We start from the raw sequence: 288,358 nt of genomic DNA on the forward strand, positions 1-288,358 counted from the left end.
GTACTGGTTGGCCACAAGACAGGGCTTGGGAGGGAAGGAGCGCCATTTCACTATTGGAGCACAAATTTTCCTAGGATACTTTGCAGGCTCCATTTGCAGAGCTCCTAAGTGCCAGAACAGCAGAAACCTCTTTCATGTGACCCCATTGTGGAAATTACACTTCTCTGGGAATTCATTTACAGGTTTAGTGACAATTCTGACTACATGGATGTTTTCTAGAAATGAGCATGTAATTGGTGTTGCAGAGTGAAAATTGCAAATATGCAATTGTAGTGTCCCATATATTGTGCCCAGCTTGTGCTTCTGGAGACATGCTCCCCATAAATTAAGTGGGTTCTTCCTGCTACAGAATAGTCAAATAGCAGTTTAGGTACAGTGTGGAACTCAGAAGGGGGTAGCATTTGGATTTGTGAGCACAGATATTGCTGCATTTCTTTTCGTGTGGGGGTAGAGATGTTGCTTTTCCAGACCCTTTGTGCTACAAGCTTTATGGAAACTCTCTATATTTCCAGAGAATGTTAATGAATTTTTGCCCTAAAGGAAGGAAAATCTAAGTTCGCCTCTGATGTGGCATGCACATATGTCATCACATTGGTGACTTGTTGATATCTGACTTAAAGCACCACTCCAGCGGGTTTTTTTCAGCGCTGGAGTGGTGCTTATAATCTAAGGTTCCTGACCTTATTCTTATACTAAACTGCCGTCTTCACCCTCAGCCTCGTTCTTGTGACCGCAACTTATGATGGGCTGGATGGTTGCAAGCTCTCAATGCAGGAACGAGGCTTTCATAGACTTGCATTGAAAACTGATCTCTGGCTTGCTCCAGCAAACACTGGAGCGATCCGACAGTTCACAAACTGCTGCAGGCTGGCAGGAGCGGCGGTGATAGAAGATGAAGACTGGAGTGGGTAAGTAGAAGACTAGGAGCATGGAACTTACAGGTGCTTCTCACAAAATTAGAATATCATCAAAAAGTTAATTTATTTCAGTTCTTCAATACAAAAAGTGAAACGCATATATTATATACAGTCATTACAACCAGAGTGATCTATTTCAAGTGTTTATTTCTGTTAATGTTGATGATTATGGCTTACAGCCAATGAAAACACAAAAGTCATTATCTCAGTAAATTAGAATAATTAACAAAAAATACCTGCAAAGACTTCCTAAGCATTTAAAAAGGTCCCTTAGTCCACGCGATCGGCCCTGGGCAATTCACTTTTTGAATTGGCGAAAATCTCTGTAATCTTCTAAATTTTATTTTTGTTTTCCGTAATGCCATTTACTAATTTATTATGACAACTTTGTTGCTTATCATGTAAAAAGGCTGAAAGTGAATAGACATGGGTAATTTGAGTTTGTTTTTATTATGTAGAGCACACTTTTCTAGCTTCCGAAACTTATTTGTTTCGGAACTCGGGCTGCTAGTTGTAAATAATCAGAATCTAAACAACAAGTTCCAGTATTTATACAAATGTATATATATACTGTATATATCTATTTATAATGCAACAATTTATACTAAAGTGCATAATGCATAGCGCACGTTTCGCCCAGCTTTGTCAGGGACAAAATATAGTGATGAGCGAATCTGCGAAACGTTGAATTCAGCAGTTTGTTCAAATTTGTTCAGGAAATTCAATTCACATCGAAATTATTCTGTCCTAATTAAATGTTCTTTATTATACTCTGGGGTCTCTGCAGACCACCCATGAACATAATAAACATAGGGCAAAAATAAAAATACTCATATGGATGCCCCACACGACATCATGTCTGCTTCCGTGACCTTCACTTTGTGCCAGGGCTTTCGGTGCTGACTAGGTCTCAGACGATGCACGTTGTGATGATCGACACCTACACTGCGGAATGAAGATCATAGAAGATGTGAGGAGATCATGGAAGAAGACTTGAGGATGTCTGAGGTCTACTCAGTTCTGCGTGAAGATCACAGGACAAACGAGGACACGGAGCACGGGACGGCAGGACAGGTGAACAGCAATGCGATCTTATCTTTCTCACCATTTTACTCCATCTGGCTGCCATTTTACTAAATGTATGTAAAACAAATTGCAAAAAAAACATTCAGAATAAAGCTGCGTGCCCACTATGCGTTTTTCAAGTGTTTTTGCAGCGGAATTTCCGCAGTGAAAACGTTTAAAAAACGCTTGGTAATAAGTGTCCCATGGTCCCCAATGATAATCCGCATGTGCTGTGCACATGCTGCGAAATTTCTGCTGCGGATTATCATTGCGGAAAAATACGCAACATGTCCATTAATTTTGCGGAAACGCGGCGTAATTGCTGCCATTGACTTGCATTGAATCACATAATATCCGCATGACTACATGTGCACATGCAGATATCAAGTGATTCAATGTGCGGATGGTACCCGGGTCTGGAGAAGAGGAGACTCTCCTCCAGACCCAGGTACCATAGTACCTGTAAAAAAAAAAGAATAAAATAAAGATTATACTTACCTTCTGATGGCCCGCGGTCTTCTCTCCGCTGCGTCCTGGCTCCCCGGTGGCTCACGGTGGTGTAAAAGGCCCTTCCATGACGTAATTTAGTCATGTGGCAGGTCACGTGACCGCTGACGTCATGGAAGGTCTTTTACACCACCGCGAGCCGTACAAGAGACCGGATGAGTGGGGGCCATCAGAGGGTGAGTATAATGTTTTTTTTTGTTTTTTTTTACCATTTTTTATCATTCTTTTTAACTATTACTTGGTCACACTATATAAATCCATGCTGTTTGCATGGATTTATATAGTGTGACCAAGTTGACAAGCACTTTCCAAGTGATGCTAAAATCACTTGGAAAAGCGCTTGATAACCCACATGCAGAGATGCATGTGAAGAACGCTTGACAAACGCTTCTACCTGGCAGGAAAAACGCATGTACAACCCGCATGTGTTTTTTCTGCCAGGGAGATGCAGAAACGCGCAGGAAAAAATCCGGAGCATTTCTGCATCGTGGGCACATAGCCTAAGGCTAAGTGCCCACGTAGCGTTTTTCAAGCGTATATGCTGCGGAATTTCCACAGCATAAACGCTTGTTAAACGCTAGGTAATCCGCCCCCCAAGGGGATTCCGCAAGTTCTATGCCCATGCTGTGGATTTTTCCGCAGCGTTTATGCTGCGCTCAAAAATCCGCAGCATGTCCATTAACCCCTTAAGCCCCGAGGATGGTTTGCACGTTAATGACCAGGCCAATTTTTACAATTCTGACCACTGTCATTTTATGAGGTAATTACTCTGGAACGCTTCAACGGATCCCCCTGATTCTGAGATTGTTTTTTCGTGACATATTGTACTTCATGATTGTGGTAAAATTTCTTCGATATCACTTGCGTTTATTTGTGAAAAAAACAGAAATTTGGCGAAAATTTTGAAAATGTTCAAAATTTTAATTTTTGTGCCCTTAAATCAGAGAGATATGTCACACAAAAGAGTTAATAAATAACATTTCCCACATGTCTACTTTACATCAGCACAATTTTGGAACCAAAATTTTTTTTTGTTAGGGAGCTATAAGGGTTAAAAGTTGACCAGCGATTTCTCATTTTTCCAACAAAATTTACAAAACCATTTTTTTAGGGACCACATCACATTTGAAGTCACTTTGAGAGGTCTTTATGACAGAAAATACCCAAAAGTGACACCATTCTAAAAACTGCACCCCTCAAGGTGCTCAAAACCACATTCAAGAACTTTATTAACCCTTCAGGTGCTTCACAGGAATTTTTTGAATGTGGAAGAAAAAAATGAACATTTAACTTTTTTCACAAAAATGTTACTTTAGACCCAATTTTTTTTATTTTCACAGAGGTAACAAGAAAAAATGGACCCCAAAATTTGTTGTGCAATTTCCCCTGGGCACGCAGATACCCAATATGTGGGGAAAAAACACTGTTTGGCGCACAGCTGGGCTCGGAAGGGAAGGAGCGCCATTTGACTTTTTGATTGTAAAATTTGCTTGAATAATTAGCGGACGCCATGTTGTGTTTGGAGAGCCCCTGTGTGCCCAAACATTGGAGCTCCCCCACAAGTGACCCCATTTTGGAAACTAGACCCCCCAAGGCACCTATCTAGATGCATAGTAAGCACTTGGAACCCCCAGGTGCTTCACAAATTGATTCGTAAAAATGAAAAAGTGAAAAAAAAAAACACTTTTTCATTTTTATGAATCAATTTGTGAAGCACCTGGGGGTTCCAAGTGCTCACTATGCATCTAGATATGTGCCTTGGGGGGTCTAGTTTCCAAAATGGGGTCACTTGTGGGAGAGCTCCAATGTTTGGGCACACAGGGACTCTCCAAATGCAACATGGTATCCGCTAACAAATTGAATGGAAAATCGGCTCAAATTGTTAGCGGACACCAAGTTGCGTTTGGAGAGCCCCTGTGTGCCCAAACTTTGGAGCTCCCCCACAAGTGACCCCATTTTGGAAACTAGACCCCCAAAGGCACCTATCTAGATGCATAGTGAGCACTTGGAACCCCCAGGTGCTTCACAAATTGATTCGTAAAAATGAAAAAGTGAAAAAAAAAAACACTATTCATGAATCAATTTGTGAAACACCTGGGGGTTCCAAGTGCTCACTATGCATCTAGATAGGTGTCTAGTTTCCAAAATGGGGTCACTTGTGGGGGAGCTCCAATGTTTGGGCACACAGGGGCTCTCCAAACGCAACATGATGTCCGCTAACAATTTGAGCCGACAATTTGTTAGCGGATACCATGTTGCATTTGGAGAGTCCCTGTGTGCCCAAACATTGGAGCTCCCCCACAAGTGACCCCATTTTGGAAACTAGACCCCCCAAGGCACCTATCTAGATGCATAGTGAGCACTTGGAACCCCCAGGTGTTTCACAAATTGATTCACAAATATGAAAAAGTGTTTTTTTTTTCACTTTTTCATTTTTACGAATCAATTTGTGAAGCACCTGGGGGTTCCAAGTGCTCACTATGCATCTAGATAGGTGCCTTGTGGGGTCTCGTTTCCAAAATGGGGTCACTTGTGGGGGAGCTCCAATGTTTGTGCACGCAGTAGCTCTCCAAACGCAACATGGCGTCCGCTAACAATTTGAGCCGATTTTCCATTCAGTTTGCTAGCGGACACCATGTCGCGTTTGGAGAGCCCCTGTGTGCCCAAACTTTGGAGCTCCCCCACAAGTGACCCCATTTTGGAAACTAGACACCCCAAGGCACCTATCTAGATGCATAGTGAGCACTTGAAACCCCCAGGTGCTTCACAAATTGATTCGTAAAAATGAAAAAGTGAAAAAAAAACACTTTTTCATATTTATGAATCAATTTGTGAAACACCTGGGGGTTCCAAGTGCTCACTATGCATCTAGATAGGTGTCTTGGGGGGTCTAGTTTCCAAAATGGGGTCACTTGTGGGGGAGCTCCAATGTTTGGGCACACAGGGACTCTCCAAATGCAACATGGTATCCGCTAGCAAATTGTCGGCTCAAATTGTTAGCGGACATCATGTTGCGTTTGGAGAGCCCCTGTGTGCCCAAACATTGGAGCTCCCCCACAAGTGACCCCATTTTGGAAACTAGACACCCCAAGGCACCTATCTAGATGCATAGTGAGCACTTGGAACCCCCAGGTGCTTCACAAATTGATTCGTAAAAATGAAAAAGTGAAAAAAAAACACTTTTTCATATTTACGAATCAATTTGTGAAGCACCTGGGGGTTCCAAGTGCTCACTATGCATCTAGATAGGGGCCTTGGGGGGTCTAGTTTCCAAAATGGGGTCACTTGTGGGGGAGCTCCAATGTTTGTGCACGCAGTAGCTCTCCAAACGCAACATGGCGTCCGCTAACAATTTGAGCCGATTTTCCATTCAATTTGTTAGCGGACACCATGTCGCGTTTGGAGAGCCCGTGATGTGCCTAAACAGTGGAGCTCCCCCACAAGTGACCCCATTTTGGAAACTATACCCCTCAAGGATTTTATTAAGGTGTATAGTGAACATTTTGAACCCAGAGGTACGACACAGAATTTGTTTACATTAGGTCATCATATTGAATAAGTTGTCATTAGTCTTGAGCGCAAGTGCTCGCTACTTGAGTTTGCATCGGGTACTCAGGTATGCACCATGTACAGCATGTGCTCGAGTGACATGCTCGAGTCCCTGCTCCGCATGTTTCACGGTTATTAGACACCCCAAAAAAACCATGCGGGGATCACTCGTGCATGGCAGGCAATCCCCGTAAAGTTTTTTTGGCCGCGAAGCATATGGGGCAGAGACTCGAGCATGTCACTCAAATACCCACGATACTCAATGCATACCAGAGCACCCGATGCAAACTCAAGTAGCGAGCACTTGCGCTCAACACTAGTCACCATATCGTCATCTTTTTTCTTACTTTTGAAAAAAATCCCAACCCCATCACAACCCTAACCCCAACCCTAACCCCAACCCGAGCCCTAACCGTAGCACAACCCTAACCGTATCACAACCCTAACCGTAGCACAACCCTAACCCTAGCACAACCCTAACCCTAGCACAACCCTAACCCTAGCACAACCCTAACCCTAGCACAACCCTAACCCTAGCACAACCCTAACCCCAAACCCAGCCCTAACCCTAGCCCAATCCTAACCCAAGAGTTTATTTTTGACGCTGTTCCTCGTGCGGTATAAGTGATTAGACGACTTTATTCTTCGGGTCGGTGTGATTACAGCAATACCAGAATCATATGGGGTTTTTATGACTGACAGCTGTCACACACAAAAAGATGCATTTTTTGTAAAATCTAGTTTTTGCATCGCCATATTTTGAGAGCTATAATTTTTCCAGATTTTGGCAGACAGTCATGTGACGGCTCGTTTTTTGCGGGATGAGTTGACGTTGTTATTGGTGCCATTTTCAGGCACGTGACATTTTTTGATCGCTTTCTATTCCGATTTTTGGGAGGCAGAATAAACAAAAACCAACAATTCAGGAATAGTTTTTTTTTTTTTTATTCTGTTCCGCGTGTGGTAAAAGTGATAAGGCAGCTTTATTCTTCGGGTCAGTACGTTTACAGCGGTACCACATTTATATCGTATTTCTATGTTTTGCACTTTTACATAATAAAAGCAATTTTATAGAAAAAAATATTTTTTAGCATAGCTTTATTCTGAGAGCTATAACTTTTTTATTTTTCGGCTGATGGAGCTGTATGTCAGCTTGTTTTTTGCGGGACGAGATGACGTTTTCAGCGGTACCATTTTTATTTATATTCGTCTTTTTGATCACGTGTTATTCCATTTTTTATTTGGCGGTATGGTGATTAAGCATTGTTTTTTGCTTCTTTTTTTTTTTTTACCGTGTTCACTGAAGGGGTTAACTAGTGGGACAGTTTTATAGGTCAGGTTGTTCCGGACGCGGCGATACCAAATATGTGTACTTTTATTGTTTTTTTTTTATAATAATATTATTTGATGGGTACATTATATTTTTATTTTTGGTGATTTTTTTTTTTTTATATTTTTGCAATTTTTTTTTTTTTTCACTTACTGACAGTTTTTATACTTTATTACTTTGTCCCACTATGGGACTTTCACTTTTTTTTCTCTGATCGCCTGCATGGCACAGGAATGCAGCACCATCCCTGGGTCATACAGGCTATCAGCGCTGCACAGTGAGAAGATTGTTTGGAGATGCACTGCGCATGTCCAAACAATCTTCCTGCTGTCTGGTGACCCGGATGTTGTCATGACGACATTGGGTCGTCATGGCAACACCCGGGAAGCCTTTGCAGACAGCGCTGGAAGCCGGAAGAGGAGGTGAGTATCTGCGATCACCTCCCCTTGCCCTCGCAATGCTGCGATCGGCTGCGATCGCAGCATCGCAGGGGTTAATGTGCTGGGAGCGGTGCAGGACCGCTCCCTGCACATAGTACCGGGTGTCAGCTGTGACAATCAGCTGACACCCGGCGGCGATCGCGCCCGCACAGCCTGTGTGCGCGCGCGATCGTGATGACGTACTAATACGGGTCTGGCTCTTAAGTCCCAGGGCACAGACGCGTATTAGTACGTCAGATGTTATTAAGGGGTTAATGTTGCGGAAGCGCGGCGTAATCGCCGCCATTGACTTGCATTGAGACGCACATAATCCGTGTCAGTACATTTGTACTCACGGATTATATGCGTTTTAATGTGAGGATGGGTACCATTGTACCTGTGAAAAAAAGAATAAAATAAAAAATAAAGTTTATATTCACCTTCCAACGGCCCCCGGTCTCCTTCCCTTTGCTTGCGGGCAGGACTGTAGGACCTGCGGTGACATCACAGTCATGTGACCGCAGGCCCTTCAGTGCAGTGTCCCGTGATCAGCTGGCAGGCAGGAGCGAGCGCAGCTACACATGCCGGGCCATCGGAAGGTAAGTATAGGTTTATTTTTTAAACATTCTTACGGTCACACTATATAAATCCATGCCGGTTGTGACCTAGTTGTCAAGCACTTTCCAAGTGATGCTAAAATCGCTTGGAAAGCTCTTGTCAACCCGCATGCGGAAATGCATGTGAAGAACGCTTCACATCCGTATGTCCCTGGCAGGAAAAACGCATGTACAATCCGCATGTACAATCCGCATGTACAGTCCGCATGTACAATCCGCATGTACAATCTGCATGCGTTTTTTTCTGCCAGGGAGATGCAGAATTTTCTGCTTCATTTCTGCATCGTGGGCACATAGCCTAAGGGTTATATTGGATGAGACTCGTCTAGTAAAGTTTATGAGTGTGCAAAAAAAAAAAAAATTGTGTCCCATAGGAAACATCGCACGCATCTGATTTTTACGGACGCTCTGCCATTATCAACCTAGGAAAATGGATGGAAAAAAGCGGACACACGGGAGAATATGGATGAGACTAGGACGATTTTTCTTCTGTTGGTGCAGCCTGACCCACCCTGGGAGAATTCACCTTTTTGGTAAGATTTGGGTGGATGTGATTCACCTCAGACAGCTCCGCCCATATCAGGTTCTGTTTCCCACCAAATTGTGGCGGACTGCTCCTCAGCACAGCGCCCCCTCAGTGTGAGCCTCATCTTCACCGCAAGCTCCACAAGCTGCACGAGCGGGAACTCACACGTGACACCTGGGCGCTCAGCACGGAGAAGGCGGGGCGGTCACGTGACGTCTGGGCGCTAAGTATAAAGGAGGCGGAGCGCGGGAGCTGAACACTTACTACAGAGAAGGCGCTGGTAGTGGTCGGTGGCCTATGCTGGAGAAACGGTGAGTGGCAGGACTATTGCTATGTCTTGTATATGGTGTAATGTCTTACAGTCTGCTGGGACTTGCCGAAGGTCCCTGCTGCCGTTCCCTGTAGTGGTTATACGCTGTCCCGCCATTTTCCATGCTCAGCTGTTTTCCCCAGCTTGTGTAGACCCTGGGTTTGGACAAGGCCTCCTCAGAGGTGCTGTGTGCGCGTCGTCACGGAGCCCTCGCAGTGTGGTGTCCGGGCTGACCTCGTCACATGGCCGCCCTGTCCGGCGGTGTGCGGCGGCTGTTATCTCCGGGAGGAGGTGCGGTGCCTCTGGCCACTGTGCAGCCCGGGCCGCGTTCAGGCTGATCCTCCTGATGCCTTTTCCTTGTAGTTATATTTTTGCCGTTGGCACAGTGCCCTCTACAGAAGATCTGCTCCCTGAAATGCGACTACCCCACTCCCTTCTACAGATGTACTTTGCTGCTATTAAAAGGAACCCATCACAATTTGGTATGTTAAAATGAAGGTATGGCCGTAATGGAGCCTTTATACTGATTTAATAGATACCTGTAGGTTAGACCTCTGCATCATTGTTCCTGGATTCACTTTAGAAGTTTCGATGCACTATCCTCTCTGTGCATTGGGGTGGCACTGCCGGTAGGGCTTTCGGCTCTGCCATGGGTCCTCTGCGTCTGTATGAACTTCCTTTTAAAGCCTGTGCTGGACTTGCTGTCGATGGCTCTTGTGCCTATTTGTGTCACAGCAAAAAACTGTGCCTGTGCAGATTGACATCTAGATATCTTCAGCAAAATGACACCAAGGGCGGTGCATGCACAGATTCTGATCTCTCCTTAATGTGCTGAGATCGCAATCTGCGCATGCGCCAGCGCTGTTTTGCTGAAGACCACTGGGAGATGACCGTGTAAGCTTTAAAAAAAACAAACAAACAAAAAAAAAAAAAACTTGCACGAAGAGGTTATTGCACCATAATTTGTAACATGAAATAATCGAGAGGATGTGGATTTCTTCCTTGGTGTCAAATCAGTATAAAAGCACTGTTATGGCCATACCTTTTTTAGATTAACATACTAAATCATGATGGGCTTCCTTTTTAGGGCTCTGGCATCTGGACTAGTGATGCGCAAATGTGCAGTTTGGCCATCCCTGCAGCTGTTGAACAGCCGCCAGACATGCAGCCACAGTGCCTCAAACCTATTTTTCGAGCATGTCGAAGATACTCGGCTAGCACCTCGGTGCACGGATAACCCCCTTATCCAAGCATGTTCGCGCATCACTAATCTGGACCAATGTGCCTGCCCCATTAAGGTGCTTACTGCAGTCCTATAGTAGTCACTACATAGGCTTTAAAGCCCCCAGGGACCCCTTGGCTGTAAGGAGTTATTTAACTTGTGATGGTGTCTTCGTTGTGTGAAGATAATGTGCCCTATGAGCTTTCATTTCCTGTCCAAGCTTTTTCAAGCTGCCAACTGACTAACTTTAAAATATTTATGTGTAGGGATGTAGGCAAAAATTTGTGTACATATCAAATAAGGATGGTGATACACTGAATAGCAGGTGGCTTTGGCTCCGCAAGCATTTCTGTACCATCTACCACTGCATATGTTAACTACTTTTAAGGCTGTGTGCCCACGATGCATTTTTTTTAAGCATTTCCACAGTGGCAGAAACTATTAAATGCATGGTAGAAGGCCTGCCATGTTCCTCAGTGATAATCTGCATGTGCTATGCACATGCTGCAGAGGTTTCTGCTGCGGGTTATTGCGGAAAAAAACGCAGCACTAACAATAATTTTGTGGAAGCGCTGCATTTTTGCCGCAATTTACTTTCATTGGAACGCTTGGATTCCGCATCACTGCATCTGTACATGCAGAATCCAATTGTTTTAATGTGCGGATGGTACCCTGGTCTGGAGGAAAGGACTCTCCTCCAGACCCGGGTACCATTAGAACCTGTAGAAAAAAAATATATATATATCTATATATCTATCTCTTCTGATGGCCCGCGGTGCGCTTATCTTCGCTTGCTGGCAGATCGCAGTGGACTGAAGGACCTGCGCTGACGTCAGTCATGTGACGACAGGTCCTTCAGTGTAGTGTACCGCGAGCTGCCGACAAGGGAGAATGGAGCGAATAAAGACTCCAGGGGCCATCAGAAGGTAAGTATAGATTTATTTATTTTTTTTAACCATTCTTTAAGGTCACACTATATAAATCCATGCCAGTTGCATGGATTTATATAGTGTGACCAAGTTGTCAAGTACTTTCCAAGTGATGCTAAAATCGCTTGGAAAGCGCTTGACGACCCGCATGTGAATCCGGAGCATTTCTGCATCGTGGGCACATAGCCTAATTAACATCAATGTTGTAATGTGTACACAACATAATTTTCCTATAGTAACTTTTTATTTCTCTGTATGCTTTAGATTATCATGCATTCCAACAAGAAAACCAGAACTGATGTGGACAGACCTGCTACTTCCATCAAGGTAACTATTTACACACTTATCTTTTTTTAACAATCTGCAGAATTTTTTTTTTGTGTAATACAAAATTTAACATTCATCTTTTATTGAGGTAAGTGAAACTGATCTTTCACAATAAAAAGTTCAAGCAAATATCAGAGCCCAAGAAAGTCAGCGAGTAGTCTACTCTGCAGTGGTGATCTGATAACTCCTTGACACTTACTGTAACAGACCTATCATTCAGACTTTGTAGGCAGAGCAGAATTTCAATTTTCCAGGTGGGATTCCTTTGACTGTAAAGAAAGTAAAGGCTCACCCCCATGCTGACCATTTCTGTATAGAAGGTAACTTGCACTGCTGACATAAAGGTCTGTTTTCATTGACCAACTTGTTGCACTAAATCGGTAAAATGTTACTGATCTTCAGTTTAATAGCCTGTTTATACAGTCAAACCTAAGTAATAGATGCAATCTGTAATGGATTGCTCCGTGTACATATCTTGCCAAGGTTTTTGGCTGTGGCAGGGATGATGAAATCCAGCAGTAAAAATTTATGCCTTTGATTATCAGTTTTAATGTATTTGCAGTCTATACTGGTGGATGCACTGTCCAAAACTTGACCTGCTTAATAGGCACTTTGCTCATTCACTGGGTGGTCAGCAGCCTATTTACACTTAAGATTAGTATTAAGAAGTGACAATAATTATTTCAGTGTAAATGTGCATGTCTAAAGGGATCAGACAGCATGTTTTGTCAGTGACTGTAAGATTACAGCCATGTCTTTCTGAAATGCTTCAGTTGAACCTACTCTAAAAGCTGCAGAGAACCATGCCACACAGGAGACTATGCAGGGCTGTGGAGTCGGTATAAAATGCACCGACTCCAACTCATAATAAATTTTTATACTGCTCAAAAATAAAGGGAACACTCAAATAACACAACCTAGATCTGAAAGAATGAAATATTCTCATTGAATACTTTGTTCTGTACAAAGTTGAATGTGCTGACAACAAAATCACACAAATCATCAATGGAAATCAAATTTATTAACCAATGGAGGCCTGGATTTGGAGTCACCCCCAAAAGAAAAACATGCTACAGGCTGATCCAACTTTGATGTAATGTCCTTAAAACAAGTCAAAATGAGGCTCAGTAGTGTGTGTGTGTGTGGCCTCCACGTGCCTGTATGACCTCTCTACAACGCCTGGGCATGCTCCTGATGAGGTTGCGGATGGTCTCCTATGGGATCTCCTCCCAGACCTGGACTAAAGCATCTGCCAACTCCTGGACATGTGCAATGTGACATTGGTGGATGGAGCGAGACATGATGTCCCAGATGTGCTCAATCGGATTCAGGTCTGGGGAACGGGCGGGCCAGTCCATAGCTTCAATACCTTCATCTTGCAGGAACTGCTGACACACTCCAGCCACATGAGGTCTGGCATTGTCCTGCATTAGGAGGAACCCAGGGCCAACCGCACCAGCATATGATCTCACAAGGGGTCTGAGGATCTCATCTCGGTACCTAATGACAGTCAGGCCACCTCTGGCAAGCACATGGGAGGGCTGTGCGGCCCTCCAAAGAAATGCCACCCCACACCATTACTGACCCACTGCCAAACTGGTCATGCTGAAGGATGTTGCAGGCAGCAGATCGCTCTCCACAGCATCTCCAGACTGTCACGTGTCGCATGTGCTCAGTGTGAACTTTCTTTCATCTGTGAAGAGCACAGGGCGCCAGTGGCGACTGCCAATCCTGGTGTTCTGTGGCAAATGCCAAGCGTCCTGCACAGTGTTGGGCTGTGGGCACAACCCCCATCTGTGGACGTCAGGCCCTCATACCACCCTCATGGAATCCGTTTCTAACAATTTGTGCAGACACATGCACATTTGTGGCCTGCTGGACATCATTTTGCAGGGCTCTGGCAGTGCTCCTCCTGTTCTTCCTTGCACAAAGGCGGAGGTAGCAGTCCTGATGCTTGGTTGTTGCCCTAATACGGCCCCCTCCATCAGCCAGAAAGCATTGGTACTGAGATGTGGTCTGTGGTCCCCACCTGCAGAACCACTCCTTTATTGAGGGTGTCTTGATAATTGCCAATAATTTCCATCTATTGTATATTCCATTTGCACAACAGCATGTGAAATTGATTGTCAATCAGTGTTGCTTCCTAAGTGGACAGTTTGATTTCACAGAAGTTTGATTTATTTGGAGTTATACTCTGTTTAAGTGTTCCCTTTATTTTTTTGAGCAGTGTATAATTGGGTACAGTAGTTCAATGCAGTTTGTGGGGAATATTTTTTTCATAAGAATTTGGGAAAGTTATGAAGTGTCCTATTCCTGATCTAAGGGTCTAGACTTTTAGCTGAGATGAATCTGTGTTACAGTAAATTTAGCACTTAGCCATGTATGAGGGAGTCATGGAGTCGGTGTCATGGAAATTGAGGAGTTGGAGGTTTGGCTTACTGACTCCACTGCTCTGAGACTATGGTGGGTCTCTGGTGGCTTCTGACTGCTGATGGGTGGCTCGCTGCATGCGTATGTAGTGAGACTCGCTCTAGGCCTACATGTAGGGTGAAGCAGTCAGCAGCTTTTTAAGTCTTTCTGAAATTCCCCATTGTTTCAGAGTCAAACATTGTCATTCAGGCAGTGACTGATGCATGCTGCTCAATCCAGACAGCATGTATCTATGTAGAGTTCCTTTACGTCTAGTATGTCAGTTCTGTTCTTGCTGTGCCTTTCATGCTCTACACTGCATTGCAGATCTGCATGTAATACTTATTTTGCTAGATATTCCAGAGATTCCTCAGCAGACTTCCAGTTGTCTGGACATGCCCTTAAAGGAGTTTTCATATTGTGTACTGCTGTGGCATATCTTTAGGATATACCATAAATGTTCAATATTTCCCACCAATGTGACCTGCATTTATCTTGCACAATCCCCATCAATGCTGCTTGTAGAGGTGGTCAGTTCTGATACAAATAAGTGGGTATTGCAGCCTCCACTCAACTGGTGGATGTGCATGTTAGGGCTGTGTTCTAATGGAGGCATTTATGACATGATCAAAGTTTTGCAAAGTGTACACCTGGCTTTAATTGTCCACTTATTCAATGTGGTTATAGCAGTTTTCTGGTGTAAGTCCCAAATTATTGTGCTTGCTGTAATTTACAAGTTACTGCTGATGACAAATTGGGCAGAGTTTTGTGACAGTGGATGGAACCAATTGACTTGTAACTTGCACCAGAAAAGCTAGTGTAAATGCACACCTGCCCATGTCTGCCATGGATCAGATCTTTCTGCTGTAAACAAGTTATTCCATTTTCATGTGGGAGAGAAAAAAAAATTGACTTCAGTTGATATTGCTGAGATGTTGCCTTAGTCAGTTTGTCCAGTCAAGAGGGTGATTGTTATGCCCTGACTTTGTAGATTTATAGATTCAGTATTTACAATGTTAGTTTGACTAATGGGTCTAGATATTTTGCATGTTTGACTGTTTACTGCAGGGTAAAATCAGATTTTCCCATGAGATAACATGTGCTGTACAGTTACCTGTCACAGGAGCCACTGGTGTCAAATGTTGTAACTTGAGAATGTGATAATCCATAACTTTAAAGGGTTTGACATAATGGTTGAAATGTTTAACAATGCAGGTTCCCACAGTCTTCAACACTTGTTCTTTTGATTGACAGTCAGATAATAATTGGCTGTAGAACCTGACCGTGGGAAAGCTGAGCTCATGTCACATGGAGTATAGTGCGAATCAGTGACTTTCTCACGGTACTGCAGTGATACAGTTCTAACCTGTTATCTAGCAGCTTGTTTGCTGTAGTGTGGTGGCGGTACAGATTATAAATCATTCTCAGTGTAATCTTGTTTACTCTGCTTTAAGTATATTGATTAAAGCTTTTATCCCAATGGTTTGTCTAGGCCTAAGAATAGATCTCTGTTCTTTGTAAGAATTGGGGGCACTACTGTAAGGTGTAAATCTAATTCATGTTGACACAAATTTTTTTTTTCTAGAACTATTTTACTGACAAATCACATGACCATGCACAGAGAAGGACTCTTAAGGTGATTCAGCAGTCTGCCACTGGTCAGCTTGTTGGCCGTATTACTGAGGTATGTAGTTGCCCTCACATCTACTCCATGTCTTATGGAAGGAATACAGTACAAACTTGCATCTGCTGTGCAGTCAGTAGATCTTCACACAACTTGCAGTCCTTTAATGTCTGTCTTCTCTTTAGACCAAAAACTCAACAAAAAGGAAACTATGGAATGATCAAATCATCTCAAAGAAGGCAAAGGTGGAAGTTGCCATTGACCCAGAGCAAAGGGAGAATAAAGACTGTTCAAATGAAGCTTATGAACTTATGGTGAAGGGTAAGGCCTCATTGCCTGCTGTATTTAATCTACAGGTATCAGATCTTAAACAGATTTTTATAATTCTGAACTCTTGTCTATAGAAAATCCCACATACCAGTATTGGAAGGAGCTTGCAGAGGAAAGGAGAAAGGCACTGTATGAAGTACTACAGGAGAATGAAAAGGTAATCACACTTAACTTTTGAAGTTATCTGGGAACTTTAAAATAAGGTTTTCAAGATAAGCTTTTAGTATTTCATCAGCTTGGGGTTCAACTCTGGGTACTCCTACAATAAGCTGTTTGATGTTACTCTTCTCCATTGTTTATCTAGTGCTGTTCTCTAGTCTTGGGGTATGTGCATACATTTGTTTTTATTGCAGCTGTAAAGCCCCCGTCTTGCATAGCGAGATCGCTGCTGAGTCACGGTTTTGGTGACGCAACAGCGACCTCACCAGCGATGTCACTATGTGTGACACTTTGCAGCGATCAGGCCCCTGCTGTGAGATCGCTTCAAAATGTCCTGGACCATTTTTTGGTCTTTGCCCTCCAGCTGGTCAGCACACATTGCTGCGTGGGACCAGCGATCAAGCTGGTAACCATGATAAACAGCAGGTTACTAGGGGCACGCGCGCACTTAGTAACTCGCTGTTTATCATGGTTACCACTCTGCTACGGTGAGCAGTAACAGTTACATATATATAGTTTATAAGGCCAAAAAAAGACAAGCGTCCATCCAGTTCAGCCTATTTCTTGTGCACTGCAGCTATTCCGCAGCGTTGATCCAGGGGAAGGCAAAAAAAAAATAAAAAATACATGCAGTATAGGCCAATTTACATCATTGAGGAAAAATTCACTTCCTGACTCCAATCTGGCAGTCAGATTAAATCCCTGGATTAATTAACTAAGCATAAGATGTAATTTTATTGTTCTCAAGAAAGGCGTCCAGGCCTCTCTTGAACTCATTAAGTGAGTTGGACATCACCACTTCCTCTCCCAGAGTTCCAGAGTAACCTCCCGCTCACCATAGCAGAGTGGTAACCATGATAAACAGCAGGTTTCTAGGGGCACGTGTGCCCCTAGTAACCCGCTGTTTATCATGGTTACCAGCCTGCTCCTGCTTCAGCAGGCTGGTAACCAGGACCTCATGGAAAGATTCTTTCCACGATGTCACTGCTCCCCTGATCGTTGGTGAGCCTGCCTGTTTGACAGCTCACCAGCGACCACATAGCGACGCAGCAACGATTCCTGACAGGTCGGATCGCTAAGTGTGACGGGGCCTTAAGTGTTAGCAAAAAAAAAATTGGCAAGCTGCAACCCCCTCCCACTGTATGAATTGGCTTTGTCTGCTGTTCACTCTGGCTTTGTCCCATTCAGTGGATTGGACTTGCAATACCAGCTGCAGCCACTACCAAACGTATGGCGCTGTGGGGTAAATGAGACAATTCTCACCACAGATGTCTTATACCACTGAACGGTGGAGTTTTCTGCACTTACAACTTGTAGTTTCTGTAAGACCAGAAATGTATGCAAATCTCAAAATGGCTATAGCATTCTTGCATATGGCATACATGTATTAATATGCACTTAAAACTAAATTGGTTTGTTTTATAAAGCTTTAGGCTTGTTTTTTCTAAGTTTCTTTAGTACTCAACTTGCTAAAACTATTAACACAAAATGACTTCACACTGACCATGCAAATCTCCAAAGCTGTACTCCCTATGTGAACTCATTGTTTTCCTTCTATGATTGCTTCAGCTGGGGGTTGAGACATGTCACACTGCTGCTAACGTACTGTGCAACTTGTCCTAGACTTTAGGTTAAATGTCTTTACTCAAATACTAATCTTGCCATCTGTTTGACAGCTGCACAAAGATATTGAGCTCAGAGATGAGGAGATTGCACGACTGAAGCAGGAAAATGATGAACTCATGGAACTAGCAGGACATGTGCAGTACATGGCAAACTTGGTAGAGGTGAGTCCAACATATGGTTATAGTGTCAGCACTTTAAATCCAGTGTCTCGTTAGTACTTGATTCTGAATGTTATACTGTATTTAGCTCAGTATACTTGGTGCACTATTTTTTTTTCTTATGCCATAAAGCTAATCTTCCATTTCTTTTAGAGGCTTACTGGAAGTGCACCTCAAAGTCTTGAAGACTTGAAGAACTTAGACTTGGAAGAAGCCAGATGTGAAGATGCAGCTGACTTGGAGGATCAACAGTCAAGTTTATCTTCCAGTATGGAACATGATGAACCTTAAACTATAAAACTTCATAAGTGGTCATGAACTGGGTTATAGAAGTGTAAACTGGCTGTAACTGCCACTACAAATTCAGCTGGTTTACTGGAACTTGTGGAAGATTTCAAGAGTTAGATGGAAGGTCTATCTTGGTGATGCAAAGTAATTGCCAGTACAGACACAAGTGTCCTTTATAGTTGCCCTCCCAGGGGGCCACTTGTCATAACTGCAAATACTATGTATTTTCACACCTGTAAATAGTTTTTAATCCACTAGCCTTGTTAAAAGGTGGCTGTAAACTAGTATTTTTTAATAAACATTTGCATTGAAATATGTTTCACTTAAATAGGTGTCTTTCTATAAAATGGAAAGGCTGGTGTATCTTCATGAGATGTCTCTACTTATTTATGGCTGCCAGTAAGAACCACAAACCCTTTCATCTTTCTAACTAAAATCATCTCCATCGTCTTGCTGGATAATTAAACTGCAAGAAACTTTCTGTCTGGACTGGCATGTATCCAGTGCATAGACATGGGGGGTCCCTAAGTAATGTACTGAATCTTTGTCCACTTAAAACTTTTTTTCTTTTTCTCGAATAGGTGTTTAAAATCTGAAAACATGGCTATGGATGCCAATGTTGGGACAACTTCAGTTGCTTACCTGCTTTTCAAAAATGAGTGAATTACCTGCAGACCCAATCTTGCTATTAACTAGTGAAAGTTGTAACTGTTTTTTTAGTCCAAATTCTTGACCTTATGCCCAGACCTCTGTTCTACTGAACCTGTAACAGATTATGTGCTGATGACAGGAGGAAATTAAAATGTTCTCTTGAATGGGTGTAGAGTTGGGTGCAATGAAGAAATGGCTCAATGCAATAAATACAACTGTGGTACAGATGTGATTAAACATGTAAGGGTATGTGCCCACTGTCAAAAGCCACTGCAGGTTTGACACCATGTCTATGGAGTGACCAAATGTTACAGCATAGTGTATGTCCACTATGCATCTCTGTACACATGCAGAAACTGCCATGCATCAATTTCTCTTATGGGTCTGCTAGTGGATTTTCCCCATAGATTAACATCTGAGGAAAGTCTGCAGGGGCAGGGGGGGGGACTCGCTGTTCAGTTGCATAAAATAAGGGCAGAAACTACACAGCTATTCTGCAGCGTTGGGGCTGCCGGTGCCTCCTGACAATGGGCACATAACTGAAGCAGTGCTTGGCTAGACTTTAAAGGTGTTGCGCAACTTGTTTACGAGGAGATGTCAAGATCAAACTACTTCAAATTGGATGTAGCCTTGCAGACTTCTCAAATTTGGCAGTAAATATTGATTCTGTTAACTGCAGCACACTACAATAGAAACCCCCATGGGATAAGAAAGTCATCAAAAGACTGATCTTGGGCCTGATAAAGAATCTGGTTCTGTGCAAGGTCCTGGAGAAAGGGAATTTATACCCCCCCCCCCACACACACACACACACACACACACACACACACACACACACACACACACACACACACACACACACACACACACACACACACACACACACACACACACACACACACACACACACATATACATTTTGGTTTAAAAAAAAACAGATGGTTCAATCAGAACCGTCATCAATCTGAAGACCCTCAAACAGTGGATAAATTGCACATTCAAGAAGCACCAGTTGGTTCCATCCCATAGTTTCTCCAGAAGTTGTTTTGAGCTAGGGTTAGCTACTAGCACCCTCAAGGTTCAGGTGTCAGCCTTGGGAGAGTTGTAGAATTATAATCTTACGGCCAATAGGTAGGTATAAAGATTTATGAAATCCTGTGATAGGGCTGGGCCAGTCCCAATTCCAATGGTTCCCCCCCCCCCCCCCCATGGGATCTAAAACTAGTACTAGATGCATTGACCAAAGACCCATTCAAATATTTACAGGAGTTGTCGGATAAGTATCTTAGCTTTAAGGGTATCATATTGGCAATACTGACATCAGCCCACAGGGTGAGCCATATACGTTCCACTAAAAGCCTCCTTATATACATATACTGAGACCCTGATCCAGCCTACATGCCCAAAGTAGCCTTAAAGTTTGATAGGAGTCAAGAGATTATCTGTGTGTTTATTGCTTTTGACTACAGGGTTAGTAATGGGGGTGTCTGATAGAGCTGAGGCTAAGCGCAAGAATTGGCACATCTAATGGAAGTGCCATTTATGGGATGGATGAGGGCAGGTTAGTCTGGGAGGGGGCCAATATCCATGTCACCTTCCAACCTAATATCAGCCTGCAGCTGACTGCTTAGGCTTTGCTGGTTATTAAAAATAGGGGGGACCCATGTAATTTTTTGGGAGGTCCCCCTTTTTAATAAACAGTTAAGGCTATGCAGACATCTGTGAGCTGATATTAATAGCCACCTCTAAAGCTTCATGTTCATTTCCCCCCCCTTCCCAGAATAACACCAGCTGCCTGCTTTCCTTCAGCTGGGTATTAAAAATAAGGGGGACCCCATGCCATTTTTTTTTTTACAGTGGGAAAAAATACTTAATCAGCCAGCAATTGTACAAGTTCTCCCACTTAAAACGATGAGAGGGGCCTGTAATTGACATCATAGGTAGACTTCAACTATGAGAAACAAAATGAGAAAACAAATCCTGAAAATCACTGATTTAGAAAATTATTTTTTTTTTCAAATTTTGGTGGAAAGTAAGTATTTAGTCAATTACAAACAAGCAAGATTTCTGTCTCACAGACCTGTAACTTCTTTAAGAGACTCCTCTGTCCTCCACTCATTACCTGTAGTACTGGCACCTGTTTGAACTGATCAGTATAAAAGACACCTGTCCGCAACCTCCGTTAAACTCCACTTTGGTGACCAAAGAGCTGTCGAAGGACACCAGAAACAAAATTGTAGCCCAGCACCAGGCTGGGGAGACTGAATCTGCAATAGGCAAGCAGCTTGGTGTGAAGAAATCAACTGTGGGAGCAATAATTAGAAAATGGAAGACATACAAGACCACTGATAATCTCCCTCGATCTGGGGCTCCACACAAGATATCACCCCGTGGGGTCATAATGATCTCAAGAACGGTGAGCAAAAATCCCAGAAATACACGGGGGGACCTAGTGAATGACCTGCAGAGAGCTGGGACCAACTTTACACAGGCTACCATCAGTAACACACTACGCCGCCAGGGACTCAGATCCTGCAGTGCCAGACATGTCCGGGCCCATCTGAAGTTTGCTAGAGAGCATTTGGATGATCCAGAAGAGTATTGGGAGAATGTCAGATGAAACCAAAGTAAAATTGTTTGGTAGAAACACAACTCGGCATTCTCTCTCTTCCAAACACGCTGAGTTGCATCCAAAGAACACCATACCTACTGTGAAACATGGGGGTGGCAACATCATGCTTTGGGGCTATTTCTCTGCCAAGGGACCAGGACGACTGATCCGTGTACATGAAAGAATGAATGGGGCAATGTATTGTGAGATTTTGAGTGCAAACCTCCTTCCATCAGCAAGGGCATTGAAGATGAAACGTGGCTGGGTCTTTCAGCATGACAATGATCCCAAGCACACTGCCAGGGAAATGAAGGAGTGGCTTCGTAAGAAGCATTTCAAGGTTCTGGAGTGGCCTAGCCAGTCTCCAGATCTAAACCCTATAGAAAACCTTTGGAGGGAGTTGAAAGTCCGTGTTGCCCAGCTACAGCCTCAAAACATCACTGCTCTAGAGGAGATCTGCATGGCGGAATGGGCCAACATACCAGCAACAGTATGTGCCAACCTTGTGAAGACTTACAGAAAACGTTTGACCTCTGTTATATATCCTTTGCTGACAATGACAAAGTATTGAGATTAACTTTTGTAATTGACCAAATACTTATTTTCCACCAAAATTTGAAAAAAATGTCTTTCCAAATCAGACAATGTGATTTTCAGGATTTGTTTTCTCATTTTGTATCTCATAGTTGAGGTCTACCTATGATGTCAATTACAGGCCTCTCTCATCTTTTTAAGTGGGAGAACTTGCATAATTGGTTGCTGACAAAATACTTTGTTCCCCACTTGTATTTATTAGCTAAATACATACACAGTAAGCTACACACACACACTGCACTAATGCTATATCTCACTGACATCTTTCTTACTATGCACAGGTTCCGGCTGGTGAGTACTCTCATCAATGTCGCCTACTCTCACTGTAGACCAGGCATACGATGATGAGAGTAGCAGCCATCAGCTGACGCCTGACCAGCGGTAACCTTTTCACTGCCAGTCACAGCCACTGGCTCACGCGCTGTCCTCTGTGTGACAGCGTGGGAACCCGCAGTGGTCCACGATACCCAGCAGCTGTGACCAGCGGTGACTTCAGTGAAGTTACCACCCGTCAGAGCCGGTGTTTCCCATGCTGTCACATTGATGACAGCGTGGTAACCGCTGGATGTTTGGGCCCCCTATTTACTTGGGCTCGGGATCAAGTTCAGGTACCGTTTTGGTACACGAACCAAACTTTTTTTTATATAAAGTTCAGCCGAACCCGACGGACCCCAACATCCATGGGTCTGCTCATCCCTACTACTGACCAAAATGAAACAGGCAAATCAGAACCGCCGCTTGACTGCAAAAGACCTTCAGAAAGATTTAGCAGACTCTGGAGTTGTGGTACATTGTTCTACTGTTCAGAGACACCTGCACAAATATGGATTCATGGAAGAGTAATCCAAAGAAAACATCTCCTGCTTCCTCACCATAAAATTCAGCGTAAGAAGTATGCATAAGAATATCTAAACAAGCCTGATGCATTTTAGAAACAAGTCCTGTGGACAGATGAGGTTAAAATAGAACTCTTTGGCAGCAATGATCAAAGGTATGTGTGGAGAAAAAAGGGCACCGAATTTCAGGAAAAGAACATCTCGCCAACCATTAAGCATGGGGGTGGATCAATCATGCTTTGGGGTTGTGTTGCAGCCAATGGCACTGGGAACATTTCATGGGTAGAGGGAAGAAGAATGGATTAAATGAATTTTCAACAAATTATTGATGAAAACATAACATCATCTGTAAAAAAATAAACTGAAGTTGAAAAAAGGATGACTTCTACAAATGGATAATGATCCTAAACACATGTCAACATCCACAATAGACTACTTCAAAAGGCGCAAGCTGAAGGTTTTACAATTGCCCTCACAGTCCCCTGATCTGAACATCATTAAAAATCTGTGGCTAGACCTCAGAATAGGAGTGCATGCAAGACACGACCCAGGAATTTTACAGAACTGCAAGAGTTTAACAATAAAGAATGGATGAAAATCTCTCAAACAAGAATTGAAATACTCATTGCTTGCTACAAAAATAATTTACAAGCTGTGATACTTTCAAAAGGGGGGTACTGCTAGGTACTAACCATGCAGGGTGTACAGACTTTTGCAATAGCCCATTTTCCTTTTTTTGTAATTTTTAAAATGTAAAAGATGAATATATATATATACATTTATATATAAATATATATATAGCCTGAACATTGATGTTGCTGTAGACCAGCCCCTCGAAGATGGTTTGAGAGAATGGACATACACCTTGCAGGCAGACAAGCCCAAGATCAAATTGGTTCCTTATCAGGTTCATGATTAAAGTAGTTTTCCACTTTTTTTTCAAATGGACCCATGGTCATTTTTGAACAAAAAAAAAAAAACGGTCATGTGCCAGACTCACGCTTTTTCATACTGCTGCATGTGTTCTTCACAGGGGTGAATTAAGAGTAGCCAGGGCTCCGGGCAGTTTAGAAGGTGTGGGCCCCCCCAGATACCCGATGTGTTACGTGACATGTCACATGATCCCCTTTGGTAGATCATGTGATAGGTCACGTAACACTCAGGTGCTCTGGTGCACATATGTAGATGGAAAATGACAGAGATAGTGGTGTGCATAGCGCACCGCGCAAATTTTTCCCTTATGTACAGCGCTATACATAACAGGGTACTGTGGTGGATTAATTTTCCCAAACAGCCACATGAGAAACTAATTGTTGTGGAGGCCGAACGTATAGGCTGAAATGAATTTTGCTCAATATTAATTATAATGATTTTTTTATATTAATTGTATGACTTAATATTGAGCACAATTAAGTATGCTGACATCCCCCTATATACAGTATGAGCCCCCACATAGCCCCCTCAATCAACAACCAAAGCGATCAACCTTTGGGGCCCTTATTCTTGTAAACCATAACAAAAAAAGACCTTAAAAAAATATTTCATTAATTAGTTAATTTAAAACCCCCATAAATAAAGAACACAATATATAAATACATAAAGACAGAAATGCACACACATGCATGTGACTTGTGAATCCTCACATTGCACGCACAGCACACTGTCAGGAATCTCCAGTGCAGGGAGCGGGTTGTCATGTGACCTCATGTATGCGATTTGCAAGCACCTGGCCACATTCCGACCAGACTGTTTACGGTCTCTCTCAATACACTTGTATTGAATGAGGCCGAGCGGTAGCCCAGATTGCCCTCATTATAATCCGCCTATGGTTCTTCGTCAACGTTCCCTTTTGGAAGAGTACGCAAGTAGACCACCGAGGCACAACGAGCAGCATTCCTGTTAAATGTCGAGGGTCAATGTAGGTTTGGGAAAGTTTTTTATATTTTATACCACCATGCATCATGGGCCCATTAAAAAAGAAAAAAAGGGTCAACTCATTCTTGGTCTGCTATGCAGTGTGATGTGGATGTAAAAGCCAAACAAATCAACATTTTTTTTATTAAAGCCTATTGAAAAATATTTTCAATCAAAAATTAATGAATTCAAACAACAAAATATGCCCTCCCCAAAGATGTCCATAATATTTAGGCTGGGCTTACACGGAGACCCAAGTTCGCTAGTTGTCACTGCTACATCACACTGCAATACAAGTGAATGGGGTCGTATTTCAACACTGAGGCTACTGCAACAAGCCAGTCGCAAAAATCCGAGGCATTTGGTTTTGCGATTATTTTGTCACAGTCGCAATGAGACCCCATTCACTTGTATTGTGCTGCGATTTAGCAGTGACATGGTGAACTTTGGTCGCGCAACAGCTGTAGCAACCACAGACCACATGTAGCCCCGGCCTTAATCCTTATACGCACATAAACTTTTAAATAACACAAAAAAGCTCTCACTTTCCTTTTTCCATATCCTTTGGATTAGTTAATTTCTTGAATTTGAGAAGGTTGCAGTGGAGCATGTGCCTCCATCAGGACAGTGACTGCACACTGGATTCTTGGGTTACAAGAAGATGAGCTATTAATGAATGCATCTATCTGCTGTTTTCTTGGTGATGGACACTGACCTTTTAGTTTAGGTTTGTAGCTAAACATTTGCCATGTAGGTAAATATTGATTAGTATAAACCTAAGTTCTTTGTTTAGTGCAGGTCTTAGGTTGATAAGTAATGTGTGAGATTTGCCATTGGTTTTGTATTGTGAAGAGGTGTATTCCTAGAAACAATGTAAATCACAAAGTATAGACTGACAGTTACTGAGGCACTAAAGTGCAGTGTAGTCTATCGGGTCTTCATGTCATGAAATGGAGAAACATTTCACATGAGGCATGTAGACATTGCTTCAGAGGAGCAGGCAGCATCACAATTTCCAAGAGCTTTGATATATATTTAACCTAATCTAATAGGCCTGGGAAAATGTAAGTAACTAGAGTTAAACAGGCAATTTCATTCATCTAATAGAGGCATTTGTAGTTGGACTTTGAACATACATATGACTCGCCCCCTGGGCCTGTGTTGTGCGTGCACGTGTGTGCGGGGAATACCCGGAGCCGGATCGCTGGGGGTTGTAGTCTCCGTGGCGATGACCCGGTCCGTGCCCAGGGTGGTCAAATCAGTGGCAGGGTTATTGGTATGATGATGGTCCGACTACGCCACCCGTGAATTGCGGTCAGTGGGGACCGCCGCTGCAAGGCAGACCGCTGAGGCCGGTGTTGTGTGTGCAGCTAAGAATGGGATGACTCCCCACGGGAGAAGTATAGCCTCAGGGCAGTTGGTGTGGATGATGGGAGTGATGGTGCACGAGCGCAGCAGGAACAACTCAGAGTCTGTGCAGTGCAGTTCAGGGTCTTTACTGGTGTTATAAAGCAGACCCTCCCGGGAGTACTGGTTAGCAGTAGAGGCCTGGTCAGTCTGTGAGCAAGCAGGATCTCCCCTGGCCAGGTGGAGTTGTAGGCCTCCCTGTCTATCTGTACTCTTCCTGGCTACCTTGCTGTATGCGGGTAGAAGTAGCCCACGTCCCTGAGTATACCGTGTGGTGCTCACCCATATGGCCGGTGACTCGGGGCCTTCGGTTAGCCTCCGCTCCACGATGGCGGTGCTGGTCCCTTGCTTGTGACCGTGCCTCTGGGCTTCTATGGCCAGAGGACCTGGAATCCCCTGCCGGTTGGATTCTGCTGCTGGACCTGGATGTCCCCACAGCCTCAGACTCCGTGTCCGGTCTTAGTGTCTTCAGCCAGGGCGAGCTATCTGGCTTCCAGCCCCTGGCACTCGCTCCTGCTCCTACAGAGCTCCTAGTTCTTGCTTTCCCTCTCCAGGCTCTGACTGACTTAATCCCGCCCCAGACCCAGTTTATAAGGGCAGATTCCTCCCCTCCCAGGCCTGGGCGGGCAGTGTTGCATGCTTAAGGCTCCTGACCAGAGAAACCTCCCACTTGCTCTCAGACATAATATTTCTATTACTGTGGCAACCAGACCCCTGGGGTGCCACACATATAATGAGAAGTGGTCAGGGATTGCTATATTTCCTCAGGATTCATCCCATATGCATCCTAGAGTCCAGGATGTGTCTCATCCAGGAGAAGATGGGATATGATATCGCTAGCAAAGTATACCTAAGGGCTTTGGTAACTCCTGTTCCAGGTCTGGATTTTATGTGATGGCAATCATGTTTTGGTTACAAGTTTGGCCTGGTTTTCTCTGTAGCCTTCAGTCAGACCAGATGTTAGCCTGATTAATTACTGGAGTTAGAAAGAAATGCAATGTTTAGGGGGGGGGGGGGCATGTGGTGTACTCTGTATACCATCTGTATACTCAGGATAGCTAAACACCTCTCTTACAAGATCTGGTGGGTGGAGGCGCTGATAGTTTTTACCGCCTGACTTCTGCTGAACAAATAAGTACCTAATCTAAGAAAATTAGATGGTTAGTCAGTCTAAGGGTATGTGGGGGTGGTTGTCCACATAGAGGTAGCATCTCTGTTGGTGGGCTTGCCCATGTATGGTACTTAACTCTCATCTGTATTTTTAAGTAACAGCTAGTATGTGGCAGTGGGTACACCCGGGAACACCGCCTCGGCAGGTGGGCCAAACTAGGTGAGGGAAGCTGTCGGTTCTGAGTCCTACAGTGGCTTAAGGGTTTGCCTTCCTGTGCATGTGAAGACTGGATTCAGTGGACTGTGCAGACGAAACCATCTATGATTGGACAGAAAAGTGAATCCCAGCAAAGTATTATGGAGTGCTGAGAGGACGCATCGAGGCACATATAGGACACGACTGGCCATCCATGAATCCCGACCTATCTCCAGTTGTCTCGATTAGCTTTTGCCACTGGGACTTGATAGGTACGGATGAGAGAAAGGCTGATGAACTGCGTGGCGATGGGGGAGCAGCGAAGCTGCAGGTACGGAATCACTGGAAGCTGTAGTCACAATCCTGCACGCAGGCGGCCAGGGGAATGGGGTCACTCTCCATTGGACCGAAGTAGGAGTGGAGTTCGGCAGCCCCCTGGGTGTCTGAGCAGCCTTTTGTAGGATCCCTATGCTCACCTTCATTGAGGAAGAAGCGGCAAGAAAAGGTGCCTCAAACATTGACTGCTTCATCTTGCCCTGGCCAGCCTACTGCAGCTGGCGGGTATCCCTCATAGCGTTTGACACACAAAGAAGAAAATTATGGTACTAATCCTTGGCACATGGAATGTGAGAAATCTGCTAGACAATATCAAGGCAGACAAACCAGAGAGGAGAACGGTACTAAATTACAGTTAAAATAAATGTCATAAGATGTAATTTACACAGCAATGTCATTTTTACTTTGCATTATGTTCATTACTTGAGCGGTTTTGCTGCACTTTTTTAAGTGGGTTCCAGGCAGAATCCGCCTGAAATAAACGTTATGTGCACATACCCCAATAAGTATTGCCACAGGTTTTTGCAACAGTGGGGGAAATAAGTATTTGATACACTGCCAATTTTGCAAGTTTTCCCTCCTACAAAGAATGGAGAAGTCTGTAATTTTTATCGTAGGTATACTTCATCTGTGAGAGACAGAATCTAAAAAAAATCCAGAAAATCACATTGTATGATTTTTACATAATTAATTTGCATTTTATTGCATGAAATAAGTATTTGAAAAATAGAAAAACAGAACTTAATATTTGGTACAGAAACCTTTATTTGCAATTACAGAGGTCAGACATTTCCTGTAGTTCTTGACCAAGTTTTCACACACTGCAGCAGGGATTTTGGCCCACTCCTCCATATAGATCTTCTCCAGATCTTTCAGGTTTCGGGGCTGTCACTGGGCAGGAGGCCTCGTTTTGCCAGCTGCCGGTCCTTTAATTCCTCCTCACACTGCATGAATATGCATGCAGCATTCACTACTGAATGCTGCGGTGCATGCAATGCAGGATTACGCCCTGATGCTGGCACTGTTCTTTGTGGGGCATAGTTAGTGCGCCCTGCACTCCCGTTCCTAACGAAAAGGCAGCAGTTGCAGTGTCTCCTATGTGATGTATTTGCCGCAGTCCCAGTGTTTCCTATGTAATGTATATGCTCAAGCCCCAGTGTCTCCTGTGTTGTTTATGCTGCAGTTCCAGCATTTTCTATGTAATATATATGTACCAGCCCTAGTATCTCCTATGTGATGTATGTACACTGCTCAAAAAAAATAAAGGGAACACTCAAATAACACATCCTAGATCTGAAAGAATTAAATATTCTCATTGAATACTTTGTTCTGTACAAAGTTGAATGTGCTGACAACAAAATCACACAAAAATCATCAATGGAAATCAAATTTATTAACCAATGGAGGCCTGGATTTGGAGTCACCACCAAAATTAAAGTGGAAAAACACACTACAGGCTGATCCAACTTTGATGTAATGTCCTTAAAACAAGTCAAAATGAGGCTCAGTATTGTGTGTGGCCTCCACGTACCTGTATGACCTCACTACAATGCCTGGGCATGCTCCTGATGAGGTTGCGGATGGTCTCCTATGGGATATCATCCCAGACTTGGACTAAAGCATCCGCCAACTCCTGAACAGTGTGTGGTGCAATGTGACGTTGATGGATGGAGGGAGTCATGATGTCCCAGATGTGCTCAATCGGATTCAGGTCTGGGGAATGGGCGGGCCAGTCCATAGCTTCAGTGCCTTCATCTTGCAGGAACTGCTGACACATTCCAGCCACATGAGGTCTGCTATTGTCCTGCATTAGGAGGAACCCAGAGCCAACCGCACCAGCATATGGTCTCACAAGGGGTCTGAGGATCTCATCTCGGTACCTAATGGCAATCAGGCTACCTCTGACGAGCACATGGAGGGCTGTGCGACCCTCCAAAGAAATGCCACCCCACACCATTACTGACCCATTGCCAAACCGGTCATGCTGAAGGATGTTGCAGGCAGCAGATCGCTCTCCATGGCGTCTCCAGACTCTGTCACGTCTGTCACATGTGCTCAGTGTGAACCTGCTTTCATCTGTGAAGAGCACACGGCACCAGTGGCGACTTTGCCAATCCTGGTGTTCTGTGGCAAATGCCAAGCGTCCTGCACGGTGTTGGGCTGTGAGCACAACCCCCATCTGTGGACGTCGGGCCCTCATACCACCCTCATGGAGTCGGTTTCTAACCGTTTGTGCAGACACATGCACATTTGTGGCCTGCTGGAGGTCATTTTGCAGGGCTCTGGTAGTGCTCCTCCTGTTCCTCCTTGCACAAAGATGGAGGTAGTGGTCCTGCTGCTGGGTTGTTGCCCTCCTACGGCCCCCCTTCCACGTCTCCTGGTGTACTGGCCTGTCTCCTGGTAGCATCTCCAGACTCTGGACACTACGCTGACAGACACAGCAAACCTTCTTGCCACAGCTCGCATTGATGTGCCATCCTGGATGAGCTGCACTACCTGAGCAACTTCTGTGGGTTGTAGAGTTCGTCTCACGCTACCACGAATGTGAAAGCACAACCAACATTCAAAAGTGACCAAAACATCAGCCAGAAAGCATTGGTACTGAGATGTGGTCTGTGGTCCCCACCTGCAGAACCGCTCCTTTATTGAGGGTGTCTTGATAATTGCCAATAATTTCCATCTATTGTCTATTCCATTTGCACAACAGCATGTGAAATTGATTGTCCATCAGTGTTGCTTCCTAAGTGGACAGTTTGATTTCACAGAAATTTGATTTACTTGGAGTTATATTCTGTTGTTTAAGTATTCCCTTTATTTTTTTGAGCAGTGTACAACAGTCCCAATGTCTCATTTCTGATGTATATAAAGCAATCTCAATGTCTCCTATGTGATGCATACACAGCAGTCCTTGTGTCTCCTAAGTGATGTATATAGCAGTCTAAGCATATGATATGTGATGTATATAGCAGTCTCAGTGTATCCTATGTGAGGTGTACTGCAGTCTCAGTGTATCCTATATGGTGTACAGTCATGGCCAAAAGTTTTGAGAATGACACCAAAATTATATTTTCACATGATCTGCTGGCCTCTGGTTTTTATTAGTGTTTGTCTGATGTTTATATCACATACAGAAATATAATTGCAATCATATTATGAGTACCAATAGGTTATATTGACAGTTAGAATGGGTTAATGCAGCAAGTCAATATTTGCAGTGTTGCCCCTTCTTCTTCAAGACCTCTGTAATTCTCCCTGGCATGCTCTCAATCAACTTTTGGACCAAATCCTGACTGATAGCAGTCCATTCTTCCATAATCAATGCTTGCATTTTGCCAGAATTTGTTGGTTTTTGTTTGTCCACCCATCTCTTGATGATTGACCACAAGTTCTCAATGGGATTAAGATCTGGGGAGTTTCCAGGCCATGGACCCAAAATCTCTATGTTTTGTTCCATGAGCCATTTAGTTATCACCTTTGCTTTATGGCAAGGTGCTCCATCATGCTGGAAAAGGCATTGTTGGGTGCCAAACTGCTCTTGGACGGTTGGGAGAAGTTGCTCTTTGAGGACATTCTGGTACCATTCTTTATTCATGGCTGTGTTTTTAGGCAAGACTGTGAGCGAGCCGATTCCCTTGGCTGAGAAGCAACCCCACACATGAATGGCTTCAGGATGCTTTACAGTTGGCATGAGACAAGACTGGTGGTAGCGCTCACCTCTTCTTCTCCGAATAAGCTGTTTTCCAGATGTCCCAAACAATCGAAAAGGGGATTCATCAGAGAAAATGACTTTGCCCCAGTCCTCAGCAGTCCACTCCCTGTACCTTTTGCAGAATATCAGTCGGTCCCTGATGTTTTTTCTGGAGAGAAGTGGCTTCTTTGCTGCCCTCCTTGAAACCAGCCCTTGCTCAAAGAGTCTCCGCCTCACAGTGCGTGCAGAAGCACTCACACCAGCCTGCTGCCATTCCTGAGCAAGCTCGGCACTGCTGGTAGTCCGATCCCGCAGCTGAAACAGTTTTAAGATATGGTCCTGGCGCTTGCTGGTCTTTCTTGGGCGCCCTGGAGCCTTTTTGACAACAATGGAAGCTCTCTCCTTCAAGTTCTTGATGATGCGATAGATTGTTGACTGAGGTGCAATCTTTGTAGCTGCGATACTCTTCCCTGTTAGGCCATTTTTGTGCAGTGCAATGATGGCTGCACGTGTTTCTTTAGAGATAACCATGGTTAACTGAAGAGAAACAATGATACCAAGAACCAGCCTCCTTTTAAAGTGTCCAGTGATGTCATTCTTACTTAATCATGACTGATTGATCGCCAGCCCTGTCCTCATCAACACCCACACCTGTGTTAATGGATCAATCACTAAAACGATGTTAGCTGCTCCTTTTAAGGCAGGACTGCAATGATGTTGAAATGTGTTTTAGGGGTTAAAGTTCATTTTCTGGGCAAATATTGACTTTGCAAGTACAGTAATTGCTGTTAAGCTGATCACTCTTTGACATTCAGGAGTATATGCAAATTGCCATTACAAAAAATGAAGCAGTAAACTTTGGAAAAATTACTATTTGTCTCATTCTCAATACTTTTGGCCATGACTGTATATACAGCAGTCTCAGTGTATCCTATGTGATTTATAAACAGCAGTCTCAGTGTATCCTATGTGATGTATATACAGCAGTCTCAGTGTATCCTATGTGATGTATATAACAGCAGTCTCAGTGCATCCTATGTGATTTATATACATCAGTCTCAATGTATCCTATGTGATTTATATACAGCAGTCTCAGTGTATCCTATGTGATGTACAGTACAGACCAAAAGTTTGGACACATCTTCTCATTTAAAGATTTTTCTGTATTTTCTTGACTATGGAAATTGTACATTCACACTGAAGGCATCAAAACTATGAATTAACACATGTGGAATTATATACTTAACAAAAAGTGTGAAACAACTGAAAATATGTCTTATATTCTAGGTTCTTCAAAGTAGCCACCTTTTGCTTTAATGACTGCTTTGCACACTTTTGGCATTCTATTGATGAGCTTCAAGAGGTAGTCACCGGAAATGGTCTTCCAACAATCTTGAAGGAGTTCCCAGAGATGATTAGCACTTGTTGGCCCTTTTGCCTTCACTCTGCGGTCCAGCTCACCCCAAACCATCTAGATTGGGTTCAGGTCTGGTGACTGTGGAGGCCAGGTCATCTGGCGTAGCACCCCATCACTCTCCCTCTTGGTCAAATAGCCCTTACTCAGCCTGGAGGTGTGTTTGGGGTCATTGTCCTGTTGAAAAATAAATGATGGTCCAACTAAATGCAAACTGGATGGAATAGCATGCCGCTGCAAGATGCTGTGGTAGCCATGCTGGTTGAGTATGCCTTCAATTTTGAATAAATCCCCAACAGCGTCACCAGCAAAGCACCCCCACACCATTACACCTCCTCCTCCATGCTTCATGGTGGGAACCAGGCATGTAGAGACACGGTGGTTGGAACCAAAGATCTCAAATTTGGACTCATCAGACCAAAGCACAGATTTCCACTGGTCTAATGTCCATTTCTTGTGTTTTTTAGCCCAAACAAGTCTCTTCTGCTTGTTGCCTGTCCTTAGCAGTGGTTTCCAAGCAATTATTTTACCATGAAGGCCTGCTGCACAAAGTCTCCTTTTAATAGTTTTTGAAGAGATGTGTCTGCTGCTAGAACTCTGTGTGGCATTGACCTGGTCTCTAATCTGAGCTGCTGTTAACCTGCGATTTCTGAGGCTGGTGACTCGGATAAACTTATCCTCAGAAACAGAGGTGACTCTTGGTCTTGCTTTCCTGGGGCGGTCCTCATGTGAGCCAGTTTCTTTGTAGCGATTGATGGTTTTTGCAACTGCACTTGGGGACACTTTCAAAGTTTTCCCAATTTTTCGGACTGACTGACCTTCATTTCTTAAAGTAATGATGGCCACTCCTTTTTCTTTACTTAGCTGCTTTTTTCTTGCCATAATACAAATTTTAACAGCCTATTCAGTAGGACTATCAGCTGTGTATCCACCAGAGCTCTGCACAACACAAGTGATGGTCCCAACCCCATTTATAAGGCATGAAATCCCACTTATTAAACCTGACAGGGCACACCTGTGAAGTGAAAACCATTTCCGGTGACTACCTCTTGAAGCTCATCAAGAGAATGCCAAGAGTGTGCAAATCAGTCATCAAAGCAAAAGGTGGCCACTTTAAAGAACCTAAAATATAAGACATATTTTCAGTTATTTCACACTTTTTTGTTAAGTATATAATTCCACATGTGTTAATTCACAGTTTTTATGCCTTCAGTGTGAATGTACAATTTTCATAGTCATGAAAATACAGAAAAATCTTTAAATGAGGTGTGTCCAAACTTTTGGTCTGTACTGTATATAACAGAAGTCTCAGTGTATCCTATGTAATGTATATACAGCAGTCTCGGTGTATCCTATGTGATGTATATACAGCAGTCTGTGTCTCCTGTGTGATGTATATACAGCAGTCTCGGGGTCTCTTATGTGATGTATGTAGAGCAGTCTCGGTGTCTCCTATGTGATGTATATACAGCAGTATGTGTCTCCTGTGTGATGTATATACAGCAGTCTCGGGGTCTCCTATGTGATGTATGTAGAGCAGTCTCGGTGTCTCCTATGTGATGTATACTGCAGATCTCCCACTGCTTGAGTTCTATAAATGTAACGTGAGCAGCAGTCTATGTTTGGAACAACTTACTGCTACGAGTTCTTTAGAAAACGTCTCATTACAAAGAGTTGACTGCACCTCATACCGACATAAACCTGGAATAGAAATTGCGGATATCAACATCATAAATACCTCGTAACATCACGTCTCACCAAAGAGAAGCAGCTCCAGCCATCACATTAGCGGTGTTATTTGTTTGACCAAATATAGCAGGATCATTTTCAAGTTGATAATTTTGCATGGCCTGCAAATGCAGTTATAAAAATCCAAATGTCCTTGGGCAGAAAAGAGGATCCCTTAACCCTGACCTTGAAGCTATTACTAATAAATAATAAAACTTAGCTTCACACATGTAGTTTCACTTTAAAATTAAAATGTATTACATGCAAAAATTGTAAGTAAATGTTTTGATCTTTTCCAGTACCCTGAAAAACAAAGAAGCCCAATAGCACCTTTCCTCCAAATCACCAATTCTCACATACTAGCGATAAAATAATCAAATCCCATTATTATCTGGTCTTCATTACATTTTTCGAAATTTATAAGAAGAAACAGGTTTTTGCATGATTTTTTTTCCGCATTTTTGGTGAATAAAACTAATTTTATTAAAAATGTTCTGTAGACAAGTCAAACATTCATTTCACAGTCAAAAAAGCGCTAAAAAAAATCCAGCAAAATGCATCAATACCTCCATTTTGAACGCAGTGTTTTTACTGGCAAGAGAGCAGGTTTTGGCTGCAGAACAAAACAACGCAAAAATGCTGCTTGTGAACATAGCCTTACAGTCCCTGCTGAAGGTGCAGGGAAAGTTCTTGAAATTCCATTACTTTAAAAATAAAAAGAAAGAATAAGGTCTGTGTTTTGGTCCATGATTTAACTAAAACACATGTTAATGAGCTGGATGAGTACAGTCTGTTGATCAACATTAACAGGATGTCTTTTAACTATTCTAATTTAACAGTGAGGAAATGAGACATTAACACTAATCCAACTACAGAATGATGAAACAAAGGTTGAAACAGTCACCACAGGAAGAAAGAATACTTGTCTAAATACATGCACAATGCAGTTTTCAAAGTGCATATATTATATGTACAGGGTGGTCCAAAAGTAGGTGGACAGAAAGTGTAATAAGATTATGAAGGGGGAGATTTATTAGACATGGTGTAAAGTGAAACTGGCTCAGTTGCCCTTAGCAACCAATCAGATTCCACTTTTCATTCCTCACAGACTCTTTAGAAAATGAAAGGTGGAATCTGATTGGTTGCTAAGGGCAACTGAGCCAGTTTTACAGATCTAGTTTTCACAGATAGATCTCCCCCAAATCTGTTTTCTTTTCAGATAATTCAGATAACACATAATGGAAAATAATTTAAATACAGATCAAAGAAAATGGATTTTAACAGAGTATTGGAAATCTCAAAATGCTGAAACCGTTAGAGCAAATTGGGTTAAAACATTTGGAACTCAAGCCCCAAAGAGACAAACCATTTACCGCATTCGTGACAAATTCAATGCCACTGGCTCAATCCTTAATGCTCCAAAAACTGGTCGACCCAAAACAGTCTGTACAGAAGATAATAAACAACTTGTTGCTGAAACATTTGTTCAGAGTCCAAACAAGTCCACAGAAGAGCCTCTGTGGAAATGGGAATTTCACGAGCTTCTATCATGCGAATCCTGAAATCTATTGGGTGGAAAGCTTATTGTCCACGTCTAATTCATGGTTTATTGAAGGATGATCCAGACAGGCGACTGCAATTTAGTGAGATTATGCTTAACGAAATTGAAGAAAATCCAGTAATTTTAGATAACATTATGTGGAGTGATGAAGCTTCTTTCAAATTATCCGGCCATATTAACAGACATAATTGTATTTACTGGTATAATGAGAACATGCATTTAACATTAGAGCAACAACTAAATGAGCCTGGTGTCAGGGACATTTTCTTTAATTTCCTCTTCCGGGTAATATTTGCTGGCAGATTTCCCCACAGACTGCATCTTGTGGTCTCAGCAGTGCCTTATTTTTAGGGGTCCCTTCTAACACAAAGGTTGCGGACTAAGCCTTTTTATTAGATTAAAAATGACAATGCACACTATATGCTAGTATTTCAAAAATAGTCTTTATTGTACCTTATACACAAAGGAAAATAGGCTTAGTACAAATACTGCGGATCTATAAAGGCACAATAGCACAGGTTAGTCCGAACGAGGAATCACCTCATGCAATAGAACAAGACACTGCTAGGAGTTTAACATTAATCCTTGTCAAGGACCAGCAAGCTTCACAGACCTCGAAATCAACTATCTAAAGTAACTCGAATATCTCTTAATTTGTTCCTGTTAAATAAAACCATGAAGAATAGAGACATATAATGTAATAATAAGGATATACTCTATCAATAAATATACATGGGTCCTAACTTTAAAAAAAAAAAAAAAAAAGGTTCTGCCAAGTGTCTTGGCAAATGTTAATGCTGGAACGGTAGAGTTTTTACAAAGCATTACAGCATAGCACAACACTGCAGACGGTATAACAATGCCTCATCAATCACTCCCGGCCATATCAAAGCACCACAAGCTTTTGTTCATAAGCCAAGGTGCGTGGAAACCTCTTACCTGGTGGTTACATTATGACAAAGAATTGACTTCAAGGGCAATGTTCTCGTAGAAGTACCAGACTCCCTGACACTTTCATCTGCTCATAAAAGGTGAGCGCATCAACAATTATTTACATTACAAAGATACCGTACAGTTACCTGAATATCCCTGAATAAATAGAAAGGTTCTCATAGTACAAAACAAGATCAGCCTTTTATTTCCATCCTAATAGAGCGTCACTTAGGTGCTGGGAACAGAGTGACATTTGTATCTTTCAGTGAACAAGATGCATCTTTAGGGAATTGATCTCAACCGTGTATAAGAGGGGTGAACTTCGCGGATCATGTGGCATTCTCCTGGGTCAAAACTCAGTACTCCGCAAAATGTTTCAATTAATACTATACCCAATTTATACATTTTGGAGCATATTATTTTCAGTGGTTAAAGGGAATCTGTCACCAGATTTTTGTTACCCAATCTGAGAGCAGTATGATGTAGGGGCAGAGATCCAAATTCCAGTCATGTATCACTTGGCTGCATATTTGATCAAATCACTATTTTATCTGCTGCATATCTACCAGTTTTCTGAATTCTGAGCTCTGTATAACCCCATCCACACCACTAAGTGACAACTTCCTGTGTGCACTGTGCATAGGCAGAAAGCTGCAAACCAGTGGTAGAGGTGGGGTAATAAACAGCTTATGAATATAAAGTCAAAGGAGTCAAAGTGCTTACCATCAGTGGTGTAACTTGAAGCTTATGGTCCCCCATTCAAAAGCTCCAATGGGGCCCCCAAGTATTGCAAGACTATAATAGTATGATCTTTTCATATGGGTTAAAGGGACCTTTGGGCCCCCCGGGCTCCAGGGCCCGGATGCTAGTGCAACCCCTGCACCTATTATCGTTACGCCCCTGCTTACCACAATCCTATTGCCACAAAAATCAGTAGGCACCGGTCAGAGGATACTAGACTACAGTTTTCAGTTGCAGATCATCAGTTAGGAAAATTTGCGTGAAGAGCAGGAAACGAACATCCCAATCCCTTTTGGCTAGAAAAAAAACAATTTTTTATTCCATTTTCATGAATAAAAGTTTTTAAATGGAGACTGTAATGGTAGACTGTAAGCCTGTGAGGGCAGGGCCCCCTCCCCCTCCATTCCAGTTTGTCATTGTTAGTTTGTTCATTGTAATTTATATTGTAATTTGTATGTGAACCCCTTTTTTCATGTACAGCACCATGGAATCAATGGTGCTCTAAAACTAAATAACAATAAGAATAATGAAAATTGATTAAAGAATTGATTTTATTTAATAGAAAAGGACTTGGGCTATACTCTTCCTGCTCGTCACACAAATATGACTATGGAGGACTACATGGCAACAGGTTTACTAGTCTTCTAGTGATCATCTCCTTCTGATAAAACTGTGATTTTATCAAAACTACAGCGTGCAGTTCAGTAACCGACACATTGCTGAAATCAGGGTCTCTATCTTTATATTATGCTATCAGATTATGAACCAAAAACCTAGTGAACGATTCCCTTTAAAAGGAGAGTCAGTGGACAGGCCGATTTGACCAACCACTTTGATAACAGACTTTTCTAATCTGTAGGCTGTTTTAGCTTCAGGGTTCCTTTGACTGTTCATCACATGCGGTACATGACACTGTGATTTAGAAGACTCACACGATCAATAGTAGGATCTCATTCTTTGGACCAGAATAAAATAGACTGTGGGAATAAGTGACTAAATTAAATTCTGAATATTCTGCATGGACTATATTTATTTTACTCACTTATATAGCGCCATTAATTCTACAGCGCTTACAGACATTATCGGCACTGTCCCCATTGGGGCTCACAATGTAGATTCCCTATCAGTACGTCTTTGGAGTGTGGGAGGAAACCGGAGAACCCGGAGGAAACCCACGCAAACACGGGGAGAACATACAAACTCCTTGCAGATGTTGTCCTTGGTGGGATCTGAACCCAGGACCCCAGCGCTGCAAGTAATATAGTAATTATATCATTACCGTTTCGTCCATTGAACTATGTTTCAAAAGATTGTGTTGCCCGTCATTGCTCCAGGTGTTGAGTGGATAGGGAGTTTTACTTTACAGATCATATTGTGGAGGCTTCCACAAATCTGAATTAGAACTATAGAGAGAAATGTGGAGGTGGCTCTTCTTAAAGAGGCAGCATGCATATAACAATAGATCAGACATGAGTGGTACGACGATTCACCCACTCTAAGGGCTTATTCAGACGTTCGATTTTCTCACGTATGAGAAAAACGGACCGATTCTTTTGATCAGAGTTTGATCTGAGTGTCATCAGTTTTTCTCGTACGTAGAGAAAAAAAAAAAGTTTATCCACCTTTTCCTTCTGATGCCATTCGAGTGTGGTCTGATTTTTTCATGGACCCATAGACTTGCATTGCCCATTTTGATCCAACCCTCGGATCAAAATCGGATATATCGCCAAGGAAAAAAATCGGAGATGTGAACAGCCCCCCATAGGCTATCATAAGTACGAGTTCTGCTCGTGAAAAACATGGATAGCACTTGTACAAGAAAAAAAGATGTCTGAATGAGCCCTATGGGTACCTACTTATAGCTGTCAGCTGAATGCTCGTTCAGCCAACAGATATGGCTCCTGACGCCCCATACATATGCACACTTAGTTCGGGTGAGTGTACATGTATTCTTAACTGGGAGAGCGGAGTAAGCCTATCTGCTGGCACCGGTTTATTTCTAGGGAGAATAAAAAGATCAGAATATTAAATTCAACATGCCACTTCTTTTTTGGAGTCAGAAAACCCTCACCCCTTACAAGTATGACAATAGGCTGATCTGCTGAAATTGTCAGGTTCTGCCAGCTTAAAGGTATGAGGCCTTAAAATAATATAAACTGTTTCAGCGCAAGCTGAAAAGGGTTTTCAACTTTTAGAAAACTAGACCCCTAATGTTTCCTGTAATGTAAAATGGCAAAATCAGATGGTGCTTACAATTACCGGGTCCAGCTCCAGATTTCTGGCGCTGCTCAGGTCTCAGTGTTTTGGCTGCAGCAGTGACATCACGTCAACATCTCATATCACCACTGCAGCCAATCAGTGAGCAGCTGTGACCAATAGTGGATGATATTTCATTGAACTCCAGTGTTGCTAATGTCTTCAAGATCAAATACAAATATATAATTTAAAAGGAAATATTCACTATAAAATAAACATATCTTCTCAGAAGAGCAGATAACCGTTATCTGTAGTCTGATGCAAGGGGTCCATCTATCTACTAGGAAAATGTATTTACAAAAGTGCCCATTAGAAAATTGGTGCAAAATTACAAATAAAAAGCATTATTCTTTATCACTAGATCCATTTTACAAATTACAGAATTATTACTTAGTGTCAGCATTGCGGATGAGAAATGCACATGGCAGTCTACCCTGTATTGTATAGAGCAAGGATGGTTTCAAGCATACAAACATTACTTGATCAGGGCAAACATTCTAGTGCAATCATCTTCCCTTAGTAACACCACATTATGACCACACTCAGGAAGCCTACAAACCTGGAAATGTTGTAAATTTCAAGCAGTCTTCTGGAGGACTGTATGAGTTACTTTGCTCATTTTGGATTTGATCTTAAACTACAGCTGATTGTTTAGCTTTGCTTTTCGGCAGCTATGTGTATGCTGAAGGCCACGTTCACACGTTCAATATTTGGTCAGTATTTTACATCAGTATTTGTAATCCAAAACTTTTCCTCCGGTTGTTCCACTCCTGGTTTTGGCTTACAAATACTGATATAATATACTGACCAAATATTGAACATGTGAACGTGGCCTTATAGCATTTCATAATTTAGATTTAATGATAAGATTTCACATCATTGCAATTCTGGTTCCTTGGTAGGTCGGCATGAAAAGCAAACAATATGTCTCAGGACACTGGCGTCATGTGTAAAAAGAAAAAATGTAATTTTACAAATCAGAGTATTTTTGGAGCTATTTTTCGATGATACAATACTACTATATAAAATCCTGGTTGTATGACTACGGCTGTTTGGGTTGTCTACAATGAAATGAATTAAATTGAATTGCACTGCACTTACAAATACTGCCCGTGGACAGAACCGGGGGCTGTTTATTGGAAATAAAATACTAAATTTAACTAATCCTGGATATCCCTTTTAACCATAAAACAGGCGGATTAATCTTGTAAATGTTACCTACATATCAGATTATCAAAAATAAATTAAAACAGAATGGATTGAATGAAAGAATAACAAACTTTGGAAGGTAAGTAGACATGAGTAAACTGATGGTGGTTTATAGTATCTTCTGAATTGTGGGTAATGAAGTAAATTTCAACAAGACATTAAAATGCTAAAATATATAACAAATTCACATTGGCCAATGTACATTAACGCATACATTATCAATATTTCCCTACTGAATACAGCACCAACTTCTAAAGGCAGATATAATCCAATTCCAATATTCAATAGTAACCTACAGAACACTAAAAAGCAGTGGCTGTAGCTGGGACTCGGTGCTCTTCTATGGTCACTACTTCTGGAGGAGTTTCTCCCAGGCATTCATTATCTTGCTTTCCATCTTCTATTTCTAGAGTTACTTTATCAAGGCATCCATGTGCCTGCTCTCCATCTTCTCCTTTTGGAGCAGCTTTCTGTAGACATTCATGTACCCACATTCCATCTTCTCTATTTGAAGACACTTTCTCTAGACATTCATGTGCTTGCCTTCCATCTTCTTCTTCAGCTTTCTCAGCACATTCATGTCCTAGGCGGTCATTTTCCCCTTCTGTAGCAGCTCCCCTAGGACATTCATGTGCCTGCTTTCCATCCTCTGTGTCTAGAGTGACTGTCTCAAGGCATTCAGATGCCGGTCTTCCATTTCCAACAGTAGATGCTCTTTGAAGAATTTCATATGCCTGCCTGCCATCTTCCCCTTGAAGTAAAAGAAAACAGGTTCAATCAACTTAATCTTACTCTGTATAATATTGCATGAAATCAGGGTTACATATAGCTGTGTGTCTGTATATGTATGTATACATATATAATACATAGTTGAGTCACTTGGACTTTGGCTTTTTGGCCACAATTCTTCCATGACCAATGCTGGCGAGACTTCTCTGAATAGTAGATGGGTGTAGCCGAGTACCACTTGTTGCTGCCACTTGTGAGTTGATGGCACTGTCAGACACCTTCCAATTTTAAAGAGAAGTAATCATGATGGTCCTCATCACTAATGTCCTACCTCTCTATGTGCCAAGCCAGGCCTCATCTGAGCTGGGAAATTGAAAGGTAATGGGGCACACAGATTGCATATTTCACGTTCACCTTGACATGGTTGGATAGCTTTTGCACTTGTTGATTTAAAAATGTTAACTAAGTACCTTACATTTTTAAAGAGGTTGTCCACTACTATACATAATGCCCCCATAGATTTAAAGAGTGGTGGTGCCATCGCTGACCTCTCACAGGCATCATGTGATCCGGCTGCAGCCTGGTCCAACATCCGCTAATGTCATGTCAAGTTCTGGCTGCAGCCGGGCGTGACCCAGTGATGTGATCCCGCCTCACTGATGGACTGTGGGCGGGGTTTCACCGCACGTCACAGCCCAGCATCCAGCACGCTCTTTCACAATGAGTGCAGAGGAGAGGGAAAGTAGTGAAAAAAAAATTGTGAATTTGTAAAAAACAAAAAAACAAAACATTTTTGTCATTTTTGTTGCCGTTTTCCGAGACCCATAACGTTTTCATTTTCCAGGATCTGGGGCTGGGTGATGGCTTATTTTTTGCTCCCTGAGCTGATGTTTTTACTGATACTATTTTGTGATAGATACAATGTTATGATCACCCCTTATTGGAATGTTGTGGTGGCCAAAAAAATTATAATTGTGGTGTTTTGATTTATTTTCTCGTTACGCCGTTTATCGATCAGAATAATTTAATTTATATTTTGGTAGATCAGACTTTTACGAATGCAGCGATACCAAATATGTGTATTTTTTCTTAATTGTTTTTTTTTTTTTTTTTAATGGGGCAAAAAGGGGGCGATTTGAACTTTTGTGTTTTTTTTTCTCCACTTTTCACTGTACGTAATAGTCCTCTTAGGGCACTTGAAGCTGCGATCGTCTGATCACTCGTACTATACATAGCAGAGCATCAGCACTGCTATGTATAGCAGAAATCACGATCTCCTATGATCGGCAGCTAAATGCTGGCTTTGAAAAGAGTATCATTATGACAGGCACGGGGGTCTTCAGCAGAACATCGGCTGTCATGACAATCCATTGGCGCCCAGAGATCACGTCACGGGCTCGCCGATGGGCATGACACATCCCTCAGACGGCGCGTGTTAAATGCCGCTGTCAGATATTGACAACAGAATTTAACAGGTTAAAAGCCACGGGTAAGGCTCCGCTCCACCCGTGCCTGTTAAAGGCACATGATGGCTGATTGAATCAGTCATTATCTGCTGGGAAAGATGCAGGCTTGGCGTGAAAGCCCGCATCAAAGGCAGGGACACAACATATGACGCACATGTACGTCATATGTCGTCAAGGTGTTAAGTACTGTGATAGACAGACCATTATTTCTGATATTTAATGACTCCATAATGACCAGGTCTGTTCCAGAAAGGCGTCAAAAACTGATACTGGATACTATAGGCAGGTAGGTTTAACCTCAATTGTGGACAAAATCTTTGAGGTTTTTCTAAGAGATGCTATCCTGTAGTATTTGAATAAAAATAATTGCATAATTTAGCATCAACTTGCGTTTATGATGGATAAGTCCTATCAACTCCTCAAGATTACTAGATTAGTTTAAGGTCTAGACTGGATCGGGTCGTGGATATTATCATTCTGGACATTTCAAAGGAATTTTATATAGAGCCACATACAGTGGGGAAAATAAGTATTTGATACACTGCCGATTTTCCAAGTTTTCGCACCTATAAAGAATGGAGAGGTCTGTAATTTTTATTGTAGGTACACTTAAAAAAAAGTCCAGAAAATCACATTGTATGATTTTTACATAATTATTTTGCATATTTGCATTTTATTGCATGAAATAAGTATTTGATACAGTAGAAAAACTGAACTTACTATTTGGTACAGAAAACTTTGTTTGCAATTACAGAGGTCAGAGGGTTTCCAGTAGTTCTTGATCAAGTTTGCACACACTACAGCAAGGACTTTTGCCCACTCCTCCATACAGATCTTCTCCAGATCTTTCAGGTTTCTGGGCGATCACTTGGCAACATTGAGTTTCAGCTCCCTCCAAAGATTTTCTATTGCGTTCATGTCTGGAGTCTGGCTAGGTCACTCGAGGACTTTAAAATGCTTCTTACGGAGCCACTACTTAGTTGCCCTGGCTGTGTGTTTCGGGTCATTGTCATGCTGGAAGACCCAGCCACGACCCATCTTCAAAGCTCTTACTGAGGGAAGGAGGTTGCTGGCCAAAATCTCACCATACATGACACTATTCACCCTCCCCTCAATATGGTGCAGTCGTCCTGCCCCCTTTGCAGAAAAGCACCTCCAAAGTATGATGTTTTCCTTACCATGCATCATGGTTGGGACGGTGTTCTTGGGGTTGTAGTAATTCTTCTTCTTCCTCAAACACGGCGAGTGAAGTTGATACCAAAAAGTTCTACTTTGGTCTCATCTGACCACATGACCTACTCCCATGCCTCCCCTGGATCATCCAGATGGTCACTGGTGAACTTCAAAAGGGCTTGGACATGTGCTGGCGTGAGCAGGGGAACCATGCGTGCCCTGCAGGATTTTAATCTATGACGGCGTAGTGTGTTACTAACAGTAATGTTTGAGACTGTGGTACCAGCTGTTTTCAAGTTATTGATCATTTCCTCCTGTGTAGTTCTGGGCTGATTCCTGACCTTTCTCAGAATCATCCAACCCCGCGAGGCAAGATCTTGCATGAAGCCCCAGACCGAGGAAGATTGACAGTCATCTTGTGTTTCTTCCATTTTATAATAATTGTGACAACAGTTGTTGCCTTCTCACCAAGCTGCTTGCCTATTGTCCTGTAGCCCATCACAGCCTTTTGCAGGTCTGCAATTTTGTCCCCGGTGTCCTTAGACAGCTTTTTGGTCTTGGCCACAGTGGAGAGGTTGGAGTGTGATTGATTGAGTGTGTGGACAGGTGTCTTTTATACAGGTATAAAACAGGTACAATTAATACAGGTAATGAGTGCAGAGTAGGAGGGCTTCTTAAAGAAAACCTAACAGGTCTGCGAGAGCCAGAATTCTCCAGAATTCTTGCTGCTTGGTAGGTGATCAAATACTTATTTCATGCAATAAAATGTAATTTTCTGTTTTTTTATTTTTAGATTCCGTCTCTCACAGTTGAAGTGTACCTACGATAAAAATTACAGACCTCTCCATTCTTTGCAGGTGGGAAAACTTGCAAAATCGGCAGTGTATCAAAAATGTATTTTCCCCACTGTATAGGGTTATTAGATAAGATGAAAAAAATAAGACCTGGGGAAAGTATGTTTAATTGGGTTAACAACTGTCTCAGTGGTAAGAAAATAGAGGGTGGTTATTAATGGAACACACTCTGATAGGGTCACAGTTAACAGTAAGGTACGATAGGGGTTAGTATTGGGCCTTTTTCCTTTCAATATATTTATTAATAACCTTGTAGAAAGCATACAGAGTTGAATTTCAATATCTGCATACTATGCTCTGTAAGGTAATCAACAGAGGAGAATAATTTAATATTACAGAGTGATTTATGTAAGCTGGAGGCTTGGGCCATGAAATGGCAAATGATATAAGTAAATGTAAAGTCATGTACTTGGGCCAAGGCAACAAAATATATATGTTATGTACTAAACAGTAAAACACTGGGTAAATGTCCTTCTTATACTCCATTCTATCAGAAGGACATAGCTGAACTAGAGCAGGTGGAGAGAAGAGCAACCAAGGTTATTAAGGGAATGGGTGAAATGCAATATCAAGACAGATTATCAAATGTGGGGTTATTCAGTTTGAAAAAATTAAGGCTCAAGAGCGATCTTATTCAATGGACAGTACAAGGGTCTCTCTAATGATCTTTTTATACCTAGGCCTGCAATGATGACAAGGGAGCAACCTGTATGTCTAGAGAGGAAAAAAGGTCTAATCATAAATCACAGACAGCGATTCTTTACTGTACGAGCAGTGAGACTATGGAACTCTCTACCCCACAATCTTGTATTGTTCAATTCACTCAACAAGTTTAAGGAAGGACTGGGTGCCTTTTTTAAAAAATATATATATAACATTACAGGTCATGAGTACTAGATTCTTTGATCGGATGTTGATACAGTGAACTAGTCTGATTTCTGTATGTGGCACCAGGAAGAAAATTTTCCCTAATATGGGGAATTTAGCTTCTATCGCATGGGACTTTTGCCTTCCTCTAGATCAGTGGTTCTCAACTCCAGTCCTCAAGACCCACTAACAGATCATGCTTTCAGGATTTCCTTAGTATTGCACAGGTGATGGAATTATTACCTGTGCAATACTAAGGAAATTCTGAAAACATGATCTGTTGGTGGGTCTTGAGGACTGGAGTTGAGAACTACTGCTCTAGATCAACATGTTAGGTTAAACCCGATCAACTGGTGTCTTCTTTCAAAATCTAAACTATTTGCTGCTGTTTTTATTTTTTTTTCAAAGGTCAGATAAATGCTTTAATTTATTTGCAAGACTGGAAAGAACATGTTACAACACACAACAAACATTTTCATTCATTTTGTGGACACCACAAAGCAGTTATTCTGGCTATACATATAAGGTTGGTTCAAAGGTCGAATGACCTCTTTAAGCTGCAATTGTATCCAATTTATGAATCAACATATGAATCATTCAAAATTAACCATTAGTTTGGACATTCCCTAATAAATATAAAATCTGTTTACCTCTAACCATGTTAAGCTCCTATACAATGACACTTTCTGCCTCCATTTACAGCGATAGTGCACTTAGAAGGTGTGTATAATTGACTTACCTAGAGACATCAATGTCTCCGAAGCAACCTTATTAAGCTCTTCATTATCAGACTGACAGATGGTGACAAGAATATTAATGCTTTCTTTAGCCTGAAATACACAAAGTGCACAAGGTTACATAGTTGACATATGTTGGTGGAGTTCAACATTTATAAATGTACAAAACTTTCATGAGAACCAGAGGAAGATGATTAACACCCGTAATGCACAGTCTAATTGCTCTGTGAAAATGACAATATCCTTCAATCATTATTTAATATCTGTATAATTGAAGACATTCTTGGATATTATGGTTCAGGACATTGAAACATTATAATAATAAAAAAATTATTTCCACCACTGACCAATACCAATTTCTGAAAGTTTTTCTTTCAGAAACTTTCTTCCTTCAGGTGTATAGTTTGACCCCTTGTACATTATAATGTTATATACTCCAAATTACCACATGTTCAGCACGGGTTATTCATATATCATGCAGCAGTCTATTTGTATAACTAGTTAGGCAGTCACAAGTCAGTAATTCAAGTCAATACCCTGCTAAAATGGTCAGATGTCAGGAAGAAAAAGGAGCAGGCATATTGTTCTGCTAAAATTGCGTGGAAGTGGTTTATTCCCCTTTTCCTAATGAGCACACAAGCATGCTCAGTCAAACAGAGTATGTATGTGTATAGGGATGGAAAAGAATAATTATCGGCCCAACAAGCAATTGTTCGATAGCTATGGAAAGTCTGTTTTCAGAAAAAGTTTGCACTTCTGAGAAGACAAAGAGGTTGTCGCCTTCATCAAGTGGAACGACAAAATTATGGCCCCAATTCATCAAAGCAATTTTGGCAGAATTGCTTTGAAAAGTCACTTTGTACAACTCGGAGTTGAGCAAAAATTTGGTGACTTTTAGGCTATGTGCCCACGATGCAGAAACGCTCCGGATTTTTTCCTGAGCGTTTCTGCATCTTCCTGGCAGAAAAAACACATGCGGATTGTACATGCGGATTGTACATGCGTTTTTCCTGCCAGGGACATGCGGATGTGAAGCGTTCACATGCATTTCCGCATGCGGGTTGACAAGAGCTTTCCAAGCGATTTTAGCATCACTTGGAAAGTGCTTGTCAACTTGGTCACACTATATAAATCCATGCAAATGGCATGGATTTATATAGTGTGTCCGAAAGAATGGTAAAAAAATAAATTTCATACTTTTTTTTTTTTTAAACCAATTATTTTTATTTAGGTTTCAAAAATTTTAACAGCAAACAGTTATCAATATACATATAACAATTCACATAACGTGTAATAATACAGTCAAAACCCTCTCCCCCCTCCCGCCAATACTCCTTATGCCGGGCATACCTGGGAACATTAACAATCATATTACCGCCATCCATGCGGACCATATTTTCCCAAAAGTTCTCTCTCCATGCCTCCGCCTATAAATGCTTTCCTCTAAATGCATCACCGTACGTGTCTGAGCAATAAATTCCCTCCTAGTGGGGGGTTCCGAATCTGTCCATTTTCGTGCTATTAGTTTGCGTGCCACATATAGCAATCGCGCTATCGCCACTTTGTAATGTTCTGAGACAGGTATTCCATCCACCTCCCCCAAAACACACAGCACCGGGTTTCTGTCAATTGTACATGTATAAGCCCTCTCAATTTTGCTGACAACGAACAACCAATAAGCCACCAACCGTGGGCATGACCATAGCATGTGTAGCAGTCTGGCCTGGTCCGTGCCACATCTAGGGCAATTGGAATCTCCCCTCAAGCCCGCCTTGTACAGGCGCAGCGGTGTTTTGTATGTCCTATGTATTATGTATAATTGGGAAATCCGTGCCTGCTCGCTTAAAGAGATCTTCGGGACATATTCTAGAATCGCCTCCCATTGTTCTGTTGTGAGGGTACCCACCTCCCTTTCCCATTTACTCTTTGCAATGAGGTGATTCCCCCCCAGATAGGAGTGCAGTAGGTCATGATATAAGCTCGATATGACTCCCCTCGTCCCTCCCTTCATACACACAAAGTCTAGTACAATGTCACCCTGAACCGTCATGTCTCCCAATCCACACTGTGCCCTCCAAGCATGTCGAAGCCTATAGTATTGAAATCCCCATACCAAAGGCAAATCAAATTCTTCTCTCAATTTCTCAAAGGTCTTCAGGTCCGTTCCACTCTGCAGCTGGCACACATATCTCACTCCTTGCGCCTTCCAATTGCCCATTTGACACAGCTTATTAAGTTCCGGCAGATGTTCATTGCCCAACACCGGTGAGTACTTAGTCAGCCCGTCCACCCCCCTGATCTTTTTAATAGTGTCCCATACCTTCTGAGTCAAGCCTAAGGTAGGATATATTGCTCCCAATTTCTTAAAGGTACCATCCTCTAACGCCTGGACCAGTGGGCGTCTCCCCGACACATGTACCAGCACCCGGCAAGCTGCCCCTCCACAATCGGGCTCTCTCCATCCCCTGACATGCTGGCCTTGTACTGCCAAGAAATAAATTTCATACTTACCTTCTGATGGCCCCCGGAGTCTTGATTCGATGTGTCTCGGCTTGCCGGCAGCTCGCGGTACACTGAAGGACCTGCCGTCAGATGACTAACTGACGGCAGCGTAGGTCCTTGAGTCCACCGCGATCTGCCGGCAAGAGAAGACAAGCACACCGGGGGCCATCAGAAGGTAAGTATAGTATTTATTTTTTTATTTTATTCTTTTTTTTACAGGTTCTATGGTACCCGGGTCCGGAGGAGAGTCTCCTGTCCTCCACACCCGGGTACCATCCGTACATTGAAACGCATGGAATGCGCATGTACAGATCCAGTGATGCAGCACTTCCGCAAAATAATTGGTAGTGCTGCGTTTTTTTCCGCAATGATAATCTGCAGTGGAAATTTCTGCAGCATGTGCACAGCACATGCAGATTATCATTGGGGAACATGGCAGACCTTCTACCAAGCGTTTTCTAAGCTTAAAAAATGCATCGTGGGCACACAGCCATAGTGTTTTCACACCAGTTTCTCCGAGCTCCACCAAAATGGTCAGGCTGGGGTGGGATAGAGGTGCAATGGAGGTGTGAAGCCATAGCTTGTCTAATTCATGATGAGCTGTAGCATTCTTTACACCAGAAATCTTACTCCAGTCCCGGACTGGAATAACATGTGGTGAGGCACACTTGGCAGACATTCTTGAGTCATTAAGACATGTGTGCCTCCTAATGATTCAGGAGTGTCTGACTCCAACACAATCCCTCAAGACCGGTGTGAAAAGTGCAGTTTTTGATGAATCTGGGACCGTGTGTAGCTTGTGTCTCAATTATACCAATCTGTTGTGTAAAAGGACCAAATGCAAGTTACAAAAATAGTAAGAATATATTTATATACACAGATTTTTCCTAAGGATAGGTTATCAATATTAATATCCTTTAAAACCCTTTTAAGCTTTTTTCTCTCAGCTGAATACATGATGTTGTGTTTAGTTCTTAGAGGGGTGAGAGATAAGAATGAGTTTATTGGAGCTCTATAAAAGAGCTCCCGTACTCTGTTGTAATGATTCTACTATACATAACTGATGACCGCTATTTACAATGTTCACTTTTGGTTGTTTTTTTTTTATCAAGAAGGGCTCTCCTTGAAGTCAGTTCTTTACAAGATTTTACATACAGTTATGTGGGTGTTTCAGAAATTGGTTTGGATCAGTTCCATTTTTATTCTGCCAAAATCAGCATGTAAAATGTAAATGCTTGGTCTTAGGAATACAAGAATAGGGCGCTAGAAGATAACCGTCAAAGAAATATACTTCAAGAAGACCTGTAGACACATGCCCATGCCACCTGGTGAGCGGCAGACAAAGGATGGATTGGTGCAGCTAATGAACATCTAACAGACTCTACACATGATCTGGCACCAGGGTTTAGCTATTTTTTAAGAAATTCAAACTCTTACACAATGGGTCTTTTTAATGCGGCTTTAGGTAGTGCCAGCCACGTAGACAGCAAACTACCAAACAGCCAAGAAACTTTCACACACAACTTTCACAATGTCATGGTGATGTTACTTAAACATACACAAATGAATTTCATGTCTGGAATGGTAAATCTACAGAATTACATTTACTGTTGTGAGTTTCATATTTCAAGAGTAGTTGCATATTTAAGACTTCAGTTGTTCTTGTGTCTGATTCTATCTGTCCTCCTTACCTGCTAGTGGTCATACTTTAGTAGAGTCCACAGCTCACTGCAACCTGCTTTACATGGGCCGTCCAGTTATGATGTATTAAAATAAGGTGGCATAGGTAGTAGATATCTGAATAACGACTGCCGATCTAAACCTGAACGCCACATATGTCCATGATTTGAAGGATATGAGAACAGGGTCAGTGAATCCAGGATACGCAAGTTATTATCCTAGACGTTCCTAAAATGCACTATGTTTATCACAGTGGTTCATGCTGTTTGATTAATTCATATAACTTTAGAAATTTCTAATCTAAGTTTATATCACCTACTAGTTGGTTAAGTTTGTACTAAAAATGTGCACCACAATTCTCCCACATTGTCTTGTATGAAACAATTTTTGGTGCAAATTACGCCACAATTTTGGTACACTTAGCTTGCTTGGCATGCCACAGTAGGTATAAACTGGTAATGACCCATAAAAATTATCCTGCTGCTCATTCATCTCTTTTTTCTTTCCTTGCTTTTTCCTCATCAGTCTATTAATTGCATGCTGTTTTGTTATGTTCACATTTTTCCAGAAGCCTCAATCACTTTGGACAGAAAAAATGGTATTTTGACAATAGAGCACATCACAGAACTCAATGACCCCATTATACATCAAATGGGTCTGTCAAGTGCTGTTGGTGTCCATTGTGGAAAAGGTCAGGCACAGCTTTGTAGTTTCTGTTCTTAAAACACCACTCCAGTGGATTTTTTTATTACACGGCTGGAGTGGTGTTACTAATGTAAGTTCTCTGCCCCTAGTAATAAACTTACCAGCCAGTGTGTTCTTCTGTTATTGGCACCGCTCTGGTCGATCTCCAGCAGTTTGTGACCTGTCGGATCGCTCCAGTGTTTGCTAGGCAGACAGGAAGAAACCTCTCAATGTAAGTCTAAGGCTATGTGCCCACGTTGTGGAAATGAAGCAGAAAATTTCTGCTTCATTTCCGCATGTCCTCTCCCAGAAAAACGCATGCGGAATTCCGCACGCGTTTATTGCGCGTTTATCGCGCGTTTTCGACATGCGGAATTGCCTTGCGTTTTTTCATGCATTGAATAAGGCAATTCCGCATGCGGAAACGCAAAATTAATGAACATGCTGCGGATTTTTGAACGCAGCATAAACTCTGCGGAAAAATCCGCATCATGGGCATAGAATTTGCGGATTCTCATTGGGGACCAAGGGGTGCGGATTAACAAGTGTTTTACAAGCATTTACGCTGCGGAAATTCCGCATCAAAAACGCTTGTAATCCGCAACGTGGGCACGCAGCCTAAGAGCCAGGACAAGGCTCTCATAGACTTACATTGACAGCTTGTGACCATTAGCTCTGACTTCCAGTCAGTCAGGAGCGGAGGTCACAAGATGGAGGAGCGGCGCCGGGAAGAGCAGAAGACAGCGGCTGGTAAGTATATTACGAGGGGCAGGGAACATGGATTATTGATACCACTCCGATGGTGAAATAAAAAAAAACAAACATCTGGAGTGGTGCTTCAACAACAACCACATTGCATACGTGAATACAGCCTTAGAAATGTAACTAGGTATAAACCTCCACGATAACCTGCAGAATTTTTCTACTGTAACTTGGACATCACCTAAAACATGACTTCCCTCATGAAAGAAAACAGCGAAATGCGCGTCGGGAAATCAGCAGTTGGTTTGAGGTACGTAACACTATACAGTATACATCATGCTCTGTATTAATGTCATTGGACATTATTATTATTATTTGTTTATATAGCGCCATTGATTCCATGGTGCTGTACTTAAGAAAGGGTTACATACCAAATACAGATATCACTCACAGTAAACAAATTAACAATGATAGACAGGTACAAAGGGAAGAGGACCCAACCCTTGCGGGCTTACATTCTACAGGAATGGGGAAGGAGACAGTAGCTCTGATGTTGTTGAGGTGGCAGCAAGCAAGGTCATGGCAGGCTGTAGATTTGTTTGAAGAGATAGGTTTTCAGGATCCAAATGTGGAGGCTAATCAGACATGTTGAGGCACAGAATTCCAGAGGATGGGGGATATTCGGGAGAAATCTTGGGGGCGACTGGGTGAGGAACGAATAAGTGTGGAGAAGAGAAGGAGGTCTTGGGAGGACCGGAGATTACGTAAGGGAATATATCGGGAGATTAGTTCAGAGGTGTACAGAGGAGAAAGGTTATGGATGGCTTTGTAGGTCAGTGTTAGTTTGAACTGGATATGCTGGACAATTGGGAGCCAGTGAAGGGATTTGCAAAGGAGGTATCAGAGAAGTAGAGAGGCGAGAGATGAACTAGTCACGCAGCAGAGTTAAGGATGGACTGGAGGGGTGAAAGAGTGTTAGCAGGTAGGCCACAGATGAGGATGTAGCAGTAGTTGAGGCGGGGGATGATGAGGGCATGCACAAGCAGTTTAGTAGATTGAGGGTAGAGGAAAGGACGGATTCTGGAAATATTTTTGAGCTGGAGGCGACAGGAGGTGGTGAGAGCTTGGATATGTGGTTCGACGGACAGGGCAGAGTCAAGGGTTACTCCGAGGCAGCGGATTGCCGGTACAGGGGAAAGCGTGATGTCATTTATTGTGATAGAAAGATCAGGTGGGGAAGATACGAGAGATGGAGGAAAAATGATGAGTTCAGATTTGTCCACATTGAGCTTGAGGAAGCAAGAGGAGAAGGAGGAGGATATGGCTGATAGACATAATGGGATTCTGGACAGCAGAGAAGTGACATCTGGGCCAGAAAGGTAGATCTGGGTGTCATCAGCGTACAGATGGTACTGGAAGTCATGGGATTTGATGAGCTGTCCCAGGCCAAGGGTATAGATTGAGAAGAGTAGGGGTCCTAGGACAGAGCCTTTAGGGACTCCAACAGAGAGAGGGCGGGATGAGGAGTGGTGTGGGAATATGCGGTTAGAAAGGTATGAGGAGATCCAGGATAGGGCAAGGTTTTTGACACCAAAGGAAGAGAAGATATGTAGTAGGAGGCAGTGGTCAACTTTGTCGAAGGCAGAGGACAGGTCAAGAAGGAGGAGTACAGAGAATTGTCTGTTAGCTTTGGCTGTAAATAATAATAATCTGTTAATTTATATAGCGCCAACATATTCTGCAGAACTTTACAATTCAGACAATTTTACAGACATTATGGGCGCTGTCCCCATTGGAATTCACAATCTACATTCCCTATGAGTATGTCATTGGAGTGTGGGAGGAAACCGGAGAACCCAGAGGAAACCCACACAAACACGGGGAGAACATACAAACTCCATGCAGATATTGTCCTTGGTGGGATTTGAACTCAGGACTCCAGCGCTGCAAGGCTGCAGTGCTAACCACCGAGCCTATGTGCTGAAGTAAGTCATTAGTAATTTTGGGAAGGGCTGATTGATGGAATGGTGGGGGTGGAAGCCAGATTGTTGATTGTCGAAGAGAGAGTTAGATGAGAAGTGAGAGGAAAGTTCTGCGTGAACGTGTTGCTCAAGGAATTTGGAGGCAAATGGGAGCAGCGATATGGGGCGGTATCTGGACAAGGCGGTTGGGTCGAGGGATGGCTTTTTGAGGATGGGCGTGATTGTGGCATGTTTGAAGGCAGAGGGGAAGGTACCAAAAGTTAGTGATAGGTTGAAGAGATGGGTTAGGCATGGTATGAGTGTGGGGGTGAGGTTGGGGAGGAGGTGGGATGGGGTCAAGTGCACAAGTGGTGAGGTGTGATTTGGAGAGGAGGCGAGTAAGCTCTCCCTCAATGATGTTGGAGACGGATGTTATGGGGGAAGGGCAATGTTCTGGAAAACAAAGGGGTTGTGGTCGTCGGACAGTAAAAACTTGCCTTGTTTGGTCAATCCTGTTTTTGAAGTGTGTGGCAAACTCCTCAGCAGAGATGACAGGTTGGAGGGGGCAGTGGAGGGCAGAGGAGAGAGTTAAAAGTGTTGAATAACTGTTTGGGGTTGTGGGATAAGATGTGAGGGTTGTGAAGTAGGCCTGTTTAACGGAGGTGAGGGCTGATTTGAATGCGAGTGTTGCTTGTTTGAATGCAGTGAAGTCATCTTGCAAATGTGTCTTCTTCCAACGCAACCCTGGATGCTTGCCGAAGCTGTTTAGTGAGGTTGTTGTGGCAGGGTTGCCAATTGACTCGTCGCGCTCTGCAATGCACAAGAGGGGCGACTGAGTCAATAGCTGATGTGAAAGTGGCATTGTAGAAAGCAGTGGCGCTGTCTGTGTCGTGGAGTGAAGATATGGATATCAGTGGTAGATTAGAGTCAGAGTGTGTGAGTGTCTAGATGAGCAAGGTTTCTGCGGGGGTGTGCTAGCTGCTGGACATGGGTGACAGGTGAGGAGGACAGGGATGAGAACGTGAGTAGATGGTGGTCAGATAGGAGTAGGGGGAGGTTGTGGGGTTAGATAGGGAGCAGAGTCGGATGAAGATGAGGTCTAGTGTGTGTCCGTCTGTGTGGGTGGCTGAGGAGGACCACTGAGTAAGTCCAAAAGCTGAAGTGAGTGACAGGAGTTTGGATGCTGCTGACTGGCGAGTGTCAGTGGGGATGTTGAAATCACCCATGATGATTGTGGGAATGTGAGCAGAGAGACAGTAAAGAAGCCAGGTGGAGAATTGGTCAATAAAGGCATTGACTGGGCCTGGAGGTCAGTATATGACAGCCCCTTTGAGGTTGGAAAGAGAGTAGATGCGGACAAAGTGGACGTAAAAAGAAGGGAGAATAGGGGAGGGTAGAGGTGGGATAGGGCTAAAGGTGCAGTTGGTAGAAAGGAGAAGACCCACTCCTCCACCATGTTTGTTACTAGGGCGAGGAGTGTGGGTGAAGTGGAGGCCACCGTAACATAGTGCAGCTGGGGACTCAGTGTCGGAGGGTGTCAACCATGTTTTGGTGATGCCCAGGAAGTAGAGATTACGGGAGGTAAAGAGGTTGTGAATAACATGGAGCTTGTTGCAGACAGAGTGGGCATTCCAGATTGAGGGAGCAGGGGGGTGGGAGTCCGGAGCACGGGTTTTACGTAGCAGAGGCTGGGGTAGTTTGCAGTTGGTTGGAAGCGATAGGAGGAGGAATTAGTGGGAGGTGTAAGCTGTGGGGGTCCAGGATTGGGAGATATGTCGCCAGCAGTGAGGAGAAGCAGAGAGAGGGAGAGCAGGTCGGAGAAGGAGAGTGTCCGCCTTGGTTTATGTTTTGGTAGGATAGATCTGAGGTTGAGGAGCAGGTCAGCAGATGAAGTCAGGTGGGGAGGTAAGAGGGAAGGAGAGATGGTGATTTGGTTAGAGGGTGATGAGGCTTGGGGATAGTGAAGGAGAGTAAGAATTAGTGGTGCAAAGACAGTAAGGGCATATGTAGGCGTAATGAAAGTTTAAGTGTGAATGAGAAAGACAAACTAATTACAATTAGTAAGTAGTTACTCGAACCTTCTGGTCACTTCTTGCATATTTCTGTTAATAATAATAATTCTGTTAGACCTTTCAGAGCCAGACCACGGTCAGCCAGACCTGGGTCTCTAGATTTATAAAGCTCTTAACAGCACATGGAGTGGGTCAGGTGTGAGAAGGAGGGGAGGAGCCGCAGGGAGACTTGTCACAAAAGCACGGGGTGGAGGGGGAGGGAATAATTAGGAGACAGAGGCTAAATGCATTCAGGAAATGGACAGATAGGGACGAGTGTGTATTGGGATCAAAGGATTGAGGTGATAAAATTTGAAGATGGGATCAAACATACCAGGAGACAGATACAATATGGAAAAGGCAGTCAGCAAATATGCATGGTGGTTTTGCAGATGGGATCAAACATACCAGGAGACAGATACAATCTCTCCATCTTTGTTGCATATTGATACCTATTCATAGCCTAAATGTCTAATATTTTGTCGTATACTTTATTTATGTTCATGTGATATATCTACCATTTTTGTTATACTCACTTTGAGTTTGTACTTAATTTCTGTGATAGCACTAATGCACTTTACTAATTTATTGGCATATATTTTTAAGATATCATACCCAACATATTTACATCTTTTACTACATTGATATTTTGCATTGTATCTTTCTGTATGCATGGGTGCACCATATGTGAATTTGTTATTTTATATCAGATATCCTACATAGGATTTAATTGTCATATTACTTTTTTGGGCTGGTGCACTTTATTAATACATAGTACTATCTCCTCTGGGACAGATATAGTACATACCGTATATACTCGAGTATAAGCCGAGACACCTAATTTTACCACAAAAAACAGGGAAAACTTATTGACTCGAGTATAAGCCTAGGGTGGGAAATGCAGCAGCTACTGGTAAATTTCCCAATCCTGGTAAGTATTGCCCACTCATCACCAATCCCGGTATGCATGGCCCACTCATCCCCAATCCCGGTATGCGTGGCCCTCTCATCACCAATCCTGGTATGCGTGGCCCCCTCATCCTCTATCCTGGTATGCATGGCCCCATCATCCCCAATCCTGGTATGCATGGCCCCATCATCCCCAATCCTGGTATGCATGGCACCCCTAATCCCCAATCCTGGTATGCATGGCACCCCTCATCCCCAATCCTGGTATGCATGGCACCCCTCATCCCCAATCCTGGTATGCATGGCACCCCTCATCCCCAATCCTGGTATGCATGGGCCCATCATCCCCAATCCTGGAATACATGGCTCCCCTCAACCCAATATCTGGTATGCATGACCTCATCATCCCCAATCCTGGTATGCATGGCCCCATCATGCCCAATCCTGGTATGCATGGCTTCCCTCATCCCCAATCATGATATGCATGGCCCCCTCATCCCCAATCCTGATATGCATGGCCCCTTCAGACCCAATCCTGGTATGCATGGCCCCCTCATCCCAATCCTGGTATGCATAGCCCCCCATCACTGCACACACAAAAAAAAAATAAAAACACTCATACTGACCTTCCTCCCATCTGCTCCAGCGCTGCTCCTGTTCTGCCAGGAGCTCACCTTCCGCATGACGTCACTGCCATGTGCTCTCAGACGCCGAGGTGAGCTGCGGGGATATTCACTCCTCTCCACGCCAGGACTTTGTGCATGGAGAAGAGTGAACATCCCTATTCTTTAAAGGGAATCTGTCACCCCCTGGGAGATATCAGACCTCTACTATGGGCATACAGGTTATAGAAAAGTAAATCTATACATACCTGTATGGCCCATAGTAGAGGTTTGATTGCAGAGAAATCTGTTTTTATAAACTCCGTTTTGCACAGCCTTGGCGTCCCCTGGATGCCAAGAAATCCCCGCCTATCTGTTTATTATTCCCTGAAATCCTCGCCTATATGCTTAGTTATCATATTCCCCTCCTCCCTTGCACGTCACAGGGCCCTGTGCTCCCTTACTTCCCGGGCATGCACAAAGCGCCGCTCACATAGAGCACAGTGCACGTCACAGGGCCCTGTGACGTGCAGGGGAAGGGGGTAATATGATAATTAAGAATATAGGCGGGGACTTCGGGGAATAATAAACAGATAGGCCGGGACTTCTTGGCGTCCGGGGGACGCCAAGCCTGTGCAAAATGGAGTTTATAAAAACACACGTCTCTGCAATCAGACCTCTACTATGGGCCATACAGGTATGTATAGATTTACTTTTCTATAACCTGTATGCCCATAGTAGAGATCTAATATCTTCTAGGGAGTGACAGATTTCCTTTAATGGCGCAAGCACAATGTCAGCAGCGCCGCAGCTCCCGCCCGCTACTAAAGAGAATACATATTCACCCTTCTCAAAGTGTACCGAATAGGGTCATCTTGCCGTGGTGGGATGGCTTTTATGCTATTTTTGATCAAAAACAGTGTTACTAAGAACCCTATGTCATTTAAATTCACTTTTGTTTTTTACTTATTTAGTTACAGCAGGGTTTATGTTCATTTTGTTTCTTGTAAGTTTTGTTTGTTTTATAGCCAATGTGAACATGCGTTTATATGTTGCATGTATACCAACTCAAACTTCAGCTCAATGTGAGTTTTTTCTGCCATTTTGAATAATTTAATGCAAACGACACAAAAGAGAAGTTAAAAAAAAAAATTGCAAATGATGAATCAGGCCCTTTGTTTCTGACCTATGGTGGGTCTAACACGTAGCTCCTGATTTTTATGCTCAGGCTATTTTGTAACCTTCAGCATACTGACGCTTCATATTAACCTGTTTATCACACAGCAGATGAAAAACCATCAATATTAAACAAAAATTCACAAAAGCATGAAATGAATGAGTAGAATATTTCAGTCTTTATTTGCTCAATTCTGACCAGTTGCTATAGAACCAGAAATGTGTAATGAGTTTTTCAGTTTTTGGTCATGTAAAGAATTCATATCCAGCCCATTTAGATATCCCAGAGGCTTAAAGACTTCACTTTCCCACGACCATAAGGCCAACTTTCTGCACAAAATGAGCTCAGTGGCGGTATTACCAGCAAACCAGGTTTTTCCCTCTGTATCGGTGTCATTGCTATGTTTAACAGTACACGTGGGAACTGCCCGAGGTGAAACAAATTACCTGAGCAATGGCCAAAAATATGACAAAAGGAACAAAGCTACGTACATAACAACTGACAAGGGCATACACAGGGCTCCGAATCCTACACATACATTACATCCACACTGCAAAGCATTCTGTTAAAAGATTAATTATTATTTACTGTTGCTGGTAATCTACTAGAGATTGATTTCAATAGACCCATTACTGCCAGGGGCACAATTATATTTCAGGGCACTTTATATGGCATCAATTACTTTAGGGAACACTAGGACTCAGTTACTAAAGCAGCCTCCTAGACAGTGCATGTATACGAGACAGTCCTAAAATTTCCAAATTTATCAAAGTGGCTCATACTTGAGTATAAGGCCATATACACACGTTCAGTATTTGGTCAGTATTTTACCTCAGTATCTGTAAGCCAAAATCAGGAGTGGAACAATCAGAGGAAAAGTCTAATAGAAACATGTGGACCACTTCTGTATTTATCACCCACTCCTGGTTTTGGCTTACAAATACTGAGGTAAAATACTGATCAAATACTGAACGTGTGCACATGGCCTATATGTGGTGCATTTGTAGACTCCCTAGTCTTAGTTTACATTACCTATGAGTTGACTTACTTTGCGTCAGAAATCTGCCCTTAAATGTTGGTGCGTGATATTTCACCTTTGGCCACGTTCACACATTCGGTATTTGGTCAGTATTTTACCTCAGTATCTGTAAGCCAAAACCAGGAGTGGAACAATCAGAGGAAAAATATAATAGAAACACGTCACCACTTCTGCATTTATCACCCACTCCTGGTTTTGGTTTACAAATACTGATGTAAAATACTGATCAAATACTGAACGTGTGAACGTGGTCTTAAAGGGAACCTGTCACCAGGTTTTCCCAATATAAACTAAAGCCACCATCTTTAATGCCACTTTAACAGCAGTCTTGTAAACTGTATATAATCCCCCACCCCTCTGCATTTTTCTGGCGTAAATTAAAGAGGATATCCATCGACTTCTGCTGCAAAAGTGAGCAGCACTGATGATACCACCTGCAGACCTGATGACAGCAGGTATTATGCTCAGTCGAGCAGCTCCAGATGTCGCCAGACAACCCCTTCAAGACAGATTTCTCGCATATTTAGCTTAGCAGATCTTCCCCACTGGGTGCCAATTATCCCTGTAGGGGGCACTATTTTATGGTATTAGTATTTTCATGAAGATCTTTATAGCATAACTTTCTGATGCACAGTATGTGACGGCATTGGGAAGCATAGTATTCAGGGTAGAAGAATTACACTGCTGTTAGGGCACCAGAAAGGGGACTCAAAACTGAGAGGATGATGAAAATGTGAGGAACCTAAAATGTCCAGACAGCAGAGACAAGTCATGGCTGGAAGAAGCATTAATGATGGTCTGTGCTGAATAGAGATGAGGAAAAACCCCATCTACAGTCAGGGAAGAAGTCTCTTGTCAATCACTGGAAAAGTGAATTTTGCCACTGACTGCGTCTGATCATTACTGTACTCCCCTGTATGTTCTGTAGCAGTGAATTTAGTACTATCCATCCAGTGACAGTACTACTGAGCCGTAAGTATCTAGGCCTAACATGTATAGTGTGTCTTTAGTGTGAGGTCTGACTGTGGTACATTTACATTAGAGCTTGTGTCTCTGATCTTAAAGGGTATGTCACATGGAGTTAGTCAACATGGTTTTGGGCACAGATTCCATGCCAAAATTGCAACTACAGTATCTTCCTTTCATTTGAATGAGAAACATCCTTAGTATGTGTCGCATTTTTTTTCTTTGTGTTTTTAACGCTTATTAGAAAAAGCATTTCATCATGGCAATTCTTCAGATCATTTTCTGTGTACAAATCTGGACGAAATGTTCATCTTTGCCGCAGTTTCTGATGATATTTTTGCAGCAAAAATGAGCAAAAAGACACTATTGCTACTCCTCATATTATAACTAAAAAACACATCAATGTTTAGGCTATGGTTGCATTAAGTTTGGGCCACTCATTAATGGCGACCTTTAAACGGCCATCTGAAGCCCTAATAAAATGGCATTCGGGTGACACCTCCGTTTTCTCAGTGTGTGCGTTTTGAAAAGGGCACAAAAGTTTGGTCGACTACCATAATAGAGGTCAGACAGAGCACAAAGTGACTTTGTCTGCCTTATTATTGTGAATGGCACCATCAGGAACTCTGTAAGAATCCTCTTTGTCAGGGCTTCAGAGAGACACCGTGATTAAGCCAATAATATGTGTCCGCGTACATAATATTTATTTTTCCACTTATATAGAGGGCAGCACGGTGGCTCAGTCGTTAGCACTGCAGCCTTACAGCGCTGGGGTCCTGGGTTCAAATCCCACCAAGGACAACATCTGCAAGGAGTTTGTATGTTCTCCCTGTGTTTGCATGGGTTTTCTCCAGGTTCTCTGGTTTCCTCCCACACTTCAAAGACATACTGATAGGGAATTTAGATTGTGAACCTCAATGGGGACAGTGCACATAATGTCTGTAAAGCGCTGTGGAATTAATGGCGCAATATAAGTGAGTAAAATAAATAAATACAGCGTCATTAATTCCACAATGTTTTACAGATATCATAATATGAACCCAGCCTAAGTATGATCATTAAAGGGATATTCCCATCTCCAAGATCTTATCCCACTATGTATTAGGTGTAATAATAATAGTATTAGCAAATACCTCCAATTAGAAACGTAGCATTGTTCTTTTGATTCGCTGTGTCGCTTATCACATGTGCATGGCATTGCAGTAGCTTAGGTATCCATGGTTATGACCACTAACAACTGTCACTATATGGAGTGGTCATAACAATGGATACATAAGCTACTGCAATGCCCTGCACATGGGGTAAGCAACATAGTGAATCAGAAGAACTATACTACATTTCTAATTGGATGTATTTGCTAATATTATTATTACTACACCTACTATATATTAGGATAGGATCTTGGAGATGGGAATACCCCTTTAAATACGGAGCCGAACGATATTAATACCCTGCATATGTTGACAATATATTTAAATGGGCTTCATGTAACTCCCAATATGGTAACAGCCACAGCAATCAGGTTGAAAAATATGAACACTCTTTTAAACTACCCGACTAGTTAAATCCTTTGCTATAGACACTGCTGTGAAAAAGTATTTGCCCCCTTCCTGATTTCTTATTCTTTTGCATGTTTTTCACACTTAAGTGTTTCAGATCACAAAACAAATTTAAATATAAGACAAAGATAACACAATATGCAATTTTTAAATGAAGGCCTTTATTGTTAAGGGAAGTCTCTTTCTTGAACACTGACCTTAACTGAGACAAGTGAGGAATCTTTTTCATGAACACTGACCTTAACTGAGTAAGGAGTCCAATTCTTTGGATGCTGTTGTGGGGTCTTTTGTGACCTCTTGGATGAGTCGTCGTTGCGCTCTTGGGGTAATTTTAGTCAGCCGGCCACTCCAGGAAAGATTCACCACTAAACCATGTTTTCGCCATTTGTGGATAATGGCTCTCACTGTGGTTCGCTGAAGTCTCAAAGCTTTAGAAATGGCTTTATAACCTTTTCCAAACTGATAGATCTCAATTACTATGTTTCTCATTTGTTCCTGAATTTCTTTGGATCGCAGCATGATGTCTAGCTTTTGAGGATCTTTTGGTCTACTTCACTTTGTCAGACAGGTCCTATTTAAGTGATTTTTTTTATTGAGAACAGGTATGGCAGTAATCAGGTCTGTGTGTGGCTAGGAAAATTGAACTCCCAAAGATGTGATAAACCACAGTTCATTTATGTTTTAACGGGTGTGGTATGACGACTCGCTCGGACGCTTCCGGAAGTAGACTCAGGAACCGGGTTTACTCTGCAGGCTCTATTATATTGCATAAAGCCCTACAACTCCAGAGGACTTAAACACGGCCTTACTAGCAAAATGACAAAACAAAAGATAAACAGATAGCACAGTCCACATGTATGGGGAATACGCCCACACAGGGTGTAATCCCAGCCATCAGCTCCGTCCTGAGCTGAAGCTTTCCCAGTCTGGAGAACTTGCCTCTCTAGACCACAACACAGAGGAAAAAAACAGGACTGAGCATTTAAACCACGCTCACCCAAAACCCTGAGGGGAGGTATGGTGAATGACGTCCCTCCCATCTCTATGTCATTCACATAAAACCACACCCTTTAAAAGTGTTAACCCCCAGCATATAACATGCTGGCAGAAATTCAGTAGCTCTCAGTTCACACAGGAGAGCAACCTGAGTGACACATACCTCCCCTTGTATATTACACTAGTGTCTCTGTCACATATTCCCCCCTCTGCCCAAAGCCAGGGGTTTGGGCACCTTCAGACACCAAGCAGGAAATTCTGGAAAGGGCATCAGCATTAATGTGTAACTTCCCGGATCTATGCTCCACGTGAAAATTAAAGTCTTGGAGACCCAGGAACCACATAGTTACCCGGGCATTCTTACCCTTCTTTTCCCTCAACTATCTCAAAGGGGCATGGTCTGACACCAATTTAAACTTTCAGCCAAGTAGGTAATATCTTAGCGTGTCTATAGCCCATTTTATGGCTAAGCATTCTTTGTCTACAATGGCATAATTTTTCCCGCAGGAAGAGAGCTTCTGGCTCATATACAGGATGGGATGCTCTTCCCCATTTATCTCCAGCGACAGCACAGCTCCTAGGCCAATTTCTGAGGCGTCTGTCTGGAGCACAAACGCTTTAGTAAAGACTGGTGTAACCAAGACCGGCTGCTTACAGAGTGCCAGCTTCAGCTGTTGGAACGCCATCTCAAGTTCAACCGACCATTTCAACATCGTTGATTTTGTGCCTTTCAGAAGGTCAGTCAATTGTGCGGCAATCATGGCAAAATTTGAGATAAACTGCCGGTAATATCCCACGATTCCAAGAAACGGTCTCACCTGCTTCTTGGAGAATGGTTGCGGCCAGTTCTGAATTGCCTCGATCTTATTGACCTGTGGCTTAATTTCGCCTCTCCTGACGAAGTAGCCTAAGTACTCTTCCTTTCCAATGGCATATTTTTTAGGATTTATCGTAAATTCCGCCTTCTTTAGAGCATCCAGTAATCTGCCTGTACCTTTGGCAGATGACTAGCCCAGTCTGGACTAAAGACGACAGTGTCATCAAGGTAGGCTGCGGCATACTTCTTATGTGATCCGATCCATAGCCACTGGAAGGTGGCTGGTGCCCCCTGCAGTCCGAAACGCATTCGGGTGTACTGGAAGCACCCATCAGGTGTTGAGAAAGCTGCTTTCTCCTTGGCCCTCTGGGATATGGGGATCTGCCTGTAGCCCTTCGTCAAGTCGAGGGTGGTAATATACACTACCGTTCAAAAGTTTGGGGTAATTTAGAAATTTCATTATTTTTGAAAGAAAAGCACATTTTTTTTCAATGAAGCTAACATTAAATTAATCAGAAATACACTCTATACATTTTTAATGTGGTAAATGACTATTCTAGCTGCAAACGTCTTGTTTTTATTGCAATACCTACATAGGTGTATAGAGGTCCATTTCCAACAACCACCAATCCAGTGTTTTAATGGTACATTGTGTTTGCTAAGTGTGTAAGAAGGCTAACGGATGTTTAGAAAACCCTTGCACAAGTATGTTAGCCCAGCTGAAAACAGTTTGGCTGATTTGAGAAGCAATAAAATTGACCTTCCTTTGAGCTAGTTGAGAATCTGGAGCATTACATTTGTTTGTTCTATGAAACTCTCAAAATGGCCAGAAAAAGAGAACTTTCATGTGAAACTCGACAGTCTATTCTTGTTCTTAGAAATGAAGGTTATTCCATGCGAGAAATTGCCAAGAAACTGAAGATTTCCTACAACGGTGTGTACTACTCCCATCAGAGGAGAGCACAAACAGGCTCTAAACAGAGTAGAAAGAGAAGTGGGAGGCCCCGCTGCACAACTGAGCAACAAGACAAGTACATTAGAGTCTCTAGTTTGAGAAATCAACGCCTCACAGCTCCTCAACTGGCTTCATTAAATTGTACACGCAAAACGCCAGTGTCAACATCTACAGTGAAGAGGCGACTCCGGGATGCTGGCCTTCAGGGCAAAGAGGCAAAGAAAAAGCCATATCCGAGACTGGCTAATAAAAGGAAAAGATTAATATGGGCAAAAGAACACAGACATTGGACAGAGGAAGATTGAAAAAAAGTTTTATGGACAGACGAATCAAAGTTTGAGGTGTTTGGATCACACAGAAGAACATTTGTGAGACGCAGAACAACTGAAAAGACGCTGGAAGAGTGCCTGACGCCATCTGTCAAGCATGGTGGAGGTAATGTGATGGTCTGGGGTTGCTTTGGTGCTGATAAAGTGGGAGATTTGTACAATGTAAATGGGTTTTTGAATAAGGAAGGCTATCACTCCATTTTGCAACGCCATGCCATACCCTGTGGACAGCGCTTGATTGGAGCCAATTTCATCCTACAACAGGACAATGACCCAAAGCACACCTCCAAATTATGCATGAACTATTTAGGGAAGAAGCAGGCAGCTGGTATTCTATCCGTAATGGAGTGGCCAGCGCAGTCACCAGATTTCAACCCCATAGAGCTATTGTGGGAGCAGCTTGACCGTATAGTACGCAAAAAGTGCCCATCAAGCCAATCCAACTTGTCAGAGGGGCTTTAGGAAGCATGGGGTGAAATTTCTCAAAATGACCTCAGCAAATTAACAGCTAGAATGCCAAAGGTCTGCAATACTGTAATTGCTGCAAAGGGAGCATTCTTTGACGAAAGCAACGTTTGAAGGAGAAAATTATTCTTTCAAATAAAAATCATTATTTCTAACCTTGTCAATCTCTGGACTATATTTACTATTCATTTTGCAACTCATTTGATAAATAAAAGTATGAGTTTTCACGGAAAACACAAAATTGTCTGGGTGACCCCAAACTTTTGAATGATAGTGTATCTCACAGGTCCAAGCCTCTCGATGAGTTCATCGACGTGGGGCATTGGGTATGCATCACAGTTAGATACCTCATTCAGCCTGCGGTAGTCATTACAAAATCTCCACTCCCCGTCGGGCTTTGGCACAAGAACGATGGGACTCGACCATCCGCTTTTTGATTCCTCTATCACGCCGAGGTCCAGCATCCTCTTCACCTTGGCTGAGATTACCTCACGGCGGGCTTCAGGAATCCTATAAGGTCTGAGGTTTACCCTAACAAGCGCTTCCGTCAGCACGTCATGCTCGACCACCTGCTTACGCCCCGGCAACTCAGAGAAAAGGTCACGGTTCCATTGCAGCAGCTCTCTACATTGTTGCTTCTGTGCTGGCGATAGAGTCTCTGCTATCGTGATGTCATCGACTTTGGCTTTCGGACGGGCTCCCAAACAAGAAGCCCCCGACGTTTCCCGATCTAGTCATGGCTTGAGCAAGTTCACATGGTACACTTGGTTTGGCTTTCTTCGGCCAGGCTGGTGAACTTTGTAGTTCACTTCATTGAGTTTCTCCACCACCTCATATGGGCCTTGCCACTTGGCCAGGAACTTGCTCTCGATGGTGGGAATAAGAACCAGAATGCGATCCCCAGGCTGGAACTGTCTCAGCCTGGCTGACTGGTTATAGATCCTTGTCTGGGACTCTTGTGCCTGGAGGAGATGCACCTTTATGATAGGCATCACTTTCGCCATTCTCTCCTGCATCTGGGCGACATGTTCTATGATGCTCTGGTGGGGCGTAACCTCGGCTTCCCAGGTTTCCTTGGCGATATCCAGGAGCCCTCGCGGATGTCGTCCATACAGTAGCTCAAACGGGGAGAAACACGTAGAGGCTTGTGGGACCTCTCACTGAGAAAAGCAGAAACGGTAAGCAGGTAGTCCCAGTCACGACCGTCCTTCTCTATGACATTTTTGAGCATTGCTTTTAAGGTTTTATTAAAGCGCTCCACCAGGCCGTCTGTCGGCGGATGGTAAACGGGGGTTCGCAGCTGGGTAATCTGAAGGACTTTACGCAGCTCCTTTATTACCTTGCTCATGAACGGGGTTTCCTTGATCCGTTAGTATCTCCTTCGGCAGTCCGGTCCAGGCAAATATATGGACAAGTTCCCGGGCTATGCTCCCACTCGATGAGTTCCTCAGTGGTACCACTTCTGGGTACCGGGTCGCATAGTCCATGACCAAGAGGATGTATTGGTGGCCCTGGGCCGATTTAACTACAGGCCCCACTAGGTCCATGGCAATGGATTAAAGCACTATGGAAGTGGGAAGAGGGGGTGGTTATCTGGCAGGTGGGGCAGGACCTACAACAGTTCAGGATCTTCCGGTAACACCTTGGCCAATAAAACCTCCTCAATATCCTATCCTGAGTCTTCTTGACCCCCAGAACATGTGAATGGGCCATATCTAATACCCTCTCTCGGTACCGCCCTGGAACTAAAAGCTGCTCCACTATCTCATCACCCCTTGGTTTGGTCACCCGATACAATAAGTCCCCACGAACTGCGAAGTGTGGGTTGCTGGTATCTGCCCCCGGCTCTTGAGCAACCCCATTACAGACAGTAACATTGTCCCATGTCCCCTTCAAGGTCAAGTCCCGAACTTGAGCAGACCCAAAGTTCTTGCCTGTCACCTCATTAACGGACACGGCACATGCCTGCGGCCCCTCACGAGGTTGACCATCCATGCTACAGGCCGGATAGGCATAATAGGAGCAATGCCGTCCTAGGCTGCAGTCCATTGGTTCAGGGGACATATGACACCGGGCGGCTATGTGTCCAGGATTATGACACCGCCAACATACCACATCCCTTCACAGCAGTCTTTGCAGGGCCCTCAGTGGGATTGGGACAACCCCCGTTTGTCACTAGACGCCTTAAGTGGTGATCCCGCCCCTCTTTGGGTACTCCAATATGGGAAATTGACTATGTCCGGATTCCCAAGAGATTTTTCAACCACTTGGTACCGCTCTACCAGGCCCACAATGTGATCCGGGTTCCGAGGGTCGCCCTGGGCAACCCAGGTCTGCATCGGCCTGGGTAGGGAATGGATGAACCTGTCCACCACCACTCGTTCAACCATATGGGCAGGAGAGGAAGACTCTGGCTAAAGCCATTTCCGGACTAGATGTAACAAGTCAAACATCTGTGAGCGAGGGGGGTTTGTCGCCAGCATACGCCCAGTGGTGGACCCTTTGTGCTCTGACAGACAGTCACTCCCGAGCGTGCCAGTATCTCAATCTTTAACTTGGCATACTCCTGTGCATCCTGTAGGGTCAGGTCATAGTAAGTCTTTTGTGGTTCACCCGTTAAATAGGGGGCCAGCACCTCTGCTCACTGCTCCGGCGGTAGTTTTTCCCACTCTGCTACCCTTTCAAACACAGTCAGAAATGCCTCAACATCATCCCCTGGGGTTATCTTATGTAACGCATGCCTTACTGCCTTCAGGACTTATGAGACATCACCTGGATTTGGGGGAGGGGCGGCCTCTCTGCTGCGAACTTCCCCCGCTAGAAGCTCCATCTGCCTTTGTTGCTGCTGAATCTGCTGCATCAGGAGTTTATTGGTCTCTTGCTGTACTTGCTGGCTCTGCAACTGCTGCTCTCCTTGCTGCTGTAAAAGCTCTGCAGCAAGTGCTTGAGGAGCTCCTCCAAGCTGCCAGACACCTCTGTCTGGCTGGCAGCCTTTACCCAGGACATCCACTGATCTCTGTGGCAGGTACACGTGTTCCTGGAATCGTGCTCGCAATCTCACACCAACTGTGTATGACGACTCGTTCGGCCGCTTCCGGAAGTAGACTCAGGAACCGAGTTTTCTCTGCAAGCTTTATTATATGGCATAAAGCCCTACAACTCCAGCAAAAATAAACACTGCCTTACTGGCAAAATGACAAAACAAAAGATAAACGATAGCACAGTCCATAAGTATGGGGAATACGCCCACACAGGGTGTAATCCCAGCTTTCAGCTCAGTCGTGAGCTGAAGCTTTCCCAGTCTGGAGAACTTGCCTCTCCAGACCACAACACAGAGAAAAAAAACAGGACTGAGCATTTAAACCATGCTCACCCAAAAACCTGAGGGGAGGTATGGTGAATGACATCCCTCCCATCTCTGTCATTCACATAAAACCAAACCGTTTAAAAGAGTTAACCCCCAGCATATAACATGCTGGCAGAAATTCAGTAGCTCTAAGTTCAAACAGGAGAGCAACCTGAGTGACACATACCTTCCCTTGTATATTACACCAGTGACTATCACAGGGGGAAGAGCGGGCAATCACTTTTTCACACAGGGCCCTGTAGGTTTGGATTTCTCTTTCCCTTAATAATAAAGACCTTTATTTAAAAACGGCATTTTGTGTTTACTTGTGTTAGCTTTGTCTAATATTTAAATTTGTTTTGTGATCTGAAACATTTAACTGTGACAAACATGCAAAAGAATAAGAAATCAGGAAGGGGGCAAACACTTTTTCACACCACTGTACAAATAAAATGACAAAATACAACAAGCAATAGACTCCAGACTTGTCTTTATTATTGCCTAGAGTAACCTTTACCTAAGCTGTTGCGGCGCTCGGTCACTTGCGGTTTGATGCCACTGAATACAATAGCTTTATACACATATTGAAAATATTCCTCTTATATAGTTATTGGACATTTCCTTGCACTGTGCACCTTGGAGAGGTAGCTGTAGCAGTGATTAATTATTTCTCAATCGGATGCTAATGAGTGTAATAGCCTTATATGTATAGGGAAAACCCCCACTTTATGTAGATATTGGAGATATATATCTTTTTGCACTATGCACTTTAATAATATACTGTGGTGTTTTATTTAATATTTAATCAATATTCTGTTCCTTTGGTACTATATATGCATATATTTATATTAATAATAATCATGGAAGTATATTTGACACTCTAGCACTTTATTACTTTAGAGGTTGATCTCAATAATTTCAAAAGGATCTTGATAATTCAGGTTACAAATTTATTGTGTCTGTTGTGAATTGTATAGACAATATATATGGTTGAGCCTCAGTGCCTTTTTTTAGTACCCTTTCCCTTTTATATGTTTTTTTAAAGAAATTAATAATAAAATATATATCTTTTAATCAACACGTGTGTCACTTCTTAACTCAGCTGGTAATATGTAGTACCTAATGAGTGTTGTTTATTGATGCTATATTTTTGAAGTGCTAGATGGTATTATATTTAGGACGTATTTTGATAGAAAGTTACAAATTTTACTGTTGTTCAAACAGATAGTCCCTCCACATGGATTTCAAAGCCAGAGAAAGCTCCTGGTTGGCTACGGCGTCCAATATCTTTAGGAAAGGAGCTAATATAGGATTGTGTCATGTTTTTAGTTCTAGTCAGGAGACTATAAAAAAAATACAAAAATTTACTCTATAAAAAGACAAAGCTATGGTGGACAAAAATTTCTTTAGAAAATTATACTGAACAAAAGATTATTCCGAGAGGCCTGAGAATACAAACATATCCGACCTTTGATTTAGAGGATGAGGCTTTGGTGCAGAGATCGATTCAAGCGGCCAATACGTGCTCACTAGAATTTATTAAAATAATCATGGAGAAGAATACATACAATAAGAAAGGTTGAAGAGGAGATTGAAAATTTACAAAAAAGCCTACAGCAAGAAATGAAAGCTGATGAGTTCCAAAAGATTTTATCTGATTTGGAAAAAGATTTTGAAAAATGGGAAAAAAATATTAGTATGGACAAACATAAAAAGTATGAACGTGACCTTAATGACTACCAAAATGAAAAAATCTTTCGCTGGCAAATGAGAAAAACTAGCCTAAAAAGGGATCTATCAAGGAATTCATCTATTCAGTCACTCACTTCATTTCAAGAGGAAGCTGAATCAGGGGCAGAATCAGACTCCAGCCCAAAGACAAGGCAACAACAACTAAATAAACCATATGAGAGACATTACAGTAAAAATTATAGAGGTGATTCCCTAAAGATAATTAATCTCTCATCACATATGTTAACGGAAACACAGGCGTTGGTTTTACAAAAGGGCCTAACATTTTCCCCTTCGTCCCATATAGACACATTCACGGCGATAAAAGATCTCCATCTTTTTTCCCGCAAATTGGTTCTAAAGAAAATCCACCATATGACGTATATGATTTATTCACAACTCGAGATGAAAGAGAGGCACTGGAAATATTAGAGTCGTTGGCAGAGGAAAATAATCCAGATGTAAGTACATTTCCCTCACATTTGGTAGGTCAAAATAAGAAATTTCCGGCCCTGACATTGCTACCAGCAGTGGATGTCTTTACAAAAATGGTGTCCAGAGACATAGAAGATTTAGCCACAAGATCTAGAGGCAGATCTAATTTAAATTTGAAAGAGAGGAAGGCACCGGAGGAACTGGGACAGTGGAATGACGTGGTCTTCAAAATGGCCGATAAAGGAGGCAATATTGTTGTTTGGCCAAACACAATGTATGAAAATCAAGCTAAAAAATTATTGGATGAACCTGGGTGTTATAAACAACTAACATATAATCCCACATCCAAATTTCATGCAGACCTCCTCAATATTTTAACAGAAGCCTTTGAAGACCACATCGTTCCTAAGAGATTATTAGAGTTATATAGAAATTTGCATCCGAAATTAGCAACTCTTTACCTGATCCCCAAGATCCACAAAAATGCTATGGACCCTCCTGGGAGACCAATAGTCTCCGGGAACGAGAGCCTATGTGAAGTCATCTGTAGAATAGTGGATTATTATCTGAAACCACTTGTTTCAGAATTGCCATCATATATAAAAGATTCCACCAGTGCCCTCAAAAGTTTGGACAATATTTTTTTGACCGAGAACATGATGTTAGTAACAGCAGACATAGAAGCGTTGTACACATCGATTAAACATGCAGACGGGCTTGGAGCAGTAAAATGATTTTTGCAATCTAGCAATATTGAACAATCTATGGCCAAACTGATTCTGACTCTATTGGAATTCGCACTGACCCATAATGTATTTACATTCAATAAAAATATTTTTTTGCAGTTACAGGGAACTGCGATGGGGGCATCTTGTGCCCCCTCTTACGCAAATCTTTTTTAGGGCAGAGGGAGCGGGAAATTTTTCAAGATGACTCAATTACAGGGATCAATAAGATTCAAAATTGGATACGATATATAGACGATATCCTGTTTATATGGGAAGGATCAGTAGATGAATTGAAGGCTTTGATGACGCAATTGAATAATAAGGATCGGAACATCAGATTAACCTATAAATTTGGCAGGTCGGTGGAATTTCTTGACATCCTCATTTCCAAAAACTCTGAGGGTTATCTTTCAACATCCGTCTTCCGTAAACCCACTGCAACAAATGCCCTTTTGCATACAACTTCATCTCATCCTCGGCCCACAATCAACGGCATCCCTATAGGACAATTCCTACGAGTCAAGCGAATATGCTCTGAAATTGATCAATTTGAATCCCAGTCGAGAGAATTTTCTGAACGTTTCAAAGAAAGAGGATATAGCCATAGGAGTATTAAACGAGGCTATCAACGGGCTAGATTGACATCAAAAGATTCTCTGTTATACCAGAGTGAATCTACCCACAAACAGAGTATTAACAGGAATCAGGTACGTTTTATAACAACTTTCCACGATCAATGGGATGGATTTAAGGAGGTGATAAAAAACACTGGAAAATTTTATTCACAGATCCAGTGCTAAAAGAAATTTTGTTACCTAATCCTTCCATTGTGGCAAAACGCTCACGTAGCTTAGGCGATATCCTGGTGCATAGTCACTATGATCCTCGAACTAATCACAAAGATACCCATGACAATCCTGGCTTTTTCCCTTGCGGACTCGGCAAAGCTTGTGCCAATTTAGTTAAAACCAAAAATTAAAAAAATTATGATGGTACACGTTTGTATGATATTAGACATCATATCACATGTTCTACCAAATGAGTCATTTATCAAGCTGAATGCCCATGTAAAAAAAATTATATTGGGCTTACTAGCAGGGAATTGAAAATTAGGACTCAAGAACATTGTCTTGATATTGAAAAGGCCAGAAAAGTCATGGATGTCTCCTCTCTGAAAACCATACCCAGACATTTCAAAAAATATCATAATTGCAACCTCAATTTGTTACAAATCAAGGGGATTGATATGGTCAGAGGAGGTGACATTGGAAAGAAATTGGCCAAACGAGAAAGTAAGTGGATATACAGGCTGGGAGCACTCACCCCACAAGGCCTCAATGAAAGTTTTGGTTTTGTGGCCTTTCTTTGATCCACCACCTCTCCCGAAGATCATACTATAGGCCTCTTGGGTGTTTCTTTATACGCATATAGTCAGCAATATATAGAGTTAATTGGGTAATCAGAATAAATTATTTAGGGCAGTTGTGTTTATTTTAATGATTGTTTTTATTTTTAATTTGATTTTAATTTTTACTTTTTCTGTTTAAGGAATTTACATCTTTTTACCATTGTATTTATATTGGTATCCAATGTTGGAATATTGTGGGGAAGTTTGGTGAATGAAGTTCTTTTCAAAAGGATGTTCCTGGAACCTCTCGGTTAGGACTGCGGGATGAAGTCGTTTTCCGTATCATCATTGCCGGACCTGTTTTTGATGCCTATATTGTAATGTCCAAGGGGAATTAATCATGGAAACCTTATTTGGACTAGAGTTCAGAAACGTAGATCTCTTCCTCCTATTTTGGAGAGTTAATTAGTAGCCTCCATATAGAGATATATATATGCTTATGTGGGTGTGAAGAATTTTATAATACATACCATATGAATAATATATGTAATAGAATTAGAAATTAATCTTCATTTCAAATGATCCCTTGAGTTAGAGGGTTCTAGTTGCGTATGATATAGGATGGACTTGGGGTCCTCTGTAATCATACTTCAGTTATTCCTATGGTATGTATATATATGGTGGCTTTCATTTATGTGCACAGTGCCTTTTTAGCCCTGAATACACTAATATAGTTGCTTAACTATTCATCCTACATTTTTCTGATAACCCCTAACACTTTCACATTTAGGGAACTAGTCATATTTATTTCACAACACTTACCTTGTATCACAGTTTTATTTTTATCATGTTGGTGACATTTATTATGTCTTTTAATCATGTGTTAATATCGCTACATTTTGTGCTAGTTGGTATATAAGTGTTTCCATTATGTATTATCTATTATGAATTATCTCTTACACTTTTTCACTCCCCCCCCCCCCTTTTTAGCCTCATTATATGTCGATCATGGTAATTTTTAGGATAGCGAACCCCTAATTATAATAATTCTATATAATATAGTATATAACAACAGTTAAAAATAAAGTATTCTTTAATAATAGTCCGGGTTTTGATTAGTGCGCATGCGCAAGCTGAGTGCTCACCGAAGCTCAGCATTGCGGTCAGTAATGCCGGGACACGCCTCCTCTCTGTCTATCTTGACGAGGGTTGGGTGCTTCCAGGCGTGTGACCGACTATGTTGAATCCTCACGGATGGTGTAGCCAGCTCAGTGGCGAATGCGCCGCAATATGTCTAAACTGCTGACATCAGACCAAGCACCTCACCTCATTGGATATTCTGGGTATTTAAACACACACGCCCCCTCAAACAGACACGCCCCCGGTGGAAGCAAGCAGGGAGAAACGTGCGCGTCGGGGCTGCATTGTGGAGCCAACATATAGCTATACTTTGGCCTACAGGTAAATAACACTCCAGACTTTTCTTTATTATTGCCTAGAGTAACCTTTACCTAAGCTGTTGCGGTGCTCGGTCACTTGCGGTTTGATGCCACTGAATACACTGTGTGCAGAATTATTAGGCAAGTTGTATTTTAGAGGATTAGTTTTATTATTGATCAACAACTATGTTCTCAATCAACCCAAAAGACTCAAATATTCAAGCTTAATATTTTTGGAAGTTGGAGTGTTTTTTTTTTAGATTTGGCTATCTTAGGAGGATATCTGTTTGTGCAGGTAAGTATTAGGCTGGGTGCCCACGTAGCGTTTTTCAAGCGTTTATGCTGCGGAATTTCCGCAGCGGAAACGCTTGTGAAACGCTAGGTAATCCGCACCCCATGGTCCCCAAGGGGATTCCGCATGTTCTATGCACATGCTGCGGATTTTTCCGCAGCGTTTATGCTGCGTACAAAAATCCGCAGCATGTCATTTAATTTTGCGGAAGCGCAGCGGAACTCCCGCCATTGACTTGCATTGAAACGCATAGAAACCGCGACTGTACATTTGTACAAGCGGCTTCTATGCGTCTCTATGTGCGGATGGTACCCAGTTCTGGAGGAGAGGAGACTCTCATTCAGACCTGGGTACCATTGTACCTGTAAAAAAAGAATAAAATAACAAATAAAGTTTATACTCACCTTTCCGAAGGCTTTTCTCTGAATGCCGGCATCGCTTGAGGACCTGCGGTGACGTCACAGTCATGTGACCGCAGGCCCTTCACCGCTCTGTCTCGCGATATGCCGGCAGCCGGGAACCAGACAGGAACGAGCGCTGCTGCACACACCGGGGCCTCGGGGGTGAGTATAGCTTTATTTGTTTTAATTTTTACGGTTCACACTGTATAAAACCATGCCGTTTGCATGGATTTATACAGTGTGACCTAGTTGTCAAGCACTTTCCAAGTGATGCTATCGCCTGGAAAGCGCTTGTCAATCTGCATGCGGAAACGCATGTGAATCCACATGCACAATCTGCATGCGTTTTTTCTGCCAGGGAGATGCAGAAATGCTGCAGAAATTTTCTGCTTCATTTCTGCATCGTGGGCACATAGCCTTACTGTGCCGAATTATTAGGCAACTTAATAAAAACCAAATATAATCCCATCTCACTTGTTTATTTTCACCAGGTAAACCAATATCAGTGCACAAAATTTAGAAATAAACATTTCTGACATGCAAAACCAAAAACCAAAAAAATTAGTGATCAATATAGCCACCTTTCTTTATGATGACACTCAACAGCCTTCCATCCATAGATTCTGTCAGTTTCTTGATCTGTTTTCGATCATCATTGCGTGCAGCAGCCACCACAGCCTCCCAGACACTGTTCCGAGAGGTGTACTGTTTTCCCTCCCTGTAGATCTCACATTTTATGATGGACCACAGGTTCTCTATGGGGTTCAGATCAGGTGAACAAGGGGGCCATGTCATTATTTTTTCTTCTTTTAGACCTTTACTGGCCAGCCACGCTGTGGAGTAGTTGGATGCATGTGATGGAGCATTGTCCTGCATGAAAATCATGTTTTTCTTGAACGATACCAACTTCTTCCTGTACCACTGCTTGAAGAAGTTGTCTTCCAGAAACTGGCAGTAGGTCTGGGAGTTGAGCTTCACTCCATCCTCAACCCGAAAAGGTCCCACAAGTTCATCTTTGATGATACCAGACCATACCAGTACCCCACCTCCACCTTGCTGGCGTCTGAGTCAGAGTGGAGCTCTCTGCCCTTTACTGATCCAGCCTCTGGCCCATCCATCTGGCCCATCAAGAGTCACTCTCATTTCATCAGTCCATAAAAAAACAATGTTTTTCTTCAAAGAAAGAATCAGCTGTGATCCCCCTGCTGTAATATCTGTATACTCTTTTGCTCGCCCCCCCCCCCCCCCACCCAGGAGATGTGGTATGATCAGACCATGTTCCTGCACGGTCAGACACGGCCATTACACAGTACACAGAAGGGGCACATTTATAAGATTATCTCAGCACAGGAACATTCTATTACACTTTCTGTCCACCTACTTTTGGACCACCCTGTATATGGTTGAGCCCCAGTGCCTTTTTTTTAGCATCCTTTCCTTTTTATATGTTTTTTTAAAGAAATGAATAATAAAATATATATCTTTTAATCAACACATGTGTCTCTTTTTAACTCAGCTGGTAATATGTAGTACCTAATGAGTGTGGTTTATTGAACAAGCAATAGAAAGCAATGTTTTAATATGTACATAAAAAGGTTATATTTTCTATTCTTCCTTGAGGTCATCATGTGTTTCCATTAACACCAGTAATTTACAGCATTACCAGTACACAACATACATAGACAAAGAATTATTTGCAAAACCGGTCAGTCTGTCTTGTTGCTCTGGGGGAAAGTAAGACATTTGAAATGACTGGTTATAATAGCCTGTTATCATCACAAACACTCACCTGAAGGCATTTAAGAGCCAGGCATGCAGCTTTCTGGAGGTGAACTTTAGGTTGAATCACTGCCCCACAATAGTACATCAGGGCCTGAAAGAGTGCACAACCAAACAAATTATAATTAGTAATTAGAAAATTACACCTGCTTTGACATTATTCAAGATTTATTACTCGAGTGTATTCAGCAATTGCTTCCATCTTTTAGAGGAACTGGTTACTGTTGTGAACCACCAGTAAGTCGATACACTGCTGGGTTTTAGGACATTAAACATGCCGCTGTATAAACTGGTTGTTATACTTTGTATGCAAAGTGTACAAATAGGATCAATGCCATGGCACCTTGCACCACTGCGCCTGGTCTTGTGACACTTGACTTCTCCAGTAGTTTACTTATAACAGGCGCTGTATGTGAATTTCTTTTTATACATATTGCCATAACAAGGAGTTTTGACACAGCACAATGAACCCTTGCAGTATAACACTATACTGGTTGTTTGGGGGTTTGGGGTATTGGCGACTGGTTCTGTTCCTGGATGATGAAAAAATGAGGTGTTCATTAAAGGGACTGTTTGCAAACAGAAGTATGCAATTTCTCTGCAGTGCCACCACAGGGTAAATTAGCCATTACACTGCATTGGGCATAATAGATGGATTGTGTAGTACATAATAGGACTGGTCCTCCAGAATGACAGCAACTCTTTATAGTCATTCTTTACCAGTCCAAGATGAATATCCTGAAAAGAAGACCCATTCAGAATGAAGAATAGGGTATATGAAACTGTTTTTTCTAAACTAATCATTTTATATAATTAGAAAACCAAACTGTAGTAATAGTATCGCATCAGTCTGATTATCTAAAAGAAGCCACAACAAAGTCTTAAGGGCAAGTCCTCACTCTTTCGAAATTGTACTTAAGTTCCAAAATGAAAATGTTCCCACACAGCTACTACATTAGATGAGAAATACACATATATTCCAATATTACATCCGGTAATCGGGGAAAAAAATGAATATGAACAAAATTTCTGGTGTTAAGTCTTCCACCTCTATTAATTCCAGTGGGCTTGGAGTGGATAGTTTTCACGTAAGCTACAAACCTTCAGTAGTTACAACTTCTAAAGTAAGGACATACAGTAGTTCCGACTTTCCAGCTATTTGATGTTAAAGTAGACATTTTACTCCATATCACAGAAGATAGATAAAAAAAAGGATTCATCAATAGAAGCACAAATGTGGCACACTGATCATCTAGCCAGCCCGGACCTAGGTTTCGCCTACACAGGTTTCTTCTGGGGCACACTTTAGTAGGTGGAACTATAAGTGTGTAGCGGAGGTAAAAATATCCACTCCATACCCTAGAATGAAGAACCTACATAGCAGTGGAAAACTAACAACACCAGCAACCCTTGTAAATTCTTCTGGTCAATCTGTGTTTTTCTTAACGTCACTTGACATTTTGGAAAATATAAGTATTTCTCATATAATGTAGTTTTATAGGGACATTTTTTATTTTGTTACTTTAAAGAGGTTGTCTGGGACTTTTATACTCATGGCTACAATTGAGCACTACTGGTCGCCGCGGGATCTAGAAACAGCTAATAGCAGGAGTGCTGGGTGTCGCACCCCTACCGATGAGATACTGATGACCTATCCTAAGGATAGGGTATCAATGGAAAAGTCAACCCCTTTAAAAAACTGTAAATTTATATTAAAATACCTGTTCAGTTCCATAACCAAACCCATGGCTTGACAGCTCGGCACATTAATGAAAAACTTATTGGGAGAATGGTGTACTGCACCCCTCCTCCCCTAGTTCACTGAATAGATTTTTGGCATCCTCTGCTGGTATACACTAAAGTAGGTGATTATTAATGATTGAGTCCTTGCTCCTGTCTCCCAAAAATCAATTGTTAGATATTAGAAACGGGCAAATATGATCTGTAAAACTTTTATGAAAATTTTGGTGCATTTCTTAATGTATTGTTGTGTTTTTTTCTGCATTGATATTAATAGGCATATAAAAAAATGACATTATAAAACGTCTATAGGAGCATTTCCATTGGTTAATGTGGAACCACACATGCAGAATTACATGTTGTTTTTTTGAGTAGCTGTGGTATGGCAGTATAACACACCATGATAACACGAGTTATTAAGCAGGTTATATGTTGTTTAATGTATGTTTTTTAAACTTAGGATTTCAGATTTCTAGCATTTTTGTGTGGTTTTCAGTTTCAAATGAGGACTTGCATCAAACTGAAGTTTAACCCTTTGCTTTTTTTCCTAATTTTTCAGATCCTATTTCAGATTTGACTTCCAATAAAAGCACAAAAAAATCTGCACTGTGTGAACAAGACAAATGAAAATGAGGAACAAACATTAAAATTCATAATACAAAAAGAGGGAACCAAATGTTTTTGCACCTCAACCACTTACTTAGGTTGTCACAAACCAATATTGGAATCTTTTCCTTCAGCTTACAGTAACTCATTAGAAATCACAGCCTACCTGTTCTCTGAACTCCTTGGATTTGGATGCCGCAGAGGAAAGCATGTCCAGCGCTTGACTGACATCATTATCATTTTCAGACAGCAGCAGCTTTAATGAAGCTTGAATTTCCAGGGAATGAGGCACAGTACACGTCTCCAGATCTGCCATTTTACCAGTATCTATCGAGGTCTCCAGCAATGGTTCTGATGAGGCTGGCATGATAAAAATAATGGACAAGACGATTGTAAATAATGATCTCAGAACAGCAATATTTTTATACTTGGAAGTAATTGCATGTGATCTCTCTTCCTCAGTGTAACGACTATAAACTTTGGAACTTTTATTTACACATGCAGACATTAAAATATGCAGTAGGAAAACATTGTTAATTTTTTTTTTTTTACAGAAGTTATAAGCCTCAAACTGATTAAAACATGACAATTAGCAGTTATCAAAAGAGGAAACTCATCAGGCTGTGGGCAGCATATAATCGAGCTGGATTGGCTAAAAAAATTGACATATAAGTTGTATCAAAGATAGGTAGGACTGGGTTAAATCCTAGCACTGCAGGTCTTAATTAGATGCATCTGGCTAGCTTTGACTAAGAACTAGGAAATGGGTTCACCTCAAGTCAGTCTGTTGGGGATGTTGAGCAGAGTGGAGTGTGTTGAAGCTACTGATTGAACAGTCAAAATGTGAGCTGTAGCTGGGAGAGAGACATGCCAGAGTATCTCTCAATGGAGACTGCATGGGTCAGCTAGGAAAGCTGTGTAGTCTGTGGGTTGGAGCTGCAGACTGTTCGGTGTGAACTGTGCATGGAGTCGAACACTTATGTTTGGCGCTGGAGGCTGCTGAAGCTCAGGCTGAAGGTGATATTGAGACTGGTAGTACCATACCTCTTGTGTGTATAAAGTTTGATAAGGGAGAAAGGACTGCAATTTGTTGGTGTGAGCCTGCACTGACATACAGGTGCATCTCACAAAATTAGAATATCATCAAAAAGTTAATTTATTTCAGTTCTTCAATACAAAAAGTGAAACTCATATATTATATAGAGTCATTACAAACAGAGTGATCTATTTCAAGTGCTTATTTCTGTTAATGTTGATGATTATGGCTTACAGCCAATGAAAACACAAAAGTCATTATCTCAGTAAATTAGAATACTTTATAACAACAGCTTGAAAAATAATTTAAAAATCCGAAATGTTGGCCTATTGAAATGTATGTTCAGTAAATGCACTCAATACTTGGTCGGGGCTCCTTTTGCATCAATTACTGCATCACTGCGGCGTGGCATGGAGGCGATCAGCCTGTGGCACTGCTGAGGTGTTATGGAAGCCCAGGTTGCTTTGATAGCAGCCTTCAGCTCGTCTGCAATGTTGGGTCAGGTGTCTCATCTTCCTCTTGACAATACCCCATAGAATCTCTATGGGGTTAAGGTCAGGCGAGTTAGCTGGCCAATCAAGCACAGTGATACTGTTTTTTTAAACCAGGTATTGGTACTTTTGGCAGTCTGGACAGGTGCAAAGTCCTGCAGGAGAATGAAATTTCCATCTCCAAAAAGCTTGTCGGCAGAGGGAAGCATGAAGTACTCTAAAATTGCTAGGTAGACGGCTGCGCTGACTTTGGTCTTGATAAAACACAGTGGACCTACACCAGCAGATCACATTGCTCCCCAAACCATCACTGATTGTGGAATATTCATACTAGACTTCAAGCAGCTTGGATTGTGGCCTCTCCACTCTTCCTCCAGACTCTGGGACCTTGATTTTCAAATGAAAATTTGAACCCTCGGACCTTGTGAAGTGTGTCAATGACTGCCTTCTGGAAATCTGTCAAGTCAGCAATTTTCCCCATAATTGTGGAGCCTATGGAAACGGCTAAGGGACCTTTTTAAATGCTTAGGAAGCCTTTGAAGGTGTTTTTTGTTAATTATTTTAAATTTACTAAGATAATGACTTTTGTGTTTTCATTGGCTGTAAGGCATAATCATCAATATTAACAGAAATAAACACTTGAAATAGATCACTCTGTTTCTAAGGACTATATAATATACGAGCTTCACTTTTTGTATTGAAGAACTGAAATAAATTAACTTTTTGATGATTTTCTAATTTTGTGAGATGCACCAGTATACACTGGTGTGAAAAAGGGTTTGCCCCCTTCCTGATGTAAATATTAGACAAAGATAACACAAGTAAACACAAAATGCAGTTTATAAATGAAGGTCTTTATTATTAAGGGACAAATAAATCCAAACCTTCAGGGCCCGGTGTGAAAAAGTGATTGCTTCCCAAAGATAAACCACAGTTAATTTATGTTCTAAGGGCGGGGGGCAGAGTTCAATTTCCCTAGCCACACACAGGCCTGATTACTGTCACACCTGTTCTCAATCAAGAAATCACTTAAATAAGACCTGCCTGACAAAGTGAAGTAGACCAAAAGATCCTGAAAAGCTAAACATCATGAAGTGATCCAAAGAAATTCAGAAAAAAATATGAAACAAAGTAATTGAGATCTATCAGTCTGGAGAAGGTTATAAAGCCATTTCTAAAGCTTTGGGACTCTAGCGAACCACAGAGAGAGCCATTATCCACAAATGGCGAAAACATGGAACAGTGGTGAACCTTCCCAGGAGTGGCTGGCCGACCAAAATTACCCCAAGAGCACAGCGATGACTCATCTAAGAGGTCACAAAAGACCCCAGAACAACATCTAAAGAACTGCAGTCCTCACTTGCATCAGTTAAGGTCAGTGTTCATGACTCCACCATAAGAAAGACACTGGGTAAAACTGGCAGGCTTTGCAGAGTTCCAAGATGAAAACCACTGCTGTGCAAAAAGAACAAAGACTTGTCTCAGTTTTGCCAGAAAACATCTTGATGATCACCAAGACTTTTGGGAGAATACTCTGTGCACTGACGAGACAAAAGTTGAACTTTTTGGTAGGTATATGTCCAATTACATCTGGCGTAGAAGTAACACAGCATTTCAGAAAAGGAACATCATACGAACATTAAAATATGCTGGTGGTAGTGTGATGGTCTGGGGCTATTTTGCGGCTTCAGGACCTGGAAGACTTGCGGTGGTAAATGGAACTATGAATTCTGCTGTTTACCAAAAAATCATGAAGGAGAATGTCCTGCCATCTGTTTGTGGACCTCAAGCTGAAGCGCACTTGGGTTGTGCAACAGGACAATGATCCAAAACACACCAGCAAGTCCACCTCTGAATGGCTAAAGAAAAACAAAATTAAGACTTTGGAGTGACTTAGTCAAAGTCCTGTCCTTAATAGTGATGAGCGAGTATGTTTTGTTAACCCTTTCGCCGAGTATACTCGGGCGAGCACCGAGTATTTACAGAGTGCTCGGTGATCTGGTTGAATCACTCCTGTGTGCATGATTTGCGACGGTTTGACAGCTTTAATACATGTGAGGAATGTGTAAGAAGCAGACATTCTGCACATGTATTAAAGCTGTCAAACCGTCGCAAATCATGCACACAGGAGTGATTCAAACATATCACTGAGCACGCTGTAAATACTCGGTGCTCGCTCAAGTATACTCGGCGAAAGGGTTAACAAAACATACTCGCTCATCACTAGTCCTTAATGCAAGTGAGACGCTGTGGTATGACTTTAAAAAGGTGGTTCATGCTTGGAAACCCTCCAATATATGTGAATTACAACAATTTTGCAGATGAGTGGGCCAAAATTCCTCCAGAGTGTTGAAAAAGACTCATTGCCAGCTATCACAAAAGCTTGATTGCAGTTGCTGCTGCTAAGGGTGGCCCAACCAGTTATGAGGTTTAGGGGGTAATCACTTTTTCACACAGGGCCCTGTAAGTTTGGATTTCTTTTTCCCTTAATAATAAAGACCTACATTTAAAAACTGCATTTTGTGTTTACTTGTGTTATCTTTGTCTAATATTTATCTTTGTTTTGTGATCAGAAACTAAATGTGACAAACATGCAAAAAAATTAGAAATCAGGAAGGGGGAAACACTTTTTCACACCACTGTATGTTCCTGCTGAATGAACGGCTTATTTGCGGTGATACCTTTGTGCCCACAAGATGCAGTTTTGGTTTTGGAATCCCTTGGAGTTTTATGAAAGCAATAAAACTGTACATGTTTGGACCAAACCGCATTGCCTGTGTGAACGCTACTTAATGCCCAGCATGAATTACAAAAGGTTTATAGAGAAAGTCAATGTAACTTGTCCATGCATGACACAAACAATACACTGGTATCAATGAGAACCATGTAATGCTTTAGTGACATTGCTGGGTAGCTGGACACGTCCCAGGTTTTCCAGCCAGATAACAACTACTTGTTGGTGGTCCCCGATTATTTTCAGGGGGCCCTTCTAATGAAAAGGGAGTTAAGAATGCGGATAACCCCCTTTAATAATTTAAAACAGGTAATATGAAATAAGAATAAATACAGTACCTTCCTTAGCAAGGTGAGTCAGATAGCTTTTGAGGTCTGTAATATTAAGGCTACTGAAAAAATCATAATACTGAAAAACTGTGATTGTTTCTGAAGATAAATTAGATGACAACATGTTTTCGGTTTTATCAAGAATATGAGCGACCAGAGTTCTGTAAACTAAAAAGAGAAAAAAAAGAAAAGAATAGTATTAGTAATAAACATGCATTGTATATACATAAAATCTGAACAAACCTATCACCTGGGCACCTCAATTTATTGGTAATTGAGTGCCCTAATACAGTAGAAGATCATTCCCAACATCAAAAATGATCACTCTGTTGGAACAGAGCAGTGGCCACCCCTAGGGACAAGCAGGCCCAGTGGACCCGTGGAAGTTTGTGTTCTGCAGAATTTTAGTCCAAAGTTCGGTTCGGGTACCAGAACTTGACCCAAATTTGACCCCAAACCCCAGAGAAGCCCCCAGCTGTCTGTTTTGCCTTTGCTGGTTATTAAAAATAGGGAGACTCTTAAAAAAAATTACGTGGGGTCCCCCCTATTTTTAATAACCAGCTAGGGCAAAGCAGACAGCTGTGGGGTGATAATAGGCTGGGAAGACCCATGGATATTGGCCATTTCCCAGCTTAATAAGACTAGCCCCCTGCCACCTCAGAACTGGCACATCCATTCGATGTGCCAATTCTGGCGCTTAGCCTCGGCTCTTCCAGATTGCCCTGTTGCGGTGGCAATCAGGGTAATAGTTTTTTGGATTGATGTCAGTTGTGTAATGTCAGCTGGCATCAAGCCCATGGGTTAGTAATGGAGAGGCGACTATCAGATTCCCCCATTACTAACCCCATTTAAAAATAAGACACACACAAAACTTTTTTTTTCTATTTGAATAAAGACTCCCCCACACATCCCCTGGTTGATAGATTTATTATTAAAAAATAATCCCAGCAGCTCCGACGTTAGTCACTGTGGTTCCCACAACGTCCGGCGATTCTGTACTGCAACCTAGGGAGTGTCGTTCTGAGAATGACAGTTCATAAGTTACTCGCGGTCATGTCTTACGAGCGATGACGTCAGTAGCGTCATCGCCCATGAGACATGACCGGGAGTGACCTACGGAGCCTCTTCTGGGGCGGCTGAGAGCTGGTCTTATTATGCTGGGAAGGGGCCAATATCCATGGACCTTCCCAGCCTCACAGCTGTCTGCTTTGCCTTAGCTGGTTATGAAAAATAGGGGGGACCTCATGTCATTTTTTTTTGGGTCCCTCCATTTTTAATTAGCAAAGTCAAAGCAGACAGCTGGGGACTGATATTAATAGGCTAGGAAGGTCCATGGATATTGGCCTCTTAACAGCATAATAAGACCAGCTCACAGCTGTCTGTTTTCCCTTGGCTGGTTATTAAAAATAGAGGGACCGTACGCGGTTTTTGTTAATTTATTTAATTTACACTGTCCCTACGCTAGTCAGAGAACAATGGTGGTGCCACTCGTGATCTGGCGTTTATACAGGCCGGGTCATGTGTTGCGCTGGCCAATCACAACCATGCGAATATTTGGCATGGCTGTGATGGCTCCAAAAGTGCCCACAGCCTAAAAGCTTGGTGTTTGGTTGCGCTGGAGCCTTTCAACAAACTTTATTCGGCATCGAAGCAGAACAGTAAAACGGACTTCCGAGAAAAAGTTCATGTTCAGTGTTCGGTACGAACCCCGAACTTTACAGTTCGGGTTCGCTCATCCCTAGCCACCACTTCTTTTAATGTCTATGGGACTGTGAGAAATTCAAGAGCAGCACTTCGCTCCAGAAGTCCTATGCACAATATGGAGCAGTGGTGTGCACACGTGATCTTAGGCTTCATTCCGAGTCCAAAAGAGATATGTTTTCAGCATCAGAGGGGGGGGGCCCAGTGGGCAGTCCATCAATGAACATTTTATCACCTATCCAAATCCCAAAAGCAGTTTTTTATTCAAGTTTTGATGCACTGTTTTTTATTTTGAGCAAAGCATGGGATGGAAAAGAAAAAAGGAAACTAATGAAGGAAAAACTGATATTTCTCCTCCCCTTTGAAAACACTCCATTGTATGGCCCCCAAAAACATCAAAAGCTGCATGTGTAACAGTTGCAACCTACTCCACCCTATTAATAAATTAAGAAGTTAAGAAATTAGGACTAATCACAACTTACATAATTTTAGGCGCTCCCTATAAACACATCTGTTTAGGGCGGCCTATCAAGTTCCCTAATCGAAGTCCTTTTATATATATATATATATAGCCCATTCACTATTTCTCCAAACATAATTCTCCATCAAACTCCACCGCACCCAAAAGCCGTACAAATATTGACTGGTGACTAGCTCATGCAGGCTTTATCTATCCCTCATCCCCTCAAGATGGCTGGACCATCATTGTAAATAAGCCCCTGTACTTTGTGTCACCCCCCACCTCATCGTAGATTGCAAGCTCTTACGAGCAGGGTCGTCATTATTTTAGCTTTAATTATTGTATTTTCTTTAACAAGCTTATGACTGTTGTATATGAACCTCTGAATTGTAAATTGCTGCGAAATATATTGGCGCTATATAAATGAAGATTATTATTATTATTATTAATAAATCTTTTTTTTCAATGGAAAATATTAGTTTTAAACAGCATTCTGGCTATAGAATTGTTAGCATACTGCCCAGAAATATCATCACTTGCTGACCAGTCGAGGTCTGACTTCCTGAGCAGACTTCCTTCAATATAGCAATAGGTGGGGATTTTAGCGGTCAGATACTGCTGATCAGCAATTACAACATATACTAGGGATATGCTGGAACTAGCAGCAAAAGCAAAGAAATGAGTCGGCCCTCTTTTTGAGCTAGGCATTTCATCTATCGGGCTTCCCACGGGCAGGTGTCCAAACAGTCGGGGCCATGTCCTGCTCTGCCCTTATCTATATTGAGGTCGGCCGACACAAGGTGAGGCTTTAATACTAGAGACAGGATAGGACTTCCCCAATTGGGTACACCTTGTTGTTGTGGGATCGCTTTTATGCTTTTTGCTCAAAATAGTATTAACTAAGTACCCTATGTTATTTACATGTACTAATACTATTTACTTACTACATGGAATATGCTCATTTTGTTTTGTCTGTGAAATGACCACAGTGTGAACGTGCTCTTACACATTACACGTATACCGAAAAATGCATCAGCTCATTTCTTTGGTTTTCCCAACATGCTTTTGTTTCAAACTTTTCCCGCTCTGTTTGATTATGATCATTGACTATATGGACAGACATTATGGAAATATTGAAGTACAGACTTATTGAGAATACTGACATACCTGTATCAGCAAGTCCTGGGCTTTCAGTATTCACCATTTGGCTAAACGTTACGTGCAGCTGTTTTACCATTTTGTCCGCATTTATGTGGTACATGTGAACAGCTGTGGAACATTTTGTCCAGAAGGCTAGAAGTGACGGCATGTCATGAAATCCAGAGATAACTAAGACAAAGTAAATATTATGGTACTTTTCATATTTATTTAAACATTGAATTTTTTTTTTTTAACATGGGTTCATTCCAATATAATATGCATTAAAAGGGTTGTCGGGCATAAAGAAGTTATCACAAATCCAAATAATAGGTGCTAACTTAGGTCCGACCAATGGGATCCCCATTGATTCCTAGAGTAGGGCACTTTTATTCCTGCTAAAATGGAGCAGTAGTGCATATGATTATCCACCACTGTTGACTATATGCACTACTGTTTCATTCTAGTGGGGATAAAAGTGCCCTATTCTGGTGATCGGTGGGGGTCCCAGCGCTTGGACCCCCATCAATTTGTAAGCTACAACCCCTGGCAAAAATTATGGAATCACCGGGCTCGGAGGATGTTCATTCAGTAGTTTAATGTTGTTGAAAAAAAGCAGATCACAGATATGGCACAAAACTAAAGTCATTTCAAATGGTAACTTTAGGGCTTTAAGAAACACTAAAAGAAATCAAGATTAAAAATGTGGTACTCAGTAAGGGTAATTTTTTTCAGACCAAGCAGAGGGAAAAAAATATGGAATCACTCAATTCTGAGGAAAAAATTATGGAATCATGAAACACAAACACACAAAAGAACACTCCAATACATCACTAGTATTTTGTTGCACCACCTCTGGGTTTAATAACAGCTTGCAGTCTCTGAGGCATGGACTTAATGAGTGACAAACAGTACTCTTCATCAATCTGGCTCCAACTTTCTCTGACTGCTGTTGCCAGATCAGCTTTGCAGGTTGGAGCCTTGTCATGGACCATTTTCTTCAACCTCCACCAAAGATTTTCAATTGTATTGAGATCCAGACTATTTGCAGGCCATGACATTGACCTTATGTGTCTTCTTTCAAGGAATGTTTTCACAGTTTTTGCTCTATGGCAGGATGCATTATCATCTTGAAAAATGATGTCATCATCCCCAAACATCCTTTCAATTGATGGGATAAGCAAACTGTCCAAAATATCAATGTAAACTTGGGCATTTATTGAAGATGTAATGACAGCCATCTCCCCAGTGCCTTTACCTGATATGCAGCCCCATATCATCAATGACTGTGGAAATTTGCATGTTCTCTTCATGCAGTCATCTTTATAAATCTCATTGGAACGGCACCAAACAAAAGTTCCAGCATCATCACCTTGCCCAATGCAGATTTGCGATTCATCACTGAATATGACTTTCATCCAGTTATCCACAGTCCACGATTGCTTTTCCTTAGCCCATTGTAACCTTGTTTTTTCTGTTTAGGTGTTAATGATGGCTTATGTTTAGCTTTTCTGTATGTAAATCCCATTTCCTTTAGGCGGTTTCTTACAGTTCGGTCACAGACATTGACTCCAGTTTCCTCCCATTCGTTCCTCATTTGTTTTGTTGTGCATTTACTGTTTTGGAGACATATTGCTTTAAGTTTCTGGTCTTGATGATTTGATGTCTTCCTTCGTCTACCAGTATGTTTGCCTTTATCAACCTTCCCATGTTGTTTGTATTTGGTCCAGATTTTAGACACAGCTGACTGTGAACAACCAACATCTTTTGCAACATTGCGTGAGGATTTACCTTTTTTTAAGAGTTTGATAGTCCTCTCCTTTGTTTCAATTGACATCTCTCATGTTGGAGCCATGATTTATGTCCGTCCACTTGGTGCAACAGCTCTCCAAGGTGTGATCACTCCTTTTTAGATGCAGACTAACGAGCAGATCTAATTTGATGCAGGTGTTAGTTTTGGAAATGAAAATTTACAGGGTGATTCCATAATTGTTTCCTCAGGATAGAGTGATTCCATAATTTTTTCCCTCTGCTTGGTCTGAAAAAAATTACCCTTACTGAGTACCACATTTTTAACCTTGATTTCTTTTAGTGTTTCTTAAAGCCCTAAAGTTGCCATTTGAAATGACTTTAATTTTGTGCCATGTCTGTGATCTGCTTTTTTTCAACAACATTAAACAACTGAATGAAGATCCTCCGAGCCCGGTGATTCCATAATTTTTGCCAGGGGTTGTATTACCTCTCCTGTGAATAAGTTATAGTTTCTTTTCACTGAACAACCCCTTTACTCTGTACTTTAGGTACCTGACAGCACAGGTAATAATGGCTTCTGCAAGATACTGGGCTGTATAGGAGAAATTTCCAAAATGATGTCCCTTCTCTGACCTAACTTCCGGCCTGATTAACTCAATGCACATTTCTCTTAATGCTAAAAGCTTCTTGAAGCCCTCTCTGTTATTTCCTCATGATTATTTCAGGTCTAATGACAATTATGTCACCATGGACAGATAATCATAGGAACATATTTTTAAAACCCCAGAGAGAAAACCGGGAAGTACCACACAAATATCAGAAAAAGAGCTGAAGATAAAGAACAAAGGTAAGCCCAAAAAGTTACTTTCTGAGAAGTTGACCAGACGTCACAAGAAGCTGTGTAAATCAGTTACACATTTTCCAAGAAAGGTTTGATATAAGATTTCCATACAATCCATAAACTGTGTCTAAGGGACATATAGTCACCAGGCACATAAACTCCAACCATGGATAACAAAAAGAAAAAGGAAAAAAAGAGGAGAGAAGGTGTACAATTTAAGATATTTTAATCAAGTGATAATATATAATTTTCACAGCTTATTTCTGGAACCAGAAAGGTGGATACAAAAAGAGGTCAATGCATAGCACACACAATTGTACACTTCATGATATACAGTCATAGGTTCACAGGTTATGGTAGTAAACATAATAATGTCAGTCCATATCAATTATGTATTAAAATGATCATATTTGTCTACAGACCACAAAGATTGTGAAACATAAAACCACAAAAAAACAGATAGTAAATAATCACAAAGTAAGGCATGATGTTACAAATACAAAATGTGGTTAAGGAATACCATGCCCAACTTAGGCATAGTGTAGCGCCATGCATGGACCCCACAGTGGAGGAATCCCCCGCTTACAAACCCCAACGTACGTTTCCTCTTTGAGTTATAGCTTCATCAGGGGGGAAGAAACCAGGAGGAGAGTTCTGAACAATAATCCACTTAAAGCCACTAAATCAGTGGGTTCTTTACAAACAGTTTAAGATGGAATCCCTAAAATCCATCATACCTTTAATAAAGAAAAATTCAGTAATGAGCACGTTAGATCTAAAAAGTGCCTATTATCATGTCCCTATACATCCGCCATGCCAGAAATTCCTCAGATTCACAATAAAGGATCAGGCGAAAATACAACATCTTCAATTTCGATGTCTTCTGTTCGGTCTCTCCTCCGCAGCCCGAATCTTTACGAAGCTGATAGTAGAGATAATGGCTTTTCTAAGAGAGAAAGGTATCCTAATTATCCCATATTTAGACTACCTGCTACTAATAGAGGACTCCACAGACCAGATGAGCTCTCATCTATCCACAGCCATTTCAGTTTTGCTAGGCCTAGGTTGGTTGATAAATCTAAAAAAATCAAAACCCAAACAAGAAACTAGGAAGATTTTCCTGGGAGTTCTTCTGGATTCCGACCTGCAGTGCTCCTTCCTACCTCTACACAAACAAGAGAATCAGGAGAGAAATCCAGTCCATCCAGGGAAAAAATGGATCTTGATAAGGAAAGCAATGAGGTTTCAGGGTCTGATGACCTCATGTATCTCCTGTATCCAATGGAGTCAATTCCATTCAATGGCTCTACAACAAGAGATTCTATCATCCTGGGATGGCAGATCAGCGACTCTGAACAGCAGGAAGAGATTATCAGCAAAAGCAAAAAAGTCTCTATCCTGGTGGACTATTCCAACAAATCTCACAATAGGCAGACCCTGGATCATCTCTCCTTTCGTAGACATCACTACAGATACAAGCCACATGGGCTGGGGAGCTCACATAGAAGGCCATTATCTTCAGGGAACATGGAACGTGCAGCAGTAAGAGAAAGATCTACAAATTACAAAGAGCTCAGGGCAGTGTGGGAAGGGTTACACAGATGTCAGGATCAGCTAAAAGATCAGCACATTAAAATGTTCTCGGACAACTCAACCACAGTCTCTTTCCTCCTTCATCAGGGAGGACCAAAGCATTATCATCTTCAGTAGATATGAGAAAGAATATTCTGTTGGGCAGGGGACACAGTAAAATCAGTCACAGCAGTACACCTAAAAGGAACAAGGAATCAATTAGCAGATTTCCTGAGCAGGAGAACAGTTCAACCCACAGAGTGGTCTCTAACCGAAAAAGTTTTTCTTCAATTAACACATCGCTCGGGTATGCTGACAGTAGATCTAATAGTCTCAAAACAAAACACAAAAACAAAGACGTTCTTTTCACTGAACCCAATCCAGCCGGAATAGATGCTCTTTCCCAGAGATGGGATATGGATCTAGCATACGCCTTTCCACCCCTCGCATTAATTCTAAAAGTGTTGAAAAAGATTCAAGAAAACCAGGCAACGGTGATCTTAATAGTGCCCTTCTGGCCTCCTGTTTCAGGGTCCCTATACCATCAGAATCTGAAGATGCTACGTCTATCTGCCTGGATCCTGAGAAGGAGATTCTAAGATCAAAAGGACTCTCGGAAGCAGTCATTTCCACAATGCAAGGAAGCCAGTTACTATGGCCATCTATCTGAAAATCTGGAGAAAGTTTTGTTCCCAGACCAAGACTCCAGTTTCCATCACGTCAGGTCCAAACATTCCAGAGATACTAGATTTTCTTCAAAAAGGGTTTGATAAAGGGCTTAGACCGAATACTTTAAAGGTACAAGTATCATCCTTGGGGGCATTCTTTGTCTATCCACTAGCGAATCACCCTTGGATAGTCAGATTCATTAAGGCTATTAAACGACTCTGTAGATAAGGCGTCTCTGCCCCCTGACAGGCAGAAACGCCATCCCCCTTACCGCCGCGGTCCTGCTCCGGCGTCTTCCGGCCTCCCTGCTGCTGATGCTGGTGCACGCAGCTTCCCTGGCACTGTGCTTAGGGCGCGCGCCCCCTCCCTCTTAAAGGGGCCGCGCGCGCCGTCCTAAATAGTCCCCGGCCAATGGCCGGAGGACTTTCTCTATAAAAGGCACCTCTTCCAATATGGAGGTGCCCGTGCAAGGTTGTTGCTCTGTTATACTTACTTTGCTTCAGCCCTCAGGTCCTCTGCAAGTCAGTCCTGTCCGCCAGTATGTTCTTCAGTCTACTCCGCCAGTCTGACTACTTTCCAGCCCGACAGTCTGCCTACAGTCCAGCGCGCCAGTCTGTCTATGGGCTCTACCCGCCTGCTTACCTGGAAGCACCTGCCTCTTACCTGCCGTACCCGCCCGCCAGCTTACCTGGAAGCACCTGTCTGTTACCTGCCGTGCCCACCAGCCTGCTTACCTGGAAGCACCTGCCTGTTACCTGTTGTGACCGCCAGCTTCCCTACCCGGAGCACCTGTCTGGCTATCAGCCGAATCAGCCTGCTTGTCTACCCGGACCACCCATCAGCCTGCCTGCCATGCTCTTCCACTGTACCGGTCAGTTCCTGCCATCTGACCCATGGGAGTCACCTGGTTTCCTACAAGGTCGGTCCCAGAGTGGCACCTGGTCCCTCTGCTCGGTCCCTCCCTGGTTCACGGAGTCGACTGAGCCGCCATGCGACCTTGGTCAGGCCGAGTAGATACTTAGTCACGCCCCTCTGGTCCCTCCTTGCACCGCAGCACAGAGGTTCCACCACCCGGATCCGTAACAGACTCAGACCTACAATAAGAAGCTCGGTGCCTCCATGGGACCTCAATCTAGTATTAAACGCTCTATGCAAGTAACCATATGAACCTTTAGATCAGGCAGATTTGAAATTCTTAACCCTTAAGGCTGTCTTCCTTGTTGCAATAACTACAGCAAGACGCATTGGGGAGATCCAGGCCCTTTCTATTCAAGATCCATACCTGAAGATCCAGGAAGATTGTATTGTCCTAAAATTAAACCCAGCAATCCTACCTAAGGTAGCTACTGATTTCCACAGGAGTTAGGAAATTGTCTTGCCTTCCTTCTGCCAAAATTATAGCAATCAGAAAGAACTTTCTTTCCACTCAATGGATGTTAAAAGAACAATTCTACAATACCTGAAGAGCCCGGAAGACTGGAGAATTGATTCAAACCTTTTTATCCAATTCAGTGGAAAAAGCTGAGGAAGGAAAGCATCAAAATCTACTCTTTCTAGGTGAATAAAGTCGGCGATCAACTCAGCTTACATCGAAGAAGAACAATCTCCCCCGGAGAACATCAGAGCTCACTCAACAAAAGCAATGTCTGCTTCATGAGCAGAGAGAGCAGGGGCCTCTGTGGATCAGATCTGCAGAGCCACTTGGTCAACATGTATGTAAGTACCTGGATAAGAATGAAGTGATTAACCAGAGTCAGCATGGGTTTGTAACTAACAAGTCATGTCAGACTAACTTAATTTCCTTCTATGACAGAATCACTGACTGGGTGGATCAGGGAAATGCTGTAGATATAGTATATCTTGACTTTAGAAAAGCATTTGACAAAGTATCTCACATCATCCTTATTGAAAAAATGACCAAGTATGGAATGGACAAGGCAACTGTTAGGTGGATTCATAACTGGCTTAGTGATCGGACTCAAAGAGTGGTCGTAAATGGCTTCACATCCAGTTGGATGATTGTCTCAAGTGGGGTACCACAGGGCTCTGTCCTGGGACCTGTATTGTTCAACATCTTTATCAATGATTTAGATGAAGGAATTGAGGGTAAACTGCTAAATTTGCCGATGACACAAAGCTAGGAGGGATAGCTAACACTAGAGAAGAGAGAGAGGGATTCAAAAAGACCTACATAAACTGGAGCAGTGGGCAGTAACTAACAGTATGGTTTTTAACAGGGAAAAATGCAAAGTGCTACATCTGGGCAATAAAAATGAAAAAAGCATATACAAAATGGGAGGAATAGAGCTAAGCAACAGTACATGTGAAAAAGACTTAGGTATACTAATAGATCATAGATTGAACATGAGTCAACAGTGTAATGCAGCAGCAAAAAAGGCAAATACGATTCTGGGATGTGTTAACAGAAGCATACAGTCTAGATCACGTGAAGTCATTATCGGACTTTACTCCTCTTTGGTCAGACCTCATCTGGAATACTGTGTCCAGTTTTGGGCACCACATTTTAAAAAAGACATCGACAAACTGGAGCAAGTTCAGAGAAGAGCGACCAGAATGGTGACCGGTCAGCAAACCATGTCCTATGAGGAACGGTTACAGGATTTGGGAATGTTTAGCTTGCAAAAAAAGAAGACTGAGAGGAGACTTAATAGCTGTCTACAAATATCTCAAGGGCTGTCACACTGAAGAAGGATCATCTTTATTCTCATTTGCACAAGGAAAGACTAGAAGCAATGGGATGAAACTGAATGGGATGAGACACAGATTAGATATTAGAAAAAACTTTTTGACAGTTAGGGTGATCAATGAGTGGAACAGGCTACCACAAGAGGTGGTGAGTTCTCCTTCAATGGAAGTCTTCAAACAGAGGCTGGACAGACATCTGTCTGAGATGATTTAGTGAATCCTGCTTTGAGCAGGGGGTTGGACCAGATGACCCAGGAGGTCGCCTCCAACTCTACCATTCTATGATTATATAAGTACTTTTTGTAGACATTACAATTTGGACGTTCTGTCAAACCAACAGACGGCCTTTGGGAGGAAAGTCCTCCAAGCAGTAATCCTGCCCTAAAGGAGTTATTTGATATTTCTCCTGATGGTGCTGTCAGGAGGGACGTCCTGGAAAGTAGGAATTAGTCCTACCGCTAATGGGATTTCCAGGAGTCCATCATGACAGCACCATTACATTCCCTTCCCTTGGATTTCCTGTTACGTGAAGTAAACGTGTATAGAAGGAGATTCGATAAACACATTTTTGCATCCATCCTGGTGTGGTACTTGTAGAATCACTGGAGGGTGGTGGTGGGGAGGGGCTATTTAACCTCTTCTGTGTTTCCTGTCCCTATCATGGATAAGAAGGACGACCTGCTGGTGGTGCTGTCATGATGGACTCCTGGAAATACCATTACCAGTAGGACTAATTCCTACTTTTATTTATCAGTTCACTTGAGTACAGAGTTGTATGACATTCCCTGTTACTCTGATGCTTGTAGGAGGTTGTGGCTCAAACCCAAGGGGGCTAAACCTGGTAGTAGTGGGTGCTGTCAAACTGCAGGATCACTCCTCCTGCTGTTGCTGTGTGGTCCATGTGCCCAAGTCCAGTCATGGGGCTGGTGGCCCGAAATGGTATTGTTGTACAGATTTATGACTACTGATTCAGGTCATTGGGTCGTAGTGATGTTGGGACTTGCGGTCATGGTGTAGATGTGGAGTTGTACCCATTTTGCACCTGTGTGAAGTTGGTCTTGGAGTAGGGACCCATTTTAAAGAGGTTCTCATATTGGACATACACACAGTACTTACAGTTTACAAAACGTGTAATATAACCCTCACATTAATTTTTGAAAGATTATGCTTAGCAGCATGTGGAGCATGTGGATTATTGGATGTGTCTTCATTGTATTTGCTTTACCTTTTGAAATTCAGGAACACTTTGTTTAATTAGGCATAATGTGATTTTCTGAGCTAATGCTTCTAGCAGGCACAAACATACTACAATTTCATTCAAGAAGAGGGAAATAGAAATGCTCTGCTGCCTCCATTGGCAGAATAGCATAGCTCATGGGCCTATACCTTATCAATGAGCCATCACGTCACGGGCATGTGCTTACAAATCCTCCTCCCAGAACATCTGAATCCTCTTGTATGGTAGAATATTTGCTAAGAAACTATGCAGTATTAAGCACGATTATATGAACAAAGCATCTTTGTTAATTAAATGTGCAGTGTGCATCTTCTATGACAGAGCTAAAACTAGCTTTAGGCTATGACAAGAAGAATTAACGCTGTAAACATCAGTCTGACAACCAATACACTATTTAACATTATCGTAGCACACCATTTTTTATACATGTCACCACAAAAAAATGTTTCTGCTTGCACAAAACGCATAAAATAATGGAATGTGCTGAATCATGACAGAATCCTTACAGTGAGTACATTGCACACTGTTTCACACTAGTGGCACTCAACATGTGACCACTCACATGAGATTATGCATACTCAAGACTATTGCATAAAGAGTACAATAAATACAGAAAAAAAAAAATGGTTACACCCAAAGCATGTGATACACATGAATATTGGCAAGCTTGAATTTACTCACCTTCTACAACGGAATTGGTGCTGCCTATGGTGTCTTTGCTGATGTCTGACAATTGCTTGATGACTTGACTCTGTCTACTCAGTTTCTTCTTCAGATCTCTCAGGACAAACAGCACTTCTCCTGAAGTAACAATTTGCTATAAGAAACATAATAAGATTGCAAAATGTTATGGAATCTGCAAGCTTGGTACAAACCCACTATTTTCCCAGCTAATGGCATGATTGCACATCATACTCCTCTAAAGGGATACAATGTGCTGAATAATATCTACATATGCCTAAACTATAATAAATGAGTTTGTCCACTGATATCAGAGAGAATCCCCTACGATTAGATTGTTGTAGGGGCTCCACTGCCATAGACTCCCATATCAGATGTTCACTGGGTAAGCAATGCAAAGGAAATTGTGTATTCATGGTACCTATTGAAAAATATTTTTGATAAAAAATCATTCATCAATAAAGCAAAAGACAAGCTAAACAAAACAGAAAACCATGTATAAATATTAGTACCCCCTAGTACAGTAAGTGAAAGAGGTTGTGCAGTCTAAGAAAAGATTTACTTTACCTCTGTGTGACTGCAGACTTCCAAAGCGTGGGCCATGTGCAATATAAATTATCTATATGCAGTTGGGTCCAGAAATATTTTGACAGTAACACAAATGTTTTGGCATTTTAGCGGTTTCCCAAAAAATACTCAAGTTACTATTATATAATCAATATGGGCTTAAATTGCAGACTCTCAGCTTTAATTTGAAGATATTCACATCTTAATTGGATTAAGGGTTTAGGAATTACTGCTCTTTAATATGTAGCTGCCTCTTTTTAAAAAGGACTAAAACTAATTGGATAGTTATCTCAAAAGCTCCTTAATGGGCTGCATGAGCATTTCCCTCATTAATCCATCATCGATTAAGAAGTTAAAAGCGCTGATTACAGTTGTGGCATTTGCAAGCTGTTGCTGTGAACCCACAACATGCGGTCAAAAATTCTCTGCTGCTCTCAATGGAAGAGAACCAGATCATCATTATGCTGAAAAAAAAGATTAAATCCATCAGAGAGATCGCAAAAATGTTAGGAGTGGCTTAATGAACAATTTGGTACATTCTGCAAAAAAAAAAAAAAAGTGCACAAGTAAGCTTGGGAACTCAAAAAGGCCAGGATATATACAGTTATATGAAAAAGTTTGGGCACCCCTATTAAGCTTAATGTTTTATAAAAATTGGTGTTTTTGCAACAGCTATTTCAGTTTGATATATGTAATAACTGTTGGACACAGTAATGTTTCTGCCTTGAAATGAGGTTTATTGTACTAACAGAAAATGTGCAATCTGCATTCAAACAAAATTTGACAGGTGCATAAGTATGGGCACCCTCATCATTTTCTTGTTTTAAATACTCCTACCTACTTTTTACAGACTTACTAAAGCACTTTTTTAAGATTAATAAGGGTGCCCAAACTTTTTCATATAACTGTATATTGATTTTATATATATTAGCTATAATCTAAAATAAGTAATCTCTGACTATAAGGCCCCCAAAACACTTAAAGAGGACCTTTCCCCAAATTTTACATGTGGAACTAGACACACGATTAGTGCTGCAGTGAAACCTAACAGATGTTAGCTGTAGCGCTTCTCATGGATTCTAGTTAACCCATGTAACTGCATCAGATTATGAAAGGGACACAGAGCAGACTATCAAATATTTTGTTAAAAGAAAATAATTTTTAATCCATATGCTTGCAAACAAACAAGAAATGAGCACTCATAATAATAAAACAGCATGTGGCACTCTTATCTTCAAGCCCGACTCAGGGTTTCGCCCTCAGTAGCTTCTCCTGGGCCATCAATCCAATGACAAATATGACCTGCTGTTTCTATAACATGTATGAAAATAAACATCCCTTGCCTTTTTACATCCTTCACATCTCACCTTAATAAGTTCGGAGCAGTACTGTAGATGCCTGGTCAGCGTGATGTCCAGGCTCTCATTTCCTGTAGTGAGGGGCAGTGGACTGCTTGCAACACTAGTGCCAACACCAGTGTCTTCAGTTAATGCTTCGCTGAGGTGTCCCCTGACATCTGGGTGGTCTGATCTGTAACTGTAAAACATACACTTCAGCAGAAACAGGCTTTGCCTGGCTATACAAGATAACAGGCATGCATTCATGAATTGTACTATAATGCTGGTAAAATCTCTAACTAATGGACAGCACACCATGCGGCACACTTACTGACAGATCTAAAGAAATCACATTTACAGAACTTGCAGGCTCACATTAGCCTACTACCATTAGATTTGGTTAAATACATTTAATAGTGTGTCAACCTATTTTGGAAGATCAAAGACATGGACTAGAATAGTGAGTCTCATAGTGCACACAAACAGAGGAGGGGACCCTGGGGCGCCAGAAGGCAAGTTTACAGTGTAAATAATGATTGAGGAGTGTAAATATTTAGATGTAATGCTGTCATCATGAACTCTTATAAGTATCCTTCAACTCTGCACTGAAGAGATATAGTGTCTGATCACCCACTTAAAGAAGCGTTCACTTCATAGACTAGAATCGAAAAATGCATTAAACTGTGACATTGCTATTGAAAATAAGAATATATATATTCATATTCCACTCCTGCTGTGTCAATAAACACTACTATTTTTACCATTTAACAGCTGTGTAAAGTGCTTCTGACTACTATGGACATCAAAAGTATGACTTTTCACAATGGTACAGGTTTACTAAAACACACTGACCCAGTTTCATCTAAGTGTTTTTGCCAGAAATCTGGCGTAAAACACTTTGATAAGTAAAAAAAAAACAATTGCGACTGGTAGCGCTTCCATTCCAGCTTCATCCAGCTCTGCTTAATTCATAGTGAGTTGTGGCGAACCTGACACCAGAAATCTTACTCCAGTCCCAGACTGGAGTAAGATTTGTGGCAAGGCACGCGCCACTTTTCAAAGATGTCTGATTCATTAAGAGGGGTGCTCCTCTTATTGAATCAGGAGTATCTGACTCATACATGCCCCTTCATCAAGACAGTCTTGTCATGAAGAACATGGGCCTCCCAATTTTTTGACCGTATAGATTTAGACTAGATTTATCACAGAGGCTCGATTTTGTTTCATCTTTAGACTGTCCAGTATAAGTTTACACCAAATATTAGCAAGCTTAATTTGGGTTACAAATTTGCAGAGCCATACCCCTTCCGTCAGTCATTTCCATACATGAGATGGATCTTATTTTGTAACAGAAAATGTGAGATTTTAATTACTTTTCTGTTCACAAAGTTGTATTTCTACAGTCAGTGGTCTATTCATGTCTTCAGGCCTGCCACTTTCTGTGATCTGGAACATGTGATTAAAGAATGATCTAACACAACCTTTGATTTCTATAAAACAAGTTCCTGGTTACAGTTATATGCCCTTGAAAAAAAAAAAAAAATTTTTTTTACAAATCTAAATAAAATATGATTTAGCGACAAAATTAACCCAAACTTCATTTGTAATTCTAAATTTTTCCTGAGAAAATAACGAAACGTGTTCTCTTGAATCGTTCAGTATTGACTCAAATCCGGCACCTACCAATAATACAATCAATCAGTTTGTTTGTGTTGTCATCCAGTGTACGTTAAGGGTTGAGCTACATGGAGCGGTAAACAATGGACTGTGAAGTCTCTCCAAGTTATATATACATTTAGTCATATTTGAATAGCTCAATGTGAATGGAAAGCCGTGAGAAAATTACACAGAATGTGTTTTCCCTCCACTCTTAGCACACTGTATAGTAGTAGTGTAAAAAGGGGCATGGATTATAAGGAAATATCCACAATCTAAAAACAGGCAAGCCTTACTGAAGTAGACCATTTTCCGTCAAGTAATTGATTTCAAGTTAATATATGAGAGTCACGACCCCTAAAGGTGCGCTTACACTACCCGATTTTGTGGCGTTAAACGACCGCCGATCTGTAAATATTTCACGATCATCGGTTGTGTAATAGCCTTTTTACACAGGCAGACCGCTCTTCAGATGCACACTGACAGATCTTTAAATAGAGCATTCAGAGAGCAGGGTCTGCCATTGTTCCCGGCAGCATAGGTCCTGTTTACACAACACGACGTGCTGCCAAGAAAGATAATTTTTTTGAAGCCCAAAAGATCATTTCATCCAACGAACAAGTGCTTTGCCTATTTAAAGTAGTTTTACAGAAGTTTTGGAAGCCCTGTAACCATGATTTGTGATTAAGATATAAAGAAGAGTCATCAAGTTGTATGTTTGTTTCCCCACTTGTCCTCTATCCTTTTTGATGGATACTACATGCTTCGTCATGGCTTACATGTTTGGGATGTGTCTAAATCTTGACTTCAGCACTGAACTACAATGCCCATATTCCTTAGCTTTTGCTCTCCCAACACATTTTTGTTACACCCAGTCCAGCTACTAGCTGTCTGGTTTACACTATACTGACAGCAAAGAGGTAGACAAAGTGCGTCCCACGAGCCACATCCGGCCCTCTGGCTGTTCCAGTCTGGCCCATGGACAGACAGCTGAATTGGTGAAACAGTGGCCTTTGGGCCGCACCATGCCCTTGCCCGCTGTCCGTCCGCCGCCCGCTTTCACAGCTATTCGCACCTTAAGGATGCAGACAGAGGTGAATACGTTGGTGGAGGAGGGAGCAGACAGTTCCTTCTTCCACCAAAACAGCGTGTTCGACAAACATCAGACACGATGACGTCATTACATCGCATCTGCTGTGCGGAGAGTCAGTGCACCAGAGAACGGAGCAAAGCACCAAGGAAATGGGAATGAGGGGAGTTTTTTTTTCATACGTGTATAGAAAGTCTCCTATGTACATGCAAACAATGTGGGAGCTCATATTAAATATAGGGGGCCGTGTGTGGGCTCATGCCGTATAAAAGGAAGCCGTGTGTGGGCTCATGCCGTATAAAAGGAGGCCGTGTGTGGGCTCATGCCGTATAAAAGGAGGCCGTGTGTGGGCTCATGCCGTATAAAAGGAGGCCGTGTGTGGGCTCATGCCGTATAAAAGGAGGCCGTGTGTGGGCTCATGCCGTATAAAAGGAGGCCGTGTGTGGGCTCATGCCGTATAAAAGGAGGCCGTGTGTGGGCTCATGCCGTATAAAAGGAGGCCGTGTATGGGCTCATGCCGTATAAAAGGAGGCAGTGTGTGGGCTCATGCCGTATAAAAGGAGGCCGTGTGTGGGCTCATGCCGTATAAAAGGAGGCCGTGTGTGGGCTCATGCCGTATACAGGAGGCTGTGTGTGGGCTCATGCCGTATACAGGAGGCTATGTGTGGGCTCATACCGTATACAGGAGGCTATGTGAGGCTCACACTGTATACAGGGGCTATGAGGGGACTCATTCTGTCTACAGGAGGCTATGTGGGGGCTTATTGTATACAGGGGGCTAGGTAATGGCTCATACTGTATATAGAGCGGCTACCTGGGGCACATACTGTACATAGGCGGTTATGTGGGGGTGTCATTCTGTATATAGAAAGGCTATGTGAGTGCTGACACTATACAGGGGGCTCATACTGTATATAGAGGGCTTATGTGGGGGCTCATACTGCAGGGACTGTGTGTGGGCTCAAATGGTATATGGGGGGGGGGTTTCAGCATACCAGTGGATTGCAAGTTGCAGATAGAGCATAGAGAGGGGAAAACTGGTGAGAATGCAGGATGTAAGTCACATAAATGACCAGAATTGGTGTTATTCCTCATATATACATGCAGGATAACTTATTCTGAATATATACTTGAAAGCACAGTCAGTAACCCTTTATTACAAGAGGTCTGTTAGGTCCAATAAGATTAGGTCTGTAAGATTAGGTCAATGTCTGACCAGGGTTGTTTCCCCATTAGAACATTATCATATGCAGTATTAGGAATGGATATAAGTGTCATTAGCGTGTCCCATCTTATTATTAAACATTAACATGGATGGGATGTAATTTAATACCATATTTTCCCTGCAAAATATCTAAACTATAGCATCCTTCTTTGGTAATATTGGCTAATTGCTGCACGCCTGCATCTGCATACAAAGTTATACTGATGAGACTTTCCCTTTTAAAAGGACCACTCCAACAAACTTTTGCCCTCTGTTGCCAATTAATAATGGGTTTCCAGTGTATGCATTAAAATACTTACTGCTCGCAGTCTTCTGCAGTTTCCAGTGCTGCTCCAGTCCTCTACGGCAGGGTTCCCCAACTCCAGTCCTCAAGGCCCACCAACAGGTCATGTTTTCAGGATTCCTTAGTATTGCACAGGCGATAATTCCATCACCTGCACACGCAATAATTCCATCACCTGTGCAATAGTAAAGAAATCCTGAAAACATGACCTGTTGGTAGGTCTTGAGGACTGGAGTTGGGGAACCCTGCTCTACGGCATCACGTGACTGCTGCTGTGTCCTGCCGGCTCACACAGTGTCTTCTGTGGGGCTCGGAAGCAACTTTCTAAATGTACATTTAGGAGACTCAGAACGAGGCTCTTAAAGACTGACATTACAAAAGTAGCTAATGTTCCCCCTGTGTGAGTGGTCAGGAAAAAGCTTGGGTCACATGATGTAGAAGACCGGAGCAGCACTAGAAATGGCAGAAGACAAACCAGTAAGTATTTTAATGCACTCACTACACACACACAAACAAACAGTACTGATTGGTTTTTTTTGCCTTCTTTGTTACTAAACAAAAAACGCAAATCCTTCTTCAAGATAAAATAAGAAAGATGACAGGTAAATCTGGGGGACAGAGAAGAATAAATGCACTAAACAGTGCACAAATATACATTAATGAAGACAAAGACACCTAAATACATTGACAAGAGCCAGGGCACAAAACATGCAGTGTAAAAACATCTTGCCAATGCAAACCATATACCATGCAACTTAGGTCTGGCTCATTGCATTTGTAATTGACAAACTTATTCCACCGCAACTTTGAAGACTTTAGTAACATCATTACTTTCAAAGATGATTTTTTTTAGCCAGTCATCACTTGTTCTTTAGTAATCTATCATCCAATTTTACCATTTCTTCTAGGTATGACTTATCACAATTGTGCTCAGAGGCAGCTGCCTCCTGCCTCTTCAAGGGGGGGGGGGCACTTTGGGAAAATAAATGACATGGCTGAATGCCTGCGGCCACGTCCCCTTCCTTTGACTGCAGGCATTCAGCAGTGGTGGCCGGGGCACAGGCACACAGGGAGCAGTCTCAGTCACAGACACCGCTCACCCCTCTCTCTGCCTGCGCTCCGGGGGTCGCTTCCTCCATGAATTTAATTATATTTGTGTCTGTAAGACACAAATAAAATTGCTGTGAGAGCCGCAGAGGACAAGAGCAGAGGGGCTGTAATCAGCTCCCTGCTCCATCGGGCACTCCAGCAGAAAGAAGGCCACTTTTGGCCTACGCCCTGTTGGAGACTGCGCAAGTGACGTCATTGGCTCCGTCCAGTGCCCACTGTTGCATCAGACAGAAGAGGAGATGTAGCTGCGCTGGACGGGGAGCCTGAATTAGGTGAGTAAAAGCTTTTTTATTTTTCTTATTTAAACTTTGCCAATAAATGGAGGCTATAAAATAGGGTCTGGCTGTGGGAAACATTATGAGGGGCTGGTTGTTCCAGAGGAGAAGCAGGGGGGAGTTAGGGGACCTGTTACTTCAGTCTCTGGCCCATTCCTTATTTGGGGGCTGAGGGTTCATCAGGAGGTGGGTACCATAGGCTTCATTTACCTAGGGCACCAACATACCTAGTCCCAGCCTTGCATAGAGATATAAACTAGTACTCTGACTGTCACGTAGATCTTGCTCTGAAGAGGTGAGAAAAAATGGTCTTCCTTGAATCATGCAAGCACCAGGTAAGACACATACTAGCACTTACCTTGTCTTTTCCATAACAGTGTCTGTAAACACTGAGTCTGCACCGCCACCATTACAAACCATCCCACCACCATCCTCATCAACATCATCATCATCAAAGTCAGAGGTGTTCAGGAAATCAAAGCTCTCTAAAGCACTCTCAATAGTTAGACTCATACTGGTAGACCTGCTTCGGTTTACAGATGGCTTGCACTGCAAAGGTAGAAGGGACCAGATACATAAGAGAGCTCAGAAAAGACTAAATTGTTATCTTGTAAATTAGTTTTCGCATGATGTTATGTCTGTGATTTAATTAGAATACATACAAAACATTTACCGTTAGCAGATATTTTTCAAACAGGATAACATTTTCTGATCAATAATTGTTGCATTACATAAAAAAAAAAAAAAAAAAAAGTTCCCACAGGGGTGAGCACAGGGAACGGGCTGATGTATGGTAGGTTTTTTTTTCAGTTTTGAAAGACAATGTTAAAGGCACACAGTAGACGTCAATATGGTAGTTATGGTGAGAGTGAGGCCAGACTGCTAAAGGAGAAGAAAAACCGATGAAACCAGTGGAATTATTTTTGCCACCTACTTGATAAATGACTACCTCTACCGTAAAATTCAGAGGCTGTGAACCATAGGTATGGAGTACAATTTACTGGATTTACAGTAAATGTAAACTTCTTGCTGAGTCACTATATACCAATAAAGATTTTATAGGTGGAGCACTGGTTTAGGGTGCACTCACAATCAATTTACAGTGTACATTTGCTGTAGGCACTAGGAAAGCACCTGGTGTATACGTCAAATGCATCTATAGGACCAGAGTCACCCAAAGTCCTAAAAGGTGTAATTTTTGACCTCTGTCAAGTAAAAGCTGTCTCATTTTAGACATTTATGGCATAAGCACAGGGTCGCAGTAGGACTTGCAGTTATCTAAAAAAAAGTGGGCATCATCTTGCCACCATTAATTTGTATAGAAATCCTGAAAATTGCAGATCAAGTATGCCCATAACACCTTTATAAATGAATGGAGAGCATGGCATCATGAATGGAGAGCGTGGCATCATGAGTGGAGAGCGTGGCATCATGAGTGGAGAGCGTGGCATCATGAGTGGAGAGCGTGCATGCACGGCCACTTCGTTCCCAGTAGAGCAAGACAGGATCTTGTTCTCAAGACAGAAGAGCGCGTCAGTGGGACCTGCATCCCTCAGACACCGATAAAAATGTCCAAGATAGGATCACCTCTCAGCTGTCAGGCCTCATTATAGATTCCTTTAGATAAAAATTTCTTCGTCCTTGCACCCATGTTATTTATGTACTTTAACAGTGTTCTTATTTTTAATAGCAACCAACTTGTTTTTCATGAAAATGAATGAGGATTTACCATGTCCAAAGCATACGATAATTTTAACCAAACACTTTCCTAGCTCCCAGTTCAGTTCCCAAACCCTCTTAAAGGGAGTTTGTCACCAGATTTTTGCTATTCCAAGTGAGAGCAGCATTGTGTAGGGATAGAGACCCCGATTCCAGTGATGTATCACTTATTGGACTGCTTGCTGTAGTTTTGATAAAGTTATTGTTTTAAACAGCAGGAGATTATCACTAGAGGAAAAGTAAGCCTGCTGTCATGTAGTCCTCCATATTCATGAGCTTAGTATAACCCCACCCCTGATTGGCAGTTTTCTGTGTACAATCACTGATGAGGCAGGGTTATACACAACGCAGCATTCACAAAGCTGGCAGATTTGTAGCAGACAAAAACAATTTTACAACAAATACAGCAACCAGCAAAGTAAGCGTCACACAGCTGGAATCAGGGTCCCTGCCCCTCAGATGCGGTAGCAAAAGCCTGCTGACAGATGTCCTTTGAAGTGTTATTTCCAGCTTAAAGGCCTCATTCACATGTCCATTTTAACGTATTTGTTCTGTGTATTTTTTGGGGGGAAAATTATGTAAACATGTCCAATTTAATCAGTCACAGGTCAAAATCACTCATATAATCTATGGCTCTGTGAAAATGGCATACCACTGACTTACATTGCAGGAAATCTTATCCAGCACACTAAATGAAAGTCAGGTCATCAGATACAAAAAAAAATACAAGTCTGAATGAGGCTTAGAAGTGATCACTTATCCAAAGGATGGATGATAACTCGCAGATCCATAGAAGTCTAACCACTAGTGTTGAGCCACCCCCGTAGTGTTCGAGTTCGGTTCGTCGAACACCCGTGTGTTCGCCGAACTGTTCGTCAAACTGTTCGTCGAACACCTTCGAACACCGTTAAAACCAATGGCAGGCAAACAAAAACACATAGAAACACATAGAAAACACCTTCAAAGGTGTCCAAAAGCTGACAAACTGCTCAGAAGACATAACTAACACATGGAAAAGTGACAAGTACATATAGTCATGCGAAAAGAAAAGAGGTGGAGGAGTAAAAGGAGGGGGAGACACAGATATAGGCATGTCATGCCCTTCTAAAATCCAAAAAGTGAGAAGCCGACACGGCCAGTCCGCTCCTGCCCGTGCCACCTCCGTGTCGCCGGGTTTGTGCCAGAGCCGCGGTGAACCCTGACGGCCAGCCCCCCTCTCCCAATACTGGTGCCTGTCCGCTGGTGGGTCGAGAGAGCCCCCCTGTGGTGGAGGCAGCTCTAAGCTTTTTAATTTAAATTGTCCCTCTAATTTGAATGAATACACTTTAAATCCATTTACAAGGATCTATTGGAGGGCAAGTCTCATGCCAGCAGCCGCGTAATTCCAGCTCCAGTAGCATCCACTAAAGCTGCTGCAGTTAAAAAGCTTTTATAAGGATCGAGCTCGGCTGTCCACCGCAAGGCATCCTACTGCCAGTCCCAGCCCCTATGCCTTGGGGTGCCTCCTGATGCTCTTCACTGAGTATCCCATGGTCCCGAAGCATTTCCTTTGAAAAAATTAAGTGTCTAAACTACAGGTGGTGTAGCTTGCTTAACAGCCGGGATAATCCGCTGACTAGCAGACACTGCTACTAGGCACAAAGTATTTCCTGGGCTAGATGCAGTTAAAAATTTGTAATTAGATACTCTCGTTGGATGCTGAGAAAGCATTCCATAGAGTCTCCTGGCACGCCATATATGATTCTCTTAAAAAGCTTGGCGTAGGGGTCTAGGGGACCCTTTTATAGCCAAAATCACGGCCCTGTATCACAATACGTCACCTAGGCTGAAGATAAATGGAACTGTAGCACCCTGAGGGCTCGGTTGCTACAGAGGTATTGCACCTCACCCAGAGGTGTGATATCTCACTCTCAGGTAAGGATGGAGTGTGGATCAGGACCCGACACCTGCATGCATTACACCACATTGCCGTGGGGCAGGGCAACCAATATGCCTCTGAGATGGGCACGACAGTCCCTGTCCCTGGCTGGAGTGGGGGGAGGGAACACTGAGGAAGGGGAACCCTGTAGTGCAGGAGCAGGGAGGAAGCAGTTCCTGGGTGCATTGAGAAGGGAGTATAAAAGGTTCAGTGCAGAGAAGTCTGAGCAGAAGTGGCAGGGAGCAGGGGCTCTGCATGAGCTCTGCTCCGGAGGCGGGCCTAGTAACAGAGGCCCAGGCCTGGAAGAGGGAGAAGGAAGGAAGAGGAGCGGAGAAGGCTCCAGGAACGAGGAATGAAGGGATCCCAGGGGTGCGGACGGGCGAGTCGCCACCGCACGCCCGAATCCACCTGCGTGGAGGGGTCAGGCCAAAGGGGGAGACCGGTCCCCGAAACTAGTGGAGGCAGGAAACGACCCTCAGCTAGAAACCGGAGGCTGTGACATTTTATGTGGCGCAGCCCCTCGCTACACCCGCTAGGAAGGCACCACATAGGGTCAGGGAAACTGGCGCCAAGTTTACCAAGAGGAGGCCCGAGGCAGCCGGACAGAAGGGTTGGTAAGAAAGGCCAGACAAAGGACACACAAAGGGGGTCCTGTGAAGCGCTCCAAAGTTATCTGGGAGTTGTCTGAGCCCCTCACCTGGTGAGCACAGTACGACGTGGGCAGCCGTTACCTGCAGACGTGGTCTGGATAATAAGAACTGTGAGTAAAGGCCCTGGACTGCATCACTGACTCAGTGTCGTTACTGCTGCTGCCCTGCACCATCACCCCCATCCTCCGCATACACTGCCCTGAGGCTATACTCCTCCCGTGGGGAGTTATGCTACGCTCTGCTGCACCCACAACACCAGCCTCAGCGGTCTGCCCTGCAGCGGCGGTTCACTCTGACCGCAATCCACGGGTGGCGTAGTCGGACATTTAAACATCAAAACCACATAAATAGTTCCGCCACTGGTTTGACCACCCTGAGCCACGGAACCGGGTCGCCGCCACGAAGACTACAACCACCAGCATCCACCAAAAAGGGTCCGGCTCCGGGTGTCCCAAGGCCCAGGGGGTGCATCAGAACATTTTCATCACCTTTCACAATCACCAATGGGACAAGGCAGGGATGTCCTCTGTCCCCTCTCTTATACATCCTAGTGACGGAGCACCTGCTCTCATCAATTCGCCATAACCCCAATATTAGGTGGATTGAGGTGGGAGGCACCGAGTAGAAGTGCTCTCTATTTGCTGATGATGTCCTAGTATATATCACTCAATCACATATATCCATCCATGCTGTTATGGCTGAAATAGATCACTTTGTTACATGGTCAAATTTTAAAATCAATGCAGCGAAGTCTGAGGCCCTCGATGTCTCCCTCCCCAAATCCATATAGGATTCCATCCAGTCCAACTTTCCCTTTGCCTGGCCCTCACAGGGTATCAAATACTTAGGAATTCCTATTCATAGAGACCTCTCCCATCTATGTTATCTTAATTTTGGGCCCTTTATTGAACAACTCCATATAGACCACGGTTGGCAAGTTAGAACTGTAAGATTCACTACGTGAACCACTGGTGTTTTGTGGAAAAGCACATGTACACCGCGTTCCAAATTATTATGCAAAAAGTGTTTAGGAGTGATAAGGGAAGAATTTGTTTGTTTGTCAGTTAAACTCATTGATGGTGATGTGTGTCAGGGCTCTTTATATCACTGTAAGCAATTGCAGACACCTGTGCTAATTAGTTTGGCAGGTGTGTCCAATGAAAGGCAAGACTACTTAAGAAGGCTGTCTCACATTATTAAGCAGCCTACATTTTCTGCCAAAATGGGAAAGAAAAAGGATGTGTCGGCTGCTGAGAAGCAACAAATTGTGGAGTGTTTAGGTCAAGGCATGACTACAATCAACATTGTGCGATGATCAGGATGAAGTGTCTTGGCAATCAAGAAGTATGTAGCTGATTCACAGTACACACGTGTGCGTGCTGATAAGGGCAAATTGAGGACTCTTTCCTACAGGCAATTACGTCAGGTTGAAAGAGCAGCGGCAAAAAAGCCTTGTCATAGCAGCAGACAAGTTTTTGAAGCTGCTTGTGCCTCCAACGTCCCCCGAACAACAAGATGCAGGGTCCTTCAGAGGTTTGCAGCTGTGCATACGCCATCCTGTCGACCTCCTCTATCCACTTCACACAAGCAGAAACGGCTCCAGTGGGCCAAACATTACATGAAGACTGATTTCAAAACTGTTTTGTTCACGGATGAGTGCCGTGCAGCACTCGATGGTCCAGATGGATGGAGTGGAGGATGGCTGGTTGATGGACACCCCACGCAAACACGGCTACAGCGCCAACAAGGAGGAGGTGGAGTAATGTTTTGGGCTGGAATCATGGGGAGAGAGATTGTCGGCCACTTTAGGATCCCTGAAGGCGCTAAAGATGAACTCCATAATGTATGTGGATTTTCTCAAACAGCACTTCCTGCCATGGTTCAAGAAGAAGAACCGTGTATTTCACAGCAAGATCATTTTTCTGCATGATAATGCAGATAATGCACCATCTCATGCTGCACATAAAACATCTGCATCTCTGGCTGATATGGGCATAAAAGGGGACAAACTTATGGTGTGACCCCCATGCTCCCCTGACCTGTACCCCATTCAGAACCTTTGGAGCATCATTAAAAGGAGTGTCTATGATGGCGGGAGGCAGTTCACATCTAAGCAACAGCTCTGGGAGGGTATTCTGTCCTCATGCAAAACAATTGAAGCAGAAACCATCCAAAACCTGACAAATTCAATGGACGAGAGAGTTCAGAAGCTCCTTTCGAACAAGGGGTCCTATGTGAAAATGTAACATCACCTAGAATAAAGTTTTGAGTTGAAAACTGTTTGATTTCAGTTTCTAACAACCTGCTAATGCTTATAATTTCAAAAATGACCATTTTTTTGGTCTTTATTAAAATGAAAAGGTTGATCGAAAAGTTTGGGGGATCTAAGAGTGTGGCAATCTTCGTCGACATCTTCGTCGCCATTTCAAAACTGTGCAGAAGGGTGCATAGGTCCCTGATCTGAGACCACTCCTCCAGCGTGATTTGCCCCACCTCTGAATCTCGTTGGCCCAGGCTATACGTCAGAACGTATTGCACCAGGGCTTGTCGGTGCTGCCACAGTCGCTGCAACATGTGCAGAGTTGAATTCCACCGGGTAGGCACATCACATTTTAGCCGGTGAAGTGGCAGGCCCAACGACTTCTGTAGAGATGTAAGTCGCTGAGCTGCGGGATGCGAACGGCGGAAGTGAGCACACAGCGACCGTGCCCTCTGCAGAAGGCCATCTAGTCTGGGATAGTGGGCTAAAAATTGCTGGACAACCAGGTTCAACACGTGAGCCATACAAGGCACGTGTGTGACATTGCCCCGGCGAAGGGCCGCACCCAGGTTTGCAGCATTGTCGCACACGGCCTTCCCTGGTTTCAGGTCCAGTGGAGACAACCATTCATGAAATTGGTTCTCCAGAGCTGACCACAACTCCTCAGCTGTGTGACTCACATTTCCCAGACATTTCAATGTAAAAACCGCCTGATGACGTTGAGCCCTACTGCCAGCATAGTAAGGAGGTGTGCAGGATCCCTTCTGCGCAGTTAGAAAGCTTGTGGCATGACCAGACAGGCTTTGGGTGCAGGTGGAAGACCGAGAGGAGGTTGAGGAGGCAGAAGCAGTGGAGGAACTTTGACATAAAGAGGATTGACGCACAACTCGTGGGGACGGCAAGACTTGGACAGCAGCCCCTTGTCCTGCTGTCACCATAGTTACCCAGTGCCCAGTCAGCGACATGTAACGCCCCTGTCCATGCCTACTCGTCCAAGTGTCTGTGGTGAAATGCACCCTGTCACACACAGAGTTTCTCAAAGAAGCGGTGATGTTGTGTGCGACATGCTGGTGGAGCGCAGGCACACCTTTCTTTGAGAAGTAGTGCCGACTGGGCATCTGGTACTGGGGCACTGCGACGGACATAAGGTCTCGAAAATCCTCTGTGTCCACCAGGCGGAAAGGCAGCATTTCTGTAGCCAAGAGCTTGCAGATGGTGAAATTCAACCTCTTAGCTTTCTCATGGCTAGGAAGAAATGGTCTTTTACTTTTCCACATCTGAGGGACCGAGGGCTGGCTATTGTGCTTAGACGGGGTTGATAAGGGTGTCCCCGGCAAACTGCCGGTCTGTGAGGAAGATGCAGGCGGACATGTTAGATTGCCTTGATCCAAAGGTGGTGCTATCGATGTCGGACAGCGCTCAACACCAGCTGGTGTTACCACCTCCAAAGAAAATGATGACCTGCCAATCACGCTGGCTGTTGCGGTTAAAGAGGTGGCAGGTCTGCGCCCCAAAACAGGTGTGACTGCTGTCCCCCCAGTCACAGAGGATGAAGAGGCCGCGGATGCACAAGATATGGCAGACGGTGGTTGGCCCGGCCGGCTAGGCCGCATTGTAGCACACTGAGCTTCCCACTGCAACTTATGCTTCATGTCCATGTGCCGGTTCATGCATGAAGTACTCAAACTATGTATTTTTTGGCCTCTACTTAGCTTTTGCTGACAAATGTTACAGATAACACGAGTTGGGTCATCTTTATCGATCTGAAAAAATGCCCAGGCTATGCAAGGCTTAGCACCCATGCGACCTGAAGAGCCACCACGACTTGTGGTGAGAGGCAGAGTTGTGTTTGAGGATGCAGTTGTTGACGTGCTTCCAGTACTACGTCTCTGTCCAGGAAGGCGCAACCTGACCTCGTCGTCACTAGCATCTTCCTCCACCTCCTCTGCTGACCTCATCTCTTGGCTGACTGTGGCTTGACAGTAAGTGGGATCTCCAACCTCATCATCATCACCCTGTGCGTTATCACACCCGTCGTCCTCAGAGCCAACCTGTTCCTGCCCTGACAAAAAAACTAAAGTTGTCGCTCCAATCAGGTATTTGAGTCTGATCATCGTCTTCCTCATTGTCTCCACCAACAGGAGTTACAGTTTAGGAATGAGGGTCTACATTATGGTCAGAACCTTCTGCGTCTGGTCCTGGATCCGACTCATAAAGATTCTGGGCATCAGTGCAGATTATTTCCTCGTCTGGATTCACAGACGCGCTGGAGTCGACCTCTGATTCCCAGGCTATAGTATGAGTAAACAGCTCTGCAGACTCAACCATCTGTTCTACCTCATACTCAGACGGGCAGCTGGAGATTTGGGAGCTGTGAGGAAGCAAGTGCGATTGGGGTGACACCTTTGAGGACTGGAGTATTTGTGATGTTGAAGTTGATGTGGAGGAGAGCCCACTTAAAGGAGCACTTGATATCCGTTGAAGCACCTGCTGTTTTTGTGCCTCATCTGGAATTTGTAGCGATTGGCGTGGCCGTAAGAAAGGGATCTTATCACATTGTCCGCTAAAAGAAGTAGACATTTTAGTTTGGCTGGAAGATGGTCTTTCTTCTGCAGATGTTACTGTTGCTTTAACACCTACCCCACGGACACAACCTTTTTTCCCCTTCCCAACACGCCTATTCCCCTTTCCACCAGCAGCAGGCCTTTTTCCACTCATTTTGGTGGTTAACTAATTCACAACTCTGGAGTTGTTTGCACAAAAAAACAATGGATGGGAACCGAGCAGAGCTGAGTGGCCAAACTGTGGTATTAGGCCAAAACTATTGGCTGGGTTAGATGCAGAAAAAAATTATATTCAATTTGCAACCTGATGGAGGTCTGTATAGATGGATTAATAGAACAAGTCCCACACACAGCTAGAAGCCCAATATTTTTTCAGAGGTAGATGCAGAAAAAATTATATTGTTTGCAACCTGATGGAGGTCTGTATAGATGGATTAATAGAACAAGTCCCACACACAGCTAGAAGCCCAATATTTTTTCAGAGGTAGATGCAGAAAAAAATATATTCAGTTTGCAACCTGATGGAGGTCTGTATAGATGGATTAATAGAACAAGTCCCACACACAGCTAGAAGCCCAATATTTTTTCAGAGGTAGATGCAGAAAAAAATATATTCAGTTTGCAACCTGATGGAGGTCTGTATAGATGGATTAATAGAACAAGTCCCACACACAGCTAGAAGCCCAATATTTTTTCAGAGCTAGATGCAGAAAAAAATTATATTCAATTTGCAACCTGATGGAGGTCAGTATAGATGGACTAATAGAATGATGCTATGCCCAAAAGATTTTACTTCACTAGGTGCAGTAAAAAAATTGGTATTCTATACACAGGTGGTATATCTTGCAACACAGATAGGCTACTCCACTGACTAACACACTCTGCAATAGGCCAAAAAGGATTAGTTTTACTAGATTCAGCCAAATGCTGTGAAAAAAACTTGCACAGCACTGGCACAGACCTGCCTGGCAAAAACTGATAGGAACTGATGTAACCTAGTCCTGAAAAGGACTCCAATTACAATTAGTCTTTACTCCCACAATCTATCTATTTAAGAGCACAGACCTGCCTGATAAAAGTCGTAGGAAATGCTGTAACCTAGTCCTTAAAAGGACTGCAATCACAACTATTCCCTACTCCCAAGCTATCTGTAGATTTGTGCGAAAATTGGCTTGAAATTAACAAGGTATAGCGCACACAGCAACAGCGGTGCCGTCTAACACGCAGCTGCAGCAGTGAGAAAATGGTGGCGACGGGGAAAATGGCTGGGTCTTATAGGGCAAGGACATGTGACATACACTGCCAATGACACATGCACTTGCTTGTGTGAAAAAAAGCACTTCGCTCCGTGTGTGCGCTGCTGATAGGCTGACAGACTGCACCTCCCCACTGCAAATGCGGGAAAGAGAAAAAAAAATGGTGATCTTCATTGTTCACATAGCCCCCCTAAAAAATAACTTTTATTAATAATCTCTAAAAAGGACCTAAAAGTCCATAGACAAACAACAATAATACTCTAAATGATAGGACATATAGAATCAGGTAATACACCGACCGGGAGGGAATACAGATTCAAGCTGTCCCTGTTATGTCCCTAAATCCTGTCCCTACCTGACAGCGGAGGTTGGCACCCTAATTTGTACTTCGTGGCGCCCCCGCTCAACGTCGGTATCCCTAATGTCCCTACAAGGACCCTTGTCTTAAATTAAACAAAACCACAATAGTGAGAAAGGGTAGAAAAAGTGAACGTATAAATACAGAAGCCGATAATAGGTCAATGATTATAGATGGCCAAATTCATTTGGTCGGGTAAACATAAATGCTCTAAGGTAGAGGAGCACAGTGCTTGTTTCTCCATAGCCAAAACAAATCAAATAGCAGCCAGAGCAATCAAATATGGACACATGCTACACTTTGATAGTCCAGCTATATACCTCAAAAGGGGGCTCTGAAAGCAAAATCCCACCCAGGTAGATGTCTCCCCATACATCAAATGGAATTTAAGTATTGGTATTTGAGAAAGCATAATATCTATATCAAAGTATCAGGTCCAGACTCTGTCTGTCATAGATGTACATAATAGTAGACAGAAAGAAGGACACTTATCATTATTAGTCCCTATACCTTTTCAAAGAGAGACACTCATCATTATTAGTCCCTATTCCTTTTCAAAAGACCAGAAAATGGCAATCAGAATATACATTTTCATTAGTAAAAAAACAATAACACTAAAACCTTAATGGTCCCCAATTCCAGCAGTCAGAAAGTAGATATCATTAGTAAGTAAAAAAAATGACACTTATCCTTAGTAGTCCCAACGCGTTTCCCCCTAGTTTCCACCAGGGTTCATCAGGGGATCTGGGGAAGACCTCAATCCCTCACCCCAGATTGCCAGACAATGCTGCATGTGTAGGAAATTCTTGCACATATACCTCCCTTATAAACTCAGCTCAGCCCCATAATTAGTAATAATCGCAAACGCCTGTGTACTGCTGTCATCGTACACATGCCCGGCGTCCACCACCAAATGTAAGTCCGTGGACCGCACATGGAACGCACGCACCCGGAAATGACGATATGCTAATGACGCCCACCGGAAATGACGTCACCAGACTGCATCAGAGTATCTGGTGGAAACTAGGGGGAAACGCGTTGGGACTACTAAGGATAAGTGTCATTTTTTTACTTACTAATGATATCTACTTTCTGACTGCTGGAATTGGGGACCATTAAGGTTTTAGTGTTATTGTTTTTTTACTAATGAAAATGTATATTCTGATTGCCATTTTCTGGTCTTTTGAAAAGGAATAGGGACTAATAATGATGAGTGTCTCTCTTTGAAAAGGTATAGGGACTAATAATGATAAGTGTCCTTCTTTCTGTCTACTATTATGTACATCTATGACAGACAGAGTCTGGACCTGATACTTTGATATAGATATTATGCTTTCTCAAATACCAATACTTAAATTCCATTTGATGTATGGGGAGACATCTACCTGGGTGGGATTTTGCTTTCAGAGCCCCCTTTTGAGGTATATAGCTGGACTATCAAAGTGTAGCATGTGTCCATATTTGATTGCTCTGGCTGCTATTTGATTTGTTTTGGCTATGGAGAAACAAGCACTGTGCTCCTCTACCTTAGAGCATTTATGTTTACCCGACCAAATGAATTTGGCCATCTATAATCATTGACCTATTATCGGCTTCTGTATTTATACGTTCACTTTTTCTACCCTTTCTCACTATTGTGGTTTTGTTTAATTTAAGACAAGGGTCCTTGTAGGGACATTAGGGATACCGACGTTGAGCGGGGGCGCCACGAAGTACAAATTAGGGTGCCAACCTCCGCTGTCAGGTAGGGACAGGATTTAGGGACATAACAGGGACAGCTTGAATCTGTATTCCCTCCCGGTCGGTGTATTACCTGATTCTATATGTCCTATCATTTAGAGTATTATTGTTGTTTGTCTATGGACTTTTAGGTCCTTTTTAGAGATTATTAATAAAAGTTATTTTTTAGGGGGGCTATGTGTCTGCTGGTTGTCTCTATTTATTAGGCCCCTCATGTGATATTTTGTTTAGGTGTTTAAATTGATCTTCATTGTTCCTGCAGAGATCCATCCCCTGCCCCTCCCCCCACCCCGCTGTACACTCAAACTGCGTATTAACATTAATTTTCATCATTATTGAAAAAAATCCAGTTATGATTTTGGTGCACGAACAGTTATCGAACATAACCTCGAACAGCCGAATTTTTCTCAAATTGTTCGTGTTCGCCGAACGGCTCGAACACCGCCCAAAACAGCTCGAATTTGAGATTGGAGAACAGTTCGAGTAGAACAACGCTCATCTCTACTAACCACATGGGGACCGCAACAGCCCTTAGAACAGGGTTCAGAAATGCCCCATTAGAAAGGAGAGGTGGCTAAGCATACACACCATCGCTCCATTTATTCTCTATGAGACAGCCAAAAATAGCCGAGAGATGTATGATAAGTTTAAGATATTTCAGAACCCTGTTTTGGGGATCGTTAAAGATCCGAGTGGACAAACCCACAGCGATCTACAAGAGGCGGATACTTTGCTTTATCTAAGGCCATATTCACACATTGCATTTTTTGCTGTATTTTTTCTACAGGCAAAACCTGCTCTCTTGTCTTAGCAGTCAAGAAACTGCTTTAAAAAAAAAAAAAAAAAGAAAAAAAAAAAAAGCATGAACACAGGTCACCAATGCAAGACATATGTTCATATGATCAGGTACTGTTCAATTTCACACCTTGGTCAGCCAACTTCCCACACATCACTAATTTAATTAAACTGTACTAATCTTAACTGCCATCTCAGGTAGGTGACAATACCAAAACATTATGGTTTAAACTGGGGGGAGGAAATCACAAAAATAAATGTGTTTCACATACTGTTGTACCTTCTTTTTTCCACTAAAAACACAGCAAAACCTGATACCTGCATTTTTTGCTGTGTTTTTGCACTTAACCATTGATTTCTATGGGTGAAAAAACGCTGAAGTGACATGCTGCATCTTTTAAAACTGCAGCAGTTTTCCAATTCAGTCAGGAAAACAACCAATGTGTGCATGAGATTTCTGCTGTAAAAGAAGCTTTTAATTTACATAAATCTGCAAAAAAAAAAAAAGCAGCAAAAATGCAACGTGTGAACATGGCCTAATAAAGAATGAACGCTGGAAAAAAAACAAAAACAAATCAACCATCTAACATTAAGGACTGCATGCAGTGAAGACAAGAATTCTTCTGCAATCAGAAATGAAGTTGACCAAATTGTCCTTTAGGCCATGTTCACACTTTAGAATAAAATTTGGATGTATATTTCTGCAGCAGAGATCAGAGGCTAAACCTCAGATTTCTGCTCTATAGTTTCAGTTTACACCGCCATGGATATGCACGAGGATCAGCGTTAGTATGCATTCATGTCTGTGATTCATGGTCTGTGCATGGTCTGTGCATGGTCTATGATTTCTGGACCGGCTGCAGGATTCTTGAACCAAACTAAACAGCCTTACATACTTAGGAGGCTGTGGAGTTCAGGTCAGGAGACAAGCAGACGGTCCGGACATTGAAGTCTGTAAAACAGGGACATGTGTATGCAACCTTAGGGCTCTTTCACACGTCAGTGTTTCCGGTATGAGTGGTGACAGTTTCCACACGTACCGGAGACACTGACACACGTAGACCCATTCAAATCTATGGGTCTGCGTACATGTCCGTGTGTTTCCACAGACCGTGTGTCCGTGTGCTTCACACGCTGACATGTCAGTTTTTTTTCCGGATGCACGGTGAGCAAAAGGTCTCAAGCTGAACACACACGGATGACATCCGTGTGACACGTACCGGCGCCTGGGAATCAGCGCTAAAGTTAGCGTTCAGCACCCGGCGCTTGGGAACAGTGCTGCCCTCATCATTGTTCCTTGCTCGCCCTGTGTAAAAATAAGAATAAAATAATAAAATCCTTAAACTCACCTGTCCGGAGATGTCCCCCGCTATAATCCTCTGACCACTGATGCCTCGGAACCGGGGGGGAATGAGCAGCTCAAGCGAGCGGGCCTGGGAGCTGCGCTGAGCTCATTGAGTGACAGGACACCGCTCCTGAGCACCGCGCAGCTCCGGGCCCCGTTCAATGCAGTGGCTCATTCTCCCCGGCGTCAGAGGATTACAGCAGGGGACATCTCCGGAGGATTATATTTTATTATTTTTTACACATGAAACAGCGGGAGCGGACACTACTACTCTCAACATTGTCTTTTGCTTGTGCTGAACACAGCGCGAGCAAAGAACAATGATGAGGGCAGTGCTCAGCACCCGGCGTTTGGGAACAGCACTAACTGTGCACAGATTCCCAGGCACCGGTACGTGTGACACTGATGCAGCACACAGTTGCCACACGGATATCACCGGTACCGAAAATATACAGACATGTGAAACCGCCCAGAATTCCCTTCAATTGAGAAATATACAACCTATTTTAGCAGCAGATTTTTTTTTCGCAGCAAAAACCAGTATTGAAGTGAATGGGGTTTCCGCAATCCAATTAATGTTCAAAGGATGCGGATAATTTGTTGAACATGATATGGATTTTAACTAGGAAATCACGGCAAAATCCATATCAATTCCCACCTGTGTGAACATAGTCCAAAAGTCTAATACAGTATAATTTAGATCCCACTGCACAGAAGCAATAAATACAAACTTTAAAAGCACAAAAATATGCAAAACAAAAGTTATACAAGTATGATGGAATTAGGACAGACATGAAAGGAAGAAGTTATTGACTGAGGAAGAAATGAAAAATTAAGTTGTAGAAACACATGTTGGATACTGTTAATATTAAAACCCACAGGGCACAGCTATTTTGCCCATTTAAGACTTCATTTATTATTCCGTAGTTCCTACAGCCATGGTGGTTTAATTTTTCGGTCGACATTTATTCGAGGCAGACGTCGTATTTTTAACTATCAACAATTTTACAGTATATTATGCACTGAAAAAAGCTTTATTGGAGCATTTTTTTTAATTTTTGTTATAAGCGTTGATGCGGTATAAAACGACTTGTTACTTTATTTTGCGGGCTTTGGCGATATGGTCTTTTATGCTTTGCTACTTTTACAAATAACACTTATTTTACTTTAAGCTTAAAAGTAAAGATCCTTTGTCTTTATTTCGCCATAATCAGTGCATCGTAACTTTTTTACATTTCTGGTGATGAAGTTGTGTGAGGGCTTGTTTTCCAGGATGAGTTGATGTTTTCATTTGTGCCATTTTGGGGTACATAAAAAAACCAAAACATTATTACTAGTGTTGAGCATTCTGATACTGAAATATCGGGTATCGGCCGATATTCGCGGTATCGGAATTCCGATACTTTTGCAATATCGTATACTGGAATCGGAAGTTCCCATAATGCAATGAGCCAGTTTAATTTTATTCAGCCAATGAGGATCCTAAGAAGTGTGGGCACATCCTGTTAGGCATGTAGGCATGTTAACTAATGGCATGGCTGTGATTGGCTGCTGAAATGATGTCATGATGCACTATAAAAGCCGCCGCCGCCGCCATTTTGAGCTCACTCTGCTGTGAATTCAGTTAGGGATAGGACGCTGTTGTTCTGAGGGACAGTTTTAGCTACCTATTTGCTCTATTCTGCTTTACCCAAGCTACTTTATAGCTGTGCCTTGCAGCGTTAGTGCACAGTTCTCTGTGCTGTTCACCGCTGTCTGCAAGGTCTGGTGTGTGAGTGCAGCTCACGCTGTAGAGTGTGCTTCAGCCACGTCTGGTTGTAGTGCACTCAGTGTGTGTCACTGCCTCATACATTGTCCTTTTTTGCCAATTCATAATTTTTCCTGATATCTCCTATTAGTGTGGTGGTTCCATCCGTATTCAGCTAAATTTGTTCCAAACACACTATATAGGAGTAGATAGAGAAATTTTTTTGGTCTTGCAGCGCTAGTGCACAGTGCTCTGCATCTGTACTGTTCACCGCTGTCTGCAAGGTCTGGTGTGTGAGTGCAGCTCACCCTGTAGTGTGTACTTCAGCCACATCTGGTTGTAGTGCACTCAGTGTGTGTCACTGCCTCATACATTGTCCTTTTTTGCCAATTCATAATTTATCCTGATTTCTCCTATTAGTGTGGTGGTTCCATCCGTATTCAGCTACATTGGTTCCAAACACACTATATAGGAGTAGTTAGAGGATCCTTTCTGCAGCATTGGGCCCTGCAGCCCCAGCCAGATTAGTATTAGCCTATTTTTTGTAGCCTCATCTATTGCATTGTAGGTTACCTTCCTACATTGTAATAGCTACAAAAAGTTTGTGATACTATCGGTATTACATCTTTGGGCACATCCAGTGTCTTTTTGTGACAAAAAAAACCTAAATAAAGTTCACCAAACACTCCACTTTACAGTTGTGTAGGCCACATTAGCTCATATTAAAGTCTAGTCCACACTTTATAAAATTAGTGTTTCTTATACCTGTTAGCAGCTGTTCAGGAATAAGCACACTAAGCCCTTAGTACCTGTCTGCCTATCTTTATCAGTCTACCAAGATGAAGAAGGCAGGGAGTAAGGCATGTGGTCGTGGTCGTGGAGTTTCTGCAGGGAGAGGACGTGAGGATTCTGTGCCTGCAGGGAGAGGACGTGAGGATTCTGTGCCTGCTGCGGGCACCAGTGACTCAGCATCCCCCAGTTTTACCAGGGAACAGTCCTTTATGCGCAGCTTTGTAGGAGCTAGCCATACCCCACTGCTGCGGGAGGACCAAATTGAAGCCGTTGTCGGATGGATGGCAGCTAACGCATCGACTTCAATTAGTTCCAGATCCTCTCAGGTCCTGAGCACTGAAGAGCACCCATCTGTCTCTTCACCACCTGCCAAATTGCCCAGGCAGTCAGAGAGCCCTGGACAGGAGCCATCTCTACTTCTGTTCTCTGAATCTCTTGGCTTGGAAAGAGGGGGCCAGCCAAGCAGAATTCGAGAATTTGAAGAAGAGGTAGTATGCAGTGATGCGCAACCGTTTTGTCTCTCTGAATCTGAAGAGGCGGGTGGGCCAGTGCCTATGGTCAGCAGCACACCTCAGTACGCATCTGATGAGGAGACTCAGGTGCCACTTTCTGGTGCGTACTGTGCTGTCGAGACTACCCAGGAGAAGCAGTTGTTTGAAGAGGGTGGTGTAGATGATGAGGTCCTTGACCCATCATGGTGTGAGGGACAGGAAGGTGGTGGGAGCAGCTCTGAGGAAGAGATTCCCCGAACGGCCCAAAAAGGAGGGAGAGGGAGGGGGCAGACTTGGTTGCCTGTAGCCTCCAGTTCGGCACCCATTAGGAGCATGGCTCTTCCAAAATCCAAAGCGGGCGCTCCCAAGACTTGCAGTGCCTGGTCCTTTTTTGACACCGTTGCAGATGACATTTGCTTTGTCAAATGCAAGCTGTGTAATCAGAAGGTGAAAAGAGGGGAAAGTGTCAGCAACCTCAATACCACAAATATGTGGAAACATGTGCGGACCAAGAACATGGTGGAGTTACAAAAACACACTGAAGACCTAGGCCAACCTACAGCGCCACCTACCACCTCTTCAGCTTGTGTTGTAGCCTCTTCCTCCAGCTCACACACAGCTGGTTCGGCTTCCTCACAGGATCGCCATGGAAGAATCCTTGGCACTGTTGTACAGAGACACAGTGTAATTCCACCCACAGCACCACTTTCCCAGTCATCCTCACACTCCCAGGCCAGTCTACAGCCATCGTTAGCACAGGCATGGGAGAAAAGACGCCCATACTCGGCAAACCACCCCCGAGCACAGGCTCTGAATGCTGGCATTGCTCAACTACTGGCCCTTGAAATGCTATCATTCAGGCTGGTGGAGACTGACACCTTCCGTAACTTTATGGCATTGGCAGTCCCACAATACAACGTGCCCAGCCGCTTTTATTTCAGCAGACAAGCCGTCCCTGCCCTGCAACATCATGTGGAGGGAAAAATTAAACATGCGCTACAAAACGCCATCAGTAGCAAGGTCCACCTGACCACCGATGCGTGGTCCAGTAAGCATGGACAGGGACGATACCTTTCCCTCACTGCCCATTGGGTAAATGTTGTGGAGCCGGGTACAGATCTTGAGAGTGGCGCTGCAAACAAGTCGCAGTGTGCGCCGTTCACACTTCACCACCACTGAGTGGGCCTCTATGAAGGACATTTGCCACGTTTTGCGTGCCTTAGATTATTCCACGCGGATGGCGAGTGCAGATGATGCACTAGTCAGCATGACTATCCCCCTTATCTGCCTGCTTGAAAAAACACTGCAAGCACTAAAGGGACGAGGTTTTGAAAGAGGTGGAGGATGAGGAGTCACAAATGCCATCTGCTTCTCTACAGTCTGCGCAACGTGGTTCCTCACAAAGGCCTAGGCAGGGCACACTTTGTGAGGAGGATGAGGAGGAGTCAATGGATGAGGAAGACATCTGTCCAGAGGAGGAAGGTACACAATGCTCTAGTAGTCAGTATGTAGAGCGAGGGTGGGGTGATGCAGAGCAGGCAGAGATCACGCCTCAAGCAGGGGACAGCGTTTCTTGGCCAGTTGGCAGTCTGCAGCACATGGTTGATTTCATGCTGCAATGCCTGAGAAATGACCGCCGCATCGCCCACATTCTCAACACGGCTGATTATTGGGTGTCCACCCTCCTAGATCCTCGCTACCGGGACAACTTACAAAGCCTCATAACACCGTTGAACCGGGAGCGCAAAATGCGGGAGTACCAAGACGCACTGGTGCATTCCATCATGTTCTCCATTCCAACCGAGAGCAGTGCTGCTAGTGCTTTACAAAGCAGCTCAGTGCGTCGAGGCAGTGGAGGAAGCTCTGCACAAAGAGGGAGCAGAAGCAGCACCTCAGCACAAGGCAAGACCAGTATGGCCGAAATGTGGCAAAGTTTTGTGTCCCCGCCGCCACAAATGTCTACACCATCACAGACGGCTCCAGTCAGCAGGAGGCAACGTTTCCGTCAGATGGTGACAGACTACATGTCTTGCCCTCTTAGTGTACTCCCAGACGGCTCTTCTCCCTTCAAGTTTTGGGTCTGTAAGCTGGATACATGGCCAGAGCTTAGTCAGTATGCATTGGAGGTGCTAGCTTGCCCTGCTGCTAGTGTATTATCGGAACGCGTCTTTAGTGCTGCAGGTGGTGTACTAACAGACCGTCGCATGAGACTATCCTCCGATAACGTTGACCGGCTTACTTTTCTCAAAATGAACAAGGCCTGGATCTCTCATGAATTTGCCAGTCCTCTTCCAGAATAAATAATTGGCTGGCAACAGTATCCAGGTCTCCTGTTGTGTTCATGTTTCTACCACCTGAACTGTAATCCCTGAGCTCCAACACCGCCAGTTGGCGCTCAGAAGTGCTGTCTGCACAGTCAACACTTGCTGCCGTGTTATTGGGGTTCAGTAACGTCAGCTGTTCCCCTGCTGTGCGGACGGCAATTTCTCCTGCTCTGTCCACATTCTCACCACTACAGATTTTAAAGTTGCTCCAATTACACCTCTGGCTCCTCTGTTTTTAGCATTTACCCTGGGCTCCAATACCGCTAGTTGCTGCTCAGAAGTGCCGTCTGCACAGTCAACGCTTGCTCCAGTGTTATTGGGGTTCAGTAACGTCAGCTGCTCCCCAGCTGTGTGTCCGGCAAATTCTCCTGCTTTGTCCACATCCACTGTACTACTGATTTAAAACTGGCTCCAATTACACCTCTGGCTCCTCTGTTTTTAGTATTTACCCTGGGTTCCAGCACCGCCAGCTGTTTCCTAGCAGTGTCTTTGGCACGGGTACTCCCTCCTGCCCAGCCTGGTTCCAGCACGCCAGCTGTTTCCGGGTAGTGTCAACGTCACTTTGCCTCCAATGCGTTGTCCTGTCGTGTTGCGGTCGGGTTAGCCGACTATGGTACCTGCAGTTTAGGTGACTCCTATGTGGGCTGCGGGATCTGGCAATGAAGGCTGGTTCCATAGTGCCAATAGGACAAGCACCCCCTGTAGGACTGTGGGTTTTGGTAACTGCGGCCGGCTCGCGGCCTTGAAACTTTTTTTACATGGGTACCTTCTGCTACCCATCCGGGTTCCAGTACCGTCAGCTGGTTCTCGGCAGTGCCTTTGGATTAGGTGCCTCCTTCTCGGTATCCAAGTTCCACCAACGTCTGCTGGTCCTTGGTAGTGCTTTCTGGCACAGGTACCTCCTGCTTAGTAACCGAGTTCCAGAACCGTCAGCTGGTCTTCGGTAGTTCCATTGGCTCTTGTACCTTCTGCTACCCATCCGGGTTCCAGTACCGTCAGCGGGTTCTCGGCAGTGTCTTTGGCACGGGTACTCCCTCCTGCCCAGCCTGGTTCCAGCACGCCAGCTGTTTCCAGGTAGTGTCAACGTCACTTTGCCTCCAATGCATTGTCCTGTCGTGTTGCGGTTGGGTTAGCCGACTCTATGGTGCCTGCAGTTTAGGTGACTCCTATGTGGGCTGCGGGATCTGGCAATGAAGGCTGGTTCCATAGTGCCAATAGGACAAGCACCCCCTGTAGGACTGTGGGTTTTGGTAACTGCGGCCGGCTCGCGGCCTTGAAACTTTTTTTACATGGGTACCTTCTGCTACCCATCCGGGTTCCAGTACCGTCAGCTGGTTCTCGGCAGTGCCTTTGGATTAGGTGCCTCCTTCTCGGTATCCAAGTTCCACCAACGTCTGCTGGTCCTTGGTAGTGCTTTCTGGCACAGGTACCTCCTGCTTAGTAACCGAGTTCCAGAACCGTCAGCTGGTCTTCGGTAGTTCCATTGGCTCTTGTACCTTCTGCTACCCATCCGGGTTCCAGTACCGTCAGCTGGTTCTCGGTAGTTCCTCAGCCTTCTTGTACCTTCTGCTACATTTCCAAGTTCAAGCTTTTGGAAATGGTTCTTGGTAATCACTCTGGATCTCCCTGATGAGGACCCTGAAGACCAACCCGAAGAAGACGAGGACCCCGAAGACGAGGACCCCGAAGACGAGGACCCCGAAGACGAGGACCCCGAAGACGAGGACCCCGAAGACGAGGACCCCGAAGACGAGGACCCCGAAGACGAGGACCCCGAAGACGAGGACCCCGAAGACGAGGACCCCGAAGACGAGGACCCCGAAGACGAGGACCCCGAAGACGAGGACCCCGAAGACGAGGACCCCGAAGACGACGACCCCGAAGACGACGACCCCGAAGACGACGACCCCGAAGACGACGACCCCGAAGACGACGACCCCGAAGACGACGACCCCGAAGACGACGACCCCGAAGACGACGACCCCGAAGACGACGACCCCGAAGACGACGACAACCACCAAGATACAGAAGAACAAGAGACAGAAAACCAAGAAGCAGAAGTACAAGAATCTGCAGAACAAAAAGCGGAAGAACATGAAGCATAAGACTAAAAATCAGAGCAAAAGATAATATCTAAATTATAAGCAGAAGATGACTAAGCAGTGTATGGGGGTGAGTCCGTTCCTCCTCGTGGTGCCCCTGGAAAAGACCTGCTACTGCAGGCCAAACTGAACGCGGACAAATCCTGTTGTAAATCTTTTGTGACGGGCAGAACGAAAGGTGTAATGTTCAAACTTTTATAGATAGCAACTACAGAAATGCCTGTCACAAATAAGAATATGATGAAGAAGTAGAATATGAAGAAGAATAATAGTTGAAAAAGAAGAATATGAAGAATGTAAAAAAAAGAATAATACGAAGAAGGTGAAAAAGAAGAAGATGAAGAAGGTGAAGAAGAAGTTGATGAAAAAGATGCTGATGCTGAGGATGATGAAGGAGAAAGTATGGGAGAAGTAAAAAAGAAGGTGAAGAGCATGGAAGTAGTGAAACATAAATATCTGACAAAATATAAAAATACTTAACATAGTCAATATTTCCGTAACTCAGAACGTCTTAAAAAAAAATATTAATTCCTGCTATTCCATTTGATTGGGCTAAACCTCTATGCCTTTATGGTCTCCCCCACCTCCCCCAATACATTCTACATTATTCTTAGTTGTTTTCCTTCATGTAGAATTAACCTACAAGGAAAGAAAGGGTTTATTTTCATTCCGATATTTCTGTCCCATTGACTTGCATTGGTTTCCGGTATCGGAATCGGCGATATCCGATACTTTTTAGGTATCGGTCCGATCCAATCCGATCCGATATTTCCCGATATCGGAAGGCATCGCTCAACACTAATTATTACCCTTTAAATTCATCTTCTTGCTCCTAAAAATAGAATAAAGACAGCAAATATGACTTTTCTATGTTATGGACATGGCAACACCAATTAACCCCTTTACAACCCAAGGTTGTTTGCACGTTAATGACCAGGCTAATTTTTACAATTCTGACCAGTGTCACTTTATGAGGTAATTACTCTGGAACGCTTCAACGGATCCCCCTGATTCTGAGACTGTTTTTTCGTGACATATTGTACTTCATGATTGTGGTAAAATTTCTTCGATGTCACTTGCGTTTATTTGTGAAAAAAAAAACTAAATTTGGCAAAAATTTTGACATTTTCAAATTTTGAATTTTTATGCTCTTAAATCAGAGGGATATGTCACACAAAATAGTTAATAAATAACATTTCCCACATGTCTAATTTACATAAACACAATTTTGTAACCAATTTTTTTTTTTTTATTAGGGAGCTATAAGGGTTAAGAATTGACGAGCGATTTCTCATTTTTCCAACAAAATTTACAATAACATTTTTTTGTTTCTTTTTTAGGGACCACATCACATTTGGAGTCACTTTGAGGGGCCTTTATGACAGAAATACTCAAAAGTGACACCATTCTAAAAACTGCACCCCTCAAGGTGCTCAAAACCACATTCAAGAACTTTATTAACCCTTCAGGTGCTTCACAGGAATTTTTGCAATGTGGAAGAAAAAAATGAACATTTAACTTTTTTCACAAAAATGTTACTTTAGACCCAATTTTTTATTTTTTTATTTTCGCAGGGGTAACAGGAAAAAATGGACCCCAAAATTTGTTGTGCAATTTCCCCTGGGCACGCAGATACCCCATACGTGGAGAAAAAAACCCACTGTTTTGGCGCACGGCAGGGCTCGGAAGGGAAGGAGCGCCATTTGACTTTTTGAATGTAAAATTTGCTTGAATAATTAGCGGACACCGTGTTGCTTTTGGAGAGCCCCTGATGTGCCTAAACAGTGGAAACCCCCCACAAGTGACACCATTTTGGAAACTAGACCCCTCAGGGAACTTATCTAGATGTGTGGTGTGCACCCTGAACCCCCAGATGCTTCACAGAAGTTTATAACATGGAGCCATGAAAAAAATAAAAAATTAAATTTTCCACAAAAATTATGTTTTAGCCCCAATTTTTTTTATTTTCACAAGGGTAACAGGAGAAAATAGACCCCAAAAACTTTTGTGCAATTTCTCCCGAGTATGCCAATACCCCATATGTGGGGAAAATACAGTGTTTGGGCGCACGGCAGAGTTCAAGAGGGAAGGAGCACTGACTTTTTGAACGCAAAATTGGCTGGAATCGAGAGCGGACGCCATGTCACGTTTGGAGAGCCCCTGATGTGCCTAAATAGTGGAAACCGTCCACAAGTGACCCCATTTTGGAAACTAGACCCCTCAAGGATTTTATCAAGGGGTATAGTGAACATTTTGAACCCAGAGGTACGACACAGAATTTGATAACATTAGGTCATCATATCGAATAAGTTGTCATTAGTCTTGAGCGCAAGTGCTCGCTACTTGAGTTTGCATCAGGTACACGGGTATGCACCATGTATCGTGGGTGTTCGAGTGACATGCCCGAGTCCCCGCCCGCATGTTTCACGATTATTAGACAGCCAAAAAAAAAACATGCGGGGGAACGCTTGTGCATGGCAGGCAATCCCAGCAAGGTTTTTTTGGTCAAAAAGTATATGGGGCGGAGACTCGAGCATGTCACTTGAGCACCTGCGATACTCAGTGCATACCCGAGCACCCGATGCAAACTCATGTAGCGAGCACTTGCACTCAACACTAGTCGACATATCGTCATCTTTTTTTTTTTTTTACTTTTGAAAAAAAAAAAAAAAAAAAAAAAAAAAAAATCACAACCCTAACCCTAGAGTTTAATTTTTTACGCCGTTCCTCATGCAGTATAAGTGGTTACACGACTTTATTCTTCGGGTCGGTGCAATTACAGAGATACCAGAATGATATCAGGTTTTTATGATTGACAGCCGTCACACACTAAAAGATGCATTTTTTTTGTAAAATCTAGTTTTTGCCTCACTATATTTTGAGAGCTATAATTTTTTCCATATTTTGGCCGACAGTCATGTGACTGCTTGTTTTTTGCGGGATGAGTTGACTTTTTTTTTTTTTTTTTTTTTTTTATTAGTGCCATTTTCAGGCACGTGACATTTTTTGATCGCTTTCTATTCCAATTTTTGGGAGGCAGAATAAACAAAAAACAGCAATTCCGGAATTGTTTTTATGGTTTTTTTTTTTATGCTGTTCCGCGTGTGGTAAAATTGATAAGGTAGCTTTATTCTTTGGGTCAGTACGTTTACAGCGTTACCACATTTATATTGTTTTTTTTATGTTTTGGCGCTTTTACCCAAAAACTTTTATAGAAAAAATAAATTTTTGAAATCGCTTTATTCTGAGAGCAATAACTTTTTTATTTTTCGGCTGATGGAGCTGTATAGCAGCTTGTTTTTTGCGGGACGAGATGACGTTTTCAGCGATACCATTTTTATTTATATTTGTCTTTTTGATTGCGTGTTATTCCATTTTTTGTTTGACGGTATGATAAAGCATTGTTTTTTTGCTTCATTTTTATTTTTTTACTGTGTTCACTAAAGGGGTTAACTAGTGGGACAGTTTTATAGGTCAGGCCGTTTCGGAGGCAGCGATACCAAATATGTGTACTTTTATTGTTTTATTTTTTTTCATAATATTTTTATTTTTGGTGGATTATTTTTTTTTTTAATTTTTAAAACACTTTTATTCTTTGTCCCACTATGGGACTTTCACTTTTTTTATTCTGATCGCCTGTATAGCATAGAGATTGAGCAACATCCCTGTGCTATACAGGCTGTCAGTGCTGCAGATGCAGAAGATACTTTGGTCATGCACTGCGCATGACCAAAATATCTTCCTGCTGTCTGGTGACCCGGATGTTGTCATGACGACATCGGGTCGTCATGGCAACATCCGGGAAGCAGCGGCAGACATCGCTGGACGCCAGCAGGAGAGGTGAGTATCCCGATCACCTCCCCTTGCCACCGCAATGCTGCGATAGACTTCGATCGCAGCATTGCAGGGGTTAATGTGCCGGGAGCGGTGCGGGACCGCTCCCAGCACACAGAACCGGGTGTCAGCTGTGACAATCAGCTGACACCCGGCGGCGATCGCACCCGCACAGCCTGTGTGCGGGCGCGATCGCCAAGACGTACTAATAAGTATCAGGCTCTTAAAGCCCAGGTATTAGTACGTCTTGGGCTTTAAAGGGGTTAAGCATGAATACTTACAGGTGCTTCTCACAAAATTAGAATATCATCAAAAAGTGAAATTTATTTCAGTTCTTAAATACAAAAAGGGAAACTCCTATATTATAGAGAGTCATTACAGAGTGATCTATTTCAAGTGTTTATTTCTGTTAATGTTGATGATTATGGCTTACAGCCAATGAAAACACAAAAGTCATTACCTCAGTAAATTACAATAATTAACAAAAAACACCTGCAAAGGCTTCTGATTCTGTTTCAGTAGGCTCCACAATCATGACAGATGTCCAGAAGGCAGTCATTGACACACTCCACAAGGTCCCAGAGTTCCAATTTTAATTTGGAAATCAAGGTCCCAGAGTCTGGAGGAAGAATGGAGAGGCCACAATCCAAGCAGCTTGAGGTCTAGTGAAGTTTCCACAATCAGTGATGGTTTGGGGAGCCATGTCATCTCCTGGTGTAGGTCCACTGTGCTTATCAAGACCAAAGTCAGCGCAGCAGTCTACCAGGAAATTTTAGAGCACTTCATGCTTCCCTCTGCCGACAAGCTTTTTGGAGATGGAAATTTCATTCTCCAGCAGGACTTGGCACCTGTCCACACTGCCAAAAGTACCAATACCTGGTGTAAAAACAACAGTATCACTGGGCTTGATTGGCCAGCAAACTCGCCTGACCTTAACCCAATAGAGATTCTATGAGGTATTGTCAAGAGGAAGAGGAGATACACCAGACCCAACAATGCAGACGAGCTGAAGGCTGCCATCAAAGCAACCTGGGCTTCCATAACACCTCAGCAGTGCCACAGGCTGATCGCCTCCATGCCACGCCGCACTGATGGAGTAACTGATGCAAAAGGAGCCCCGACCAAGTATTGAGTGCATTTACAGAACATACAATTCAGATTTTAAAAACAATTTTTTCAAGCTGTTCTAAAGTATTCTAATTTACTGAGATAATGACTTTTGTGTTTTCATTGGCCGTAAGCCATAATCATCAACATTAACAGAAATAAACACTTGAAATAGATCACTCTGTTTGTAATGACTATATAATATAGGAGTTTCACTTTTTGTATTGAAGAACTGAAATAAAATTAACCTTTTGATGATATTCTAATTTAGTGAGAAGCACTTGCACATAAAAAAACAGCACGTAGCATTTTTTTATATAGATTTAACATTTGATTAAACTTTTTTTTTTTCTTATTTTCTATTTTTTTTTTTTAGCCCCATTGAAGGCTAAAAAAAAGGACCCTTCACCAGTTTGAGCATGTTAAACTGGACACATTATGGCATAGTGGCTGCAGAATCAAAACTGCACTGAATCACAGGTTTTACAACAGAAAACTGATGAAAAAAAAAAGCTTTGATTAGCTGCAAATATTTTAGACAAACTAAGGTTGCACCAAAAAAAAATGGTTCAACTTTTTGCATTTTCACCCAGCTCCAACAAAAATCGGGGTTGCTGGGGTGGGACAGGGGCATGACTAGTACCGCTCAAATTTATGACTAGCAGTGGCATACCTTATGCCACGGCGCAAGCGGAGGAGCACGCCATGTCACACCTTGCCCGATTCATTAAGAGGTGTTTTACCGTATAGTGAACATGGTAAATAATACACCCCAAAAAAACTGAAAGATACGGCTCTGGGGGTAATTACTTTTTTTCTCTGCAAGATGTTGACTTAAAGGGGTTGTCCACTACTACTATTAATTGGCCGTTCTATTTTTACAATTTTTTTTTAAAATAAGTATCTTTGTAAATACCTTCCGTTGCAGTTACTGCCTGTGAGCGGAACTATCACTAGCCGCTCACAGGCATCACGTGACCCCCAGCTGCAGCCGGCTCTGACATCCGCTGATGTCACGACAAGTTGCGGCTGCAGCTGGGGGTCTCTCTTCTGCGTTCCACGGTGGCTGCTGGGTTGTGGGTGGGGTTACCCAGCACGTCACGTCACACCCGGCATCCACCGGGTGCTCTCCCTCTCCTCATTGGGAAAGTGCGCAGTAGATGCTGGGTGTGATGCGCGTGGTAACCCCGCCCACAACCCAGCAGCCACCGAGGGGACCGTGTCACCGATGTCATGACTCACTTGACGTGACATCTGCGGCGAGTCACGTGATGCCTCTGAGCGGCCAGCGATAGCGTCGCTCACAGGCAGTAACTGGAAAGCAAGTTATTTACAAAGATACTTAATTTTCGACATAAAAATAGAATGGCCAAATATTAAAAGTAGTGGACAACCCATTTAAATCATAATCAATAGAGATTACGCAGTAAGGATGGGGATGAGTGGAGGGAAGAAAAAGCTGGAGAGGGGAGTAGATCAGAGCTGTGTCGCATTACAAACACTTCTTACAGCTCTCATAGCAGTCAGTGTGGGAGGAGGGGAGTAGGGCAAAGCGGACAGCGCTCCTTCAGAAACTCCAATATAATATCTAAACAGATGAGAAATTAATATATAAATGGTTTTATTCAGCTTCACAGCCACATTCAGCTCTATTTCACGTTGTGGCTGGTTAAGCACATAGACGTTTAAAAGAGGACCTTTCGCCATGTTTTAAGAGCTTCCACTCTCTTTCTAAGAACTCACATGCCACTGTATTGTGACATTTAAAGGGTTAAACAGCAAGGACTGGTAATTGATAAATTGTATATGCAAATCAGCGGGAAGGAGTTGATTAATATAAAAATAAGCTACGATGCAGCCACAAACACGACTCACTTCATAAAACAGTGTACAACCAAGGCATGCATTTAAATGGAAAAAGGACTGAGAAAACACAAAGAACATGCAATAAACATTTAAATTTTATTTTTGTGAAATATGAAAACATGAAGTTAAGTAAATGGATATAAGTAGTCACATTAGATAGCATGTGTAAACTACAGCCTTCTATACGGCCACTTATTACATGCTTCACCACGGCTCATGTGACAACATGTGAGGTTTAATACATTTCAAACAAAGTAAAAAAAGAAAAAAAGCAGAACACCACACAAATGTACAAAATACTTTAAAAATGGAACAAAACTCTGTGAACCAAACCCCTAAATCACATATTAAAATATATATATTATATTATATAATTGGAGATTCCATCGCTTTTTGCATAAAATTAAAACTAGGCAACAATATACTGGAAACTATGTATATACACAGCATCTCCTAAAACTTCTATTGTGAATGGTCAGGCTTTCATTGACAAACAATCTCTTTCCCCATTTAACACTTCAGTTTTGAGCATTAAAAAGTATTCTCCACTGTTATTATAATAAATCTTAATGGACCACACTAGAGTTCCAAGGTTAAAATAAAAAACACCTATACTCACTGCCTGGAGTGGCGCTTCTCCACTGTTACCTGTACTGTGTTCCCGTCGCTAATTGGCTGCAGACTTTACATCCGGTCTAAAAAGAATCCTACAGTCAGCGACCACTGGCTGTGGCAGTCACGTGAAACCCATCTCACAGCTGGGCAGAGGAAGATTTATTTTCATCCTTTGTTAGCGTACAGTACGTTTTAAAGAGCAGCAGCGCCACTTTGGAGAAGAAGTGTAGTTTTTCTTTAGGGCTCTCAGATTTATTGGAATAGCAGCGGATAATCCCCTTTAATTTACTCCTTCACATTTAACAAGGATAAAAACAAACTAAATAAAAGAAAAAGGGAAATCTAGCAAGTAAGAAAGTAAAAATATTAGAATAACACTGTCCCATATCAAAATTTGAATTGAGGTTATTTTTGTACTAGAAATGCTATTGGGTACAAACCTCTCGGATGCCACAGATCATCTAAAGACAGAGTGATGCTTTGCATTCACTTACTTTTAGGACATCTTCAAGGTGAGTGATTTCATGGTACAATTCTTGGTACTCTGGATACTGGTCTTTACAAGGCTCGAGTGTCAGGAGAAGTCCTTGCAAAGACTCCTCTAAAGTTCCATCCAAGTAGGACCGGGAGGTCTCAGCTTCACTGTAGGTGGAGCTATCAGACTGGAGTCTCTCTGGGGCAGTGGGTATTTCTGTAGATGTAAGCCTTTTTACCAGCTGTTTGGTGATATTCCCTTCACAGGTGTCTAGCTCCACTGGCTTCAGCTCAGAGGCCTCCTCAGAGTCCTGCAAGATTGACACTGAGACATCTGAAGTAATATATATGTGGTTACCATCCATGGTGGGCAGACAGCTTTGGCAAGCGGAGAGGTCTGACTTCTCTCCTGCAATGGTTTCCTCAGTGTCACTAGCGCGCTCTACAGTGGATTGGGAGTCCTGCGAGTGACTAGCTGAATCTGCAGAAGAACTGGCACTCGTAATGTCCTTCACTGGTTCCTCTGATGACAGATCACGGAGGTGATGTTCTGGTGGGGTGACGGTGATTTCAGGATTGGAGTAGCCCAGAGAAGATGAGGGAGTCGATCTTGGTGGCGTACATTCACCATTAGGCAAGTTGTCAAAACTTAAGGAGAGAGCTCTCTTCTCAATGGTTTCTACACTGCTATCGAAAACATCATCTTGCAGATTGGACTAGAACAGAAAATAAACCACATAAATCACATGATGGCTGAATTTTAGCACAATACTACTACTAATCGCTAAATCTAAAACATATGGACACACTCAGTATAGACAAGGACAAGTCACTGCACCCACCACAGCAAATAAAACACAAAGTCCAGAAATTATGTCCAACAGAAAAATTCCTATTACATCAGTAGAATGTGTTCTACTCTTCCATGGTATTTTATCATTAATTTTATAATGTAATCATAATTTCTGGCATGGCAAAATAGAATTTTTTAGGTACGAGACTGAAGACCTGACTATATTAGATCATTAAAGTGTACCTCCAATGATGGACCTAAAAAACAGTTATTACATGTGCCACACTGTGGAATTAATTTCTAATGCAAGATGAGAAATGTATTTTCTGTGCGGTTTATGAATTGCATTCACTTTATTCAGACTGTCTCTGCAGATGGAACCTGACAGATAACAAATTCCAGATATTACTGCCAGTATGGCATGGACTGATAAGCAGGCAGCCTACACAAAGAAAGCTTATATACACGGTGACCAGGTCTGGGCAGCAGTACAGCGGTGTCTCTCACATAGCAAATAATGAGAACTTCCAGATTGGGAAGGAGCCGCCTGCAGTACAAATAGCTGAGATTTAAGGGTAAAAGATTCAAAGATTGTACATAAGGATCCAAGAGCACAATTTTTTTATTTTTCACTGGAGGTACACTTTAGGAACAAGACAATACAATATATATTGTAGCTGACCACAGTTTGACAAGGCAGAAAAAAATGAAAGCACGCATAGATAATGGACTGTAATCAGGCAATGAAAGGTTTCCTTGACTGTTGAAATGGTGAAATCTCTGGGCTACACATCTGTTTTTCTTTATTATTTTCTATAGATGTTGAACTAATAGCCATACTGGATTTTTTAGTGTTCTGCATCTTTTGGCTCGTTAGGGGCACTAAATGTACAAAAAACCCTCATCATATACTTACGTCATAAAACTGATTGTGTTCCTAAACAACTGCTCCCTAACCCACCGGTAGAGCAGGACTGCCGGGAAAATCTTGCAATCAAAAGCCACATATAAAAGTCATGTACAAAATTTTAACATGTGGTTCTTTTATTTCCTTTTGTAAGGATACAGTGCCTTGAAAAAGGTTTCATATCCCGTGAACTTTTGCACCCACAAACTTAAATGTATTTTATTGGGATTTTATGTGATATACCAACACAAAAGTATTAAGTATTTGTGAAGTGTAAAGGAAATGATACATGGTTTTCTAATTTTAAAAATAAAAAAATGAAAATTGTGATATGCATTTGTAGTCAGACCACCTGAGTCAATACTTTGTAGGACCACAATTCACTGAAAGTCTTTTGAGATATATTTCTACCAGCTTTGCAAGGAAGAATGGGCAAAAATATCAGTCTCTAGATGTGCAAACTAGCTCTAGCTCCGTGAGATTAAATGGAGAGCGTCAGAACAGATAATTATCAATTCTTGCCACAGACTCTCAGTGGGATTTAGGTCTGGACTGTGACTGGGCCATTCATACACAAATATGCTTTGATCTAAACCACTCCATTTGTAGCCTTGGCAGTATGTTTAGGGTTGTTGTTCTGCTGGAAGCTGAACCAATGCTCCAATCTCAAGTCTTTTGCAGCCTCCAACAGGTTTCCTCCAGGATTGCCCTGTATTTAGCTCATCTTCCCATCAGCTCTGAACAGTTTCCCTGTCTCTGCTGAAGAAAAGTATCCCCACAGCATGGTGCTGCCACCACAATGTTTGACAGTGGGGATGTTGTTTTCAGGGGAATGTGCAGTGTTAGTTTTCCACCATACAGTGCTCAGGTCAGATGAGACCAAAGTAGAACTTTTTAGGCTAAATGCTGTGTCCTCTACATGGCGGCTTTTTGTAAAATGTAAACAGGACTTCTTATGGCTTGTTTTCAAAAATGGCTTTCTTCCACTCTTCCATAGTGGCCAGATTTGTACACAATTATTAGCTGTCATGTGGACAGATTCTCCCACCTAAACTGTGGATCTCGGCAGCTCCTCCAGAGCAACCATGGGGTTCCTGGCTGCTTCTCTAATTAGAGCTTTCCTTGCTTGGGATCAGTCTCTATGGGCGGCCATATCTTGGTAGGTTTGCATTGTGCCATAGTCCTTCCATTTTAGGATGATGGACTGAACAGTGCTCCGTGAGATGTTCAGAGCTTGGGATATATATATATATATATTTTTTTTTTTTTTAATAACCTAACCCTGCTAGATTTACTATTGTCCACAACATTATCCCTGACCTGTCTGGTGTGTTCTTTAGTTTTCATGATGCTGTTTGCTCCTTAATGGTCTCAAACGTCTGATGCCTTCACAGGACACCTGTAGTAGTTATACTACTAATAAATTACACACAGGTGGACTCAATTTACTAATTATGTGACTTCTGAAGGCACTTGGTTACTCAGGATTTTATTTAGGGGTAACAGACTACATGGGGCTGAATACAAATGCAAGTCACAATTTTCAGATTTGGGTCATTCCATATCAAGTGATTCAAATCTGATTTTTTTTTTACCCGATTTCTTCGGATATTTTTTTCTTTGATTTTTTTGTAGTGCTACTTAAGTGAATCACAAAATTTTTTTTTAATTTTTATCTTCATTAGTTAATTTTTTTATCGATTTCTAAAGTTTTGAAAAATTCAGAATTTTGGGCTTGTATGATGTTACATTTTTTATCATATCTCGGGTTAGAAATAAGATAAAGAGCTGGGAGAAGCACAGTTTTGTTTAGAACAGTACAGGTGTTAATTTGATGTGTCACAAGATTATGTTTGTTGATATTTTTTTGAGGAGTCAAATTCAAAATTTTGATGTGCAATTTTGAAGAAACAATAGGTTATAAAATTTTCAAAAAAGGCATACGTGTTACTTGAGTTCTTGGTTACATTTGTTCAAAGATTCAAGTTGGATTCTCCTTGGGATCATATTTTTAAGTGTGATTTTCTAAATACAGTCTCATCCTAATCATATGTTTAATACTAAAGTAAAGCAGCAATATTAAATATACGTGTATCAATTTTTTTTTTATTAAGACACTAGACAAGTTTTTAAACAGTATAGTAGTTAAATCATCTAGCTTTAAAATAAAAAAATTAACTAGTCTGAACAATAGTACCATATATAGTCAAATATAAGTCGACTTTTTCAGCACATTTTTTAAGCTGAAAAAGCCCCTCTCGACTTATACTCAAGTATATAATTACATTCTGGCTGTTGAAGGTGGTGGTTGCAGCGGCGGAGGAGCGGTGCACAGGCAGTAGCCGGCTGTTGCAGCTACCACGTGTGTAAAGCCCCCGTCTCACATATCTAGATCGCTGCTGAGTCACGGTTTTGGTGACACAACAGTGACCTCACCAGCGATGTCGCTATGTGTGACACTTTGCAGCGATCAGGCCCCTGCTGTGAGGTCGCTTATCGCTGCAGAATGTCCTGGACCATTTTTTGGTCTTTGTCCTCCCGCTGGTCAGCACACATCGCTGTGTGTGACCAGCGATCAGGCTGGTAACCATGATAAACAGCGGGTTACTAGGGGCACACGCACACTTAGTAACCCGCTGTTTATCATGGTTATGAGCCTGCTAAAGTGAGCGTTAACCTCCCGCTCACTGTAGCAGAGTGGCAACCATGATAAACAACGGGTTACTAGGTGCGCGTGTGCCCCTAGTAACCCGCTGTTTATCATGGTTACCAGCCTGCTCCCGCTTCAGCAGGCTGGTAACCAGGAGCAGGACATCGTGGAAAGATTCTTTCCACGATGTCGCTGCTCCCCTGATCGCTGGTGAGCCTGCCTGTTTGACATCTCACCAGCGATCACATAGCGACGCAGCAACGATCCCTGACAGGTCGTATCGTTGTCGGGATCGCTGTAGCGTCGCGAAGTGTGACGGGGCCTTAAGTCTTTAAACTGAGCTTTTGTCAACAATTTGTCCCTTCTATTGGGTGAGATTTAATCTTGTCCACAATCTCTTACTAACAATGGCCATTTCCTTTTGTGTCAGTATGTACGGCTGTTATGGTGTTTGGGTCCACCTGAGTTAAATCTGATTTTTGTTTACTTTTAATATGTCTGGTTTTCTTGGACACACAAAAGGATGGGGATGGACCAGAAGGTGCCGAAAAGTCGCTTATTCATTAGCATAATCTTTGGAGAGTCCATTAGCCACCAGTGCCGATCATATTCACAGGTCACATAACCATTTATGTCATCCATTGTCAATCTTGTGCCATCTTAAATCATATCATGGACTTCACTGTCACTGCTGAATGAAAAAATCCTTGTTTTTATTGGTTTCACTCAACAGAATGAAAGTGTGGTATTGCCGAGTCACTTTAATGGGTTCTCCTTTGCCCATCTCGCTTTTAAAATAATACTTCACTTCTGCCAGTATTAACCCCTTAATTTTCCCCTTCAGGTATTTATTCATTTGTTCCTTTTTTATTGTAATTATTGCTATATTCTACACGCCTTCCGGGGTGTGCCTGTGATACACTCCTTTCTAGAATCTGCTCAGGTTGTCCGTTGCTGGGCAGATCTGGGAGATGTGACTGGACTGGTAGAGAGCAGTCTCAGCGGGAGGATTTGAGTGTTTATAAAGCTCATCTCACGGTCCGGTCAGCTGTTCGTCATGTGAAGCAGCCGAAGCATCCCTCCCAATATCTAAAAAAACATGGAGTTTTTTTTATTTGGAAAACAGACCGTACACTTTTAGACCACAAGCTGAACAAATCTGAATTCAAGATTTTCGCATTGACACTGTTTATACAGTACAGACCAAAAGTTTGGTCTCATTTAAAGATTTTTCTGTATTTTCATGACTATGAAAATTGTACATTCACACTGAAGGCATCAAAACTATGAATTAACACATGTGGAATTATATACTTAACAAAAAAGTGTGAAACAACTGAAAATATGTCTTATATTCTAGGTTCTTCAAAGTAGCCACCTTTTGCTTTGATGACTGCTTTGCACACTCTTGGCATTCTTTTGATGAGCTTCAAGAGGTAGTCACCGGAAATGGTCTTCCAACAATCTTGAAGGAGTTCCCAGAGATGTTTAGCACTTGTTGGCCCCTTTGCCTTCACTCTGCGGTCCAGCTCACCCCAAACCATCTCGATTGGGTTCAGGTCTGTTGACTGTGGAGGCCAGGTCATCTGGCGTACCACCCCATCACTCTCCTTCTTGGTCAAATAGCCCTTACACAGCCTGGAGGTGTGTTTGGGGTCATTGTCCTGTTGAAAAATAAATGATGGTCCAACTAAACGCAAACCGGATGGAATAGCATGCCGCTGCAAGATGCTGTGGTAGCCATGTTGGTTCAGTATGCCTTCAATTTTGAATAAATCCCCAACAGTGTCACCAGCAAAGCACCCTCACACCATCACACTGCCTCCTCCATGCTTCACGGTGGGAACCAGGCATGTAGGGTCCATCCGTTCACCTTTTCTGCGTCGCACAAAGACACAGTGGTTGGAACCAAAGATCTCAAATTTGGACTCATCAGACCAAAGCACAGATTTCCATTGGTCTTATGTCCATTCCTTTGGTTCTTTAGCCCAAACAAGTCTCTTCTGCTTGTTGCCTGTCCTTAGCAGTGGTTTCCTAGCAGCTATTTTACCATGAAGGCCTGCTGCACAAAGTCTCCTCTTAACAGTTGCTGTAGAGATGTGTCTGCGGCTAGAACTCTGTGTGGCATTGACCTGGTCTCTAATCTGAGCTGCTGTTAACCTGCGATTTCTGAGGCTGGTGACTCGGATAAACTTATCCTCAGAAGCAGAGGTGACTCTTGGTCTTCCTTTCCTGGGGCGGTCCTCATGTGAGCCAGTTTCTTTGTAGCGCTTGATGGGTTTTGCAACTGCACTTGGAGACACTTTCAAAGTTTGCCCAATTTTTCGTACTGACTGACCTTCATTTCTTAAAGTAATGATGGCCACTCGTTTTTCTTTACTTAGAATTTGTATTATGGCAAGAAAAAGCAGCTAACAGTCTATTCACTAGGACAATCAGCTGTGTATCCACCAGACTTCTGCACAACACAACTGATGGTCCCAACCCCATTTATAAGGCAAGAAATACCACTTATTAAACCTGACAGGGCACACCTGTGAAGTGAAAACCATTTCCGGTGACTACCTCTTGAAGCTCATCAAGAGAATGCCAAGAGTGTGCAAAGCAGTCATCAAAGCAAAAGGTGGCTACTTTGAAGAACCTAGAATATAACACATATTTTCAGTTGTTTCACACTTTTTTGTTAAGTATATAATTCCACATGTGTTAATTCATGGTTTTGATGCCTTCAGTGTGAATGTACAATTTTCAAAGTCATGAAAATACAGAAAAATCTTTAAATGAGAAGGTGTGTCCAAACTTTTGGTCTGTACTGTATATGTTTTTTTTTTTTTTATTATAATTATTTATAAGTATGATCCCATTGAGAGCCCAACTTGAATTTCGGTACAGATGTGGCTAGGAGCATAGGAGGCACATGTGAATTTTTTTTACAAATTTAATATATCATATTGATTTTTTTTAAATGCATTTTGAAATTTTGCAATTGATTCCGCATTGGTAAAATATTAACCAAGATACTCTTGTTACATATCTGTTGAAACCCTGTACTATTCTGAGTTGAATGGTGTTTTTCCCCCATTTCCCCATCTTGTTTCTTGCCAGAGTTATGAGGAGAAGCAAAAAGGCATGCAACACAGAAATTCGCGTTTTTTCACAACTTTGAAAATTGAAAAAAAAAACCTAACATTTATAGAATTTTTTTCTCTTCACATTTTGCATCCTCTAACACAGTATTACCAAAGAACAAATTCTCAAAACAATTAAAAATATAGTGGTAATATTCATTCGTTCACTTGACATGGAATAACCCATTTATATTTTTAAAATAATTAGAAAACCATGTATAGTTTCTTTTACACTTCACGAATACTTGATGCTTTGTGTTAGTGTATCACATAAAATACATTTAAGTTTGTGGGTGAAACGTGAAAAAAAATGTGGAAAAGTTCAAAGGGTATGAATACTTTTTAAAGGCACTGCATAGGTGTACAGAGCACAACTTATCTATTGATTTGTCTTAATGTGTGGTATGGCCAACAAGTAGGTAAGTTTTTCTACATTTTCATTATCTGACTTAACCAATATCGTCTACTTTTCATTCAATGTGTTGGTTAACACCCAAAAAGATGAAGACATCATAGCAATGAGAACAATACGGCATGCATGAAAATGTAATCAAGATGTCAGAGAAAAGAACACAGATCAACTGGTGTATAACTCACATATCTCTCTCGGCCTGACCTAGGCCTCAGCCTGAGAGATGGCAGGTCACTAAAAGAGCGACTGCGCCGGAGTTTGTCAAAGAAAGTCTCCTGCAGTGCATCCATAATGGACAGCCGTAGCCTGTCTTGCGGAGGGTTGAACCATTTCTTTAGCAGGTTAAAAGCAAATGGGATGTTAGTAATCAAAGAGCAAACATGTTACCAAAGTGCTGAAAGGTTTGTGATATTTTAGTATAGCATGAACTTTGAGAGACGCAGCTAGGATGAACTATGCACAATTCTAGGTCTTATCATTCACTGAAGGCAAAATACAAGCAGATTATTGACCGGATTATAGGAGATGCCGAGAAATAGATTCTGAAAAGCTTCTAAAAAAGGGAGATAAATTTCACAAACAATTTGAAGCATTAGATAGTGAGACAATATAAAGTGTAGGAGGAGGAAGATACTTACAAAGAAGGAATGGTCTTTAAATGTGGGCGTCTCTGGGGTGCCCTGGCTGTAGATGGAGACTCTTCTCTGGAGAGCAGCAGCTTTGTTTAGATTGCCTGTTGATGGAGTCAGATCCTCGGTATCGAAAGGACTGCAACATAATCACATTTTTATAACATCACAGCAATCTCATGGTAATACTAGTTAAGTTAGGTTTCAACAAAGTAACTACATTCAGCAGCTTTCCGTTCATACACGGCAGGCTTAGGCTATGCTCACACGCAGCAGTTTTTTCTACAGCCAAAACCTGCTATCTGGACAGGAAAAATGCTGCGTTAAAAATGCAGGTTTTGCAGCATTTTCCTTGCATTTTTTGGGAATGGGCTGAGTGTTTTGTTTATGGTTCATGTTTAATTAAGTTATATGCACTAAACTTTGCAAAAATGTTTGATGCAACATTTTTTCACTTTCTCATTACTTTTATGAGTGAAAACATGCTGCAAAAACACTTAAAGAAGTGATACGCTGCCGTTCTCAAACTTTGGGTCAGGAAAAAAAAAACAAAACAAAGCATGTGCATGACATGTCTGAAATCTCATCACTTTTGCAGTTACTTTAAAAAGTAGCTTTTAATTTGGATAAAAAAGGAGCAAAAATGCTGTATGTGAACATAGCCTAAATATAATAATAATAAAAAAACATTTCACACTTTACCATGGAACATGTCCAGTGCCATAACGTAAAGCTTGTGGGCCCCAATGTGAAATCTTCAACACAGCCCCCAACTAGCACAGCTATTCAATAGTAATAGCGTTTTCATATGGGGCAAAGGGTCCTTTTCCACAGCCAGGGTGTGATTGTAACCCCTGCATCTATCATAGGTACGCCCTTGAACAGGTCATCAGCTTCCTGCTGCCTGTTTGGGAGAGTATAGGGAGAGGCCTCTAGGTGAATCCTAGCCGAGCAGTGGGAAACAATCAGCAGTCCTGTGCCCAGACTTTTTCCACGCTCATATACAACCTATGTTTCCTTTGAAACGCTGTATACTTTCAGAGGCAGGTTTTCAATGATGAGAACTAAATTTTATTTTCAAAATTAAAACTTTTCCCCTTAAATAATCATTTCATATAAAAACAAACAAAAAAACACGACAGCACATACTGTAATATTTCCAAACAAATACCAGGGTGGGGGCTGAAGACAGGTTTAATACTTTTAAAAGGAATCTGTCAGCAGAATTTCACCCTGCCACCTCCCCCAAACTGTTTACTTGCTCATGTAGCTCTTGCAAAAACAAATCTATCCATACCTCTCAATTCCTTTCACTAGCTAGGCCATTCATCCATTACCAAAAAATCATTTCAATCAATATGCAAATGAGACTGAATTGATTTCGGCATGTGCAAGCCTCTGACTTCCCAGCTGTATTCCCCATCCAGCGCTGCCCTTTGTGATTTCAAGTAAAGGAGCTGGCAGTCAAGCATAGTATAGAAGCTGTCAATCAAGAAGCAAAAAGTGGCACTAGGCAGGACATAGAGCCGGAGTGACAGAGGCTTCGGAGATGCTTTCACATATCGAAAGCACTTCAGCCTCATTTGCATATTGACTCAAACAGCAATTTCTCTGTAACAGAGTAATGGACTGGCCATGTAAAGGTGTTGCTGGACTTGTCTTTGCAAAAGCTGAAGTATGAATAAAGCTGGATTCACACTGCATCTAGGAAAACAGACCGATTTTGAACAGTGAAAATATGAAGTTATGGACATTTTGGAGAGCAGTGTTATATCTATCAAATCAGTGATACTTACCACCAAGTTACTTCAAGGTTAAGTTTGATAGTACCAAGGTCATTTATGTCAACAGCAACAGCTTGAGGATGAGAAGCAAAAAGGTCCTTTGTTTCACAAGTAACACTTCCAACAAGGATATGAGTTGCAATTCCTTTAAGTTCTGTCACCTTAGGAAATAAACAATATACCATAAACCATCAGCCTGAAATGTACAGAGTGGTGTGAAAGATGGTTTTATTTTCCACTAGAAGTACTGTTTGTCACATAGCAGAGTTCCATGTACATAGCTTACTTCTATCACAGTGCTGTCTGGATGTAACACTCTGAGAACAATAGAGACGTACCTTAATTGATATTAAGCTGTTAATCAGGGGAACGAAAAACATTTCGTCGCCGTCCCAACTCTGCTTGCCATTTACTTCAATTTTGCCTTTTAGTTTCCATCTCTGTCTTCCATATCGCATAAATATCTGAAATAAACACCCAAACTTTTAATTGTTTTTTTCATTTATACATTCGGCTTGTGTTAAACCTTAACCTATTTGTTAGTAAAACTTCATGCATACATTGTAGATATGTTTACAGCAAATGGAGCAAGAAACAACATTTAGATAACGCTGTTGTGAACATATAAAAGTCTGTTTCAAGGGTCAGAAAAGTCTGATTCAATCTACTCACATCAAGGGTTTTCCAAATATAGATTAAATAGAGACCATCAATCAATAGGATACAGCAATGGCTTTAAAAGGTAAATATTTTTACAAAGCAGTACAGAAGTAGATTGTCTGATCATGGTTTACATATCTGTATATTATCTGAGACTCAAACACACATAGACCTTCCTTTCCCAGGTATATTTTTAAGCAGGTGTCACCCTCTACTGGAAGCTGCTAGGAACTGGAATGAACAGTGTTTATGATCACGAACAGCTACTTATTGCTGAAAAAATACTAGTTTCTTTCATATAGGCTTACAAATTTGTGAGGTATATTTAACTGGAGGTTAAGCAATAAAATTTATCTACAAGTAGTGACAGCCTTCTGCTGCTTTCTGTGAGTGCGGCCTTCAGATATCTGCCATTCCCACGATAATCAGACAGGAGCCAATCCAGACGAGCGTAAAAGTGACATTCTGTCTGATTTTTAAATAATCAGGTTATTCAATAGGGCTGTTCAGATGAACAATTTTTTTCTCGATCCGACTGTCTGAAGAAAGTGGTACATGCTGTGATTTTTTCAAGTCTGAGTGCGTAAAAGAAAACGGATCCCACAGGGAACATCCGAGTGGCATATGATTTTTACGGACACTTGTTATAAATCTAGGAAACTGTATTTGATAATGTACATTTTTTTATTTAGTTGTATAAAAATGGATTTTATACAGATGTCACATGTATGAAAATTAGAAAACAAATGGTCAGATTTCTGTATGAAACTCGGATGATTTCTCATATGTTGGTCTGCAACCACCCTTACACAAAGTGCTCTGTCCAACCATAAACTTGAAGACTGAACGTGGTATCATTCTCATCTCCAAAGTTGGGTCGTGTGCATGTTTGTACATATGACCCAATAAACATACATACATACATACATACATACATACATACATACATATTGTCAGCCAATTAAAATACTTAGAGAAAAATGCAGCCTACAAATATAGCTTTGTAAAAAAAACAAAAAAACGACACTTGTGTCATGGCTGAACGTGATGTGCAAATATCAGGCGCCAAGAGGCCATATCCGAAACATTCACAATATGTTGAGAACATCTGATGTGCAGCAAAGGCCTAGGTAAGTAATTATTGACTTTTAAACGTCTTCTTCCCATGTACAAAACATTTTATCTATTAAAAGATTAACCAATTCACAAACCTCATACTGGTCTCCAGGACACAGGCGTGCAAAGCCAGCTAGGCCTATAAAACAGAAAAACATTATTCTAGGTAAAATAACTTATATAGAAAAGTAATTAGTCAAATGTCTAGTTTTTAGTCCATGTTAAAGTATATACTGAAATAGACAAAAATAAATCTCAGGTCAGGGATACAGAAGTATGACTGACCACTAGGTGGCAGCAGTGAATCTCGTTAGCACAGAAACAATAGAATATACATAATTATAATAAACAAAATCTATGTCCTAATAAAATGGTCTATACAATAATTAGAAAGTGATGGTATGATTACACCATTTGGTGCAAACAACGCCAAATAGTGTCTAATTTTCAGAATATTTTATGCAATAGAAAGACTATGTACAGATCATCTTTGACAACACTTTAATAAAGATACGCATGTACAGCACAAAACACAAATTACGTAGTCAGGTAATTTTAGATCTCCTTTCATTCAGTATGTTAGAACAGACCGTTCTCCAGCCGCTTGCAATGGTGACAGCCAGCATGCCCTAGCTGCTGTGGCTCTCGGGCAGTCACTGAAAGGCCGCACGTGACAGACATGTCACTTGACCTCTAGAAAGGCTCTGGTTATTAGCACTTTTTTTGTGCACCAACACCTGACATTTTAGTAAAAACCTGAATCTTAGATGCGATACCTACATGCCAATAAATATTCAGAGCTCTGATAAAGGTTACTCAAAACAACACTGAAATGGCAACCATTACAGCACCCCACAGAGAAGGGCAGACTGGCCTAGGGGATGGGAGGGGAGAGGTTTTCTTCAGAACCGCCTTCATTTTTAACTATATGACCCTGTGCGTAAAAGTAATAACCAAAAATGAACCTCTTGTTAAATGCAGAATATGAAAACCTGACAACTTGTGACAAAGTTACAATTAGCCCCTCCACACGAGAGCCACTCACCGTTACACATTGGAGAACATATATTGGATGAGACTTCTTTATTACGCAAGATAAAAATGAACTGATGTGAATGCACCGTAACAAGACAAAAGAATTAACTACCTTTCATTTTGATGTAGAATTCACCCAGTAGATTTTCCATCTCCGACTCCACCGTGCACATATTCTGAAAAGTAAAAAGTGGCTAAGTTGTCAAAAAAAATAAAAGAGCAAAATAGGAACATTCCCAACTTATAAATCCAATATCTACATGGCTGTGTTATTCTTTACTTAAGGAAAGATACGAGAACGTAAGGGGGTTTGCCCACAAACAAAGTGCATTTTAATTGACAGATCTTGGAATAAAAATAAGTTCCATCATTTGAGGTGTTAAAGACTAAATTGCTTACCGGTAATGGGATTTTCCAGAACCCTCCTGAGAAAGAAGATCCGCCCATCAAGGACAGGAAACCTACAAGAGCTGGGTCTGTCTTTAAGATAACCTTGTCGTCCAAGCTTTGCATAAAGGGAGTACTAACCGACAAGGCCTGACTGAGCAGATGTTAGGTCCACCAGAAGGACTGTTCTCATCAAAAGGTTCTTGACTGAAGCAGAATCAATTGGTTTGAATGGGTCAGAGCCTCCAGCACCAGGTCCAAATCCAAAGGTGGAATTTTTGGGGCAACCACTGGTTTTCATCTGTCACATGTTTTTATGAATCTCATTATCCTCCTATTACTGGCTAATTCATAATTAGATAGAGCCCCCAAGGCCAATAGCTGTAGTTTAAGCTTGACTACAGATAACCCCCTATCTAATCCCTTCTGGAGTAATTCTAATATAGAAATACAGTCTTAGTTTTACACCTGAGCTGCGGAGGGACTTTTTCCAGGTTTTACTGTAGATTCCAATGGTTAATGGTTTCCTACTTTTTAGCAATGTGGATACTATATTAAGTGAAAACCCTCGCTGCACCAATAGTGCCCTCTCAAATTCCAAGCTGTCAAGTATAGCCTAGTTGCCAGGGGGTGACAAACTGGACCTTGGATGAGAAGGTCCAGGATCTCTGGCAGTACCCAAGAATCAGTGACAGATATTAACCTCATCCATGCGAACCACAATCTTTTGGGCCAGAATAGTGCTATTAAAATTACCCTTGCCTGATTTTCCTCAGTACTGCCGAAATCAACACTAGTGGTGGAAAAATGCAAGGTAGGCTGAAATCCCATCAGCTTCAAAAGGCGTCTACAATATAAGGATGTTCTCTGGGATTTAGAGAGCAAAACTCCTTTACTTTTCCATAGAGTTTGCATACAAAAAGGTCTATGTCTTGGAGACCCCTCCTAACTCTACAATCTGTTGGAAGACAGCTGGATTCAGACTCCATGCTCCTTGCCTCAACAGATTGCAGCTCAAGAAGTCGGCCTTGCTGTTTTGTTTCCCTCTTATGTGCTCCATTAAGGTTATCAGCAAAACAGATAGAGTTCTTCCCTGATGGTTGATGTATGCTACGATTAGGCCGGGGTCCCACTAGCGTATGGCATCCAATGCGATATGCTAATGACACTCGGCTCCTGCTCTGCTGCGAGTGTGAGCAGAGTATCAGTGCTCTGTGCTCCTATGTCTTGCACAGAGAGGATCGCAGCACAGCTGAGGAGGGGAAGGAGAAATCAATTTTTACATCTCCTCTGCTGCAGACATCGGCGGGTATCGCACTGCACTCGGGTGATATCCGAGTGCAGTGCGATGTTTCACACGCACCCATAGATTATATGGGTGCATGCGATCCGAATGCAGCATGCTGCGATTTTTTTCCAGCCTGAATGCAATCCGATTGGCGCTGGAGAAAAAAACGCCACTGAGCACACACTCATGGGATTAAATTGGTCCGAATGCAATCAGATTTTTTATCAGATTGCATTTGTCCGATTTAATCACAAGTGAGAGCGAGCCCTTGCTCGGTTTGATACCAGCAGGGCTGTGGAGTAGGTAAGCCAAGCCTATGCCTCCTCAATTTACATGACACCGACTCCCTCATATATGGCTCATGTTTAAGTGATAAATTTACTGTAGCACAGATTCATCTCCGCTAAAAGTCTAGATCCTTAGATTAGGAATAGGACCGACGTTTATAGGACAAATTTCATAACTGGCCCAAATTCTTATGAAAAAATATTCCCCACAAACTGCATTGAACTACTGTACCCAATTTATTATATATTTTAGGAGTTGGAGTCAGTCCATTTTATACTGACTCCGACAAAATGGACACCGACTCCACAGCCCTGGATACAAGGCTGACATATTTGTACTCCATCGATGAGAGTAGGTTCTCTCCCACATATTTCACTGCCCTTAGCTCTTTTAGACTGGAGGAACCTATCTTTTCCTCTCGTCCAACCACTTTGGACCATCCTCCCATCCTCTGAATGCACTCTCCAACCTCTTGGATTTGCATCCATGGTTATACTCTGAATACAGAAAATATATCCAAGGTAGTACCTTGGGAAAACCTAGTTCAACCACAAATGGAGAGATTTGACTGTGACATCGAAGGAAGAGTAACCCTTTCCTCAAGGTCCTTTTAGCACCTTTTCACTTATTAAAGTGTCCAGGAGCTGTGGTATGATCAGACCATGTTCCTGTACGGTCAGACACAGCGATTACACAGTACACAGCAGGGGCACATTTATAACATTATCTCAGCACAGGAACATTTTTTCCAATATCACCATTTTTTGTTGCCATTATTATACATTAGCGTTGTCCCCAACACTATTCCCCACCATATAACCTGTACTAGAATTATTCATATTATACACAATGATGGTTTACAGTCTTTTTTCATAACTCCAACAAACCTTTAATATGCCTTAGGGCGCAGTCAGATGGCTGTATAACACGGACGACCATGGCATCGCAGTGCTTGGTCTGGTCGGCAGCTCTCCTGACCCGAGTGTGACAGCTGCATAGAAATACATGTTGTCACGCTTGGGTCAGGAGAGCCGCTGGCCAGTCCGAGCACTGCGATGCTATGGTCGTCCGTGTTATACCGTCATCTGACTGTGCCATTATACTTTTTCTACAATTTCTTACCGTTAAGACACATAATTTACCCACACTGGGTATGGAAAGTATTCAGACCCCTTTAAATTTGCAAAAATTTCTACATCTGTTTTTTTTTTTTTCAGTCAAGATGAGGTGCAGAGTGTACTTTAATGAGAAAAAAAATGAACTTTTTAGAATTTACCAAATGGCTGCAATGAAAAAAAGGCTGATAAATATAAAGGGGTCTGAATACTTTCCGTTTAGGGGCGCTGCCAAAAGTCCTTCTCCAGACGCAGGTATTTTATATTCTGCAGTTAGGAAAGGTGATGAAAAAGTGCTCTTCATCAGTGTTCCCCAACTCCAGTCCTCAAGGCCCACCAACAGGTCAGGTTTTCAGGATTTCCTTAGTATTGCACAGGTGATGGAATTATTGCCTGTGCAGGTGATGCAATTATCACCTGTGTAATACTAAGGAAATCCTGAAAACATGACCTGTTGGTGGGCCTTGAGGACTGGAGTTGGGGAACCCTGCTCTTCATTACCAATGCTTATTTGGACCTTAATCAGCGGGGTTAAAATGAGCTGAAGGAAAATCTTGGTCTCTTAGAGGATGTGAAATGCAGTGGATGTACAGGGCATACTAGCATTGTCCATTAGCGAAGCCCAGATACTATCTCTGCTATAAATCATGAATCTTCAGGCATTTCTCCTGCTTGTTCTTTCTTACACTGGAGAAACAATGCTTCAGAAGATGAGTGAACGCCCATTTTGACAGGCTGATCATTGTAACAAGGACACTATAAAACGTTTATTCCCTGATTAACAATTATTAACCCATCTAAACAGACCACCAATCACCCTACAAACAAAACCCTTGTTCGTCGGGTGCAGTGATTTTTTAAATAGTTTAAAAATAACCTTTTTACACAAAAGGACTTGCTGGCAAGAAAAAAATTACGTCCCGCCGATAGCGTATGCAGAATGATCACATTCATGATCGTTCCGTGTGCACAGTAGTCTGGGAAACCTATTTAAACAGGCAAAATGAGACCAAGGTGTGTGAACACAGCCTACATGGGGTACAGCTTTGTGGGGTAGCCACTGACGGACTGTCAATAAACAGCACTTCAGCTGTAACAAGTCCAGACAGGACGAGTCGTATTTCTGGACAGTTTATGACAAGCTATATATGTAGTATGGTGTTGCCCTCACAGCTCCTGCAGTGAGGAGTGAATGGAGAGAGGACAACATTTAAAGGACTTACCTCCGTGTACTCCTTGTAACTCTTATTTATTTCAGACAGACTCTCCCGTGCCGCCCTGCTTGAAGGTGATGCAGCAAATGCCTGCTTCATTTTACATGCTCCCTCACGTAGGCGTCTCTGGATGCAATACGCTTCATACAATTCATCGACCTTGAAAATAAAAATACAAAATAATAATATTAGACAGTAGATATATTATAACATACATTACACACACATAAGCCAAAAGACAGCAGTGGGTAACGGTTTCAGTACGTGAGACAGCATTCCCATCCAACCGGTGGCCATTATTAAAAAAAAAAAAAAAAAAAAAAAAAAAAAGGGGGCCACATTTCTGCCCTCTCCAGGAAGCCTTACTACAGTATACATATATTTTTATAAAATCAATCACTAATATTGAACTAAATGTTGGTGTCTTCTGATGATCTGGGCCAAGCACCCCCTTATATTTAGGGAGTAAAGTTATAAACGCATCTGATTTTGTTACTTTGAAACAATCTTACATTTTTCAGACTATCAAAATTGTAGCTCAATTAAGACCCTTAACACATTGTAATAATCTCTTGGACTGCATAGCTTGATTTTTGATATCCCTTTTCTTTTTTTGGAATTTCAGTTCCCTACAAAATCATTCAAAATAAAAAGTAAAACTATATCTGTATTCAATAAAGAGGAAGAATACTTGGAAACATTGCAGGTCCCAGGGCAACAGGTGGCTCTAGAGAAGGAGAAGCGGATATGTGCTGCCAAAATACAACCAACCACAAGACAGCTGGAAACCCTGTTATTTAGCAGAAAAAAACAAAACACCATACTATTTATAGCAGCTCCGTTACATGGAGTTATACGGCTGTTTCCGAGGAGAAGCACAAAGGAAAAAGCAAGAGTGTGATACACAGCTCCCTTCTTAGCAATTTACTATATTGTGCTCCATCTGCAGGGGACAAGATCAGCTTCCATTGTTCCCCAAGAGCCCGAACAGGGACAGTGTATGCAATTCCAATCTGGCCTCTAATGTTTTTTACCCTGTAAGCATAGTGACTGTATCCAGATTTTTAGGTCTTCAATCTTATATGAATCTGTATTGGCCAAAAATGTGCTTCTGACCAACGCTTTCATTAGGGGTATAGACAACCTTGCTTCCTGCAGATTAGCATCGGTCTGTGAATACACAGCATTCACCAAGAAGAGTAAACCAGTCCATGGTCAAAAGGAACATGGCAAATTTTCAGTACTTTGACAAGAAACTGAAAGGTTCACAGCTGGTTTAGTTTACAAAAATCATTCCTAACCATGGGCATAAATACCATGGTACCAGGCATCGCTGCTGCTATGGGGTCCAACAATAAAAAAAAAAAAGTCAGGCAAAAGGCAAAGTTAGCAGTGAATGAATACTAAAATGGGGCAAACAAAACCGGGAGCAGCAGGATTAAAATAAGATCAAAAACTGATCCCTTCTGAACTAGTCACAGGCCCCCTTTAAATTGAAATTGCTCTCCCCAGAAATCAACTATAGTGTTGTTTAAATACCAAAAAGTATTCAATGAAGGCAGAGGTAGAGATCTAGGACAATAAAAATATAACTACGTATGGTGGAGAAAACCTCAACTTTATGGATCTAGGTCTTTTTTTCAAACTATGTATGTAAAAAAAAAACAAAAAAAAAAAAAAACACCACACACCATCACACGTGACTGGGGAAGCTGCCGCAAAACGAGTGTTGGAGTGGATAACCTGATAGCAATCATGCGGTCTGGTCTGTATTACTTATGATCAATAATTATCTAACCTCATCTTTTTACAGCTCCATATATGTCAATATTAAATGGATATAGTTTATTAATTTGCTCATGCAGTGATTCACCTCATTTAGTGCATTATCTACTTTTGTCATTTTAATTGGGATTCATATCAAAATTATTTAGCAGTAGGATATTATCATGGATTCAGTGCAATATCTTTACTAATTGGTATATACAACATGTTATACCATTTACACCACTTGGGTGATCATTGTGCCCTGCTAATCACTCATTACTTGACATATGACACATTGATAAAATCCCATTCTTATCTTATTTTTTTTCCGCTGATCATGGACTTATAATTATCTGCTATACAGACCGCTTTTTATTAATTATTATTTACTTCAATTACTTACTAGTCTCTTCCCCTGTCACATTGATTTTTAGTCTTTGTGTGATTTATGTTTTTTTATGGTGGCCTTATGTCTAAGTAAATATAGCCACAAATAAAATTATAAATGCTTTATTGAATGTTCTCTGCCTTCATAGAATACTTCCTTTGGTATATACAGTTAATGCAGTATTCCGTGGCATTCAGATTATTATTCATATTGATTATATACTGGAACCTTCTTTTAAATTAGGCTTTCAAACTACGGGGTTGTACAGGAGGCTACTAGCAAAATGATTCGATGCGCTCATTATCACTTATCAGTCAAGAGTGGGTGTATGGAGCGGGCTCAGAGGCTGCGCCCGCTTCATACCCGGCAGATAATGGCTTTGACACAAAGCCAGGATCTGCCTCTAACAGCCATGAATGGAGCAGAGCTCCATCCACAGCTGTTAACCTGTAAAATGCCACTGTCAATCTGTGTCTGCAGCATTTACAGCGCTGAGGTACAGGGGCGCACCATTTCACTCGCCCATCACCTCCCCTCCGCCAAGACACAATCACAAGTACCGTACTATTATAAAGAATATAGTTCCTTTCATGGTTAGATGCCTCAATAATAGTGGATGTCAGTGAGGCTCTTGACCATCTACTGCTAGTAATAAAGAGGACCAGTCTTTGGCTGCCCTTAATTTATGAAAACGGGGCAGTCATAGGCTGATTTTACTCAACTAAATTAATCCTGGCAAGCAGTGCGGGATCCCACAACCCTCCACAGCCCACTCACTAAGCAGCATCCGTTATTAAGCAGATTCAAATTGGTAACTGCATAGTATGGCTATGTGCACACAATGTATTTCTCATTTGTATTCTGCCTGGAACATGCCTGAAAAAGTGCTCAATAAACGTTAAATATAATGTACATATGAATAGCAATTTCAAAATGACTTGCTCTAAATATGATACATCTTTAACTGCTTGAAGCTTCGAAAGTCAAGAAATGGCTAAAAGAACTGACCTGACTATTCTTCAGGTGGGTCCAGAAATATTTGGATAGTGGCACAAGTTTGGCATTTTAGCCGTTTACCAAAACACATTCAAGGTATAGTTATATAATCAGTATGATCTTAATGCACAGACTCTCAGCTTTAATTTGAGAATATTCACATCCTAACTGGAGAAAGTGTTTAGGAATTACAACTCTAACATGTAGCTGACTCTTTTTTAAAAAAGGGACCAAAAATAACTGGACAGTTCTCTCAAAAGCTCTTTAATGGGCAGCATGGCATATTTCCTTGTAAATCCATCATCAATTAAGCAGGTAAAAGGGTCTAGAGCTTATTCCAGGTGTGGCAATTGCATTTGGAAGGTGTGGGAATGCATTTTTGCATAAAAAAAAAAAAAAGTGCAGTGGTTAGCTTGGGAACTCAAAAAGGCCTGGATGACCATGGAAGACAACAGTGGTGAATGATCACAGAATCCTTTCCACGGTGAAGAAAAACCCATTTGAAATATCCCCCTTAAGTGAAGAACACTCTCCAGGAAATAGGTGTTCAGTATCTTACTCTACTATAAAGAGGAGACTTCATGAGAGCAAATACAAAAAGGGTTTCACCACAATCAACCTTAAAATTAGAAAGGCCAGATTAGACTTTGCCAAAAGACATCTCAAGAAGACAGCCCAGTTCAGCAAAAGCATTATTTGGACAGATGAAACTAAGATCAACATGTACTAGAATGATTGGAAGAAGAAAGTATGGAGGAGGCTTGGAACGGCTCATGATCTAAAGCACACCATATCTTATGTAAAACATGATGGAGGCAGTGTGATGGCATGGGGATGCATGGCTTCCCATGGCACTGGGTCACTAGTATTTATTGACGATGTGACTCAAAACAGAAGCAGCAAGATGAAATCTGAAATGAACAGGGCTATACTGTCTGCTCAGATTCAACCAAGTACAGCAAGGCTGATTGCCCATATGTACTGTGAAGCACTGGCCAATGACCCAAAATATATTGCGAAAGCAACCCAGGAGTTTAAGGCAAAGAAGTGGAATATTCTGCAATAGCCGAATCAATCACCAGATCTCCACCCCATCGAGCAGCATTTCACATGCTTAAAACAAAACTTTAGGCAGAAAAACCCACAAACAAGCAACAACTGAAGTCAGCTGCAGTAAAGGCCAATAAAACATCAAAGGAGGAAACTTAGTGTTTGACGATGTCCACGGTTTCCAGACTTCAGGCAGTCATTGCCTGCAACGGATTCTCTACAAAGTATTAAAACTGAATATTTTTATTAAAGTTAAATTTGTCCACGTACTTTTGAGCCTATGAAATAGGTAGAGAAATGGTTGAAATTCCTAAAAGTTTCACTGGATTTTTTTGTTCAATCCTTTAGTCTACATATCAATTGCATCTCAGTAGTTCATTTTAAATTAAAAAAAATGCCATGGAGAGCCCAAATCACGAAGATTCGTTCACTGTCCAAAATGTAACAAAAAAAACCCCACAACAATGAAAGTAATGAAATAGATGGTGTGTGCACATTTTATAAAAAAAAAAAAAAAAAAAAAGTGTAAAGGGTAAGTCATGCCTCTTGGAAGAGGAGTAGAAAAAGAAAAAAAAAGTGCAAAGATGGAAACTCACCCAGTCATGAAAGGAAAGTCACAGGAAAGCTTAATCATGATACTTTTGAGAGTAAATGCAGCTTTAATCTATTGGTTTCTTATTGGTGCATGTATGATGGAAACATGGAGAGATAGCTTTTGATTAAATTACCTTACTCATGTGAAACTCCAGTCGTCTTGTATATCTTTCAATAGTCTTGATTTGCTAAGAAAAAAAATTGGATTTATTTTGCTAATATATACTACCAAATTGTGTAGTTAAAACAAGTAGTTAGTTAAAACAAATCGAAATCTGATAAGTACAAAAAAACCATCCTCAAGCACTCTGAGCTGTGGATGAGCAAGTACCTAGTTATTCTACATTTCCCTGGCCATTTTCTTTAAAAGGGGCTGTCTGGTCTAAAACTTGATAAGTCTGCATTCACTGACAGTCATACATTTGTATGGAGCGAGGCTGCGCCGCATCTAGTGACGTGGCCGTCTAGTGAGTGGGGCCTCGCTCAATACAAGTGTATGGAGCTAGGCCGCACCCACTAGTCAGGCTCTGGCCGGGAGTATGAATATCGTACATATCACCACTGTTCCAGGCGAATCCTCGCAGAGCTCAGTGCATGCGCTGGGGGGATTCAGAAGTCTGCAGTCACACAGAGCGACTGCAGTCTTATCAATCTAGACTGGACAACTCCTTTAAGGGTATGTGCACACGATGCAGAAATGAAGCAGAAAATTTCCGCATCATTTCTGCATCTCCCTGGCAGAAAAAACGCATGCAGATTGTGCATGCATTTTTCCTGCGGAATACATGCGGATTCACATGCGTTTCCGCATGTGGATTGACAAGCGCTTTCCAGGCGATTTTAGCATCACCTGGAAAGTGCTTGACAACTAGGTCACACTATATAAATCCATGCAAACGGCGTATATAGTGTGACCCGAGAGAGTGGCAAAAATAAAAAATAAATGTATACTTTACCCTCCGATGGCCCGCGCTGTCCTGCTCAATCCGTTCTTCCTCGCCGGCAACTTTGAATTGAAAGACCTGCCGACGTCAGCGTTACGTGACCCGTCACATGACTCTGACGTCAGCGCAGGTCCTTCAACTCACTGCAAAGTGCCGGGAACCAAGCAGGAGCGGTGCGCGGGCCGCCAGAAGGTAACTATACATTTATTTTTTATTTTATTCTTTTTTTACAGCTTTTTTAATTGTACCTGGGTGTGGATGAGACTCCCCTCTCCTCCACACCCGGGTACCATCCGCACATTAGAACGCGCCAATAGAGCAAGTACAAATGCAGTCTTGCGGAATTGGCACGTTCTAATGCAAGTCAATGGCGGCAAAAATGCCGCGTTTACGCAAAATTAATTGACATGCTGTGGATTTTTGAGCGCAGCGTTTACGCTGCGGAAAAATCCGCATCATGGGCACAGCACATGCGGATTTCAATTGGTGAACATTGCTGCCCTTCTACCTTGCGTTTTTAATGCGTTTCCGCAACTGCAAAAACGCCGCGGAAACGCACTAAAAACGCATGGTAGAAGGGCAGCAATGTTCACCAATTGAAATCCGCATGTGCTGTGCCCATGATGCGGATTTTTCCGCAGCGTAAACGCTGCGCTCAAAAATCCACAGCATGTCAATTAATTTTGCGTAAACGCGGCGTTTTCGCCGCCACTGACTTGCATTAGAAGACGCCAATTCCGCAAGACTGCATTTGTACTTGCGCTATTGGCGCGTTCTAATGTGCGGATGGTACCCGGGTGTGGAGGAGAGGAGAGTCTCATCCACACCCAGGTACCATTAAAAAAGCTGTAAAAAAAGAATAAAATAAAAAATAAATGTATAGTTACCTTCTGGCGGCCAGCGCACCGCTCCTGCTTGGTTCCCGGCACTTTGCAGTGAGTTGAAGGACCTGCGCTGACGTCAGTCATGTGACGGGTCACGTAACGCTGACGTCGGCAGGTCTTTCAATTCAAAGTTGCCGGCGAGGGAGAACGGATTGAGCAGGACAGCGCGGGCCATCAGAGGGTAAAGTATACATTTATTTTTGCCACTCTCTCGGGTCATACTATATAAATCCATGCCGGTTGCATGGATTTATATAGTGTGACCTAGTTGTCAAGCACTTTCCAGGTGATGCTAAAATCGCCTGGAAAGCGCTTGTCAATCCACATGCGGAAACGCATGTGGAAACGCATGTGAATCCGCAGGAAAAACGCATGCACAATCTGCATGCGTTTTTTCTGCCAGGGAGATGCAGAAATGATGCAGAAATTTTCTGCTTCATTTCTGCATCGTGTGCACATACCCTAAGACTCTGGACAGGTTCTAGGTGAAGACATCATGTCCAAGTTATTGCGTGATCTAAACAGGTAAGTTACGGCTATGCTTTGCAAAAAGGTCTTGTAACTAAACAGAAAATGTAACACCAGATCTCGGAATCTCAAACAAGAATGGATATTGCCACACTCTGAGCCGCACGCTGAACTGTGATGAAAAAGGAAGTCTTGTTTCATAACTTTTCTCAAGAAGTGAGTTTTGTAAGTCGACTTTTCTTCTTTTAAACGATGTCACGTTTTCACAGCTATAAATTACATGCATTATTCGCTAAAAGCAATAGGAGATTCTGGGGAGGTAGCACAGAAAATGTGATAAATGCGATTACTAATAAGAATTTACATAATACAGGTATGACCTTAATAATGAAAAACGCTTCGTGATCAAAACCTTTTCATGTTGTAGATATTTGCACAGAAAAATGTACTGTGATGTGTAGGTAGGCATTTATGAAATCATAGAGAATAAGTTACATATCAAATGTAAATTGTGACGTGTAAAGATCATGAGAATTTCTTACATGGGTACTACATTTACCATTGAAAAGTCATACCCAAAACAAAAAGCAAGAAATGTAGAAGCACATACCTTATCCAGATCATACAAGACCCCCTGCAATGAAAAATAGATATGTCAATGTCAATCAACGATTATATTAATTATACTATTGTGAGCACAGCGCTGGACGAAACAGTCACCATCAGGATACAATACAGTCTACATGACTCTGGTTCCTATGGCAGCCCTATGTGGTGTGTACGGTAGGTATTCACAAGCCCCCGAGCTACCAGGTTTACCCACACAAACTCAAGGAAGAATTCTAGTGCTGACGACTTACCAGTCTTGAATTTCTCTTCATGTCTTTTAGTTGGGCAGTCAGCTTGTCTAGCTCAGTCTGATGAACTTCCAGGCACTCGCTATCAAGGAAATCAAACACCAGGCATCATTAGGTAAGAAGTCAGCCTATTCTAGGAACCACAGCTTATGGGTAATTCACATATACGAGAGCCGACATTCTACTGAAATAAGGCACTACAAAATCATGTTAAGATCATCCAAACACCTAATCAAACTAGAGATCAATATCCCATCTCTTATAGACGATCAGGTTCTCACTAACATGAGATAGAAGGTCATTAGGTCTCAACTACATCCGTTCTAGAAAAATCTGTTATAGAAATCCAATCGGTTCTGGAAAAAAAATACATTTATTTATTTTACTACATATGTTATAAAAGGAGGATATTGTCAGGAAAACTCATGGATGGTCAAAATTGGTTTAAACGTTGTCATATAGACGGATTCACAGGACGTCATAAACCAGCTGCATTTTCTAGCCATAACAGAAATAATTTAAACGCTATCACTTTATAAGCCTTGGTTACACAATGAAGTTTTTGCATTTTCTTTATTATACTAAAACTGGTATTGGAATATTATATATATATATATATATATATATATATATATATATATATATATATATATATATATATATATATATATATATATATATATATATATATATATATATATATATATATATATATATATACACATACATATATATACATACATACATACAGTACAGACCAAAAGTCTGGACACACCTTCTCATTTAAAGATTTTTCTGTATGTTCATGAGTATGAAAATTGTACATTCACACTGAAGGCATCAAAACTATGAATTAACACATGTGGAATTATATACTTAACAAAAAAGTGTGAAACAACTGAATATATGTCTTATATTCTAGGTTCTTCAAAGTAGCCACCTTTTGCTTTGATGACTGCTTTGCACACTCTTGGCATTCTCTTGATGAGCTTCAAGAGGTAGTCACCGGAAATGGTTTTCACTTCACAGGTGTGCCCTGTCAGGTTTAATAAGTGGGATTTCTTGCCTTATAAATGGGGTTGGGACCATCAGTTGTGTTGTGCAGAAGTCAGGTGGATACACAGCTGATAGTCCTACTGAATAGACTGTTAGAATTTGTATTATGGCAAGAAAAAAGCAGGCAAGTAAAGAAAAACGAGTGGCCATCATTACTTTAAGAAATGAAGGTCAGTCAGTGCGAAAAATTGGGAAAACTTTGAAAGTGTCCCCAAGTGCAGTTGCAAAAACCATCAAGCACTACAAAGAAACTGGCTCACATGAGGACCGCCCCAGGAAAGGAAGACCAAGAGTCACCTCTGCTTCTGAGGATAAGTTTATCTGAGTCACCAGCCTCAGCTGCTTTTTTCTTGCCATAATACAAATTCTAACAGAGAATGCCAAGAGTGTGCAAAGCAGTCATCAAAGCAAAAGGTGGCTACTTTGAAGAACCTAGAATATAAGACATATTTTCAGTTGTTTCACACTTTTTTGTTAAGTATAGTCATGAAAATACAGAAAAATCTTTAAAATGAGGTGTGTCCAAAATTTTGGTCTGTACTGTATAATTATATATATATATATATATATATATATATATATATATATATATATATATATATATATATATATATATATATATATATATATATATATATATATATATATATATATATATATATATATATATATATATATATATATATATATACACACACACACACACATAAATAAGTTTAAAATCACCCCCCCCCCCGTTTCGCCCCATTCAAAATAATAATAAAAAAAACCCTTGCATACACATATTTGGTATCGCCGCGTTCAGAATTGCCCAATCTATATAAGAAAAGAATTAATCCGATCAGTAAACAGCGTAACAAGAAAAAAAATTCTAAACGCCAGAATAACATTGTTTTGGTCGCCACAACGTCGCAATAAAATGTAATAACAGGCGATGAAAACATCAGATCTACCCCAAAATGGTATCAATAAAAACATCAGCTCGGCACCCAAAAAAAATAAGCCCTCACCCGGCACTAGATCCTGAAAAAAACTTAAATTTCCCCATCATCAGTCTGCGGAAATCGGATTGAACTCTGATGACATGCACTAAGGTATGGTCAGATGTCAGAATCTCCATGCTGTACCAGTTGGAACAGATCACTATACATCCACAACAATTATACTGAGCCAACATTGAACCATAAACACAACCGGACCGGACACTAATCGCCCTGGAAATATTCCGCTATAATATATTTAGGAAGGGCGAATCTCCTCAAGGTGACCGTAAAGAAAGCAGAGCAACCTTGACACATCTCATTGTCTAGCTAGTTAAAACTGAAGGAAGAGGGACACAAACTATCCATGTCACAAGTTCATATGGAAAGGGCAGAGAAATTAGGAATCACTTAAAACATAGTACAAGAGTGGAGAGTGGATGGCGGTATGAATTTCAAAAATATCGGAAATTAAAATCAAACAGCCAAAAGCTTAAAGATCCATGACTGGATATAGCAGGCATCAAATTATGCATTAACCATGTTAGAACAGCAAATGTTGAGAACCTGCTCATTACCCAGCCTCCTACACACACCACATGCACAAATGACAGAAGACACGAAATACAAAACCCTATTGTATACAACCTGGAAAGCTTGGAACAAAATTTGGAATCAACCACATGTATCGCCTTTGGTTTATACGTACATATGACTTGTAAATAATCCCATCTTCAAAGACAGTGACCAACAGGCGATATTAAAATCTGGAGGAGGTGCGGAATCTACACAAGACAAACTCAAACATGTAACAAAAAAAGATCCTGACTATGGAGGAAAGTAAACAAAATATTCCAATATTCCCATGTTTCTGTTCTCATATCCACATGTTAAGAGCTACATACAGCAAGCTATAGCTCAAGGACAGAGACTGGAGCCAAGTCCGACATACCTGGCACATAATGGGACAAATCACAAAATACCACCACTTATTATATACATCATAGATAGACCCCTGACTAAATAGTACAACGACTCCCCAGAATTCCCACACACCAAATAACATAAGCAGCCAAGGATCGAGCATATAAGTCGCCTCACATCAGACAGATATTTTGAAATGCAATAAAAATCAGTCATGTGGCATGGAGCTTTCAGAATGGGTATTTATACTATACTCAAATGCTTTAAGAGTCAAGTAAAGGAGAAAAAGCGACAGATGCATCTCACCAAGTTGAAATATATTAACTTTTGATGAGATTCTAGTTCTTCAATACAAAAAGTGAAACTCCTATCCAAGCTGCTTGAGGTCTAGTGTGAAGTTTCCACAATCAGTGATAGTGTGGGGAGCCATGTCATGTGCTGGTGTAGGTCCACTGTGTTTATCAAGACCAAAGTCAGCGCTGCCGTCTACCAGGAAATTTTAGAGCACTTCATGCTTCCCTCTGCCGACAAGCTTTTTGGAGATGGAAATTTCATTCTCCAGCAGGACTTGGCACCTGTCCACACTGCCAAAAGTACCAATACCTGGTGTAAAAACAGTATCACTGTGCTTGATTGGCCAGAAAACTCGCCTGACCTTAACCGCATAGAGAATCTATGGGGTATTGTCAAGAGGAAGATGAGATACACCAGACCCAACAATGCAGACGAGCTGAAGGCTGCTATCAAAGCTTCCATAACACCTCAGCAGTGCCACAGGCTGATCGCCTCCATGCCACACCGCATTGATGCAGTAATTGATGCATTGACGCCCGACCAAGTATTGAGTGCATTTACTGAACATACATTTCAGTAGGCCAACATTTCAGATTTTAAAAACATTTTTCAAGCTGTTATAAAGTATTCTAATTTACTGAGATAATGACTTTTGTGTTTTCATTGGCTGTAAGCCATAATCATCAACCTTAACAGAAATAAACACTTGAAATAGATCACTCTGTTTGTAATGATTCTATAATATAGGAGTTTCCTTTTTGTATTGAAGAACTGAAATAAATTAACTTTTTGATGATATTCTAATTTAGTGAGATGCACCTGTATATCACGGTCTACGGACCTGCCAGGCAATCCAGTGTTATTGGGAAAGGATTAGACAATTCACTACAGCACATCTTGCCAATTTTTGTCTCCAAAATCCATTATGGGTGATTTTTGGATATTTAGATCCAAGCTAGTAAACTGCTCCAAAGCCGAAGTATAAACATGGCTGTGGGAAAAAGCACCCCCACTTAAAATGTTCTTGAATAAACTTTTTTTATTCCTTCTAAAAAACGGCTTGGCTAGAGGCATCATTGAAAAAGGAAATGCCAAAGTAGCGGATTGCTTTCAAATGAAAAAGTTTTATTTTGCTATTACCGCAATGAATACAAACATCAAGACACATGTACAATCTACAATTTGCCATTAGGAAACATTGGTAGCGGGAGAACTGCCGCTTTGAGGTAGTCATTTTCAGTTTAGGGGAACACACAACATCTGTACTGAGGAGTCCGCAGATCCACCAATGGCCCCATGAAAAGCAGTAATGGGTAAACATAATGGGGGTGCTGTAGATTAAAGTAGAACGCCATCACTAGTACAATAAATAAGGTGCACGTTTTTAGTAAAAGGTTTTAACACTTAAAAATCTACTTGAATTTAAAATGAAAAATAAAAAAGAAACCGTGATGGTGTTTAGGTTGGATGCACAGTACATGTATGGAAGAGAGGTGGAAACTTGACAACTGCAGAATTTTCACTAAGTGAGCAACAAAATAATGAAGTGAAGTGTTAATCAACTCTGCAATGGACCATTCGATAAATCACTCTGGATGGGCAACGAGAATAAACTGAAAGATATTGCCCAAATCTAAAACCATATTGTCGTCCTGGACAGGTGCCAATCCTCTGATGTCGCAAGTGAGTCCCCGGTGGTCACGCAACATTGTTATGCAAGACGTAACTATTCCGTCACACTTAAAGTTACAGACAATTTTATCTACTGTATAGATGAGCAGTTTTACACCTTGTACATGTATCATTTATTCATACTTACTCAAGGCCATTTTTTAAGGCGCTGTATATTTCTTCTACTCTTTCTGGCTGAGGTTCTTTGGAAGCGCTGCTGTTTTTGTGGCCCAGATTATGCATTTTCTTTTGCTTTGCTTGTGGCTTTTTTGGATTTGAAGAGTTCCCAAGAAAAGAATTACATCTGTTAAAGGAGGAAAAAAAAAACAAAACACAAAAAAACACAGATCAAAAGAACGCTAAAAAGAAAACGTGTAAAAAAAATCTAAGCTTGTCAGGGTAAGCATATATGTAACCCAAGGCAAATTTAAGGCAGATCTGGCCCAAGTTCAAATATCCCATTTCACAATTTTAGAGAAATATATATAAATTAAAATAAACATGCAAATCAAAATATAACACTGGAGAAAAAATATGAGTCGCTACATCATGGAGCACAACCATTCCTTGTCTGAGGGTCACATTATAGAATCAAAACCACTTTTAAAAACCTGCATTAAAAATATGTAAGGGATATTACTGCCAGACATTTATAACATATCAAACGTATATACCATATGTGTCAGATAGGTGCAGATTCAGCTTCCAGCACTCCAACCATTTGGTGCTATGGGGGTTCTCTTCTCTAATCAACACTTTAATGAAGGGCTTTCTGAAATGCCAAATAGTGATCATGGGGACCCATTCTCCTGATAAATGGTGGAAAAAGAGGTCTACACTGTGCACCATTAGTGTGTACCTATCCCTGCTCCTCTTCCCTGACATTGGAGTAGCTACACAGACAAGTAGTTGTGTAGAGATGATGGAGGAGGGGCACAAAGGATGGCACTTCAGCCCACATATTACTTTGGGACACAGGCTCTGCATTTTTGTGTTAAGCTGTATACTGGGTCCTTTTTTTTTTCTTTTTTTATAATTCTTTATTTAAAAGCAAATACAAGGGTTCAGAAGACATGGGAAGCCCCACCGCACTTTAGCAAGTATGCTAAAAATAATGTACGATGCATAATATAAAAAAAGGAAATGCAACTAGTGCCAAATCTCTGGAGCCAAAATAATTTTAGGATAAAAGTTTGAAATTCACCAAGACGAAAGGCAGAAAGAAAGAAGTAAAGATAGAGGGTCAAGCAATTTTTTTCCCCCAAAGTAAAATGCAGGACCAAAAACTATAAAAACGAGCATCTGTATAAGGTGATTGGAATCTTTCTGTGACGGAGCAAAAATAGAGAAACTCATAGCCCTGCGTGTGATTGTTTGTACTCGGTCCCTAAAGGGAGAGAACTTTGCACGTCCAGAAAATATCTATAAAAGGAGCCCTCCACTTCACATTGCCAAAAAGTTTTGTCAACTTAGGTCTACTCATGGGACTACAATATGTAGACGAGATTGCCCTCTATACCAGCGTGATAGCAATTTGTATTCCACTTCCTGGAAATGAGAACTGATTGATGCCTTGTGAGTAAGAGTAAAAATTCAGCATCTGTTCCTGATAGAGGAAATGTTCAAGTCAGCTTTCCAATGTAGAATATACTGTATAAAAGGAGGGGGATTGATCTGAAGGGGAGATTAACATGGAAATTGCCTTTGAGCGAGTATTCCTAAGCAGTCCCGACTAGAGATGAGTGGATCGCTTCGTGCAACCCTGGGACAGCGAATTTCCTGATCTTTAGGGATCCTGGGCTCATCTTTTGATTTTCTGTGCCAGCATGTAGTCACCTGTGCGCCACATGAGGCTGGCAAATCAAACACTGCACTGAGGAGCCCGGAAGGTCATGAAATTCGTTCAGCTCTTGTGCACAGCCAGAGAGCACTGACTTGGACCAGGGTTTGCAAAACTATCTGATCATCTCTTGATGCCAATGAAATGCAACAGCAACCCCACATAAGGACACCATCCATAATAAGAAAAGCCAGCACCAAACCTCGTTTTACCAGGATCCTATAGTCCTCAAACACAATCAGTTTGTGAGTAGCCAATGGTCCGTGGTGCTACACCAAAGTGTTCCAATAAAGTTCAAATATAAAACAGAAAGAAAGGTGGCACTCGCCATAGGCTTGGACAAACGCCAATCTTACGGCTGTAGTCCAGCTTCATACTACCCCGCACTCCCCTGTTCACTGCCGCTCCTTGATGTCTTTATTCAATTAAAGATTGTGTTTTTTTCCAAGCCTATGGCGAGTGCCACCTTTATTCTATTTTATATTTGAACCACATAAGGACACTACCACCACTATGTTTCACAGCAGGCACCATGCATTTTTCTTTGTACTCCTCAACTTTGCGACACCATACAGCCATCAGTTCCAAAATATTAAAGTGGTACTCCAGGGAGATGAAAAAAATGTGTGTACTGTTCCTGCAGTCCTATATTATAAAGATAAGATAATTAAACTGTGCTGACCATCTTTATAAACTTTGCTCCTGACCCCCTACCGTCTGTGTCATTAAATCATACACAAGTGTTCATCTGCCCACTGTAAGGAACAGCCAGCCTGAGAAGAGGAGGGGCGTTCAGAGCGTCAGCCTCAGGATATCTGTCTCCATTTAGTCCAAGAAGATGGGGGTGCTCCCTTCTTGTTGACATGACTGCTACCAGAAGATGCAAATACACGCTGCAATCCTCTGCTGTATGACCCATGACAGTGCACAATGTATACTGCCATGTGTCATACAGGGAGCAGACGCATGGCACTACATTGGTTTATTCAGTACTGCCATGATAAATCCCTCATATCAATTTCATAGTGTCCTGACCCTGCAACTTTATCACTCTGGATTGATTGTCAGGTGTCTCCTCAGCCTGAGGAAAGCAGAGTCTGCTGCAGCATCTGTCAGACATGGTGTAAACCCCCCAGGTCTCACTGCTCTGCTAATTATACTGTGCTCCAAGCATTCATGGGCTTCTAAAATATCCATCCATCCATCCTTGGACTAAATAGAGACAGATATCATGGGGCTGGAGCTTCTGAACAGCCAGGAGCAGTCACACCCCCGGCTATTATCAGGCAGATAATATAGGGGAGAGATGACACAGACAGGAAGGGTAAGATTCTGTCATAAGGAATTGCATGGGTTATAAAGATAATTAAACTGCACTGACCATCCCATCTTCATAGTGTATGAGTGCAGGAACAGTACACAAAAAGTTCTCCCCGGAGTACCCCTTTAATCTTGGTCTCATCACTGCACAGTCCCAGTAGTATTCATATTTTTTCATCACGGGCCCTGGGAAAATTGGAGTTGGCTTTTTTGTGCATGGGCTTTAGGAGAAGCTTCCTTTGTGGACAACATCCATGCATGCCATTCCTCTATAGTGCATGTCGTATTGTGTGAAGGGAAACACGCAGATTTGGCTTTAAACATCTTTAACTAATTGCAGTGAACTAGCAAGTTGAATTTCTTCAAATCTTCTCATCAGAAGACTCAGTTTAGGTGATATTTTGCAGTCTAAACTTTAGCTTTGCTCCTAAGACTTTCATTGGGGTGTACTAACTTTTGCATTTGCAATATTCGTTAGGGAAATTACTTTAGATGTTCAAAATAACCTTGTTTGGAACTAAAAGCCTTTTTGAATTGTTTTGTAGTATGGTAACCCACAGAAATGTTGATTCTGAAAGGAAACTAAAGGTTTCCTGACAAATCTGCTGCGGTGTACTCATTTATGCTGAGCACTGTAGGTTTTGTTTTTCTTAAGTTAAAGGTCTTGTATTTGAAGGATTTGTAGATTTGATTGAGGGTTCCCAATGAGGGTTCCGAAGCCATATTGCACCCAGTTTTTATGGTGTTATCAAGGATTTTCAGCGTTCTGCATAACCTTCGGTCTTGATGAACTGAGGCTTTATAGTGGAAAAGCTGACTAGTGTGCAACACAACAGAAGAAGTGTCAGCCTATTGAATCGGTGTCTGGTCAGAGTTAAAATTTGAGTATTCCGGGGGTTTTTGTGTTTATAAAAAAAGAAGGAGGACACCAATATTCTTTAATAACAAAACCTAATCCATCATCAGAAAATTATATTTATATCCAATAAAGGAATTTGGGAGGTAGCCTCTATAAAAAAAAATTCTGTAGAGCATTATTCACAAATAAGCCCCGGAAGATAGGACAGTGTGTCACAAGGGAGTCACAAAGTAGAAAAGTAAACATTTTGCCTGCAGCAGCTACATACTGTGACTTACCTAGATCTCCTTTCTGGAATACCACTAAAACCGGCAAATGACTGACTCCGAAGAATCCCATTAGGCCCTCCTGGAGGAAATGTCTGAGAGCCCACAGACATGATGTCAGGACTTCTAAAAGATAACTCTAAGAAAAAAAAAAAAGCCAGACGATTTTAATGCACAGTCTCTGTAAAATGAACACAATAAAAGTGTTCTGTGTAATCACATCTGATAAGTGAAGTCTGAACTACAATGATTTAAGGCAGTGATGGCTTTCTACATTAAGGGGGCACATGAGTTCAAGCAGAAACACTGTTCTGTGGTTATTACAACTAAATGAGATGATATATATGAAAACAGTATCTACCAGCTATAGAAATAAAGATCCAAAAGGCATCTACTATAGAAATATTAATGTAACCTGGCATGTTACATTACAGTATTCATTCAGCCCAACAAATGTCATGGCCAAAAATTCCACAGAAGAAAGGAAATAAGTAGGTTATTGCAATTAAATGAATGATATACAGTTTAAAAAGAAGATTTTTTTTCTGTGCCCTTCCATTTCAAAAGTTATGCCCCACAGTAATAAGGAGCACCCAGTATGCAAATTTTCCCCTTTACCCAACTAAGAACTTACCAAAGAACTTCTCTGGGGACTTTGCTTTTTCACGTGGGCAAAGCACAACTGCATCAGAGAGTTAAAAGCAAATGACCCCTGAGAGTGGCAGAGCTGCAGCCTGGCTCAGCGTGATCTTGTGAGACGTGGGAGGGTGGGATCAAGCACGCTCAACTGGAGCGGATGTGCAGTGCTGACCCTCCTTTTCCTTTATCATGTATCATAAATTGTCATTTAGCATAATCCCCATTGTTTCACTTGAGTGTAGTGGCGTGGCGATCCTGATTGTAAAAGTTTGGATATGTGTATGCTAAGCAAACACTTCGAGGTTAAACGTGCATCCATAGGGTCCTCTCATATACCCTCAATGAGTAACTGTTGTAATTTATTTAATAAAATCAATAGTACACATGAAAATAAGTAACTTTGTAATACATCTCATCAGAAAAATCTTATTTCTTCTTTAAGACTGGTAATGCATTCTTAATATTCTCAATTCACAGGAAAAATTAGTAAATCAGTGAAGACAGATTTTTACATTACTGACATAAGAGTTGCTACTTATAAGATTCTATGGAGGGGGTGGGGCGGGAATCTGACCGTAAAGTCCCAGTGCAACAAAGGTTAGTGAAATATGATATTTTATTAGGATTATTAGGTTGCTATCCTGACCGGCTTGAACTCGGATACGACATCACAAGCGCAATGGCACTGAAGCAGGCCGGGATCAGGAGCTAAAAGCCAGCTCCGGCCATCATGGCCAGATTCAGAGCAGGGCTTACTAGCTCAATAGAAAAGAGCTTGTAAATACTGCACATTTAAAATAAATAAGAATGTTGCCTGTTATAACAAGCTGTATAAAATCATACCCATCTGTGAAGATAGAAACATGTTGGAGCACCTGAAAGTCAAAGAATTAAATAAAAGGCTTATCACCATCTTTACGGTTATAGATTGCCAATCACATGTCTGGGAGTGACAAGCTTCAGTTTTCAGTTGCCCCAACAGTGTAAATCCCAGTAAATAGTCCAATATGCTCTTTGGCAGCACTGGGTTTATTTACCAAAGTCTCCAAAAGACCCAGGGTAAGAGGACAATTACAGAAGAGGTGCAATGAAAAGGCACCTGAGAAAGTACGTTTACACACGGTGCAGGTCTGGATTGACTACCTCACAGTAATAAGGGCAAGTTGCCCAACATGTTGGCTAACCAGCCATAGATTATCTGATGCCTCATTTGCAGAGGAAGTGACCGAGCAGCTACCACTGTGTGTAATGATGATCAGATTGCTGTGAGACCTCTTAAATGGATATTGGTTAATACCAACAAACAATTGTCTCAAAGTAACAGATAAAACATTCAGAAATAGATCAGATCAATTTTACAGTAAGCTATGTGTTTTGAGAAAACGACAAACCAGACTGACCCATGGAATCCAATGTAAATATGGAGAATCCCTCCTGTACTGTTGGGATTGGACATCTAACCCAAACATGAAAAGGTGACAGCTGTATGGGATATAATACAAGCCATCAGCCTGAATTAATGCACAATTACATACTACAGTTCCTACGGGGTGCACATGGAAATCATGGAGCCCCATAGCGAAAATCCAAATTGTAAATGGTTCATAGATGCAGTCATGGACATCTCACAACTTTTAAAAACATAGGGATATGGATATGTATTGTAGCACTGACACAGAAATCGTGCCTCTGATGAAGCAATTTGGTCTTTTCACCAATTATGATGCCCCTTTCATGGCCCCCAACACACACACACACACCCCTTCATAGTGAACCCCCCCACAGTATGAAGTCCCTATGGCGACCACATTCACACATTCATGCCCCCACATTATAATGCCCATAATGATCTCCAACAGCATAATGCTAACAATTCCTCCACATAGTATTATTTTATCCATCAGTACTACTGTAGGGGCATCATACTAATTATAATATACAGTACAGACCAAAAGTTTGGACACACCTCATTTAAAGATTTTTCTGTATTTTCATGACTATGAAAATTGTACATTAAGAAACACACAAAAGGAGGGCACTAAAGGTTCAATGAATATTTAATAAATGTTCCTTGCTCAACCCGTCACATACCCTGAAGGCAAGACCAAAGACATACAGCAAGAAAAAGTGGTATGTATAATTAGACAGGGAGCATATGGATAAAAAATATCATGATTTTTATTGAGTGAATACAGAACTAGACACAACATAGAAATTTAAAAGCATTTAAAAAGCATGATGCATCAGTAGAAACCACAAAAAAAGTATCACATATCAATATGTACCAACAATAGCCAAAAGAGCCTTAGTTACTTACCGGTAACGGGATTTTTCGGAGCCCATGACAGCACCACGTGAGAGAGAGGATCCGCCCATCAAGGACAGGAAACCTACAGGTTAAAAAGGGCGGCCCTCTCTTCCCGCCTCAGTTTAGTTAACAGAGCATGAGAGTACCGCCAAGGTTAGTTATGACAAAACATAATCACATTAAGTACATTACTTTTCATCAATTTCCCGCAAGGGTGCACAAAAAGAAATCAAATCTACAGGAGTGCACAACACCAGTGAAGGGAGGGAATATAAAGGTGCTGTCATGGGCTCCGAAAAATCCTGTTACCGGTAAGTAACTAAGGCTTTATTTGGTCGTCCATGACAGCACCACGTGAGAGAATTACAGAGACGAAGGAAATTAGGGAGGGACCACAGCTTGAAGCACCCTTCTCCTGAAAGTGAGATCTGCAGAGCCACCCAGATCCAATCTATAGTGCCTATAGAAAGTAGAGGGAGAAGACCAAGTGGCAGCCTTACAAATCTCCTCAATGGAAAGCCCTGTCTTCTCCGCCCAGGAGGTTGACACCGCTCTGGTAGAATGCGCCCTCAATCCCTCCGGTATCTCTTTATCCCCTGAGGAGTATGCGAGGGAAATGGCCTCCTTGATCCATCTAGCGATTGTAGCCTTTGAGGCCTTACAACCCTTCCTAGCCCCCTGATAGCAAATAATTAGGGACTTATCCTTTCTAAAGTCATGTGATACTTCTAAGTACCTTAGTACGCACCTCCTAACGTCTAAAGTGTGAAGTCTCTCCTCTTTGATTTTTGGGCGGAAAGCAAAAAGTTGAGAGAACTATTTCCTGGGTTCTATGGAATCGAGTGGCCACTTTAGGAAGAAAGGATTATATTAAAACCTGATCCAGCCTATCGTCCAGAATTTGCGTGAATGGAGGGCATATTGAAAGGGCCTGTAGGTCACTGACTCTCCTGGCTGAAGTTAGGGCTACTAACAGGACCGTCTTTAGGAAAATAATTTTGGGGGAGACTAAATCTAGGGGCTCAAAAGGAGGACTGGTCAAGGCATCTAAAACAAAATTCAAATCCCAGGGAGACCTCTTTGCTTTGGTAATGGGTCTACACCTAAAGGAAGCTTTTATAAAACGGCCTATCCAATAGTTATCTGCAATATTGGAAGAAAATAAAGTTCCCAACGCCGACACCTGTACTTTCAAGGTACTGGTAGTGAGACCTAATTCTAAGCCTCGCTGCAGAAATTCCAGAATTTTCCCCATAGGGGGCCCCTCCTCCACCTTAACTTCTGCAAAGGACAGAAACTTCCTCCAGGTCCTGGCATAAATAAGGGTGGTAACAGGTTTTCTGCTAACCAGGAGAGTATTTACTACATTTGCGGGGAATCCTTTGTTGGTCAATAACACCCTCTCAAATTCCACGCCGTCAAAATGTAGACTCGGGGTTGGAGGATGGGAAAGTGGCCCTTGAGTGAGGAGGTCCGGAATCACCCAGGGATCTGATATGGACATCTTCCGGAGACAAGGGAACCACGGTCTTTTGGGCCAAAAGGGACATACGAGTATCACTCTGGCCCGGTCTGCCCTGATCTTTCTTATCACCGCTGGGAGCAGGATCATGGGAGGGAAGGCATATGCCAGAGGAAATCTCCAGGGAACCATAAAGGCGTCCACTGCCAGGGGTCCTTCTCTGGGGTCTAAGGAACAAAAATTTTTCATTTTCCAATTGGCTCTTGTTGCGAATAAGTCCACAGTCGGAAGGCCCCACATTTCTACGATTCTGGAGAATATTTGTGTATTTAGGGACCACTCTCCTCCTCTTACAGAAGTACGGCTGAGGAAATCCGCTGTGATGTTTTCCTTGCCTTTTAGAGGAGTAGCCGAAAGAGAGAGACAGTGAACTTCGGTTTTCAGCAGAAGTGTGTTCGCTACCCTCATCAAGTTTCTTGAGCGGGTTCCCCCTTGGTGGTTTATGTAAGCTACCGTGACTTGATTGTCTGAGAGTACACGGACATGCTGGCCCTGTAAATATATAAGGAACTCGTTGAACGCATGCAGCACCGCCAGAAGCTCCTTAACATTTGATGACAACTGTTGCTCACTGCTTGCCCAGGTTCCCTGCACTAATTTCCCTTCAAAGTGAGCTCCCCAACCTGTAGCACTTGCATCAGTGGACAAGACTGCAGTTGGACTACATTCCCAGAGAACCCCTTTAGCAAACTTACCTAGCGTAAACTTACAGTCTAGATGCCCCTCTAAAGCTGCGTTATTGTACAACACATCCCACTGAAAGGCTCTTGAATGCAATTGTGACCAACGAACCGCAAGAAAAGTGGAGGTGAAGGTTCCCAATAGTGACATGGCCTTACGGAGTGACATAGAAGGTTTACGTATACATTGTTCTACCAACTCCCGGATTCTATCAATTTTCTCTTCTGGAAGACAACATAGCTGTTTCCTGGAATCTAATATGACCCCCAGATATTGTTGTACCTTGAGTGGAGATAGTCTAGACTTTTCTAAATTTAGAAACCACCCCAAACTCTTTAAGACCGACATGGTCTCCTGCAGGTGGGTCTCGCATTGAACCAACGAATTCCCCACTATCAGGAGATCATCCAGGTAAGGGATAATTAGAATGTCCCTTTCTCTTATATGGGCCATAACTTCCACCATTACTTTAGTAAAAACCCGTGGGGCTATAGCTAAACCGAAGGGGAGTGCAGTGTATTGGAAGTGTTTAACCACCCCGTCTATTTCAATGGCCAGCCTCAAGTATTTCTGGTAATCACTATGAATTGGGATATGGTAATACGCATCTTTGAGATCGAGCACTACCATATAGCAGTGGGGAAAAAGTAACTTTATTACGGATTTTAAAGACTCCATTTTAAAGGTGTGTATTTTAAAGAAATTATTCAGGGATTTCAGATTTATAATTGTCCTGAAACTTCCATCCGGTTTCGGAATCAAGAAGAGCGGGGAGTAGAAACCAAGACCCTTTTCAGCTTCCGGAACCTCAATCAGGACGTGCTTTCTTATTAGGGTTTGTACTTCCGAAACGAGGGCAGCCTGGCGTTCTGGGGAAGAACTTTTCGACCTCTTTCATCAGACTTGTCTTGCTCCCTGAAATCTCTCTTCCGGAAAAATTTCCTCTTCCGGAACGATCTCTTAAAGGAGGGTAGAGGTACTGATGGAAACCCCTTCTTAGGGTCCCCCGCTTTCTCCAATAAGTCATCCATGGTCTGACCAAAGAGGTATTCCCCTTCGCACGGGATTGTGCACAGTCTGGACTTAATCTATAAATCCCCTGGCCAGCTTTTAATCCACAAGGCTCGCCGAGCCGCATTTGACAGTGCTGCTGACTTTGCTGCCAACCTCACCGAGTCCACAGATGCATCAGCAAGAAAAGCTGCCGCCCCCTGAACCAGTGGAAGGGAAGAAATAATGTCTTTCCTAGAAGTCCCATCCTTCAACTGACTGTCTAGCTGTTCAAGCCACACCATCAGGGCTCTGGACATACAAGTAGCTGCTACTGTTGGTCTCAGTGCTCCCGCAGCTGTCTCCCATGCCCCTTTCAGGAAAGTATCAGCCCGTCTGTCTAGGGGATCTCTCAATGCACCCATATCATCGAACAGGAGGGAAGTTCTTTTCGCTGCTTTAGTAACAGCAACATCCAGCTTGGGTGCTTTTAACCAGGAGGAACACATAGCATCCTCAAACGGATATTTCCTTTTAAAGGATGGAGGAACACTACCCTTCTTGTCAGGCTTTCTCCACTCCTTATTAATGAGGTCTTTCACCTTTGAATTTACTGGAAAGACCCTTCTTTTCTTTAGCCCCAGACCACCAAACATAACATCCTCAGCCGACTTCTCTACCCTCGAGTCCACTATCCCCATTGTAGATCGGACGGCTTTTACTAGGGCATCGACCTCCTTCAGGGGGAAGCACTGTCTGTCTATCTGGCTCAGTATCAGAGGAAGAGAAGGCGGAGGAGGAAGCGACCGATAGCTCAGAGTCTGAACCCGGCTGGGTTTCTTGAGGAATATGCCCAGACTCTGAACCTTGCAATGCTTTGCCTATTTCTTCCCTTATTAAAGTTCTCAGGCCTAGGGAAAAATCTGGGGTCTCCTCCGATATTTTGCTGATACAAAGCTGACAACCTTTTGCTATATGAATCAGGGAGTGGACAGCTGCATAAGGCACACTCTCTGTGCTTGGACTTCGAGGAACATTTCTTGCTCTAAAAGAAAGTCATAGATAGAAAGAAGGAGGAGACATTAGTAGAACTTTCACGAAGATTCCACTCACCCTACAGAACCTTCGGTACCGTAGAAGCAGAAGAATCCAGTATGCATGGCGAGTAATCACGCCGCACCGGACCGTCCTTCCTGCTCTTAGTGGTAGCTCTTCTAGTTGTACGACCAGACCCTAGCCGGGAATGACGCTGCGCCACTAGTTGTGAGGGCTCCCCAGAGGGCTGCTCCTGCAGCAGATGTTGTTGCCTAGGTGACAGCTCCTGTGAATCTTCCATAGCTTACAATGTAAGAATGGGCTGGGAAGCACCTCTGTATGTTACCAGACCCTTTATATACTGGCCATACCGGTACCATGTGTGGGTGTGTGTTTCTTTTTTTTTTTACCCAGGAGGGCGTTACCTGCTCCTTGGTCTTCCTCCCCAGGTTCAGGTGGGATCCAGGTGGGCTACTCGCTGCCAGGTCCTCAATCCCCCGGCGTTCAGATGCTCGCGCCAAAAATTCAAACGAGCCCCGCCCCTTCCGGTGACGTCACAGGGCTTCCTGCCCGGCGCACCGGAAGTCGCGTCAGAAGGTCGCGCCCGTCACGTGCGCCGCCGGCGCGACCTGGATCTCCTGCAAGCGGTAGCAGGGGGGGGAGGAAGCCCGCTAGCGGCCCCACACCTGGCGGACATCTACCTCCCGTGAGGCGATGTCGCGCCTGCCGCAACGCTCACGGAGGCGCCCCCATGAGCCCTGCCGTGGCGTCTCCAGAGGACCGGGACAGACCGGCTCCAACCACCTGCTGTGGCCCTCTCTGGGACAGGAGTCCATCTTCTGCAGGTAAGCCTGCAAGGTCCCCCATCATGGACAGGAAACCTAAACTGAGGCGGGAAGAGAGGGCCGCCCTTTTTAACCTGTAGGTTTCCTGTCCTTGATGGGCGGATCCTCTCTCTCACGTGGTGCAGTCATGAACAACAGAATAAATGATAATAGTAAAACCTCCTATCCCAAAGCAAAGATACCATAAATGGGTGTCTGAAACATTGAAGTGCATCTATCAGTGCAAATTAACCCGTGTCAGCCTCTATGCTCTCAACATAAGCTACCAGTCTATCCTGGTTCTATTAAATTCAATAGAAAAACCCACGGGGGGGGGCATCTAAAGAAATCAACCCAAAAATAAAGGGAATGTAGATCCCTGGAGTTAGGAATAGATACCTCTAAAAATCCAGCCTGTGGGTTAGAAGTGGGGCTGTCGCAGTGTGCAGAGGGTGGGAGGATCAATAGAGGGCCATTACCCCACGCGTATCGCCACCAACGCTGTGGCTTCATCTGGGGAAAAGATGTGGTGTCAATGCAAAAGGTGGCTACTTTGAAGAACCAAGAATATAAGACATATTTTCAGTTGTTTCACACTTTTTTGCTAAGTATATAATTCCACATGTGTTAATTCATAGTTTTGATGCCTTCAGTGTGAATGTACAATTTTCATAGTCATGAAAATACAGAAAAATCTTTAAATGAGAAGGTGTGTCCAAACTTTTGGTCTGTACTGTATAATTACTCACTTATGCCCACTTCCCCTGATGCGCTGCTCTGGTCTGTGCGCGGCCTGAGGACACATGCAGCAGACATGATCTGTGGTCATTGTGCCTGCTGCACTGGGACCCAGACAGACTAAGATGTACCCACAGCCCCCTCCAGCACACATTATGATGCACCCACAGCACCCCACTATCTCAGTATGATGTGTCCATGGTTTCCTTACCACCCCTATACACAGTCTAGTAGTCCACACAGAAGTACTGACTGCCAAAGGGTACAAAAAAAACAAAAAAAACCCAGCTGCTCGACAATGGAGTTCACCCAGACTTAAAGGCCCCATAGCGCATATATATATATATATATATATATATATATATATATATATAACCAGTCACCAGTCTTCAATTTTGTTCAAGATTGTAATATAAGAATTGGAACTAACATTAAAAAGATTAAATTAATATTGTATGCCATCCAAACTCAAAAAGAAGAAGTGTTCTTTTTGAGCCTGGTTTGTATTAAGGATTGCTTTTTTTCTCCAGTATGAAATTGTGTGCCAATTCAAAACGTTTCCATGGCAGCAACTGCTACACCATATTAAATCAGACCCCGCAAGTGCCAACCCGATTCATATTCAGATTAAAACAGTGAAAGCTTCTGGGATTAACAAGTCATAATACAAGGTAAAGGGCCATAATTAGTTGTTGCTTACAGATTGAGAGCGGTTGGCCAATTTTTTTATTATTCCAAATGTCTTGAGGGTATGACTTTGTGGGACTTTTTTTTTCATATAAAGTATCACAGGTTCTGCACCAATCACCTCTTTTGCAAGATGCTGCTCGCTTGTTAATGTAAAAGTAAAAATTAACATTGTTAAAAGGGACTCTAGGAAAAAGCCAAAAACGTGATGGCCATTGATGCTCATCCCACCCGAAGGGTTATAGCTATATGGCCAGATTCATCACAGCAATGTCGTCAGAATTCTGGTGTAAAGTGCTTTGAAAAGTCAAACCTTTGGCACAGCTTGGAGCTGCGTAAAAATTGTGACTTTTGGAGTTTTCATGCCAGTTTCTCCCAGGTCGAGCAAAATCGGAGGATCTGGGGTGGGATGGAGACATGTTGGGAGTGTGACACCACAGCTGGTCATGAATTAGATGACCTGTGGACTAACTCTTTCACATCCCCGTCCCAGAGCCACCTATTTTCCATGACTAGCTAAAAACAGTGAGCTAGTTCTGACTGGAGAATTTATAACTGACTTATGACTACATTAAGATGGAGTTGAACTTAATTTGTAATTATGTAGATAATGTAGTGCATCTGTGAAGATTACTCAAGATAATCCCATGTCAATCATTGTGCCCTGTTTGGCGGGTTTTATAGACATCTTCATGCACAGTGTAATTAAAACACTCTTGCAAGGGAGGGGGCCGAAAGGCAGGGAGTGACCTACCTCAAAGCATCTGTTAGCTGCACAGGATGGCCCCCTGCGTATTTCAAGCCATGCGTCCTTTTGTGTAAGATACTATAATTCAACACCGAGTTATGGGAATACGATACATCCCAGGGATAAACCAACTAGATTTTTGGAAACCCAAAAGAACGGGGAATGTCACCTTAGCTTTCAGAACAGTCTAGTGTGTAGGTAAAGGGAGATACCCGGCAGAGCCTTGCGGGGGCCCCTAGGGCCCCGGTGCTTGGTATCCACGCACAGAAGGGGCCCAGCTGGGTCCGATGAGACCAGAACCAGCCCTCTAGGACAGTCCATTAAGGAGGTATAGCCCATTGTAGTTTTTGGGAGTTTAAAGCAGGGGTGGAGACTTGGGCTCAACCAGGCGACAATCGTGAGAGTGACCCAGAGAGTTTAAAGGTCCCTGCAGCTAGAGTCCAGTGTCTTTTTTCCTGGGGAAGCCGTGACGTCATGTCGTGTGGAAGGAGTCAGTCAACCAAGAGAGGTCCCACAAGCCTCCCATGTGGCAGCCCTTCCCCCGAAAGCCATGTCGTCCATCTGACCGGTAAACGGACTCGTAATAATGGCTTTATACCTTTTGGAACCCTACTATTGTGTATGTATAATCCTTATGTATATTGTGTAATGTCAAGTGCGCCCCTAAGGTGATTAAATATATAATTTAACCTTGGACTGCTCTTTTATTTCGATCCACGAACCCTCACATCCGTTGTTCGGCCCAACGAACACGTTACCGGGCTGGTTTCTAGCCCGATAAGTCCCGTTATATCTAATAGAAACTGGTGGCAGCTCTCCCAGGCAGACCAGGCTCTGCTTCACTGGAGCTAGTGAAAAGAGCCTCTCAGCCTGTCAGGGGTGAAAGCGAGTGTGGTGCCACGTCAGTGACCGAGTAGGTCGCCTCTTCTCACTCCCTGGTGCTTTCCTGTACCAGTGTGGACAGGGGGTGTCTGTGTAGAACTGTACCAATCTGACCTTACACGTCCTCGAGGAGGTGTGGAACATCACGTTGGTGCAAAGGGCAGATCCATATCACGTGCTCCGCCTGACGCAATTGTGATGTCAGGCGGGTGGCGGGGTGTGGATGCATCACAAGTGGTGGGATTCTGCGGGGGTCTCTCTGTTGCCATTTCTTCACAGCATCTATATAAAAATAGTTTTTAATACGGCTTTTCTTGATTTTCAGTGATGCTCCGGCCCTCGTGACTGCTCTTCAGCCGAGTCTACTGTGAGCATCGGTAGTTGCTTTCCCAGGGCAAGTCTATGAGACATGGAGTGAGGAACCATAGATTTACATTGACAATGCGACTTCCATGAAGGGCTTATACTTCCACTATTAAAAAGGGGAATAATCCAGACTAAAATGTGCATTGTCCACAATTGTACTATTATAGTGACAGACTAATAGCATTTCAGATCCCCTGGAGAACAAGTGACACATTTAAGGTATTTTGCACACCATAACACAAGCGTTTTCTTTAAATGTAGAAAAGCAATTAAAACCCAACCAAAATGAGTGCGTAATAATTACTATATTCGCAGATTCATCAATGTACATACAGTACAGACCAAAAGTTTGGACACACCTTCTCATTTAAAGATTTTTCTGTATTTTCATGACTATGAAAATTGTACATTCACACTGAAGGCATCAAAACTATGAATTAACACATGTGGAATTATATACTTAACAAAGAAGTGTGAAACAACTGAAAATAGGTCTTATATTCTAGGTTCTTCAAAGTAGCCACCTTTTGCTTTGATGACTGCTTTGCACACTCTTGGCATTCTCTTGATGAGCTTCAAGAGGTAGTCACCAGAAATGGTTTTCACTTCACATGTGTGCCCTGTCAGGTTTAATAAGCGGGATTTCTTGTCTTATAAATGGGGTTGGGACCATCAGTTGTGTTGTACAGAAGTCTGGTGGATACACAGCTGATAGTCCTACTGAATAGACTGTTAGAATTTGTATTATGGCAAAAAAAGCAGCTAAGTATAGAAAAACGAGTGGCCATCATTACTTTAAGAAATGAAGGTCAGTCAGTGCGAAAAATTGAGAAAACTTTGAAAGGGTCTCCAAGTGCAGTTGCAAAAACCATCAAGAGCTACAAAGAAACTGGCTCACATGATGACCACCCCAGGAAAGGAAGACCAAGAGTCACCTCTGCTTCTGAGGATAAGTTTATCCGAGTCACCAGCCTCAGAAATTGCAGGTTAACAGCAGCTCAGATTAGAGACCAGGTCAATGCCACACAGCAGCAGACACATCTCTTCAACAACTGTTAAGAGGAGACTTTGTGCAGCAGGCCTTCATGGTAAAATAGCTGCAAGGAAACCACTGCTAAGGACAGGCAACAAGCAGAAGAGACTTGTTTGGGCTAAAGAACACAAGGAACGGACATTAGACCAGTGGAAATCTGTGCTTTGGTCTGATGAGTCCAAATTTCCAACCACCGTGTCTTTGTGCGACGCAGAAAAGGTGAACGGATGGACTCTACATGCCTGGTTCCCACCGTGAAGCATGGAGGAGGAGGTGTGATGGTGTGGGGGTGCTTTGCTGGTGACACTGTTGGGGATTTATTCAAAATTGAAGGCATACTGAACCAGCATGGCTACCACAGCATCTTGCAGCGGCATGCTATTCCATCCGGTTTGCGTTTAGTTGGACCATCATTTATTTTTCAACAGGACAATGACCCCAAACACACCTCCAGGCTGTGTAAGGGCTATTTGACCAAGAAGGAGAATGATGGGGTGCTATGCCAGATGACCTGGCCTCCACAGTCACCAGACCTGAACCCAATCGAGATGGTTTGGGGTGAGCCGGACCGCAGAGTGAAGGCAAAAGGGCCAACAAGTGCTAAGCATCTCTGGGAACTCCTTCAAGATTGTTGGAAGACCATTTCCGGTGACTACCTCTTGAAGCTCATCAAGAGAATGCCAAGAGTGTGCAAAGCAGTCATCAAAGCAAAAGGTGGCTACTTTGAAGAACCTAGAATATAAGACATATTTTCAGTTGTTTCACACTTTTTTGTTAAGTATATAATTCCACATGTGTTAATTCATAGTTTTGACGCCTTCAGTGTGAATATACAATTTTCATAGTCATGAAAATACAGAAAAAAACTTTAAATGAGAAGGTGTGTCCAAACTTTTGGTCTGTACTGTATATATTAAAGGTCACAGACCCTTCACTTCCATAAAAAAAATAATGACTTTCCACTAGTTAGATGCAGAATATTCAAGTCAAGCTACAGCATATATTTTTTTAGTTAAAAAAACAGCAATTTAAAGTGGTATCGTTTTGGCTTGAAGGAGAAGCAGTTACTATAAACTAGTTGCTTGAATGGACAAAATAAGCGCATTGTATGGGGAGGTCAACAGGTAGCCTTACTACTGTGAAATCTGGTGTCACTACTTAATATAGGGTAGAAGGGCCTCATTACCAGTATTTGACAACATGGCTGTTTATCAAACACTGGGCCATGGACCAAATATCAATACAACACACAAATTCTCATAACAGCCAATCAGCAAGTAAGAACGCAAACTACTTTAGAGTTTGATAAGAGAAATTGCTTATTAAACGTGCAAGACTAAAAAAAAAATATAAGGATGTCAGAATAGGTGGTAAAAAGGCCATTATGGAGTCGACAAAGTGTAAAAGATATTACCCTGTAATCTCAGACATGAAAAAACTAGTTTCTATTTTACCAAAATCCTACAAAAACTTCACTGCCTAAGAAATTAAAAAAAAAAGAAAAAAAAAAAAGAAGTAATTCCATATGACAAAGCCCTAAGCAAACTGTGCAAGGCAGCTGGTTCTCAGCATTAATCTGAATTGTGGAAATAGCTTCTAGTTTGGAGAGTCTGAAAGGTCACAGGCTTGGAGGCTCCAACTGGGTTTTTAAATGGGAAAAACAGCTTGTGAGCACAGAGCCCACTGACTGCAATAGGACAGCAGTAATTAGGTGCCTGCCTTGCTTAGTCAAAGTCAATCTTCAGTGGGTAGCGAGAACTGGCATTTTAGATGCTTTAAAAGGACTGGCAAATAACTATGTGCAGTTCAAGCTCAGGGCCAGGTCCAAGGAGATGTCACTTTTGATTTGTTACTTCCTCTGAGAAGGAAGTCAGCTGTTTGCATTAAATGTGCCAGGCCTTAGTGTTTTAAAGGTCTAAAAAACCCTTAGTAAAGCAGTGCGGTGGGGGGTAACAAAAATAGCACAGAGTGTTTAAAGCGGTTTGTGATATAAGCATTTGCACTTTGGAATCAGTCAGAAGCATTGTGCCGCAGATACATGGCACCCCTTCTGGAGTTTGCACTCCTGGACTCTCTGGGGTCCCCCATACTAAGGATTTTTCAATATAAAACGTGATCTAATTGGTGAATTAGTAGACTATAATAATAAATTCTTTGACCACTACAATAAAAAAGCAGCTCTTCAAAACACAGATTTCCACATAGTAGCTTATCTGGAAAAAGAGCAGTGCCACAGCAGTAAGGAATAAAACAAAAGTGCAGCCTCATCAATCATTGAATTTAGAAGGCAAATGACAACCACTTCTTGATTAAAAGAAACACTTATTTTTTCATTCAAAACCCATATAGATCTATAAAATGTATTCATTACGAGCAGAGCTCCAGTGGAGCAGAAGGACGAAAGCAGTGACACGCTCGTTTGGTACATGGATATTTAAAGCTTCATTGTATCCTCCTTGGAAAAGGTGACCAACTTTTTGGGAGTGTGGTGAGGCCAGGGACTGGAAATTCATATTCCCAGTTATGAAGGTCTCAGCAGGAATGCTAGTCTGTCTGACTTCAAAGGACCCCAGGAGAGAATTGAATACAGGTCAGCTAGGATATATACATTTGTAGTGCAAACGCCTATTCCTGACAAGAGTATGGGGGAGCTAATTGAATCATGGCAATGAGGAATAGCTAATTGAATTACCTCTGAAGTCAGGGGAAGCTCTTGTGTTAGATCAATTACCATGCGCACCTTACAATGAGAATATTGCTGGGAAATGGATTATGAAATGTCTAATAGAAGGGAAGAGGAGATTACATGTAAATCGCCTATTGTCTGCCCTGCCCAAGTTACGTATAAATGTGTCCTTCTGTGAGAGAGGAGGGGTCTTCTGTTGAGGGTCACCTGTCGTTACAGATGGGCAGAAAGACACTAGGAACCGCCCTGGACCCATGACAGCACCCTTCCTGCCGTGTCCAGAGACCTTTGATGAAAGTGTGGTATATTCACTTTTATTCCTGTTAATTTTACTGTATCGTATTACGGCTTCCTTACTATATTTGTATGACATATATATATCTTGTAACCGCTTGTATATATTGTACCTAGCATCGCTCTTTTGAGTAAATAAATATATAAAATTTATAAGCTCGCTTCACATTATCCTAAACCCGGAACTCACGGAAGTTGTGAGCAAGGATCAGGGGCACGTGGCTCCGATCGGTTTGTGACAGGTTTATTCACTGTTGATCTATATTTTGCATGCGCTTTATTCTATCCGTATACGTAGGGTTTATTTGTGTATACAGTCCATAAGCTTGTTCAATTTAAGCTATAGAAATAAAAAATAAAAAAAGTTTAGATTTTGATTACTGACAATGGAGGAGAGGTTTACTGACAAGGTCCCACAGAGCCCTTGCAATTTCATTGTATGGAGGTCAAAAATTTCTGATGGCAGCCGTTATGGGAATAAAGAAGCAAAATCATTCACAAAACTTTGTGAGATCATCCCAAACCAATAAGCATCAACTTTTTCCTGCCATTGATGCAGGCCATATCCCAGCAGGTATAGGATTTCCTAGGCAGAGACATGACTTTCACAGACTAAACAACTCCTCAAATGGGCGCAAAATTGTAACTAGACTATTTTTTCAATCCTCATTCTGAACAGAGGAATTAGTTTTAACTGCTAAAAAGTATTCCGTTTTGAACACAACTTACAAGTTCAGGCAGGGTGAAAAATTACTTCTAAGTTTAGTGGCAAAGACCACTTAGTGCTGAGATACATACAGAATACAAAATAATAATAAATAATAAATTTGCCGGCATTTTAAACAGGCAATGAGAAAGCAAATCTGCTCCTTTGTGGCTTACAGTCCCCTGTGTTTGATCAGGTAACTTCTCTACCTGAATGTTTACCAGCAACTGAACCTCAGAATCAAGAGAGAAGCACCAAGCTCTTGCAATTCTTTGTGTAGACTTCTAGAACCACTGGTCCAGGAGTGAATATAGAAGCGGACCTCTGAGCAAGAACAATTTACTGTCCAGCAGCTCATAATAAACAATTCCACCTGCTTTGAAGGATAGTGGCCGCCTTAACGCTGCAACAATGGTATGTCCACCCCTGCACTTTTTGCACTTGCCAAAAGTAAAAATTTTAGATTACAAATTATTACGAGTTGAAAGATTTGTAAAGAGTGGAGAATGAAAATGCTGTGCTTACAGCTCCTAGACAGACTCTTGTACAAAAGCCTGAAGCAGCTGCTGCGTACAGCATGATCCTGTAGAGACTAACCGCACATATAGAGTTTGATGGTGACACGGTGTATATACATTTCCTCCACGGTACTTATCGTTTAAACATTACAGCTTATAATAAAGACGCCCTAGCTGAAATCTAGGATCCCTTGACGTATGTGATACATTATGTGTTCGCTTTGCATTAGCCATTTGTGTTTCTTGATTGGAGCAGATGCATATACATGGCTGCCTCTAGTGTATTCTGTACTTTTCAAGCTCTATTTTGTATACCTTCAACATCATAAGTGGAGCTCACAGCAGGCATTGTCAATACAGTTTCCTAGTAGGATGCTGGAGCTACTGCAGTAAAGTAATTAAAACATCTCTTCAAGTCATTGTTTTATGATTCAGTATGCCAAGGAAGCCACAAAAAAAAAAAAAAAAAAGGATTAGCAGATTTGCCATAGAGGCTGGATTCAAGCAAAGCCATTACTGTGTGCCTAGTGCAGAATCTGATTAGTATTCTATTTTCTTGTTTGGATCACTTTGGCCTGCCCACCCCACAGACCAGAAAAAGGTTGTGCATACGAATACCTTACATTTGGCATAGATTTTCCCCAGCTACTGCAGCATAAACCCCTGGCTGGCAATGGCCTTTTACTTTAAGGAAGTCAGACAGCCATATTATTTGGCCAAGGACCGAAACACAATGCTTGGACAGGCCGTTCTATGCTGCAGTCACGCTCTGGTTGGGAGAGTCATCGGTCAGTCCGAGCACTGCGTTGCGATCCTCATTCGAGTTATATAGCCGCCTAACTCTTCCCATAGAATCAACTGTATGCCAGGGAAGATAGGAGCTGGACCTGGGTAATCTGCTGATAACCTTTTTTTAAAAAAAAAAAAAAGTGGCATCATGGGTTTTGTCCCTTTCTAAAACCTAACAACAAAAAAAAAAAAGCTAAAATGGTTACATCTTTCAAAAAAAAAAAAATATATATATATATGCAAGCATGTTTTTTTGCAGCCCGTTTTTACCATTCCAAATAAATGCATACAAGATTTGTCCTCTGCTCTGGAACTCTCACCCCAACACAACAGACTCTCGAGTACAGAGAAAAACTTCAAAAAGGAACCTGAAGACCTACCTCTTCCGAAAAGCCTACAACCTGCAGTAACCACCGCTCCACCATACCGCTGCACGACCAGCTCTACCCTCACCCATCCCTTGTAGATTGTGAGCCCTCGCGGGCGGGGTCCTCTCTCCTCCTGTACCAGTCGCTGTCGCGTTTTTGTTCAAGATTATTGTAATTGTTTTCGTTATGTATACCCCTTTTTCACATGTAAAGCGCCATGGAATAAAGGATGCAATAATAAAATGTACAAAGAAAACTAATGGTGGGCTTCAAAGTAATTAGGGTTATTATACGAATTATATCCCATCTTTGGAATAAGCAAAAAATGTTAATATACACACATATAATAGACCACACAATCATTTTTAAATTTCATATCCAACAAGACAAAGCAGATAATTAAAAAAAAATTAGAGCCATGAAGAAATCAGACAAAGCCAATAATAGTGTAATGGACCACCCCATTCAGTGTAATGGGCCACCCTAGTCTGTGTATAGCCAAATGGATGAATAACCCATTAGTTACATACATAGCATTAGACATGTATGTACAGTAGAAGACAATGTAGGATCAGAACATAAAAATGAGAACATATAAGCTCTTCTACAACATCCAAAGTGCTCAGTGTAGAGGAAAGACCAGAAGTGAATATACAAAGATAACTGCATTTTTGTGTCACTTACCTGGTGTCAAAAAAAAAAACAAACAAAAAAAACAAAAACAGGAAAATCCATATAATCATGCTTCCATTCCTGGTTTCAACACCCTCTCCAACCATATGCATTTGTGACAGAAAATAACCTTTTAGTTTCACTGGAAGTGATGATGTGGCCCTCAGAACCCTGATCTTAGTAACATCGAGTCTGAGTGGGCTCCATGAAGAGGGATTTGCACAAGCCTACGTACACAGGTCTGTGGTTAGCAGTGATGCTCTAATGCTTAGTTCTCGGATCGAGCAGGTCGGACGCTCAGATGGGCTTGAGTACCAAGTATAATGGAAGAAATGGGAAACGCAAGCATTTTTCCAGAAGACCCTAACAGGAGGGCTGGGAAATTAAAAAAATAAATATTATCTCTGAAATGGATGGGAGCAGATGGGGAAGACCCCTGGACGCATCTCTTGACTCCCAAATTGCTGTTGGGAACAATGTGGTCAGATTATTACTCTACTTTTATGGACTGACAAAAAAAACATACAAAACCGAAGGTAAAATGGATTTTACTGAAAAAAAAAGTTAGGAAACATTCTTTCCTGTATAATTACTTGTATATGAGGGAAAATAAAAAAACTCACCTTCTCTGCCTCTTAATAGTTGGGCCATCACTCACTGTATTTCCCAGTCGCCTATGACTACAGTAGAGTAGATGACATAGTGGGGGGGGATAAAACTACACCCACCAGTAAACGTAATTTTAAACATTTTACTACCTTATCTGGGCATGTGGTGTGTGTGACATGGTCAAACGCATCACGATTAACCCCTTCACACCCTCGGGCCATTTTCCATTTTTGCTCCCCTTCTTCCCAGAGACATAACTTTATTTTATTTTTCGGTCAATATGGCCGTGTGAGGGCTTATTTTTTTGCAGGACAAGTTGTACTTTTGAACAACACCATTGGTTTTAACAGATAGTGTACTGGAAAAAAAATTCCAATTGCAGTGAAATTGCAATTCCACACTTTTTATTTTTTTACCATGTTCACTACAAGATATAACTTTCCTGCCATTATGATTCTCCAGGTCATTAAGAGGTCGTAGATCCCAAACATGTATTAGGTTCTTTTTCATTTAAGTGGTGAAAAAAAAAGCCAAAGTTTTTTTTTTTTTTTTTTTCACCATTTTCAGAGACCCGTAGCGGCTCCATTTTTCGGGATCTGGGGCCAGGTGAGGGCTTATTTTTTGTGGGCAGAGCTGACGATCTTTTATTGGATACCAAACTGGGGTAGATACAATGTTTTGATAACCAGTTATTGCGGCGACCAAAAAAAAACCACACGTAATTGTGGCGTTTTGATTTATTTTTCTCATTACAACATTTACTGATCAGATCATTCCTTTTGTATATTGATAGATCAGGCGATTCTGAACACGGCGATACCAAAATGTGTATATTTGATTTTTTTTACTGTTATCTTTTGAAAAGGGGCAAAAAACCCGGGTTGTCATGCCAACCCATCCGCTACCCGCGATCATGTGACAGGGGCGCCGATGGGTGGGACTAGTGACGTCCATGTCCCCGGAAAGGTCCAGGCTCATCGCTGGAGCCCGCATAAAAAGGGAAAGACATGCCATGTGCCGTACATGTTGTTAAGGAGTTAATTTACGAAGTACTCACAAAGCCAAAGCGGACAATGCAAGAACTGCCAAAAATTAGCGGGAAGACGGACTCCGATACACCCTGTATTAGACATATAGGAGGGCCTCATACATAGTCTGTTAAAATTGTTAGGTAGTGGGACTCCTAGACTCAAAGTCTATGCAGAAAGTGCAAGGGCTGCCAAAAATTAGGAGGCACTTATAATACACCCTGGTAGACAGGAGAGGAGGGCCTCAGACAACATTTTCTCCCCCAATTTTTAAGGAGTGGACTCCTAGACTGGCAAAGCCTATGCACTATGTGAAAGGGCTGAAAAGGGGGGGGGGGGCACACATACATAAAAAAATAGTTTCTAGGTTGCAGCATCAGTATACCTATAGAAGGACTAAGGCAATAAACCCTGCCTATATGCCTCTAATCCAAAACTATCCCTACACAGAATGCAGGTAACCGGGGTGTTACTAGAGAAAGGACAATATGCAGCCCTGATAAGTACTTTTTTTTTTTTTTTTTTTTTTTTTAAATGGTGCAGCAACAGTATGCAAGTTCTGCAATAGTAATTATACACTGCCTATATGCCTGCTTTAATCTAAGCTCCCCCTCCTAGTTCAACTCTCTGAACGGCTACCAGATGACAGTGTGCCAAGCATCGCATCACCGGGTCTTATACAAGACCTGATGCAGTGATGTGGCTGGCCAGTCACAGTAATGGCAGTAGCCAATATGGCTACAGCATATGGCAGGCAATGCCTGCATGTTTATTGGCTGTTTAACAGTAGCGAAACAAATAAAGTATCGAGCAATGAGCATGCTCGCTCATCACACGTGGTTAGTTCTCCAAGATGCTTCGAACAATTGCCCTGCAGGGTTCCTTCCAAAAGTCTGTTCAAGTGTACCTAAAAGAATTGATGTCCTGCTTGCCTGTGAGCTGCGCTCATAAAATGGCAGCAGGAAGCAATTAGAAAAAAAACACTTAGGGTCACAGGGTCCATCAATTGGGGCAATCATAAAAAGTAGTGACCAACTCCTTTAATTTTCTCACCTTTGACTCGGCAAAAACTCTTACTGTCGCTCTTATTCATTCTCGTCTTGACTATTGCAACGCTCTACTAATCGGTCTCCCTCTTACTAAACTCTCCCCTCTCCAATCCGTCCTGAACGCAGCAGCCAGGATCATATTCCTCGCCAACCGCTACTCAGATGCCTCTTCCCTGTGCCAGTCATTGCATTGGTTGCCCATCCAATATAGAGTTCGTTTTAAACTTATCACGCTTACTCACAAAGCGCTCCATGCTTCAGTACCCCCCTACATCTCCTCCCTTGTCTCAGTCTACCACCCTACACGTGCCCTCCGTTCTGCAAATGACTTGAAACTAAAATCCTCCATAATCCGAACTTCCCACTCCCGTCTCCAAGATTTCTCACGTGCTGCGCCAATTCTCTGGAATGCACTACCCAGGACAGTTCGATTAATTCCCAATACCCACAGTTTCAAGCGAACCCTAAAAACACATTTCTTTAAACTGGCGTATCACCTAAACACACTCTGTCCATCCCAGCTTTCCCCCATATTAAAATCTTCTTCAACTTCGGGTTCAAACCAACCATGCACATAATAGCCTCTGTCAGGACTGCACACATACTGGCTGGCGACCAGTCCATGTATTATTATTTATCCTATTCAGTATATCAAGGCTGCATTATACAATATATGTACTTTTTACCTTTTGTGTCTCCCCCACTTCCTCATAGACTGTAAGCTCGCGAGCAGAGCCCTCACTCCGTTCGATATGAGATATGCTTATTCTGTATTGTCTGTATAAGTCCCCCCTAAAATTTGTAAAGTGCTGCGGAATATGTTGGCGCTATAAAAATAAACTATTATTATTATTATTATTATATTATTTAATTCACTTTGCATCTTGTTAATTGCTAAAAATAAAACTACCAATACTTCTATTTTTGTAGGAATTCTTACTGTGCAAACATTTTAAGCGGGTGTGGAATAAAACACTGCATAGTAAATTATATACAGTACATTATTACTGTATATATTTGTACTGACCAAACGTTTAATGTCTATGAATCGGTCATGGGAAAAAAAAAAAATCTATGATAGAAAAATGAAAAACTACTACAAAATGTACAGCTGTTAAACCAAAGTTAAAATGAGTCTGTCCTGAAGGGTGAAAATACCCTGGGCCTGAACCAGTTAACTTTATATATCCATGATGATGCATCAGCTACAAGAAGTATTTTTAGATATGTAGTTATCAAAACACAAAATGAACTCTATGGATGGAAGTCACATGAAGTGAAGACACTGCAAAGTCAGGAGGAAAAACGGTGCTGCAGGCCAATAAAATTCTGAATATACTTTTATGCAGCACATATAATGCACTGGTTGATGAATAAGGCCTAGAGACATACAAGTTTGATTAGATAAAGTGACCCTTAAAACAGAATAACCACCACATAGGATATGTCTCCATTGAAGGACATAGTATATTGTAGTTGAAAGATGTTGTACAGTAGGCACCAGATTTATTTTTTTTCTTCAATGTTTATTTCTTGCTGAATATTATGTCATACTAGGAATGTGCAAATAGTGATCTGAACAACAAACCCCATTATAGTAAAACTGTACTCTCATCCTAGCAATTCTGTATGCAAACGGCCCTCTTGTCTCTCAAAAACAAGCACAACAGTGGGATACATACGAAAAAAAATAAATAAAAAACCCACACCATCTGAATAAGGACCTGTGTTTTTCACAGCACGCATACATGACAGCCGATGATGCCGTACGCTCGTAGGAATAAATATAATTTTATAGATAGATAGAGAGAGACTGACCCTCACCAGCCAGTGTACCACCAAGGACTACCGGTCTACTGCATGTACAAGTTATCTCAACGCTCAGATCCCCCTCATCATTAACAGCAGTCCCAACCCCATGAGGGGTTACACTATTAGCTCACCAGGTTGATACCCGATCCTAAACCCCCTCTTCCCCCCCCCCTTTTTTTCCCTTGCCCTCCTTGTACGTCGAGTTCCATCTTTGTAACCCCAGAATCCTCTGCCTGAGCTAGGTACCAACTCAACCTGACCACTTGGCGATCCTGACCCATATCAACACCACTACCATGTGATTACCCTCTTATTCCAATAACTTCGCACCGCCACCTACTACCTTTATAATATCTACGCATAACATATGTGATCTAAATTCATCCTATTCATCCTAGGATAACAGCACTATCCGGACGTAATATCCAGAATATAGAACACAACCAACAGGACGTTAAAGTTATTCTGACTCTCTCATAACTATTTCACCCCACTATCTACTACGTTCCTAGACTGCCAAAATTAACCCCCCTCTATTACAGTCCAAAGAGCTCACCCAGGACCTATGAAGGCCCTTCCTTAGGACCCTTTGGAGGAGTCACAGTACCTACACCTACCCCCAGGTACATCTGTAACTGGAATTTGTGCATTTCTAATAAAACTATATAGGGTTCTAATTTTTCCCTTTCCTTCCTTTAAAAACAGGACTAATATCCTACCCACAGAGTCTTATAAACAGGACTACCATCTCCACCAGCAACCAGATCCGATACCCATGATCCTGTGGGTACCATTTTACATTATTCTTCATTGTCCCCTCGTTTTAATCACATTTAAAAATAAAATCTAGTTTTTTTATACTTACCCTCTCGTGTCTAATAGACCGGCGCGACTTAGATTAATTGTATTAGAAATATATACTGACACCTTGTGGTAATGGTCTTAAGTCGCTGCGGGTCTTATTGACAAGCATACCAGCACCACTACTCTTCCCACAGGTCTTGAATACCATAGATCAGTGGTACCCAACCTTTCTGCCCTGGAGGACCACATTCAGCTCCTGCTCCTCTCACACTAGCGACACACAGAGCCCCCATTACCAGTATAATGATAGCCAAAGCTTTTCCACAGAATCGCTCCGAGGCAGTACACCAAGATCCAGAGGTTCCCACAATACCTCCAATTCAGTATTCTCACATCACTCCCACCATACGGTTGCATCCAGCTTCAAGCACCTCCTCTGACAGCATCACCCCGTCTCCAGCTTACCATACAAAAATCATCTCCAAACTTCCAAGACCAGAATATGCACATTCAGATCTGTTCTTTTGTGCAGGGCTACTCACAAAATATTAATTTGCTAGACTTTGTGCTAATGCACCAAGGTGGCAAGCAGCAACGAGCCCAACATCACGGGCCTGCAAGCCACATGTGGCTCCTGAGCTACAGGTTGGGGACCCCCATCCTAGATCAATAAAGTAATTCTGTTTATTTTTTGCTTATAGTTTGTCCAAAAATGGGGTTCTGCAGTTTGGATAATGCTTTCTGGTTAAGAGTACCTATCATTAGTTAAAATTTGGCTGAACCCTCGATTGATTACGTCGGGGGAAAATATGGTTTAAGTACATTCAATCATTTTGTTCTCAGGACAGACTTTCTTCTCTCTTTCTACTGAATACACAGGGATTGAGAAAGAAAAGGTTGCCATCAGCTGACAACCATCTAGTGTGTATGACCAGATTAACAAAGTGCTCATTTCACTTAATGGTCCATCTGGAAAATACAAGACAGAACAGGAACTTCAGAGTGTTTGACGTTAAATAGCCTCTCGCCAAAAGATAAAGGCTTCTCAATAGAAGACCCCCAGTAAGGGAGCATTCACACTGCATTCAGGCACCTCTACAGTAGCCCTGTTGGGGCTTATATCTGCACTCCCTGCAAAACAGGATTCGAACGCATGAGCCGACAGTGCCATAGACTATAATGGTGCTGACAGACAAATGTAAGCTCTGTTGTGCATAATTTTCGAGCTTGTACGCCTACTGGAGGTGGACACCCAGACACAGTTGGCACCATTATAGTCTATGGTGCAGTTGACTGAGCCACTGAACGGGTGCTTAAAACACAATGTGAAAGCACCCTAACCTAAAAGGCCCTAAAAGGAATACATGAAACGGGTTTTCTAAACTAGACAACACCTTTAAAATCAGATAGGTTATCAATTTTGTAGTCCCAGAAAACCCACTTTAAACATTACACAGGTCTCACTTATGCATTGAAGGTCTTTAACCCCTTAGTGACAGAGCCAATTTTGACCTTAATGAACAGGCCAAATTTTTTTAAAGTCTGACCAGTGTCAATTCATGTGGAATAGAACATATCCCGGTAACTCTGAGACTGTTTTTTCATGACACATTGTATTTTGAAAATGTGTCGACCTAAATTTACTAGTAACAGTTTAAAGTGCAATTTTCTAACTTTTTATCTTTAGATCAGGTTGTCCACTACTTATTCATTGATGACTTATCCTTAGGATAGGTCTTAAATATCGCATTAGCCACGGTTCAACACTCGTCACTCCCGCCGATCAGCTGTTATGTCGGCGAAGACGGCCACCAGCCGTACTTACTTGCGGAGCTGGCCTTCTACTTGTAGTGGCTGCCACAGGGTACTGCACATCCGCCTCCTATTCAAATCAATAGGAGGCGGAAGTGCAGTACCCTGCGGCAGCCACTACAAGTAGAAGGCCAGCTCCGCAAGCGAGTACTGCTGGTGGCAGTCTTCGCTGACATGATAACAACTGATCAGCGGGGGTGACGGGTGTCAAACCCTGGATGATTACACATAGGATAGGTCATCAATGTAAAAGTAGTGGACAACCTCTAAACTAGTTCGTTATTAATTATTTTATAGCATGACTAACATTTCCCATATTCCTACTTTTTCAAAAGTCATTTTATTTTGTTATATGTTAGAAGGGTTAAAAGTTTAGCAGTAATTTCTCTTTTTTGAAGAAACTTACAAAACATGTTTCTTTAGGGACTTAGATAAAAAAATACTAGGAAGAAAATAGTGCAAATAGGGTCTTATCCGACAGACAAATTAAAATCCACGGGCTGTCAACCGATGGGAATGAAGAGGAGGAGAATTTGTAGATACCTCCTGGGCTGCCGTGTAAAGAAGATGTCCATTTTTAAAAGTTTATTGAACATGTGGTTTTATTTGACACATTTCGAAGTAATAAATACACTGCTCAAAAAAATAAAGGGAATACTCAAATAACACATCCTAGATCTGAATGAAATATTCTCATTGAATACTTTGCTCTGTACAAATTTGAATGAGCTGACAACAAAAATCACACAAAAATCATCAATGGAAATCAAATTTATTAACCAAATGGAGGCCTGGATTTGGAGTCACTCCCAAAATTAAAGTGGAAAAACACAATACAGGCTGATTCAACTTTGATGTAATGTCCTTAAAACAAGTCAAAATGAGGCTCAGTATTGTGTGTGGCCTCCACGTACCTGTATGACCTCCCTACAATGCCTGGGCATGCTACTGATGAGGTTGCGGATGGTCTCCTGTGGGATCTCCTCCCAGACCTGGACTAAAGCATCTGCCAACTCCTGGACAGTCTGTGGTGCAATGTGACGTTGGTGGATGGAGCGAGACATGATGTCCCAGATGTGCTCAATCAGATACAGGTCTGGGGAACGGGCGGGCCGGTCCATAGCGTTAATGCCTTCATCTTGCAGGAACTGCTGACACTCCAGCCCCATGACATCTGGAGAAACGTGTTCTGTTTTTTTTTGGAGGCAGAATGAACAAATAGCAGTACAAGGATTGCTGATGCCTTATTCTTCGGTCAGTGCAATTTATAGCGATACCAGATTTATGTTTGTTTTTTTATGTTTTGCTGCACACAGTAAAAATGCATGTTTTTTTGTATCGTCATATTCTGAGAGCTGCAACTTCTTTTTTATCCAAATGAGTCATATTAGGGCTTGTTTTTTGGGGGGACAATTTCGAGTTATTTTACATGAGTTTTTGATAGCTTTTTATTCAAGTGTGTGTGTGTGTGTGTGTGTGTGTGTGTGTGTGTGTGTGTGTGTGTGTGTGTGTCAGTGTGTCAGTATGATGAAAAAGCAACATTTTTTGGGGTGTTTATTATTTTCTTTTCTTTACGTGTTTGCCGTATGGATTGACAGGTTTACAGACGCGGCAATACCAATTATGTGTACTTTTTGTATATATACAGTACAGACCAAAAGTTTGGACACCTCATTTAAAGATTTTTCTGTATTTTCATGACTATGAAAATTGTACATTCACACTGAAGGCATCAAAACTATGAATTAACACATGTGGAATTATATACTTAGCAAAAAAGTGTGAAACAACTGAAAATATGTCTTATATTCTTGGTTCTTCAAAGTAGCCACCTTTTGCCTTGATGACTGCTTTACACACTATTGGCATTCTCTTGATGAGCTTCAAGAGGTAGTCACCGGAAATGGTCTTCCAACAATCTTGAAGGAGTTCCCAGAGATGCTTAGCACTTGTTGGCCCTTTTGCCTTCACTCTGCGGTCCAGCTCACCCCAAACCATCTTGATTGGGTTCAGGTCTGGTGACTGTGGAGGCCAGGTCATCTGGCGTAGCACCCCATCACTCTCCTTCTTGGTTAAATAGCCCTTACACAGCCTGGAGGTGTGTTTGGGGTCATTGTCCTGTTGAAAAATAAATGATGGTCCATCTAAACGCAAACCGGATGGAATAGCATGCCGCTGCAAGTTGCTGTGGTAGCCATGCTAGTTCAGTATGCCTTCAATTTTGAATAAATCCCCAACAGTGTCACCAGCAAAGCACCCCACACCATCACACCTCCTCCTCCATGCTTCACGGTGGGAACCAGGCATGTAGTGTCCATCCGTTCACCTTTTCTGCGTCGCACAAAGACACGGTGGTTAGAACCAAAGATCTCAAAGACGGATTTTGGTAAGACCTTACCTGTAAAATCCTTTTCAGCGAAGGAAGGAAGGGAGACACAGATCCATTACTAGTGGGTAGGCGGAGCCCCATAGGATAGTTCACCTCAGATTTATAAAAAGTGACGACCGGCCCCTCCAGCTTAGGCTCCTCCTACTCCCATGTTCCTCAGTTCGTACACAAGCTAAGGAAGAGCAGATAACACCAGCGGAACAACACAACCCCTTCTGAAAAATCAGAAATGTGAGAGAACAGGTTATGCATATAACAGAAAGAACACACAGTCCCAGGCACTACTTACTGGACCTGACAACTGCGATGAGCTGGCAATGCTGGAACAGAGCCCTAGCGCGCCGACCCCTGCCCAGATGACCGCCATCAGAGAGGAGTCGCGCCGCATCTGGAAGACAATAATGCACTTCTGCCATGGGAGGATGCTGTGTCTCCCTTCCTTCCTTGAAAAGGATTTTACAGGTAAGGTCTTACCAAAATCCATCTTTCAGCAGCAGAAGGGAAGGAAGGGAGACACAGATCCATTACTAGTGGGACGTCCCAAAGCAGTCCAGAACTCAAGGGTGGGAAACAGTGGCAGAATCGCCAATACCCCAACAACTTAGTCAAGCGCGCAACAAGAGCCGAAACTAGATAAAGAGATAACCTAAACCACCGCCGCCTGCAGGACCCTGCGTCCCAAGGCCGCATCGGCGGAAGCACTCACGTCCACTTTATAAAATTTAGTAAAAGTGTGAACGGAGCGCCAGGTAGCCGCCCGGCAGAGCTGCGCTGCCGAGGCCCCCTGCTGAAAAGCCCACGACGAACCAACAGCTCTCATGGAATGAGCTCAAACCTTAACCGGACAAGGCTCGCCCTTGAGCCGGTACGCTTCCAGGATAGCCGAAAGTATCCACCGAGCTATAGTGTCCTTGGAGGCCCGCTGACCACGCAGACGACCAGCAGGAATCACAAAAAGAGTCCGACTTCCGAAACCCTTGCGTGATTGACAGATAGAACTTCAAAGCCCGCACCAAATCCAACGAGTGCAAGGCTCGCTCCTTTAGACTTTTCGGATTCTGACAGAGGGAGGGCAACACGATGTCCTGATTGAAAAGGGGGCGAGCAAGACAGTGCCGCCAACTCAGAAACCCTTCAAGGAGGTGACCGCCACCAGGAAGGCCACCTTCCAAGAAAGTAAGTAAAGCGTAGTTGAATCCATAGGCCCAAACGGTCCATGCTGAAGAGCCTCCAAGACTAGATTGAGCCGCCAAGGAGCCACAAACGCCCTCCGAGGCGGAAACGGACGTGCAACCCTGCGAAAAACCGAGCGCACATCCCTGCGCGAGGCAATAGCCTTCCGAAAAAGCACAGATAGTGCAGATACCTGACCCGGCAAGGTACCAACCACCAGACCCTTGGACAAACCACATTGCAGAAAAGCCAAGAAGTTGGGGATGGAAAAAACCCTTGGGTTCCTTGACTATCCAGAACACCATGAATAGAAGGCCTCCCAAGTTCTGTGATAAATCCTGGTCGTAGCTGGACCTCTGGCCGCCCGTAAGGTGGCAATGACATTGGCCGAAAACCAACGATGGGTCAAGATCTCGGTCTCAAGTGCCACGCCATCAAACGAAGCGACTTTAGGTCCGGATGACGAATGGGCCCTTGGGATAACAGGTCCGGGCGAAGAGGCAGTGGAAACTGAGGCGCCGCCAGAAGAGACACCAGCGTTGAATACCACGCCCTCCGCGGCAAATCCGGCGCCACCAAAATTGCCAGAATCCTTTAGAGTTTGATCCGCCGGATGACCAGAGGAAGCAAGGATACCGGCGGAAACACGTGGGACCAGTTAGAGCTGATCTACGGGGCCACCAGAGCATCTACCGCCACAGCCTCTGGGTCCCTGTACCTGGACATAAACGTCGGAATCCTGGTGTTCAACCTGGATGCCATCAAGTCCACCTGGGGAGTCCCCCAACGGGAGCACAGCAGTGTAAAAACTTCCGGATGAAGACTCCATTCTCCGGGATCCACCTGCTCGTGACTGAGGAAGTCCGCCGTGATATTCAGCACTCCTGGGATGTGAATCGCGGAGATGGCTGGGACCCTGGACTCGGCCCATACCATGATCTGAGAGACCTCCATCATGAGTCTGGAACTCCTTGTCCCGCCCTGATGGTTGATATATGCGACCGCTGTCGCATTGTCCGTTTGAATCCGGACCGGCAGACCGCTCAAGGGGATCGTCCAATGTCGGAGGCAGAGAAAAATCGCCCTCAACTCCAGGATGTTGATCGGCAGAGACGACTCCTCTGACGACCAGACCCCCTGAACCCAGAGATCGTTCCAAACCCCCCCCAGCCAGTCAGGCTGGCATCGGTGGTAATGACCGACCACCGTGGGAGGAGGAAGGATTTCCCCAGGGATAAAGCCTCCGGACGTAACCACCATCCAAGAGACTCTCGCACCCTGCAGGAGATACCGACACAGCGATCTAGCGAAGCCGGCGATCGGTCCCAACGGGTCAGAATAAGATTTTGGAGACACCGGGAATGAAATTGCGCAAAAGGTACCGCTTCCATTGCTGCCACCATCAGACCCAGAAGGCGCATACACTTCCGAAGGGGCATAGCCATTGCCGACCTCATAACCTGTACATGGTGTCGAAGGTTCGCTTGTTTGTCTGGAGGCAGGGACACCACCGCTCGGACCGTGTCGAAATGCATCCCCAAGAACAGGATTGACTGCGACGGCTCCAAAGACGACTTCTTCCAATTGACCAGCCACCCGAAGACCTCCAGGTGCTGAAGGGAGAGATTGCGAGCCGTTACCGCCTCCTCCGCTGTGGATGACACAATCAACAGGTCATCCAGGTAGGGGAGAATCGTAACTCCTTGCTTTCGAAGGAGCGCCATAATCTTTGTAAAAACCCTGGGCGCCGAGGCCAACCCGAATGGTAGGGCCACAAACTGGTAATGGGACTGACCTATGGCGAACCGCAGGAAGCGCTGGTGAGCCCTGCCGATAGGGACATGTAAATAGGCGTCGCGGATGTCGATCGACACCAAAAAAATCGTGCTGCAACAGGATCGCCACGACGGAGCGAAGAGACTCCATACGGAATTTTCGGGTCCGGACATGCAAATTCAAATCTTTGAGGTCCAGAATAGGGTGAAACTTGTCCTCCTTTTTGGGAACCACAAAAAGGTTGGAGTAAAACCCCCTTCCCTGGTCCTCTGGCAGAACCGGAATCACCACACCCTGCTGCAGAAGAGAGTCGACCTCCTGCAGCAGAGCGGCAGCTAGCTTGGGCTCGGACGGGATGCGCGACTGATGAAACCTGTCCGGGGGTCGAGAATGAAACTATGAAATAACCTTCTGACATAACCCGCATCACCCAGGCGTCCGATACGTGTGACACCCAAAGAGACACGAATTGTAGAAGACGACCTCCCACCCGAGAGCCCTCGAGAGGGTTCCTGGCGTCAGTCCGCCTTAGCGGGCTTTTTGTCAACCTCCCGCTTGTCCTGATGGAAATGTTGTTTCCAGGGAGTACGGGATTTCTGGGAGGACTTCTTTCCAGAAGGCGAGGGACGATCCGATCTCCAAGAAGGCTGACCGAACCGACCCCGGGGCCGAAAGGACCGACGACCACTGCCGGCACTTGACCTGCCGGACGTAGTAACCGCTGCCTTTCGCTGCGGCAAGGCCGTATCTTTGGCCTTGGCTTTAGCAATCAGCTCCGTGAGGTCCGAACCAAACAGCTGACCTCCCTTGTACGCCAGACTCAGCAAACCCTGTTTGGATACTGCGTCACCGGTCCACTGTTTAAGCCACAGTGCTCTCCTGACAGACGGCCGAGGATTGAGCCCTGGACATCACCGCAGTAGTATCCAGCACTGCGTCCCTGCCAAGAGCTGGAAGAGCCTTTCCACTTCAGACAGCGGAGTTCCATCTTGCCATGCCGTCCGCAGCTGATCCAACCACCGCAGTGAAGCCTCACCAGCCCACATGGCCCCCAAGGCCGCTCGGAATCCGTGACCCGCAGCCTCATAGATGGACTTTGCCGCTGACTCCGTCCTTCTGTCCAGCGGGTCCTGGAGACTCGCCTTCCCTTTAATAGGAAGCAAAGAGGATTTGCTCAGCTGAGACAATGGCACATCCATTTCAGGAGAGAGGACCCAATTAGTGATAGTTTCCGTGGAACAGGGATACAGGGCATCAAACAACCGTGCCCCTTGGAAACGTTTATCCGGACACAGGCGTTCTTTCTCCACTGTCTTGTTAAGTTCCTCGTGCATCGGCAGTGTCGAGAGAGCCCGACGCGACTCCTGATACAGCCGGGCCAATTTGCCAGGGCGCTCCGTCACCTCTTCAGACAGTTGTAACGCTTCCCGCATAGCTTCAACAAAAGCGTCCACGCGGCCCGAAAGCGAAGCAGAGCGACCCCGCCGATTCTCTTCATCAGAATCGGAGATCTCACCAGAAGAGTCTGTCGGCGATTCTGAAGCCTCCGACGCACTGCGCGGAGGAGACGGCGCCGCCCCAGGCCTGAGACGCTTCTTGCTTCTAGACGTCGGTTGGGACTTAGCAGAGACCCAATGACCCAGGAGGTCAGACAGACTGTCAATGGAGCGAGTGAGAGCCTCCACCTTAACATCACTGAGACCCCCAACTAGCGTCGAACCCGACGCCGTTGAAGACCCCGGCGTATCAGATACGCGTGACCGATCCTGAAGCGGACCGGGAGAGAGGTCCGTGCCCCCTGGTCCCTGATCCGACATGCCCCCACACAGTTGCAAGCGTCGCGGATAAGGGGTAATAACCTTACAATGGGTGCAGTGACCAAGGATGTGTAAATTCCACTATCACAGCCTGTTCTTGCACAAAAAATAACCCGACACTGAAGGGTTAAAGCTCCTCCTAGAAGGAGAAAAGCTACCCCAGTGGCCTGCAGAGCAAAAGTTAACCTGACACACTAGAGAGAAGCACCATCTGATCCCAGAAGGGTGCACCTCCAGAGGGGGTTAACAGCCTGATGGGCCAGACCCCGTTCAGAAGGGGTTAACGCTACTGATCCACACTACCCTTTTTGTGAGGTGTGTGTCAGAGCCATCTCAGCATGTGAACAAGCAGCGCCGTATACAGCACACCCTGTCAGCTAGGACATAAGGAAAGTGCTCTGCGCTGTAGAAGGAACTTTCTGCCTATAAGGCAGGAGAGACTCACCAGCTGGCGTAGAAACTGCTCTTCTCGGTGTGATGAGAGCAGGGAGCAGGGAGTAGGAGATGCTGCACGAGGATGGACGCTGGCCGGAAGAAGAAGGGGCTGGGACATCTCCAGCGTGCGCTTTCCAGGCACTTCCTGTCACAGACTGGCAGCAGAGAGACGTTAAGCCACGCCCCCCTGCCGAATATGAACAGAGCGCGTGAATCCTCCGTCCCCGCTCCCCTGCCCGCCGAGGATCAAGCGCTGCATGCAGAGGAGAAATCCCTGCAAGCAGAAAAAAACAGCAGTCACCACAAAAACACATATACAGTGAAAGCGGCTGCCGCACTCCATAAGAGCACTTACCCAGCTGAGCGCCACAGGGACCCCCAGGGATGTGTGCCGCCGTTGCCCTTGCTCCCCCCCACGGCGGAGCGCGCAGGGACCCCACAAGAGCGGTGTGCGTCTCCGCCAGGGAGCGCCCTGTATCCCCCGGGGCCAGCAGGGTTCTGCGAGGACCTCCTTAGGGGGTACGCAGATCCGCCAGGGGAGGGTCAGGGGTCCCAGCAGCGCTGAGACCCCTAGACCACAGGGGGTCCAGGTCTCCGGATAAAAATAATAAAATCTTCTGAGGAGCTGCAAAGGCAGCGACTATCCTCTGCGACCTCAAATTTAAAACTGAGGAACATGGGAGTAGGAGGAGCCTAAGCTGGAGGGGCCGGTCGTCAATTTTTATAAATCTGAGGTGAACTATCCTATGGGGCTCCGCCTACCCACTAGTAATGGATCTGTGTCTCCCTTCTTTCCCTTCTGCTGCTGAAATTTGGACTCATCAGACCAAAGCACAGATTTCCACTGGTCTAATGTCCATTCCTTGTGTTCTTTAGCCCAAACAAGTCTCTTCTGCTTGTTGCCTGTCCTTAGCAGTGGTTTCCTAGCAGCTATTTTACCATGAAGGCCTGCTGCACAAAGTCTCCTCAACAGTTGTTGAAGAGATGTGTCTGCTGCTAGAAGTCTGTGGCATTGACCTGGTCTCTAATCTGAGCTGCTGTTAACCTGCGATTTCTGTGGCTGGTGACTCGGATAAACTTATCCTCAGAAGCAGAGGTGACTCTTGGTCTTCCTTTCCTGGGGAGGTCCTCAGTTTCTTTGTAGCACTTGATGGTTTTTGCAACTGCACTTGGGGACACTTTCAAAGTTTGCCCAATTTTTCGCACTGACTGACCTTCATTTCTTAAAGTAATGATGGCCACTCCTTTTTCTTTACTTAGAGTTTGTATTATGGCAAGAAAAAAAGCTGCTAACAGTCTATTCAGTAGGACTATCAGCTGTGTATCCACCTGACTTCTGCACAATGCAACTGATGGTCCCAACCCCATTTATAAGGCAAGAAATCCCACTTATTAAACCTGACAGGGCACACCTGTGAAGTGAAAACCATTTCTGGTGACTACCTCTTGAAGCTCATCAAGAGAATGCCAAGAGTGTGCAAAGCAGTCCAGGAATGTCAGCTGCGGGGCGGCGCTATACACTTCTTCTCGTTTTAAAACGGCGATAAGGCTCTTTAACGGTTACCGTTTTAAATGCGCATCGGTCGTTATGGGGTTATAGGGAGTTACACGAAGCGTTGTGCTTCCCTTCAACCATTTTTATGCTGACATAAATGATCTGATCAACTGAGGAAAAAGTATTTTGCTTGTTTGTTGAGCGATTGGCAGCACGTTTACATGGGCAGATAATCAGGTTGTGAGCGCTAGTTTGTCAATTATCGACCCAACTAAAAAGGACCTTAAAAAGGTATGTGCATACAAGGTCTTTAAGTTGTTGGCACAAATAGCCAAAAGGTTTTCCTAGGGGGGTGCGGAACGTCACGCTGGTGCAAAGGGTAGATCCGTATCATGTGCACCGTCTGGCTTAGAGTGACGTCAGGCGGGTGGATCCATCACAAGAAGCAGCAACAGTGATAATCTGCGGGGTCCCCTTGGTGCAGTTTCTTCACATTGGAGAAAAGGAACTTCTACTAGAAAAAGCAGCTGGTCTTTCCTGCAGTGCTTTCACTGGCGATTTTGCAGAGGTTTTGTGACACTGGCATCTTTTTTCCCCTGTGGTTTAAACTATAATTAGCGGCAAAAGACTGAATATGTGCACAGCAATGTGGTTTTTACATTGCTGTATATTAGGTTATTTTTTGTGGTAGTTTTATGACGCTTTTTCAGGAGGGTTAGGCCGAGTCACTAGCGAGCAGGAGCAGAATGTCAGCGCTCTGTGCTTCGATCCTCTCGCATGAGAGGATCGCAGCACAGCTACGGAGGAGACTGAGAAATTAATTTCTCCATCTCCTCCATTGCCTGCGTCGGCGGTAAATGGCACTGCACTCAGATATCACCCATCATCAACATTTCACACACACCTATCGGCTTATATGGGTGCGTGCGATCCGAATTCCGCACGCAGGGGAAAAAAAAAAAGCCATTGAGAGCACAAGCATAGGATTAAATTGGTACAAATGCAATCCTATTTTTAATCGGATTCCATTTGTCTGATTTAATCGCAAGTGGGAGCGGGGGCCCTTACAGGCAGAATCTGCCTGAAAATGATAGCGGGCACATTCCCAAAAAGAATAGTCTCCGTTTTACCAAAAAGCAACAGTGTTAGGCTACATTCCCCCAGTGAGCTTTTGATGTTGTGGGGTTACCGGCGTTTTCTTATTGTGTGCATTTTTAATCGCTGTGATTTTTGTCTCTTGTTGGTGTATCATGCTTTAAATAAAGCTCAAATGTTTGATACGTCCTGGTATTTGGCTTTGACAAAACTTTGATACAGTCACGTGTGTATTACATGAGTTTTTTATGCGATTCTGCCATGGAAACGCACTTAAGACGCGTGTGTTTTTTATACGTGTGGAATTTCCACATGTAATGCAAGTCTATAGGGAAATTCCACACAAAAAACTCATTGTATCCGCAAGAGAAACTGACATGCTGCGGACTTGAAACACACCGCAGATTAGTTTACGCTGCATTAAAAAGAAGTACAGGGGGCATGATATTTCTATAACCTCATCCATTTTGCTGGAACTGAAAGATGTTGCATTTTTTTAAGCAGCAAAAATCACACAAAAATTGCTAAAAGCTCATTATGGAAACGTAGCCTTTGAGTATAGAAACTTCACACTACCTTCCCCACCCAACTACCGCTATATAGATTGTGGCTTTAAAAACGAAAATCTGTGGTAATGCAAAACACTGATTGTGGATTCATTCAGTTAATGTACTAAAGGATATGAAACATTCTCTCTACTCCACCCAACAGGCAACACCGAGGCCCACCTTTCCTGTATCTAGATAAGATACTTGTCAGCAAGAGTGTTCAGAGCCATCTTTCAGAAGTTGGAGGTTTATGTTCCTCTAAGGCCATATTGGTACGACAGAGTGATGTGCAGGAGGTTGTATGGTGGCATACAGAGTACCAAACAAACTGCTGGCTGCCATTTTTTTTTTTTTTTTTTTTTTACTCACTTCTATAGCGCCATTAATTCCACAGCGCTTTACAGACATTATGGGTACTGTCCCCATAGGGAATTTAGTTTGTGAGCCCCAATCAGTAGGTCTTTGGAGTGTGGAAGGAAACCCACGCAAACACGGGGAGAACATACAAACTCCTTGCAGATGTTGTCCTTGGTGGGATTTAAACCCAGGACCCCAGGGCTGCAGTGCTAACCACTGAGCCACCGTGCTGCCCTACATATGCCAGTGATATTCATATTTATTAGAATTAGTGCTTGTAGAAGAAAATAGCTAAAAACTAAGAAACTATGTTCAGTTTTTTCTCAGAATGTTAAATTCCATATGAAAATGGAAGCAAATCTAGACAGAACAGCGCTATGGGTACCATATCACAACTCGGATCTTGCAAGGAGCGGTGCAACATTTTTAAAGAATCAGGTGTCATTGTGATAAAAAGGTGCTTTAAACTTAAAAAAAAAAAAAAAGTCCTTAATTTTGCACAAAATTCATCATTAACTTACATGCACCAATGTGGGTTTTTTTTGTGCCAAGTTCTCCAAAAATGACTCAAGGATATAATTTTTTATATACACCTGGAATTCCCAAAAACAAAAAAAAAAAAAAAACCACACACACACACACACACACACACACACACACACACACACACACACACACACACACACACACACACACACCTCTTTGCATGTTTCAGGGTTACTTAAACCAAGTGCAAAGGGACGATCTAGAGATGTCAATGCTCAGCTTCTTATGCCAGATAATTACATTACAGCAGTGTGCCATACAACACGAGTTTTAACACCTATTGTCTCAGTGTTGCGTTGTAAAAACTGCATGGCCAATACCCACAAGTAAAATATGTTCCAAAAAAAATTATGATTGAATTACAAACCCATAGCAATTTGTCATAAAAGTGCGTGATTTTGCACATTTTTTTTTTTGCCTTCTTTATTAATCTGATGAAGAAAAAAAACAAAAAAAAAAAACTTGTTTTCAATATATTTTGATTATTGTAAATTGAAATGAAACAATCTGTTAATGTGAACAAACCAAGCCAAATAATAATTCTTTGCTGGGAGTGTGAAAAAGCAACGCTTTCCAGGTTCTTAGCATGACGTCAAAACAGAACTCCAGTATATACACATCCCACAATATGTATACATACCTTAAATGAAAGAATTTGCATTATAATAAAAAAAATAATAACAATTGGCGCCAGTCATCTGTGGCCCATGTCTTTCTTAACATCATACATGTAATTTTTGACTTCATACTTATTTGCTCAAAAAAAAAAAAAAAAAAAAGGGAAATCAAATCTATTTAGTAACATGGAAATAGGAATGCATCACTTCATAAATTGGCAGGCTTATTGCTTTACAACTTTAAGATAGGAAGTTTCTCACTTGTCACTTAGCTTTCACACTATCAGCAGCTATTATTACAATGCAGTCTTTTTTTTTGGGGGGGGGGGGGGCGCACCTGATCGCAAAAAAAAAAACAAAAAAAACACACACACAGGTCCCTGTACAGCACAGTATTTTCAGGCTTTGTATGAACCTCCTGTCAGATTTTTCAGTGTCACGCCAACAAGAGCTCTGTGTGACAGCAACATTAACATTCACTTTATACTATACAAGAGCAAAAACTAAAGCATGGGAACATATTTAACCTGGTCAATTGGGATCCTCTTACCTTCAGGGTGTTGGTGGATGACGGATACCCTGCGCAGATCTGTGGCTTTGCACTAATCAACAAAGCTTCATTTCTACCAGTCCTGGAGCCATTGTATCTGATAATACTTCCAACAAGCCCAGGCTTCAGTGCCAAAAAAAGAGATCAGTCAGCAGCTTGTCTCCTGTGACTGGCTGGCATAGCCCACACTGCTAGCATCAACCACTACACTAGAGAGGAGAGGAGGGGGCAGCACAGGGGGCTGGGTCTGGCCAGATTCTCCCATCATCTGAACTCAGTGAAGTTACAGATTCTTACTTACATGCAGCTGCTTGCCTTTAAAGTTGTAGGAACCGTCACGTATTCCAACAAGAATCTATTTTTAATTTTAAGAGCTGCTAGTTTAAGGATGTCCTTGTTTTACCATGAAATACAAGCTGAGTATTATGGTATGTGCACAAGTATTCGCCCCATTTCTGCATCTCTTGGAAGGAAAAACGTAGTGTAAAATAGGCATTTTTTTTTTTTTTTGCAGAAGCTTCTTCCCCATTCATTAGTATGGGTGAAATCTGCAAGGAAAAAAATAAGCAACGTGTCCATGACACTACAGAAATCTCATTCACTTTGATGGCATCAGGGAACCTTTTAACAAACCGGAGTAGGAAAAAAACAAACAAATAAAACCTGCAGTGTATGCTCAGGCCTAAGTTAATCAAGGTCATCAAATAATACAGAGGAAAGTATGATGAGGAACTAGATTCTACAATTAATCTAAATGCAAGTCTGTTAGAAACAATGGCTAATGTAGTAAATGAATAGGGAGAATACAATTATCCCGTTGTAAGAGACCAATGTCATCATTAGCAGACATCCAGTGTACTGGCACAAGGTGTTCACTGTATTAAGAGGTCAGCCATCCACCCTCAGGGTGGAGTAATGACATTAGGGATATCTTGTATGAAATGCACATAAATAATGGATAAGTCCTGACGATTATCCCATTATATGACTTGATGATGTCACTGCCCGCAGATGTTCTTGTTGTGTGAAAGGAAAGTGCCAGCTGATGGAAAATGCATGTCAGGCACCAGAAAGCCATCGAGCGCCAGCAATTTGGTGTCACAAATATATGAGGCCAACTGCATTGTGTAATTATACATCTAAACGAAAAAAAAAATAAAAAAAAAATAAATTATTATTTATTTATAATATATATATTTTTATCTTTTCATAATACTTAAAAGGGAATGTTCAGCCGATTCGACAATATAAACTAAGCACATAGACTCGAGTGAGAAGTGTATTCAGAGAAAACTCAGGCAAGCCAGTGCTGTCAATCACCAGCGAGAGAGGCGGGGGCATGCTAAAGTGGGAGGAATAGGGCACTGGGCCTCTCGGCAACACCCAGGGTACACATTAGCCCATGATAAACTTCAGTTTCTGTGTAACTGAGGTAGCGATTAGAACACCACAGGTGTCAATTTTATAGGGGCTTTATCCCCTAGAAAGCTGCGTTTATACTGTCAGACTCGGTTTAACCTGTGAACTTGATGTACGTCAAACACACTGCCAAGTCCAATACCACTTACATAATTTGGGAAGCACCTAGATATAAAAGATGTATTAGGAAAGAGAAGGCACCAGATGAGTGACTTTGGTGACTGTGCTGCATGTGGGATGATGGACATTACAAGGAGGGCATACGATCTTGGGGCACTTACACAACATGGCATTATGAGGTGCATTACGTTATCCTTTCCTATTGTGCATGCAAAAAGAATATACTGACTCAGTGAGACTGGACACTTGTCAGATGTTATCTGTATTTCATTATGGCAGTAGAGGCATCAAGCTCTCAGCCCAGTGATGTGTCTGTAAACCCATGAAGAGCTCTCAATAGCGCTAAACAAACATGCTGTCCTCTCTCGTCCTAGATCTCTGGTCACATTAAACTATACGGAGATCATGTCTGCTATAGACCGGCCCAGGTTCTTTCCCGGAGTATCTGGTTTTGCTAATTCAGTGGAAAATGCCAGATAATGCTCCATCGTTCATTCCATAATTAGACAGGCATAAAAGCTGCCATTGTGCATTGTTGTGATAGAGCTACCTATAAATTATTCACTCTATTGAAGTGCAATCTGCTGTGCCGTTGTCAAGCAGGGACTAATGAAATAGGCGCAGGAAGAGCAAAACTCAGAGGTATCAGATCACACGGCCGCAGAACTTAAGATATGGCTTCCAAAACAGTTGTCATGAAAACTGTGACTTTAATTGATTTAGGATTCCACCCCTGTGTGTCAGGGGGAGAATGCGACAAGTGAACTACAGCTGTCCACCAAATATCCATGCGAATATGCAAACCATTCCATGGGTGTGCCCGGTGGAATATTTGAGATTAGTCCCAATACTAGCTAAATAATCATAAGGCTACATTTACATAGTCATAGAAATACTGAACTAAGCCAAAATCATAGGAAAAGTATAATAGAAACACGTCACCACTTCTACATTTTTCACCCACTCCTGGTTTTGGCTTACAAATAATGATGTAAAATGCTGAACGTGTAAATGTAGCGCTGCTATGTTCACACGCTGCAGTCAAGTTGCCATTTTAAACCACAGCAGCCCTGTGCCCGCTGCAGTCTCTCCACTATTTTCTTGCACAAGCACTTGATCTTGCAGGGAAACAGTTACTTTCCCTGCAAGATCAAGTGATTGGGCAGGCAAGCATTGGAAAGACCGCAGTGTGTGAACGCAGCTTAAGAATAAAAGGAATTTAAAATCACTTTTGGAAAAGCTTCACATCCTTTTTAGGGCATGTGCACATGGCATCTGTCAGGCATATTCCACCTGGGAAAAAAAAAGGCCAATAAAGAATGAATATAAGCACTGCAACCAGGGGTGTGGAGTCGGTAAGCCAAACCTCCGACTCCAACGACCCCTCAATTTCCATGACACAGACTCCACGACTCCCTCATATATGGCTCATGTTTAAGTGATAAATTTACTGCAGCACAGATTCATCTCAGCTAAAAGTCTAGACCCTTAGATCAGGAATAGGACATTTCATAACTTTCCCAAATTCTTATGAAAAAAATATTCCCCACAAACTGCATTGAACTAATGTACCCAATTTATTATACATTTTATGAGGAGTCGGAGTTGGTCCATTTTATACCGACTCCACAGCCCTGACTGCAACATCAAAAATATTTGCTGTGCACGTTTCATCTTTAGTAACATCTGTTAACTACTTGGCTTCGAAAGCTGTGGCGCACCTAAAGGAAGGGACCTGACCATTCTTCTGGTGGCTTAAGTTTTGTAGCCATCACTGTTATATTTGGAGTGAAAAAAAATCCACACAACAAGCATAAAAGCCACCGCAAAGGATGTCCACAAAGACACTTCAGGAAAAACACAGCTGACGTTTTCCTGAAGAATCTTCAAAGACGATGAGACATCTAATAAAAGACGTCCTGTACACAGATCCTTAAAATGGTCTGTAGATGCACATTGTCGCATGACTGTTGCAACCAGTCAGCCGCCGTCCATTGGCTGCAGCTTTCACTATGCTGTCGGAGAGGAGATAAGGTCACGTGGCAGACGGGGAACTCAGCATGGACATACTTGTATTGCTTTATTTCACTATGCTAAATAGATCAGAAGTCCTCCACTTTCTTTTTTTTTTTTTTTTTTTCTCTTACATGTTTACTTTAGGATTATAAAAAACAAAAAACCTCACATCACATTGCTGTGGTAGCCTGTTCAACTTGCACTGGTTATATTATATAGGTACATTCTGAACCCCAGACTTTTCCATGGCAGGGGTGCATTAATTAACCGAGTGGTGTATAGAATGAATAAAATGCCTGACGACTTCTACAATGAGGCACAACAATAAGTAGCTACAAAATGTATTTCAAAGTTCTTGTGATTATTCAACAAGGTCTATTCATGATAATGCAACCTGATACTGCATTAAGAGCCATTGAGCTAGATGGCAATTAATGCTGAATCTACAATGGGACTTTGTGAATAGTCTCCATAGTTCATAGCCATGGGAAATAGCCCGGCTTAGTCTAGCCAATGTCCACCAAGCATTCCAGGCTTTAAGAATTTACTTAAAAAAAAAAAGATGTCATCAATGTAGTATATGAGAAAATCTAGTTATGCAGAGAGGGTTTTTTCCAATTGTAAATGTAAGACAGTTTATGCAGGAAAGGCAACCGTATAGCTGTACAGCCTCTATACAATGCTGTGCCGAGTCCATCTCCACAGATATATTATCCCCCAAAAGCTTCTACAAGTGAAAACCTCTGATAAAACATGTCATTTAAGAAATTAGACATAGGCAGAGGACAGTGGGTCCAATGCACCTCCATGGATGCCCTATTACAGCGCTTTACAACCGAGGGCCAAAATACGCTCGGGGGCATGAGCCATAAAAGTTATTCAATCCTGCAGAATACAAAGAGAAAAAAAAAACAACAAAACACACACACACACACACACACACGCTCTACTGCATTCGAACTAATGCTATTCAATGAAACCATGCTGATGCCCGACTTTTTGGTCACACTATCAGTATTTATAAGCCAACCCAGGTGAGGAACAATCAGAGGAAAAGTATAATAGAAACACGTCACCACTTCTGTATTTTTCACCCACTCCTGGTTTTCGCTGACAAGTACTGATGTGAAATACTGACCAAATACTGAACAAGTGACAGTTATGATCTGCTACAAGCACTAAGGAAAGACAGGAGATCTGTCCCTACAATAGAACTAAACTGGATCCCTACGAAGTAACGGGGAACCTGATCCTGCGATCAGACCCGCTAAAGTCCTCGGCTAGTCTGTACGAAGACCTATAGATGCAAGGGAGGGATCCCTACAAGAACTAGGGACTGGGATAAAGTTGGACACCTCCTAGCAGAAATTTAGCAGTCAAAGACAAACACACAACAAAGAACATAGAGGTCCGAAGACCTAGCAAAACTAACAGAGAACGGTAACAGAGCACCAAGCTAGCTCAAGAGTAGTAAATACAATGAAGTCCAGCAAGGCCAGGAGGGCGGAGCCGGATTAAATAGGCAAAAATGGTCATGTGACCAGCAAACTAGAAAAAACCTAACAGGAGAGTTCTAACAGTGACGGTAGCCTAGTAAAAATACTCGGACGCAATACGGAGAGACAGTCTACCATTCAATTTTTACGACTACATTCCAATTCTGAACATGGGAAGCTGTAAATGATTAATAGCTGCAGAACCTGTATTTGAACAAAACATTTTTTACTGCCAAAAGCCAAAAATAAAACTACTAGTGTAAAGGCAATGGGTACCCAACATTGGAATCTGACACGGCTGCTGTTTCAGGGGTTGTTTACAACATGGACAATCCCTTTTTCATGAAGTAGTCCACTTTGTAAAATAAAAATTACAGCTCTCACCTGCCGCACTGGCGCTACTCTAGTAATGTCGGAGCCAGGACTCGCGCGGTATTGTTACGTCTCATGAGCCCTATAGCCAATCAGAAGCTGCTATTAGGCTGCTGTGCTCTCATTTCTCCAGTCTGTTCAACATTCACCCCAGGGAAGTGAGAGTGCAGCAGCCCATTGGGGGGGTGGGGGGGGTCACAGATTGACACCAGGGCTCGCGTGGCACAATCATGGCATGCAGACCCCAGCAGTGCTGGCAAAAAGTAACTTAATTTAAAAAGTGAACAACCTTTAACATAGCCTGTTCCTGGAATACACTCAACAGAGGCCAAAAACGCTGGCTGCACTCAGGTTTGGATGAATTTGTGAGTAGGTCACCTACTCCTATTCTACTTGACGTTTGTGGGAGCTGTAATGGCAACTTTAGCAAGTTTTTTTTTTTCATTATTTTTTTACAACTGTCCGAAAAAAACTGAAGGGTATATTAATTAGAAATAGTGTATAGAACATCTGAAGTGCATTAGTGCCTTAAAGTCCTAAATCTTGTCTGTAGATTAAATGAGGTTACAAGACAAATTTCATATCCGCTCATCTATCTACAGAGAAGACTGGATAAATACAGACATGATTAAAGTGATTGTGACACTTCTGTCTAAATTATCAAGGCGCGTTCAGGGCCACAGGAACAGAAATCTCAAGACAACCTTCAAAGACATGTAAAGTGAACAGGCAAATACTGTAAGCAATAGGTGTCATACTGTCCCCATTTCCAACACATTTAGGAAGGGAGATAAATTGTTTGCCTCAACTTTAGGTAGATACATTGTGGCAACCCATGCACTGCATTCCATCAGATGAGCCTCCTACTTCTTGTGATGTTAGCCTAAGTACTTAAAACATTTGCATGTAAAATTACACTTGTGCTTAGTGGGCTGGGATGCTTTCAGCTCCTCACTGCCTTCAGTTCTCCGAGCGAGCGGAGGATTCCAGCCTGGTGCTTAGCAACGACTGCAAGCAGCGAGAAGCAACCCACATCCAGGTCTACAGCACCCACACAGAGTTTTGCTTCACTCTGTCTTACAAAGAAATGGCATTAAGCAGAGTGCAAGCATTTCAGTAGATTTAACATCTATCACAGGCACAGTGCAGAATGTGGGTTTTGTAACCTGAAATATTGCGTAAAAGGCGCAACTGCACATTTATATTTATAATAATCTTTATATAGCACCAACATATTCCGCAGCGCTTTACATATATTATCATTGCTGTTCCCATTGGGGCTCACAATCTAGATTCCCTATCAGTATGTCTTTGGAGTGTGGGAGGAAACCCACACAAACATGGGGAGAACATACAAAATCCTTGCAGATGTTGTCCTTGGTGGGATTTGAACCCAGGACCCCAGCGCTGCAAGGCTGCAGTGCTAACCACTGAGCCACTTTGCTCATAGATCATGAAAATTCAGAACATTACAGAAGAGACACTCACCACCAGCAGGTCACAGGATTGTAGACATTGAAAGAAGTTTCATGCACACATTGTTTTTTTTTTTTTTTTTTTTTTACTTTCTGCAGAAAATCTAGAGCATGTAGGGAGAACATGGGTAAATGGTTACACGGTGTAAAAAGATTGAATCTGTGAACTCTTAAATTACATTCGCCTTCCGCTGTTCCTGCTTGCCTTCAATGAATGGAAAAAGCTTACGTTTTTTTTTTCCTCAACTACTTTAATTGGAGTCTAAAAATGCATCCTCTAGATTGCGCGTTTTCCTGACAAAAGATGCAGAAATTTCTGCACACAACATACTCAACGTATGCACATACCCTTACTGAAATGACCATGGCGCAGCTCCCTACCAATCTGATGAAGAGGCGCTAGGGCTTCATCTCCCAAAGATCTGATCCCTTAGATCAATTTTGAAGTACAGGAAATGTGCCTTAGGCCGGAGTCCCACTCGCATCGGATGCCATATGCTTATGACACTCAGCTCCTGCTCTGCTGCGAGCGGGAGCCGAACATCAGTGCTCCGATATCTCGCACAGAGGATCGCAGCACAGCTGCGGAGGGGAGAGAGATATGAATTTCTCCATCACCTCTGTTGCTGGCATAGGCAGGAATCGCACTGCACTCAGGTGATATCCGAGTGCAGTGCGTTGTTTCACACGCACCCATTGACTTATATGGGTGCGCGCGATCCGAAGCCAGCATGCAATCGCAGCATGGTACTTTTTTTTTTTTTGCCCGATCGGAGCTGGAAAAAAAAACGCCACTGAGCACACCATCATAGGATTAAATTGAGCCGAATGCAATCCGATTTTTTATCGTATTGCATTCGTCCGATTTAATCGCAAGTGAGAGCAAGCCCTTAAAGAAGCACTCACATCTATATATTTGTTTATTAAGTTTGTGTATATGTGCATGTAATGTAGTGTGAGTGTATTAATATACGCACCTACTGCCGCGCGCCGTTCTGCTCTGCTCCTCCATGATGTCACCGCTTTGCAGAGACTATCTGGGTCACACTGCGCTCTGCGTCAGCACAAGGCTCCATATGCAAAAACTGGAAAACAGACTTCTGGCCTGCACATAGTGAGCCGGATAGTTGGAATTGCCACCGGAAAGATTAAAATTTATTGTAGCTGCAATAAACTAAGTTAAGGAGCTATTCGGCACTCCACATTGCGGACCTATCCTTAGGATAGGTAATCAATAACAGATAAGCAGGGGTGCTGGGTGACGAACCCTCATCCATCGGATATTACCAGCTCTGGAAGTAAAAAGTGAATGAAGCCGAACACCAATAATCTGTACACTGTTTAGGAAACCTATCTGACAACTAAGTATAGGTCATTGTAGAAGAATATCAGTAGTGGAAAACCCTTTTAATGGTCACAAATAGTTGCCAGGAAGTGGATAAGTACGGTCCACTCTACAGGGCTGACAACCATCAGTATATTCCCACAAAGTCCTTAAAATTAGAGCTATCCTACCTTATTTAGGCCTCCAGTAGTACAATAGAGCTGTCATCAGCCACCAACCCTCTGCTTAAACTGTCTCGGTCTACACATGCAATCTATTATGTGTGCCGTCAACATGGAAACTAAAAGAAGGTCATCCTAATTTTATATAAGAAAACAAACCAGTTTATATTGAAAGTCTGATATCAAGTCAGTATTTTGTTTTTGTTTTAGCACTCGCACACACTGGCATAAAACACAGCTAAGTGCTATATGATGTTTTATTGGATAGTGTTATCGTATGGGGCAGTGCAGTTCTGCAATTGTTTTCTCATGCCGAATCTGCATGAGAAAACATTTACAACCTGCTGTGGGTGCATCCAATCGGATCACGTGTACCCATACAAGTCTATGGGTGTGTATGAAACTTCAGCCTGCACTTGGATAACATCCGAGTGCAGTCTGATGTACACTCAAAGACCGTGGAGAAATTAAGTTCTCGGTATGTCTGTTGCGATTCTTTCATACGAGAGAATCTGATCACACCAAAGGGACACTCGGATCAAACTGACAGAGTTTGAGCCGAGTGTCATTAGCATAATTGGCCCGATTCTCTGGCATGAGAGCATATACGGCCATGTGACTGTACCCCAAATCAGAAAAAGTGTTAATTTTTGCTTCATTTAAACTCTAATAATGATGCAATTCAGGTCCTACATAATTGTTTTGTTGCAGCAATTTGCCTCAGGTTTCACAATAATAGCATCTCAGCTTATAAGGATTGTCTTTATATAAACCACAATTCCAGCAATGTGTCACTTACTGGACTGCTTGCTGTACTTTTCATAAAGTCATCACTAGTAAACCTGCTGACATGTAGTCCTTTATATTCATGGGCTCTGTGTAACCCCGATCCCACCAGTGTGGCAGCTTTCTGCCTATGCACAATATACACAGTATTCTGCCGGTCAGTGGTATACAGACCTCAGCATTCAGAGAAGGTGTAGAGCTACAGAAGAGAAAACCGGGATATTTATCAAAATTGCAGCAAGCAGCACAGTAAGTAATATATTGATGGAATCAGGATTTTTGCCCCTACATCATGCTGCCTTCAGCTGGGGTAGCAAAAGTCTGGTGGCATATTAACTTTATACCCCATGAGTTAGCCTTCAATCACACAAATGCAATTTTTGGTCTGCGTGCAAAGGACCACACATGGAACAATGGTTAGCCTATAGGCTAGTGCACATAGGCCAGTTTCCACACAATAATAGGATTTGGGGGGTGGAAGAGTTTAGGCGGGGTTGTGTGTGGACCAGACTATTGCATGCAAGTTAAAGTAACTCCTTTAACAGTACGCTATGAGGATGAACACAGATCTACCCAAGGAGCCTCACGCCTGTGAGTCGGGGTGGCATGCAGAGCAGACACTATGGAACGTGGAGAATCAGAGTGCCGAGACACCCATATTACAATAAAGGTGAAGATGTGCTCGGCTAAGAGCTGACCCCTTCAGTCCTGATCAGCATTTTCTTTTTGTTACCTCCCACTACGTGAGCAATATATGGGCTAGTAGAAAGTATATAGTGAGGCATCTGGATTCTTACTGATCGCAACAAATGGTGATATGTCAGATGTTTTGATTTAAAAAAGCCAGATACCCTTTTGAAGAGGATTTCTACGAAGGAAATACTATTAGTATATCAGAAGATACATCAATAAATATTTAAAGGACTCTTACATAATCCAAATTGACAAATATTTTCAAAATCCTCACACAAGAGCCAATTTTCATGATTGTGTAATAGAAGTTAATGTATTACTGTTGGCCAAAGTATCTGCCAACACAATTTGTCAATCCAATAGTGAACTAGAAAACCCGTTACCCTGGTGACCAAGCCATGCGTATTTGTGTTTTCACACCGAATCAGAATCTCACCGGCATCTCAATGATGCCAACTGAAAGGGTTGATGCAGCCAGCCTGGTACAATGGTAAGGTCTGTTCAACATGTGCTGCAGGCTGGTACAAAGTGTACAATGTGCCTGAAAGGGATGGATGGCTAGGTTAACAGTGTAACAGTGGGGGATTTGAGAATTGCTAAATCCTTTCCCTTTTTAGCTTGCATAGAAAGCATTGTGCTGTTTGATAAATTTCTGCAAACAACTACATGATTGTGTGCAAGGAATGTAGCCCACCTAGAAAGACAACATGACATTTTTGTTTTTATTCTGACTAAAGGGTTGTCCCACAATTAAAGGGTTATTCTTCAAATAAGTTGTTCTTTTTATAATGTACGCATTTATTTGCGCCAACATAACTCCGTTTTCCATTTTCCCCTCCAGTTGCCTTTGGCACTGTCCTGCTGTAGTGTCGGTGCTCTTGGTTGACCGTGCGCTGGGCAGCTTCCATCAGCTGGATTCCTGCTAGCATAGTTGTGTTAAGGGACATGTCTGGACAGAAGCCTCTACTGTAAAGGATGAGGCCACAGAATGTGGTGGAGCCTCCCAAATTACAGGGTAGAGAGCTTATATCAGGAAGCAGCAGCGTGCTGGTAATAAGGAGCGATGTACTGCAGGATGGGGCTGTACTACAGGGGCAGACATATGTTTGGTGCAGCCAGGGGCCCACTACCTCCTCCAAATAAGCAGACTGTCAGACAGAATTCTTGTACTACAAAGGGCCCGAATACTGTTCATGCATAGGGGCCCTTTTCTGTCTGTGCCCACCACGGGGGCTGAGAGGAATTGAGCTGTGTTTGTTACCTGCTGCCAAAAAATCAGCAATGTGAAACTACACATGCAGCGGAGTTTATGCATACAGCAGAGGATTATCTACCGTATGCATCAACAAAGCAGCATTGACAGTGTCACATCACTGATCTGTTAGCAGCAGGCAACAAACACAGCTCAACTCTGCGCTGCCTAGCAAATACAAGCTCCATTGTGGAGGAATGCAGGTTAGTTGAAGTAGAAACAAACTAATAATCATGTAAAAATCACACAGGCAGAAACTGATGTAGATGGTAGAAGAGAAACTGGTAATGCACTGTACAGTACAGAAGCAGACAGTGCCGAGGAGCACCAGGCGAATTCCACAATTAGGCTATGGGCCCACGATGCAGAAATGCTGCATATTTTTACGCTTCTCCCTGGCAGGAAAAACGCATGCGGATTTTACATGCGCTTCTCCTGGCAGGTAGAAGCGTTTGTCAAGCGTTTTTGCATGCGGGTTATCAAGCGCTTTTCCAAGAGATTTTAGCATCACTTAGAAAAGTGCTTGACAACTTGTTCACACTATATAAATCCATGCAACCGGCATGGATTTATAGTAGTGTGACCAAGTTAGTTAAAAAAAAAAAAAAAAAAAAAAGAAGAATAAGAATGGTAGAAAAAAAATAAAGATTATACTCACCTTCCGATGTCCTCCCGGTGTTTTCTCTGCTGCGTCCGGTCTCTTGGGCGGCTCGCGGTGGTGTGAAGGACCTGCGGTGACGTCATTGAGTCATGTGTCAGGTCACATGACTCAATGACGTCATGGCAGGTCCTTCACAACAACGCGACCCATACAGCTGACCAGACGGAGCAGAGAAAACACCGGGAGGACATCGGAAGGCAAGTAAAATCTTTATTTTAAATTCTTTTTTTTTTTTTACAGTTTCTATGGTACCCAGGTTTGGAGGAGAGTCTCCTCTCCTCCAGACCTGGGTACCACCCGCACATTGGACCGTGTGATATCCGCTTGTGCAGATGCAGTGATGCGGATGTCACGCGGTCCAATGCAAGTCAATGGTAGCGATTACGCTGCGTGTCCGCAAAATTAATGGACATGCTGCGTATTTTTCCGCAATGATAATCCGCAGCGGAAATTTCCACAACATGTGCGCAGCACATGCGGATCATCATTGGGGACCATGGGGCACGCATTGCCAAGCGTTTTTTTAAGCGTTTTCGCTGCGGAAATTCCACAGGAAAAACGCATAGTGGGCACGCAGCCTTAGATTAGCTTAATGTTAAAGGGTTATTCCCATCTCCAAGATCCTATCCCAATATGTAGTAGGTGTAATAATAATAATATTAGCAAATGTTAGAAATTTAGTATAGTTCTTCAGATTTGTATGTTACTTTCCCTATGAATTCTACTGTCACTCCGTGAGCTCAGCACAGGTTCAGGGACCTGTTCACTAAAGAGTCATTCTCCTCATGCCATGTAAATAAAAAAAATCATTCTATTTTATTCTTAAATTTTTATACTTTTTGGAGAAGCGGCAGCAGAATACAGCGCAAGAGAGGGAAAATTATGAGATTCCTTCAGCACCTGGCGCTTGGGAACATCGCGAACTGTACTGCTGATTCGCAGGCTCCGGTACGTGTGATTCTGATGGGGCATACGGTTGCCACACAGGTTCATACAGATATCTTCGGTACTGGTTTTTCCAGTACCAGAAATATCTGGAGGTGTGAAAGAGGCCTTAAACTGGACACACAATTCAATAGTGGCTGCAGAGCTGAGTACATATTTTTTTCCTATTTTGCCTTTCCTTTACAGAGATACAAGGTGCAAAATACTTTGATTGCCAATATCCCAGCAACGGAAAGGTGAAATTAAAAAAAAAAAAAAAAAAAAAAAAAAAGGAAGGGGGGGGGGGGGGGGGGGGAGTATTATTCCACTCTGCAGCCGCTATTACATCCTGTGTTCAGTTCAACATGAAAAGTTTGATGAAAAGTCCTCTTTAAGCAAACTTTGTTAATAGCATTCATTAATTTCATATCAGTTCTATGTTTTAGAGTCTCTGAAACTCCTGCACATAAGTGGCTAATTTTTGCTTCTGACATAATTCAGACAGTACACTGGTCTGTAGTGTGCAGAGAGCCCTCACAGCCAGAGTCAGAGTGTGGAGAGGGAGAAATGCATCCAGGTCTTCAGGGAGGGTGGGCAGATCACACACACACACACACAGTACTGCATCAGAGCATATACCAGAAAAGCGCAAACTGGCAGCCTGTAGAGAGGATGGGTGAATCACAGATTGAGATCTAATGTTGTTTCTTCATCTAATTGGGCGAGGACCATAGATCAATGGTGTGAAGAATTTATATATTTTTGTAGGCTTTCCAGAAAAGCCTGCAAAAGAGCTGCTGTGCTAAAAGCTGTTATCATAATAAGCTTATTTATTGCATTGTCTTTTGTATACTTTCCAAGGTTTAAACAGCAGCTGCGGTTAGTGACAGCATTTACACTGCAGGAGGCCCACATAGGAAATGTCCAGTATTTGGGACAGTCCTGCTGTGACCAGTGTGTAGACCTGCATCATCGATTAAATGTTTTATCTTCAAGACCGTTTCCAAATAGATTTAAAATCGACAGATTCAGATCAGCAAAAACAGGTCTAAAACCACTTCTTGACTAAACATTATAGAAGAGATAAAAGAAACACCCTTGTCTCACATGAGTGAATAACAAAACCACAGTGGTTGCAAAGAACACTGCTTAGCGTGTACCACACCTCAATTAGTAGTTGGGATATAACCTTTCCTACACACATTACAACAGAAGACTACATATATAGTAAGCTTAAGGGCACATTATTAATTCATACTGGGATACAGCGGACAGTCCCAGATTTGGGTCTACGCCCTGCAGTCTTAGTGTCTCTCACTATCACCGCCCCTCTGACATCTCCTACTGCCAGGATAGAAAGAAATAGTAAATGGGTGTTGTTGGGGTGTGGCCAAAATTTGCTGCAGCGCACTACACATGATTTGTCCCTCTTTGGCTGTGTGCCCACGTAGCATTTTTCAAGCGTATATGCTGCGGAATTTCCGCAGCGTAAACGCTTGAAAAACGCATGTATATCCGCACCCCATGGTCCCCAATGGGATTCCGCAAGTTCTATGCACATGCTGCGGATTTTTCCGCAGCGTTTATGCCGCGTTCAAAAATCCGCAGCATGTCATTTAATTTTGCGTTTCCGCAAGCGGAATTGCCTTTGTCCAATGCATAAAAAACGCAAGGCAATTCCGCATGTGGAAAACGCGTGATAAACGCGCGAAAAATGCGCGATAAACGCGTGCGGAATTCCGCATGCGTTTTTCCGGGAGAGGACTTGCATTTATGCAGCAGAAATTTTCTGCTTCATAAATGCAACGTGGGCACATAGCCTTTATCTTCTTCAAAACTAAGGAAGCATAGTGCAAAGAGTAAGATGTCGCTCTTTCACTGAGGGGGGCTGTGGAGTGTTGTGGGATCCCATTCTGTGTGTGGGGATCCTACAACACAGAAGTTCGGCCCTGACTTTTGCTAAAGATCCAGGCCCTTTTGAGGCGCATATTAGTGTTACTTCTGGCTACTTTTGTTAACTGGTGATTTTTCTATTACTTATTTGTGACTACCGACTATTATTGAATAAAAAAAGGCAGCCCAGATTGGTTATAGCTTGTATCCACTAGCATTGGGGAGGGAAAAAAAATAAAAAAAATAATGCAGAGTTATTTAGGCTGTGCCCACGATGCGGAAATGCTCCGGATTTTTCCTGAGCGTTTCTGCATCTCCCTGGCAGAAAACGCATGTGGATTGGACATGCGTTTTTCCTGCCAGGGACAAGTGGATGTGAAGCGTTCTTCACATGCATTTCCGCATGCGGGTTGACAAGCGCTTTCTAGGCGATTTTAGCATCAGGCTATGTGCCCACGTTGCAGAAATGAAGCAGAAAATTTCTGCAAGTCCTCTCCTGGAAAAACGCATGCGGAATTCCGCACGCGTTTATCGCGCGTTTTTCTCGCGTTTTCCACATGCGGAATTGCCTTGCGTTTTTTATGCATTGGACAAAGGCAATTCCGCTTGCAGAAACGCAAAATTAATTGACATGCTGCGGATTTTTGAACGCAGCATAAACGCTGCGGAAAAATCCGCAGCATGTGCATAGAACTTGCGGAATCCCATTGGGGACCATGGGGTGCGGTTTAGCAAGCGTTTCACAAGCGTTTCTGCTGCGGAAATTCCGCATCAAAAACGCTTGTAATCCGCAACGTGGGCACGCAGCCTCACTTGGAAAGTGCTTGTCAACTTGGTCACACTATATAAATCCATGCAAACGGCATGGATTTATATAGTGTGACCACAAAATGTTAAAAGATAAAAAATAAATATCACACTTACCTTCTGATGGCCTCCGGAGTCTTTATCCGATGCGTCTCGGCTTGCCGGCAGCTCGCGGTACACTGAAGGACCTGCAGACGTCAGCGGTTGCGTGACCCATCACATGACTAAATGACATCAGCGCAGGTCCTTTAGTCTACCGTGAGCTGCCGGCAAGCACATCGGGGTTTTTTTTTTTTTTTACAGGTGCTATGGTACCGGGGTCCGAAGGAGAGTCTCCTCTTCTCCAAACCCGGGTACCATCCGCACATTGAAACACATGGAATGCGCATCTGCAGATCCAGTGATGCGGATGCCATGCAGTCCAATGCAAGTCAATGGCGGCGAAAACGCAGTGCTTCTGCAAAATAATTGCTAGTGCAGCGTTTTTTTTCCGCAATGATAATCCGCAGCATGTGCACAGCACATGCGGATTGTCATTGGGGAACATGGCAGACAATCTACCAAGCGTTTTTTTTTTTTTTTTTTAAGCGTTTCTGCAGCGCAATTGGTAAAAAAAAAAAAAAAAAAACGCATCGTGGGCACACAGCCTAAATGAACAAAAGAGAAATCCAAAGCAAAATTTGGTGTGACCACTCTTTGCCTTTAAAACCATATCAATTCTTCTAGACATACTTTTTGAAGGAATTTGGCAGTGAGGTTTCCCCAAACATCGACAACCACAAATCTTCTTTGGATGTAGGGTTGTGAAAATTCTTCAGTCTCTTCATGTAACCCAAGGGTGGGGAACTTTTTTTTTCTGCCAAAGGATATTTTGAAATTTCTACCATCATTCCGGGATAGACATCACTGGGGAGCCTATACAGTACAGACCAAAAGTTTGGACACACCTTCTTATTTAAAGAAATTTCTGTATTTTCATGACTATGAAGATTGTACATTCACACTAAAGGCATCAAAACTATGAATTAACACATGTGGAATTATATACTTAACAAAAAAAGTGTGAAATAACTGAAAATATGTCTTATATTCTAGGTTCCTCAAAGTAGCCACCTTTTGCTTTGATGACTGCTTTGCACACTCTTGGCATTCTCTTGATGAGCTTCAAGAGGTAGTCACCGGATATGGTTTTCACTTCACAGGTGTGCCCTGTCAGGTTTAATAAGTGGGATTTCTTGCCTTATAAATGGGGTTGGGACCATCAGTTGTGTTGTGCAGAAGTCTGGTGGATACACAGCTGATAGTCCTACTGAATAGACTGTTAGAATTTGTATTATAGCAAGAAAAAAGCAGCTAAGTAAAGAAAAACGAGTGGCCATCATTACTTTAAGAAATGAAGGTCAGTCAGTCTGAAAAATTGGGAAAACTTTGAAAGTGTCCCCAAGTGCAGTTGCAAAAACCATCAAGCGCTACAAAGAAACTGGCTCACATGAGGACCATCCCAGGAAAGGAAGACCAAGAGTCACCTCTGCTTCTGAGGATAAGTTTATCCGAGTCACCAGCCTCAGAAATCGCAGGTTAACAGCAGCTCAGATTAGAGACCAGGTCAATGCCACACAGAGTTCTAGCAGCAGACACATCTCTTCAACAACTGTTAAGAGGAGACTTTGTGCAGCAGGCCTTCATTGTAAAATAGCTGCAAGGAAACCACTGCTAAGGACAGGCAACAAGCAGAAAAGACTTGTTTGGGCTAAAGAACACAAGGAATGGACATTAGACCAGTGGAAATTTGTGCTTTGATCGATGAGTCCAAATTTGAGATCTTTGGTTCCAACCACCGTGTCTTTGTGCGACGCAGAAAAGGTGAACGGATGGACTCTACATGCCTGGTTCCCACCGTGAAGCATGGAGGAGGAGGAGGTGTGATGGTGTGGGGGTGCTTTGCTGGTGATACTGTTGGGGATTTATTCAAAATTGAAGGCATACTGAACCAGGATGGCTACCACAGCATCTTGCAGCAGCATGCTATTCCATCCGGTTTGCATTTAGTTGGACCATCATTTAATTTTTCAGCAGAACAATGACCACAAACACAACTCCAGGTTGTGTAAGGGCTATCTGACCAAGAAGGAGAGTGATGGGGTGCTACGCCAGATGACCTGGCCTCCACAGTCACCAGACCTGAACCCAATCGAGATGGTTTGGGGTGAGCTGGACCGCAGAGTGAAGACAAAAGGGCCAACAAGTGCTAAGCATCTCTGGGAACTCCTTCAAGATTGTTGGAAGACCATTTCCGGTGACTACCTCTTGAAGCTCATCAAGAGAATGCCAATAGTGTGTAAAGCAGTCATCAAAGCAAAAGGTGGCTACTTTGAAGAACCTAGAATATAAAACATATTTTCAGTTATTTCACACTTTTTTGTTAAGTATATAATTCCACGTGTGTTAATTCATAGTTTTGATGCCTTCAGTGTGAATGTACAATTTTCATAGTCATGAAAATACAGAAAAATCTTTAAATGAGAAGGTGTGTCCAAACTTTGTCTGTACTGTACATCACTGGGGAGGGTTGCCACTGCTCTTTTCATCCGTGGGATAAAAGCACATCGCACGCCAACTCCACCCACAATGTATGTCCTCACGCTGGCACTGGCGTGAGGGCATACACTGTAATCCTTCAATGCATGCACATTCAGTGTTCAGTAGTGAATGTTGCGTGCAAGTGGGGGTTTAAAGGGCCAGCAGTAGGCAAAACGGGGCCGCCGGCCCAAGCACCCGGGAATCTGCCCGGGGTTGCAGAAAAGGTCATCACGGGACAGAGGTTCCCCACCCCTAGATGTTGATATCCTCACTTCCAAAATGCCTTGTTTTTTAGGCTGAAGAAGGTTCTTAATGACATTGGCTCTAAATTTATTCTGGAGTAGAAAAACTACTCTATACATACAGCCAATCAGATGCTTCATAATGCATAGTATTGCATGATTGTCTGTCTGTTTTTCTCAGCAATGAGAACACCATTAAAGGCGTTGTCCACTACTTTTACATTGATGCCCTATCCCTAGGATAGGGCATCAATGCATGATCGGCCGGGGTCCCGCACGCGGCACCCTCGCCGATCAGCTGATATCGGTGCCAGCGGCCGTAAGTGCTCACCTTCGGGGCTCCGCCGTCAAGTGGTAGTGGCCGCCGCGGTGTACTGCAGATCCGCCTCACATCAATGTAAAAGTAGTGGACAACTTCTTTAAACTAAAAAAGGTAAAGGAAAAAGAAGGAGAGAAGGTGTGCAATTCAAGATATTTTAATCAAGTGATAATATATAATTTTCACAGACAGATTGTAAAACATGAAACCACAAAAGGACAGATAGTAAATACACATCACATAAGGCATAATGGTACACATACAAAGTGTTGTATAAAGGTACCCTGCCTAAGAGGCTGTGGCTTGGGGCTCATCATATTCCCCCCTGATGAAGCTATAACTCATGTGTATTTACGATCTGTCCTTTTGTGGTTTCATGTTTTACAATCTTTGTGGTTTGTAGACAAATATGGTCATTTGTGATCATTTCAATATATAAATGATATGGATTGACATTATATTACTGTGTTTACTACCACAACCTGTGGACTAATGATTGTATGTAACATGCATTGACCTCTTTTTGTATCCACCTCTGGTTCCAGAAATAAGCTGTGAAAATTATATATTAACCACTTGATTAAAATATCTTGAATTGTACACCTTCTCTCCTTTTTCCTTATCCACTTTCAGAGTTTATGTGCCTGGTGATTACCTGTCCCCTAGACACGTTTTATGGATTGTATGGAAATTTTATATCCAACTTCTTTAAACTTAACCAAATTCCCAACTCCATTTGCTCAAATGCAGCCCCAACTTGCAAGGAAGCTCCACTGTTGCCTGCAGTCATTATTGTAGCTCTCTTCAGGCTTTTGTTGCCAAATAATTCAACTTGTCAGTCCAGAGCACAAACTGCCAATTTTCTGGACCTATTTTCTATGTTTTTGTGCATAGTTGAGTCACTTGGCCTTGTTTCCATGTCGAAGGTATCGTTTTTAGTCACAATTCTTCCATGAAGACAACTTCTGGCCAGACAGAAGATGGATGTAGCGGGGTCCCACTGGTTGCTGCCAGTGATGGACATCTTCCAATTTCAAATTCAAGTAAGCATGATGTGTCCTTCATCTGCTGCACTGAGTTTTTTTGGCTGACCTGTTTATGGTCCTCAGTTGATGGTGTCCTCAATGCTGAGAAGTATTAGGCCGATACTTATCCAACATGCAATACCACAAGGGAGTGTGACTACAATTTATTCTGCTGCAGGACAATGAACCCAAACTTACAGTCAATATCATTAAGTATCATCTTTGACAAGTAGAACAAGGAGTCCAGGAAGTGAGACACGGCATCACAGAGTTTGGCTGGGATTACATGAGGAGACAGAAGGATTTACACAAACATATCTATAGAAGATTGGTGGCTAGTTTTCCTAGATGTTTGGAACAACCTCCCTGCCAAGTTCCTTCAAAAACTCTGCAGGTGTACCTAAAACAACTGAAGTTTTGATGTTATTTTGCAAGCAAAGGGTGGTCACACCAGATATTGGTTTAGTTTAGATTTTACTTTTGTTCATTCACTCTGCATATTAATTGAAAAAAAAATAAACTTAATACATTTTTTTAAGCATTCTTAGTTTGTAGCATATTTTCCACACCTGCCTAAAACTTTTGCACAGTACGGATATATGTGTAAGGCCACGGCCCCACCATCAGTATTTTTTCTCAGGAGTGTGAGCTAAAACCAGGAGTGGGTGATAAATGCAGAATTGGCGACTTGTTTCTATTATACCTTTTCTCTGATTGTTCCTCACCTGGTTTTGGCTCCCACTCCTGAGAAAAAATACTGACCGAATACTGACCAAATACTGACAGTGGGGCCGTGGCCCATTACACACACTATCCTCTGCATAGTAGCCTAACCTTTACATCATTGTAGATCACAGTAGGATACAACTGGTAATGCTTGTAATGTTGTTCTATGGGGGTGGCATAAAAAAAAAAAAAAGCAAAGAACAACATGCTCCTTCACTACATTTTTGGAAATTGGTGGAAAACAATCGAACCACACACACACACACACACACACACACACACACACCTTTTTCATAGTCGCCCCCCCCCCCACACAATTTTCAAACTATATATATATATATATATATATATATATATATATATATATATATATATATATATATATATATATATATATATATATATATATATATATATATATATATATATATATATATATATATATATATAAATAAAAATGACATCAAAAATACGCTGATGACCCAAAACCAACACTGCAGACTTATAAACCTCCAGGAAAGAGGAACAAGACCAGAAGTGTCTTCAGCTTGAAAAATGGACAGTCTAAGATTGGCAGAAAAGACAGTGTGAACATAGCCAGAGAGGGAAAAGCTTCCCAGCTGACAATCACAACCCCGGGAATACTGAGGGGAATCATGGCCTCTATATAGACCATTCCTATTAGCACAGGTCACCATCTATGGTGGTCACTTATTCCATCCCCCTGACAGGACTCCTCTCCTGCTCGGACGGACCACCATTGCTGGCAGACAGTGCCCTCCATCTCAGCAGTTACCTCAGAGAGAGCAGCTGTCCCACATGAGCGGCCATGCAGCAGCCCTCACACCGGACATTGCTGTGTTATCAGCAGGACGATGTACAGAGTCACTACCTTCAGCCAGAACGTCTTCAGTCTCCTCCATGTCTCCCAGGTGGTTCATCTCCTCCTCTGTGGACATCTTTCCCCGAGTCTGGTGTAGCTGCCTCCTCACAGCACAGCGCTCCCTGACTGACTGACTGAGGAGCCCGGGAGCTCTGCCTGCCTCCCGACTACACAGCCACATGCGGTGTTAGGGCAGCCGCCATACCCTGTGCTAGCACTGGTGACATGGGGTAACACTCCGGGATGGCCACAGCTTTATGCTCGCAGGAAGTTGTACGTTGGCATAGAAACAGATGGTGAGGAGCGGTGCCAGTGCTGTGGAGGATGCTCTGGTGTATGAGATAAGTGATGTGGGTCTATGTGCAGCGTGCAGACACACCCAGGAAGTGAGCAGAGGAGGAAGACATTTATTAATATGGTGATTCATCAGAACTGATGATGATTAGACCACAGCCCCACTATCAGTATTTAGTCAGTATTCGGTCAGTATTTTTTCTGAGGAGTGGGAGCCAAAACCAGGAGGGGGTGATAAATGCAGAATTGGTGACTTGTTTCTATTCTACCTTCTCTCTGATTGTTACTCACCTGGTTTTGGCTCCCACTCCTGAGAAAAAATACTGACCGAATACTGATAGTGGGTCCGTGGCCTTAGAGAATGGACAGGACTACTACATACCAACCAATCAGGTCGCAGCTTTTATTCTCCAGAGGACATGACAGAAATGAGAGCTGGGATCTGATTGGTTGCTATGGGAGACTCCATCAGCTTTTATTTTCACTGTTTTTGATAACTATGTGGAAAGACTGGCACATTGCCAGAAGAAGGGGCACATTACCAAAAGAAGGGGCACATTGCCAGAAGAAGGGGCACATTACCAGAAGAAGGGGCACATTGCCAGGAGAAGGGGCACATTACCAGAAGAAGGAGCACATTACCACGAGAAGGGTTGCATTGCCAGAAGAAGGGGCACATTACCAGGAGAAGGGGCGCATTTCACAGAGAAGGGGCACATTAATATGGAAAAGAAAGAAAAATATTTGGTCAAGTTTATCAAAATGGAGCACGACATATTACATTTGGAGGAACTGTACACAGCACATGGCCGTTGTACATAGCGAGATATTTTAAGAGAAATTAAATGACCAGTTAACATGTCATTACCATTACGATTTGGTAGCCCCTGTTCCTTTAAGCTTCCTTCACATGTACGTCTTTTTTTTACATTTATAAATGGGTCGTCCACCACTTTTATATTACCTTAGTATAGGCCATCAATGGTAGAACAATGCCGCACCCCAACCGATCAACTCTGGCAGCATCTGGATATAAATGTTCATGGCCACCGATAAATGGTGGAGTGCTGGGAGCCGGACCCTCACCGATAGCCAAGTAACACCTTTTAATCCTTTACAAGTATGTGACATACATGTACGCCACACACAGGCACAGATGTATGGAACTTGCTCGGGAACTGTGCTATACAGCTGGCCTCTGCATGTTACTGCAGTGATCAGAGCTCATTGAAGCCCTGATCGCTGCTGTTAACCCGTTAAGTGCAGCTGTCAATCTCTGACAGTGGCATTTAAGGCTCACTGTCCCGTGTGCACATAGCCCCATCCCACCCCGATGTGATCGCAGGGTGTTGTTCAGTTGCCATAACTTCCATGTCTCATAGGAAACCGTGATTTTATTATTATTATTATTAAATATTTATATAGCGCCATTAGGTTCCATGGCGCTTTACAAGTGTAGGGGCAGACAGGGACACGAACATGAAACATCGAACGAGGCACACTGGTACAGTAGGGCAGGGGGTCCTGTCCACGAGGGCTCACAGTCTATAGGGGGTGGGTGGGGAGACAGGAGGAAGGGGAGAGGAGAGGGTGAGATGGTGTAGCGGATGGGTCTCAGTGTGGGCTATTTTACCTATATACTCAAATACAGTTGTATTGCAGTGTATAGAACAAGAAATCAAATCATAGCAGGTTCAAGTCACCTGTGGGGTAGGTGGTTTGGGCAAAATAGGAAAAAATAAAACATAATTTCAGGGGAAAAAAATGAAAATTTTAATCACCCCCCTTTTCTCCCAATTAAAAATAAACTGATTAAAGGGGTTGTCCAGTACTTTATATTACCCCCCAATGTATCCCCCTGGGGCCCCTAAGGATTTTTGTAATTACCTTACGTTGCAGATAATGCCTGTGAGCGGCGCTATCACTGGCCGCTCCCAGGCATTACGTGACCCCCGGCTGCAGCCGGCGCTGACATCCACTGACGTCACGACAAGTGCTGGCAGCAGCCGGGGGTCTTTGTCTTCCGTGTTCCAGGTGGATGCCAGGCTATGGGCGGTGTTACCCCCGCGTCACACCCGGCATCCACCGCGCGCCCTGCCGCTCCCTATTCATTGGGAAAGCATGCGGTGGATGCTGGGTGTGACGCGGGGGGTAACCCCGCCCACAACCCAGCTGCCAACGCAGGGACCCCAGCGCTGAGTCACGCCTCACTTGTCGTGACGTCAGCGCGGGGTCACGTGATGCCTGTGAGCGGCCACCGATAGCGCCGCTCACAGGCAGAACCTGCAACATAAGGTAATTACAAAAAGTCTTAGGGGCCCCGGGGGGATACATTGGGGGGGGGGTAATATAAAGTACTGTACAACTTCTTTAAGAAAATAAACATATTTGGTATCACCACGGCCGTAAAACCCGGTCTAAAATAAAATAGCAGAAATAAATTGAAACTTGAATTGCGTTTTTTTCCATCGCTAAAGTTCCATGTAGAAATGCAAGAAAAAGTTAGCACATATTGGATGTACCCTAAAAATGGTATCAATAAAAACATCAGCTTTCACATGAAAAGCAATCTCACATATAGCCCTATTGAAAAATGCAAAAGTTACGTCTCAGAAAATGATCTTACAGATCAATTAATTTTTTAAAGTTTCTGAATTTTTTTTCTCCATTAAAATAAAAAAAACTATGCAAATTTGCTATCACCATAATCATATTAATCTGAAGAATCATTTTGATGGTTCATTTTTACTACACAAACGCTGTAAAAATAAAACCCAAAAAACAATGTGAGAACTCCATTCTACACTGTGTTCCAAATTATTATGCAAATAATATTTTCTCAGATTTCCCAAATTACCTATATGAATTGCAGTCATTGTAATTTTCCAGTCAAATAACTATTAGAGTACAATTGAAAGGTTTTTGTACAAACTGCCTATGATAACAGTATATTTAAAAAAAAATAAAAAACTCAAACTGCACTCAAAATGCATGTTCCAAATTATTATGCACAGCAGAGTTTTCAACCTTTTCATTTTAATAAAGCACAAAAAGATGGTCATTTTTTAAATTATAAGCATTAGCAGGTTATTACAAACTGAAATCAAACAGTTTTCAACTCAAAACTTTATTCTAGGTGATGTTACATTTGCACATAGGACCGCTTGTTCGAAAGGAGCTTCTGAACCCTCTCGTCCATTGGATTTGTCAGGCTTTGGATGGTTTCTGCTTTAATTGTTTTGCATGAGGACAGAATACCCTCCCAGAGCTGTTGCTTAGATGTGAACTGCTTCCCGCCATCATAGACACTCCTTTTGATGATGCTCCAGAGGTTCTCAATGGGGTTGAGGTCAGGGGAGCATGGGTGCCACACCATAAGTTTGTCCCCTTTTATGCCCATAGCAGCCAGAGATGCAGATGTGTTATGTGCAGCATGAGACGGGGCATTATCATGCATGAAATGATCTCGATGGTCCAGATGGATGGAGTGGAGGATGGCTGGTTGATGGACACCCCATGCAAACACAGCTACGGTGCTAACAAGGAGGAGGTGGAGTAATGTTTTGGGCTGGAATCGTGGGGAGAGAGATTGTCGACCCTTTTAGGATCCCTGAAGGGGTAAAGATGAGCTCCATAATGTATGTTGAGTTTCTCAAACAGCACTTCCTTCCATGGTTCAAGAAGAAGAACCGTGCATTCCGCAGCAAGATCATTTTCATGCATGATAATGCCCCGTCTCATGCTGCACATAACACATCTGCATCTCTGGCTGCTATGGGCATAAAAGGGGACAAACTTATGGTGTGGCACCCATGCTCCCCTGACCTCAACCCCATTGAGAACCTCTGGAGCATCATCAAAAGGAGTGTCTATGATGGCGGGAGGCAGTTCACATCTAAGCAACAGCTCTGGGAGGGTATTCTGTCCTCATGCAAAAGAATTAAAGCAGAAACCATCCAAAACCTGACAAATTCAATGGACGAGAGAGTTCAGAAGCTCTTTTCGAACAAGGGGTCCTATGTGCAAATGTAACATCACCTAGAATAAAGTTTTGATTTGAAAACTGTTTGATTTCAGTTTGTAATAACCTGCTAATGCTTATAATTTCAAAAATGACCATTTTTTTGTTCTTTATTAAAATGAAAAGGTTGAAAACTCTGCTGTGCATAATAATTTGGAACATGCATTTTGAGTGCAGTTTGAGTTTTTTATTTTTTAAAAAATATACTGTTATCATAGGCAGTTTGTACAAAAACCTTTCAATTGTACTCTAATAGTTATTTGACTGGAAAATTACAATGACTGCAATTCATATAGGTAATTTGGGAAAATCTGAGAAAATATTATTTGCATAATAATTTGGAACACAGTGTATAGTCACCATTTCAGCCCCCTTAAATTTTTGTTTCTGTTTGCCAAGACATTATATGGTGAAATAAATTATGTCATTCAGAATTACAACTCGTCCCACAAAATACGGCTATATGGATGAGGAAAAAGTTATGACTCTTGGAAGAAGGGGCAGAGAAAACGAAAGCGCAAAAATGAAAATTGGCCTTTGCATGAATGGGTTAAAGAGAATCTGTTAGCTGGTTTATGTTGCCCCTTCTAAGAGCAGAAGGGGCAGCCTACCCTGATTTCAGCTATATATCACTTCCTGAGCTTTTGGCCACGGCCCCACTATCCGTATTTGGTCAGTATCCGGTCAGTATTTTTTCACAGGAGTGGGAGCCAAAATCAGGAGTGGTTGATAAATGCACAATTGGTGACTTGTTTCTATTATACCTTTTCTCTGATTGTGCCTCACCTGGTTTTGGCTCCCACTCCTGGGAAAAAATACTGACTGAATACTGACCAAATACTGATAGTGGGGCCATGGCCTTTTGCTGTAGTTTTGTTAAAACACTGCTTTGACTGCTGCAGCTCTGCTAGTTCTCTCAGTGAAGAACTTCTCTGTCGTCCTCAATGTTTGTAAACTATGGCTTGCCCAGCCTACCTCCAAAGTATAGGCAGAAAAATGTTAGATAGTGGCACAGGCGGGATTCAATAGAGCTTTTCATTGAGAGGACTAGCAGAGCTTCCGCAGATGATAATCCATTTTTTTGCTGTTCTTAGATTGCGAAGCATAAATCTGGAAAGTAGAGATGAGCAAAAAGATTCACAGTACCTTGGTCCGACATCCACATTGGTACTGCATTGCAGCCAAGCCAGAGTCTTTCGGACTTGATAGCATAAATCCTATTTTATTCCAGGGATGTGTGGCTCTGGCCATTCTGGAAGCTACGGGGTTGATCTTGATGATTAGGTTTCTGTCTGCTGTTAGCACTGGCTAAGGCTGTTCTATACAAGCCCCTGAGAACCAGCTCCCACTGCCAGTCATTAGTTCAGCTATCCTGGTTCAGACCAATGTGTTGTGTTTCTGTGTTTGGTCTTGATTATTCCAGTTCTTTGACCTCAGCTTAATATTTGACTACCTATTTGTTTATGATTTTTTCCCTGTCGTGACCTCTTGGCTTGGTGACCATTCCTACTACCACTGGTTCGCACTTGCGGAGAACAACCTTTCCGTGGTAGCTATCCACTGGATCCTCTTGTAAAACCAGATCACTGTATAGGTGATAAAGGGTATCTGGGTTCCTCTGGAATCTGCCAGACGAAGTGGCTTGTGCCACGTTTGTCCAAGGTAGCCTTTTTGAGCTGGTGGCCTCAGGCAGACATGACACTAGTCTTGAGATAGGTTATCAGTATAAGATTGGTGGAAGGTCGGACATCCAGCACCCCTACTGTTTAGCTTTATCACCTTTTGCGGTGGAGAATGTAACCAGTGGTAGTAGAAGAGCAGAACATGACAGCTGTATACACTGCTTAGCAAATGCTGCTAGTTAGTGGTACCGCTGCATATGTTGTTTATATCCAGCCTCCGTTAGAGGTGATAGCAACTCCACCGATCTTATATTTATAATCTATCCTAGGGATAGATCATCAGTATAAAAATAGTGAACAATCCCTTTAGAGTTTACTTCCAGAGTTATATCAATAGATTTAGTGAAAAGTGTCCAATGTAAAAGGAGCAGATGAGCTCAGCTGAGAACTGTGCCCCTTCATCTGTGTTCGGGCTATGTTCAATTGGTTTTCACAGGGGCTGCACACTACATGCCCATAGATCGTTTCTGTGTTGTCTGTGTTTGGATGTCACTATTAATAGTTAAAGATGTAATTTCACCGAAAATCAGAGGAAAGCAATCAATAAATTAGGGTATGTGCCCACGATCAGGAACAGCAGCAGTTTGGACGCAGCTCACCTGCACTGCGTCCACAACTCTGCGTTCTACTTTACAAGCACAGTGGATGGGATTTATAGAAACCCCATGCCCACTGTGCTTCTATTTGACGCTACGTAAACTCACCTGCAGCACGGGTTTACGAGCCGCAGCATGTCAATTATCTGCAGTGAAGATGCTAGTCTCACCCGTAGCCATTCATTCAATGAACACATGTGGATTTATCTGTGTGATTAGAATGCAGAATTTTGGAAGCAGCGAAAATACGCTGCTTCCAAAACGCTGGTGTGGCACCCCTGCGGGGGATTACCACAGGATCCATAGGTGCAGGGAGAGATGTACACTTGGGCACACACAACACCTTCCACCCCACGTCTGAGGGGAGGAGTCAGTTTCCAGGGAGACAGCAAAAGCGGCAGTTAGTCTAGAGACGGGTGAAGGAGGAGAGAGACACAGAGAGCTGTTGGCCGGGGACCAGTTAAGCTCTGAACTAGGAAACTGGTCTGTGTTGTGAAGCGCCCTAGAGAGAGGGACGGAGGCTAGAAGGAGAAAGAAAGAGATAAAAATATTATCCCTTTAGCTCACCCGGACACCGGAGTCCAAGATTGCTATTAATTCAGGAATAGCATAGAAAACCCGGACAGATCAGGAGGATCTACTCCCCCTGAAGAAGAAGGGGAAAGAGTTGCCAAACTTGGCCAAGTATAGGACGAGGGGCCCAGAAAGAGAATTGGTAGCCCCAAGGAAAGGTCCTCATTGTCAGTTGTGGAGGAGGACCCAAAAGAAAGTAAAAGGTGGCAAGTTCTGCTTAAGGCAGGACTGATCCCAAACAACGCACACATTGTTAGAGGACGCCTCACAAATCTCCAGAGTGAATATCTCTACCTGCACTGAAAATCTGGTTACCCTGATGAACTGTACCTGTTACCAGACATCAGTAAAAGAAAGGTACTGAAACAAAGACTTAATGTGTGTGTGTACCTACTTTGACATTACTGCCTATAGCGTCCATATAAGCCGTATGCCGATCACCTCAGCAACCATACACAGCGCTGGTAACCGATTTTACCAGTTACCACAGGAGGCATCAGGACACAATACTCCCATCATCCTCACCCCCAACCCTTTACTGACGGTCCAGGGCATGGAACCAGGAACCGACCAACCGTGATCCCCACAGAAGTAGCCCATCCATCCCGGTATCCGAGTACCCCTACCCTGCGGAGCCGATTCAGTTTGGCGTCACGAACAGGATACCGGGCCTGGTAGAACCGGGTACTGTGTGCTTAAATTGGACTTTATTGGAAGTTTGTGTACTGTAAAACGGGCCGTCATTATTGTGTCATAGAGAAATTAAACTGCGTCACAGAGCGGAGAGAGTCGCGGGGGTACGGCTAAAGGAGCGTGAGGATAGCCCCGCCGGGTTTTTTTAGAGTCACCGATTACTGAAGGAGTTGATCGTAGCGGCTGGCAACGGTTAACTAGGGGGGCACCGTCATGAGTGAAGCAAACAATATCCGAGACCTTGAGGGAGGGGATGCCCAAGACGCAGCAGCAGCCGGTTCCTCAGCTGGTGAAGGAGCCACAGCATCTGGAGTGATGGCCTCGATAATGCCAATTGCCTTGCTGTATGTACCGGGGGCCAAATGGTTACCGACGTATGAAGGTAAACCCGGTACCTTAGCAGCTTTCAAATGTAAAATGTGTGCGGTGCTGGACATGTATGCAATGACAGGAAAGCAGCGAGCCTCCGTTGTGCAGGGATAATTAATAGGTGCAGCGGAGCTAGAAGCTGAGACTTGGAGCGATGCTGATGGAGACTCTATAGAAAATGTGTTTGATAAGCTCAAAGCTGCTTTTGAAAAACGCACACAGTCTGAACTAAAAATGCTATTCTACCAATGCAAGCAGAGACCGCAAGATACCATCAGAGACTTTGCCCTACGTTTACAAGCGGCACTCCAGTCCATAAAACAGGTAGATCCAGCAAGTGTGCAAGACGAAGATAAATTGCTTGCAGAACAGTTTATGAATGGGTTGAGATCAGACTTTCACCGTCAGAAGGTGCACATGTGGGTCCTAGATCATCCAGATGTGGATTTTAATACCTTAAAGGACCGTGCTATAACTGTACTACGAGACCCATTACCTGCAAAACCTGCAATCCCATCCTGGCAGGTTAATACCTCTCACATGAACTTAGAGCCTACCCCTAAATACACTGTAAAAGTGGTAGGACAAGGTGTCATACCCGAATCTGCTGATGGCCTACGTAATCAAGTGTTACAACTAACCAAAAACATGGACTATGTGCTAAAACTCTTGCAAGCCAGACCGGAGGCACAACCACCAAGCAAAATCCAGTTAGCTGAATCCCCTGAGGATGTTCCGTGGATGAGGAGAAAGCTCATGTCGCCTGTGCAGGGGACCAATGCACCATTCCAATGCAATGCCATGTCGCCCGTGGAGGGGATCAACAAGTCGCCCGTTCAGGGGACCAACGCACCATTCCGACGCAGAGCCACCGACCACACGGATTCTTCAGGACAACCCGTTTGCCTTCGTTGCAACAAACCAGGCCACTTTGCAAGAAGATGTCACTTAAACCCGAGATTCCTGGGTCCCAGGGCCAACCCCCAGGAATAAAACGGCAGGGCCCATATGACTGGCGTAGTTGGTATGTGGGAGGCCGCCCGTACCTCAACATTACGCTAGAAGGAATCCCCACATCGGCCCTATTGGACACTGGGTCACAAGTCACGACCATCCCACATATCCTTTACAAGCAATTTTGGTCTGATGCTGATCTTAGCCCCCCAGACTCTAGTCTTGTCATTTTAGCAGCTAATGTATCCGAGTACCCCTACCCTGTCGACCGATTCACTGGTATTTCCTGATCGTGGGCACATAGCTTAAGGCACTAGTGCACTGTAGGTGCAGTTTCCTTTCATTTCCTTGAGCTGCAGTATTTGTAGTCATGGCCCTTTTTAGTGTTAAGTGAAGTGTTTTAAAGCAGTTCTAAGGTTGGCCCTGAACAAACATACATTCTTCACATATCACATCTATTGGTATCCGCAGCCCATACGTGGAGATGGTCACATTACCTGAAAGATATTTTGCCAAAAAGTACTTACGCCCCCTGAATAGAGCATTATCTCTTTAGTGGGCAGGGTTCACTATGAGGTTCATATTAATGAACCCAATCACATTGTGGATATTGTTCACTGTGTGGGTCCTTCTGTCATATTTCCAATGTTTATTTTTGGGACCTGTTACTTTTATACTATCGTCAGTAGGCTTTTTGGATGTATATGTTGGCACTTGTGATATTTTTGCTATCACTTATTTGGTTCTGGTATATTTGGGGTGAAATTATAATTTGTAGGTTCTTTATGTATTGATTTAGTTTTTCTTCTTTACACTTTGATGGACAGTTTAATAATTACCGTAGGTATATCACAGTAATTTATTATCATTAACTATTGCTGCAGCATAGTTATGGTGTTTTTGCACCCAATCATGTTGCGCATATATATATATATATATATATATATATATATATATATATACAGTACAGACCAAAAGTTTGGACACATCTTCTCATTTAAAGATTTTTCTGTATTTTCATGACTATGAAAATTGTACATTCACACTGAAGGCATCAAAACTATGAATTAACACATGTGGAATTATATACTTAACAAAAAAGTGTGCAACAACTGAAAATATGTCTTATATTCTAGGTTCTTCAAAGTAGCCACCTTTTGCTTTGATGACTGCTTTGCACACTCTTGGCATTCTCTTGATGAGCTTCAAGAGGTAGTCACCGGAAATGGTCTTCCAACAATCTTGAAGGAGTTCCCAGAGATGCTTAGCACTTGTTGGCCCTTTTGCCGTCACAATGCTGTCCAGCTCACCCCAAAAAATCTTGATTGGGTTCAGGTCAGGTGACTGTGGAGGCAAGGTCATCTGGCGTAGCACCCCATCACTCTCCCTCTTGGTCAGATAGCCCTTACACAGCCTGGAGGTGTGTTTGGGGTCATTGTCCTGTTGAAAAATAAATGATGGTCCAACTAAACGCAAAGCGGATGGAATAGCATGCCGCTGCAAGATGCTGTGGTTGTTATGTTCTGCTACCAGAGCTAAGGAAAGAGAGGAGATCTGTCCCTACGATAGAACTCAGCTTAATCCCTACGATGTAACAGGGAACCTGATCCTGCGATCAGACCTGCTAAAGTCCTAAGCTAGTCTGTACGGAGACCTATAGATGTGAGGAAGGAATTCCTACAAGTACTAAGGACTGGGAGGAATATGGGACACCTCCTAACAGAAATAGTAGCAGACAGACGAACAAACAAAATATATAGAACATAGAGGTCAGTAGACCAAGCAAACTAACAGAGCAAGACACAGAGCACATGCTAGCTAGAAAGTAGATATACAATGAAGTCCAGCAAAGCCTTAAGGGCGGAGCAGGATTAAATAGGCCAACAAGGTCATGTGACCAGCAAAGGAAAAAAAAACTAAGAGCAAGGTTCTAACAGTACCCCCCCTTCTAAGAGGATCCTCCGGATCCCCTAGGACCAGGCTTATCAGGAAATCTCCTGTGAAACGCTCTGATAAGTCTGGACGCGGAAACATCATCCGACCTCACCCAAGAGTTATCCTCGGGACCGAAACCTTTCCAGGCCACAAGATACTGCAAACTACCTCTATACCGTCTAGAGTTAAGGATGCGAGAAATTTCATATTCCCCGTCCTCCACCACCGGAGGAACAGAGGCAGAGGCGTCACAATCCGATACAACAGCTTTTTTCAACAGAGAGACATGAAATACCGGATTAATTCTCCAGGAGGTAGGAACCTCCAACCTAACAGCAGATTGGTTGACAACCTGAAGCACCTTAAAGGGCCCTACAAACTTGGGACCCAATTTCTTTGAAGGAATCCTCAACCGCAGATTCCTAGAGGACAACCAAACCATGTCACCAACAGCGAACAAAACCTCTTGTCGTTTCCTATCAAAGTAGTCTTTAGATTTTCTGTTGGCCTCCTGAAGATTACCACGCACATCCGTCCAAACTCTCTCCAAATCACCGGAAAAATTCTCCTCCTCAGGCACGGCAGATCCCAACTTGGAGAACGACCCAAACGACGGATGTCTCCCAGAACAACAAAAAAAAGGCGAACAACCAGCAGAAGAAGATGTATGATTGTTCAGAGCAAATTCAGCAAGTGGCAGAAACTCAGACCACCCCTCTTGATTGTCTGCCACAAAACAACGCAAGAACTGCTCAACATCCTGGTTTTTCCTTTCTGTCTGGCCATTAGATTCAGGATGATATCCGGACGAGAACGACAAATGAACTCCCAACCTATCACAAAAGGCACGCCAAAAACGAGCCACGAACTGAGGACCCCTATCAGAAACAATGTCAGTAGGAACGCCATGAAGTCTGACAATTTCCTTGACAAAGGCCTTAGCGAGAGTTTTAGCGCAGGGCAGTTTGACGAAAGGAACCAAGTGACACATCTTGCTAAAACGGTCCACGACCACCCAGATGACAGTAAAACCCTCAGAGGGGGGAAGGTCAGTTATAAAGTCCATAGCCAAATGTGTCCAAGGAGCACTGGGAACCTCCAAAGGACAAAGCAACCCCGCAGCAGGAGTATGTGAGGACTTAGATCTAGCACATATAGTACATTGATGCACCCACTTAATGACTTCCTTCTGCCATCCAGGCCACCAAAAACTGCGACCCACCAGTCTCTTGGTCTCAGAGATTCCGGGATGACCTGCCAACAGAGATTCGTGACACTCAACAAACAAATCTCTCCTAAAGGTCCCAGGCACAAACAACCTCCCATGAGGAGTGTTAGAAGGGGCATTCTCCTGTGCTTTAAGAATCTCATCTTCCAAAACGGAGTCCAAAGCAGCTATCACAACACCTTCTTGTAAAATGTTCTCCTCTTTCTCAGCACCGACTATGGGAGAAAAACTGCGAGACAAGGCATCCGCCTTAACATTCTTAGTACCAGGGATGTAAGTAACGGAGAAATTAAACCGCGAGAAAAACAGTGCCCACCTAGCCTGACGGGCATTCAGGCGCTTGGCAGCATCAAGATATATCAGATTTTTATGATCCGTAAGAACCTGAACGGGAAATTCCGCACCTTCCAAGAAGTGGCGCCAGTGTTCAAATGCGAGTTTAATAGCCAATAATTCCCGATTACCAATATCGTAATTCAGTTCAGTCTCCGAAAATTTTTTTGAAAAAAAGGCACAGGGATGTAATCCATCCCCGTTATCCTGAGACAATACTGCGCCAACCCCCACAGAGGAAGCATCAACCTCAACCAAAAACGGCCTAGTAACATCAAGCTGCATAAGGATGGGAGCAGAGGTGAACCTCTCCTTGAGATACACAAAAGCTTCAATGGCCTCAGAAGACCACTGAACCGCATCAGCACCTTTCCTGGTGAGATCAGTCAGAGGTTTGACAATACTAGAAAAATTTTTTATGAATTTTCTATAGTAATTGGCGAAACCCAAAAACCTCTGTATCGATTTCAAACCAATAGGCCTAGGCCATTCCTGCACAGCCTGAACCTTAACCGGATCCATCTCAAAACCTTTGCTGGAGATAATGTAGCCCAAAAAACTAATTCTCTGTACAGCGAACTCACATTTCTCCAGCTTAGCAAAAAGCGAATTGTCCATTAATAACTGTAATACCTCACGCACGCTCCGCCAATGAGACTCCAGATCCGGCGAATAAATCAAAATGTCATCCAAATACACAACCACATTTTTACCGATCAAAGGTCTAAGGATGTCATTAATCAGATTCTGAAAAAATGCAGGAGCATTAGTAAGACCAAAAGGCATAACCAGATTCTCAAAATGACCCACAGGAGTGTTAAAAGCAGTCTTCCATTCGTCACCCTCCTTCATGCGCAACAGATTGTATGCCCCCTTAAGGTCAATTTTAGAGAACCACTTGGCCCCCATTAACTGGTTAAACAGATCAGGAATCAATGGCAGTGGGTAAGGATTGCGTACAGTAATTTTGTTAATCTCACGAAAATCCAGACAAGGACGTAAACCGCCGTCCTTTTTTTTTACAAAAAAAAATCCAACCGCCACAGGAGACTTAGAGGGCCTAATGTGACCGGCGGCCAAACTTGTCTGTATGTATTCCTCCAAAGCCTTCCTCTCAGGAATAGTAAGGTTAAATAAACGACTTTTAGGAAGAGTCGCTCCAGGGACAAATTCAATAGAACAATCATAGTCTCTATGGGGAGGCAAAACCTGCGATTCCTTCTCAGAAAAAACTCTCCAAAAATCCTGAATAGGAACAGGCAATTCTCCCCTATCCAAAGCTGCAATACGCCCATTACAACACTTGTCATAACATTTATGGCTCCAGGATTTAATTTCACTGGTAGACCAATCCAGTACAGGATTGTGAAATTTTAACCAGGGCAATCCCAATATTACTGGAGAAGGCAAGTTATTCAACACTACCAAATCCAATTTCTCATGGTGAACACCATTAATAGTGAGAGGAAATTCACAGACCTTGAGAGTAATATTCTTCAAAGGGGAACCATCCACAGAAACCACAGCAATGGGGGATGATAAAGGTTCAGGTTTTAAATTGAGTCTTTCCACGAATCCCCCATCAATAACATTCAGAGTAGACCCACAATCGACAAACACCCGAAATTCCATTAATTTTTCCTGAGCAATCGTGGAAGCAGCTAAAAATACACCCTTGGAATTTAAACAGGCAATACGGGCATGACTGACCATTTTTTTTTCTTTCTTCATACGAAGCTCACAGCCTTTAATCAAATGACCAGATTTTCCGCAATAGAAACACAAGCCTTCAAAAAATCGACGGTCTTTTTCTTGAGAGCGAGGTGCCACCGATCCAATCTCCATCGGTTCACCACTGTTAGTACACACATTCTCATAACCAGAAACTGACATAGCAGAGGATTTGCTCTCATTAACCCTTGCACGCAGTCTTCTATCCACCCGTATAGCTAATTGCATAGCCTGTTGCAAATCTTCAGGTGTAGGATAAGCAATTAGCAGGTCTTTAACCCTTTCACTGAGCCCAGCAAGAAATAGACTTTTCAGAGCAGAATCGTTCCACCCTGTTTGAGTAGACCAACGACGGAAATGAGTACAATATTTTTCCACATTACCTGATCCTTGTTTTAAACATCTCAACTCAGTCTCAGCTGATGCGACACGGTCAGGATCATCATATAATAGTCCCAAAGCAGAAAAAAAACTATCCACTGATCTGAAGCATGTATCACTAGGTTGCAAAGAAAAGGCCCACTCCTGAGGCTCTTTGCGCAAAAGTGACATTATGAACCCTACGCGCTGGGATTCATCCCCAGAGAACTTAGGTCTCAAACGAAAATACAATAAGCAAGCATTTTTGAATGAAAAAAATTCTCGGTGTTCACCAAAAAATAAATCCGGCAAACATACCTTAGGCTCCAAGAAATGTGCTCCAGGACAGTTACTCACGTGCTGACGGAGCTCGGCCACCTCCAGAGAGAGTCCCTGCAGGCGATGAACCAAATCCTGAACCGACACCATGATGGAACAGAAAAATCTTTCCTTAGAGAATTTGCTGGCTGGACTTACTGTTATGTTCTGCTACCAGAGCTAAGGAAAGAGAGGAGATCTGTCCCTACGATAGAACTCAGCTTAATCCCTACGATGTAACAGGGAACCTGATCCTGCGATCAGACCTGCTAAAGTCCTAAGCTAGTCTGTACGGAGACCTATAGATGTGAGGAAGGAATCCCTACAAGTACTAAGGACTGGGAGGAATATGGGACACCTCCTAACAGAAATAGTAGCAGACAGACAAACAAACAAAATATATAGAACATAGAGGTCAGTAGACCAAGCAAACTAACAGAGCAAGACACAGAGCACAGGCTAGCTAGAAAGTAGATATACAATGAAGTCCAGCAAAGCCAGAAGGGCGGAGCAGGATTCAATAGGCCAACAAGGTCATGTGACCAGCAAAGGAAAAAAAAACTAAGAGCAAGGTTCTAACAGTGGTAGCCATACTGGTTCAGTATGCCTTCAATTTTGAATAAATCCCCAACAGTGTCACCAGCAAAGCACCGTCACACCATCACACCTCCTCCTCCATGCTTCACGGTGGGAACCAGGCATGTAGAGTCCATCCGTTCACCTTTTCTGCGTTGCACAAAGACATGGTAGTTGGAACCAAAGATCTCAAATTTGGACTCATCAGACCAAAGCACAGATTTCCAGTGGTCTAATGTCCATTCCTTGTGTTCTTTAGCCCAAACAAGTCTCTTCTGCTTGTTGCCTGTCCTTAGCAGTGGTTTCCTACCAGCTATTTTACCATGAAGGCCTGCTGCACAAAGTCTCCTCTTAACAGTTGTTGAAGAGATGTGTCTGCTGCTAGAACTCTGTGTGGCATTGACCTGGTCTCTAATCTGAGCTGCTGTTAACCTGCGATTTCTGAGGCTGGTGACTCGGATAAACTTATCCTCAGAAGCAGAGGTGACTCTTGGTCTTCCTTTCCTTGGGCGGTCCTCATGTGAGCCAGTTTCTTTGTAGCACTTGATGGTTTTTGCAACTGTATTTGGGGACACTTTCAAAGTTTTCCCAATTTTTCGCACTGACTGACCTTCATTTCTTAAAGTAATGATGGCCACTCGTTTTTCTTTACTTAGCTGCTTTTTTCTTGCCATAATACAAATTCTAACAGTCTATTCAGTAGGACTATCAGCTGTGTCCACCAGACTTCTGCACAACACAACTGATGGTCCCAACCCCATTTATAAGGCAAGAAATCTCACTTATTAAACCTGACAGGGCACACCTGTGAAGTGAAAACCATTTCCGGTGACTACCTCTTGAAGCTCATCAAGAGAATGCCAAGAGTGTGCAAAGCAGTCATCAAAGCAAAAGGTGGCTACTTTGAAGAACCTAGAATATAAGACATATTTTCAGTTGTTTCACACTTTTTTGTTAAGTATATAATTCCACATGTGTTAATTTATAGTTTTGATGCCTTCAGTGTGAATGTACAATTTTCATAGTCATGAAAATACTGAAAAATCTTTAAATGAGAAGGTGTGTCCAAACTTTTGGTCTGTACTGTATATATATATATATAATATATATAATATTATATATATATCTATAATATAACCGGGGATGCGTACCTCTGTCTGAAGCCTCGATAGACTGCGCATGCGTGACGCGCAGTCTGGCTCCAGACAGAAGCAGGCATCCAGCCGTTACAGGTAAGAGGAGGTGTATGGCGCCGGAGATCGCGGTATGCTTAGACACTGAACGCATACCGCGATCTCCGGCGCCATACTTACATACTTACCTGACCGGGAGGAGCGTTGCCGCGGCGCCTCTCTTCTGGCCGGAGACCGGGGGCAGGATTGGGGATGAGGGGAGCCACGCATACCAGGGTTGGGGAGTGAGGGGTAACATGCATACCAGGGTTGGGGGGTGAGGGGTACCACGCATACCAGGATTGGTGGGTGAGGGAGCCACGCATACCGGAATTGGGGATGAGGGGTGCCACGCATACCGGGATTGGGGATGAGAGGTGCCACACATACCGGGATTGGGGATGAGGGGTGCCACACATACCGGGATTGGGGATGAGGGGTGCCACACATACCGGGATTGGGGATGAGGGGTGCCACGCATACCAGGATTGGGGATGAGGGGTGCCATGCATACAGGGATTGGGGATGAGGGGTGCCATGCATACCGGGATTGGGGATGAGGGGTGCCATGCATACCGGGATTCGGATGAGGGGCCATGCATACCAGGATAGGGATGAGGAGTGCCATGCTACCAGGATTCGGATGAGGGGCCATGCATACCAGTATGGGGATGAGGGATGGGGTACCATACATACCAGGATAGGGATGAGGGATGGGGTACCATGCATACCAGGATAGGGATTAGGGGTGCCATGCATACCAGGATTGGGGATGAGGGGTGTCACGCATACCTGGGTAGGGGATGAGGGGTGCCATGCATACGGGGATAGGGGATGAGGGGTGCCATGCATACTGGGATTGGAGATGAGGGGTGTCATGCATACCGGGATTGGGGATGAGGGGTGCCATGCATACCAGAATAGGGATGAGGGGTGCCATGCATACCAGGATAGGATGGTGGGGACAGGATGGGGGCAGCACAAATACCAGGAGGGGGGCAGCACATACCACACATACCAGCATGGGAGACCATATACCAATAAAAATGCTCGCCACCCGGGCGTAGAACGAGTTCAATAGCTAGTATATACAGTACAGACCAAAAATTTGGACACACCTTCTCATTTATAGATTTTTCTGTATTTTCATGACTTTGAAAATTGTACATTCACACTGAAGGCATCAAAACTATGAATTAACACATGTGGAATTATATACTTAACAAAAAAGTGAGAAACAACTGAAAATATGTCTTATATTCTAGGTTCTTCAAAGTAACCACCTTTTGCTTTGATGACTGCTTTGCACATTCTTGGCATTCTCTTGATGAGCTCCAAGAAGTAGTCACCGGAAATGGTTTACACTTCACAGGTGTGCCCTGTCAGGTTTAATAAGTGGGATTTCATTCCTTATAAATGGGGTTTGGACCATCAGTTGTGTTGTGCAGAAGTCAGGTGGATACACAGCTGATAGTCCTACTGAATAGACTGTTAGAATTTGTATTATGGCAAGAAAAAAGCAGCTAAGTAAAGAAAAACGAGTGGCCATCATTACTTTAAGAAATGAAGGTCAGTCCGAAAAATTGGGCAAACTTTGAAAGTGTCCCCAAGTGCAGTTGCAAAAACCATCAAGCGCTACAAAGAAACTGGCTCACATGAGGACCGCCCCAGGAAAGGAAGACCAAGAGTCACCTCTGCTTCTGAGGATAACTTTATCTGAGTCACCAGCCTCAGAAATCGCAGGTTAACAGCAGCTCAGATTAGAGACCAGGTCAATGCCACACAGAGTTCTAGCAGCAGACACATCTCTACAACAACTGTTAAGAGGAGACTTTGTGCAGCAGGCCTTCATGGTAAAATAGCTGTTAGGAAACCACTGCTAAGGACAGGCAACAAGCAGAAGAGACTTGTTTGGGCTAAAGAACACAAGGAATGGACATTAGAGCAGTGGAAATTTGTGCTTTGATCGATGAGTCCAAATTTGAGATCTTTGGTTCCAACCACCGTGTCTTTGTGCGACGCAGAAAAGGTGAACGGATGGACTCTACATGCCTGGTTCCCACCGTGAAGCATGGAGGAGGAGGTGTGATGGTGTACGGGTGCTTTGCTGGTGACACTGTGGGGGATTTGTTCAAAATTGAAGGCATACTGAACGAGCATGGCTACCACAGCATCTTGTAGCGCCAGCTATCCCATCCGGTTTGCGTTTAGTTGGACCATAATTTATGTTTCAACAGGACTATGACCCCAAACACACCTCCAGGCTGTGTAAGGGCTATTTGACCAAGAAGGAGAGTGATGGGGTGCTATGCCAGATGACCTGGCCTCCACAGTCACCAGACCTGAACCCAATCGAGATGGTTTGGGGTGAGCTGGACCGCAGAGTGAAGGCAAAGGGGCCAACAAGTGCTAAGCATCTCTGGGAACTCCTTCAAGATTGTTGGAAGACCATTTCCTTTGACTACCTCTTGAAGCTCATCAAGAGAATGCCAAGAGTGTGCAAAGCAGTCATCAAAGGAAAAGGTGGCTACTTTGAAGAACCTAGAATATAAGACATATTTTCAGTTATTTCACACTTTTTTGTTAAGTATATAATTCCACATGTGTTAATTCATAGTTTTGATGCCTTCAGTGTGAATGTACAATTTTCAAAGTCATGAAAATACAGAAAAATCTTTAAATGAGAAGGTGTGTCCAAACTTTTGGTCTGTACTGTATATATACAGTGCTCAAAAAAATAAAGGGAACACTCAAATAACACATCCTAGATCTGAATGAATGAAATATTCTCATTGAATACTTTGTTCTGTACAAAGTTGAATGTGCTGACAACAAAATCACACAAAAAACATCAATGGAAATCAAATTTATTAACCAATGGAGGCCTGGATTTGGAGTCACCCCCAAAACTAAAGTGGAAAAACACTCTACAGGCTGATCCAACTTTGATGTAATGTCCTTAAAACAAGTCAAAATGAGGCTCAGTATTGTGTGTGGCCTCCACGTGCCTGTATGACCTCCCTACAACACCTGGGCATGCTCCTGATGAGGCTGCGGATGGTCTCCTGTGGGATCTCCTCCCAGACCTGGACTAAAGCATCCGCCAACTCCTGGACAGTCTGTGGTGCAACGTGACGTTGGTGGATGGAGCGAGACATGATGTCCCAGATGTGCTCAATTGGATTCAGGTCTGGGGAACGGGCGGGCCAGTCCATAGCTTCAATGCCTTCATCTTGCAGGAACTGCTGACACACTCCAGCCACATGAGGTCTGGCATTGTCCTGCATTAGGAGGAACCCAGGGCCAACCGCACCAGCGTATGGTTTCACAAGGGGTCTTAGGATCTCATCTCGGTACCTAATGGCAGTCAGGCTACCACTGGCGAGCACATGGAGGGCTGAGCGGCCCTCCAAAAAAATGCCACCCCACACCATTACTGACCCACTGCGCAACTGGTCATGCTGAAGGATGTTGCAGGCAGCAGATCGCTCTACATGGCGTCTCCAGACTCTGTCACATCTGTCACATGTGCTCAGTGTGAACCTGCTTTCATCTGTGAAGAGCACAGGGCGCCAGTGGCGATTTTGCCAATCCTGGTGTTCTGTGACAAATGCCAAGCGTCCTGCACGGTGTTGGGCTGTGAGCACAACCCCCATCTGTGGACGTCGGGCCCTCATACCACCCTCATGGAGTCGGTTTCTAACCGTTTGTGCAGACACATGCACATTTGTGGCCTGCTGGAGGTCATTTTGCAGGGCTCTGGCAGTGCTCCTCCTGTTCCTCCTTGCACAAAGGCGGAGGTAGCGGTCCTGCTGCTGGGTTGTTGCCCTCCTACGGCCCCCTCCATATCTCCTGGTGTACTGGCCTGTCTCCTGGTAGCTCCTCCAGCCTCTGGAAACTACGCTTACAGACACAGCAAACCTTCTTGCCACAGCTCGCATTGATGTGCCATCCTGGATGAGCTGCACTACCTGAGCAACTTCTGAGGGTTGTAGAGTCCGTCTCATGCTACCACGAGTGTGAAAGCACAACCAACATTCAAAAGTGACCAAAACATCAGCCAGAAAGCATTGGTACTAAGATGTGGTCTGTGGTCCCCACCTCCAGGACCACTCCTTTATTGAGGGTGTCTTGATACTTGCCAATAATTTCCTTCTATTGTCTATTCCAATTGCACAACAGCATGTGAAATTGATTGTCAATCAGTGTTGCTTCCTAAGTGGACAGTTTGATTTCACAGAAGTTTGATTTACTTGGAGTTATATTCTGTTGTTTAAGTGTTTCCTTTATTTTTTTGAGCAGTGTATATATACAGTATATATATATACATATATATATATATATTGTAAGGTGGCTAATGGTCGTGTAGTTGATGGGAGGTATGTGTCACAGAGATGGCTGGTCTCTATGATGTAGCCGTAGTGTTTCTCTACTGCACTAGTGTTTTCTCTACTGCACTACTTTCTCTACTGCACTAAGAGGATTAATTGTTGCACCTGGGAGCCGGGTTACGGGTTGCTAGGAGAGAATGGGCGGGTCCAGCAACCCACATACCTCACCTCTGGGTGTGGTTAACAGCCTATAAAATGGAGGCTGTTGTTTGGCTCATGGTCTGTGTGTCTGGAGGGAGAAGGCCTCTTGTGTGTGGTTGTCTCCAGACTGGGTTGTGTACTGGATGCCTGCCAGCCTGTGTGACCACAGTGCTGGCTAACCAGAGTTTTTGCTAAACGGACTGTTTTCTTTGTTTTTGCCTTCACTAAAGGCTGTTTGTTTGCACTTTTGCTTTTGCATGGTTTATGAAACCAATAAACCGTTATGGACACTTAACGGAACATGCCTCCTGTTTTCCTCCCAACGCACCCAACTGAGTACAATCCCTACAAAAGATATATATGTATATATATGCAGTATATTGTTTTAGCATAGTATTGTTATTAGCACTGAATTATGTCGAATGTGTGTCATTTTAGTTTTTTAGCACACCATCCCATTGTCTTTTTAGCATAGGTAGACATGTTTCATTTTTCACTATATGTTTGGCCTTAGTAGCATCATGTATATTGAATGTTTAAATGAACTCTATTGTATTATGTTATTTATCGCAGTATTTGTAATATTGTAATTATGTGCGGGGAATTATCCTTATTATTATAGTGATATCATGGTTTCTCTGGCCATTTTATAGTAGCTTTGCATGGGTCACCTCATTTATTTATCATTATCCTCTATGTACCTTTAGTATTTTCCTATTATCTTGTTATGCTGGGTACACATGCACTCTGAGTGTATGCTATCCAGTATTCATTGGGTGACATCACCATTATGATGGATAGTGTCAGTATATGTGTCCCATTCATAACCAGTGCGTCACATGTGTGTCATTCCTATGAAGCCGGAGGATCATATTAGATGCATGCAGTTTTGTCTTGCATGTGGCAATGTCATTTACTTGTGTTCTGATATACCCCACACAGCACAGTGGCTCAGTGGATACCACTGTATATGAGGCAGCATGGTGGCTCAGTGGTTAGCTGCAGCGCTAGGGTTTTGGGCTGATAATAGCGGGAGCAGGCGCGGATGAGGGGAGAAGTTGTCTTCTCAGCCGGTGTCTGTGTGCAGTGTAAAAAAAAATAAAAAAAGTTAAAATAAAAAATACCTTATATTCACCTGTCCGCGCTCCTCCCGATGTCCCACTGCGATCCGATCACTCGGCAGCTGGGGATACACTAACGGTAGCGCGGTCGCTCCCAGCAGTGTATAGCGCTGAGTTGCCGGCACTGAGGTCACTTCAAACAGCTGAAGATCAGCTGAGAGCTCCGGTGCCCTCACTTATGGCATCAGTGCTGTGTGAGAATTTTCCCACGCAACATTGATGCCGTAAGTGAGGTCACCGGAGCTCTCAGCTGATCTTCAGGTGTTTGAACTCAAGTGACCTCACTCCTGCAGCACAGCGCTATACACTGACAGGAGTGATTACACTCCTATTTGTGTATACAGTGCTGTCTTCTACAACAGTCACATCAATGATTGCTGATGCGGCTGCTGTAGAAGTGACCTGGATCATCGTGGGACAATGTGGATTACGTCATGACAGCGGACAGGTGAGGGACATTGTTGTTTTCTATTTTTGGTTTCTTACAGGAGACGAGGGCTTCGGGGATTAAGTGGTAGGTGAGTATACAGTGTTTTTTATGTTTAAATAAATTATTAAAACCATGTGGAATTTTATTTAAATAAAAGACTTTATTCTGGCTGTGTCTTTATTTCAAAAACCTTTCTATGGGGTTACTAATGGGGGCATCTTATAGACGCCCTCCATTACTAGCCTGGGCTTCATGTCAGCTGCCAATTCAAGGCTGACATGAACCCCAACCCTATTACCCTACTTGCCACCGCACCAGGGCAAGTGGGAAGAGCATAGGCTAAGCGCCATAAGATGCGCCAGTTCTGGGGCCGCTGAGAGCTGATATTATTAGCCTGGGGGGGGGGCTAGTATCCTTGGCCCCTTCAGTGGTTATTAATATCAGCTCACAGCTGTCTGCCTAGTCTTTGCTGCTTAGATTTTATAGGGGGACCCTACTTAAAAAAATTTCTGTGGTACCCCTGTAAGCTAGCCAGTAAAGGCTAAGCAAACAGCTGTGGGCTGTTATTACAACATTTTTGGCTAATGGCCCCTTTCTCGGCTAGTAATATGAGTCCCAGTGGTTGGCTTTCCCTCTGCTGGTTATGAAAATTACGTGGGAGCCCACGCCATTTTTTTAATTTTAGGCTATATGCCCACAATCTGGACATAGCAGCGCTTTGGACTTGCATATTTTTGCTGTGTCCAAAACGTTGCATTCTATTGAACGCAGGTAAATCCACATGTGTTCACTGAACCATGCGGATTTACCGCATTCAATACCTTCTAGTGGTTAAATTTCTGTTGCGGAGACTAGCCACTTCACAAGTGAATTTGACATGCTGTGGTCCTGAAAGATGCGCCGCATTTCAGTGTCTGCGGGTGATTCGCAGCCTCTTATGCACGCATAGTGGACATGGGATTTCTATAAATCCCATCCACTACGCTGTAACATCTGGCCGCTGTGGGTTTGACGCTGCATAAACACGCAGCTTTAAACCCGCAGTGGCTTCTGTTCGTGGGCACGTACCCAAATTCACCCACAGAATGTCAATTTCTATAGCGGAGATGCTAGTCTCCGCTGCAGATTTTGACAGACTGAAATGTCATTACATGCCGTGGATCCGCATGTACAGACAACAAAAATACGCTGCGTCCAAAGCTGTGCTGGTTGCTGATCGTGGGGACGTAGCAGCTAACTAAACAGCTGTGAGCTGTTATTAATAGCCAGGGAACATGTTTACCTAATGGCACCTTCCCAGGCTAAAAATAGCAACTCTCAGCTGCCCCAGAAATGACATGAATGGGAATGCTAATGGGATTAAGGTTTATGGGGATTAGCTGACACTTAGCCTTTGTTTAGTGATGAAGAGGTGTCAATCAGACACCCTCATTACTAAGCCTAAGTAAAGTAAAGAGTTAAATAAACACACACACTGAGAATAAAAAACTTTATTTGAAATACAACAGACACATTATTTAATCATTTAAATTAACCAATATACTCACCCCAGGTCTGACTGTAATCCAAGAGTTAAAACGATATCCCACATTTATTTTTTCAAATATCTTTATTTAGCTCCAAAAAGTATTCATTGCTGTACAAAAACGCATCAGAATCAATGGAAAACACGTGTTTTTGCTGTAGCATTTTTGCTGCCAAGAGATGCAGAAACCTTGCAAAAATTTCTTCAATCAAATCATGAACGTGCGCACATACCCTAATATTTCCAGTATTAAATCAGATGGACAGAATCAGATGGACAGGGTGGAGAGCAGTGTAAGCAGCCTCTTTTCACCTCAACACATTGATAGTTCGACTGTTAGATCAGATGAACATATTGTATCCTCTTGCTTGCACCCTATATTGACATTTGCAATACTGTAGATTTTCTTTGTTTTTTTTCTCAATTCAAGATTCATTGATTTTTGTTTGCAGAAAATACAAAAGAACCTTAATGCAACAATCAAAATATGCAAATTGTATACATGTACAAAAAACATCAGTGAACGTAACAAGAATAATAAAAGTTAAAGTCAATAAACTAAGAAGCAAATAATGATCAGATTGTACACTTTCTTTTTTTAACACATTTTCTACATGTAAAATGCATTGAAATTATGGTAGAACATCACTTATGGGCAAACAGGTATTTTCAAATATCATGCAAAACATAGATTTATAATTCTCTCGTCAAGGTATTTACACTATAGCTAAAAAAAACTACGTTCACTGAAGGCTAATAGGGGATGACAGTCTGCTTTGATATGGTTTATTCTGTTTCTAATTTTACTAGATGACAGAGAAAAATTTGAACTTTGGGAACTCTCAATGTTTTACTTCATTTTGTTATGTCTGAATTTGCATTCCTGTGTAGTGAGATAGTGATAGGAGCATCAGTGCTGGGTCAACAAAATATGATCTTAAATACAGGTATTATCTTTCTTTTTGATACCTATCAACAAAATGTGGATAATTTAAACTGCAGAGATCTTAGGGTATATTTTATTTTGGTAATGATTATGAATAGTCTTAGGATAAGGGTAGTGATGTATGATGGAAGTAGTATTGAGACATGTATGCAGTATTGTTTTGTAGAGAAATGACACATAGGCAAAGTTCAAACTAGGCCCTAATTCATAATTCACTTTTTCTTTTCATTTGGACTTTAGGTGTTTTAAAGGTTTGGATTTTAGGAACTTTTATTTTTGGCCCAAATGTATAATGACTTTTGTTCAATTTTTTATCCATCATTTGAGAGGTTTGTTTGACAATGAGGTCTTGGTTTTTATTGTCCTTTTTTTTATCTAATTCATCATTTGCAACTTTCTGCAATGTCACTATTTTTGTACAGTGGTACTCCAGTACTATAGTAGAGTACACAATCTGTCTAATTTCCTTTTGAGAAGTTAAAGCCTAATATAAAGCATTTTAAATCATATTAAAAGTATCGTGGGACATTCTACTTAAAAAAGAAAGGGATAAAAAATATATATATTTTTTTCATTTGCACCAAATTCATTAAACATTTTGATGGATTTAGTGTGACGTTTACCAATGAAAACAGAAAGACAAAACGGAAAAACAATTGATGAACTTGGGTTTTGTTATACACATGTTTATTTACTTAGTGTGTATTGGAACAACACAAAAAAAAACAGAGAAAAAAAGTCAAAATGGACATAATTTCACAGAAAACCCCAAAAATGGGCCGGGCAAAATTGTTGTCACCTTTCCAAAATTGTGGGTAAACAAGTATATTTCAAGCGTGTGATGCTCTTTCAAACTCACCTGTTGCAAGTAACAGGTGTGGGCAATATGAAAATCTCACCTGAAACCAGGTATAAAGGAAGAAGTTGACTCAATCTATGTATTTTGTGTCTGTGTTTGCCACACTAAGCATATAGAACAGAAATACAGAAAAATCTTTAAATGAGAAGCTGTGTGTATATACAGTACAGACCAAAAGTTTGGACACACCTTCTCATTTAAAGATTTTTCTGTATTTTCATAATTATATACTTAACAAAAAAGTGTGAAACAACTGAATATATGTCTTATATTCTAGGTTCTTCAAAGTAGCCACCTTTTGCTTTGATGACTGCTTTGCACACTCTTGGCATTCTCTTGATGAGCTTCAAGAGGTAGTCACCGGAAATGGTTTTCACTTCACAGGTGTGCCCTGTCAGGTTTAATAAGTGGGATTTCTTGTCTTATAAATGGGGTTGGGACCATCAGTTGTGTTGTACAGATGTCTGGTGGATACACAGAAGATAGTCCTACTGAATAGACTGTTAGAATTTGTATTATGGCAAGAAAAAAACAGCTAAGTAAAGAAAAACGAGTGACCATCATTACTTTAAGAAATGAAGGTCAGTCAGTCCAAAAAATTGGGCAAACTTTGAAAGTGTCCCCAAGTGCAGTTGCAAAAACCATCAAGCGCTACAAAGAAACTGGCTCACATGAGGACCGCCCCAGGAAAGGAAGACCAAGAGTCACCTCTGCTTATGAGGATAAGTTTATCCGAGTCACCAGCCTCAGAAATCGCAGGTTAACAGCAGCTCAGATTAGAGACCAGGTCAATGCCACACAGAGTTCTAGCAGCAGACACATCTCTTCAACAACTGTTAAGAGGAGACTTTGTGCAACAGGCCTTCATGGTAAAATAGCTGCTAGGAAACCACTGCTAAGGACAGGCAACAAGCAGAAGAGACTTGTTTGGGCTAAAGAACACAAGGAATGGACATTAGACCAGTGGAAATCTGCACTTTGGTCTGATGAATCCAAATTTGAGATCTTTGGTTTCAACCACCATGTCTTTGTGCGACGCAGAAAAGGTGAACGGATGGACTCTACATGCCTGGTTCCCACCGTGAAGCATGGAGGAGGAGGTGTGTTGGTGTGGGGGTGCTTTGCTGGTGACACTGTGGGGGATTTATTCAAAATTGAAGGCATACTGAACCAGCATGGCTACCACAGCATCTTGCAGCGGCATGCTATTCCATCCAGTTTGCGTTTAGTTGGACCATCATTTATTTTTCAACAGGACAATGACACCTAACACACCTACAGGCTGTGTAAGGGCTATTTGACCAAGAAGGAGAGTGATGGGGTGCTACGCCAGATGACCTGGCCTCCACAGTCACCAGAACTGAACCCAATCGAGATGGTTTTGGGTGAGCTGGACCGCAGAGTGAAGGCAAAAGGGCCAACAAGTGCTAAGCATCTCTGGGAACTCCTTCAAGATTGTTGGAAGACCTTTTCCGGTGACTACCTCTTGAAGCTCATCAAGAGAATGCCAAGAGTGTGCAAAGCAGTTATCAAAGCAAAAGGTGGCTACTTTGAAGAACCTAGAATATAAGACATATTTTCAGTTGTTTCACACTTTTTTGTTAAGTATATAATTCCACATGTGTTAATTCATAGTTTTGATGCCTTCAGTGTGAATGTACAATTTTCATAGTCATGAAAATACAGAAAAATCTTTAAATGAGAAGGTGTGTCCAAACTTTTGGTCTGTACTGTACCTCCTCTCCTGAAATTAACCATGCATTACTACAAAATACCAGTGATTTTCTTTCCGCTGTCTCTAACATTATGTCCTCCCTCTATCTAAAACTGAATCTCTCAAAAACTGAACTCCTTGTGTTTCCTCCCTCCACTAACCTACCTATGCCCAATATTGCCATTTCTACGTGTGGCTCCACAATTACTCCCCAGCAACATGCCTGCTGTCATGGGGTCATCTTTGATTCAGATCTTTCCTGCACTCCTCACATTCGATCACTTGCCCGCTCATGTCACCTACACCTCAAAAACATCTCTAAAATTAGACCTTTTCTACCTTTGAGTCAGCAAAAACTCTTACTGTAGCTCTTATTCATTCTCGTCTGGACTATTGCAACTCTTTACTAATTAGTCTCCCTCTTACTAGACTCCATCCCTCTCCAATTCGTCCTGAATGCAGCAGCCAGGATCATATTCTTCGCCAACTGCTACACCGATGTCTCTTCCCTGTGCCAGTCATTGCACTGGTTGCCCATCTGATACAGAGTTGAATATAAACTTATCATTCTCACCCATAAAGCGCTCAATGGTTCAGCACCGCCCTACATGTCCTCCCTTGTCTCAGTCTACCCCGCTACCTGTGCCCTCTCTTCTGCTAATGACTTAAAACTAAGATCCTCCATAATCCGAACCTCCCACTCCCGTCTCCAAGACTTCTCCCGTGATGCGCAAATTCTTTGGAATGCACTACCCAGGACAATTCGATTAATTCTCAATACCCACAGTTTTAAGCGTGGCCTAAAAACGCATTTCTTTAGACTGGCCTATCACCCCACCTCACTTATCTAACTATCCCGTTTGGTCCATACAAAATTTTCTACAAAATCATGTTCATACCCTCCATGCACTTGATAGCCCTCTGTACTGTACACATAATGGCTGGCGACCAGTTCATACAGCGTTATGTGCATACCCTATTTAGTATATTTTGGCTGTATTGTACAATATAAGCAAATTTTACCATTTACCTTTTGTGTCTCCCTGATTTCCTCATAGATTGTAAGCTTGCGAGCAGGGCCCTCACTCCTTTTGATATCTGAGTTATGCTTATTCTGTAACGTCTTTATTGTCTGTTCAAGTTCCTCCTAAAACTGTAAAGTGCTGCAGAATATTTTGACGCTATGAAAATAAAATTATTATTATCTTGATGTTTCTTTGTCCACGGTGCGCAACATAATCAAGAAGTTTACAATTCATGACACTGATCTTAGTGCAATAAACTGAGATGATATCCTGAGACATAAAACTACACAAAGCAAATGGGAGACATTTATTAGTATCCTGAATAGGACCTGTGCACAATATGTACCCTATGGGAATAAACATGCAAGAAATAGGAGGAAACCACTATGGCTAAATGGAGCTGTAAGGGGCGCAATAAGTGACAAAAAAAGCATTTAGAGAACTAAAGCAAGTAGGTAGTGATGAGGCATTAAATAAATACAGAAAATTAAATAAATTCTGTAAAATGACAGAAAACATGATCAGTGATAACAAAAATTCTCCATTAAATGTCACTTGCTTAACCCAGCAGGAAGTCTAAAAATCAGTAAAGTTGACAAATCCCCGGGCCCGTATGGGATACACCCGCGAGAACTGCAGGAATTAAGTAATGTCATAGATAGACCATTATTTTTAATCTTTAAAGATTCCATAATAACAGGTTTTGTACCACAGGACTGGCATATAGCAAATGTGGTGCCAATATTCAAAAAGGGGACAAATACCAAACTTGGAAATTATAGGCCAACAAGTTACTAGTTTGACCACACTTAGAATACTGTGTACTGTTCTGGTCTCCGGTGTATAAGAAAGACATATCTGAACTAGAGCGGGTGCTGAGAAGAGCGACCAAGGTTATTAGAGGACTGGGGGTTTGCAATACCAAGACAGGTTATTACACTTGGGGTTATTTAGTTTGGAAAAACGAAGGCTTAGGGGTGATCTGATTACTATGTACAAGTGTATGAGGGGACAGTACAAAGACCTTTCTATTGATCTTTTTACTCTGAGGCCTGAGACGGGGACAAGAGGGCATTTTCTACGTCTGGAGAAAAGAAGGTTTAATCATAATCACAGACGCGGATTCTTTACTGTAAGAGCAGTGAGCCTATGGAACTCTCTGCCGCATGATGTTGTAATGAGTGATTCACTATTAAAATTTAAAGGGGTCTGAATCCTTTCCGTACCCACTATATATACGAGGGTCAGTCAATAAGTAATGCCTCCTATTTTTTTTCTCCTTTTAATTGGCAAGAAATTCAAATGCAATTACATAGGTTGGAAGCCACAACATTAACGATTAATTTGTCACTTTTCAATATAATCTCCATCCATTTCCACAGTCTTGGTCCACTGTTTAACAAGGGCATGTATTCCACCATGGTAAAAAGTATTCTTGGGACCCACCGTGCACAAACTTTTCTGTATCCCAGTTGTCCAATAATTTTCATCACACTGCCTTTACTGAGGCAGATAATGCCACACAATTCATCTGCAGTCACCCGGTTGTCACCACGAATGATGTCATCGACTCGCTGAATGTTGCTTGGAGTCACTGCGGTTACTGGCCTGCCACTCCGCATTTTGTTAGCCAACGGTGATGGCCCTTCAGCTGTGTTACAGCTACGAACCCATCATCTAACAGTACTGACATCCACTGTTGCATCACCGTACACATTTTTCAGTCTCTCATGAATTCGAATGGGCGTTTCACCTTCTGCATGCAAGAATTCAATCACAGAACGTTGTCTAATACGAACATCGATGTCAGCCATTTTGCAAACGGATACAGTCCTGCCACCTGTTGGTGCAGGAAGGTGCAATTGCTGTGGATTGGAGAAGAAGGTTTGAGGAATTGTGCCAAATTCGAATATTTAACATAACTACCTTATTTAAGGAGAAAAAAAATAGGAGGCATTACTTATTGACTGACCCTCGTATATATATATATATATATAAATATATATATATATATATATTATATAGACCTGTATTCACAGAATAACCAAAGAAAGTACTAGACTATCAATAAGTTTATGTTTATTGGTGCATAGAAAGTTTCACAGGTGTTTAGCCCCTTTCTGACGTGTGACCTAATAGTATGTCATTGTGACCTAATAGTCCGTCATTGTGACCTGGGCCGATTGGACCAATGACGTACTATTAGGTCATGGTCTTTAATGCGGTCCCGCAACTAAAGGTGATTGCATTAAATTTCCGGTGCCATCTCACCTCAGGGTAGATGGCGCCAGCATCCCAGGGGGTATCGCTGCCCCCCCGCACCCATGATCGCTGTGATTGGCTGTTGAATTCTGAACAGCCAATCACAGCATTCTAACTGTTTCCGGCAATCAGATTGCCGGAAACAGTGATGTGCAGCCTAGGATCGGTGCTCCTAAGAGCACCGATCCTAGCCTGTTGCTAGGAGACCCCAGCCTTGACCCCAAAGCGCTATGATCGGTGCGATCGCCGATCACATTGATCGCACCGATCATAGCGGGACCGCGCGGTGACAGGGCGGTCAAGGGGCGGTGACCGGCTTGTGACCTGCCTGTCACCGCCCCATGACCCCCTGAAATGTGATGAAAGCCCCCAGACTGTTCTGATTGGAGCGATTGATGTCATTGAGGGTCTGCAGGGCCGTCACAGGGGGGTGATAGGGTGGTGACACGTGGAGGTCACCACCCAGTCACTTCCTGGTCAGGTAATCTGATTGGAGCGATCGATGATGACATTGATCGCTCCAATCAGAGTACCTGAATACAGGTGACCGGGCGGTCACAGGGAGGTGTCACCTCCCTGTGACCCCCTGTGGTGCTTGCTCTGCCTCAGCCATGTCTGATTGGTGACATTGATTGTTCCAATCAGATGGCTGGGGCACAGCATGCACCACAGGGGGTCACAGAGAGGTGACACCTACCTGTGACCGCCCGGTCACCTGTATTCAGGAACTCTGATTGGAGTGATCAATGTCATCATCGATCGCTCCAATCAGATTACCTGACCGGGAGGTGACTGGGTGGTGACCTCCACCTGTCATCCCCCTGTGACGCCCTGCAGACCCCCACACTTGGTGAGGATTTCTACAGAGCAGTCACATCTGATCTGTTTGTCGCTGGGCCTTGTAGTGCCACAGAATCTTCTGTAACACCACAAGACCATCTTCTCACCTGTTCCAGTCGCTGCTGCTGCTGCTCCTGGATCTTCTGCTCCTGCGTCCTGGGTCTCCTACTCCTGACCTGCTGTGGTTCCTGCTCCAAAGCCTGCTGCTGATCCTGCTGCTGATCCTGCTGAAGAACAGAGAAGACTTTGGTAAGTCCATTTCAGTTCTCCCCTCATCCACCCAATCCCCCCCTCTCCCCTCCTCCCTCTTTTTACCCCCCTTCCCACCATTTTTTTTCCGTGCATCATGCAGCGGCCGAGCACTGACCAGTGACTACGTCACTGATCAATGCTCGTGCTCACTGCTTTTCAGGATTTTTTTTTGTTAATTCTCTTGGTTCTGGTCTCCTGCTCCAGGCTCCTGTTCCTGCTCCGGGCTCCAGTTCCTGCTCCGGGTGCCGTCTCCTGCTACGGACGCCGTCACCTGCTCCAGACAACGTCACCTGCTCCGGACGCCATCTTCTGCCCCAGGCGCCGTCTCCTGCTCTGGACGCCGTCTTCTGCCCCGGGCGCTGTCTTCTGCCCTGGACTCCATCTCCTGCTCCGGACGCCGTCTTCTGCCCCGGGCGCCGTCTCCTGCCCCGGGCGCCATCTCCTGCTCTGGACACCGTCATCCGCCCTGGCCGCCTTCTCCTGCCCCGGGCGCCATCTCCTGCCCCGGGTGCCGTCTCCTGCTCCTGGGTCTTCTGCGTCGGTCCTGCTGCTGATCCTGCTCCAGAGCCTGCTGCTGGAAGAAGAACAGAGAAGACTTTGGTAAGTCATCTCTGATCTCCCCTCCTCCACCCCAATTCCCCTCTTCCCACTTCCCACACATCCGTGCGCACATCCAGCAGCTGCCGAATGTTGATCGGTGACATAGTTCACCGATCCACACTCGTGCCCGCTGTGTGCACCACATACAGTAGTCCCTTTTTCCCTTTTTTTCAGAAAAAAAGTTCACACTAAGCACACTGACACATTCACACTCTAAATAAAGTACTGGCACACACACTCTCTAAATAAAGTACAGACACACACACACTACATAAATAACAAAAAAAAAATGTCCCGCTCATCCCAAACTCGCTATTCAGCGGAGGAGTCATACGCTATTCTTGCCTCCGACACTGACAGTGAGGGCGATGATCCCACATTTCTTTATTTTTCAGACGCCTCATCGTCCTCTTCTTCCTCCTCCTCTTCTTCCTCCTCTTCTTCCTCCTCAGGTGCTGCTGGACTGCCCCGCTGTCATCCCAGGAGAGAAGACGAACTAGCACCCCCCCACTGCTGACCCCATATGGACCTCGCCCCCCGAAAACTATGAGCCACTGATTCCTGATTTCGTGGCGGAATCAGGAATCAAGTTTGACACCACCGGCCTCACAGAAATAGACTTTTTCAAAGTCTTTTTCTCTGAGGATTTTATAAACCTCATGGTGGGCCAAACTAATTTGTATGCTCATCAGTTTTTGGAACAAAACCCCTCTTCATCATTTTCTAACTCCTGTAGATGCAGAAGAAATGATGAAGTTTGGGGCCTGGTCCTTCATATGGGGATCGTGAAGAAGCCAGAGGTTCGGCAATACTTGAGTGTTGACGTTTTGTATAACACTCCAGTGTTCCGAATGGTCATGACCCGGACACGTTTTGAGGCCATCCACTTGTTCTTGCATTACAACGATAATGCAAGGTGTCCTGCACGCGATAACCCAAACTTTGATCGTCTTTTCAAAGTTCAGCCGGTCATCGAACACTTCAACAGCAAGTTTGCTGAAGTGTACGTGCCCCAAAGGGACATCTGTGTGGATGAGTCCTTAATTGCTTTTAAGGGGCGGCTTGGATTCCGGCAGTACCTGCCCAGTAAGAGGTCCAGGTACGGAATCAAGCTGTATAAACTTTGTGAGAGTACCTCAGGGTACACTCACAAGTTTAGAGTTTACGAAGGGAAGGACTCCCGGATTGAACCTCCTGAATGCCCCCCTGTTCTGGGAGTGAGTGGGAAAATTGTGTGGGACTTGTGCACCCACTGCTGGATAAAGGTTATCACCTGTACGTGGATAACTTTTATACCAGTGTCCCTCTCTTCAAAACCCTCTCTGCCCGACGCACCACAGCCTGCGGTACTGTCCGCAAAAATCAGAGAGGCCTCCCAAAGACGTTAATTGGGCAGATGCTCAGAAGGGGTGAGAGCAGAGCCCAATGTAGTGACCACCTGCTGGTGGTCAAGTACAAGGACAAGAGGGATGTCCTTCTCTTGACCACCATACATGGTGATGGCAGCACCCTCAGCACTGTACGAGGTTCCACTACACAGGTCGGCAAACCAGACTGTGTAGTGGGGTACAACAAGTACATGGGGGGAGTTGATCTCTCTGATCAAGTCCTCCAGCCGTACAGTGCTTTGAGAAAGGCCAAGGTATGGTATAAGAAGTTGGCAGTGCACCTTGTACAGATGGCAATGCACAACGCTTTTCTTCTGTCACAATGTGCAGGCCAGACTTCTGCGTCGTACCTTCACTTCTAGGAGACAGTTATCAAGGCCCTGATATTTGGCAGCGGTGACGAAGCGGGCCCCAGTACTTCCGGAACTGAAGGACCAAGAATTGTACCAGGCCAGCATTTCCCGTGGCAGATCCCTCAAGTCGCAAAAAAAGGTAAGTCACAAAAGAGGTGCAGAGTGTGTTATAAAAGGGGAATACGCAAGGACACCATTTATCAATGTGACACCTGCCCCGACAAACCTGGCCTGTGCATGAAAGAATGCTTCAAAAAGTACCATACTTCCATGCACTACTAAATTAATTACTGACGTATGACAACCTGACGAACACTACACAACTGACGTAGTGTTCGTCAGGTTGTCATACGTCAGTTGTGTAGTGTTCGCCAGGTTGTCCTACACAACTGACGTATGACACTACATTATATAATTCAAAAATCAGCTACCACTTCCAAAAAGGGGGCACTTGTTGGGCATTTCCACTGTTTAGGCACATCAGGGGCTGTGTGAATGTTGAGGGAGGGCAGCAATGACCCTTCACGGTTGACCTAGTGAGTGTCAAATTATTATGTTACAAAGTTGATTGCGCAATTCAACAGAAAGCCAGACGGAGACAGAGCTCTGTATGGGAGGATCCGGAGAATCTCTAACCCCCGTTTATTCTACTTAGCATTATATATTGTTTGAGTATATCAATAGCCAATCACCTACAGCCATATTACAGGCTTAAACCAATGTTAGTACAATTATTACGGAAACACACATATGGTCATATTATCGTTAGTTCGGCACATGATGGAAAGTTACAAGGTTATACATCCCAGCTCAGACTAGTTAGTTAACAGGAGCAGGGTGTTTCATAGAATGTTCTTGAGAGAAAAGGTTCCTGTGAGAAAATTGCATGTGAAGCCGGAGAAAAGAATAAAAGAATGTATGCTATGCACGGAGTAATAATAACATGATTTTAGAAGCAAGCAATCAAAAATGAAGTAACTATAAAAGTAACTATAGCATGAATATCGATATGTCCTTTACAAGAACGTGACATGATGCCCACAGACCGTTCCATCAAAGTCTGCATTGAAAAGCGTCACTCCTTCCCTTCCGAGCCCTGACATGCGCCCAAACAGTAGTTTTCTCCAACACATGGGGTATCAGCGTACTCAGGAGAAACTGGTCCACTTTCCCCTGTTACCCTTGTGAAAATATATTTTTTAACATTTTTGTGGAAAAAATGTTTTCTTTTTTTATTTTCACAAGTCAACATTATAATTTCCTGTGAGGCACCTGGGGGTTCAAAGTGTTCACCACACATCTGGATAAATTCATTGGGGGTCTAGTTTCCAAAAAGGGGCACTTGTTGGGCATTTCCACTGTTTAGGCCCATCAGGGGCTCTGAGAACGTGACATGACGCCCGCAGACAATTCCATAAAAGTCTTCATTCCAAAGCGTCACTCCTACCCTTCCGAGCCCTGACATGCGCCCAAACAGTAGTTTTCTCCAACACATGGGGTATCAGCATACTGAGGAGAAACTAGACAACAGATTTTGAGGTCCACTTTCCCCTGTTACCCTTGTGAAAATAATTTTTTTAACATTATAATTTTCTGTGAGGCACCTGGGGGTTCAAAGTGTTCACCACACATCTACATAAGTTCCTTAAGGGGTCTAGTTTCCAAAATGGGGTCACTTGTGGGGGGTTTCCACTGTTTAGGCACATCAGGGGGTCTCCAAACGCGACATGGGGTCCGCTGTCAATATCAGCGAGTTTGGCATTGAAAAGGTCAAATGGCACTCCTTCCCTTCCGAGCCCTGCCGTGTGCCCAAACAATGGCTTTCCCCCACATATGAGGTATCAGCGTACTCAGGAGAAATTGCACAACAACATTTGGGATCCAATTTCTCCTGGCACCCTCGTAAAAATAAAAATATTGTAGCAAAAAAATAGTTTTTGTGTAAAATATATATATTTTTTTGTTTTTCACGGCTCTACGTCATAAACCTTTGCAAAACACTTGGGGGTTCAAAGTGCTCACCACACATCTAAATAAGTTCCTTAAGGGGTCTAGTTTCCAAAATGGTGTCACTTGTGGGGGATTTCCACTGTTTAGGCACATCAGGGGCTCTCCAAACGCAACATGGGGTCCGCTGTGAATTCCAGAGAGTTTTGCATTGAAAACGTCAAATGGCGCTCCTTCCCTTCCGAACCCTGCCATGCGCCCAAACAATGGCTTTCCCCCACATATGAGGTATCAGCATACTCAGGAGAAATTGCACAACAGCTTTTGGGGTCTAATTTCTCCTGGTACCCTTGTAAAAATAAAAAATTGGGGTCTAAAATAAAATTTTAGTGCAAAAAAAGTAAAATGTTAATTTTTTCCTTTCACATTCAATTAATTGGTGTGAAGCACGTGAAGGGTTAATAGACTTCTTGAATGTGGTTTTGAGCACCTTGAGGGGTGCAGTTTTTAGAATGGTGTCACTTTTGGGTATTTTCTGTCATAAAGGCTCCTCAAAGTGACTTCAAATGTGATGTGGTCCCTAAAAAAAAAGGTTTTGTAAATTTTTTTGTAAAAATGAGAAATCGCTGGTCAACTTTTAACCCTTATAGCTCCCTAACAAAAAAAAGTTTGGTTTCAAAATTGTGCTGATGTAAAGTTGACATGTGGGAAATGTTATTTATTAACTATTTTGTGTGACATATCTCTATAATTTAAGGGCATGAAAATTCAAAGTTTGAAAATTGCAAAATTTTCAAAATTTTTTGCCAAATTTCCATTTTTTTCACAAATAAACGCAAGTGATATCTAAGAAATTTTACAACTATCATGAAGTACAATATGTCACGAAAAAACAATCTCAGAATCAGGATCCGTTGAAGCGTTCCAGAGTAATTACCTCATAAAGTGACAGTGGTCAGAATTGAAAAAACTGGACTGGTCATTAACGTGCAAACCACCCTCGGGGGTAAAGGGGTTAAAAAACATATGGACAATGTAGATACATTAAAATCAGATAGGAACCTAGGAGCAGGAAGAGCATTTAAGTACTATAAAACGAATATCAACGTAAACAGGAGCTAAATGAACCCTGAGCTATCTGGAAAACACATTTATAATGTTGCTGAAAGTAATGCTGTGCTAAATGGTGCACATTTTGTTTCTGACCCAAATTTAAAGTGTGTGTTCAAAAAGTTGCTCCTGCCCCCTCAGGAGGTTTTTAAAAGTATGTGGAAATGTGTATGCGACAAACATTCATTTATACTTTTTATACTCTAGGAATTGCTTTGTTTATTTTGTAATAACAGGTAGGTATTTTTGGGAGACACGGTATTAGTTGCAGCAAGTAAATAAGTCTCTATCTGCAATAACCATTGCCTTGTAAGAACGGCAATGCAATTTTCTCGCAAGTAGTAATACAGCTTCCTTTGCAGGTAAGTTTCTTATCTCTCACCTGCTTTAGTCTACAGTAGTAATACTTGCGGTGAACTCTGCAGTCATGGCAAACCAGTTTCTTTACTGTTTCTCTTGAGCAGCTTCTCTTTAGCAATCCAGCAAAGATAGCACGTCTATCTCCTCAAAAGCCTCAGCAATAGATTAACAGCACCTTGCTCAAGTCTCTCCTTTCTGGGACACTCGCTCCTGAGGATCTTTCTGTCACTGGTTGCTCCCTTTCTCTGCTAAATCAATTCAGGGATTTTCTCTGTGTGAAGGGATGACACACAAGCAATGGCCCACATCCAAATGACTTGGCGCCAGCTAACTCTCCTAGGTATCACCTCTGCAAGTCCCACCCTTAAATCAACTCTGCATTCTCAACACATCATAAAAGAATTCCCCAGCAAAAAGACCTGGAGTGAGACCAGTCTTCCACAAAATGGCTCCCAAATATCATACTTTCCTGCTGACATTTCATAAGACAAAATGAAGAAAGCTCCTACCTATCGCAACCACCAAGAGCCAATAGTAAGAGAGAGAAGCAGCATACTCCTCAAACTTAGACGAGCTTCCACGTGCCACAAATAACTATCATACAGAAGTCAGTATTACACCAAATACAACCCCTGGCAAAAATTATGGAATTACCGGGCTCAGAGGATTTTCATTCAGTTGTTTAATGTTGTTGAAAAAAAGCAAATCACAGACATGGCACAAAACTAAAGTCATTTCAAATGGCAACTTTATGGCTTTAAGAAACACTAAAAGAAATCAAGATTAAAAATGTGTTACTCAGTAAGGGTAATTTTTTTCAGACCAAGCAGAGGGAAAAAATTATGGAATCACTCAATTCTGAGGAAAAAATTATGGAATCATGAAAAACAAACACACAAAAGAACACTCCAATACATCACTAGTATTTTGTTGCACCACCTCTGGCTTTAATAACAGCTTGCAGTCTCTGTGGCATGGACTTAATGAGTGACAAACAGTACTCTTCATCAATCTGGCTTCAACTTTCTCTGATTGCTGTTGCCAGATCAGCTTTGCAGGTTGGAGCCTTGTCATGGACCATTTTCTTCAACTTTCACTAAAGATTTTCAATTGGATTGAGATCCGGACTATTTGCAGGCCATGACATCGACCTTATGTGTCTTCTTTCAAGGAATGTTTTCACAGTGTTTGCTCTATGGCAGGATGCATTATCATCTAGAAAAATTATGTCATCATCCCCAAACATCCTTTCAATTGATGGGATAAGAAAACTGTCCAAAATATCAATGTAAACTTGGGCATTTATTGAAGATGTAATGACAGCCATCTCACCAGTGCCTTTACCTGACATGCAGCCCCATATCATCAATGACTGTGGAAATTTGCATGTTCTCTTCATGCAGTCATCTTTATAAATCTCATTGGAACGGCACCAAACAAAAGTTCCAGGATCATCACCTTGCCCAATGCAGATTCGCGATTCATCACTGAATATGACTTTCATCCAGTCATCCACAGTCCACGATTGCTTTTCCTTAGCCCATTGTAACCTTGTTTTTTTCTGTTTAGGTGTTAATGATGGCTTATATTTAGCTTTTCTGTATGTAAATCCCATTTCCTTTAGGCGGTTTCTTACAGTTCGGTCACAGACATTGACTCCAGTTTCTTCCCATTTGTTCCTCATTTGTTTTGTTGTGCATTTCCTGTTTTGGAGACATATTGCTTTAAGTTTCTGGTCTTGATGCTTTGATGTCTTCCTTGGTCTACCAGTATGTTTGCCTTTAACAACCTTCCCATGTTTGTATTTGGTCCAGATTTTAGACACAGCTGACTGTGAACAACCAACATCTTTTGCAACATTGCGTGATGATATACCTTCTTTTAAGAGTTTGATAATCCTCTCCTGTGTTTCAATTGACATCTCTCCTGTTGGAGCCATGATTCATGTCAGTCCACTTGCTGCAACAGCTCTCCAAGGTGTGATCACTTCTTTTTAGATGCAGACTAACGAGCAGATCTAATTTGATGCAGGTGTTAGTTTTGGAAATGAAAATTTACAGGGTGATTCCATAATTTTTTCCTCAGAATTGAGTGATTCCATAATTTTTTCCCTCTGCTTGGTCTGAAAAAAATTACCCTTACTGAGTACCACATTTTTAATCTTGATTTCTTTAGTGTTTCTTAAAGCCCTAAACTTGCCATTTGAAATGACTTTAGTTTTGTGCCATGTCTGTGATCTCCTTTTTTTCAACAACATTAAATAACTGAATGAACATAAACACAATGAGTAAAGTATGCAACACATTAATTTGTGACCGACATGTGACAACTTGTGATGCCACCACCTGAACACCATTACAAAAGCAGTATTGGAAATATTACAGATATGAACCTTATGCATAATATTTTTAATACTAGCAGGAAAGAGGAAATATGCATAACACTTACCCAAGCACTTTGTCCTTTGTGATGAAACGTGTATTTCTGCACAGGTTCTTGGCTCATCTTGGATTACTCAATTTTCTATCATTACCATCTGTACAACAACCATAAACTTAAGGTAATTGTGCGCTGCTGCATGCTTTTAGATATATGAATACTGTAACTTAAAAGCATCGCCATTATCTTGTCAGGGGGATAAACGTTCTTCTCCTTTTATGGTTTTTAATATAGATCATCCCATTATCATTGTGTGCCACAGGTGGACAACTCTCATTATGTGTGCCACAGGTGGACAGTGACAGAAAACAGCCCCTGTTCAGGATGTGTGCCTGTGACCCCCATTTATGCCCCTCTTGTGTATGTACACATGTGTAAGAAATATACACATGCCTTTACACATTAAGCACACGTACACAAACTCTTTTAAGACTGTTGGGAAACTATTCTGGTGACTGCCACATGAAGCTGTTTTAGAGAAAGACAAGGGAAAAAGGGGGTTACTTTGAGGAATCTAAAGTGTAACATATATTCTGGTTTGTTTCACACGTGTTTCTTTACTTTTCGCTTCCACCAGTGGTTTTTCTGACTTCAGTCTGAATCTACAATGTGCACATTAAATAAGAACAAGGAAAACAATTGGACAAGCCACTCCCATAATACATTAATTGGATTCATTTGAATTATTATGGGAGTGGCCCAGCATCGGACTGGCCCACCAGAGGACTGGAGGATCCTTTGGTGGGCCCTGGCAGGCACTGCATTGCAGCAGTTCACTTACTGATAACTGTTCACTGTTCTTCTCTGGACAACTGAGGAGATTGGTGATGCAGTTGTGACGCCTCATGCTCAAAAAAGCCCTTTAGTTTACCCTGGGTGATGGGGGACTCGGAGTCGGGTCCTGTGATGGAGAGATGGGGTGCAGCCATGGCCCGGACCCGACCCGTGCTCAGGGCCGTCACATTAAAAGAGATGGTGTGGGCTCATCCGGGTTGAGTGGCTGATTTAACGACTACGCCACCTGTGGTGCCTGGTGAAGGGCCACCAGTGCCGCTGCAGTCCGCTGAGGCATGGTGTTATGGCGGCCAAAGTTATTACTACTCCCCACAGGCGGAGCAAGGCCTCAGGGCAGAGGGACAGGATGGAGGGGGTAGTAGTAGAGGAGAACGGATACCGTGTCGCACGGTGTGGCGCAGAATAAACAGTCCGGAGGCCATAGGGGTGAACTTCCAAGGCTTTACTCACTTTAGAGATGGCAGAAGGAAGGCGACTCCCTGCTCCTCGCGGAGTCCTGCGGTCACCAGAGACGGGGGTCCGACAACCTCCGAGTAAGTCCAGCGTTCAATCGGGACCCTACACCAGAGTGTTCCTGAACTACAGACCAAATCCTTTCCTGTCCGTGTGTGTGCAAATAGGCCGGGTCTCCCTCTGAGCTTCTCTCAGAACAAGGGCACGGGTGGCAGCTCCGCTCCGTCCGATACCCGGTGGGATCCTCTGGGCCTACCAGGCTTTCCCGACCAGAGCGTAGAGTAGCAAGGTCGGGTGTCGGTACCCCTCTTGCAGCCGGAGTCCCTCTGAATATATCAGCATGGCGAGGACAGGTGGCGTACTCCGCTCCGTCTGCATCCTGCCTGGGATACATTTGCTGTGGAGCCACACTCTTGAGCTCCGGGACTTCTTGGTCCTGGTCATTGGCCGAGTTGAGACATTTTCTCGTCTACAACCTGCCCCTCGTCCCAAGGCTAAGGTACGAGGGCTGTGTCCCTTGCCGGTGCAGGCCCACACAGGATCTGCGCTCCGGGAGGGAGGTCACATTTACACACAGTATATGACAGCACAGAGAACAGCCGAAAGACCTTGACTATCAAGGACCAGCAAAAGACCGACCAAGACCAAAGATGGCTTTTTATTAAATATGAAATCTAAAGTGTAACTAACTTGTAAGTCCTCCACCCTCATCCACTAACTGGTTCCCCTAACTCTTGGTTCCCCAGTTTCCCTGTAACCAGGGGAGCAGCACCTAGTGCATACTAGCTCCCTCTGGTGGAGAAATGTGGTGTTGGATGCAAAGGTTGGGTCATGACTATCACACTGTTCTTACCTCAGAGGAGGAACACTACATTCCATTAAAGAAGTGCAGCATCCCTGTGGCGGTCGAACCCTCAGGGGCGCCACACAGTCACAAAACCTGAACCATTGCAGCTCACTTCAGATTGAGCAGATCATTGCCTGCTCTGGTCACTTGATTGCTATCACCGCTCTTTCCCGGGTGGTAAAACTATAGAGCGGTGCTGCTGCAGTTATTGAGCCTGACTGACTGGCTGCAAAACAGCCAACCAGTGTGAGAGTTGTAATTCCTCTCTGACTCCACCCCCTCTACCTTAATAGCACAGCTCAGGTCAGGAGCTGTGTTGTGATTGGTGGACTGCACTGCTGCACGAAGAAGAAACAAGAAGAGACCAGTAATGTCAATAAGTAGATTGTTAGGCAGGCTCAGGCACCACTAATACACGGGGCCCTTTAAACTCCACCACTGTCTAATTGTTCGAGGTTAAGTTGTTTAGGGGTTATATGACTGTTGTTGGGGAGGGGCCATAATTCAGTTAGAGGGGACTGAGGACCTCTCCTACACCACCCATATCACCACTAACTAAAGGGGAACTAGAGATAGATAGCTATAGTGCAGGGCTTTAGCTATAGTGCTAAAAGACAATGCAAATATATAGGCAGTCACTAAACAAGGTGGCGGGGCTTAGCGGGTAAATGGTTTAGTGGAGGAACCTAATCAAGGTGGGCGTGGCTTCGTTGAGCAGCAAATGCTGCATGTGTTTAGTATGTGGCTGCTGTATACAGTGCAAAAATAATCTTTACACATTCAAGTGTTTTATTGTGGATATTTCGTTACAAGTAGAATTTCGTCATGTCACCCTTTTATCACCATCTGCAGTCGTTTAGGCATGGATTCAGCAAAGCTGATGAAGTATGTGGAATCCATGATTACGCACAGTGTCTTCAGCGCCTCCTTTAGATCATGGTTGTTGCTGGGTCATGTCTCTTGAACCTTGTTTTTCATTAAATACAGGCATTTTCCATGGAGTTAAGGTCAGTGGAATTACCTGGCAACTCTAAATGTTAATATTATGGTCATTGAGAAACTTTGTCATGGCTTCATGGCCTTGGCCTTGTGGGAAGAGGCTCTATCATGCATAATTAATCACACTGATAAATGACCCAAAAATAAAGCAAATGTTCTTCCAAAACATTAATAATATAACTGCTTGCTTTTATACTTATGTTCTTGGAAAGGAAGTATAAAGCTGCCCTGCTCATGCTTCCAGTGAATGCTCCCCACACCATCACACTGTCAGGGTTTTTAACAGTCTTAACCGTATATTTCGTATCAAAACGTGACGCGGTACTCGGACGATGCACAATCTTTGAGCCTTCCCTGACCAACCTAAAAGTGCTCTCATCACGAAACATTAGTGTTGAGCGAGTATGTTCTGTTAACCCTTTCGGCGAGTATGCTCGGGCCGAGCACCGAGTAGTTACAGCTGCTCGGTGTTATGTTTCAATCACTCCCGTGTGCATGATTTGTGAGTGTTTGACAACTTTATTACATGTGAGGAATGTGTAAGAAATAGACACTAAATAGAAATAGAAATAGACACTAAATCTTCCAATTTACAGATGTCCAATCTTGAGGTTTCTTACAAAATACAAGCCTTTTCTTCTTCATTGCTGCTGTGAGCAGGGGCTTATTTGAGGCATGGCGACTTGGTAAACCCAGGTTATTCTGCAGGTGGTGACAAATTGTCCTAGTTGCAACATTCTGGAGGAGCGTGGGGACTTTTTTTTTAGTTCAACGGTGGTTATAGAAGGTTTTGACATCACTTTACACTTCAGAAGCTTATCAGTCCTTGGTGAAGTCTTAGGTGCACCAGAGCCTGACTTCCTCTGCTGTACCATCCCAGGAGGCAAAGATGCTGACAACCGCTTCAGTTGATAAATTGTCTCTCTCTACACGCCCAGAACTCTAGCTACAGCAATCACCAAATCCCCCTTCTCTATCAGAGTCAAGAAACGGGATTTCTCTTCCATTTTAAGCTTCTTCTGACCCATTGGGGCTAGACAATCAAAACCTGTCTAACAGCAAAACTGGCTTAGTTTCCCATAGCAACCAATCAGAGTGCAGCTTTCATTTTACCAGAGCAGAGTGAGAAGTAAAAGCTGAGCTTTGATTGGTTGCTACGGGCCACTAAGCCAGTTTTTCTGTTAGACAGTTTTTGATTATCTCCCCCACTGTGTGCACTTTTAAGAAGTGAAATGATGATGTGGATTTTACATGTAAAGATTTTTATTGCTGCACAAGTATAAAGATTTATTTTGCCTTTACTGTATGTGTCTAGTGTGTGAGTGGTGTGTGAGCATCATGTGTTTAGAGTGTGAGTGGTGTGCATGTGGCATGTGTCTATCGTGTAACTGGCATGTATGTGGCACGTTTTGCATATGTTCATTGTATTTGTGATAAACGTACGAGGCACGACACATGAATTTAATCTGTATAACACAATAATTATTGTATATACAGTATATACTGTGTGTATGTATCTCCAAATGCATTATAATATACAAGAAACCGCATTTCAGTAATAAAATGTAAAAGTGGTCCTGGTCAATGGAGCTTTTCTCATGCTTGTAATATAGTTCATGAGTTACTAAAGAATCCACTTCTTTGTTTTCACTAAATATACTGAAGCGCTGGGCCTTTTTGAAATTTTTACACCAGGTTGTACAGTTCTGCTTTTTTGTAGTATACAGTGTATCTGGACCTTTTTCATCATAAAAGGAGAGGGGCACAGACATATTTTTTTGCAAAAGGTCCCCAAGTTGTCAGCGTCCGTCCCTGCATAAGGATATGTTCACAGTTGAAGATTGGCTGCACCTCTTTTCACAAGAAATCTTCAGGCTATCTGTAACAAATCCATTGGTTACAAGAGTATTTTGCTGTAGATTTTGTTGCGGCTGTACCGTAGATTGCATTATACAGGGTGAAATCTGCTGTGGATTTTCAAAATATAAATTTTCTGCAATAATCCCATCTATTTAGCTGGTATAGTATTACTCTGCTGCTTCAGTGTACAAATCCTTGTGGAAGTACACAATGTACACGTTTGTAGGGGAGGGGGGTCCTCAATTTGTTAGGGATACTATGGAGAGCTCTCTTAATAAGTATGAGTGAAAGCACAATAAGGGCACATTTAGATATGCCGACTACATGCATTAAACGAACGTCAACATTGCATTATACGACATGCAAACCAATCGGCAGTCGGTTAATACCCTGTTTAAGCAAGTCAATATAGTTCTATGGGCACAGAACTATCTTTATGTGTGTATAGATTACACAGGTATGCAAAATTTGGCTTTATGAACATTTTTTCAAATCCAGTGACTGATTCTCATATTTTGTTATGCCCTGATTTCAAAAAACACTTCTATTTTTAACCATCACGTATGGATTTTGCACAAAACCTGCGTGAAATTACATACAAGTGAGATGAACAAGACAAATTTTTATTGCACCAAAATCTACACAATATCATATATAAAAATTTACTGAACATTCAAGCTGCAACTTTATTGTAAATTAATTATTGCTCCCTTTCATTTTCTCTTCAAAGCTTCTCTTGATACCTTTTCTCTTATAGAAGGCCTGTGGGTCTTCTCTGTGAAGCATCCAGCAGCAACTCCCCCATCATGTTCACGTTCCATCTGCCTTGGTATCATTGTTCCATCTCCTTGATATCCTGATGAAATCTTTCTCCTTGCTCTTTGCAAACAGCATCAAGATTTTCAGGAAAGTAGTCCAAATGGGAATGTAAAAAAATACTACTTCAATTTCATTAGACAACCTAAGGCTTTGAAACGCTTCAGCATGTTCTCCACAATGGACTTAAATTTTGCATCTTTCTGGTTACCTAGAAATTTCTTCACAACTTCTTTAAAAGAATCTCAAGCCTTTTTCTCAACAGCTTTCATTTTTGTTTCGAACACATCATCCTTCATGAGTTTTCGAATATCTGGACCCACAAAAATGCCTTCCTTGAGTTTTGCTTCGGACAGTCCCTAAAACTTGGTACACTTGTACTTAAAAGTCTCTCCTTATTTCGGTAGAGCTTTCACAAACTGCTTCATCAGTCCAAGCTTAATGTAGAGTAGTGGCAGGAGAACTTTAGTGGGATCAGCTAAACTTTCCATAACTACCGTATTTTTCGGACTATAAGACGCACCCCAAATTTTGGGGTGGAATATAGAAAAAAAAAATATTTTTATTAGATGGGGTCCGTCTTATAGTCTTAATAGGTACAGTATCTTACCTGGGGGTCGGTGGAGCGAGGGTCACAGGAAGCAGGGTCCTTTAGGAATCCAATGCTCCAGCAGTGGGGAGTCGCAGTGGAGCAGGATTGCAGGGCCCTCTGTTCCCTCCCTCAGGAACCTGGCAGCTGCAGCAGAAGAGATGGCTGGGGCCCGATGCCAGGCTGGGGCCTGGCTGGGGGCCGGGGCCTGGCTGAGGCCCGGTGCATGGCTGGGGGTCTGGCTGAGGCCCAGTGCATGGCTGGGGGCCTGGCTGAGGCCCAGCGCATGGCTGGGGGCCTGGCTGAGGCCCAGTGCATGGCTAGTGGCCCGGCTGAGGCCCAGTGCATGGCTGGGGGCTGGGCCCTGGGCTTGGCGGAGGGCCGGGGCCAGTGTTTGCCGATAGGGGCCTGCCTGAGGGCCAGGACCGGGGTCTGGCTGCGTGCCGCTGAGGCCTGCCTGGGGACCGGGACCGGAGGTGGTAGTGGTGGCGACAGCGGCAACAGCAAAGGAGGAGGAGGTGAGGTGCTGCGGGTGACTGGCTAGGGGCCGTGAGTGTCTGGCTGGGGTTAGACTGCAGGTCGGGGCAGTGAACGGCGCAGGTTTCCGGTGTGCGCGCCATCTTCCTGAAGCTGTGGTCTATAGGAAAATGGCCGCCCGAGCTACAAGTCAGCGCATGCGCCGGCTCGGGCGGCCATTTTCCTGTGGATCACAGCTTCTGGAAGTGACCGCGCACACCGGAAACCTGCGGCGCTCACCGCCCCGGCTCGCAGCCAGACACTGCTTGCATTCAGTCCAACCCGCGCTGACCCCCAGCCAGACACCCGCAGCCCCCAGCCAGACACCCGCAGCATCTCACCTCCTCCTCCTTTGCTGCCGCCGCCACCTTAAAGGAGGGAGATCCCGCTCCACCACCACCGCAGGTACGCAACGTTTGGACCATAAGACGCACCCCCCATTTTCCTCCCAAATTTGGGGGGAAAAAAGTGCGTCTTATGGTCCGAAAAATACGGTATGTTCTTGAGCTCAGGTTGCCAAGATGTTCTCATTGATGAGTCCTATCCTGGCTGTCCCATTCACACAAAAAGCATGATTTCTTTGTGTATCCTCCTTGCTGCCCAAGGAACAAAGAAACAAAGAGAGAACTTTCAGATCACCACATATTGACCATCCTTGATCCTTGTAGTTAACTCTCTTGAGAATAAAGTCTAAATTCTCATAGCTTTCCTTCAAGTGTAAGCACTAAAGCATACTTGCTGCCATTGTGCAGTAGCACAACTTTCAGACTTGTAAAGTGTCTCCACTCGCTCACAGTGTACACAATGTTAAATTCTTCCATCAGCCCAGCACTAGAGCACCGTCTTGAGAAAAATATGGAAGGAATTCCTTTTCTCTGCTTCTGTACCATGAAAAACAGGTACCAGGAGCTTGCAGGTTCTTTTCCTTTGGTCTAGAGCCTAAAAGTTCTGCAGATTGCTTAGGAAAGTCCAAGTCCATGGCTAAATGATTTAATTCGAGCTGTGAAAAAAGCTGTGTCTCATTGGGACTAACATTAAAGTCTTCATTACCTGCGCTTTGTATTCTGAATATTCTGAAGCAGGAGTATCTTAAAGTTTTTCCTGAGGTGAAAGGCCATGAATTCCTGGACCGTGAGGAACAGGTTGAATCGCTGATGGGAGGTCCGGGTATATAATTTCCTTCTTACTTTTAAGGTTGAATCCCTCCACGTTGCACTTACAAAAGCAGCAGCCATCACTATGATTTTGCGGTCCAGATCATAGGCACGCCTAAACGAAAGCTGTCTTTCTTCCCTTTAGACCACCATCGTAGTACTTCTACACAAACAGAACACACTACATGTGGAGCCCATGTGACGCGCCCCCTGGGCCAGTGCTGTTAGGGGATACCCGGAACCGGATCAGATGGGGGTTGTAGTCTCCGAGTGGCGGCGACCCGGTCCGTGCCCAGGGTGTCAAACTCAGTGTGTGGCAGTCTTTACAGATGTTATTGGTGTTCTTAATGTCGACTACGCCACCCGTTGATTTGCGGTCAAAAGGCCGCCGCTGCAGCAGGGTCCGCTGAGGCTGGTGGTGTGTGTGCAGCTGTGATAGTATAACCCCCAACGGGAGGGGTATAGCCTCAGGGGGTCAGATGTAGAGGATGGTGGTTGTGAAGGTGCAGGATGAATCAGCAAGAAGACTCAGAGTCGGGCTGTGCAGTTCAGGGGTTTTTACTTACGGGTGTTCTTATGGTCACTCTGGCCTGAAGCGACCACCCGAGCCGTGCTGCGTCCACCAGGTCCTGGACTCGGCCAACCCCCAAGTAATTCTGGAGCATGGTCCTGAGCTCCCTTTCTGACTTTCCCTCTCTTCTGGCCGTTCTCACCAGGGATCCACTTATGTCCGGCTCCCTCGGGTCTCTTGGTGGGTACACCTCTTCTGGGCTCCCTGACCCTATGCTTGGTCTGCCTTTCTAGTGGATTTGGTGAGGGTCGTGGCAGATCCTGCCCACGACCTCCGGTCTCTGGCTAAGGTGTGCTTTTCTCTCTGCCAGCTTGGGATCCGGTACCCTGGGTGCCAACCCTTCACCCTGCTGTTTGTATTCTGGGGTCTTGGGGTTCCTTCTTCTTCTCTCTGGGTCCTTCTGACTCCTCTCTCTCTCTCTCAGACTTCTCCTTGGAGCTGGGCCCAGCCGGAACCACAACTCCCTGTCAGCCCTTCTGGATGAGCTTCTCTGCTCTGCTCCTCTGACTCTACAAAGGCTGACTCACTCCACAAAAGACCCTGTCCTAAGATGGTGCCCACCTTATATACTCCCTCTATGTGTGAGCTCAGGTGACCAGCACCCAATGAGCTCCTAGCCTTACCCAGACTGCTCCCCCTATCTGCCCCTACACTACTGGGATGTTCCACCCCCCTCCCACTCCAGCCAGGGACAGACAGTGTCGTACCTGCACATATACCTAGTGGGAGTACCATTGATCTGTCCCCCGGAAATGGGATGTATGTAGTGCATGCAGCCTACTGAGCTCAGTTCCACACTCCATCCTTACCCGGGAGTGGAATATCACACCTCTGGCTTGAGGTGCAATACCCCTGTAGCAGCCGAATCCTCAGGGTGCTACATTCCCCCCTGGTAAATCACAGCACGTCCTCGGGCTGTAAGAGAATAAAAACATCCACAAACATACAAATTTTCATAACAACAATAACATATAAAACATTATATATATATTAACACTCTTGCTCCTCCAGCCACGGTGCGACTTGTGACCGGGTAAAATGCGACAGTCTCTTGTAGAAAAACGGTTTCCTTATAAAACCAGTAGGGGGCGCCTTAGGAAGCGCAACTATATACAGGGGGAAAGTGGCCGCTCTCAGTCCTCGGCCAGGTATAAGGAAGGAATGACCGCTCTCAGTCCTCGGTCAGTGGGATTAAGGGACACACGGGTTAACAGTTCACACTTGTCCCAACGGGGACATATTTAAAGCAGCAACAGTTCACTGTACCCCGACGGGTAACTATCTACAGTCTCTTTACCGTACTTTAACAACGGCGTCCTCCTGCTCCTTCTTTGTCTTCAGACCCGTCCGGGTCCTCTTGCTCCTCCTCACACCGTAGCTCCTCCTCCGTCAGGCGATGCACATGGAGGGCGTAGGGTCCTTTGGCACACTTGTGCCGGTTGAACGTGACCTCGTCCCCTGCGTACAGGTCACGACCTCTGTGTCCCTCCGGCAGATGGCTTTCTACGTCTCTGCGGGTTACAAAGACGTCGCCGGGGGTATGATGGTCTCTTATGAAGCCCCACCCATGCTGCAGGTTGAATTTAATCGCAGTCCCGGTGGTACGGGGACCATGAGCTGCACGGGGGTTCCTCCTGGTCCGGCTCTTCTGCCCTGCGCTCTGTTCCTGCAGCCGCTGCTCACGGATCCGCCTCTCTTTCCGCTCTTGCTCGAAGGCTGCCAACTGCTGGCGGCAGCACTCCACTCGCTCTGCTGCGGCTGCCCGCGTTTCTTGAGTGAACCCCATGAGGTCTCCTCCGGTGGGGTCCCACTCGAATTGTGCTTCTTCTAGCGGGAGCGGGGTTCTCCTGACGGGCTTCGGAGCCGGAATCAGGGGCTCGCACAGGGGCCTTGCTCTTTGGAGTTCCAGTTGGTAGTACTCCTGGGGCCATACAAAGGGCTGCCCATCCGGGCACGTGTGCTGGGCAAATAGATCTTCGCCCAGGTGCGGCACTCGAGATGTTGAGGGCGCGTTGATGGTAGCGGCACCCGGGTTGACCAGGCCTTGCGACCAGGCTTGGGGCACCCTAAAGGTAAAGGGCACCGTAAGGACGGCGGCGCCCGGGGGTACTCGGCCCTGCGACCAGGCCGGTGGCTCCGCGGAGGTAGGGGGCGCTGTTGGAATTGCGGCACCCGGAGGTACTAGACCTTGCGATCAGGCCGATGGTATGTCCTGTTTGGTCGCGCTCAGGGTCGAAGCGTGTGACGTCACAGGGGTCGCGGCCGCGGCTTCTACTTGAGGCCTAGTCCGGCACGGTGACGATGCAGCGACGGGCACGGCAGGGGGAATTTCAGGCTCTGCGACGGGGAGCTGGGACAGGTACACGGTTTCTCGGCTCGGGGTAAAGACGTCCCCTTTACCTGCCTCCGTCCGTTCAGCTCCCTTCTCGGCGCCGTCTCCGGCCTTCACTCCTCCTGCACCATCCTCAGAGGCGGTCTGTCTCCTTGTCTCGGGTGGCGTGCTCCGCTGACGGGTTCCGGTCTGCTGGGCCATCTCACGGCTCCACTCCGTCAGCGTATCTTGCTGCACCTGGGCCATCCTCCGTGCGAGGCCCTCCAGCGCGGTCTGTGCACACTCCCGGTCTCGGGGGAGCTGTGCTAGGACTCCACTAAGCCTAGTGGGGTTGTTGCTTGCAGCAGGCTCCTGACCACTGGGTCGGTGCTGCCTGTCTCTCCCTCCATCTCCGGGTACGCTTTCTCTGGACTCCTCTCCAGACTTCTTGTCTCCGGGTGCGCTCTCTCCAGACTCCTCCAGGCTGCACCCATCTTCGCTCTTTTGTTTTGTCTCCGCCCACATTGAAGGTGGTCCCGGGGCAACTTTGTGATTGTCAGTTCCAGGGGCAGTTCTCTCACGCTGATGGACACTTCCAGCATCACAGTCTCTGTTGGTGGGCGCGGTTTCCGCTTTTGGCGCCATTCTTCGACCTGGCCCACGATGGGAGGTGGCCTTTTGCCACCCTCTGGCACGCCCATAATGGCGTCCGCTCTTCCAAGGCGGGAAATCTTTGGAAATGGCGGGAATCGTCTCCCAGTGGCGGGAAACTCCATGGATGGCGGGAAAAAGCTGCAAATGGCGGACCACCGGCGGGAAACGACCTGTGATGGGGTCCGTTGGCGGGGACCCTCCGGAACCGGCGGGAGACTTCTTTTTGAAGTAACGGTGAACTTTTCTTCAGGCACGCAGTACCCGGTTGTTGCGGGCACGTAATCCTGCCGACTACGCCAAAAGTTGACGCGCCCCCCTGGGCCAGTGCTGTTAGGGGATACCCGGAACCGGATCAGATGGGGGTTGTAGTCTCCGAGTGGCGGCGACCCGGTCCGTGCCCAGGGTGTCAAACTCAGTGTGTGGCAGTCTTTACAGATGTTATTGGTGTTCTTAATGTCGACTACGCCACCCGTTGATTTGCGGTCAAAAGGCCGCCGCTGCAGCAGGGTCCGCTGAGGCTGGTGGTGTGTGTGCAGCTGTGATAGTATAACCCCCAACGGGAGGGGTATAGCCTCAGGGGGTCAGATGTAGAGGATGGTGGTTGTGAAGGTGCAGGATGAATCAGCAAGAAGACTCAGAGTCGGGCTGTGCAGTTCAGGGGTTTTTACTTACGGGTGTTCTTATGGTCACTCTGGCCTGAAGCGACCACCCGAGCCGTGCTGCGTCCACCAGGTCCTGGACTCGGCCAACCCCCAAGTAATTCTGGAGCGTGGTCCTGAGCTCCCTTTCTGACTTTCCCTCTCTTCTGGCCGTTCTCACCAGGGATCCACTTATGTCCGGCTCCCTCGGGTCTCTTGGTGGGTACACCTCTTCTGGGCTCCCTGACCCTATGCTTGGTCTGCCTTTCTAGTGGATTTGGTGAGGGTCGTGGCAGATCCTGCCCACGACCTCCGGTCTCTGGCTAAGGTGTGCTTTTCTCTCTGCCAGCTTGGGATCCGGTACCCTGGGTGCCAACCCTTCACCCTGCTGTTTGTATTCTGGGGTCTTGGGGTTCCTTCTTCTTCTCTCTGGGTCCTTCTGACTCCTCTCTCTCTCTCTCAGACTTCTCCTTGGAGCTGGGCCCAGCCGGAACCACAACTCCCTGTCAGCCCTTCTGGATGAGCTTCTCTGCTCTGCTCCTCTGACTCTACAAAGGCTGACTCACTCCACAAAAGACCCTGTCCTAAGATGGTGCCCACCTTATATACTCCCTCTATGTGTGAGCTCAGGTGACCAGCACCCAATGAGCTCCTAGCCTTACCCAGACTGCTCCCCCTATCTGCCCCTACACTACTGGGATGTTCCACCCCCCTCCCACTCCAGCCAGGGACAGACACTGTCGTACCTGCACATATACCTAGTGGGAGTACCATTGATCTGTCCCCCGGAAATGGGATGTATGTAGTGCATGCAGCCTACTGAGCTCAGTTCCACACTCCATCCTTACCCGGGAGTGGAATATCACACCTCTGGCTTGAGGTGCAATACCCCTGTAGCAGCCGAATCCTCAGGGTGCTACACATGACTTGTCCTGATCACCTAGTTTTACACCAAAGTACTCATATTACACTTTGCTAATGAAGTCCGTAATGTTCCTTCATTGTTTCTTCACTACAAAACAACCGCAAATATAGCAAAAGTTGTCTGGTGAATTATGACACCCCCTTGTAGCCATTTTTGATCATGTTGTTAGAAACAGAAGCTTAACCCCTTTCTGACTCAGGGCGTATTAGTACATATCTGTGCCCTGGGCCTTATGGGCCTGATATGTATTAATACGCCGTGGTGATTTCGCTCGCACACAAGCGGTGCGGGCGAGATCGCCCCCGGGAGTCAGCTGATTGTCACAGCTGACACCCTGCGCTATGTGCAGGGACCGGATTCCGCACTGCTCCCGACACATTAACCCCCGAAATGCTGCGAAATCGATCGCAGCATTCCGGTGGCAAGAGGAGGTAAACACGATACTTACCTTCTCAGCTGGCGTCCAGCGGCGTCTGAATCCGGTCCCGGATGTTGCCATGGTGACCCGACGTCATCATGACAACATCCAGGTCACCAGGAGGCAGGAAGTTGCTTTGGTCATGCGCAGTGCACGACCAAAGTAACTTCTCCCTGTGCAGCGCTGACAGGCTGCATGGCATAGGGAGCTGCTGCTCTCTATGCCATGCAGGCGATCAGGCTGCAAAAAGTGAAAGTCCCATAGTGGGACAATGTGAACAAGTAATAAAAATGTCAGAAAGTGAAAATTTTTTTTAAAAAAAATTGTAAAAATATTTAAAAAAAAATGAAAATAATAATAATAAAAAAATATATATATTGTACCCATAAATAAAAAATCTTATGGAAAAAATAAAATAAACCAATAAAAGTACACATATTTGGTATTGCCGCGTCCGGAATGACCTGACCTATAAAACTGTCCCACTAGTTAACCCCTTTAGTGAACACGGTAAAAAAAACAACAAAAAAAACCGAAACATAAAACGATGTTTTATCATCCTACCGCCAAACAAAAAATGGAGTAAAACGCGATCAAAAAGACGAAGGTAAATAAAAATGGTACCGCTGAAAACGTCATCTTGTCCTGCAAAAAACAAGCCACAATACAGCTCCAACAACAGAAAAATAAAAAAGTTAGAGCTCTCAGAATAAAGCGATGCAAAAACAATTCTTTTTTCTATAAAATAGTTTTTATTGTGTAAAAGCGACAAAATATAAAAAAAAAATAAAAATGTGGTACCGCTGTAAACGTACTGACCCGAAGAATTATGCTACCTTATCAATTTTACCACACGCAGAACGGCATAAAAAAAAAAAAAAAAACAATTCCTGAATTGTTGGCTGTTGCTTATTCTGCCTCCCAAAAATCGGAATAGAAAGCGATAAAAAAATGTCATTTGCCCAAAAATGATACCGATAAAAACGTCAACTTGTCCCGCAAAAAACAAGCCGTCACATGACTCTGTCGGCCGAAATATGGAAAAATTATAGCTCTCAAAATATGGTGATGCAAAAACTAGTCTTTGCAAAAAAATGCGTCTTTTAGTGTGTGACAGCTGTCAATCATAAAAACCCGATATGAATCTGGCATCGCTGTAATTGCACCGACCCGAAGAATAACGTCGTCTAATCACTTATACCACACGAGGAACGGCGTAAAAAATAAACTTTAAGGTTAGGGTTGTGCTAGGGTTAGGGCTGTGCTAGGGTTGTGCTAGGGTTTGGGTTAATGTTGGGCTAGGGTTAGGGTTGGGGTTAGGGTTGGGCTAGGGTTGGGGTTAGGGTTGGGCTAGGGTTGGGCTAGGGTTAGGGTTGGGCTAGGGTTAGGGTTAGGCTAGGGTTAGGCTAAGGTTAGGGTTAGGGTTGGGCTAAGGTTCGGGTTGGGGTTGGGATTTTTTCAGAAGTAAAGAAAAAAAAATGACGACGATATGGCGACTAGTGAGCGCAAGTACTCGCTACTTGAGTTTGCATCGGGTGCTTGGGTATGCACCGAGTATGGCGGGTGCTCGAGTGACATGCTCGAGTCTCCTCCCCAAATGTTTTGCAGCTGTTATACAGCCAAAAAAACCCTTGCGGGGATTGCCTGCCATGCACGAGCGATCCCCGCATGTTTTTTTTTGGGTGTCTAATAAAAAAAACATGCGGGGCAGGGACTCGAGCATGTCACTTGAGCACCCGCGATACTTGGTGCATACCCTAGTACCTGATGCAAACTCAAATAGCAAGCACTTGCACTCAAGACTAATGACAACTTATTCAATATGATGACCTAATGTTATCAAATTCTGTGTCGTACCTCTGGGTTCAAAATGTTTACTATACCCCTTGAAAAAATCCTTGAGGGGTGTAGCTTCCAAAATGGAGTCACTGGGGGGAGGTTGGGGTGGTTTCCACTATTTAGGCACATCAGGGACTCCCCAAACGCAACCTGTTACCCTTGTGAAAATGCAAAATTGGGGGCTGAAAAACATTTTTGTTGAAAAAATGTGAAAATGTTATTTTTACGGTTCAATGTTACAAACTTCTGTGAAGCACCTGGGGGTTCAGAGTGCTCACCACACATCTAGATAAGTTTCCTAAGGGGTCTAGTTTCCAAAATGGTGTCACTTGTGGGGGGTTTCCACTGTTTAGGCACATCAGAGGCACATCCGCTAATTATTCAAGCAAATTTTACATTCAAAAAGTCAAATGGCGCTCCTACCCTTCCGAACTCTGCCGTGTGTCTAAACAGTGGTTTTCCCCCACATATGGGGTATCGGCTTACTCAGGAGAAATTGCACAACAAACTGCATGGTGCAATTACTCCTGTTACCCTTATGAAAATGCAAAATTGGGGGCTGAAAAACATTTTTGTTGGAAAAATGTGAAAATTTTATTTTTACGGCTCATTGTTATAAACTTCTGTGAAGCACCTGGGGGTTCAAGGTGCACATCACACATCTAGATAAGTTCCCTAAGGGGTCTAGTTTCCAAAATGGGGTCACTTGTGGGGGGTTTCCACTGTTTAGGCACATCAGGGGCTCCCCAAACGCAACATGGTGTCCGCTAATTATTCAAGCAAATTTTACATTCAAAAAGTCAAATGGCGCTCCTTGCCTTCCAAACCCTGCTGTGCGCCCAAACAGTGGTTTTTCCTCACATATGGGGAATCTGCGTGCTCAGGGGAAATTGCACAACAAATTTTGGGGTCTATTTTTTCCTGTTACCCCTGTGAAAATAAAAAAATTGGGTCTAAAGTAACATTTTTGTGAAAAAAGTAAAATGTTCATTTTTTTCTTCCACATTCCAAAAATTCCTGTGAAGCACCTGAAGGGTTAATAAACTTATTGAATGTGGTTTTGAGCACCTTGAGGGGTGCAGTTTTTAGAATGGTGTCACTTTTGAGTATTTCTGTCATAAAGGCCCCTCAAAGTCACGTCAAATGTGATGTGGTCTTTAAAAAAATGTTTTTTTAAATTTTGTTGTTAAAATGAGAAATCGTTGGTCAACTTTTAACCCTTATAGCTCCCTACTAAAAAAAAAAATGTTGTTCCAAAATTGTGCTGATGTAAAGTAGACATGTGGGAAATGTTATTTATTAACTCTTTTGTGTGACATATCTCTCTGATTTAAGGGCATGAAAATTCAAAGTTTGAAAATTGCTAAATTTTCAAAATTTTCGCCAAATTTCCATTTTTTTCACAAATAAACGCAAGTGATATCGAAGAAATTTTACCACTATCATGAAGTACAGTATGTCACGGAAAAACAATCTCAGAATCAGGGGGATCCGTTGAAGCATTCCAGAGTAATTACCTCATAAAGTGACAGTGGTCAGAATTGTAAAAATTGGCCTGGTCATTAACGTGCAAACTACCCTCGGGGGTAAAGGGGTTAATCCACTACAACCACTAAATACTGAAAGGAATGGTGGTAAGCACACCAGCACACTCTTATCAACTCTGTCTAAAAGAAAATCTGCCTTTCCTCCCCATAGCAACCAATCACAGTTAAGCTTTCAGTTCTTATACTGCTGAGGTAAAATGAAAGCAGTGCTCTGATTGCTATGGACACCACCGCACTGTTATGAATTGTGACTAAAAAAATCTATCTTTACTGCCCATGACAAGCAATCACAGCGCAGCTTTCATTTCTTATACTGCAGAGCTAAAATGAAAGACATGCTATGATTGGATGCTATGGACACCACCACACTCTTTGGAAGCGGAGTTAAGAAAATCTTCTCTGCCCACAGCAGCCAATTGCAGCACAGCGTCAATTAATTTCTACCCAATCCAATGACACCAAAATCATCCATCAAAGGTCACGCAAAGGGGTTAAAGTATGACACAAGAAAAAGCCTATGGAGTTAGTGTTTGTAAAAAAAACTATGTAATGAAATCTCTTCTATATGGTTACCGAGTTCAGCGATCGAAAGCTATAAAAATCACCTCTTTTCAAACTATTTTACCCTTGCAGACCTGCGTTATCAATGTTCTCAGCAGCAACTGTTTTGTTTACACAAAATGATATGCTGCCGAGAATAATTTTGGATTTTTTTTGGATGAGTCGATAGTTGGGAACAAACATTCCTATGAATGCTCATTCACTGATTAGCCTGACAAGATGGGAGATAAGGGTAAGCGTCGACTGTGCAGCTAGCACCACTTAAGCATGGTGGGCCCCAAGAATGATTTTCTCTGGTGGGCCCAAACTACTCCAGTCCAACGCTGGAGTGGCCTGTGTATCTACTTCATTGGTGTTCATGTCTTTATATACATAGCCGGCAGCCTTTTATGTCTATATCTCTGCTACTTGAAAAGGGGGCATTGTGTACTGAGATTTTACTACATATGTTTTTAATCACCTTCCGCTGGTCTGTTTTGGAGTTTAGTTGGGAATTACCGAACAAACACTTGGATACATTATTGTTACCACTTGGCTTTTTCTTTGGCAAGACAGAGGCTGCATTGTGTTTTAAATATTAGCGGAGTTGTGCTCACCTGGCACAACCTTTCAAGGTGAGCACTCTTAATTTATGTGTCTCCTTTGTTTTGGTGCTGTCCTACTTGAAAGTAACCCCTACAGAGGTTTTGATCCCCGAACCCTGGTTTGAAGACTGCTCTGTAGATTTCTGCCACTTGGTAACAAAGAAATATATTTAAATCT

The 288,358-nt window shown here is 43.0% G+C and overlaps 2 protein-coding genes across 5 annotated transcripts; one reads left to right on the forward strand and one right to left on the reverse strand.

The window, feature by feature from the left end:
- The first annotated feature begins 9,099 nt into the window (after positions 1-9,099).
- GMNN (geminin DNA replication inhibitor) lies at positions 9,100-18,625 on the forward strand. The gene is made up of 7 exons (XM_073678860.1): positions 9,100-9,241; positions 11,656-11,718; positions 15,713-15,811; positions 15,937-16,072; positions 16,156-16,238; positions 17,917-18,027; positions 18,178-18,625. Exons 2-7 carry the CDS (start codon positions 11,662-11,664, stop codon positions 18,313-18,315), a joined length of 624 nt encoding a protein of 207 aa, XP_073534961.1. The 5' UTR covers positions 9,100-9,241; positions 11,656-11,661; the 3' UTR covers positions 18,316-18,625.
- An 18,157-nt stretch (positions 18,626-36,782) lies between these two features.
- Positions 36,783-229,950, reverse strand: RIPOR2 (RHO family interacting cell polarization regulator 2). Of its 4 annotated transcripts, XM_073678865.1 has the most exons (24): positions 229,575-229,950; positions 226,944-227,036; positions 169,985-170,111; positions 165,836-165,991; positions 160,766-160,844; positions 160,516-160,539; positions 157,744-157,797; positions 152,824-152,973; positions 148,635-148,698; positions 147,583-147,626; positions 146,050-146,175; positions 145,724-145,872; positions 143,937-144,066; positions 143,484-143,630; positions 135,429-136,124; positions 105,810-106,000; positions 99,843-100,011; positions 97,909-98,044; positions 88,481-88,642; positions 85,162-85,320; positions 80,729-80,922; positions 78,227-78,310; positions 47,326-47,416; positions 36,783-42,248 (listed from the first exon to the last, which is right to left on the reverse strand). In XM_073678865.1, the coding sequence occupies exons 3-24, from the start codon at positions 170,083-170,085 to the stop codon at positions 41,800-41,802; spliced, it is 3,555 nt and encodes a 1,184-aa protein (XP_073534966.1). In that variant the 5' UTR covers positions 170,086-170,111; positions 226,944-227,036; positions 229,575-229,950; the 3' UTR covers positions 36,783-41,799. The 4 variants fall into 4 exon arrangements, with proteins under 4 accessions (XP_073534966.1, XP_073534962.1, XP_073534964.1 ...); XM_073678861.1 differs by lacking the exon at positions 226,944-227,036; XM_073678863.1 differs by lacking the exons at positions 226,944-227,036; positions 229,575-229,950 and adding an exon at positions 208,371-208,582.
- Between the last annotated feature and the right edge of the window lie 58,408 nt (positions 229,951-288,358).

This window comes from Phyllobates terribilis, unplaced genomic scaffold, assembly GCF_046119375.1.
Source record: "Phyllobates terribilis strain yellow unplaced genomic scaffold, ASM4611937v1 Scaffold_4__5_contigs__length_816908805, whole genome shotgun sequence".
Lineage (NCBI taxonomy): Eukaryota > Metazoa > Chordata > Amphibia > Anura > Dendrobatidae > Phyllobates > Phyllobates terribilis.

Bases quoted from the DNA above. Each gene is read 5' to 3' on its own strand.
- RIPOR2 (XM_073678861.1), bottom strand. From the start codon at position 229,746: ATGTGGCTGTGTAGTCGGGAGGCAGGCAGAGCTCCCGGGCTCCTCAGT. The intron at 80,923-85,161 runs GTACTGTATTTA...TTATCATGCCAG, and splicing joins GACTCACCTTGCTAAGGAAG to CCTCATCAGAACCATTGCTG. The intron at 47,417-78,226 runs GTGAGTGTTTGT...TGTGTATTTCAG, and splicing joins TGGCTCTTAAATGCCTTCAG to GCTAAAGAAAGCATTAATAT.
- GMNN (XM_073678860.1), top strand. From the start codon at position 11,662: ATGCATTCCAACAAGAAAACCAGAACTGATGTGGACAGACCTGCTACT. The intron at 11,719-15,712 runs GTAACTATTTAC...TTTTTTTTCTAG, and splicing joins GACCTGCTACTTCCATCAAG to AACTATTTTACTGACAAATC. The intron at 16,239-17,916 runs GTAATCACACTT...TCTGTTTGACAG, and splicing joins TACTACAGGAGAATGAAAAG to CTGCACAAAGATATTGAGCT.